This window comes from Anolis carolinensis, chromosome 2 (assembly GCF_035594765.1).
Source record: "Anolis carolinensis isolate JA03-04 chromosome 2, rAnoCar3.1.pri, whole genome shotgun sequence".
NCBI classification, from domain to species: Eukaryota; Metazoa; Chordata; class Lepidosauria; order Squamata; family Dactyloidae; genus Anolis; species Anolis carolinensis.
The window spans coordinates 212,351,755-212,608,513 of NC_085842.1; the positions used below are offsets into that span (position 1 = coordinate 212,351,755).

General features: G+C 42.4%; 7 protein-coding genes and 1 long non-coding RNA gene across 14 annotated transcripts; 3 read left to right on the plus strand and 5 right to left on the minus strand.

Annotated features, from left to right (window-relative positions):
- Positions 1–237: 237 nt before the first annotated feature.
- Positions 238–186,473, plus strand: syn1 (synapsin I). Of its 2 annotated transcripts, none has more exons than XM_062971687.1 (13): positions 238–874; positions 44,641–44,698; positions 53,310–53,401; positions 56,912–57,068; positions 59,175–59,264; positions 165,472–165,534; positions 167,418–167,560; positions 170,447–170,521; positions 170,727–170,829; positions 176,181–176,330; positions 180,964–181,027; positions 181,636–182,299; positions 184,077–186,473. In XM_062971687.1, the coding sequence occupies exons 1-13, from the start codon at positions 501–503 to the stop codon at positions 184,210–184,212; spliced, it is 2,169 nt and encodes a 722-aa protein (XP_062827757.1). In that variant the 5' UTR covers positions 238–500; the 3' UTR covers positions 184,213–186,473. The 2 variants fall into 2 exon arrangements, with proteins under 2 accessions (XP_062827757.1, XP_062827758.1); XM_062971688.1 differs by having other exon boundaries at positions 184,115–186,473.
- LOC100551718 (metalloproteinase inhibitor 1) lies at positions 64,004–70,335 on the minus strand. Its single transcript, XM_003216646.3, has 6 exons — positions 70,245–70,335; positions 69,385–69,540; positions 67,067–67,155; positions 66,345–66,459; positions 65,123–65,244; positions 64,004–64,310 (listed from the first exon to the last, which is right to left on the minus strand). Exons 2-6 carry the CDS (start codon positions 69,518–69,520, stop codon positions 64,107–64,109), a joined length of 666 nt encoding a protein of 221 aa, XP_003216694.2. The 5' UTR covers positions 69,521–69,540; positions 70,245–70,335; the 3' UTR covers positions 64,004–64,106.
- On the minus strand, positions 75,061–126,471 carry LOC103277700 (metalloproteinase inhibitor 1). Of its 3 annotated transcripts, none has more exons than XM_008103545.3 (6): positions 126,266–126,471; positions 93,513–93,668; positions 80,436–80,482; positions 79,799–79,913; positions 76,387–76,508; positions 75,061–75,334 (listed from the first exon to the last, which is right to left on the minus strand). In XM_008103545.3, the coding sequence occupies exons 2-6, from the start codon at positions 93,640–93,642 to the stop codon at positions 75,164–75,166; spliced, it is 585 nt and encodes a 194-aa protein (XP_008101752.1). In that variant the 5' UTR covers positions 93,643–93,668; positions 126,266–126,471; the 3' UTR covers positions 75,061–75,163. The 3 variants fall into 3 exon arrangements, with proteins under 3 accessions (XP_008101752.1, XP_008101751.1, XP_062827759.1); XM_008103544.3 differs by lacking the exon at positions 126,266–126,471 and adding an exon at positions 94,195–94,395; XM_062971689.1 differs by lacking the exons at positions 76,387–76,508; positions 126,266–126,471 and adding an exon at positions 94,195–94,402.
- On the minus strand, positions 127,496–134,883 carry LOC103277701 (metalloproteinase inhibitor 1). The gene is made up of 6 exons (XM_008103547.3): positions 134,747–134,883; positions 133,884–134,039; positions 132,701–132,789; positions 131,941–132,055; positions 129,490–129,611; positions 127,496–127,792 (listed from the first exon to the last, which is right to left on the minus strand). The coding sequence occupies exons 2-6, from the start codon at positions 134,029–134,031 to the stop codon at positions 127,601–127,603; spliced, it is 666 nt and encodes a 221-aa protein (XP_008101754.1). The 5' UTR covers positions 134,032–134,039; positions 134,747–134,883; the 3' UTR covers positions 127,496–127,600.
- Positions 186,474–192,013: 5,540 nt separating the features above from the next.
- araf (A-Raf proto-oncogene, serine/threonine kinase) lies at positions 192,014–227,784 on the minus strand. Its single transcript, XM_008103542.3, has 16 exons — positions 227,675–227,784; positions 214,871–215,103; positions 211,473–211,579; positions 203,710–203,812; positions 202,683–202,837; positions 202,502–202,597; positions 200,226–200,376; positions 199,153–199,180; positions 197,367–197,521; positions 196,904–197,106; positions 196,604–196,780; positions 195,840–195,886; positions 195,430–195,548; positions 195,120–195,251; positions 193,870–194,004; positions 192,014–192,568 (listed from the first exon to the last, which is right to left on the minus strand). Exons 2-16 carry the CDS (start codon positions 215,093–215,095, stop codon positions 192,428–192,430), a joined length of 1,974 nt encoding a protein of 657 aa, XP_008101749.1. The 5' UTR covers positions 215,096–215,103; positions 227,675–227,784; the 3' UTR covers positions 192,014–192,427.
- Positions 227,785–230,532: 2,748 nt separating this feature from the next.
- On the plus strand, positions 230,533–239,004 carry LOC103277699 (uncharacterized). 2 transcript variants are annotated; one of them, XM_062971690.1, is made up of 3 exons: positions 230,533–230,624; positions 236,361–236,405; positions 237,719–239,004. In XM_062971690.1, the coding sequence occupies exons 2-3, from the start codon at positions 236,403–236,405 to the stop codon at positions 238,694–238,696; spliced, it is 981 nt and encodes a 326-aa protein (XP_062827760.1). In that variant the 5' UTR covers positions 230,533–230,624; positions 236,361–236,402; the 3' UTR covers positions 238,697–239,004. The 2 variants fall into 2 exon arrangements, with proteins under 2 accessions (XP_062827760.1, XP_062827761.1); XM_062971691.1 differs by lacking the exon at positions 230,533–230,624 and adding an exon at positions 232,666–235,123.
- Positions 239,005–239,014: 10 nt separating this feature from the next.
- On the minus strand, positions 239,015–241,439 carry LOC134296529 (uncharacterized). The gene is made up of 2 exons (XR_010003305.1): positions 240,843–241,439; positions 239,015–239,202 (listed from the first exon to the last, which is right to left on the minus strand). It is a non-coding gene; the product is annotated as an uncharacterized LOC134296529 (long non-coding RNA).
- Positions 241,440–243,149: 1,710 nt separating this feature from the next.
- Positions 243,150–252,710, plus strand: LOC100551521 (uncharacterized). 3 transcript variants are annotated; one of them, XM_062971692.1, is made up of 3 exons: positions 243,150–243,271; positions 249,945–249,989; positions 251,414–252,710. In XM_062971692.1, the coding sequence occupies exons 2-3, from the start codon at positions 249,987–249,989 to the stop codon at positions 252,380–252,382; spliced, it is 972 nt and encodes a 323-aa protein (XP_062827762.1). In that variant the 5' UTR covers positions 243,150–243,271; positions 249,945–249,986; the 3' UTR covers positions 252,383–252,710. The 3 variants fall into 3 exon arrangements, with proteins under 3 accessions (XP_062827762.1, XP_062827764.1, XP_062827763.1); XM_062971694.1 differs by lacking the exon at positions 243,150–243,271 and adding an exon at positions 243,726–243,791; XM_062971693.1 differs by lacking the exon at positions 243,150–243,271 and adding an exon at positions 245,354–245,807.
- The last annotated feature ends 4,049 nt before the right edge of the window (positions 252,711–256,759 follow it).

The window sequence follows — 256,759 nt, forward strand, 5'->3', positions numbered from 1 at the left end:
CCCTGCTGCATCCCTGCTGCTGTTGGGTACCAGGCCGTACCATTCGACGCTGTCGAAGAGGGGGGCAGCTGTGGAGACGCTCCCCTATTCCTCGGTGCTCTTGGCCCCGCCCTGGATGCGCTGAGTGTGGGAAAGGGAGCTACCACTTTAGCCGCAGAGGGGGGCGAGGGAAAGGACGCGGGCGAGCCCAACCGGCGAGGAAGGGATTATCAGGGCAGGGCTGGCCGCCGACGAGCGCAGAAGGTGCCAGGACTCGGGAGGAGTCGGCTCGGGTTGGGTTTTCCTTCTCGGCAGAGCGTTCCCCCTCTGTTTCCTCAATAGCCCTTTCCGCTCCTCAAGGAAGGTGAAGGGAGGCAGAAGGATTCAGCCTTTTTTTCGGTTCTTTCCCCGCATTGCTCGACGAGGGGACATTCGTCTCAGGCAGACGTTCTCTGAGGTGACCCCCATCCCGACCAAGAAGACAGGGGCCTCTCCTCCTCCTCCTCCTCTTTCCCGCCAAAATGAACTACCTGCGCCGCCGGCTCTCCGACAGCAACTTCATGGCCAACCTGCCCAACGGGTACATGACCGACCTGCAGCGCCCGCAGCCCCCCCCACCGCCGCCGCCCAGCGCCACCTCCCCGCCGCCCGGCAGCCTCTCCCCCGCCGACAGGGGGCCCTCTGCCGCCGCCCCGGCCCCCACAGCCCCCAGCCCCGGCCCCACGTCCGGCGGCGGCAGTGGGGGAGGAGGGGGCTTCTTCTCTTCGCTCTCCAACGCTGTCAAGCAGACCACCGCCGCCGCTGCCGCCACCTTCAGCGAGCAGGTCGGCGTCGGGGGCAGCGCCTCCGGGAAGAGCAAGGTCCTGCTCGTGGTCGACGAGCCCGGGACAGACTGGTGAGCCCTGCGCGGGGGGAGGAGGGGGGGGGCGATGTCCCTCCATCTTTTACTCATCCCTCAAGACTCCCTTCCCTTCCTCCTGTCCAGCCATCCCCCTCCCCTTTCTGCTAATCCATTCGCCCTAAAAAGCCAATGGCATTTTGGCCTACATAAATAGGAGTATAGTGTCTAGATCAGGCATGGGCAAACCTTGGCCCTCCGGGTGTTTTGGTCTGCAACTCCCAGTATTCCTAACAGCCTCAGGCCCCTTCCTTTTCCCCCTCAGCCACTTAAGCGACTGATGGGGAAAAGGAAGGGACCTGAGGCTCTTAGGAATGGTGGAAGATGTAGTCCAAAACACCCGGAGGGCCAAAGTTTGCTCATGCCTGATCTAGATCCATGGAAGTCATGCGCCCCATCTATTCTGCCTTGGTCAGACCACACCTGGAATCACACTGTGTCCAATTCTAGGCACCGCAACTGAAGGGAGATGTTGATAGCCTGGAAAGTGTCCAGAGGAGGGCAACTAAAATCATTAAGGGTCTGGAGAACAAGCCCTACGAGGAGCGGCTTAAAGAGCTGGACATCTTTAGCCTGCAGAAGCTTAGATGAGACATGATGGGGGCCATGTATAAATATGTGAGGGGAAGTCATAGGGAGGAGGGAGCAAGCTTGTTTTCTGCTGCCCTGGAGACTAGGACGCAGAACAACGGTTTCAAACTACAGGAAAGGAGATAACACCTGAATGTTAGGAAGAACTTCCACACTGTGAGAGCTGTTCAGCAGTGGAACTCTCTGCTGTGGAGTGTGGTGGAGGCTCCTTCTTTGGAGGCTTTTAAGCAGAGGCTGGATGGCCATCTGTTGGGGGTGCTTTGAATGTGATTTTCCTGCTTCTTGACAGAATGGGGTTGGACTGGATGGCCCACGAGGTCTCTTCCAACTCTATGATTCTATAATCCATCCACGCTTCAACCCTTCTTCCCGTCTTTTTTTCCACTCTTCTCTCCCTCCATCTGTTTACCCATCCCTTTCTGCTAATCTATTCATCCTCTGCCCTCCTTCCCTTTTTTCCTACAACTCTTCCTTCTATGTATCCCTTTGGAGCCCCCAGTGGTGCTGTGGGTTAAATCCTTGTGCTGGCTGAACTTCTGACCGAAATGTCAGTAGTTTCAATCCTGGGAGAGCAGGTAAGCTCCTGTCTGTCAGCTCCAGCTCCCCATGCGGGGATAAGAAAGAAGCCTCCCACAGGATGATAATACATCAAACATCCAGGCATCCCCTGGGCAACGTCCTTGCAGATGGCCAATTTTCTCACACCAGAAGTGACTTGCAGTTTCTAAAGTCACTCTTGACATGAAAAACAATCCATCCCTTTCTGCTAATCCATTCTTTCTGCTAATGCCCTCCTTCCTGTCTTTCTACAACTCTCTCTCCCTTCAATCCATCCCTTTCTGCTAATCCGTTCATCTTCAACCCTTTCCCCCTTAGTTTTTTATCTGCCCTTTCCCCTTTCCACTAATTTAGTCACCATTCAAACTTTATTTCCTCCTTCCTTTCTATTCTTCCATCCCTCCATCGATTGTCACTTTCTGCTAATCCATTTATCCTCAGCCCGTCTTATTTTCTCCCTCCCTTCCTCCTTTCCTTTTTGCTATAAATAAACAGAATAATAATTCATTAATCTTCTACCCTTCATTTTCCTTCCTTCCTTCCATCCATCCATCCATCCCCTTTTGCTAATCCATTCACCCTTCAACCCTTCTTTCCGTCTTTCTTTCCACTCTTCTCTACCTCCACCTATTTATCCGTCCTTTTCTGCTAATCCATTCGTCCTCAGACCTCCTCCCCTTATTTTCTACAACTCTCAGTTCTGTCCATCCATCCCTTTCTGCTAATCCATTAATCCTCTACCCTTCTTCCCTTCTTTTTCCTTCCTTCCATGCATCTGCTAATCCATTCATTCTTCAGCCCCCTTCCCATCTTTCTTTCCACTCTCCTGTACATCCATTCATCCTTCAACTATTCCTCCCTCCCTCTATCCCTTCCATCCATTTGTCCATCTTTCCATCCATCCATTTCTGTTAATCCTGATTCTGTTAATCTTTCCCTGCCTCCCTCCCTTTCCATTCTACTTCTGTCTGTCTCTTCCTTCTATCCATGTGTCCATCCATCCATCCATCCATCCGTGCTAATCTAGTTTCCCCTCAACTTCTCTCTCTGCCTTCCTTCCTTCCTTCCTTCCTTTCTCCATCTATTCATCCATTGGGTTGCTATGAGTTTTCTTGGTTGTATGGCCATGTTCCAGAAGCATTCTTTCCTGACGTTTCACCTGCATATATGGCAGGCATCCTTAGAGGTTATGACGATGCCTGCCATAGATGCAGTCGAAACATCAGGAAAGAATGCTTCTGGAACATGGCCATACAGCCTGGAAAACTCACAGCAACCCAGTGATTCTGGCCATGAAGGCTTCAATAACGTATTTATCCATTTGTGCTAATTTAGTTTCCCCTCTCTGCCTTCTTTCTTTCCTTCCTCCATCCATCTATTTGTGCTAATCCACTCACCCTCTAAATCTCCTTCCCGTCTTTCCTCCTAACCTTCAACATTCCTCTCTCCCTTTCTTTTTTCCTTTCTCCCCATACATTAATTCACCCTTCCTGCCATCCATTTGTGCTAATAAATAATCCATTCATTCCTCAACCCTTTCTTCCATCCTCCCTCCGTTCCATCCATTTCTCCACCTATGGGTGGAGAAATGCTGACCCATTCATCCCACAATCCTCCCTCCCTTCTATGTCTTTCCCCTCCTCAAGTGAGTCAATAACATTGATAGTGATCTTCTTCTTTTCTCCCCCCTTCTCCTCCTCTCTGTCAATTTTATGGCATAGACACCAAGTTCTAGCCAGTTTTTTTCTTCCAAATTCAAACAGATGATAATAATGATTGATAACCAGGTTTCCTAAACTACTTGCATATTGTTTTACAGCTTTCTCCAAATATCTGTATCTGTGATAAAATGGTTTTTAGCTGCTAACACATCCATCCATCTATGCTCAATGTTATCCTTTTATTGTAATGAATAAGCCAGATAGCTGTCCTTTTCCTTCCCTCTTCCCACTCCTTTTCTCTCTTTCCTTTTTTTAAATATTGAAAGTTTAAAATGCATTAAAATTTACCAAGATGAGAAACAAAGAAAATAAGAATCTAGAATGAAATAAAAGTTTGTGAGTTCCGTGAAAAAAATAAAGAGAAGAAAAAGGAAAACAGAAAAACAAGTTTTTTTTCATGTCACGAGCAATTTGAGAAACTACAAATTGCTTCTGGTGTGTGAGAATTGGCTGTCTGTGAGGATGTTGCCCAGGGGACGCCCAGTGTTTGATGTTTTGCCTTCTTGTGGAAGGCTTCTCTCATGTCCCTGCATGGGGAGAAAAACAAGTTACTTCCAATCTCCCTTTCAGGGATTATATATGCATTCATGCCTCTCTCACCAAATTATCCACACAATCCTTTTCTTTCAATATCCTATTTTTTCCTAATAATCAAAACCAGTTGTGAAGTTTCTTGCTTTCTTAATTTTAACAAAAAGTCTAGAAGAGGTTTTCAGTGTTGGCCGTACAGCCTGGAAAATATACAACAACCCTGTGATCCCGGCCATGAAAGCCTTCAACAACACATTGAGGTTTTCAGTCTTTGAGCGATGTGTCTACTGACCTTTCCCACACCAAAATAGACAATGTGTCCATTTTGGCAAAATCTGTTAATTGCATTAGCCATCTCTCCATTGTAGGCCATGTTGACTTCTGTCCTGCTCTACCCCACCTCTCCTGCTCTCTTGTTATTAACCCTATGATTAATTGCATCCCTTCCTCCTGGTCTTTCTTCCCCGTGATTTCACCAGGATGAAGGACTTCACCATCTCTCCCCTCCACCTGTATCCAGCTATGTTCCTGTCCTTAAATTAATTTCTCTGTCTGAGCTAGTGCTCAGACTGACAGCTCATTGGCCTAATCTTTTTCTTTCTGTCTCATTTTGGGGGTTTTATTGCATGCTCTTTAGGTGTCTCTGCTAAGAATCTGTCTTCAGTTTGGCAAGACTGAGAAAGATGCAAAAAAAAAAAAAGGTTGTGTGTGGGTACAGTGTGTGTGAGAGACAGGTCCTAGATTGACAGTGATGTACATCAGGTGTTGTTCCTGTTCCATGAATTTGTATAGAAGATATTTATTTGTTTGCATGTTTTTTCTCTATCTTATCTATCTATCTATCTCTCCTATAATATCTGCAAATGAGAAGTGGTACAAAAATACCACTTCTCATTTGCAGATATTATAGGAGAGATAGATAGATAGATAAGATAGAGAGCGAGGGAAGGAGGGAAGGAGAGGGAGAGAGAGAAGTGTATTAGTGTAAACACTGGACTACGATTCTGGAGACCAGAGTGTGAATGCTCGGTGGGTCATGGAAACCTATACACAAACGAGGAGTACCGACTGTATCACTATATATATAGACTATATATCTGCAATTCATGCTGTCAATGAAAGCTTGAGCTTAGCTCAGGGACACTGATCTCAATACTGTACTGTTGTTGGTCCCCAGTTTGAGCAGAGCCACTGAATCAATGGGATTTGCCAGGTATTCATTCAGGAGTTGATTCTATACGTATCTTCTAGTTGGAATGATGCAATAGGATGGAGGCCATTGACTGCTAGTTCTTCACAAAGCTGCAAAATGCACTGCTGTAGGATGGGAAGATAAGTGGAGATATTATTAGGTGAAACAACAATATGTGTGGAAGCTGTTGAAGAGCTGATTTTAGGACTTTTGGAATGTTTCTCTTTCAAAAAAATTGTCTCCAAGGGCTTCCAGAGAGACTAGCTCTTGCACTGTAGCTCAAACTAGTGGTGCACCTAGGCTTTTATTGCTAACTTGGGTTGGCTGACCTTCCTCTGTTCTTCTCAGTTCAGCAATGAGTTGTGTGTACATGTATTCACCTTCAGGTCACCTGAATTACTCTGGGGTAGTTTTGCCATTTCCAGACTTTCGAGTTATTAAAGAGGACATTGAGGAATTGCATGGGATGTGTGCAGAATCATTGATGTCCTTCCTCCTCCTATCTTAATGAAAAATAAAGACAAGAGTCTGTATCTCTGTTACTTTTGCAAAGTCTTGGTATAGTTCAATTATTTAATTCAAATATGGGGACAAAGATCCCCATATTTGAATTAAATAATTGTTCAATGTTCATCAGAACAAAAAGCAGAATTGTATCTACTGCATGCTCTAATGTTAGTCCAAACATACCAGTAATCTATGATTCCCAAAATAAACATTGAATTCTCAGCCAGATCCACCCGACTGTATATTTGTTAGCAATCCTAAAATAATTTTTCTGCTCTAGTATACTTGCAGTGAAAATCTCCCCCACTGTCGCAATAGGTTTAGGCTATCTTTGTATTTGGCCCTGAACCCTAACTTCCCACTCTAATTCCTTTCTTTGCTGTGTCACTTTCCGTTCCTGTAGTTTTGAGACCAACTCAGGCCTGCAGATCCATTGATGGTTTGTCCTTCAAGTCCTCAAAATTCAATGAGCAGATATGGCTTCTCTGTAGGAGCACTGAGGCCCCTTCCACATAGCTGTATAAAATCCACATTGAATTATATGGCAGTGTGCACTCAGATAGTCAACTTCAAAGCAGATATTGTGGATTATCTGCCATGATATTCTGGGTTATATGGTTGTGTGGAAGGGCCCTGAGAGTTACTAGTTAGAAGACATAGTGTCACAGACAGAACGCCACCAAATAAGGTTCAACACAGTTTATTAAAGTTACAGAACCAAAAATGCCCGTAAGAAACAAAGGGCTAGGCAAACACTTGCCTTTGATGTGAAAAGATACAAAAAGACTTTGCTGGAACTAAAAAACGGTTCAAAAGATAAACCGGATTAAACAGGAGTTTAATCCGGGTTAAATCAAAAATGCTTACTTCAGCCTGGCACTTTAAACAAACAAAAGTTGATAAACAAAGATTCAATGAAACACAAATAACTGGCAGCAGATTCCTCTCTGCTACTCAAAAGCTACGATTGAGTAACTAAGTTGTTACTCCTCCGTGCAACGAGCGAACTCTGGGTCCAAACACATCAATCAGGGTAGCAGCGGTCAGCAGGGTCCCAATCCGGTCCAAGGTCGAAAGCCAGGTACAGACGTCTTTAGTTCACCAGTTCCACCGATAGCCACAGAAGGGATAGTCCGAGGTCGAAGTCAGTCAGTCAGTCCAGCGTCAATCCAGAGTAGGCAATTAATGTCCGTCAAAAAGACGACTGAGGTCCAAGCTATCAAGATTAAACACAGGTTGCACAACAAAAGCCCACACAGTTCCTCCTGCCGTCTATGCCCAGTGTCCTTGGTAACTTACGTATTCAGCAAACGAATCACACCCGTCTTCAGGAATTTCCCCAACAAGAGCCCAAGCGTTCGTCCAGATTACCTTGCCCAACGCAATTAGCCATTGATTCTAAACCCCATTTTATGCCAGTTCATAACTCCTCATCACTATCAGCTGCTATCCTAATTCCAGGTGCCTCATCATCATCATCCTCATCAGAGCTAAAACACCTTTGACTACGCCCCACAGCATCCCCAGCTGTGGATCCCGTTCCATCCCTCCAGCCCGTCCACGGGTCCGATCCTACAACCCGCCAGTCGCCTCCCATGCTATCATTGCCGGTGACACCCAAATCCTCCCTCACACGAGTCCATTCCATGTCATCCTCCTCTGAGCTAACCATCTCTTCCTCCATTCTCTCAGTAAAACCCTCAAAGGAGTCTTCGTCCGTAGGTTCTGCAAATAAGTCTCGGAGCCATTTCCTTTCGCGCTCCTCAAGAGAGTCTGACTCTCGAGGAGTCTTACGACCTCGTCTCCCAGTATCGGAGCCATAAGGCTCAACCATAACACTTAGTCCCTTGAAGTTTTAAGACTTGTCCTAATGCTAAAGTCCAAGACATGGACATTCTTGGGAATAGAGGTGTAACTAAATCAAATGGATCAAGCCAATTAGTTTTGTCTTTCCTGCAGAAGGTGTCTATTTTCTGTCTCCTCCATCCTTGTTACAGTAGCAAAAGGAAGTGAGAAATGATGACTTGTGAGCAGAGCCGGCCCTAGGTATTTTTCAAGTGTAAGCGAACAGAATTTTGCCCCCCCCCCCAAAAAAAACAATCACTGAAAAATAAAAGCGTTGGATAAGCGAAAATTTTGGATAATAAGGAGGGATTAAGGAAAAGCCTATTAAACATCAAATTACATTAAGATTTTACAAATTAAGCACCAAAACATCATGTTATACAACAAATCAACAGAAAAAGCAGTCTCGACTGTGCCCCCGTATGTTTGGCGCCCGAAGCGACCTCTTAATTCGCCTCATTGTTGGACTGGCTCTGCTTGTGAGGAATTTAGGAATATCTTGCTAACCACATTGGATGAAAAAAAATGGCTGAATGAAGGGCCTGCCCAATACATTTTGATACCTGAAGGAAGACAGGATGTCATCCTCCAGCATCCCACTCAGAAAAGCTAACTAGACTGACAGTTATGGAAATGATATATTATTTTCAACCACACTTCAGGGCAGTAGGCTAGTGTAGAGGTTCAGGACAGAGCAGAAGTAGCACCCAAACATCTGTCCTCTTGAGGCAGCTGCCTCACTCTGCCTGATGGCAAGGTCAGCCCTGACAGAAAAGTAACAGAAAATGAGAACCTTAGTTTATCCACCACATTTGGAGTCAGCCCTTGTGTGTGGTGTTTAATCCTATGCTTTATATGAAATGAACAACACACACACACACACACACACACACACACAGAGTTTAAATAAATAGGGATTATACAAAAATGCAGCACTCTTTCTGATCATTGCAACTGAATGCTTTAGTATATGTTCATGGCCCACTGTATAACTGGATTACAAAATGAGCTGGGCAAATTTGTGGAAGGCAGCTATTAACATAATGCCAGCACATTCAACTATGTGTGTGGTGTGTGTTTTATATGGAGAAATCAACCTGAGTGGGTTGATATATCAGAGAATCTAGACGTATTCCCACAGCATCAAAAACTCTGACTATTAAAACAGGTCTTTTTGATGTTACGATGAGCGAAACAATGCCTATGTGAATTAGGATATATAGTACAACACTCGTATTTCTGGATTTGTCATGGAAATACAAAATAGAAAGCCAGTGGAAATGAACTACTTTTTGTGGAAGTATATTGTAGGATCATGCTGGGGAAACTAGAAAATAGGCTGGACAGTTCAGGTCCAAGCTATTTGGCTGACTGCATCTCCTTGTATGAAACTTCCCAAGCCCTGATATCTTCAGGAGACCTCTGTCTCAAGCCTGCTTGGTGGGAACCAGAAAGAGGGCCTTTTTTCTCTGTGGCTGCCCCTCAACTCTGTAACTCCCTTCTTCTCAGGGAAGCCAGCATGACCCCCTATCTGCTATCCTTCCAGCTGCAGCTTTCTATTCAAACAGGCTTTTAAAGATAGAGGTGTTTAAGGTTTAATCAGGGGGTGCTGTGGTTTTTAACTTTGAATATGTTTTGATGGATTTTAACTATGATTTTTTAAAGTTCTGTTTATGTTTAAATCTGTTTTAATGTTTGCATATTTGTATGTTTTAAATTATATACCAATGCTTTTATGCCAAGCTGCTTTGAGTCCCCTTTGGGGAGACAAAGCAGGGTATCGACAACAACAACAACAACAACATGCCTAGACAGAACATATTTTTTTAGTCATGGGTAAATGTAACTGTTGGTACCAGTCCTGTGAATATGGAGGTTTAATTTTATGTCTGTTTTAATAGAATTGTTTTGTTTCTCTTTTATGATGTTGTTTATTATGTTTATTATGTTTAACTTTGTTGTATGGTATCTTTTGACAATTGAATGTTTTTATGTTTATGTTGGAAACTGCCCTGAGTCCTTTTGAGGAGATGGAGTGGTATATAAATAATGTTTTATTATAATGTTATTATTATTATATATCCTAATGAATGAAAAAGGAGCAGGTGTAAATGGATGGGCGTATGCTATGCTCTGTCCTTCCTCTGAAACTCTAAAAACAGAATATTGGGTAGGACAGATTATTAGTTTAACACACAAAGATATCCAAAAATCAAGTTTCTGGCATTCTTAGTCACCACCAGAACTGGGTTAAGATATGATGAAGCCATCAAATTACTTTGAAGGGACAACTCCTTTAAATGCATTACTGTATTCTAACAAGTAGGTAAATTAGAACCTTATTTCTTTAAAAATAATCATAGACTCATAAAATCTTAGAGTTCAAAGGTAAGACAAGGGGCATCTAGTCCGGTTCTCTGTCATGTAGGAAGCACCCTGAAAGATGCCCCCCAAGCTCAGTTTAAAGACCGCCAAAGATGGAGAGTCCACCACCTTCCTTGGCAATCTATCCCACTTTTAAAAAAGCTCTTACAATAAAAGAAAATGGCTATCATTTCATCTCTGAATCTTCATACTCAGTTAATGAAAAATAATTTTTCATCCTTGAGAATTCTCATCATCTGTGGTCTTAATCTGAGGCCTTCAACTCATACTGGAAATGCTCTTGCAGTCCTAACATAAGGTTAAGAATGCTGGGAATTGCAATCTGAAGGTATCTCAAAGTATATCCAATTCCTAATCTGCCACTGCCCGAAGTGTTTGCTTTCTTAGTTTGTTCTGAAAGCTGGCACCATCCAAACAGCTTCATATCTCTGTTGCCTCCTAGTACTGGTAGCTGCATCTTGCAATATCAGTTAAAGCTTCTCAAGCACTTAAAGCCCTTAAATTATACATTGAGCTAGATTCCCCAGGCAAGGCAAGAAGCTTTGCTTTTTTTAAAAAACCAACAATATCCAGATCTTTCCAACCTCTGTAGAGCCACTCTGGTTTATGACCTCAGCAGTCTTCCATGATCCCTGAGGTCACTGTCCAGACAAAGGCAACCTTATTAGAACAAACGTTGCTGCCTGTTCATAATTTTTATAGACTGATCATATTTCAAGCACTGCATTGTCAATAAACAGGCAGCCAATTATGGACTGAGCCACTGCCCATATTTTGTGCCTTGATGTGCTAAAAGGGCAAATTGGACCCTCAGCAGCATTTTTTTTTAAAAAAAGTTATTTCATTTTTTAATCCTTGGGGATGGTAAAGGAAGCTGTACTACGTAAAAGCAGCAAAAAGCCACTCCAAGTGTCTGAGTTATGTGGCAGGTTAAAGAAAAATATAAGTAAAGCTCTTTAATATTCTATGAATCTCTAAAACTGAAATGACTTTTTCTTGGGAGCTCTAGCAAAGCTCCAGTAACATTTGCCTGACAAATGACTCTCTTCATTTGTCTCATATAAGCAGAACTTGGGCAAGTTACTTTGTTTGGAACAAACGTCCACTAGCAATGTTAACGGTGGCATTCTAATCTGATGGCCTTTGACTAATAATGTTCTGGGATAGTAATGTTTTCAAATTTGGCATAGCTGCCCTTTGTTATGATTGTTAAGTAAGTTGTAGTTAGGTGACACATCAACACTCTTGGGCAGAGAAGATTAAATATCTTGTAAAAGTACAACTTTCATATTCCCATAGCATTGAGCCACAGAAGTTGAAGGTGGGAACAAACTGCATTGGTTGTATGGTGTAGATATACTTTAGGAGTCCTTCCATACTACTTTAATTCTACTTTGCCATGACACCATCTTATGGGATCCTGGGATCTGCAGTTTTGAGAAGGGCAGACAGAGTTCTCATTCCCTTTCAAACTACAGAAAGTTACTAACAAGATAGGTTTTGTAGGTTTGTTCTTAAGCTGAATTTGTTTGTAAGTAGGAACAGATATTTTTTAAGCATAACTCCAGAGAGAGAGAGCATAGGGTAGCAAAAGGAAGGATTAACACTTTTGTGGTGTTTGTTTTGCTGTCTGTGTTCCTGTTCAGAAGATTTCATCTCAGTTTCTGTCCCTTTGAGAATTGGATTTTGAAAAAAATTGGCTTGTGATGAAAACAAGGATTGGTGATAAACCTTCAGTGGAGACACCTTTGCCCCATGGTAACTCTTTCAGAAGTGAATTTGCCTTATGAGGGGTAGATTTCACTCACTTTGACCCTTTCTACACTGCCATATCAAATCTAGATTATCTGCTTTGAACTGGATTATATAGCAGTATAGATTCATATAATCTAGTTCAAAGCAGATAATGTGGATTATCTGCTTTGATGATCTGGATTATATGATAGTGTAGAAGGGGGCCTTCCTCTTGTCTCACCCTAGTTCTTATTTATGAGTTGTTTGTAAGTTGGATGTTTGTAACTTGGGGACTGCCTATATAGATCCCAGCATTCCTCAGAATGAAACCAGCTTTTATTTTATTTATTTATATATTATTCAAACTTATATGCCGCCACTCCCCTAGGGCTGACATCTCCCCTTTGCCAGCTGTCAGTCCTCCTACGTTTTTGTTTGGCAGCCTTCTTATTTATTTATGGAAGGCAGAAATTTGGCTTTGAAAGCAATAGCAGGAATGAGATGATGGAGATGAAAAAGCTTCATCTTTTGATATCCTGCCTGTGATGAATGAAGGATAGCCATCTCTGGAAATTTGACTTTGCTGGAATCAGTAAAGAACGAATTCATTTTTGTTGATGATGTAAACATGGAAGGTCTCGATTTGCTGGGTTTGGCTGGGCTGGATACCCCAGGCTGGCTAGCCAGTTGCATTAAGTATGGGTAGTATCTTCAATAAAATGTTCTTGTATAACATTATAACCTGTGGAATTCCCTCCTGCAGGAGGCTGGGTTCACTCCCTCTCTATTTTCCTTCTACCAGTGGACAAATATCTTTGCTATTTGGAAAGTTTTTCAGTTATTAAATGTTTTCTACAGGAGGGTTGGTCAGTGGGGCTGGATACGCTGTATTTTTATTTTCTTTTTTATTTTCAATGTTAGCTCTGAAATACTTATATGCTATTTTAAAGTAGCACTCTTTATCAAGATAGTATGTTTAAATGTTTTTAAAAATGAAGTTTGGGTTGTATTTTAAATCTCTATTTTGTTTAAATATATGTTGTGAGTGTGCCTTAGATCCCAATACTGGGAGTAAAGTTGGATATTAATGAAGTAACTACCTTCATCCTGTTTGGGGTTCCTGCCACCAACTACTGTATGTCAATTTACCGTAATGTGATAGCAAAAGCTTTGCCGTGTTGGTCTCTGGCAGCAAAAAAATAGGAATCCTATGGACCTTAATTAAACATTTAACAAACCAATTACCGCAAGAACATAAACTGTCAGCTCAACAACATCAGAGAGACCATAGGTTTTCAACTCTTGAAGATCCTACTAGAACTAGAGAGTCAGAGTACTATACAAAGTGCACAGTCCCTCCAGGGTTCAGTGGGAGTGATTTTGAACACAACATCTATATGGTCAGCCCTGCACATGTATAGGTTTAACTTGAACAGATTTGCATATTTATGAATTTGCTTAATATGTTCTCTTTAGGAATTTCCAGGTCCTTCAGCCCAACTCTTTGGTTGACTTGTGTAGGGAGCAAACCTTAGAATTGCACTGGAGCATATAAAGACTCCCAGAGGAGTGTTCTTTAAGTTAACAAAACAGCAGGATTTTTAATGTTTGAGTTTTCCACTTTCCTGTGCCCCAAACTCAATGAATGTAAAGTGATGAATATTTCTAGGAAAATAGTTTAGTTGTCTCCTTCAAGTTTGCTCTTTAGAGGTATGTCTTTCCTTTATTTCAGGAGCCCAAACAGTGTAAACAGTCATCACCCCCATTTTTATCTTCCCAATTTCTCTGTGAGGCAGGATAGGTTGAAATTTCATGATTTGCCCATAGCTGCTCAGTGAACTTCATTTCCATTAGAGATTGAACAGAAACTTTCCTGTCGTATTCTAATAGTCAGACCACTGCACTAAACTGGATCTTTCTGTACTAAATCAGGGGCCCAGTGTTTTCAGGACTACTGTGTTGCTATCTTATTCCACTGAGATCTGGCCTCCACATAGGTTTAATTATTTGGGTGTCTGTCTGTTTGTAATGAGCTTGTGTGGTGTAGTGGTTTGAAATTTGTGAGACCAGAGCTTGAATCTCTTCTCAACCATGGAAATCCACAGGGTGACTTTGTGCAAGTTGCACAATCTCAGCCTCAGAAGAAGGCAAGGGCAAACCCCCTCTGAATAAACATTACCAAGAGAACCCCATGATGGGTTTTCCTTAGGGATGCCATAAATTGAAAGCAACTTGGAAGGTACACAGCAATAGCAAATACTTGTGCAAATACTCGTCACAAGTATTTGCTATTGCTGCGTACCTTCCAAGTTGCTTTCAATTTATGGCACCCCTAAGGAAAACCCAGTAGTATTTTGAGTGTTGGACTAGGTCATCAAAATATTCCTGAATTCCTGCTCATCTATGGAAATCCACTGGGTGACCTTGGGTGAGTCACACACTCTCAGCATTAAAGAAATGCATTAGCAATCCTCTCTTTAATCAATCTTGCCAAGGAAAGCCTATTGTAGTTCATTTGAAGGTACATAATAATGGGTATTTGTAATATATTGAGGAGAGTAGGATATGTACAAATATCACCCCCTTTCCTCTTATAGTAGTACAGTTCTTCTCACTTGCCCTCTAGTTCCACCCCTGCTCCTTCTGTTCCCGATTGGCACAGGCCCCAAAGTTCTGTCACTCTAGCACATGCTGCATAAACATATGTCAGCTTCCACTCAGACCTTCTTAGCAGGGGATGCCAACTCTTTGGAAGTTGGAGGGTGATGATGCTGGAGATAGGAGAGCCCACTGAACTGTGGCAACCGTGAGTGGCCACTGAAAGAGAAGCATCTGTGTATGGGGGCCAGGATGCTGGATGCAGAAGAACAGAAACATACACATGAGCCATGTTTATACTGTGAATTAGCAAGATGTGATTTCACCAGGATGCGTATCTCAAATCCTGGAAAGTGCTGCCAAGGCTGAGATTGTCACAGCAGGCCAATTGGCCATCTGTTTTTCATTTGCAACTAACTAACTTATCTATCTATCATGATCACCATCATTATTATGCTGCCTTTCCTCAAATGAGCTTAGAAGAAAGAGTACTCTTTATATCTACAACAATTATCTGAGGTGGACAGACACTATGTTTCCCATAGTCCTAGTACAATGCTCTACTCTAACCAGTATATCATAGCTGGCCAGTCATTCCAGACTTCTTATCATCAGAAAATGATCCTAATCTACTGAATTCATGGATATAGTGGGAGTATCGAACCATTATTTCTTTCTAACACAGCTCCCAGTTCTCATACTGAACTAGGGGAATCTAGGAATTGTAATCTCAGTTCAGGGAGCTATAGTCCAAAAGGTTGTAGACTCCAGGAATTTTAGCCCAAAACCCTTTTCTAAACTTTGGGCATAACTGATGTGTTTAGCTCAAATAGCCTGCAATGTAACTGTCAGGTATGTCACAGAGGAATAATCCATGAAGAAATGTTAGCCATGGTTGCTAACACACACACACACACACACACACACACACACACACACAATAATCCAGAGAATCATGTAGCCCTCTGTATGTTGGTGACTTCCAATACCCTCAGATTGCTGCTAAGATTGCTGGGAGCAGTAATTCATCAACATCTCTAGGGCCAAATAATACCCATCCCAGGCTAAATGGAATCAGCCTGTGTTGACGGTGATAGTAAAACAGAGCAAAGAGCATGATTTTTACATCAAAAGAAGGCAGCTTTGATTATGAGACAGGGACCATTTTTCAAATCTCACTGACTGAATCATCCTGAGGCTGTCCTATCCATTTCAAGCAAAATTGGAAGTGAGTAGATGTTCACTTTCAGCTTCTTGTCATTGGGTTTGAACGCTTAAAAACAAGGTGGACCCCACTCCTGAATTGACCTAGAATTGGGCTAGAGGTACAGTTGGGTCATTTACTAATAAGCCGGAGAGAACAACTTTGTTGTTGCAGGGTTATTACAAAAGAATGTCATGATTTTAAATATGTATGGTAAACATTTTAGTAAATGCACACATATGAAACCTACAGCAATGCGAAAGGGAAGTCTTCAAGTTTTTCCCCCCACACTCAAAGGTATTTAATATGGCTACCGCCAGTCATGCAGCACACATCTAAATGGTAGTCCAGCTCTTTCCACACACGTTGCAACATGTCGCCGTCAATGGTGCTCGCAGCTTGGGTGGCCAGGTGACATCTTCTTGCACAAGTGTGTGAACCAGCATCTAATCGCCTTTCTATGTGCCGCTGCTTTCCGATAGAGCATTCTAAACGCCCGTTGCATGGTAATTACGGACTTCATGCTTTGAAACTGTAGGATACAGAACACTTTCTCCTGCTGGGTTGCAGCCATTTCGCATTGCTGGATGCATGAACACTGCCTGGTGGCTGCTTGTGCAATTACCCCATCATGGCAGCAAATATGAGTGTGGAAAAAAACGTGAAGACTTCCTCTTCACATTGATGTAGGTTTTATACATGTATGTTCACTAAAATGTTTACCATGAATTTTTGAAATTGGGGCATTCTTTTGTAATAACCCTGTATTATTGTTGTTTTTGTCATTAAGTTGACCTCCAAGAGCCCTGGTCATCAACTGCCCAACAGGTCCTGAAAACCCAGGCTTGTGGTTTTCTTGACTGAATCATTCCAGCTGTAGGATAGTCTCTCTCTTTTCCTAATCCCCCCCAAGCATTATCATATTTTCCAGTGAGTCACGTTATCTCTCAGTATGTCCAGAGTATAGCCACCTCAGTTTAGTCTTCTTGGCTTTCAGGGACAATTCAGGATTGTTTTGCTCCAGGACCCATTTATTTTTCTTCTGTGGCAGACCATGGCATTTATAGAATTCTATTCCAGCACCACATTTCAAATGAGTTAATTTTCTTGCTGTCAGCTTTATCCATTGCCAACTTTCACAACCATACATAAGATTTCAGTAAAAGGGAGCTTGGAGAGCTGCAAAAAACAGCCTTGGCAGCTGGTCTGTGGGCCACACAATGCCCACCTTGGATTGAAATTCTTCCTCTGAAGTTCACAGAACCATATGGCTGGGGAAAAGAACATGTTGGATTTGATGAAATATGCGTCTTGAGTCAGCATCAATTCTAATATCTTTAATGAATGTTTTAAAAATGGAGAGGCTTTGCTTCTCAGGTTTGCTGCAGCTGAATTGGGTGGATGATTCTGAACATTTTTAAAGTTATGCCTTAAGAAATAGCTTATTCCTATCAACAACTCCTGGAGCTCTTTCGTCTGACTTGTGAAGGGTGACTCAGAGTAACCCCACTGGCATCGCTGAGGGGTATAATCATCATAACACAGTTGTTAAGTACATCAGCTTACATTCAGCTCCCAGTTAAACTGAAACTAACTGGTGCAGTGGTGATGGGTGCTCTTGAAATGAGATGCCAAGACACTTTCCCTTTCAGATGACATTTTGCTTCAAGCAAGGGAGAGGACTAGGATACAGAATATACCTTCAGTTTATCCACCATCATAGCAGATTGAATCCTCTTTAACTGCCAAAGTTCCAGTCTTTGAGGTCCTGGGATTTTTAGTTTCAAAGCATACATAGAATTTTCTACTACAGATCTACAGTGTTGTATTTCAGAGAGACATTTTCATAATTCTAAGTGCATTTCCACATTACAAATCCCAGCAGTTAAAACTAGGATCCAACAGTGCTAACTATACAGTGTGGAAACTGTCCTAGCTTAGAAAGAAAACTACAACACTGCACTGCAATGTCTTGCACACTCAAATGGCTTGGAGGAGTAGCAAATTACCCACTTTTGCTACTTGTTTTGTTTACAGTGAGCCTCACATCTTAAACTGACCAGTTATTTCAGCACTAAAGGTTTTTATATCTTACAAGCACTTCTTCCCATTCCTAACTGTAACAAGATGACAAAAAAAGAAAATAGTACTAATTTGGTGTCCAACCTTTCCCCCCCAGGCCATCTACCTTCACAGTTGGGCCTGATTACTGCACTCAGTAATACTTGCCTTAGGAAAGCGAATCTGACTGGCACAGAGCTTACAGCTTCCAGAGCCCTGTGCCACAGGGAGCAAGACATGCCAGCCTTAGTCACAGGCGGCCCTGGATACCTGCTGGGCACAATGTGTCAGGATGTGGAGGCTGTTGTTTCACAGCAGGGTGAGGTGCAGGGTGTCAGTATCTCTGGGGCTCTGGCAGAACCATGGGCAGCCATAAGTATATGCCATGAGACCTTGCTCTCCTGCTGACTCCCATCGGGTGCCTGATCAGACAATCAAAAGGCTGCCTTGCACAAATTGCAGTCTTTTCTCACTTCTTTGGCTCTTTGTCCCAAGCCTCATGTTGTTCCAACCCTTTCTTGTTTTGGAGCGCTTTGCCCTGTTGTTTCTTATCTACTAATACTAATGGTGTAATTAATAATTAGTGTCATTCTTGCGGGGAAGAACAAATTTGTTAACCATTTTTCTCCCTGTTGTCTTCTGGTGTAATTTGCAGGACTATTTACAAATCAGATGGTGTTTGGTTTTTTAAAAAGGAACGTGTTTTTTGTGTATAGAAAACTGCTTTTTCTGCACAGAAAATGCATTTTCTGTGCAGAAAACATATTTTCTGTGCAGAAAACATATTTTCTGTGCAGAACTATTCTTATTCCTGCGGAAAACAGTGACTGGCAGGCATCCTGTCAGAAAGTTTCATCATTGCAAAATGAATTAGAACTCTATAAAGTAGAAATGCCTTGTTTCACAGCACTCATATTCATGGAAGGAAATGTGTTATAATGCCCTTGGGACGACTATAAAAGCAGAGCCAGTAACGTAGCAGTTGTACAATGATCCTGATACATAACGTATACAGCTTCCCAATAGGAATCCCAATTGCACAATGGGACACCTTGTGTTTTATAGCAATTCACTACCATGATTGCCAATTGTATTCGCATAAAGTTATGGTTTCTAGCCTTCAATGAATAATCTTGTCCAATGTTTTCTGCACAGGAAACTTGCTTTCTGTGCAGAATATGATGTTCTCTGTGCAAAAATGAACAAACAAAAAACCGAACAAACCCAACAACTTGTGCATTTTTCACCAAATCCCATGCTATAAAGAATTTACTATCTGTCACAGAATTTCTTCCATATTTTTAATATTTGTCCTAGGAGGAAACACATCTGGAGATACCTCTGGCCTAGCTTCTGTCTCCAAATAACTGGAGGCCAAATGTTTTCCCTTCCAGAAACTGTTTCCTGTCTTTCTGTGAGGTTTCTGGATAGAATTGTCCTTCACTTGAATTCTGCTAGTCCATCAGAATGTTTATTTGTTGGACATCTTTGCTAAAACTGTGAACTGATGAATGACTAGCTAAGCCATTTTTGGCCTTAGTGGGCATAATGACTGTCCACTCTATGTTGGCATGCATGTGTAAACTGTGATGTCAGGATGTTATAAATGTAAACACATTATTGTTATTATTATGATGTTTATACCCTGTTTTTTCTCTCACAAGGAGACTTAGTTGTCCATGTTTATTAGATTTCCCTCTTTCTTTTGTTGCTTGTCCCAAATATATCATTGCCCTCCAGGTGTCTAATTTGGGAAAAATTGGGGTATAAACAGAAGATCCCTTTCTCTCTCTCTCTTGCTCTATCTTCTCTTCATACATTTGATGAAGTAGACTTATGCCTATGAAAAGCTTATGCTACCAACTTCTTTTAGTTAATCTTAAAGGTGCCCCTTTGCACATCTATCTTTTTATATAGAGATATTGTGTCATCAGACATAACTGTAAAAATAGAGCTCCATTACATCTGACAGTGGCATCTGCCCCCCCCCCCCCCCCAAATCTAACCTTTCAGCCAGGCAGCACACCAAATGAAGAATTTTCAAGACATTGTAAATTGGGGTGCTGGGAAATGATGACTGCACCACTCATTCAGCCATTGGATCCTTTGAGGCATGCAGTTGTAGCAGAAACTCATGAGATCTCTATAGCTGCCTGCTCTTGTCATGCCCAGGGACCAGGGGAGCATTGAAGACGTCGTTTCTAATCTACAGCACTTCAGAAACCCATTGGCTGGGTTGATGCTTGGCTGAAAATATACATTTTTACAGTCATTGACATGAATAAACATGAATTCCCAAAACTCATGAGATTGCAAATCTAGTTGTAATTTCTGCACAAAATGCCAGCCTTGATCTACATCCCTTGCTCCCCCTAAATTGAACCTTAGTGGTTTATCATAAGAGTCAGACAGACTCATGTGGTGAGATAAGGGTATTCAGATACAGATACAGAATGTCATGCCTGCCCTTCTCTATGAGACCTCCTTGAATCCAGAATCCTGCATCATTTCATCTATTTCAGCTGGGTCAATAGGAATTAGAGTCCACACGCTGTGGAGGGTTCTGGGTTGGGGGAGACTGCTGTATTGCATTTAATCCCCTTCCCATGTTGTCTAGGACAATCATGCCCTTTGTGGCTCTCTCCAGATGCTTTGGACTACTGTTTCCTTAGTCAATGCATCCATCAGGACAAGTATGTAAGAGCCCGCTTAGGGTTCAGGTAATTTTGTCCTTTCAGGTGTGATAGCCTATAAATCCCATCAGCCATACCTTTATGGTCCATGGCAGGGGCCTTACTATAATTATATTATAACATATTATAAGTCCAAACATCAGGATGGCCAAAGCTTCCATCCCTTACTGGAAAGAATTTAACTTAAAAGTGGGACCCACTAAATCCAACATAGCCAATGTCAGGCAAGATGAAGTGAGTCTGGGGTGGTAACTGACCTGGGAATAAAACTGACAATGAAACTGACTTTTACATAGACATGTCAGGAATTGCTCATAAATTTTGTAGTGCAAGGATGGAGGGGGACCTACTCTATCATGCAACATCTCTCTTTCATACAACACATTTGAATACACTGCGACAATGCCATTAAGCACACAATCTGGCGTTTCACACACTGCACCTGCTGAGGTCTATTTTGAAATGTTGAGTAACATATTGTTTAGGACAATTATGTTTGTGGAGGACTATATCTGGAGTCAAAAAGAACAAACAACATCTTGGCTTTTAAGGCAAATTTCTAAGACTGGGGAGGCTTTTCCAGATGGAATTAAACAAATATAATCTAAAGTAGAGACTTTAGGAAAGTACCACATTGGTAGAGGTGAACAACACCACATTATATTTATTTATTTATTTATTTATTTATTTATTTATAGCATTTATATTCCGCCCTTCTCACCTTGAAGGGGACTTAGGGCGGATCACATTACACATATAGGCAAACATTCAATGTCTTTTAACATAGAACAAAGACAAGACAAACACAGGCTCCGAGCGGGCCTCGAACTCATGACCTCCTGGTCAGAGTGATTCATTGCAGCTGGTTGCAGCTGGCTTGCTCTCCAGCCTGCGCCACAGCCCGGGCCCAAACAGGAAACATTATAGAAACAGGATTATTGGAAGCATGCATTCTTTTGTGAACTCTTGAGGGTGGTGGTTTCATTGGTGCTATTTTCAGTATGTGCTAGCAAAGCTGCAAAAATATACTATTTGGGGGAATTCTGCAATTGCTCAGCAGGAAGGTTTTGTAAGCCAGATGTAACAACTCTGGTTGTGGGAACTGATGTATAGAAGAGCCATCCTTTAAGCATATCATACTTTTTGGGTAGTTTATTTAATTATTTACATTTTTACACTGCCAATGACTTTAGCCATGTGCTGTTCCAGGATGGGGAACACTAGGAGAAAAATCTAATAAAACAAACAAATGTTATACAAATAAGTGAAGTGCATAAAAGAAAAGGAAAGACTTAACATAATAAAGATGAAATGAAATAAAATCCCAGAGCATAGTCAACACAGAGGATACAAAAAATGTCAAGGTCTGAAAGTATCTCAGATTCTAACATCTCAGAAAAACTAAAAGTCTTCACCTGGTATCTCAAAGAACCAGGTGCCAGCTTAGTCTCTCAGGGGTTTGTTGTTGTGTGTCTTCAAGTCATTTCCAACCTTTTGCAGGCCTAAGGAGAGCATTTCACATGGGTTTCTTGGCAAGATTATTCAGAAGAGGTTGTCCATTACCTTCCATTGAGGCTGGGAGGGTGTTCCCTGCCTAAGGTCAAATAGTGGGTTTCATGCAGATTCGAACAATAGTCTCCAGGGTCATAGTCCAACCACTACTCCCCTCTGGATCTCCCTATCCAGAGTGCTCCCATTGAAACAGCCTTCTTTGTCTTGTGGCAATTCACCTTACATAACTTTACAGGAGAGTTTGGAGGGGACTGTAATGATGATGATGAATAGCAGGTTTGAGTAGATAAATAGGGAAGGAGACAGTCCTTCAGGTGGTTACACGCTACTCAGGGCAATTAAAGTTAAAATTTTGTATTGTGTTCAGAAAGGACTGGCAGTAGTGCAGAGAGTGAACTAGAGGCATAACAAAATTTTGTCACTTACTTAATGTAAATCAGAGGATGGACAAAATGTGGCTCTCCAGGTGCTGCTGGATTGCTATTTTGCTCAGCATCTCTCACTACTAGCTCTACAGACTTATCTGATATGCCTGGGATCCAAAGTGGTTTGTACTTCTGATTTATTTATCTAGTTGGAATGCTTCCAGATACATAAAGACGTATTTCGGATATTGGAAGACCTCAAGGACTATCCAGACTAACTCAATTCTGCCATGCAGGAATACACAATCAAAACATTCCCAACAGAAGGCCATTCAGCCTTAGTTCAAAACCTGCAGAGAAAGAGACTCCACCTACATACTTTTGTTACACAGAAGCACAGCAGCAGTATCCTGGGTTTTATTTACATTGCATGTTGGAAAAATGTGAGAAATGATTCCACCCCCACCCCTAGCCCCGCCCTTTAGTCCTAAAAGGCCTAAAAGGCCTTGTCTCGGGCTCTTGGAAGGAGGCCCTGCCCCCTTCCCTAGCTCTGCCCTCTGTGTCCCAACAAGCACCTCAGGAGAGGTATAGAGGCACAGCTCTGTCTTGGACTCTTAGGAAGAAGCCCACTCCTCTAGCTCCACCCCTCCCCTGGCCCCGCCCCATGTCCTAATAGGTACCATCACCGCCCCCCTGGATCGCTGCAGCACCCACCAGGGGGCGGTAGCGCCCACTTTGGGAATCACTGGTGTAGACCTTACTTTGAATGTACTTGTCGTACTCCACAAACTTTATGTGCCACAAACTTTGGTAAATGGGTGGATGGCAATGTTCCTCTTGCTATGACAAAGTTTTTGCTGTGTAATCAACTTTCTCCATATTTTTTCAATAGTAGCAATGAGGAACCGACATTTATACTCCGGGAACAAACCAACATAAAAAATCCCATATTTTTTGAGTTCAGGGACATACAGAGGTTCGAAGATCTGAATCTTCTGGCCAGAACCGGGATATTCCTGCACTTTTTTATTTCACATTTTTTGGCTATGTAGCAATTCTTCCCGTGGTTTCAGCCAACGACATCTAGCCACCCTTCATTTTGAACCGGGAGCTCCTGGGATAAAGGTACTGTGTGGATGGGCCCTTAGCAATGTATTTTCCTTTAAAACCAATATGTTGTCCACATTAATAAAATACATTACATACATATTTTGCATTTATGAAGATTTCACACTCCCAAATGCAGAATATCCTTTTACATCTTGACCAGTCTTTAGAAAAAGAAAAGCTTTCCAATCCTCAAATGGGAGATAGACTTTATAATATAGGACACTTGCCAGTTAGATAAGAGATCTGATAATAAAGGACAACTGGCAACCTTAGTTCTTATACAGCAGCTCAAGTTGTCCATTTGGAAGCATTTTTAGAGGATGTACCAGCCAGCTAAAATTGTATTTTTCTCTTAAGGCAATACTTGAGCTGGAAATGGCTGACTAAAGCTGTATAAAATTAAGCAAAACCCCACCTAGGGATGAAATTACATAAGGACATGATTCACTCAGAATACATGGGTTGTATATAGTTCAAGTATGCAGAGGAAGTACAAATGACACTGCTAATGTGTATTCAAAATAATTCTAGACATCAAATGCAAAATTCTGTTGCCATATAATTCAGGTAACTAAACCAGACAGTTAGAAACCCAACACTCCCTGGAGTACCCTCCTTACATTCACTCTATACATGTTCACAGTCCCCAATTTAATTATGATTATGATATGTTTTGTGGCCGAGCATCACACTGGAAAATTGTGAAATAAAACGCTGGGGAATTTTAGTGGAAATTACAACTTGCAAGCATAATTCTCAATGGACACTTATCTCTGTCTTTTGTTTAATGCCTAGAAGGCAAACCTTTTACATTGCTAGGACCAAGTTCTGATTCCAGAAAGTTTTTGAGGTTCAAATTGAAGTCCAGGGGGCCCTGATACCCAGTGTAAATGACCCCTGTAAATACCAAAATCTGTGGCTACTCAAGTCTTGTTGTATACAATGGTGTAGCAAAATATGAGGTCACGAATAGTCTGAAGTGACTGAATGAATAAACAACAAAAGCAAAATATTGCCCCTTATATAAAATGGCAAAATCAAGGTTTGATTTTGGATTGTTTTTAATATTTTGAGCAGGAAATAGTGGAATCCATGGATGCAAAATCTGTGGATACAAAAGACTTGTTAAAGCAAAAGAGTGAACAAAAACATAATGAAGATTGACAGATGCATTTTTTTCGTTTTTGACAATTTTCTACCGAAAGTACAAATCACAGCACAATTCTAAGTATGTCTACTCAGGAGTAGGCCCAGGACAATAGCTTTCCTGACTGCAAAGCACAGCTCAAATCCTTACAGAAGCTTTCACGCCTGAGCTCCATGCAGGGTACTTAAAATTTAAATACCTCTAAATACTCTGTTATCTCTAGTAAGGATCAGAGATAATAGGATGGGAACCTACTCCACAGAGTCTATTGGGGCAGAGATTTCCCATCCCTGTTTCAAGAGGAACATGCATGGAGCTTTTACAGTCTCCAGTTTGTCATGATGGTCTCTCATCTGCCACAGAAAGAAGTGGTTCAAATTTGTAGAAAGATGCAGTGAAATGATGCAGCAAAGGTGAAGGAACCTTCTTTCTCATTAAAATAGTAGCTTCTACCTGTAGACTTGATGTCAACCCCTTCTGTCACAATAGGACTGTACTATTTCAATGGCGGCAAGTTTGTGCCTTTGATACTCATCTCAAAATTACATTATTTATTTATTTACAGCATTTATATTCCGCCCTTCTCACCCCGAAGGGGACTCAGGGCGGATCACATTACACATATAGGCAAACATTCAGTGCCTTTCAACATAGAACAAAGACAAACAAACATAGGCTCCGAGCGGCCTCGAACTCATGACCTCCTGGTCAGAGTGATTCATTGCAGTTAATTGCAGCTGGCTTGCTTTCCCGCCTGCGCCACAGCCCGGCTTGCTCTCCCGCCTGCGCCACATGTGAGAGAAACGGCTTCTCCAAAAGGGGGGATCACAGCCTTTGCGCCACCTATCTTGTGTATTGCATTTGGATATGTTTCCTGCCTTTTGGTGAAAAAGAAATTTGACAACTGCAGTAAATATACGTATATGTACCCACACATAAAACAATCACAACTCTCATTTAGATCAGAGGATGGCTAGGCATGTGGCTTGTAGCCCTTTCGTGGCCCTTTGGAAGTTCCCTTGTAACCTGTGATCCCCTGGAACCTGCTTGAAGCCAGGAAAAAAAGTTTAAACTATAAGCTGCGAAAAACCTTTTTTTAAAGCTAAAAATGTATAGTTAGAAACCTGTTTGCCCTTAAAAACTATTTTGGGGAGCTAATCAAATAGTCAAAACAGCTGAACAGCAGAGGGAATACAACCAGAAAATGCTGCTTTGGGCCCCAGAAGAGACTTTTCTTAAAATGTCTGTGCTGTTCTAATGCCAACACAGCATACCTCTGAGTAAATCTGTTTTATGACATCACAATCCATTTTTATGATTGTTGTGCTGGATGCATCTCTGGTTTTCATCCTGCTTTCCAACAGCATGCGAGCGAGTGGATCTTATCCTGATGAAAATGTAGGCTTTGAAACTTAGCATAGGGAGATGTAGATATGTCCCCATAGCTATATCTCCCAATGTAAGATCCTGGCCCATGCGTCCACTTTAACAGACATGGGACCCTTTCCTGCTGCACAATTATAGCGCATAACACTATGAGGTAGTTTTCCCACTTCTTTCCTCTGTACAGCACCTGAGATTCCTTGGTGGTCTCCCATCCAAGTATTAACCAGAGTTGACCCTGCTTAGCTTTAAAACACGATGGGATCTGGTGTACCTGTGTATATTTCTTCCTACTGCCAATCATTGGTTGATCTGGTGATGTGAACAGAGCTGGATTAATGGGTCTTTGGTTTGATCCAGGAGGCTGTTCTGGAGTTCTAACACAAAGCTAACTAGTTCATTTTGTTGTCTCGTTTGTGATGGTATTAAGGGAGCCTCTCAGCATCCAACTTACCCATCCATGACTCCGACCCTGTCATAACAACCATCTTTGAGAAAGAGAGAATGTGAATGGGAGAAGAAAAAGTCCATAACCTTGAAACAGCAGATGAATCAACTAAAATGTAATCAGTTTATGCAGTACATGAGCTAAAGCAATTAATTGGTGTGGGTGGTTTATCTTATTGAATCTTTCCACTGGTGCAACTGCTTCTGTCGAAAGGCGAAGAAAGGAGACATTCTTGCTCTATCATTCAGCCCATTGAACCCTCTAAATCTGCTCTGGAAAGGGGAGGGAACCCCTGGAAAAGATTAAGGAGTTGGATAAGGAAAAGAAGAGAAAACCTTATAGAGTAAGCAGACTTTCACACAGGCAGTCACATTGGATTTCACCCTGCTTCTATCTCAGTGGTAATTTTAATTGGCTATGCCGAAGGCTAAAAGCCTCGATTTATTTTTCAGAGATTATTTTGGTTTCAAGAAGTTTCTTTAATTGAAATCTGTAAAAATCCTTCTAAAACAAGAATGAGTGTCATGTATCCCCCCACCTCCCCACATTACAGTCCACTCACCGGCCCAACATCCTTGCTTTCCGGGGGGGGGGGGGGGTGTCCCGATGACATCTCACCAGAAAAGGTCTGGCAGGGCGCCCAGACATCAACACCTCCCCCCCCCCCCACGAAAAGCCTTAAAACAAAAAATAACTTACCTGGCCAGTGGCCACCATTACCATGCTGCCAGCCTTCTCCTGCCATGTAGAAATGATGTTCCAGGAGAAGGGGGGGGGCAAGGAGTGATTTTTCTCCTCACCCTTTCTCCTGATGCATCATTTCTATGCACAAGGAGAGCTCCAGCAGCACAGTAATAGTGACTAGATAAGTTATTTTCTTTTTTAAAGGCTTTTAAAGGGGTTTTGGGGAGGGTGTTAGAGTCCTCTCAGGTATTCCAGGCTGAATCAGAGCTGTGTGCACTGTCCCCTCGAAAGTCCCAGAACTTCAGTGGGGGCAGTCCAGACATACTGGGTTAGACCCAGGTCTTTCCTGTATCAAATTACTTTGGGGCAAAGCAGGGTTTTGCCTTATGTATGTGTACATTGCCATGAGTCCCTTCGGGGAGAGTGGACGAGTTAGAAATATGTTTTTTAAAAAATATTATTATTATTATTGTTATTATTATTACAGTAGAGTCTCACTTATCCAACATAAATGGGCCGGCAGAACGTTGGATATGCGAATATGTTGGATAATAAGGAGAGATCAGGGAGAAGCCTATTAAACATCAAATTAGGCTATGATTTTACAAATTAAGCACCAAAACATCATGTTAAACAACAAATTTGACAGAAAAAGTAGTTCAATAGGCAGTAATGTTATGTTGTAATTACTGTATTTACAAATATAGCACCAAAATGTCATGATATATTGAAAACGTTGACTACAAAAATGCGTTGGATAATCCAGAACGTTGGATAAGCGAGTGTTGGATAAGTGAGACTCTACTGTATTATTATTATTATTACCCAAGTAAAAGCATGGGAGCTCGTGCTTTTTGCAAGCTGTCTGGATGCGCCCTGAGTTGCATTTTCCAGTATTTCTTAGCAGTAGCTATATGGGTGGGGGGGGGGGGGGGCATAGAGTTCCAATTTCTGTTTTGAAAAGAAACAGCAACATTAACAGCTTTGGTTTATTGAATTACCTTGCACTTTCCTGAGTCTCAAAAAGGCACTTAAAGTGAGAGTTTATTGCTGTGCAATCTATTTAAATGTAATTGAGCAATTAATTGATTAATCATTTGAAAATCACATGATGAGCTAATTTCAAGTTCTTCAGCAAGTTGCCTGGGGAAAAGAAAATTGGGCAAATTAAAACAAAGGTTCAAAATACATGTGACAGAGGACATAGACCCACGTCCCAATTTTTAACACCCCCTCCCACCCAGGCATTCCCAGAGTTCAATCAGAGTAACGGTTGTGGGAATGGAAGAATTATCCTCCCCTCACTGTTTCCCCGAGTTAATGCTTCCTACAAAGGTGCTATTAGCCCCTTTGGGGAGGAGGCACCCAGACACCATAGATACATGTGTTTCTTAGCAGGGTCGATAACAACTCTGGGTGTGTGGGACTTGAAACTGGATTCTACTCAGGGTGTAGTGACAGAAAACCAAGCAACCCAGTTGTATGTTGTTGTTTTGTTTCACAAGTGTTTATACTGTTAAGGATGGCCAGCAGGTTGGAAGAGAAGAACAGAATTGAAAAAGATTCAGATAAATTCAAAAATTGGGCAGAGATTAATAACATGTTATTCAATAGAGGCAAATGCTGAATTCAACAGTTAAGTCACAAAAGCCAAAGCCACACTGATAGGATGGCCCAGCACTATCACATGTGAAAAGGACTGTACAAAGTATTGTTGATCATCAATTGAACAAAACCAGGAGTATGATGCCGCAGCAAAGAAGTTGAATACTATTTTAGTCTTTATTAAAAGAAGTTTAGTTTCCAAGTAGAGGAAAGAAATAGTCCCAGTAGATTCTGCACTGGTCAGGCCTCATCTGCAGGAGTACTCTGCTCAGTTCTGAAGGCCCTTCCACACAGCCCTATATCCCAGAATATCAAGGCAGAAAATCCAACATTATCTGAGTGTGGACTTAGATAACCCAGTTCAAAGTTCAAGTGGGATATTCTGCCTTGATATTCTGGGCTATAGGGCTGTGTGGAAGAGCTCTGAGTGCCTCATTTTAAGAAGGATATAAACAAGTTGGAGAGGGTTCAAAGAAATGAAGCAAGGATGAAACAGTTTGGAGAACAAGACATAGGAGGAAAGGTTGAAAGACCTGGCTATGTTCAGCTTGGTGAAGTGAAGACTGAGGGGTAACTGTATTATTTCAATACCACAGGGGCTGTCACATAGACAAGGGGTTAGATTTGTTCTCTGCTGTCCTAGAGGTAAGAGGGTAGATTTTAATTGAATCTTAGAAGAAACTTCTTGACAGAAAGAGCAGTAATTGCCTAAAGAGTTGGAAGCAAATTCCTGTAATGCTGCACCAAGAAATGAGTTGGACTTCATGGCCCATGAAGCCCATTCATTCTATGGTTTTTGAAAAGTGGTTGTCAGAAAAAAGAGAAAGACAGATTTGGAATTAAGTTTTACAATTTTGAATGAAAACATTAAAAAGCTGACCCATCCAAATGAAAACTATATCTAGTCAGGCTACAAGTAGAGGGAGATACTGTTGCTTGTTTCTAGAATGCAGAAACACGTATCCTCTAATTCAGTGGTTTTCAGCCTGGGGTCCCCAGATGTTTTTGTCCTACAACTCCCAGAAATCCCAGCCAGTTTACCAGTTGTTAGGATTTCTGGGAGTTGAATGCCAAAAACATCTGGGGATCTCAGGTTTAAGAACCACTGATAACAGTTTTGTAGGAACAGGCCTTTCTTTTTAGTTGCTTTTAAAATATTCCAGTTTCTTTTTTCTTCTCCCACTTCCTCCCTTTATTCTCAGTTACTTCCATTGCTGCAAACTGAGTTCAGAGTTCAATAGTAGTTTCAACTCAGTTAACTCAGTAGAAGGAAGAGGACCTTCTCTCTCGTTCTAGATCTAGAGCCTGAATGTTGGTACAAGCAGTGAGAATGCATTCTACACATACCTGAAAGATGCTGTTTTGGTATTTCAGGGCTGAGCCAGGACATTCAGTCTGGATGAACCATGGATCTGATCTAGCCCCAATCTCTAGTGTCCCTTCTCATCAAGAACTGATTTTATGAACATTGTCTGGCATCTCTTTAATGGAGATAGCAAAATGCACCAATACATGATTTGCATAGATATACAGACCACTTGCCAAGTGATTCATTGCATTGTGAAAGGCATGTGACAATTGAGGAAGTGATGTACCATTGTCTCTCTAGTGCTTGATGCTTTGTGGTCCATGATGCTTCCACAATGTGTCAGAGGGGTAAACAATACAGTCTCTGAAGAGCAGGAGAATGGTTAGAAAGAAGAGTCCTTGAACATGGAGTGTGAGCAAGGTGAAAGTGTCGAGTTGTTGAAGAAGACTAGCCAGCTGTCTCTTCTGCCTTTAACAATTTGCAGAAATCACCTAGGATGCGTCTACACTGTATGCAGTTTGACACCACTTTAACTGCTATGGCTTAATGCTCCTGGGAGTTGTAATCTGATAAGGCAGACTTCTTTGGCAGGGAAGTCTAAAGACATTGTAAAATGACATCTCCCACAATTCCATAGCATTGTGCCATGGCAGTGAAAGTGGTGTCAAGTTGAACTGGTTCTACAATATAGGTGCACCCTTGGTGGAGTTGGGGGTAATTAAGACAGACTGAAACCCTGGCATATGGCAAGTTTAAAAGGTTTCATACTATTACTAAAATGCATTTGATTCTGTCTGGAAGGACAATTAAAATAGAAATGAAGTGGAATATTTGTATAGTTGAGACTCTATAACCAAAGTTTCTGTATCCATAGAGTCAACCAACGATGGCTTGAAAATATATTTTTTTTAAATCCAAAAGGCAAATTTTGATTTTGCCATTTTGTATAAGGGCCCCATTTTACCATGCCATTGTATTTAATGGGACTTGAGCATCCACAGGTTTTGGTATACACAGGGATTCTTGGAACAAAATCCCAGCAGATACCAAAGGCCCACTATACTGTTTAGAAAATAGGCAAGGATGTAGCTAAAAATACAATCTAATTAATGTACAATCTGCAGAAAACCCAAAATGTATTTAGGTTTGCACACACATCTGTCATAATGCAATGCTCTGCACTGTAGTTCGTGCATACATTTGGCATTGCAGTGGAGAATTAGGCAGCATTGGGATAAACATTATGACTGACTCATATCTGCACAAAACAACGACATAGCCACAGGGTTAGGTTTGAAAGCTGGCAGCTCTAGTTGAACTAATATATTGTCAAATATCATTATGTGACAGGATTCAAATCTTCACTTGCAAGGAAAGGGCATAAGGAAGGAGAGGTCACAATCTTATCACCCTGCTCTTCTCTGCTTGTCAAACAGAAGAAATACTGAAGACTGGAATATTTAGATTAGAAGTGGATGAAATGGGCCCCTGCAATTTCCACCAGCCCTAGCCAGTCTAGCACAAATAGAGAACTGGTGGGAACTGGAGTTCAGCAAATTCTAAAGAGCCACATCCTGATTTAAAAAGATGGTTGCTCACAGGCCCGGGAAGCTGGTACTTTGAGTTTTGGAAGACTTTCTCTTCAAAACTAATTCTTCCAGCAGAATTATATGGTAAAACTTTTTCTGAACTTTATATTTTAGACTGGAAACTTCCTGTTTGAGTACAACCCTGGAAGGTTAAATGTATGCTACCACACTGATTTTTTTGTACCCCTAGGTACAAGTTGAGTAGACAGAAAACAAATTACAGTGCCGTGATGGGAAATGTCTCTTTCCCCCAAAGTGGTTGGACTGTATGCATTGATTAGGTTGGATGGGAGTTGTGGTCCAACAATATCTGAAGAATCACATGTTGGTGAGATTATGACAGTAGCATTGTAATTCAGTTACAGAAAATGCATTGTGTTTGACCAGTGTTCTACCTCACATTTCTATCCAAGGTCCAGGTTCTGAAATCTAGGTGGTAGCACCATGATCGGTGCCAGGCCATGAATTATAGAGAAAAACGTTCTATGATTGGAAGAACCCTATAATATTGGAAAGTGAATTATTTTGACAATTTAGCACATCACACTTAAGTCTAGGACAGTGCTTCTCAAAACTGGGGTCCCTGGGTCAGTACTTGCCAGATAGGAAGGAAGGAAGGAAGGAAGGAAGGAAGGAAGGAAGGAAGGAAGGAAGGAAAGAAGGAAGGATTGTATCCAAGATACAGATCCCTGGCATATTGGGAAATCAAGTATCATTCACCAGTAGGCTCGAGGAAGCACTGCTCTAGGCAGCGGAGCCTGGGCAAAAATGAGTGATACCTGGTACAATTAAGGATGACAAAGGATAGGGCCAAAGGATGGTAGCTGGCAGATCTGTCTGCTCCTTCAGCTGTGTAAACTATTTAGGATGGGGAGGGAACAAAGTGTAAAAGACCCACAGAAAAAGACTGCTTTCTTGTGTCTGTTTGCTTCACTCTGAAGTAGTAATGGCCTGGAGCTGGAGTCTAACAATGTCTAGAGAGTCAAGCTGTGCCCAGCCCTGCTGTAGTCCCAGGACAGGCAGTGGATAAACTCACAAATGGTGATGGCTGGCTTTGGAGGCTTCACTTCTGTCAGTGCTTTGCTATGGATTGTTTTTGCTGAGATGAGGGCTTCTTCCTTGGCTGAATGAATTGCCAGCCAGGATGTGTGTTTGTGTGTATGTATGTTGTGGAATTAGATCAGCACAGAAATGTACCCTTTCCATTATGTGGGCGGCAGGGAGCACCATGTAAGGCTGGAGGAACTGAGGGGAATTCAGGTTTGCAGCAATGCAGAGACCAGGCTTGGTCTGTACAAAAGCGGTGTGGTAGCATACAGTGGATTTCAGTACCAAGACAGGACTGCAGGAATGGTGTGGTGCAATGCAGAGGACACTTGAACTTTTACTAAGCATTTTAAAAAAGCAACTGTTATCATGGTAACAGTAGGAACAGCAGGTAGGAAACAATAGCATTAAACAAGGGTGAGTGCTAGGGAGTTTACCTCACTGTCTTCTTCCTAATCCAGACTTGTTAAACAACAGCTTCAGTTTTGGTGCAGAATTGCAGTGGCAAGGAACACAGAGTAAGGAGTATTCATTTGCAGTTTACAGGGGGAGCGCTTTGCATTAAGAAATTATGTCTTACTGGAATTGGTCAGGCTGCCAAAGAGGTTTGGTTGCTGACCAATAGGAATATTACTGGCCCAGCCAAGATTGCCTTCTCCTGATCAGGAGCCAACACAGGAGAAAATAGAGAAAAAGTGGGCTGGAGAAAGGAGTAGTCTGTGCTTCTAAAATAGCTTTCTTTCTTATTTTTCCTTCCTTCCTTCCTTCCTTCCTTCTTTCTTTCCTTCCTTCCTTCCTTCCTTCCTTCCTTCCTTCCTTCCTTCCTTCCTTCCTTCCTTCCTTCCCAGTCTGGGACTTGAGATATCTTATCAAATTTAAACCGATGCATTAAAAATGATATCATATGAAAGTTAAAAGGGCAGTTAAATTGTACAGTTGGCCCTCCACACCCACAGATTCCTCATCTTCAGATTCAAGTAACCACAGCTAGAAAATATTCAGAAAAAAACCCCCAAAAAGCAATTTTTTCATGATTAAATTTTTATTTAGACAGAATAATACTAGAACATCTACAATAAATACAAACAATGTATGGCCCCTTCTACACAGCTGTATAAAATCCAGATTATTTACTTTGAACTGGATTATATGGCACTGTAGACTCAGATAATCCAATTCAAAGCAGATAATGTGGATATCTGCTTTGATATTCTGGATTATATGGCAGTGTAGAAGGGCCCTGTATTATCTAATCTAAGGGCTTTACATTTTCTGCTTGATGGTTATATCCTCTCAGTTTTCTACACACATTTAGTGAGAAGGAACCATTGGTACACCCAAAAACAAATCTTTGAGATGTTCCATGGATTTTAGTATGAATGAATGAGACTTTATTTCTGTCCTGCCCTATCTCCCCAGTGGGGACTCAGGGCGGCTTAAAACATATAGAGAGGCAAACATTTACACAAGCAACAAAGACAATCAGACAATTGAACACAGACCAACAAATTCACATTATAACTGATTCATAGTATACACAGAGGGCCCCAGATCAAACTTTAGCAGTTTCCAGGGCCTCACAGTAACTGAATTAAAAGCAGTTATAAACAAAATCATTAAGAAGAAAACAATAAACAGTACAGCACTTTATTGTACATTACTTTCTGCTAGGTCCCTTTCTGCCTGAGTGATAAGCCATCAAAGGCCAGTTAAAATAAAGGGCTGAAGGCCCTTTATTTTTAAAGTTTTTTTAAAAAAAAACTTTAAAAAACTGGGTGGGTGGGGGGAGGGGGTTGAGTAGTTACCGCACTGGCATGGGGACAACTCCCGGGAAAGCCTTCTTCCTTTGGGCACCCATGGGGACAGCAACGTGGGCAAAAATGGGTTACTTTAACCCATTTTCGCCTGCAATACATTGCTGTCTGGAGACACCCTAAGAAGATCTCAAAACAGGGACAGGCTTATCTGGAAGAATGTGGTCTACCTGATGACCAGATCCAAATTCTCCTTGTAGTAAACACAAAGATGTATATTAAACATCAAATGATTTCATGTTTATACTTGGGTTCCATCTCCAAGGTATCTTGCGATGTATATATATATATGCAAATACAGGTATTCCCAAAATAATCCCTATTGGTTGAAATCCCAATCACTTCAGTGAAATGTAGAAAAATGTAGAGGGATGATGTTGCTTGTTTAAAAGGTGAAGTACAGCCCACTCTCATCCCTAAAGTGACTGGGTTATACCCATTCAGTGTTGTGGAAAGAGGAAAGCATTCTATACATACTTTGGAGCCCCTCAACATGATGTGACTAATGATTTTGAAGAACAATAGAAGACATACATGGGAAGAAGAGGGCTCCTGGACAGTGTGCTGCAATGCAGTAGTCATTGTGCTTTAGCAAACACAGACTGCCAGAGGATTTTGCTCTTTGCTAATACTGTACATAAACACCAGGCTCCATCCACGCAGCTCAGAAGTAAGGCACACTCTGAAGGATTTAGTATTAGGATGGAAAAGATGTCAGCCTGTCGTGGCACAGAGATCACCCAGTTTTCTTTTGCAATTCACTTTGGTTGTGGACAGCCCAAACTGCAGGCCTGGGTTGCAATCATATAACATTATATCTTTCAATAGTCTGAGATGCAGCACTATTGGTGACATGCAAAAGATGCCACTTGACTGCTGCATACATTCCATAAGAAACAGCATCCCATAGGGAAGGAAATGAATTGTTTATCTCCTGCATGAGAAATCCATTTTAATTCTCTTTAGAAAACCAAGCCTGCAATGATGCTGGACAGGTGTCTTCTGTTGCGATGCAATCTTGCGGTTTTCATCCAGGTGAAAGCGAATATTAGGCAATACACTAAGATGTTATCTAGAATGGTGCAGAGAGCTGTTGTAGCCTTTCGCGTTCTGCTGATGCACTTCAGAGAGAGAGAGAGAGAGAGAGAGAGAGAGAGAGAGAGATAACGGACGTCTCAGAATAGCAGACTGCGGTAACTTTGTGGAGGAGCAGCAAGCTGCAGAACCCAAAAAAAAGGAATGGAATAGTTTAGAAAGGAAGCATTTTACAAATAAATATTTCCAAGGATGAGGCTGGAGCTTCCTAAAAGGTCCTTGGTAAAAAGGGGACAAGCCTCAAAAGTGACTGCAGGGAGAATAGCCGCAAAAGGAAGGTATGCTTAGTGAGCACCTGCAATCAACCTGAAAAAGAAGATAATGTTAGATATTGCAGCTCCCATGACAAAAAAGTGTTGCGGATGATGGGTCTCTATAGTCCACTCACTTTCATGTCTATGTGTGTTTTAGCGGCCACTAGGACTTCACTTTTAGTGCTTTTATATTGAAATCTGAGTTTGAAGATGCATAGGCAAGACAGGGTTATGATGCAGAAGGTTTGTGCATGTGTGTGTGTGTGCGTGCGCTAAGAAGGGGCCATGGTGCTGGTTGTCACAACACAGGGTGATGCAGAGATCCAGGGTTTGTTTTGCAAATGCCTGCAGGGAATTCCTTGCCATCAATTGCTGTCGGGGTTTATGTGCTTAGCTTAGGAGCTCTAAGGCTCTGCTATAGCTCATTGGGGACATAATCTTGCACCAAGTTTAAATGGTGTAGGGGGGGGGGGGGATACAGGATCTTGTATCTGCAGAGGAAGAAAGAGGGATGCTCCATGGCTCCCCTCCCGCTGCTTTGCCGCATGGCTAAAGCAACCCTCTCCCCCAGTTAATCCTAGTGAATCAGAAGATTGCGGGGGTGTCTCCATGATGCTCCAGATCTGCTATGGGGAGACTTTTTGGAAAAGGAAGAGAATAGATTTTCCAGACGAGAGCACTGCAGCAAGCTAAGGAGTGGTGGAATGTATAGTAATCCTACCCCCCATCCCTTATTGTTGAAACATGGGATTTAAACATAATCTTTCGAGGCTTTCTGGAATCCAATTCTTTGCAGAGTGGCCGGAAGGGGATGTTGCGGACAGGAGGAAATGGCACAGTCCATTTCTCTGCCCATTCAAAGAACTCACTCTTGGCCCGAGAAAAACAAACGTTTTGCAAAAGAAACAGGAGTTATTTTGTTTTATAGAGATTTGGGGAGGTTTAAATACTCTGGAGGCCGGGGGATGCAAAAGAGGATGGGACACTTGCACCTTAATAGTTTTATCTGTATGTGTGTGCATGCCTTTAAGTTGCCTCTTGACTGAATTTCATGGTTTTGTCAGTTCCTTCCTCTAAAATGCTACAGAGCTTAGTATTTGTTGGAAGTCTCCCACCCAAGTACTAACTAGTGCTGAGCATTTTTAACTTCCAAGACCAGACAGTTCTGATCTCTTTCATGTATAAAGGCAAATAGCTGCATAGATGAGGGAATTCTAATAGGTGCAGTTTTATTATGTAGAGCTACTCCTGCTGAAATTCCATATGCAGTAAATATATACTTTGGTCAGGAGAGGGCAGAATTGTCTTGTGGGAGAAAAAGTAAGATCACTGTATCTATGGGGGATATATTCCTGGCGGAACTACAGTTACCTGAACTGTGGATATAACCAAACAATCTTAAATCACAGGACATCTTGTCTCACCATATCATAACTAAATTTCCCCTGATCTCGAGTAAGTGAAACTGCAGTATTGGAGTTCTTATTGAACATGTTTCTAGAATCTACCAACCAGAGCTTAGTATAGTTGTGCCACCACATTTGCGATTTTGACTTTTGTGGGTTTGATAAAAAACATTCCCTCTAGCAATGTCAAGGTCCTGCTGTGTGACTGTTTGATCAAGGTTTTCCAGTCATATTGGAGCACTTAAGAGATTTGCAGAGAGAACACCATTTTATAAACCTCTACGTCAGTGGTTCTCAACCTGTGGGTCCCCAGGTGTTTTGGCCTACAACTCGCAGAAATCCCAGCCAGTTTACCAGCTGTTAGGACTTCTGGATGTTGAAGGCCAAAAACATCTGGGGACCCCAGGCTGAGAACCACTGCTGTAGGTTCTCCAATGTGATTCTGTCGTCAGTTTCCAACAGGATTTGATTGCAGAATAATGGTAGACGGCCTAGAAATTCCTAGAAAGGTTTTCTTTCAGGCAAAAAATATAGCAATTTCTTTTTTCATGGTGTTCCATTTTCTTGGCGATCTTACACCCATAAACTGGCAAGTGTAGAAGGCTGACTGTATTAAGATATACACAGAATTTGAGCCTGACCCTTAAGAATTATAAACGTTATAACAATTACCATTATTATTATCATTATCAGAGCACCAAAATAGCCCTGAGTACTAAAATTGAAGATTAAAATTGAAGTTGCTTCCCACACAAATTCACTCCTTGTACTCTTCTCCTCATCCCTTCATTGCAGTTATATGGGCAGTACATCAAGATGGGAGCTATCATTTTTTGCCAGTGTTATTAAAACAGTTGAGAATCAGAAAGCAATGCTGATTTGACACAGTAAATTGAGATCTGCTGTCTTCTCTGCTCTGCAGCATTGTTTTCTTTATTCACGTTTCATGTGTCATCACTGGGCACAAAATCTGGGGCTGTTTCCCACCATGCAGCCATAGAACTATGATTCCACTTTAATTGCCATGGCAGCATCATGTGGATTCTTGGGACTTTTAGTTTGATCTGAGGCACCAGAAGGACCCCTGAGCTGAGAATTTACAATATCTCTCTCTAAACCTTCAATCCCAGGATTTCTTGGGATGTTATCATAACAGCTATAGTGTAATCAGTGCCATAATTGTCTATTCTGAAGGAGCCCCATGTCATTGGAACAGTTAAGTAGTGTATCACCCAGAAAGATGTGTTGTGGTAATCTAAAAGATCCCTACATCCAAACCAGAGATGGGGAAACCTTTGGCACCCCAGATCTAAAATGCCAGCAATTGTTAGACATTGGTCGTGTTGGCTGAGGCTTCCAGGAATTAGATAGATGAAAGCTCTCTAACACTGTTATAAGTAATTGAGGGACAGTAGTCTTGAACTGAAAGTGAATATTTATCATTTCCCTTGTTGCAATGAGGACAGAGACGTTTCTTTGAGGTAAATGCACCATTAAAACAGATGCCAGTAAAAGGAACATGGTGTTTGTATGTGAATTGTGGTGGAAAAGCCAATAGAAACCTAATGGGGTGATGCATGAGTGCTCAACAGTCTTCCTTCTATAATCTCTTTGCCATAAGTGGCCTCCTCATGAATGACTTTGCCTAGAGAACAGGTAATTTATATGTTTGAGAGCAATGTGTACTTTGCTGCAGGTTGAAAGCCTCAAATATTGCCAGTGTGAGGCCCATCCAGACAGTCCCAAAACGCGGGACCTGTCTCGGTTTTTACCGGAGGCGTCCAGACAATGCCTCGGATAAAGGTGAATTAATTTGAAATAAACCAAGGTTTCCACAGCCACCCTGCACCTTTTGGGCTCCTGGAATGCAAAGGTGTGGGAAAGTGCCCACCCCCTCCACCCAGCCTCTGATTTCCCCCTAAAACTTACATTAAAAGGTCCCTGGCCACCATGAAGCTTCTTCTTGAATCCTTCTGGCACAAGAAAATGACGTGTAAGGAGATGGGGAATGGGGGGGGGGGATTGAGGGGGGATTTTCTTCCTCACCCCTCCCATCTCCTCAGGTGTCATTTTCTCACACCAGGAAGATGTGAATATAGGCTTCATGGCAGCCAGGGATTTTTTAAAATTAAGTTTTAGTGGGTAAATCGGGGACTTCAGGGTGGCTTCATGCCATCCTGATTTCGTTCGGGATGACATGTAGCCACCACCCCCAGGAAAGCCCGGGGTTTGGGTTGGTAGGTGGGGACTAGAACTATTTTTTACCTGTTTCAGCATGAGTTTTAGTCATGTGAGGAAGGGCCCTAAGAAAGATGGATACATGCATGTAGAGTAGTAGTGACTGAGGGCCCATCCAGATGGCCCAAAATGTACAAGGTCTCACACTTTTACTAAAGGCATTGAAATGACGCTTCCAGTAAAAGCGAATTAATTTGAGACAAAGCAGGAAAACCCTGTTTTATCCTGAATTAATTAGATATCTCATTAGATAAGGACTTCCCTGAAAGACTTGATTCTAATGGGCTATGGGCCCTATGGAAACAGACTACTGGGTAGTCCTGGAATTACCATGGGGCCAGTCCCCGCACCTGTCTCTCACCTTTTAGGCTCCTGGAGCCCAAAGATATGAGATGGAGCCCACCCCTTCCCAACCCTCCCAAAAACCTTAAAAGAAAAGAAAACCTTACCATGCTCGGATGCACCAGGAGGAGCGGGGGGGGGGGGGCTCAGGAGTGGATCCTCTCCCCTGGCATGTCATTGGTATGGTCCAGAAAGTTCCAGAGAGGCCTAATGGTGGTGTGGTAAGGTTTTCATTTCTTGAAGGCTTTTGTGGATGGTGGTTTGGGATTACCCCTTCCAGCATGGTAGTTACTGCACTGGAATGGGGACAGCCCTCCGTGAAAGCCTGGGTTGGGAGGGGTAGGTGTGCGGACTTAAACCCACTCTGAAGTGGGTTTATTAACCCACTTCGGAATGCTTTCAAATTAAGTCTGGAAGCGCCCTAAAGCTGGATCTACATTGTCATATGGTGCAGTTTCAGAGTGCAAATTAACTGCATTGAACTGGGTTATATGAGTCAACGCTGCCATATAAGCCAGTTCAATGTAGTTACAGTAATTTGATTCTGAAACTGCATTATATGGCAGTGTAGATCTATCCTGACTGCTTCTTCATTGGGAGAACACACACATTTATGTAGTTTTCTCTATTTCATCACACCTTTCTCTTGATAAAGAGACTCCAAGCAGGAGAGGCTGCAGCAATTTGCTTTTGCCTGAAGTTATGGGAAAAGGTAAGACCCCATCCTCATCTCTTCTCTTCCTGCTTCTGAGAGAGGCTATTTTTTTCATTCTGAACTCAGTCTGCAGCAATGGAAGATGAAGGGGGAAAGTGGGAAGAGGAGAGAGAAACTAGGACATTTTAAAAACAGCCAAAAACCTAAATGGCAGGGAATTAATCAGAACTGTCCCTGCAAAATTGAATGGATAGAGGGTATGATGAATTGAGGTTGGGGTATCATTGTGCTCAATAGCTGTTGGCCTCATAGCTCATTGCTGAAATATATTGGAAAGACACATCTCAAGCTTTTTTTCCAGCAATGCTTGCCAGTTTCATCTTGTTTCCCCTTAAACTACCTGGACCTAAGTTATCTTCTAGGCTATCTACCTTTGCAGCATGTGATGTATTTCTCTCCCTCTCTCTCCCTCTCTCTCTCTCTCTGCCGCAATTGCTGTTTTGTGACTGTCCCTTCTGGGCATTTGGTTGCAGAGAGAATGATAAATGGAGGGAACAGCTCATTATTTTTAGCTACTGTGTCTAGACTCCCTCAGAGCAGGAAACAAAATCCCAAACTGCCTGCAGCCCGCTTCAGTTTACCTGGCTTGCCTGTTTTGCAGTGAATCTAAATGTCAAGAGTGTGTCGCCAGAGGGCGCCATGATACGTCAAAGGAGGCATTTGCTGGGAAGGATGTTGTGTGAATGGAATACAAATGGGCTCGCTTGAGGCACTGCGCTTGCCAGGGTTAGAGTTTTTAAAAGAAGGAGTTATTTAGGCCAGATTCTCTGATTCCGGAGCTTGGTCCCTCACCATCTGCCATGGCTGTGGCTGATTATTTCCCGATTTCTACAGCTGTTGACATCCAGGAGAGTTAAAAGGAATAAATAATTATGGTGGAATTCACTAGCGTGACCTCAAAATATAGCAATAGCCCACGACTTAGGCTGAAAAAGGAATTAAACAAATTCAGAATTATGTACTTGATAATCCAATGCATCTTTTGTGTACAAAATAAGTGTACCCTGCAAATACCAGATGTAAGAAACAATCATGAAGGGGAATAAGGCCACCCCGCAACATTTTGCAACCTCAAGCGAAGAGGATTCACAAGCTATTACTAAGGGTCAACCTGGGCAGCCAGATCTAATTTTGACAAAATAAGACAAAACATACAGTATTAAAGTAGTCATCATAATCAACCGAGGTGAAACCATAACAATCTGAGTATAATGAAAGCATTAGCAAAATAATGATCATTTAGTATACTTCTGGTTGGTATTTCCGAAGTTGACTCAACCGTAAAGAGTCTAGATGCTTCTGGTTTGCCTGATCATTTGGGAGTGGAGCTTCCCATCTCCCCAAGATACATACTATCAAAAATCCAGCCACGCTATTTGACACACAAAGACAGACTCCTCTTCTGACCTCTGGTACTAAAAAGTAGAGTACAAAGCAAACAGTTAGCAATTTGCTGCTCTTTTATTAAATCCCAAATCTGCTGCCTGAGAGGGCTGTATCACCTTGTCTAATTTTTGGTCCAATCCTGATATATAGTTGCTTTTATGCTTTGCCTTTGGATTTCTAATGTAATTTTTCTCTCTACAGCTGGAAAAGGGAGTAATAGATGAAACAGAATTTATTTTTAGTCCAGTAAGAGCAGTCTGCTTCCCTGCTTTCTTTCCCTCTTTCTTCCTCTTTCTTCTCATTCTCTTTCATTTGATTTATATCCTGCCTTTCTTTCTGCACAGGATCCAAGGCTGCATACAGCTATTAAAAGAACTACTATACTGTACAACTAAAAACTTTTGATACAAAGGTTGGAATACCATTGAACGGGGCTTCTATTTTAAAAAGACAAGTTAAAGCAACTTTAAAATCACATACAAAACATAATACATCTGACAATGTTTGATGACATAATGTTTTCCCTATGTTATTTTTGTGTACTGTGAGGAGGAGGAGAACCAATGGTGTTGAAGCCATAATCCAAATTAAGAAAAAAACCTAGGGATGGATGGGGTGGAGGAAAAGATTTTGTCAAGAAATTCACACTGGGAATTAGCTGGTGAAACCTTATTGGCTTACTTTGTTTCTTGATCATAAAGTGAGCAGCATGTCTGTTTAGGGAATGACGGATATTTTTGTTATGTTGAAAGTTAGCAAGCATGTCAAAAGAGCTGACAATTAAAAAAACTGATAATAACATTCAGAGCAAAATTAAAAACTGACACATTATAACCTAACTATATATATCCAGCCCTCTAATTTTGCTATGGTTAGAGGTGCAGGATCCTTGCAAAAGTGGAAAAATTATGAATAACAAAACTATTTTATTTTGTGAGAGAACACCTCTCTAGGAATCTTGAAGTACTCCAGTATGAATCTATGGTTAATATCTAACAGAAGTTAACGATACAGTCGCATTGGAGGACCTAGAGATTTTTGGAGAGGCCATATTAATCAAATTTGCAAGGGCTGACTTGTTCAAAAGCATACCTAAGTTCAAAAAAATAAGTTCAGAAAAATAATAAAGCACACTCGTCAGAAGAAGAAATGTCTGGTTAAAAGCCTGCTTGAACAAAAAGTACTTAATTAATGAAAGGAGAGCAGGGAAGGACCCAGGCGGGTTCCCATGGAAAAGATTTCCAGAGAGTGGAATCAGACACTGAGAAGGCTTTCTTTCCTTTTCTCACCAAACAAACCTATGATAGTGGCAGGACTATTGTGACAGACTTCTGCACAAGCCCTGTTGTATATTCCTTGTGCATCCTTTTTGGGTGGCTTGTGTGATCAAATTTCTCAAGGTAATTTCCTGCATATCATATTAATACAGGAGTGTTCAACCTGATCTCATAATCTGTTTTGCAAGTGCCTATTCAGATCTCTCTCACTGATCTGGGAAGGAAGAAAAAGCAGTGGTGTAAAGGGGGTGGGGGAAGTAGTGGAAAGGACAAGCAGTGATGAAAAAAAGTAAAGGTTAAGAACCCTCAGAACCCCCCCCCCCTCCAATCTCTGAATTCAGCCTTATTCTTTGGTTACTTCTTGACATAAAAGGGAAAAATAATCTTCACCACATTTATGTTAATGGAAGGGGAACATGGATTTTCTGCTACAGGCATTAAATTGGCTTACTCATCATAAGTAAATTGGTGTTCAAGATAAGTTGTACAACCACATTTTATCCAACAATCAGGGAAAAAGACGGGGTAAGAGATGCATTTTCCAGGATATAATCATGTAATGTTTGCATGACTGAAATGCTACTACCTAGAGAGAAAAAATGCCTGGTTCCTTGAAAACAAATGAGTAACTCCTGCACAAACACCTGCATATTTATTACAGCAGGCATTTTTTATTTTCTAGTAGACCTTTCTGACTTTGGAAGAAAAAGAGGGCCCTTCCAGACAGGATCCATATTCCGGATTCTGTCATATTTTTACCTGAGGCATCCAAATGATGCCTCAGGTAAAAGCAAAGTAATTTGAGAATTAATTAGGCACCCCATTAGATTCAGGCCTTCCTGAAAGGCCCAGGTCTAATGGGATATGGGCCCTATGGGGACAGACTCCTGGGACTACTTCCTCAGTCCCAGGAGTCTGTCTGCACAGCCCATCTCAGTTCTTTGGGCCCCATGCGGGTAGCTCCTGCCCTTCCACCTCCTAGTGCATCATTGGTATGTTCCAGGAAGCCTGCAGGGAGGCCTAATAGTGACCCGGTAATTTTTACTTCATTTTTAAGGCTTTGTGGGGGGCGGAGTGGTGGGGGTGGTGGGTGGGTTGTATGGCATGGGGACATAGGGTGTGGGGAATTAAACCCACTCCGAAGCGGGTTTCACTTATGTCTGGAAGCGCCCTGATTTGGAGGCTGTTTTATACATGCTTCCTTGTGAACAATCTGGAGGACAGTCAGATACTGTTTAAAATGTCACTACATTTTAGAGCAACTAGGATTACCGAGGTTTGGATAAGACATTGCTTAGGATAGAAAATCAAAGAGACCAATGCACAGATTTTGTGTCACATGCTAGTGAACTGTAGCACAGAGTTCAGAATCATAACCCCAGAGATTACAATTCATTTTTTATTTTTCTCTTCCCAGGGCAAAATATTTCAAGGGCAAGAAGCTTCATGGGGAGATGGACATCAAAGTAGAACAGGTAAGTTTGTGTCCAAGTGGTAGGTACTAGGTAGGACACCACACTATGGACTTAATGCAGTTTGAACACTTGAACTGCATAGCTTAATGCTATAGGATCATAGGGGTTTGTAGTTTGATGAGGCACCAGTGCCCTTTGGAAGAGGGGACTGAAGACCTTGTAAAACTATAGCTCTCATGACTCCATATCTTTAGGCCATCACAGTTGACATAATTCTACAGTGCAGATGCAGCCATGGACATTATGAAGAACCCTATGAGTTTAAACCTGAACTTCTCTAGTGATTTAACTCTCTTAAAACTGTGCAGAGGATGTACAACGTATTTTGATCTGTATGTGGAGCTGAGCCATATGGAGGGGTCAGTTTTGAACAGCTGCTGCTTATGATGATGGTCCCAATGTCTACACCTCTGAAGAGAGTTTAAATATGTGTTGTTTTTCCATAGCAACAAAGCTATGGTAATGGTAATATTAAATGTTCTGGACCATGAGTAACCTACCAGCTGCTGGTCTTTGGTGAGTTTCCAGGAGAAAAGAAACAATTGTAATCAATGGTAATCAATGGGCACAAACATAGTAACTATGTGTCACAATAGAGAAAAATGGCTTCTCTCCCACATTAGCTAGCTTAGGAAGCACTGGGTCAGCAGATTTCATCTCTACTAAGACAGACATTTTGATAAAGTTAAGCTAATGGTCCTATGCTTTACATTCAAGACCAAGGGACTCCAAAACATATTGTATTACAATGGGAGTAGTTCGGGACAATCTGTTGTTGCTGGCGGGGGGGGGGGGGGGGATAATAAACGAATAATACGTATCCAACATTCCTCACCATTAAGATTTAAGATAAATTTAGCAGGGACTGGAAAACCTGAGGACATCACTGAAGGGTTCCTCTCAGGCCTCAGCTACACAGCCATATAATCCAGTTTCTGAATCCAGATTATCTGCATTGAACTGGATTATATGGCAGTGTAGACTCTTATAATCTAGTTCAAAGAAGTTAATCTGGATTCAGGAACTGGATTGTATGCAGCATGGATCCAGCCTCACACCCCATTGCCTTGTGACTGGCCAGCATTATTGAGTGATTAGCCAGGCTTCACATAAGTACCCAGCATGAATTTTGAGAGGCTACCTTTTCTTTTACCAGTGGGAACATCACTAGGAATCTCTAAATCCTCCAGCAGAACTCTGTGATTATGTTTATGATAGAATTATCATACATTCTATGGAGAACCTACAAATGCCTTGGGAAATGTTCTCTAGGAATCCCTAGACCTTCAAGGTTAACACTAGGACAGAAGTTGACCATAGAATCATCCTGGAGGACCTAGAGATTCTTACCGTAGGCCCCATCTACACTGTCGTATAGTGAAGTTTCAGACTGCAGTTTAACTGCATTGAACTGGATTACATGGCAGTGTAGACTCATATAATCCAGTTCAATGCAGTTAAACTGCATTCTGAAATTGCACTATATCGCAGTATAGATGGGGGCCTTAGAATGAACTTATTAATTGAATCCATTAATAATGAGATCTGCCAAAGTAAAATCCATAACTGTGGAGAGTTGCCTGTATTTTGGTTGTTTGATTAACAGAAAACTTTACTAAGGCCCCTTCTACACAGCTATATGAAATCCACATTGAACTGGATTATATGGCGGTATGGACTCAGGGCCCTTCCAGAATGCAGGCCCTGTCATACTTTTGTCTGAGGTGTCCAAACGATGCCTCAGGTAAAAGAAGATTACTGTATATACTTGAGTATAAGCCGACCCGAATATAAGACGAGGCACCTAATTTTACCACAGAAAATTGGGGTAACTTATTGACTCGAGGGTGGGAAATGTAGTAGCTACGGGTAAATTTCAAAATAAAAATAGATACCAATAAAATTTCATTAATCGAGGCATCAGTAGGTTAAATGTTTTGAATATTTACCGTATTTCAAAGAAAAACAATAAACTAGCTCTATAAGTGGAAAAGTAGGGGCAACAAAAACAATATAGTATCAATAATAATCTAATAATAATAATAATAATAATAATAATAATAATAATAATAATAAAAACTTCATTTGGATCCCATCCTATCTCCCCATGAGGAATCAGCCCGGCTTCCAACATAGTAACAGGCAAACATTCAAAGCCTAAATAAACAATGCAGAGCTAGATATAAATCTATAATTATGTATACAAATTTAACATATGCATTTACCCCTGGAACATTTGCAAATCCCCCCTCTGTCTCTATGTGTATGTGTGTGCATTTCCCCTACAATATTTGCAAGCCATATCTATCTATCTATCTATCTATCTATCTAACTATCTATCTATCTATCTATTCATATCTATCTAGACATGTCTATATATATATTTGTGTGTTCATTTCCCCCTGTAATATTTGCAAGCCCTATAAATAGGTAGGTAAGAATATATTAATTTCTATCCAGACATCTCTCTTTATATAGATATTTGCAGAGACTTGCAAACATATGAGGGTAAATTCATATATAAAAATAATGTATATGTATGGCTACAGATACACAGGTACATGGATCTATATGTATAAAGGATTTGCAAAAACCTGCAAACATATGAGGGGAAAATTCATATATAAAATTAATGTATATAGATAGATACATATATAAAGGTACATAGAGATTGCAAAAGCTTGCAAAGGGTTAATGCCTATCGGAGAGTTTAACAAATATTTCAGGGGAAAATGCTTTCATAAGATTAATGAAGATATATTTTTCTTCTTCCTGACTTGCAAAGGTGTCTTTCTCTTTTCAAAACATTCCCTTGATTAAGAGCGAGGGAGACTTTGGAAAAGTAAACACACTGATAAGGGAGGAGAAGAGATAAATAGATCACATATTGCAAGCAATAGCCTACAGGCTCCGTTGCCAGCCTTGACCTTGTCCCGATTATAAGCCGTGGGAGGCTTTTACAGCTCATAAATAAGGGCTGAAAAACTCGGCTTATCTTCAAGTATATATGGTAATTTGGGACAAAGCAGTTAAACTTTGGTTTGTCCCAAATTAAATAGATACCCCATTAGACTTGGGCCTTCCTGAAAGGCCTGGGTCTAATGGGGTATGGGCCTTGTAGGGACAAACATCTGGACTGCTTCTGCAGTCATAGGAGTCTGTCACCACAGCGCAGTATGATTTTTTAGGCTTCATGATCCAGGTGCCATGAGGCAAATTGCTCCCCCCCCCCCCCCCAACCTCCTGGCACATACCAGGAGGCCTACAGGAGAGACCTTAGGCACCCAGTAAGTTTCTTTTTATTTTAAGGTCTTTTGGGAGGGGGGGTGTTCAGTAGTCCCATGCCAGCGAGAAATTTACTGCTCTGGCATGGGGACGACAACTCGGAAAGCCCAGTTGTTTTGGGTAGTGCTTGGGGACTTAAACCCGCTTCAAAGTGTGTTTAAGCCCTGTCTGGAAGTGCCCTTAGATAACACAGTTCAAAGCATATACAGTATTGTTGATTATCTGCCTTGATATTCTGTGTTATATGACTGTGTGGAAGGGCCCTTACAGAGCAAATAAACCCAACAAAACAGGGACTATTGTTGGAAAGTTGGCTTTGACTGGTCAGCTTTTACATACAGACAGCCAACATTTGTGCTGGAGGAAACTCTGCTTCATAACTCTGCAAATGCAAATTCTGTCTACAATAGGATGAAGGGTTTTTTCTTGAGAGAGAAAGGAAACCCTGGACTCAGGCCGACCCCATGATAATGGCGTAAGTTGCTGACACTTGTTCCTTTTTCCTTCCCTTTCACTGAGGGCTTAGCCACGGGTAAACTCAAGATGTGGTTTTTGTGGTTAAGGAACAATGCAATTCCTTATGTAACTAGGGAGACGGATTCTGGCTAACTGGGGAAAATGGAGGCAGCAATTTCGGTAAAGCAGAAGGGAAACTAAAAGCAAAGGAAATGGTTTTGTTCAACTGCCTGCATGCTTGCCCCCCATCTGAGGGCGCATCCAGAAAGGCCCAAAAAGCGGGACCTGTCTGAGTTTTTACCAGGGGCATCCAAATGATGCCTCCAGTAAAAATGAATTAATTCAGAATAATCTAAATTATTACGAAAGGCCCGGATCTAATAGGGTATTGGATTTGTGGGGATTCATTTCCTAGTAGTCCTGGTATTACCCAGGGGTGCCATCGTGAACCTTTTGGACCCCTATTGTAATGGGATGGCATGTAGCCCACCCCTAAGAAAGCCCAAGTTTTTGTGTGAAATTGGCAATTCGCACCAAAGTGGGATTTAAAAACTCTCTTAGGTGTAGATTTTTGGGCTATCTGAAAGAGCCCTGAGAAGCTTTTCCACACCCATTTAGCTGTTATGTTTTTAAAATTATTGTTTTTCATAAAAATACATACAGTACATATACATTACAAAGCATTGAGAAAACAAATAGGTACAATAGTTGGTTAGGAATAGACATAGAAAAACTTGTGTAACAAAACCAAATGGTAATCATGTCCAGAATAATTATGAGGAATTTTGTGTTTTTCTTTATGACACATGATAAACAATTAATCTTCAGGCTTTGGAGGTTGATTGGATCTCGATATGATCGTGTCTTGCTGAGAATGTCTGCGTTTTGGGAGCCAGTTCACTTCCTGTAGTGAATAGCCCTCATTGTCACCCCACGTGAATTGAAAACATGGCTCAGAAGACATGCTGCCAAAGATGATCACTTGTGGCCGACAACTTCACTTTCGGGAAGAGCTTGGAAATTTTTTTTTGTGCACCTTGGCATTTGGACTAACATATGAAAAAACCTGTTCCAGGGAAGCTGCTTCACCACTATTGCTGATTTCTTTGCTTATGAAAGCATCAATGTCCTCCAACTTTTCATAGATGAAAGCTGGGGCATGTGTAGTGAAGCAATATTGTAGTGTGATCAAGATCAAAAAATGTATTAGTGAAGTGGAATACCCAGGCTAGGAGCTGCAACAGTTTGCTCTGGCCTGATCCTTCTGAGAAGAGCAAAATTTTGCCCCTTTCTTTCCTTGTTGCTATGTTCATGGTGCACTCTGAACTCAGTTTGTTGCAAGGGAAATAAGATAAAGGGGAGAGAGAAACTGCAGCTTTTAAAAAGCAGCTGAAACATGGTAGGCATTTTAAATATTCAAAAAGATTTCACATTGAGGAGGAGGCAAGCTTGTTTTCTGCTGCCCTGGACACTAGGACATGGAGCAATTAATTCAAACTACAGGAAAAAAGATTCTACCTAATACTAGGAAGACCTTCCTGACTTTGAGAGCTATTCAACAGTGGAACCCACGGCCTTGGCGTGTGGTGGAGCCTCCTTCTTTGGAGACTTTTAAACAGAGGCTGAATATTGGCTATACATTTTAAGTACTTTGATTTTCTTGCATGACTGGAGGTTGGACGAGATCGCATTAGCATTATAGAGCAACGGCTTTTGTCTCCCTGTCATCCAGCTTGCTCCTATAGAATTCTGGGAAATATAGTTTAGGGAAGCCAAGGATCTCTCTAGGTGAGAATTCCAAAGGCACCCAAAACTACATTTCCCAAAATTCAGTAGGAGCAAATTGGGCAATAAGGAGATGAAAGCGTCCATTCTATAACACTAATTCGATCTGATCCCCGATGGCTCATGTGGTCTCTTCCAACTCTACGGTTCTATGAAAAAATGGGATGACAGAGGATTTCTTGGCACAATCTTTTCTAAATTGGGATAGGTGAAAGGTATAAGCTTTGAAGAACTCTATGACCAGGAAAGAGAAATATCACTGGGAGAAGCTGTTTCAGGAATGCCACCACGTCTAGGTTTGGCTTCTGTTTATATTTTCCGCCTAGGAATGATTTGGTAATCTCCCTGTTTTGCTTGTCTCCCATGTTTGAACAAGACTATCTGGTTCTATCCAGGTAAATTGAGTGGGTGGGTTGAACAACCCACCTCCTTAAATATTTCCTTGAATCAGCAGGTAGCTTCATTATAAATAATATTTAATGACCTTAACAGATTAGAGCTGGGCCATAACTAACTAAATGAATTTCAACAAGGACAAATGTAAGATTCTACACTTAAGCAGATAAAATGAAATGCAAAGATATAGGATGGGTGATGCCTGGCTTGACAACAGTCCATGTGAAAAAGATCTTGGAGTCTTTGTGGACAACAAGTTGAAGATGAGCCAACAGTGTGATGCAGCAGCTAGAAAAGTCAATGAGATTTTGGGCTGAATCAAAAGGACAATGTCTAGATCAAGGTGCCTCTCTATTAAGCTTTGGTTAGACCTCACCTGGAATACTGTGTCTAATTCGGGGCACCACAATATTGAAAAGAGATATTGACAAGTTGGAAGGTGTCCAGAGGAGGGCAACTAAAATGATTATCAAGATCTGGAGACCATGTCCTAGGAGGAGCATTTTCAGGAACTGGGCATGTTTAGCCTGCAGAAGAGAAGGTTGAGAGGAGACCTGGTAGCCATGTATAAATATGAGAAAGAATGTCATAAGGAAGAGGGAGCAGGGAGCCCTTGAAACTAGGACTTGGAGCAATGGGTTCAAATACAGGAAAGGATATTCCACCTGAACATTACGAAGAACTTCCTGACTGCAAGAGCTGTTCAACAGTGGGACTCCCTGTCTCGGAGTGTGGTTGAAGCTCCTCCCTTGAAAGCTTTTAAGCAGAGGCTGGATGGCCATCTGTTGGGGGTGCTTTGATTGTGCTTTTCCTGTATGACAGGGAGTTGGACTAGATGGCCCACATAGTCTCTCCTATTATTCTATTTTTCTATGATTCCACTCTGCTGACCTACTCTGTCAATCTTCTTTACTCCAAAGTCTGAAACCTGACCACAGTTGGATTAAGCATTGTTGAGACTTCCCAAGATTTCTTAACCAGAGTTCACTGAAACACTAGTGTTTCACCAGCGGTTGCTAGGAATTGCACAAAAGAATTGTCAAAAACAATGACAATAACACCTCCAAATTTGTGGGGTTTTTGCAATTACTTATTTGATTATTCATGGTTTTGATTCCTCAAGGTTCTCTAGGGTGATTCTATGGTCAAATTGCACTTGACGTTTATCATAGGTTGCCCTGGAAGACATAAAGATTCCTTGCAAAAAGTTTTCTTTAGGAATCTGGGTCTTCTATCATGATTCTATGGTCATGTTGCACTTTATATTGACCGTGCAATTACCTTGGGGGACCAAGACGTTTCTAGAGAGATTTTAGGTAAAAAAAGGTAGGGGATTTTCCCATTTTCACTGCACTCCTAATCCTCACAAAATAGGAGGGCCTAAGGGTTCTTCCACAGCAAAAAAAAAAAAAGGCTGAGAAAGGCAACTATGGCTGGTTCAAAGGGGCTCTTAATCTTACTAGAAGCATTGTGTATCATTATGCCAGAATTCAGATTTCTGTTTCAGTCTGAATTTTAGGGACTCCTTATGAACTAAAGGCCTTTGTAAACTGTAGCTTCCTTAACTTGCATGTAAACTACAGGAAAGGAGATTCCACCGGAACATCAGGAAGAACTTCTTCACTGTGAGGGCTGTTTGGCAGTGGAACTCTCTCCCCCGGACTGTGGTGGAGGCTCCTTCTTTGGAGGTTTTCAATCAGAGGCTGGATGGCCATCTGTTGGGGGTGCTTTGAATGCGATTTCCTGCTTCTTGGCAGAGGGTTGGACTGGATGGCCCATGCGGTCTCTTCCAACTCTACTATTCTATGATTTTATGATTCTAAATCCAGCACTGGTTCTTCCAAGACAGACGTCACTCACTAGCTGTATATTTGTGGTGTGATGATAAGCTCCTCCTGCTTTTTCTATTTCTAGGCTGGAGACAAAACTAGATTTATCCAGCCTTGTGAAGTGTCATCATATATGATTGATATGGGCTACGTCTGGCTTACTGGATCATGAAATGAGCAAGCAAGGCTCAGAAACAATATTTTATTTATAAAAAAACACGTAGGAACAGGATCACGATTGTGTACCATGCTCTGTAGTTTTCAATTCTGCCGCAAATAAATAAATGCAGAGGACTGAGTGTAGTCGTAGGATCATTAGCAAGATCTGTTCAGATTTATGGCTTGTTAGAATGATTTGAGATATATGCAAACATAGGGTGGACATTACTATATATCAAATGTTGTCTGCAACATCTGTATGTAGCAGAAAAAATGATCTTTCAAGAAGGTTGACCTCTGCAGCTGATTTTCCTATTGAGTGACTTAGTCTCCCCCCCCCCTTTTCCAGGGGTGCATCTACACTGTGGAATTGATGTAGTTTGGCACCACTTTAATTCCCATGGGTCAATACTACAGAATACTGTGATTTGTAGTTTCGTGAGGCACCAGCATTTTTAGGAAGAGAAGGCTAAAGACTTTGCCAAACTACACCTTTCAGAGTGGATTTCACTGTCCTCGGTTATGGGAGCCACAAGTTGTGCTTTCAAACAAGAACATTTCTGCTTGACATGGCACATACTTCCTCAGGAACTTAATGTTCATGTTTAGTGTCAAGAGGACAAGCCAAATGGCAACCGGCAGCTGTGTGTGATGTCTGAATGCTCACCTCCTCATGTCTTTGTTTTGTTGTTGTCTTTCAGGCAGAATTTTCTGACCTCAACCTGGTAGCTCATGCCAATGGCAACTTTTCGGTGGACATGGAGGTTATACGCAATGGCGTCAAGGTAGTGAGGTGAGTAGCAACCTTATTTGCTGTGTTTTTTGTTTAAATCAAGAATCAATGGAATAATAAAACAACGATGAAACATTAACACGTTTGGTTGCAGTCACCATATTGAGTGAGCTGGATCTGTCTCACCCTGACAGAATCACGGCCAAACATTAATAGCTGTCCAGTGTAGAGAAGTGTCTATTCACATTAGTGACCTTGCTGGATACTTTTTGCATTTGCCTTGCGGTTTAAATCTGGGAAAATATATGAAGGCTGGGAATGGAATGAGGGAGTGAATTTTTCTCTGTTGTTGTCCTGCTTGTACATAGCTAATACAAGAGAGAGATGAGTCACACCTGTACACTTTGAATGTCTTTGTTTATGTCTGTACAACCCCTCTAGATTGAGTCTTTCTTCACCCTCAAACTAGAGGGATGCATACCAACTCAGGCTCCATCAGTAATAAGGGGTTTGATTGCCATAACATGGATAGTCTGGGTAGAATTTGATTGGCAGCACAATGATAATCTGGGTAGAATTGGTTCAGGAACCCAGGTTTATCACTGGTTGTCAGGAGATGCTGGACTCCTATCAATGAAAGCACTGAAATGCTTCTCCGCAGTGGACTATCTGCTGTATTTTATTGCAACCATGTGTTTGGTGTTCAACACGAATAAGAATCAGTAGCATTAATTACTATGATGTACGCTGGAACTCAATAGTCTTTTAAACTTGAACACGCCTATTTGTATTTTATAATGCGTTTTATGAATGTCTTATGTAAGTTAATTTTTTAACTGATTTATAGTGTATTGTACAGTTTTATATGTGTGTTTTATTGTAAGCCGCCCTGAGTCCCTTGTTGGGTGATATAAATATTGTAATAAATAAATAAACACTGAATGAATTCTTTGGCAGGCATGGAATTACACCGAGTTCTGAAACTAAAAACCAGGGGAAATAGACAAATTTAACAATCAAGGAAATTCCTGGGTAAACAAATGAACAAATGGTAGTCATTTAATGATATTTGTGGGTATGTTCTCCATATGTCAGTGGTGAGCTACAGAGCTTGCAAACTTAGTTCTGAGGCTTTGAATTTTTGGGATTAGTAGGTAAAACTACAACTCATGTGATTCCTTAGCATTGAATCATGACAGTTAAAGTGGTATCAAACTGCATTAGTTCTACGGTATTGATACTCCCTCACTTTCTCCCTCTGGGTCAGCACAATGGAGAGTAAAGGTTACCCCTTTTTTGCTTCTCTTTTGTTCATATCGAAGAGAATACCATTCTTTTGAGTGGAGACTTTTCTCCAGCATAAAGTTATTGTTTCAGTGTGTGCTTGCTTTCTGGTCTGTATGAAGAGCACAGCGCAAGAGTTGATAGGAGCAAAGGTTTATAGTCTGTCTCTTTCCCTCACCAAGTTCCTACTCAAAATCACACTCTGTCCCTTTCAGTTGACATTTTAAAAAGCCAGTCATTTACTTGTGTGTTGTGCAAGTGGTATCAGTTTCTAAGCCTGTGAGTAGGAGTTGTTGTCTTTAACCCAACTGTTTTGCTGTGTGTGGTGCTTGAGGTGGGCTATGCACCCAGATAAATAAATAGACATTTTTATTTTTTTTAAAAAATATACCATCCTTTATCAGATCAGGTAGACAAAGGCACTATGTGACATGAAACAAAAATCTTAAATCTAAAAAATAGGTGATTAAAATCATCAAAAGAATTGAATAGCGTTAATTTAAATCAGTCAAAACCATTAAATGACAGTATTTTTTGCCTAGTGCCTAGACTAGGATGAGTCTTTTTGTGCACTGGTAGTATATCAGTGTTGTCTGTTAAAAGTGATGTGTTGTCATTCTTCTGTTGTCACAGAAGAAAGTGGTAGAGGTTCAGAGGTTACATGTGTCCATTATTAGGCAATGACAACTTTCTACTGGGATGGAAGGCAGTAGGTAGCCTCATCCAGATAAAGGTCTGCAGGTCCAAGAATCCCTTTCATTGTTGTCTTTGGTGTTAGGGCTGTTACTCCAGTTTTTGGAGTGATCACCCTTGATAACGCATGAAGGCACTGAATTGTGGTGATGTTGGTGGAATACATTATTTTCTGCAGAACACTGGAAAATGGTATGGTCTTTGATAATATGCACATGTTTTTTTGTGTATGGGTGTTTCTAGGCAGGCCCAAAATCCACACCAAAATGGGTTTTAAAAACCCGCTTTGGCATGGATTCCCATCTCCACTCTTCCCAGAAAACCTGGGTTTTCCTGGGTGTGTGTGTGTGGCTATATGCCCCCCAAATTTACCCCTAAAAATAAAAGAAAACTTACTTGGCTACCATAACTTTTTTCCTCGTGCCCTCCTGGTATGAAATCACGCATCAGGAGACAAGAGCAAAACTGTTCCTTGACACCCCCCTGCCACCCCATCTCCTGGTGTGTCATTTCTATACACTAGGAGGGCTTATGGAGCAGCTGTACGTTTTTCTTAATTATAAGGCTCTTTTTGGAGGACTTTGTGGTGGCTATACTGGTAGTCACTGGGATGGCATCTAGACGCCCCCCCCCCCCCCAGGAAAGCCTGGGTTTGTGGAGGTATTGGGACTCAAATTTGCACCAAAGTGGGTTTTAAAAATGTGAATGCTGTCTGGAAATGCCCTCAAATTTTTGGCATGTTTGGAAGTGCCCAGAAATGTAGCCTGCGGCATGTGCTATTCCTTGGTAGTCTCCCATCCAAATACAAACTGACCTGCCTGACCCTGCTTAGCTTCCACAGTCATTATCATGTTACCAGTTACTGTAACGTTTATTTCAGATAAATACCTTTGAATATTCCTTGCCTAAGAAAACCTTATAAAACTTATGAGGTTGTCATAAGTCAACAGGCAACTTGAAGGCACATGTATACTCATATGCATAAATACACAGGGTAAACTGGATTTATTTCATTTTTTTCAATACCTGAAGATCTGTGAAATGCTTGTAAAGTCTGGTTTGACTTCCTAATGCAAATGATGCAACCTCAGGGGTATGTGAAATTCCCTCTGTCTGTTTTTTTTTTAAAAAAAGCTTACATAATATTCATATTGATTTAGCCTGCAGAAGATCTGTTGTTCTTTCTACAGGAACTAAAGGAGGGAGGTAAGAGAAAGGGAGCATATGCAGTAAAAGATATTCCAGTTCTGTCATTAGGATCTAATACATAATAGGAATGGTGATGAAATTATATTTATTTGTACAGTGCCTTTCTCCCAAGATCAGGACTCAAGAAGGCTTTCGATTTTTAAAAAACCAATACAGCTAAAAACATACAAAAGGCAAACATTACAATGGGATTAATCCATTGCCAAGATTAAAGTGATTTAAAAATACACTTTTAGAAAGACACACTCTAAAATATTACAGACTGCAGATGTATAAACCAAGACTCTGGCTGCTGGTTACGGGGGAGAGACTTTGTGGGTGAATGTGAAGGAGGCTGATTATTGTGACTCTCCTTGCCTTTCATTCTCACGCTGCTTCTCCTAGGAGCCTGAAGCCGGACTTTGTGCTGATCCGCCAGCATGCCTTCAGCATGGCGCGTGGGGGAGACCATCGTGGCATCGTGATTGGGCTGCAGTATGCGGGGGTGCCTAGCGTCAACTCCCTGCACTCAGTGTACAACTTTTGTGACAAGCCCTGGGTGGTGAGTGACAAGAATGGATAGTTGTAAGATGAACCAGACCTCTGTAACTGTACTTTTTGTGTCGGGGCAGGGAGTGGGGATATGTGTGATATTTGGCAGTGGGAGGAAAGTAAGAAAAATGGAAAACTAAAGGGATAATTGGCTTACTCAGATCCCATCCATCACCTCTATGATTTTTATTTTGACAATATTTCAACCGATTGAAATATTTTAAATGCAGCTCTCATCTTTACCAAGATGAACATGTTATTAAAAATGCTTATGGGTATTGGTCAAGATGCAATGATACCATGAAATATCACAAAAAGAGTTAAATATCATCATCATCATCATCATCATCATCATCATCATCATAAGCAAAGGCAGCAAACGCAAATTCCAGACACACCATATGAACTAATGCAACTGCATGAGCAAACAAAAGTTGTTTCTGATTTCTAAACAATTGGTTAACTGCTATCAGTCACTCCAAGGGCTGTAGCTGTGGCGAAGGGTGCAAAATGGGAGCATCAAACCCAGATAAGAATTCCTCCCCTCAATTAAATTTCCCTTCATCCCCAAATTTCTAAATTCACACTTATTTGAAACATCAGTTGGGCACTTAGGAACAAAGTTTAGGTATCCAAGGAAAATGGGTAGCAGGGTTACCAAAGAACTGTAAACACAATAAATATAAGAATACTAGGAATGTATGATTTTGAACACTCTTTTTCAGTGCTAGAAATCTGGGTGCTGAATTCCTATTTAGAGGGACAACTCCTGATTGAAGTGTCATCACAGGAGAAGAGTCTCTCCTTTCTCATATCATAATACAGTTGACTCTTCGTACTTGGGAGTTTACCTTTTGTAGATTTAATTATGTTCTTGCTAGGAATATCTTAGTCCTACAGAGTAACTCCATGGTCAATCTCTATGGTCAACTGGAAATAGACCATAAAGTCACCTTGGATGACCTAGAGATTCCTAGATCCTCCAGCATGATTCCATGGTGATCATCTGGCAGAGGTTGGCCATATGGTTGTGCTGTTGGACTTCCAGATTCCTAGAGACATGCACTCTCAGGTTTTCAAAAAAAGCAGGGTTTTGTTTTTTTGTTGTTTTTTGCAATTTTCCCACTTTTGTGAGGAACTGCTTCTAATGTCTGCAAAAGTGGATGGCTTGCTGTATGCCTGAAATAACTGAAAAAGAGCACTCTCCCAGCAGTCTTGTTATGTCCAGGCTGATACTGATAGAGGTGGTCCTGCAGGTACTTGGATCACAAACCATTTGAGGTTTGAAACATAGACATTAGAACTTGAACAACTCTACCTGGCTTTATGAGTTGTTATCTTGATAATCACGTTGTATAGTAGCTGAAGCTGCTGAGCTTTCTTCAAGGGCCAACCAATTATGGTAATCCATCTAGGAGGTTAGCAGGATGTGAGTGCTATGACCAAATTGCTCTGCTGGTGAACTGTCTGGATGTCTGGCAGAGCTGTCCATTCTGATGTCTAGTGACTCCAGACTTCATCTCACTCTTCCAATAAAAGCCTAGTCATTAAAACAACTGACTCAAAGGTCTTCAATTTGCTGCCCTGAATCCAGATTTGCAAAGCTTTTGTTGATTCAGATTGCACACAGAAGTGGAAGTGGATCTGTAAAACATATTTATCACACCTCCTTTCAAACCTCCCTGTGATCTCACCTAACAGCTTACTGTTAAAGAACATGTAGGTATACAGTCTGTTCAGTGCCATGGGGTGTCATTGGAAAGACTCCATGTTACCTTTTGATGCTTAAACTCCACCAAGGCTGGATTTACTCCGCCATAAAATTTAGTTTCAGAATGTGAATTAACTGTATTGGGTTATATAAGTCTACACTGCCATATAATCCAGTTCAATGCAGCTAATCTGCATCCTGAAACTGCATTATATGACAATGTGGATCCAGCCTTGATGGGGTTTTATGTATTCAGACACAACTCCTGGGAGTGTGGACAGTACGGTGAGCTAAAGAAATACAAGAGGAAGAAGGGGAAATATTTGAGGTAGAAAAGAAGCCACTTGAAATGAGTGCAAAAGCTTCTTTTTGTTCCTGATTTTATTGCCCTGTTTCTCCAAACAGTTTGCCCAGATGGTTCGTCTCCATCGCAAGCTTGGACCAGAGGAATTCCCGCTCATTGAGCAAACCTTCTATCCCAATCACAAGGAGATGGTATGTTGGGCTGGAGTATGGTGACATTGGGGGGATACATTCTTTACTTACCTGTTCTGCACTGTTTTAATCTTACTATACTCTTAAACACTGTCATAAGGTCTCGTTATTATTCCTAAAAGGCAGCAACAATTGTTAGTGCATGCCTATGACACACTCCAGATCAAATGATGATATTGGAAATATTTCACGCTATCTTTTGTTGCAACCCAGCAGCTTTCAAAATAGGTCACGCCTCCCTCTCTTAGATGGGATTTTCACAGGCAATCTTCCTGTCCAAGACTGTAGCATGACGGGGCTATTGCTTTGAGTGGCCACATATTTGAACAATTCAGACTTGGACTCAGTTTTTTCAGCCCATGGTTTGTGCCCCCCACACGTGGGAGTGGAAAGAAGGATGTGGGCTGTGGCTGAATTTGGGATCTGGAGAGCAGCTGGCAGGAGATTCTGCTCTGCTAACCAAGTGGGACTACAAAGCCTAGTGCTTGCTACTTAACACTCAGCTAGCCAGTCCATAGGCTTCAGTGCAGCCTTTTGGGCTATCCAAGATGGAAAAGTAAATCACACCTCTGAGTCAAAGTGCACAGTGCTCAGGTAGGATTCCAGATAAGGTTGTTTTTGCCCCAGCACCCTGCCCTATTTGTAGAACTTTATGATGGTCCCGACAGTGGTACTGCTAGGAAGCATCTCAGGTTATTTCTGGACCTGAAACAGGGATGTACACGTTTCCCTTAACCATGTAAAATATTAATTTTAAAAAGCAGCTACTTTAGGCAGCTATCTTTTAAGGCCTAATGTATGGGTCTTCTGAGCAGCATATAAGTTATAGAAGTCAGTGTCTTATGCCCCAGTGCCCACCAGCATCTTGGAAGGGCTCCCAATATCCATCAATCTCTTATCCATCCATCTTCTTTACTGACGATTTACTCTTTTCTGGACAGAGGGTTATCTCAGCCACTAGCTGCACTTGATGTATGCAATCATTGGCTAATGTGACCAATTTCTCATGCATCTTTAAATAAAGCCTTAGGCAAAGAATTTTTCCAGCCAGCTGTTTAAGGATGGGCTTCCCTGTATTGCTGACAAAGAATTATGAACTCATTTTTGTCATGGCAAAAACAATTAAAAAAATCCTAGGAATATTGCTTTAATTAATGGAGCTATCAAGATTTATGCACTCTGCATAGTGAAAATCTGGATTCATTTTTAAACTAACACAGGTTATGCATCCCTTATCTGAAATGCTTGGAATCAGAAAGTGTTTTTATTTTTTTATTTTTTTTGTTTTCGAAGTATCTATATTTGCATGCATGTATATAATATAATGGGGCCCCTGGTGGCACAGTGCGTTAGAGCACTGAGCTGCTGAACTTGTGGACCAAAAAGTGACAGGTTCAAATCCCGGGAGCAGAATGAGCACTCGCTGTTAGCCCCAGCTCCTGCCAACCTAGCAGTTCGAAAACATGCAAATGTGAGTAGATCAATAGATACCACTCCGGCGGGAAGGTAACGGCGCTCCATGCAGTCATGCCGGCCACATGACCTTGGAGGTGTCTACGGACAATGCCGGCTCTTCGGCTTAGAAATGGAGATGAGCACCAACCCCAGAGTCGGTCACGACTGGACTTAACGTCAGGGGAAAACCTTTACCTTATATAATATAATAATAATAACAAAACTTTATTTATATACTGCCCTATTTTCTAAAGGGACTCAGAGCGATTTCCAAACATACTAAAAACATACAACCAGTTTAAAACATAAATCAAATAAAACATTATATACATATCCAAGAATTCTTAAAACCAATAAACATAAGCACATGACCAGAGATGTTGCAGGTGGAAGTCAAGTCAAACACAAAATTCATTTATGCTTCCTATACACCTTGTATACATGGCTTGGAAGTAATTTATTACAATATATTTTAATAATACTGTTCATGAAGGTTATATATATCAAACCATCAGAAAGGTGCAATGTCCCTATCCCAGTCACCCATGTGGGTAATTTCAGGTTTTAGACTATTTTGTATTTTGGAATTCTAGTTAAACTGTAGTACTTAATATTTCAGAACTGAAGTTCCCTTTATTGCTGTTCTGGGTCTTATCTACACTGGGCTGGTTAGGTTGGTGTAAATCTGGTTCAGAGGAACATCGTGAAGACTGCCAGTGGTTTATTTGCATAAAACTGTTTGCATCAGTGTAAACAAGCCCTAGTAGTCTAGACTTGTTTCATTGGTTTTGGTATTCAGTGTATCAGTACCTGGTTCTTCCTCAGGTTTGTTATCCTCTTGCATTACAGGGCTCTAAAATAATCTATTATTGTCATTTTTAAAGACAAGATTTAGCTTAGCATTCCCTGGAATTTAGTTTGCTCCTTCCTTAGGTTCAGATTGAATACTCCAGAGCAGTGGTTCTCAAACTGGGTTCTGCGGAACCCCAGGGTTCTGTGAAGAGTTATCAGGGTTTCTGTGAGACAATTATGTGTAGCAGTAGTAAAAAAAAATGTCTGTAGATTTTTATTCTAGAAACATCAAAATTTGTATGGTACCTCCTATGACTAGAAATTAAAAACACACCACACACACTTGACTGATAGTGCTCAACAACTATTTATTAATTTATTTATTTCATTTATATACCGCTTTTCTCACCCCAGGGAGGACTCAAAGCGGTTCACATCAAATAAATGGCAAAAACTACTGGCAATTAGCAGAGAAGTAGCCTGTCAGCCATGATCACAACGCAGCTAATTAGTGTGCATGTGTCCCATCATCTGTTCCAATACCTTCTCGATCGTTCTTCAGTCAGTTGCGTCGGTCATGTCACAATGTGCGTATACATATAATTCAGTGTTAAGATATGTTGTTTATATTTTGTCATGGATAAATTTTTAAAAAGTGGCAGTTTGAAGAGGAAACTAGGGTTAAACTCAGAATTTACCCAATTTTAGTGAACAAATCAAAGAAATCCAAGCGTGCTTAATAAAGCAGTAAAAATATAAAATCGAGGCCCCCGAATTTTTGAGTTTTCACTCCTCTCTGTGAAGAAATAAGAAGCCAATTCAAGACTTTGTTACTTCACACTGAAGTAAGATTACTGTCCCGGGGCGAAGTTTTGGTTCGATTTTGGCCCGGATGAGCCCTCTGCAAGGCTATTCATTGAGGGAGAGGAGCCCCGCCCAGGGAGTGCATCATGGACAGGCCCCACCCCCGCTCCTGGCAAGATGGCGTCGCCCTCGTTGGGTGCATAGTTGTGCCTGGGCTTTGTCTGGAAGGGAGCGCAGGGCCCGGGGGCGGCACTGGAGCCGGAGCCGCTGCAGGAAGAGGAGGAGGAAGTCGTGCTGCAGGTGAGGCCCAGGTGGAGCCTGGTGGCTTTCATCACCATGGAGGTGAGCCCGGCCACATCAAAGCCCTCCCTGCAGATAGCTGTCCAGACTCTGCATAATAATAATAGGATCCCAGTTGGAAGGGTTCCCCAAAGGACATCCAGTCCAGCCCCCTTCTGCCAAAAAGGAAGGCACCATCAAAGCCCTCCTGACTGATAGCAGTTCATAATAATAATAATAATAATAATAATAATAATAATAATAATAATAATAATAATAATACCGTAGAGTCTCACTAATCCAAGCTAAACGGGCCGGCAGAAGCTTGGATAAGCGAATATCTTGGATTATAAGGACTGATCAAGGAAAAGCCTATTAAACATCAAATTAGGTTATGATTTTACAAATTAAGCACCAAAACATCATGTTATACAACAAATTTGACAGAAAAAGTAGTTCAATACGCAGTAATGTTATGTTGTAATTACTGTATTTACGAATTTAGCACCAAAATATCACGATATATTGGAAACATTGACTACAAAAATGGCTTGGATTATCCAGAGGCTTGGATAAGCGAGGCTTGGATTAGTGAGACTCTACTGTAATAATAATAATAAGATCCCAGATTTGGAAGGGCCCCCCAAAAGCCATCTAGTCCAACCTCCTTCGGCCTTCATGCAGGAAAAGTACCATCAAAGCCCTCACTGCAGATGGCCGTCCAGCCCCTGCTTAATAATAATGGTAATCCTAGAGTTGGGAGGAGCTCTTCTGCCAGGGAGGAAGGCACCATTAAAGCCCTCCCGACAGATGGCCACCCAAGAAGCCTATTATCTTTGTTATTTATCTCCATGGCTCTCTTCCACTCTCACTGCATTTGGGGGGGGGTGCCAAAATACTGTTCGCTTACACTTGAAAATTACCTAGGGCCAGCTCTGGCAAGGGACGAAAGCATCATTTCATGTTTTGCAGAAGGGACTGGGAATCAAGGATGACATTTGAAACACAACACTTTACTAGTTTGTTTGCAAGATGATAATGGGGGACTCAATAAAAATCTTGTTTCTGAGCATGACCTGGATTAAGCTTTGCTGACAGGTTCTGAATAATGGTTTACTTGCTTCTTGAGACAGGACAGTCAAGCATAAGGAGAAAGACAAAAACAAATGGTATGATGGGAGTCAATTTCAGAATGTAAAGTATGTTCTTTTGGACTATTGGAAACCTCACCCTGTGTCTCCTCCTCATTCTAAGGCATTAGCAGAAAACTCTCCAGTAGATAACATGGTCTGCTTCCAGATAAAAGGTCTAGCAACCCAGTCTTAACAGAATCCCAGATTTTCCAGCGTTGTTAAACAAATAGCTTCATATTTTGAGAGTGCATATTTTCGCAATGAAGGACAAGTGAGTGGGTTTGGAACCACCATTTATTTAATAAGAGTCAACACAGAGAGAAGAGTGGGGAGGGGTTAGAGGCATGGAGCACTAGCTCCATGAGAGTTCATGAAGATATCACTGTGTCAGCCGCCTCTTACGAAAGGATCCAGACCTTTGGGTACCCAGGGATTTCCAGGTACACATGCCATTTTTTTCAACTCGGGGTAGACAGGCCAAGTGTTTGTCTTGGAAATAACTCTGATTCTGGGATCTGAGTAAATCCGTCCACAGACACTGATTATCAGAGGTAATGGAGCATTCTGAATGGCAGCTCACAATCTGTTGAAGAAAGGAAGATGGAAGCATTGAAGAGAGCAGAAGAGAAAAGATGTCTTCTTTCCTGCAGTGCATCCTGTAACATGCCCTTCCCATAGCTACTGTGGTCTCAACTTCCTTAATGTGGAAATAAGCAACCAGTGACTACCTTCTAGCCATCCAGAATTTTTCTGTTTTGCACTGCTTGCCAATCCCAATGGTGTCAATCATTTTCTCTAAAACTGTACTTTTTTGCTTTTATATTAGGCTATCGTGTGCTTTTGTTATTTGCTTATCTACAACAATGCACAGAATATGCACCCAGTGATTCCACGTATGGCTGGCTATACCTCCTCTGCTTTTCTCTTCTTCAGTTCATTGCAGACTGTGACAACTGCAGCCTTGCAAACAAATCCACAAAAGCTCTTTACCTGCCATTTGGTTTTCCTATGAAATGAAATTTCATTTTTGGGAGCAGAATTAATATTTGAGAGTGCTCATTTCTGCCTCCCTCCTATACCTACATCTGTAGACTGACATTAATGTTTCTTGTCCATTTTCCTACCAACTGTCCTGAAAGGGAGTCTATAGCCACAAAGCACATTGCTAAATGCAAAACTAAGCTATTGTGATAAGGAACTGATATCCTTTATTGTCTTGTTTTCAACCACTATGACATGATGCTGGCTTTTGAACTTCACAGCATCATCAGTAAATGGATGATGCTTCTTGTTGGCCCTATGTCCATAAAAATCTGGCTAGTGTTTGATCTTGAAATATAAGAGATGTTGCAACCTTGAGACCCGTCACCCCCCTCTTGGTGGCCAGATACTTACTGAGCAGGAGCAGCCCTTGCTGTACTCTGAGGTAAAGCCTCGCTTCTGTGCAAGAGTTATCTCAGCCCATGGTCTGATGAAATCACAGATTGTGATCAGGACTTCGTCGCCTTTCAGTCTCCCTGTTGGAGGTGAAAAGGGGGGGGGGGGTGAGAGGGAAGCTGCTGTGGACTTGGAGGAGGAGAAAAAATAGGATTCTCTTCTTGATGAGCCTGGTAGATCACAGCTTCAGATTTCATTTTCATAATGTAGAAAATTTGGAGAGAGGCTGGAAAGGGTATCACTCATTTTCAGGAGCAGATGTTAGACTAAATATAATTTGCCCTTGCAAATAGAATTATACTTCTGTTCCTGAGCAATGCAAATCCCACCCCAAAAATAGATACATTGTTTTACCTAAATAGTAAAGCAAATTGAACTGTTTTGTCTGAGTTAATATTTGTATATTATTTCTGATAGTCATAATTGAGGATAGGAAGCCATACTAAACCCTCCTTACTAGACACATTAATCAATTTTCTCTTTGGCTTCATAGATAGGAGCATTTTCAAAGTGTTCTTCAGAATCACAGGGTCATATCTAGAGTACTGTGTCTAGGGTTCTGGTTTCTGCATTTCAAGGTGGATGTTGACAGACTGCAGGGACCTGGGAGAAGACTGAATGGCTGAAGGGAGCTATAGGTAGAAATAAGACAACCTCTATACCTGTGTGGGATAAATTCCTGGACTTTATATGTATATTTAAACTGTGGACAGTAGTGAATCCCAGTGAGATGGAAAACTCTTGAGGCAAGACACCATGGAAAACATAGAAAAGGGCTGGGGATTACTTTTGTTGTACATACTGTATTTTGTTGCATGTGAAACTGCATTTACTAGTCCTACAGATATTGGAATTGTGCTGTAATATGTTTTCATGTCTAATCATTTGTGGCCTGTTAATGAAAACTCAAAACTGTTTCCCAAGGTTGGAGAAAGGGGTCTTATTCCAATACGCTTCATCCTTGTACACATGGTTTGCTAGCACAGTGTCTTAAGCATACACAAAGGGTATTTCCCTCACCATCAAGTTCTGCTGATATTCCCCATTCCCTGTTTATGGCTCAGTGACATGCCCCATGACATGGCAAATGCATCTACACTTGCATGAGTTACGAGGGGTGTTTATCCATCTGAATTTGAAATGTCCCAGATCTCCCCATGTGATGGGTGGTATTCCCTACCTGTAATGAGATATTCTTCTTTGAGTGGTCCACCATGGAAGTATCCACATGCGCCATCAATGGGTGGAGTGTGGACATAGCGGACATCTTGCATCTCCTCAGGACCTTTGTAGAGCTGGAGGGAGGTAGGGTGAAGGGAGGTTTTTCAATTATCAAAGGGCACTTAAACAAATAAATATTATTGTCTTTCAGGACAACGGGCATGTCACCATGCTTCAAAAACTGCCATGAGATTTTCATTGTTGTGTGAAAAGTGAAAAGGATGGTTGAAAATGTCCTCTTTCTCTACCATCCAGATTGAAAAATATATGTTTTTGGAGAAATAAGTATCTGACTAAAAAAAACCTGATGAAAATTTATGAGAATTATAATCTGAATTTGTTGGGATAAGCAAAGGCTCTGTTCACTTTTTGGAGATGTTTTTGTTGTGTTATGTTAAGTCGTTTTTGACTTATGGTAAACCTGACATGCACATTTAATGCGGCTTTCTTTGCAGGAATTGTCTTCCTCAGAAAATATGACTTCTTCAATGGTCATCCAATGGTTTTTCATGGCTGATCAGGGATTTGAACCCTGGTTTCCAATCATAGTTCAAGCTGGTTGGCTTGGTAGATGTGCAGCCATTTTAAAAAAGAATACATAGATAGGGTTTTCTGCCATTTCATGTCTTCTATTATTAATGGGTGCTTTAGAAAACTATATCAACAGGAGAAAATGCTTACCTTGGTGGTTTTGATCTCATGGTACATCCACCTTCTTTCTGAGACGTTCCCCTCCATCTTGTTGATAGCCACAAATTTGGCCCTGAGCACTGTAGAAAGATGTTGGGAAAGGATTGTTAGCTTTATTTTTGTGTTTTTTTCCGGCTCTCCTGCCTCTTCTGTACATTGCTAACTGATCTGTGGTGTTCCTATGATATTGGATACAATTCTTGCCCTGTACACCCTCTTCTGAAGCTTAAAGTTATGTTACCAAGTCTGCTCCCACAAGATTTCTTTTAAATGACATTCTCCCTTTCTAGTTTGGGTTAAGAAGTGTCCTGTTCTATGAGATCAGACTTTGAAACCTGCAATAGCTTCAAAATGTGAGATAGGACTTTTTAGCTACTTACCACAGAGAGTCTCCTAGTGGTTCTCAACTTTTGTTTTGGCCTACAACTCCCAGAAATCCTAGCCATTTTGCTAGCTGTTAGGATTTCTGGAACTTGAAGGCCAAAACATCTGCGGACCCACAGGTTGAGAACCACTGCCTTTGGTGTTTGTATATAAGAGTTGCCATGATTTGTTAACACTAAGATCCTTCATTCTTCAAATATCAACTTTCATCTGTGCCCCACTGCAGTGAAAGCCTTAAAGCTAACTGAGGGTGCATCTACCCTGTAGAGAGAAAGTTGTTTGATACCACTTTATCTAACATGACCGATTGCTATGGAATCATGAGAGTTGTAGTTTAGTGAGGCACCAGGACTATTTTACAGAGAAGCCTAAGTTTTGTAACTGCAGTTCCTATGATTCCATACCATTCAATCATGGCAGTGAATATGGTGTCAAACTGCATTAGTTCTACAGTGTAGAAGCACCCTGAGTGTTCTGATAAGGGATTCTAAAGATTGAAGCTGGCGTTTCTTTTAGTGTGGGGTAAGATGTTTTCATATTCTCTGTGGCACAGACCTCAATGAAATAAGAACTTACATTTTTAATCATTTGACATTTTTGAACAAGTAATAACATAAAAAGGCCAAAAAAGTAAGTAGAAATCTGAAAGCGAACTAGAGTTGATGATTTTGGTTATTCAGAATCAAATGTACGAATCAACCGTGTGTTTTGCCTCCATTTCATTTAGTTACTTCTTCAACTTTCAGACTTCGGAAACTTTCAGAATGCAAAGTTATAGCTATATTGAGGGCTATGACAAAAGGAACATAGATAGATATCATATAGCTCCATCAGAGGGCCGTCCTGGACATGATTGAGAAAGCTTTTTTTCTGGCGTAAAACTGATTTTAAAACACTTTTAAGGGAATGTTTCAGTAATTGAAATACTTCCACAAATGACCAGAGTGAATAAAACCTCAGCATACCATAAGATATGAGCAAGTTTCCATTTGTACTGCCAACTGCCTCTTTTTTTGTCTGGTTGCCAAACCTGAATAAATTCAGCAAGAAAACCTTTTTCCAGCATGGTGATAAAGTTATAGAGGAAAAGAATGAACTGCTGTCTTTCTCTGTACTCAGGCAGATAACGAAGACACAAGAATCCTGTCAGGGAACACACTGAAAAGTTATATTTCAGTTGCAATGGGCATATTGAAATGATAGATATTTCTCTGGCTATAGGCATTGTTGCTTAAGAAATGATCTGTAGTAAAGCTTTTATAATGACTTCAAAAAATCCATCAAGTTCCAACGCCTGCTTAAGTTCGAATAGCTAATTCACATTTTGGTGATATAAAATGGATGAAAGGACCACATGCAACTCATAGACTTTATGTTGCTCACCCAGATCCTAGAACTAGAGAGTTGGAAAGCATCTAACTTCCTGTTGATGGAAAAAATGTTTCAGTAAAGCAACCTGAGATGTGGCCTCTGTTTGAAAACCTCAGATGAAGGAAAGTCTGCCAGCTTACTTGGAAGGTTCTTTTACTATCCAAGAGCTTGTACCTCCAAGAAATTATTCCAAATGTTTTGCCAAAGTCTCCTTTCTTGTAAATGATCCCTCTTGGTTTTAATTTCTCCTGCCTTTCATTTCCCCAAAACTCATAAAACACCTAGCTCTTTCCCCTCTTTATACCACAGATGCACACCTAAACAGCCCTTCTGTATCAGGCTTGCAAACTATGTACCACAAGGTAACCAAACAAATGGCTGTTTACAGACTGGGCAGGGAGCGTGAGAGCATGCACTGTATTTGAGAATGCAGAAATAGAATCCAGAGAACGGGAAGCATCAGGTTTCATAGCAAAAGACGAGTTTCCATGGAGGGAGACGTGAAAGACTGCAGAGAGAAAGTTTATTGATGGTACTGGGTTCTAGAGACTCACCAATATCAGCGGAGCAGAATGCCGTCTGGGGGTGCCGGGGGGCACAGGAGCAGGCCTCGGTGGTATCTTCGAGGAGAGCGAGGAGGAGGAAGCTGGCAGCCAGGAATCTGCTTACTTTAGCCAAGTTCATTTTCATTCTTTCGTTCTTTCTTTTTACTAAGAAGATGAGGAGGAATATGAGTCAATGGTGTGACTTGGAGAGTGGAGAAGGTAGAGTTATTTCAGAAGAGGGAGTTGGAAGAAAGAGATGTGGAAACATCCCACACAGAGCTGCCCACATAGGTACAGGATGAGGGGAGCAATTGATGACTGAGCAGCCAGGAGCAAAGGAGGTCTGCACTCCTAGGAAAACAAAGCTCCTCTTTTTCCTGGTTCTGTGATAGGCAATGGAGGGCAGGCCTGGGTTTGAAAAGAAGAGAACAGGATGAAGAGAGGAGTAGACTGCATTATGAGAGGGTGTGACTTTTGGAGTTAAGCTTCATGGTGACTTTCTATTCTTTTTGGATGCCCTCACTCCTATTCACTCTTCACCCACTGGGATAGTGGGTTGAAAATGAGAAGCTTTAGCAGGAGGCAAGAGAGCCAGTGGGTGACAAGTGAAGCAAAATGACCAAACTAAACCAGAATTTCCAGTGCGAGATGTGTCTATGGCAATGCAAAAGAGAGGAGGAATAAGAAGAGCAAGGCCAGGGAGGCACAACCAGGAGACAAGACATTCATGGAGCTCCTTGGGATATTTCCCTGGTAAAAAGAGTTAAAAAGAGTTAAAAAGGGAGGGGACTAGTTTAGGGGTTGCAGTGGGTTCCCCATAAGATAGGAGGGCAAGGCTCAGAGTACTGCAAAAGAAAGGTTCATCTCACCTTGAACTCTGCAAGTCTCTTTAAGCGTCTTCTGCCACTTCAGACTGCGTCTCCCAGCTCTTCTGTCTCGTACTTAAATATCACCCTGCTTCCCCCTTGTCTCCCCCCGCTTTTCCTGTCCCGACTGCCAAAGGGGCGGGACAGCCCCAGCCTGTGGTTTCAAGTCTAGAGTCAAGTCATGCCAGGATGGGGTGTGCGCTGACTAATTAATCCGACTTAAGAGATAGAGATGGAAGCTGGAGGGAAGGGAAAGGGCAATTGTGGGGTGGGACCAGCAGCAGTAAATTTCACCATTTAGGGGAAATGATTGATTCCTCAATGGAAAAAAAGTGATACAGTACCTCTGCTTGTTGTGTCTGAGTTTGAAGAGCGCTCCAGCTAGATTCAACAGGGCATGCCACAAGGTGGCATCATAGAGCTGGCCACATCTGGAGAACACTCCCATCCGGTTTTCTGCTCCATCTCTTCCCAGAAATAGATTATGGTTGGTTTGTTTTACCAGATCTCCATGATGTTAATTTTGTCCTTTATCCTTGATTATTGGTGCTCAGTTTCTTTACTTGAGATACGGAAATTGACCCCCCCCCCCGCACACACACACACACACACACACACACACACACACTGGATTGAAGATACAGTAGAGTCTCACTAATCCAAGCCTAGTTTATCCAAGCCTCTGGATAATCCAAGCCATTTTTGTAGTAAATGTTTTCAATCTATTGTGATATTTTGGTGCTAAATTCGTAAATACAGTAATTACAACATAACATTACTGCGTATTGAACTACTTTTTCTGTCAAATTTGTTGTATAACATGATGTTTTGGTGCTTAATTTGTAAAATCATAACCTAATTTGATGTTTAATAGGCTTTTTCTTAATCCCTCCTTATTATCCAAGATATTCGCTTATCCAAGCTTCTGCCGGCCCGTTTAACTTGGATAAGTGAGACTCTACTGTATAATTTTTCTACTGTCACAAAAAAATTATCCATCCTGCAGAATTATAGCACTCTCATGCCACTTTGATGTGTCATTTGTAGTTTGTCACGGCATCAGAGCTCTTATAGAGAAGGATAAATATGTCACAAAACTGAAAGTCCAAAAGATTTCCATATCGTTGAGTCAAATTGCTGTACCTGCAGTCTGGATACAGCACAGGAATCTTTATTCAGGTATATTGGGTATTCTGAAGTGAGGATAGTAATAATATGCCCTGTTTAGAGCAGTAGTAGGAGCAGCAGTGGTGTTTATCCCTAGGGACCCTGGAACTGTTTTTTAATGTCAGGAATGGCTTGGCATTGGTAAGCAAGTTATTAATTTTGTCTGTGATATTAGCAACAAGAGGACAAATTTCTTTTTCTATCTATTATTGTTGAAACTTCCTTCAATATGAAGGGTTGGACAAAATGGCTTATTACAGCTCTAGATTCATAGAGTTGGAAGAGATACAATTTTAAGTGTAACTCCATCCAAAAAATCATGTATATATTAGCTTTGGGTAGCATAGGGAAGGCTTAACTCCCCTGTGATTTTTGTTTTGCTGTCTGTGCCCCTTTTCAGAAGATTTCACCTCACTTTCTGTCCACGTGAGAATTGGATTTTGAAAAAATTGACTTGTTAGGGAAACAAGGATTGGTGATAAAGCTTCAGTTGATACAACTTTCCTCCATGAAAACCCATTTCAGGACTGAATTTTCCTTCCTAGGGGTAGATTTCTCTCACTTCCTGTAGTCTCAGCCCTGTTTGTAATTATGAATCATTTTAAAGTCAGATGTTTGTAACTCGGCGACTGTCTGTACTCCTTTTGATGCAGCCCAAAATCCCATTGGCTTTTTAGCTGCTGCATCACACTGTTGGCTCATCTTCAACTTGTTGTCCACTAATACTCCAATATCTTTTTTATATGGTCTGTTGCTGAGCCAGGCGTCATTCATCCTGTATTCGTGCATTTCATTTTTTCTGCCACAGTGAAGTATCTTAAATTTTTCCATGTTGAAATTCATTTTGTCAGTTTTGGCCCAGCTCTCTAATCTGTTCAGGTCATTTTGAATTCTGATCCTGTCCTCTGGAGTATTAGCTACTCCCCCCCCCCCCCACTTGCTATAATCTGCAAATTTAATAAGCATGCCCTCTAAATCTTCATCTAAGTCATTAATAAAGATGTTGAGAAGTACTGGGATCAGGAGTGAACCCTGCAGCACCTCACTATGTTCCAGAATGAAGAGAAATCTTGGTCAGCAGCCTTTGGGTTCAGTCACTTAACCAATTACCAATCTACCTAACAGTATTAGTCCACAGGGTTGCTGTGAGTTTTCTGGACTGTATGGCCATGTTCCAGAAGCATTTGCTCCTGATGTTTTGCCCACTTCTATGGCAGGCATCCTCAGAGGTTGTCATAGATGTGGGCAAAATGTCAGGAGAGAATGCTTCTGGAACATGGCCATACAGCCCAGAAAACTCACAGCAACGATTCATAACAGTAGCAAAATTATAGTTATGAAGTAGCAACCACAACATGAGGAACTGTCTTAATAGGTCACAGCATTAGGAAGGTTAGAAACACTGTGCTACATTCATAGCATTCCCTGACTCTACCAAAGTTGTAACCCTATTGAAAAAAGATAATATTAGTTTGGCATTACTTATTTTTGAGAAATCCGTGTTGATTTTTAGTAATCACAGATTCTTTTCTAAGTGATTACAGACTGCCTCCTTAATGATCTCCTCAATAATCTTTCCTGATATTGATGTCAGGAAATGGATGGTAATTGTTCCCCCCCCCCCTTCTTGATGATAGGGACAACATTTGTCCTCCTTGTCTGCTGGGACTTCTCCTGTTTTCCAAGAATTCCCAAAGATTATGGCCAGTGGTTCTGAAATTCTGCTAGTTTCTTCAGTACTCTTGGGTGTAGTTCATCTGGCCCTGAAGACTTGAATTCATTTTGAGTATTCTTGGACTGTAGGAGCTCCCGATGGCGCAGCGGGTTAAACTGTTGAGCTGCTGAACTCACTGACCAAAAGGTCGCCAGTTGGAATACAGGGAGCAGAGTGAGCTCCCTCTGTTAGCCCCAGCTTCTGCCAACCTACCTCTTTGAAAACATGCAAATGTGAGTAGATCAATAGGTACTGCTACAGCAGGAAGGTAACGGTGCTCCATGCAGTCATGCCAGCCACATGCCCTTGGAGGTATCTATGGACAACGTCGGCTCTTTGGTTTAGAAATGGAGATAAGCTCCAACCTCCAGAGTTGGACACGACTAGACTTAACGTCAGGGGAAAATCTTTACCTATTCTTGGACTGCTTCTTTGCCTAGTTTGGGTTGCATTTCCCCTATTACCTCCCCCGCTCCATATTGCTCAGGTAAAACACCATATTTCTTTTGGGAGAAGACTGAGACTAAGAAAGTGTTGAGCAGTTCTGCCTTTTCTCTATCCCTGTTACAAGGTATTTCACTACCTTCTCCATGCAGAGACCCTACTGTTTCATTGTTCTTCCTTTTTCTGCTAATATAACCAAATAATCTCCTTTCATTGTTTTTGTTCTCTCTTGCAATCTTAGCTCAGTTGAAAGTTCTTTGGACATCGATCCTGGTTTCTTTAGACTGATCTCACTTTTTCTTCTTGTTGGCACTGTTTGTAATTCTTCCTTCAGTATCTGGCTTTTAACAAACTACCACCCATCATTAACTCCCTTCTCTTTTAGCATTCCTATCCATGTGATCACACTAAATGTTTCTCTTAATTTCCTGGTTAGTTCTCCTAAAACTCAGAATTCATGCCTGACTTTACTTAGTTCCCCCTTTTCTTTGTCTAACAAACTCTAGGAGCTCATTGTCACTCCCACCTAAGGATCCTACCACTTGCACTCCATTTACCAGGTCCTCAGTTCGGATTAGATCCAGAATAGCTGATCCTCTTGCGGTTTCTTCCACCTTCTGGACAATAAAATTATCTGCAAAGTAAGTGAGGAATTTGTACTCTTCACAGTTTTCCCCCCAACAAATATTAGAATAGAATCTCCCATTACTACAGTATCTCTTATTTCTACATGTTTATTCATCTGTTCAAGGAAGGCTTCATTCAGATCTTAATTCTTACTTGGATGTCTGTAGTAGGCCTCCACAATGGCATCTTTTTTTTAGTTCCACTCCCTTAATTCTTATCCAGATGCTCTCAACCTGATTGCCAGGATGTAAGTCTTGCATCTCTTCACAGGTGTGAACATCCTTAACATATAATGCTATCTCACCCCCTTTCCTTCATACCTAACATTCTCTAAATGGCAGTTGAAAAGAACAAGTTTGCGTGGAAGTTTTATTTTAGGTTCTCTGTGTGTTTGTGTGTGAGAGATTACAGTTTGTCAACAGTAAGCAGAAAGGTACTTTGCGTGTGTTGAAGGGATGTTCTGCCATTTATTCTTGCTGTGCAAGTTTTGCAGTAGGCCTCTGCCACTTAGTAAAAGCCTTGTCTCTGCGCATGACCTTTGCAGTAAGGTTCAGAGCAATGGTTTACTTCTTTTTGAGACAGGACTGTCAGAACATAGGGAGAAAGACAATAACACAAAGGGTATGATGGGAATGGTTTAGAGTCCATTTCAAAATAAAAAAATATGGTCTTACGGGCATTTGGAAGCCTCCCTTTTTGCCTCCTCATTCGAAGACATTAGCAGAAAACTACACAAAGTATAATGGCTTCCTTTCTGACAAAAGGTTTACCATCCCAGTCTTAAAAGAATCCTAGATTTTCCAGCTTTGTTAGATAAATGGTGGCATCTTTTGACAATGCATATTTTCACAATGAAGGACAAGTTAGTGGGTTTAGAACCACCATTTATTTAATAAGAGTCAACACAGAGAGAAGAGTGGGGAGGGGTTAATGGCATGGAGCACTGCGTCGGCCAACTCTTACGAAAGGATCAAGACTCTTGGGTGTCCAGAGATTTCCAGGTACACGTGCCATTTTTTTCAACCTGGGGCAGGCAGGCCATGTGTTTATTTTGGAAATCACGCAGATTTGGTGGCATTCTTGAATCTGCCCTCACACACTGATTGGAGGTGATGGAGCATTCTGAATGGCATTCCACAATCTGTTGAAGAAGGGAAGATGGAAGCATTGAGAGCAGAAGAGAAAAGACATCTCCTTTCCTGCTGTGCATCCTGCAACATCCCCTTCCCATAGACACTGCGGTCTCAACTTTCTTAATATGGCGATAAGCAACCATTGGCCTAGTCACCTTCTACCCTCCAGAAGTTTCCTATTTTACACCACTTGTATGATGTAAAATAGGATTATATAAAATGATGTAAATCTTTTTCTCTGAGTCTGTTTAAGATAAGAGTGGAATAATCTTTATTACAATTATTGTATGGGACACAAATAGCAACACAGATCTCCCAAGGTCTTTAGCTTTCTCAGCCAAGGAGTGCAAGTGCCTCACCAAACTGCAACTCATGATTTAACAGCATTGATCCATGGCAATTAAAGTGACGTCAAACTACATTTATTCTCAAGTGTAGATACATCTTAAGTCAGAGTTTCACCAAGTAGCCATATCCTATATGTCAGGCAACAACAACAACAACAACAACAACAACAACAACTTCTTGATTTATATCCCACCCTATTTCCCTGTGGGGATTCAGGTAAGGTAAAGTAAAACGGAATTGAACATTTTAAAATATGGCTCTTTGAAAACTAATGCTCACATCTGTACATCTTTGCTTTTATATTAGAATGCCCCATAAGATATGTATTTTATGTTGTACCTGTGCTTTTAGTTATTTGCTCATCTTCAGCACAGAATATGTACTCCGTGATTTCCAAATATGGGGGCTAAACCAACTCTGCTTCTCTCTTTGGTTCATTGCAGATCCCGACAACTGCAGCCTTTGAACAAAACCACAAAGGCTCCTTACCTGCCATTTAGTTTTCCTAGGCCCCGTTGTTGGGAACGGAATTCTTATTGATCATATTCTAATGATAATATATGAGACTAGCTTTTAAGCCTCACATCATCTTCAGTGAATGGATGATGCTTCTTGTGGGTCGCACATCTTTAAAAATCTAGAAAGTGTCATATCTTTAAATCTAAGTGATGTTGCTGCAACCTTGAGACCCTCTTGGTGGCCAGATACTTACTGAGCAGGAGCAGCCCTTGCTGTATTCTGAGGTAAAGCCTCGCCTCTGTGCAAGGGTTAGCCTGGCCCATGGTATGATCAAATCACATATTGTGATTGTGACACGGTCACCTTCCAGACTCCCTGTTGAAGGTCAAAAAGAGAGTGAGAGGGAAGCTGCTGTGAGCTTGGAGGAGTAGCAAATGCAGAATTGTCTTGTTAACACGTTAAACCCAGAGCTGAGCCTGGTAGTTTGCAGCTGTTTATTTTGTTTTCATAACTTGGGTAGCTTGGAGAGAGGCTGGAAAGGGTATCAGTAATATCCATTTTTACTAGTAAAAGTTGGGCTGAAAATACAGTCTTCTCTTGCAGATGGAGCAGCTCTGGACTTCATGGTTGCCATGACGGCCATGGGTCTGTCCCAAGTGATTTCTGGATCCACCCATAATGCTGGACACACTTTGGACCTAGTTTTTATTACAAACAGGGTAAATATCGGAGTGGAAAACCAAAATATTCTTGCATTGTCATGGACCGATCATCACCTGATCAGTTTTAGACTAACCTCGACCATAAACCTCCGCAGTGGTGGAGGACCAATTAAGATGATCCGCCCCAGGAGACTTATGGATCCCGATGGATTCCTGATGTCTCTTGGGGATTTATCTGGCATGCAAGCAGACAATCCTGTTGAGGCCTTAGTTGACCTCTATAACACCGAGGTGACCAGAGCCGTAGACACAATCACCCTTGAGCGTCCCCTATCATCACGGAGAGTCATCACGGAGAGCTCCTTGGTATATCGAGAAGTTGGCGGAGATGTAGTGGGTGAGACGGAGACTAGACTGTTGCTGGCGGAGGACTCAGAGCGTGCCCAACCGAACACGGGCTAGAGCCTCACTTAAGGCCTATTCTGTGGCTTTGGGAGCAGCCAGAATAGCTTTCTCGACTCCTCGCATTGTGTCTGCAACTAATAGACCAGCAGAGCTGTTTCGGGTGGTTGGTGAGCTTCTCCGTCCACATGAGGGCGAGGGGAGACCACCAACCACCCAGCAGCCAGATGTGGTGAGTTCGCCCATCACTTTGCAGACAAAGTCGCTTGGATACATTCTGACTTAGACGCCAGACTTAGAGCAGTTCCAAGGAGGTAACTAAGGCATCTGCTTGTCTGATTTTAATGGATTCGTTTCAGATTGTTCGCCCAGATGATGTCAAGGGGATCCTTGGAGCTGTGAGGGCAACTACTTGTGATCTGGACTCTTGCCCTGAGTGGCTAATAAAACTGGCCAGCAGGGGATTGGTGTCGTGGCTGACCACGATTGTGAATGCTTCGTTGGATCAGGGGAGTTTCCATCTAACTTTAAACAGGGAGTAGTAAGACCTCTCCTGAAAAAGGCGTCCCTTGATCCGTCATTGCTGAACAATTACCGCCCGATTTCCAATTTCCCATTCTTGGGCAAGGTTCTAGAGCGCATGGTCATCTCACAGCTCCAGGGATTCCTGATTGAGACGGATTATCTGGATCCATCGCAGTCGGGGTTTAGGTTTGGTTACAGTACCGAGATGGCTTTGGTCACCTTGGTGGATGCCCTCCACAGGGAACTAGACATGGGGGAGTATGACCCTGTTTGTTCTCTTGGACATCTCAGCGGCTTTTGATACCATCGACCATGGTATCCTTCTGAGTCGGCTCTCTGGAATGGGTATTGGGGGTATTTCTTTGCAGTGGCTCAGCTCCTTCCTAGAGTGCCGTACTCAGTTGGTGAAGCTGGGATACTCCTGCTTGAACCTTTGGCCGTTGACCTGTGGGGTCCTGCAAGGATCTATTCTCTCTCCTATGCTATTTAACATCTACATGAAACCGCTGGGTGAGGTCATCCGGAGTTTTGGGGTTGAGTGCCATCTCTACACAAATGACACCCAGCTTTACTACTCTTTTCCACCAGACTCCAAGGAAGCCCCTCGTGTCCTGAACCAGTGCCTGTCCGCTGTGGTAGACTGGATGGGGGTGAACAAGCTGAGGCTTAATCCAGACAACACAGAGGTCTTCCTGGTCAGTCGCACAGCTGATTGGGTGTTGGGTAGCAACCTGTGCTGGACAGGGTCATACTCCCCCTGATGTCTCATGTCCGCAGCCTGGGGGTCCTCCTGGAACTGCACTGACACTTGAAGCTCAGTCTTTTGTTCCTTATGGTGGAAGGCAATTATTAGCTCTCCTAATTCGCTGCACGATTAAAATTACCTCTTCCACCAAGACTATGGACTGAAGGACCATGTTATCGCCCCTTTTAATGGCCATGCTTTTACTCTGTTGAAGCTGTGTTATTGATTTACTGTGAATGTTATGTATTTTATATTGTGTATTTTATACTGTTGTATTTATTGTATGTTGTTGGGCTTGGTCCCAAGTGAGCTGCCCCGAGTTCCTTCAGGGAGATGGGGTGGGATATAAAAATAAACTTATTATTATGGAATTATACATCTGTGCCTGAGCAATGCAAATTGTATGCCAAAAGCAGAGTTAAATTCCTTGACCTGAATAATAATGCTAATTGAACTGTTTTGCCTGAGTTAATGTTTTGTATATTTTTTGCTGGCTTTGGTAGTCATAATTGAGGATAGGAAACCATACTAAACCCTCCCTCCTGGACACTTTAATCAGTTTTCTCTTTGGTTTCTTAGATCTGAGCATTTTCAAAGTGTCCTTCAAAACCACAAGGTCATATCTAGAGTACTGTGTCTAGGGTTGTGGTTTCTGCATTTCAAGGTGGATGTTGACAGACTGCAGGGACTTGGGAGAAGAGTGAATGGCAGCCCTCTGTCTACCTTGCAGCAAGATCTGTACCAATGCATTATGCCTAAGCTACAATGTCCAAAGTCCTGCTACTTTGCTGTAAGAAGGAACAAAACAAGCTCTGTACCTGTGTAGAATATGTTCTTGGATATTATATGTATATTTGAAACTGTGGACAATAGTCAATCTCAACTAGACGAAGAATTGCTGCTGCAAGACACCATGGAAGACATAGAAAAGGTCTAAGGATTATGTGTATTGTACATATTTTGTTGCACGTGAAACTTCATTTATTAATCCCACAGATGTTAGAATTTACTGTACTATGTTTTCATGGCTAAACATTTGCGGCCTGTTAATGAAAACTCAAAGCTGTTTCCCAAGGTTGGAGAAAGGCTTCTTATTCCAATACGCTTCGTCCTTGTACACATGTTTTGCTAGCACAGTGTCTTAAGCATACACAAAGAATATTTTCCTGATCATCAAATTCTACTGATATCTCCCCCTCCCCATGTATGGCTCAGTGACATGCCCCATGACATGGCAAATGCATCTACGCTTGCATGAGTTATGAGAGGTGTTTATCCATCTGAATTTGAAATGTCCCAGATCTCCTCAGGTGGTGGGTGGTATTCCCTACCTGTAACGAGGTATTCTTCTCTGAAGGATCCTTCGTGAGAGTATCCACATGCGCCACCACGGGGTGGAGTGTCGAAATCACGAAGATTTTGCATCTCCTCAGGACCTTTGTAGACCTGGAAAGAGGTAGGGTGAAGGGAGGTAGGGTGAAGCATGATTTACAATATCCTTTTTCTCTGCCAGCCAGAGTGAAAAAAAATGTTTGGGCAGAAATAAGTATCTGATTAAAACAACCCTGATGGGAATAGATGAGAATTATAATCTGAACTTGTTAGGAAAACCAAAGGCTATGTTCACCTTTTGAAGGTGTATTTGTTGTGTTATGTTGAGTCGTTTTTGACTTACGGTAACCCTGAGATGCACATTTAATGGGGCTTTTTTGCAGGAATTGTCTTCCTCAGAAACCGAGAGAGTATGACTTCCTCAAAGGTCACCCAGTGGTTTTTTACGGCTGATCAGGGATTTGAACCCTGCTTTCCAATCATAGTTCAATCTCAAACGACTTCACCATGCTAGTTGTCTTGGTAGATATGTAGCCATTTTTAAAAAGAATACATAGATGGATTTTTCTGCCATTTCACGTATTTTGTTATCAATGGGTGCTTTAGAAAACTGTATTAACAGGAGAAAATGCTTACCCTGGTGGTTTTGATTCCGTAGCCTCTCAGAAATTTGACCCTGAGCACTGTAGAAAGACAGTGGGGAAAGGGGTTGTCAGTTTTATTTTTGTGGTTTTTCCGGCACTCCTGCATTTTCTGTACATTGTTAACTGATCCATGAGATTCCTATGATGATGGATACAATTCTTGCCCTGTACGCTCTGTTCTAAAGCTAAATGTTATTCACCATGTCTGCTCCCACAGGATTTCTTGTAAAATGACATTCTCCCTTTCTAGTTTGGGTTAAGAGGTGTCCTGGTCTGTGAGGCCAGATTTTGACACCTACTATGGCTAGAATGTGGTATAGGACTTTTTAGCTTATTTCCAGTCTAGATACCTTCCACAGGGAATCTCCCACTTTGTCATTTATATATTAATAGCTTGGGGACCCGGCGGTGCCCGGGTCATTCGAGAAAGGCAATGTTTGCTTGTGTTTCAAGTGTAGTCTCGATGCAATGTCAACTGGGGTCAGTGGGTGTGGATGAACTACAACTCCCATATGGAAGTGTATCATTCTTGGTCCATCCCACTCCAAACACCACCAGGATGTATAGTAGTAGGTCATGGGGACTGTATGTGTCACACCTGTTAGAGTGAGTAGGCCAAAGCCTCAGTGGTAGTTTTTGGCCTCAGTGAGGGGAAAAAGTACCACGAATGTAGGGAAAAAACTCAGGGGGTTGGGTGAGGTGGGGGGGGGGGGGGAAAGTAAAAGTTTTAATAAAGAGACACAAAACCATCCTTAAAAGGAAAGATTAAAAAGATAGTCATTATTAAAGTGCTAATTCATTGGAGGTGAACTATAAATCCCAGTACCCACTACTCCGAAACTTCCAGGCCAATTCCTCTCCAAACCCACCAGTAGTCAAATCTGGGCATATTGGGTCTGCATGGCAAGTTTGGCCCAGACCCATCCTTGTTTGGGTTCATAGTGCGTTCTGGATGTAGTTGAACTACAACTCCTTTAAATTCCCCAGTAGGAGTGACAGTGCTCTGACTTGATGCAGGGTGAACTACAACTTCCACCATGTGCAGTTAATCCCCAAAGTCCAGTAAGTTTAGTTGCAGCTCAATTCTTCTCTGTTTGTTATGCAGAGAGATTTGAAAGGGAAGGGCAGTGGGCGGGGCCATGCAAATACCACAGCAATGGAGAACCCTGGGATGCCTGCCTGTGGTGTAAGAAAAAGCAAAATCTGGAATTAAATGGTCCCCAAATGAAAGCATTCCTTGGGTGGTGGGCCGTAGTGTTTGGGAAGGGCATTGGCAGGGGCTGGGATACATGTTCACGGAGCTCGCTGTAACGGTAATGTCAGTGCAAAGAGGTGACTTGCTGGATTCTCAGGCCTGGGAAGTATAGCCTGTCTGTGGAGGCTGTGGAGGCTGTCTGTGTGAGCGGACACCCGTGCCACATACACACATACAGGTTTTCACTTTTATTATGGATTTAGATTTAGATTAGATAGATATAGATTTAGATTAGATTGTGATGACCCATGGGCCTTGTAGTCCTGCTCATGACATTGTGATGCCTGATGAAGAAGAAAACTTGGGTTTTTTACCTTCCCAGTCAGAACTGGATTCTTCCCAGACAGATTCTTCCCAGCCAGATCTGGGAACCTTGCACCTGCAAGAGGGTTATGTTCCAGAAGTATGTCAAACAAACACTGAGGCTACTTCTCCTGTGTTTTCTCGCCATGAGTTTTGTAAACAACAGAGAGGTTTGGAAGCGGCCTCGCGCAGGAGTGCTAGAATAATTGCTAAGAATTTAGCCAATTAAGCCTGCTTTCCATGAGAATCTTTAAGGAGTCAAACATCTGGTCTCAGAGATTAGCTTTCGTTTCTGGTTCCCAGAGAACTGCTCTCGGCGGGAAAGTTAGACTCTATATAGGTGTTTTACCCGCGGAGTAACTTTGCGGAGTCAATTCGTCAGCCTCCGGAGCGAGTTGTGTCTGGACAGCGCGCTCCGATCCAAGCCTCGTTCCTGTTCAAGCCTTGTTCTTGTTTCCAGCCTTCGCTCCTGTTTCCCAGCCTTTGTTTACCTACGGACCTTGCCTTGTTTCCCAGGACTAAACCTTGCCTTGTTTCACGGATTTTACCAAGTTATTCCACGGACCTTGTTCTTGTTCCTCGTTACCTTGTTCCACGATTCAAGCCTTGTTTCAAGTATCAAGTTATTTCCTAGCCTTGCTCAAGTTCATGGACTAAAGGACCTTGTCATCTCCCCTCACTTTGCCTGGCAAAGTGAGTGTTTCGGTTATTGGATTACAACTTTGGACCTTAATATTTCATATTGGACATTGTTTCTTTGGACTAATTTTGACCTTTCCTGAAAGGTCTGCTTCTGGACTAACTTTTACATTTGCTTTTATTAACTTTATATATTTCCTTAATAAAGATATTAGATAGAATCTGGCCTCTGCGTATGGTTATTGGTGCTCTGTAGCCTGGGTCGTGACAGTTTGACTCCGCCACCCATAAGCACCAATTAACCAAGGCCAGAATGTCTACCGGAACCGTGCCGGGTGGGCAGCCGCTTACCTACACCATCGACAAGGATGAGGTGGACCGAATCCGTGATAAGCTCAATGCACAGGATGGGGAAATAAAGGGTTTGAAGGAACGCGGAATCCGTCTTCCGGCCATGGCGTTGCCAACCAAGTTTACTGGAGAAGCTTCTAAGGTTCATGTTTTCCGTCGCCAATGCCAAGCTTATCTAGAGGCCCGTGCTGCCGAGTTTCCCCAAGAAGACATCAAGGTGGCGTGGGTTTACAGTCTCCTAGACGGGCCAGCGGCCAACTGGGCGACGGCACTGTTCGACCAAGCCTCTCCACACCTAAGATCAGCGCAACATTTCTTGGACCACCTTAAGGCGACCTGGGGAATCAAGGACAATTTGGAGGCAGCCGGTCACAAACTCCGCCGCCTCTTCCAAGGAGACAGACCCATGTCTCAGTACATAGCCGAGTTCCGAGTGCTGGCCCACAACACCGGCTGGAACGATGTTGCCCTCAGAGGACAATTTCGGGAGGGTCTCAACATTGAAATGCTGGAGGAAATCTCCAAGGTGGATCCTCCCCAAACGCTTGAAGCACTCATCGATCAATGTTTACGGGCTGAAGTCATGATTGCCAACAGGAAACAGTGGGTACGAGGCCAGAGCGGTAGAGCTGGGGCAAAACCCCCCGCTCCCGCCAGCGTTCAGCCGCGTCCAGTGTGGAGACCCCCACCACCATCCCCATACCCCAGAGGGAGCGAGGAGGTGCCGATGCAGTTGGGCAATGTGCGTCCCAGATTAGATGCCGCCGAGAAGGCCCGCCGCCAACGCCTAAATCTCTGTTGGTATTGCGGGAATGGGGGCCACTTCGCCAGAGAGTGCCCAGCCAAAGGGAAGCCCGCCGCCCGTCTTGCGGCGGCGTCCTCCACGGAGACGAAGGCGTCTGAGGCGGCTGGCACACAGCCGGCGGGGGAAGCCAACGACCGGGCGTAGAGAGGCTCGCCAACCCGGTCAAGAAACCCATTCAAGAGCCGCCAACCGGGGTCCTGTTCCTTCTAGTGGTCACCTTATGGTCAGCAAAAAAGGGACCCGTCATGATCCACGCCATGATAGACTCAGGAGCTACCAACAATTTCATTGATAGAGAGTATGCCGACTCTCTGGGATTACAATATCATGACTTCAAGAATGCCCGTGTGGTGCAAGCCATCGATGGCCGTCCTCTCAAGACGGGCCCCGTAAGCCAGTGGTCGGAACCCACCAGGATGTGGATAAGGGAACATATGGAAGAGATTTCCTTCTTTGTTACTGAGGTTCCCCATTTCCCTGTGATTTTGGGGATTCCATGGCTGACACTTCACGACCCAAGCATCTCCTGGTCCAACAGAGAACTGCAGTTTGCTTCAAAGTACTGCCAAAACCATTGCCTCGTAGCCAAGGTCTGCCATGCCACAGACACCGAGCCCATTATCACCTTGCCAAAGAAGTACTCCGAGTATTGGGATGTATTCAATGAAAAAGAAGCCGAAAAATTACCCCCACATAGGCCTTATGACTGTGCCATTGACTTGGTGGAGGGGGCCCCGATCCCGCGAGGGCATCTCTACTCCCTGACTGAACCAGAGCAAGAAGCTCTCAGGGAATTCATAGAGACAAACCTTCGCAAGGGATTCATCAGACCCTCTCAATCCCCAGCCGCCTCCCCAGTGATGTTTGTGAAGAAGAAGTCAGGGGAATTACGCTTGGTGGTGGACTACAGAGCATTGAACAATATCACTAAGCGGAACAGCTATCCCCTGCCCTTAATCTCGGATCTATTAGACCGACTTCGAGGAGCCAAGGTCTACACCAAGCTGGACCTACGGGGCGCTTATAATCTAGTTCGCATCAGAGAAGGGGACGAGTGGAAGACCGCCTTCCAGACTAAATTCGGATTATTCGAGTCCCGAGTTATGAATTATGGATTATGCGGAGCTCCCGCAACGTTCCAGCATTTTGTCAATGACATTTTTCAGGACTATCTAGATCGGTTCTTGATCATCTACCTGGACGATTTTTTGGTGTTTTCTAGATCACAATCAGAACATGAGAACCACGTTAAAATGGTGTTACAACGATTGCGGGATCATGGACTTTATGCCAAGCTGGAAAAATGCGCTTTTGATCTACAAGAGGTAGATTTCCTGGGGTACCGCATCTCGCCTCTAGGGCTCTCCATGGACCCGGCAAAAGTTTCAGCAGTATTGGAATGGCGGGCGCCAACCAACAAAAAAGAGGTGCAGCGATTCTTGGGGTTCGCGAACTATTACCGCAAGTTCATTCCAGATTTTGCCCGCTGGTCTGACCCAATCACCAGCTGCATCCGTGGGAAACAGCCCTTCCGCTGGACTGATCAAGCAGAGAAAGGGTTCCAGCAACTAAAGAAATTATTCACATCCCAGCCAATCCTTCAGCATCCAGATCCTGAAACCCTTTTTGTGGTGCAAGCGGACGCCTCTGATGTGGCAATTGGGGCTGTGCTCCTACAACCGGTGGGAGATCACCTTCATCCTTGTGCCTATTATTCTCGTCAACTTACCGCACCAGAGAGGAACTATACCATTTGGGAAAAAGAACTATTAGCCATAAAGGCAGCTTTTGAAACTTGGAGACATTGGCTAGAAGGGGCCAAATTTCCCATTGAAGTCCACACTGATCATCGGAATCTAGAACATCTAAGAACTGCCCGCAAGCTAAATCAGAGGCAGCAACGTTGGGCTTTATTCTTTGAACGTTTCAACTTCCAGATTCATTATGTGACCCCAGCCCAAACCAAGCAAGCAGACGCCCTGTCACGTAAACCGGAATACGCTGCAGGACGCAAGGAGACCTTTGAATCCCAACTACTACAACCCGAGAACTTTGCCACGCTCACAGTGGGGAACACCAAATCCACTCCCATTGATTCAACTCCCTCTACTCCAGGGCCCATCTGTGCTCAAGAAATCAGGGCTAGTCAGCAAGCAGATGCCTGGGCGCAGGACCAACTTCGTCAAGGTCTGCATTTTCCCTTTTCGCTTAAAGATGGACTGCTTTGCTATAGATAGATTTAGATTACATTTGTGGTTAAGTGGCATTCCAATTAAAAGCCCTTTCTGGGTTTCCCCCTCTGGCTTCCCAATGCAGATTCAACAAACTAAGATTTTTACGTATGTGTAAATTGGCCATCATATATCTGACATCAAATTGATAAGTTTTCATTTCACTTCTAAGGGGAATAGGTTCACTATTCAGGGGGTTTCCTCCACAAAGGCTCTGTACTTGGAATAAGTCAGGGTAATCCTGTGTTCCAGGAGTTGCTGTTATTGCATTACCACCCTGAATCATTCATGGACATTGGAAAAAAGTCCTACTATATTTTCCCATGAATCTGCTCATCTTTTATTTGAATGCATGTAATCCATTAAGGAAGAAAACACAATATAACTAGATGTTGTATTCCGGTTGCTAGCACTGAGGTCCGGCATTCTTCGTCAGTTTGCACCTGTGGCTCAAGCTTGATTTAAAAGATATGTTTTCAGTTCTCCCACATTGCAAGGAAAGGTTTAACACTATCTGAGGGTGCATCTACCTGAGTGAAAAGCAGTTTGATTCCACTTTATCTACCATGACTGATTGCTATGGAATCATGGGAGTTGTAGTTTGGTGAGACATTGGGACTATTTTGCAGTGAAGGTGGGAGATTGACTTACAATTTCAGGAGTTGTAGTTTACCTATATTCTATGACCACTGTTGGATCTGGACCAAACTTGGTATGCATTTTGTAGTTTACCAGCAATTAAAGAACACTGTGAACCCAACTGACTATGAATCTGGACCAAACCTGCCAGAAATACTCAACATGGCCAACTTTGAATACTGCTGGGGTTGGAGGGGGGGGGTTGGCCCACGAATTTGGGAATTGTAGTTTGGGGAAATTGACCTTGAATTTAAGGAGTTATAGTTCACTCCCATCCAAGTGTTGATAGATCCAACTGATTATGGATCTGGACCACACTTGGCATACAGACCATTTGAATACTAGTAGGTTTGGTGGGAATTGACCCTGAATATTGGAGTTGTAGTTCAACTACATCAAGAGAGTACTGTACACCCAACTGAGAATGCTTACCAAACCTGACATGCATATCCTGCATGTCCAACTTTAAATACTGGTGGGGTTTGGAGGGGATTGACCTTAGAGGTTGGGAGTTATAGTTCAGTCACATCCAGAGAGCACTGCTGACCCAACCAACAATGGTTCTGAACCAAAAATGGCACACATACCCAACTTGGCCATCTTTGAATACTGCTGGAGTTTGATGGGAATTTGAATTTTAGTAGTTCACTCACACCCAAAGAGAACTGTGAACCCAAACTATTGATGGATCTGGACCAAACTTATCATGCATACCCATCATAGCAAACGTTGAAAACTGGCAGGAACTGACCTTGAATTTTGGGTGTCATCATTCACTTCCATACAGAGAACACTGTGAAACCTACCGATGACAGATCTGGACCAAATTTGGCAAACAGACCCCCATGACCATCAGAAAATATTGCGGGGAGTTCAGGGGAACTGACCTTGAATTTGGAGAGTTATAGTTCACTCACATCTAGAGAGCACTGCGAACCCAGCCGATGATGGATCTTGTCTAAATGTGGCATTCATACCTATCAAGACCAACTTTTTATAGTAGCTAGGTTTGGAGGGAATTGACCTTGAATTTTGGGAGTTATAGTTCTCCTACATCTGGAGAGCACTGTGAACCCAACTGATGGCTCTAGACCACACTTGACATGCATACTCAACATGGCCACCTCTGCATACTGGCAGGGTTTGGAGGGAATTGACTTTACATTTTGGGGGTTATAGTTCTCTCTCATCCAGAGAGCACTGTGAATCCAACCGAGGATGGAGCTCTACCAAACATGGCATACATACCCAACACGGCAAATGTTGAACACTGACAGGACTTTGTGGGGAATTGACCACGAATTTTGGTAGTTCACGCACATACAGATAGCATTGTGAGCCCAGCCGACTATGAACCAGATGTGACACACATACCTGTCATGGCCTACTTTGAATACTGGCAAGATTTGAGAGAAATTGACCCTGAATTTTGGGAGTGCACCCACATCCAGACTACTATGAACTCAGCTGACAATGGATCTTTACAAATCTGGCGTGCATATCCTACATAGCCATCTTTAAATTATGGTGGGCCTTAGAAGAAATTGATTTTGAATTTCTGGAGATATAGTTCACTCATTTCCAGAGAGCACTGTAAACTCAACTGACAATGGATTTTGCGGGGAACTAGCCCAGACTGTTGGGAGCTGGAGTTCACCCACATCCTTATTCACTTTCTAAAGGAAACCCAGAACAGACAATGACTACTTCTTTATCATTATAAAATACCTAACTGGGGCATAGCTAGTAAAAAATTTAAAGCAGGGCAAAAACATAAGTATAAATCTAAAAATGAACTAGCACCAGCAAATTTGGCTAATCAGAATCAAATGTACAGATCAACCGTGTCTCTTTTGCTTAGATTTCATTAAGTTATCTTTCCAACTATCAGACTTTAGATTTTTTTAATGCAAAAAAGGCTATGAAAAAAAGAATATATATATCACTAGCTGTGCCCGGCCACGCGTTGCTGTGGCGAAGTATGGTGGTATGGAAAATAAAGTATTGAGGAATTGGTGGTAGTTAAGGTAAAGGGTAAAGGTTTTCCCCTCACAATAAGTCCAGTTGTGTCTGACTCAGGGGGTTGGTGCTCATCTCCATTTCTAAGCCGAAAAGCCGGCGTTGTCCGTAGACTCCTCCAAGGTCATGTGGGATGACTGCATGGAGTGCCGTTACCTTCCCGCCAAAGCAGTACCTATTCATCTACTCTCATTTGCATGTTTTTGAACTTTAGGGTTGGCAGAAGCTGGGGCTAACAGTGGGGGCTCTCTCCGCTCCCCCAATTCAAACCTGCGGCCTTTCGGTCCAGAAGTTCAGCAGCTCAGCGCTTTAACACGCTGCGGGGATATTATTTCCTAAAGGTTGTGAATATACAATATTTCTGATTGGGTTTTTTTGTCTGTTGGAGGCAAGTATGAATGCTGCAATTAGGAAAAATGATTAGGATGTAATGGCCTTCTAGCTTTAAAGCCTGGCTTTTCCTCCCTGAGTGAATTTTTTGTTGAGGTGTTAGCTGGCCCTGATTGTTTCCTGTCTGGAATTCCCTTGTTTTCAGAGTGGTGTTGTTTGCGATATTTTACGTGCTTCTACTGTCTGTGGCCCTGAGAAAACAGAGGATTTTCCAGACTTTGATGATGGGAATACTTTGTTGGGAGGTGTTAGCTGGCCCTGATTGTTTCTTGTGTGGAATTCCCTTGTTTATTTACTGTCCTGGTTTTAGAGATTATATTGTTCTGCATTATTCTATCCCAGTAATTATTTCATATTAAAGTAGAATCTCACTTATCCAACATTCGCTTATACAATGTTCTGGATTATCCAACTCAGTCTGCCTTTTCATAATCAATGTTTTTGTAGTCAGTGTTTTAAATTCATTGTGATATTTTAGTGGTAAATTTGTAAATACAGTACAGTAGAGTCTCACTTATCAAACATAAACGGGCCGGCAGAATGTTGGATAAGCAAATATGTTGGATAATAAGGAGGGATTAAGGATAACCCTATTAAACATCAAATTAAGTTATGATTTTACAAATGAAGCACCAAAACATCATGTTAGACAACAAATTTGGCAGAAAAAGTAGTTCAATACACAGTAATGCTATGTAGTAATTACTGTATTTATGAATTTAGCACCAAAATATCATGATATATTGAAAGCATTGACTACAAAAATGGATTGGATAATCCAGAACGTTGGATAAGCGAGTGTTGGATAAGTGAGACTCTACTGTAATTACTACATAGCATTACTGCGCATGGAACTACTTTTTCTGTCAAATTTGTTGTATAATATGATGTTTTGGTGCTAAATTTGTATAACGATTACCTAATTTGATGTTTAATCGGCTTTTCCTGAATCCCTTCTTATTATCCAGCATATTCACTTATCCTGCCGGCCTGTTTATGTTGGATAAGTGAGAGTCTACTGTATATTGATAATCTTATATTATCTGCTTAGAAGTGGATTATATGAGGCTCTTTCTTCACAGCTGTATAAAATGCACACTGAAGTGGATTATATGGCAGTGTGGAGTCAAGATAATCCAGCGCAAAGCAGATAATGTAAGATTATAAATGGGTTATATAGCAGTGTGGAAGGGCCTTGAGTCTACACTCCCATATAATCCAGTGCAAATTAGATAATCTGTGGAAGAAACCTAAGTGAGGCCTAAATCTGCCTGTCCCTGAACCCTGGCTGGGTCTTGGCTGAGCTGGTTGCTAGGAGACGAAGTGGGCAGAGATTAGCCCTCTAAACTGGCAGCAATTGGATAAAAAAAAATTATTGCTCTCCCTCTAATTAGGACTTTATTTTTCTTTTCTTTTTGTTGTATCAACCTAGAGGCGTGGATGATGGGTTGTGTTGTCAAATATCGAGGTTGGGGGGCCTGTACTTTTGTTGTTTTGTGAGTCGCCGTGATGCCATCACTCATTTATATATATAGATATAGCTCCATCAGTGGGCAGTACTAGACATGTTTGAGGGAGATTTTTTTCTGACTCAAAAGTGATTTTAAAGCACCTGTAAGGGAATGTTTCAGGAACATAGAGAACAAGATACTCAAAGATCCGGAAAGCTGGGTATGAAGACTGAGAGATGGCATAATAGCCATTTGTCAGAAGGGAGAAGATGGAGCAAGTTTGTTTTCTGCAGTTCCAGAGACTAAGGCCACTTTCAGACAGTGCCAAAATGCAGATTTTCAAAGAGGAATAAACAAACCTGTGACCTGACTACAGGTCCCCACACAGACCTGTGGGTCCTGGGCTGTCTTCTCCTGCTGTCCTCACAGCCCGTTTTTGTCTCGGAATAAAATGGAGGGTGGACCAGAAGGCTTTAAAAAAATTACTTTGTTATGTGCTGGTCCTCATATACGCACATGCGAATACCTTAATATAAAATATGAAGAGGTTCCCATGTGCGCAATATGAGGATCAGCACATAACAGAGGGATTTCTCAAAAAAACAAACAAAAAAAAACCCTTCCCTGGATTTCTCTTTCCCCAGTGTGTTTTCATGATCTGTTGACTTTAGATACTTTAAAATAAAGATTTTCAGAGAACCCCAATTTCCTTCCTGCTCCGTTTAAGGCCGCTGGAAATCAGCTGTGTCTCCATGACAGCCTGAACAGCTCATCATAGAAACCCCAATCATCATCGAAATCAAAAAGGACCCACAGTTAAAGCCCTGGCAAATGGTGTAAAAAGAATTTGCAAAGCCTACCTCCTCCAAGGTGAACTGAGCCACCTAAACTGGGCTCTACAGACCAATGGATACTCCACCACAGACATCAGAAGAGCTGCAAGACCAAGAACAAGCCACGAAAGCAAAGACAAAGATCTACCCAGGGGAATAGTGTTCTTATCATACATCAAGGGAACTACTGACTAAATAGGAAGCTGGTGAAGGAAGACAACATACAAACTAGTATTTACAAACCCACCAATAAAATCCAACAAAGGCTACATTCACCAAAGTACAAGAGGGATCCTCTCACCTCTGCAGGAGTCTACTGTATACCGTGCAGTTGTGGACAAGTCTACATAGGGACCACCAAACACAGCATTGCCCAAACACGAATCAAGGAACATGAAAGGCACTGCAGACTAATTCAAACAGAGAAGCCAACCATAGCAGAGCACTTGATGAACCAACCTGGACACAGCATATTATTTGAGAAAACAGAAATGGTGGACCTCTTTAACAACCACCATGTCAGACTTCACAGAAAAACCATTGAAATCCTCATGTGTGATGTCTCAGACACCTTTGGCCCTTGACCATAGGGTTCAAACTGAAGAGGATTTGAGTTTTCTTCCACCTCAACAAGTTCCCGTCCCTTTCCAGATGTATCCTGTTGACATTTCCGTGCCAGAGCCAATTAGGAACGCCCTTGAAACGGAGCCTGGTTCCCCGGAAAGTGTGGTGTTTGATAGAAGGGCTTTTCTCAAAACAGATTGCTCCCAAAGACAGATTCTAAGATGAAGTGTGAGATTAGCGGAGAAAGGCGATTGTGGCTGAATCGGTTCTCTTGGGAAATTTCAAGTAGGCAAGCATCTGGTGTGAGGTTGAAACAGCTCCGGTCTCTGGGAAGAATTGGGGAGTTAAGCACCTGCTTGGGGGGAGCTCTTGAACTTCAATAAAAGTTCTGTACGGAGTTTCCCTGTCGCGGTGTCAACGTGACTGTCTTACTGAAGAACATCGTCTCTTGTTCCTGAGCTTCCAGGCGGCCCACCGGCGCGCTTACTCATGAGAAGTCTGGGAGTTGCGTCCCACTCCTTGCCAAGTTTGGACTGCATTTCAGATCCATCAAGATACCTTGTCTTGCCTTGAATCCTTGCCCTGGACTTACTTCAAGAACTTTCCTGTTCTATTCCCTTGTTCTATTCCCAACTCAAACTCCCATAGAGTTTTAGTGTGTTTCGGTTATTTGGATTAAAGACTTTAAACTCTAATACTGGACATATAACTTAATTATATTGGACTATTTTTGATCTTCCCTAAAAGGACAATTGCTTGACTATATACTCTGCTTATTTTTGTTTTATTCTTTTATTGCTTTAATAAAGATATTAGATTGTTTATTGGCCTCCGTGTTGGGTTTCCAGTGTTCGCGCAGCCTAGGGGTGTTACAATGTGGACAATTTCAACAGAAAGGACGAAACCTTGGAAAAGAACAAAATCTGGTTACCAGTATGAAAAACTCTAAAATCAGGACAGTAAATAAGAGCAACACTAAAAAAAAGGCAATTCTCAACAATAAACTATCAGGGCCAGCTAACATCTCCCAACAAAGAATTCCCCCAGGCAGGAAGTAGCCAGGCTTTGAACCTGCAAGGCTATTCAGTGCTAATGGAGGTCGCCAATTGAAACATTCACACCTGCCGCAAGCAGACAAGAGTTTGCATTTTCCAGCCAGAACCAGGATAAAAGGGGACATCTTCATCCCATGTTTTGGCTGCATTGCTCCAATTCAGTGCGGATTTACCGGTAACAGTAATCTAACCACCCCCTTCCCTTTAACCCTTTCTCTCCTGTTTCTTTTGTGCTGCGTGGAAGGGTCCTAAGACAGTGGATTTAAATTACTAAAAGGAGATTCCGTTTTCCAATGGTGGGGGGACTTGCCATGTTTGAAGTTTCTGCAACCTACTGAAACACAACCAAAGAAGTGGCTGTTTATAGACTGGGCAGGGAGTGTGAGAGCGTGAACTGTAGTTGAATATACATAAAAAAGAATCCAGAGAACAGGGAGCATTAGGTTTCATAGCAGAAGGCCAGTTTCCATAGAGGGAGAGGTGAAAGATTGCAGAGAGAAACTTCATTGATGGTATTGGGTTCCAGAGACTCACCAATATCATAGGAGCAGAATGCCGTCTGGGGGTGCGGGAAGTAACATTTGCAGGCCTCGGTGGTATCTCCTAGCAGAGTGAGGAGGAGGAAGCTGGCAGCCAGGAATGTACTTACTTTAGCCAAGTTCATTCTCCGTCTTTCCTTCTGTCTTTTTGCTGAGGAAACGAGAAGGAATGTGACTCAGTGGCATGACTGGCAGAGTGGGGAAGGTTGTGTTATTTCAGGAGAGGAAGTTGGAAGAAAGGGATGTGGAAACGTCCCACACGGAGCTGCCGCAGGGGTGCAGGATTAGGGGAGTGATTGCTGGCTCTATTTTGAACAAGGTAGATCGTCACTCCCAGGGGAACAAAGCTCCTCTTTTTCCTGGTTCTGTGATAGGCAATGGAGGGCAGGACTGAGTTTGAAAAGAAGAAGAAAGCAGGATGAAGAGAGGGTGTGCCTGCTGGACTCAGAGCTACAGCAAAATTTTCAATGCAAAAGAGAGGAGTGAATAAGAAGAACAAGATCAGGGAGACACAACAGGAGACGAAATTTGTGGAGCTCCTTAGGATATTTCTCTGGTAAAAAGTCTAAACGGAGGGGATCAGTTTAGGGGTTGCAGTAGGTTCCCTATAGGATAGGAGGCAGGATTGGGACAGGGATCAGAGTGCTGCAAAAGACCAGTTAGAGCTCCCATCTCACCTTGATATCTGCGAGTCTCTTCAGGTGTATTCTGACACTTCAGACTTCATCTCCCAGCCCTTGTAGCTGGTACTTAAATTTTTACCCCACGTCCCCTTTTTCTCCACCTACTTTTCCTGCCCCAACTGCCAAAGGGGCAGGACAGCCCCAGCCTGTGGTTTCAAGTCCAGAGTCAAGTCATGCCAGGATGGAGTGTGTGCTGACTGATTAATCTGACTTAAGTGATAGAGATGGTGGCAGGATGCTGGAAGGAAGGGAAAGGGCAATTGTGGGGTGGGACCAGGAAGAGCAATGCAGCAGCAGGTTTTGCCATTTCCAGAAGGATCTGGGGGGGGGGGGGGAATGGATTCCCCAATGGAAGAAAAGTGATATTTGTGCTTGTTGGGAGACTGACTTTGAAGAGGTGTCCAGCTAAATTTAACATGGCATGCCACAAGGTGGCATCTTAGAGCTACCAAACCTGGAAAAAGCCCCCATCCAGATTTCTGTTTCATTCGTTCCCATAAATAAATTGTGGTTGATTTGTTTTCCCAGATCTCATGATGTTAATTGTACCTTTTGTCCCTGATTATTGGTGCTTGGTTTCACTCTAAAGCCTTCTCTGCTCTACCGATAATGTGTGCTTTAAAATAAAGTACAAGCTTTCCTTGCGATATGGAAATTGATAAATTGAATCAGAGGCATGTTGTCCATCCATTATTCCCCCTCCCCCAAAAGCTGGATTGAAGATACAAACTTTGCACTCTCACAAAAATAATTCTGCACAATTATATCACTCTGATGCCAGTTCAACTGGCTGTGTGAAAGATTACATTTATTTGGCAGTGAACGTACGATTACTTTGCACATGTTCTTTGCATGTTATATAGTTGGCCAGGAATAAAAGTCCTGTTCCTGCTCATGACTTGGATTAAGATATGGTGACAGTTTCTGAGCAGTTAATGCCTGTCATAGATGTGGGCAAAAGGTCAAGAGAGAATGCTTCTGGAACATGGCTGTACAGCCCAGAAAACTCACAACAACCCAGTGAATCTGGCATGAAAGCCTTCAACAATACTAGTCCACATTTTACTAGTTTGTTTGCCAGAAGAACAGGGGGACCTTGTCAAAGGCCTTATTGAAATAAAGATAAGCTATCAGCATTTCTCAACCTTGGGGTCGGGACCCCTGGGAGGAGGTCACAAGGGGGGTTTTAGAGGGGTCGCCAAAGACCATCAGAAAACATATATTTCTGATGGTCTTAGGAACCCCTTTGGGAGAGAAGGCTGACAATCTCTCTGCCTGTCCTTCTCTTCAAGGTCTATTTTTCCCCAAACTTCACCAGTGTTCAAATTTGGGCATATTGAATATCCGTGCCAAGTTTGTTCCAGATCCATCATTGTTTGAGTCCACAGTGCTTTCTGGATGTTGTTGAACTACAACTCCAAAACTCAAGGTCAATGCCCATGAAACCCTTCCAGTATTTTATGTTGCTCATGGGAGTTCTGTGTGTCAAGATTGGTTCAATTCCATCATTGGTGGAGTTCAGAATGTTCTTTGATTGTAGATGAACCAAAAATCCCAGCAACTATAACTCCCAAATGACAAAATCAACCCCCTCCCAACACCACCAGTATTCTAATTTGGGTGTATGGGGTATTTGTGCCAAATTTGGTCCAGTGAATGAAAATACATCCTGCATATCAGATATTTACATTACGATTCATAACAGTAGCAAAATTATAGTTATGAAGTAGAAAATAATTTTATAGTTGGGGGTCACCACAACATGAGGAACTGTCTTAATAGGTTGCTGCATTAGGAAGGTTTAGAACCACTGTGCTACATCCATGGCATTCCCTGCATCTACCAAAGTTGTAACCCTATTGAAAAAAGAGATAATATTTGTCTGGCATGACTTGTTTTTGAGAAATCTGTGTTGATTTTAAATAATTACAGCCTCCTTAATGATCTGCTCAAGAATCTTTTCAGATATTGATGTCAGGCTGATGATAAGGACAACATTTGTCCTTCAGTCTGCTGGGACTTCCCCTGTTTTCCTAGAATTCTCAAAGATCTTCAATACTCTTGGGTGTAGTTTATCTTGCCCTGGAGACTTGAATTCATTTTGAGTATTCTTGGACTGTAGGAGCCCCCTACTGTTAGCCTCAGCTTCTGCCAGCATAGCAGTTCGAAAACATGTAAATGTGAATAGATCAATAGTACCACTTCCGTGGGAAGGTAACAGTGCTCCATGCAGTCATGTTGGCCACATGATCTTGGAGGTATCTATGGACAACTCCTGCTCTTCAGCTTAGAAATGGAGGTGAGCACCAACCCTGAGAGTTGGACACGACTAGACTTAACATCAGGGGAAAACCTTTACCTTTACCTATTCTTGGACTGCTTCTTTGCCTTTTTTGGGTTGCATTTCCCCTATTATTTATTTATTTATTTCCAGCATTTATACCCCACCCTTCTCACCCAGGGGGACTCAGGGCGGCTTACAACAGTTGGCAACATTTAATGCCAAGAACATAATAATAAAACAAAAACAGTACATATCATCAATTAAAACGATAAAAATACATAATTAAAATCTATATATATAAAATGATAAAGTTGTTTGCGCAGTGACTATAACAACAAAACTAAACATCCCAGAAATACGAAATTTGGCAACACAATGCAAAAGGCTTGCCTCCAGGTTACAACAACACAACCACACCACAAAACCACAATCCAGACCCACAAAACTCACAACAACGCATCATGCGATAACAACACAACTAAACGCCCCAGAAATACAAAACTTGGCAACACAATGCAAAAGCCTTGCCTTTCAGTTATAACAACACAACCACACCACAAAACCACACAGGACCCACAAAACTCACAACAATGCATTGTGACTATAACAACACAACTAAACGCCCCAGAAATACGAAACTTGGCAACACAACGCAAAAGCCTTCCCTCCAGGTTGTAACAACACAACCACACCACAAAACCACAATCCAGACCTATAACACTCACAACAATGCATCGTGACTATAACAACACAACTAAACGCCCCAGAAATACGAAACTTGGCACACAACTAAACGCCCCAGAAATATAAAACTTAATAACACAACGCAAAAGCCTTGCCTCCCAGTTGTAACAACACAGCCACACCACAAAACCACAATCCAGACCCACAAAACTCACAACAACGCATCATGACTATAACAACACAACTAAACGTCGCAGAAATACGAAACTTGGCAACACAACGCATAAGCCTTGCCTCCCAGTTGTAACAATGCAACCACACCACAAACCACAATCTGGACCCACAAAACTCACAACAACGCATCATGACTATAACAACACAACTAAACGCCCCAGAAATACAAAACTTGGCAACACAAAGCAAAAGCCTTGCCTCCCGGTTGTAAAAACACAACCACACCACAAAACCACAATCCGGACCCACAAAACTCACAACAACTTATCATGACTTTAACAACACAACTAAACGCCCCAGAAATACAAAACTTGGCATACAACTAAATGCCCCAGAAATACAAAACTTGACAACACAACACAAAAGCCTTGCCTCTCAGTTGTAACAACACAACCACACCACAAAACCACAATCCGGACCCACAATACTTACAACAACGCATTGTGACTATAACAAATACAAAATTTGACAACACAACTCATCCACCTCCCCAATCCCTACATTCACACTTGGCCTCCAAAAAAACAATTACAATAATAACAATAACAACAACAATAAGAATCTACACCATCACAGGCAAGAAACAGCCAGGCACTGAGGCTGAGAGGCCAGTCAGTGCTACAGTGGGCCTCCAAAAAACAATACAGTAGCATCTAACTTATCCAACCTTCATGACCACTACAACAACAATAATAATAAACACCTACACAGGCAAAAAAAAAAGACTATTGTACCACAATAAAAATATAAACCGCACTCAGCAGAATCAGACATTACAATTAACAACAAACCAAAGACAACAGGGATCTCAAGCAATTATCAATCAACACAAAAATTGAAGAAGGTAACAGACTTCAAATACTACTACTAATGTGAGTATAAAGAAGGGTGGAGGTCACAGCATCAATACAACCTAATGTAGACTGACCAACACCACCAGACTCAGACACAGCAACGCGTGGCCGGGCACAGCTAGTACATTATAACCTTTAAAACATATGTAAATTAGATCCATTTGTATAAAAACCTCATGCTTCAGCCTTCAATCAGACCATGTCAACGTTATCGTATTACTCGTTAAAAGCTTGTGCACACAGCCATGTTTTCACAGCCTTTCTGAAACCCAGAAGAGTTGGGGCTTGTTGGATATTTGTGGGGAGGGTGTTCCACAGCCGGGGAGCCACCACCGAGAAGACCCTGTCCCTCATTCCCACCAGCCACACTTGTGAGGCAGGTGGGACCGAAAGCAGGGCCTCTCCAGATGATCTTAGGAATCTAGCTGGCTCATATGAGGAGATACGTTTGGATAAATAAATTGGGCCAAAACCGTTTAGGGCTTTATAGGTCAAAACCAGCACTTTGAATTGGGCTCGGTAGCATATCGGCAGCCAGTGGAGCTGGCTTAGCAGGAGGGTGGTACGCTCCCTGTATGCCGCCCCAGTTATTAATCTGGCTGCCGCCCGTTCTACTAGTTGGAGCTTCCGGGCTGTCTTCAAAGGCAACCCCATGTAGAGAGCGTTGCAGTAGTCCAAATAGGATGTAACCAGAGCGTGGACCACCGTGGCCAAGTCAGACCTCCCAAGGCACGGGTGCAGCTGGCGCACAAGTCTTAGTTGTGTGAAAGCTACCCTGGCCACCACCGAGACCTGGGGCTCCAGGCTCAGTGATGAGTCCAGGAGAACCCCCAGACTCCGAACCTGTCCAGTTCCCGGTGTAGATCATCGACTAAGGCGATCAAGGCTTTCTCGGTACCATGCCCCGGCCTGAAGCCAGACTGCATCGGATCTAGAAAATCTGTGTCAACCAAGAATGCCTGGAGTTGTGCGGCCACCACATGTTCCACGACCTTGCCCAAAAAGGGGAGATTGGAAATAGGCCAATAGCTGTCCAATTGAGTGGGGTCCAGTGATGGCTTCAACAGCGGTTTGATCACAGCCAATTTAAGGCTCACTGGAACAATGCCTTCCCACTTGGCCAATCCCCCTCTGGCTTCTCTCTCAAGCCAAGATGGGCAGGGGTCTAGGATGCATGTGGTAGCCCCCACCTCTCCAAGCATCTTGTCCACATCCTCAGGCTGAACCAATTGAAAAGAATCCATCAAAGTAGGACTAGCAGGTGCTCGTGCTACATCCTCGGAGACTGCCGTTAATATGGTGTCAAACTAGAGCGGATCAAAGCGACTTTGTCCGCAAAGAACCGAGCAAATGCTTCACAGCGGGCTGCCGAGTTGTCAGGGATCCTGTCTTGAGGGACGGGATATAATAAACCTCTGACAACTTGGAACAGCGCCGCTGGACGATTCTTTGCGGACGCAATATTAGCTGCATAGAAAGAATTCTTTGTGGCATCTATTGCCACGGCATATGCCCTGAGGTAGGAACATAACCATGTTCGGTTTGACTCGTTCAGCTTTGCACACCACACGCTCTCTAGTTCCCTCTTCTTTCGCTACATCGCTGCCAGCTCCTCAGTAAACCAAGGAGATGGTTTAGCTCGGGTACTCGAGAGGGAACATTCTGGAGCGATCGTGTCTATTGGCCTAGTCGCCTCCTTGTTCCAGAGGGCGACCACAGCATCAACAGGATCACCAGCCGCGGTGGCGGGAAATTCCCCAAGAGCCATCAGGAATCCATCTGGATCGATAAGTCTCCTGGGGCGGACGATTTTAATTGGTCCTCCACCCCTGCGGAGGGTAGGGGGCGCAGCCAGCCTAAACCTGATCAGGTGATGGTCGGTCCATGGCAACAGAGCGATGGTGAGCTCCTCCACACTGCTACCTTCCTCCCATCCCTGGCAGAAAACCAAGTCAAGCGTGTGTCCCGCTCTGTGGGTGGGACCAGATACTAGTTGGGACAGCCCCATGGTGGCCATGAAGTCCTGAGCTGCCCTAGAAAGAATGGTCCCGGCATGGACATTGAAGTCCCCCAGCATAATGAGCCGTTGGGACTCCAATGCCAGGCCCGAGACCACCCCCGCTAGCTCAGGCAGGGAGACTGTAGTGCAGCGGGGTGGTCGGTACACTAACAGAATCCCTAATCTGTCCCAGTCCCCCACCCTCAGATGAGCACATTCAAACAAGGTTGACTGCGGGACGGGACACCTGGTCAGGGGGATGGACCCCTTATAGACTACTGTGACCCCTCCTCCCCTCCCTCCAGTTCTTGGCTGGTGCTGCACGGTATAACCTGGCGGACAAAGCTGGGTGAGGTTGGCTCCCCCAACCTCGTCCAACCAGGTCTCCGTTATACACGCCAGGTCTGCCCGCTCATCCAGGATAATCCTGGATGATCGCTGCTTTTCCGTTGACAGACCTGCCGTTCAACAGCACCACCCTCAAACTGGAGGGACCGCCAACCTGGGCACCCAAATTTACTATATCAGGAGGCCGTTTTAAATCTACAAGCACTTTCCTTCTTTCCCTAGGCCGAATTGGTTTATTCCTCCCTTTCCCATATCTCCTCCTCCTCTGAATTACTTCAATGGGGGCTCCCTGGCCATTGGTTGACCCCCCCCCCCTTACATGGTCTGTCATTGCGGTAACACTAGCTATTAGCCTAAGCAGTGATCTAACTTTTACTGCTACCTGCTCTCTCCCCTTTAAAGATAGGGTTAGTTCTCTCCTTTCTCCTCTCCCCCACTTTGGGAGTTGCCCAAGTTCTATATATAGTGTGTTCTGGAACTCCCTCCCTTCTTGCCTTAAAGGTTTTAAAGTGACGCGTGCTAAAGGGGGAAACTAATTCATTCTTGGAGTAAAAGGGGATTTCATTGGAGTCAGAGGTAGTAATAGGCTTATAGTCAAAGTGCAGAAGAATATTAATTATACCGCAATGTCCATAAGTGCTCAAGTGCATCGGCATAGTCCATTAACAACCTTCTCTTCCCACCCTCCCACCAGCCCCAACCCTTAACTAAAGCCCTCAATTGATGGTACAGTCCTAATCACAATAAATGTTGATTGCAGCAGCAACAATAATAATAATGATTTAAAGTGCTTCAGTGCTCAGTTCTTAATCAGGTGATTAGTTCACAGGGCAAAGTTTTAGTCAACAGGGGATTTGATGATATATGAGGTAAGGTGTTTTATTTAGGTTCATAAAATGCAACTGTCTGGTTTCTCCAAATAAAGTGCTCAATGAAGGCAGGCTGTTCGCTGAGAGTCAAAAGAGTGCTTTCCAAGCAGCAACACTGTCCCATAAGTGCCTTGTAGGATGTTCAGTTGATAGTACTTAATAGGCAGCAGTTCTGTTGTCTAAAGTGCTGTTATATAAAGTGCTTGCAGCCCAACTCACCAACGCTGCTGCAACAGTGACAATATAATAGCAGCAGGCCAGGTCCAATAGTGGTAACAATAAGGATAGTAATGTCCACCCGTCCAGCCAGCGAGCGAAGGAGGCGTCTCTCTCACAGCCGCCAATCCCACTCAGCCAGCCCGGGTAGTCTTCTGCGGCCTAACCCCCGCAGCAGCAGCTGGCAGTGGCAATTGACACAGCGGATGGCGTCCTCCTCAGCACTTGTCGTAAAGCACACCCTCGCCACCTCGCAGCACACCCACGCTGCCAACACTGCCGGCAAACGCGCTGCTCTGAGGAGCCTCCGCTCTGCTGCAGCATTTTCCACCAGCCTCACAAACCTCCAATCGGCAGCCGCTCGGCTATCGGCACAACAGGGCAACAGGAACAGAACCACAGTTGACTCAGAGCAATGGTTTCCAGCCAGTCACCACATGAGGCATCAACAAAAGGAATTCTAATTGGCAGCCAGGTATATTGAATAGCATAGCGTAGTTCTTAGTTTGCTAATCCGGTCTAGTCTTAAGTATTTCATTAGAGTTCCTTAATAGCAGGCAAAGCTCTTCCTCCTCTCCTCTCCTTCCACACTGGGTTCCCTTTCTCCTTTTCTCTTACTTCTCTCGGAAAACCAGCTAAGAACCGACCTCCGCAGGCAACCTTCTTCACCCCAGGTTCTAGTCCTAGCTTTTTCTTCAGAGAGGTGATGATAACAGATGTAGTAAGGCAATAAAAGGCAGTAAAAGTTGTTTTTACAGGGGAGCCACACGTAAAACTCTCTTTCTCAACTCCCCCACTCCATATTGCTCAGGTAAAACACTATATTCCTTTTGGGAGAAGACTGAGACGAAGAAGGTGTTGAGCAATTCTGCGTTTTCTCTATCCCTTTTACGAGGTATTTCACTACCTTTTCCATGCAGAGGCCCTTCTGTTTCCTTGTTCTTCTTTTTTCTACCAATATAATCAAAGAACCTTCTTTTATTGCTTTTATTCTCTCTGGCAAGTTGGAGTTCATTTTGCGCTTTAGCCTTTAGGACCTTTTTTCTTACATGTGTTGATTATTTGTTTGAATATCCTCTTTGATGACTTTTCCCCTTTTCAATTTCTTGTACACGTGCCTTTCAAATTTTAACTCAGTTGAAAATTCTTTGGACATCCATTCTGGTTTCTTTAGACTCATCTAATTTTTTTCTTCTTGTTGTCACTTTTGCCAGTTGTTCCTTTGGTATCTCGCTTTTAACAAACTACCATCCACCATTAACTCCCTTCTCTTTTAGCATTCCTATCCATGTGATCACACTAAATATTTCCCTTAATTTCCTGGTTAGCTCTCCTAAAACTCAGAATTCATGCCTGACTTTGCTTAGTTCCCCCTTTTCTCTGTCTAACAAACTCAAGGAGTGCATCATCACTCCCACCTAAGGATCCTACCACTTCCACTCCATTTACCAGGTCCTCAGTTCGGATTAGATCCAGAATAGCTGATCCTCTTGCTGTTTCTTCCACCTTCTGGCCAATAAAATTATCTGTAAACTTTGTGAGGAATTTGTACTCTTGACAGAGTTTGTTTTCCAACAAATATTAGAATAGTCGAAATCTCCCATTACTAGAGTATAGTAGAGTCTCAGTCATCAAGCATTCGCTTATCCAACATTCTGGATTATCCAACGCAGTCTGCCTTTTAGTAGTCAATGTTTTCAATACATTGTGATTTTGGTGCTAAATTTGTAAATACAGTAATTACATAGCATTACTGCGTATTGAAGTACTTTTCCTGTCAAATTTGTTGTATAATATGATGTTTTGGTTCTTAATTTGTAAAATCATAACCTAATTTGATGTTTAATAGGCTTTTCCTTAATCTCTCCTTATTATCCAACATATTTGCTTATCCAACGTTCTACTGGCTCGTTTATGTTGGATAAGTGAGACTCTACTGTATCTCTTATTTCTACATGTTTATTCATCTGTTCAAGGAAGGCTTCGTTACGATCTTAATTCTTACTTGGAGGTCTGTAGTAGGCCTCCACAATGGCATCTTTTTTTTTTTAGTTCCACTCCCTTAATTCTTATCCAGATGCTCTCAACCTGATTGTCAGGATGTAAGTCTTGCATCTCGTCACAGGTGTGAACATTCTTAACATATAATGCTATCCCACTCCTTTCCTTCATACCTAACATTCTCTAAATGGCAGTTGACAAGAACTTAAGTTTGCATGGAAGGTTTGTTTTAGGTACTCTGTGTGTTTGTGTGTGAGAGATTAGTTTGTCAACAGTAAGCAGAAAGGTACTTTGCATGTGTTGAAGGGATGTTCTGCTGTTTATCCTTGCTGTGCAAGTTTTGCAGTAGGCCTCTGCCACTCAGTAAAAGCCTTGTTTCTGCGCATGACCTGGATTAAGCTTTGCAGGAAGGTTACGAGCAGTGGTTTACTTGCTTCTTGAGACAGGACAGTCAGAACACAGGGAGAAAGACAAGAACACAAAGGGTATGATGGGAATAGTTTGGAGTCCATTTCAAAATAAAAATATGATCTTATGATCATTTTTTGCCTCCTCATTCTAAGGCATTAGCAGAAAACTACATAAATTATCATGGCTTCCTTTCAGACAAAAAGGTCTACCATCCCAGTCTTAAAAGAACCCCAGATTTTCCAGCTCTGTTGGATAAATTGCGGCATCTTTTGACTGCATATTTTCATAATGAAGGACAAGTGAGTGGGTTTGGAACCACCATTTATTTAATAAGAGTCAACACAGAGAGAAGAGTGGGGGGGGGGTGTTAGTTGCATGGAGCACAAGCTTCATGAGAGTTCATGAAGATATCACTGCATCAGCCAACTCTTATGAAAGGATCAAGACTCTTGGGTGTCCAGAGATTTCCAGGTACACGTGCCATTTTTTTCAACCTGGGGCAGGCAGGCCATGTGTTTATATTGGAAATCATGCAAATTTGATGGCATTCTTGAATTTCCCCACTCACACTGATTGGAGGTGATGGAGCATTCTGAATGGCACTCCACAATCTGTTGAAGCAGGTAAGATGGAAGCATTGAGGAGAGCAGCAGAGAAAAGATGTCTTATTTCCTGCTGTGCATCCTGCAACATCCCCTTCCCATAACCACTGCGGTCTCAACTTTTTTGTGGAGATAAGCAACCATTGGCCTAGAGTCACCTTCTACCCTCCAGAAGTTTCCTATTTTACACCACTTATATGGTGTAAAATAGGTTTATGTAAAAAGATGTAAGTCTTTTTCCCTGACTCTGTTTAAGATAAGAGTGGAATAATCTTTTTTACAATTATCTTATGAGACACAAACAGCACAGCAATGTGAAGAGCAACACAAACAACAACACAGATCTCCCACGGTATTTAGCTTTCTCAGCCAAGGAGTGCAAGTACCTCACCAAATTGCAACTCTTATAATTCCACAGCATTGATCCATGGCAATTAAAGTTGTGTCAAACTGCATTAATTCTCAAATGTAGATCCATCTTATGTCAGAGTAGTAATATCCTATGTGTCAGGCAATAACAACAACCACACTTTTTTTATATCCCGCCCCATTTCCCCATGGGGACTCAGGCCGGCTCTGTGGGGACTCAGACAAGGCAAAGTAAAATGAAATGAACATATGGCTCTTTGAAAACTAATGCTCATGTCTGTACTTCTTTGCTTTTATATTAGACTGCCCCATAAGGTATGAATTTTTATCTTGCACCTGTGCTTTTAGTTATTTGCTCACCTTCAGCACAGAATATACATCCCGTGATTTCCATATATGGGGGGGGGGGTTAAACCAACTCTGCTTCTCTCTTCTGCTCATTGCAGACCCTGACAACTGCAGCCTTTGAACAAAACCACAAAGGCGCCTTATTACTGTATATGCATGTATGTGACTAAGTTTCTGTGGGATCACTACTTGTGAAAGTGTGTGTAAAGAGAAAAACACCTGGTCAATTACAACTCATGGTTGAGTAATTGGAACAGTCAGGGCTAACAGGCTTGAGCCACTCCCTGAATGGGATATATCTGGAAAATGTTTGCAATGTCTTTTGGGGACTTACTTGGGAACTTACTTGGGGACTTACTTGGGGACTTACTGAATACTTGCTGAGAGCCTACTATGAAGATGCATGAATTTAATGCAAGAGACTTTATGTGAGTTTTTGTTGCTGGAAGTTTTATTATGATTTTTGACTCTGCTACTTAAGAGTAAATTTTGATTTTCTCTTCCATTTTCGTGGCTTGTTTTTCTTTTGCTCATTGTGGATACAACAAAGGACTGGATAAGTCTGGACAGGACTGCACGCAGTTTGTTTTTCTACAAACCCGTAACATTTTGTTTTTCTACAAACCCGTACCTGCCATTTAGTTTTCCTAGACCCATTCCTGGGAACTGAATTCCTATTGATCATATTCTAATGATCTTATGTGAGATTAGCTTTTAAGCTTCACATTATCTTCAGTGAATGGACGGTGCTTCTGGTGGGTCCCACATCTTTAAAAATCTAGGAAGTGCCATATCTTTAAATCTAAGTGATGTTGCTGCAAACTTGAGACTTATCATCTCCTCTTGGTGGCCAGATACTTACTGAGCAGGAGCAGCCCTTGCTGTACTCTGAGGTAAAGCCTCGCCTCTGTGCAAGAGTTAAGCTGTCCCATGGTCTGATGAAACCACAGGCACTGATCGAGATTATGTTGTCGTACAGATACCCTGCTGGAGGTGAAAGAGAGAGTGAGGGGGAAGCTGCTGTGAGCTTGGAGGAGGAGAAAATGTTAGGATTGTCCTCTTGACAATGAGAACTCAGATCAGAGCCTGGTAGATCACAGCTTTACATTTTGTTTTCATAACTTGGGTAGTTTGGAGAGATGTTGGAAAGGGTATCAATAATATCACCCATATTCACAAGCAGAAGTTGGGCTGAATATAATCTTCTCTTGCAGATGGAATTATATGTCTATGCCTGAGCAATGCAAATCCTATGCCAAAAGCAGAGCTAAATTCATTTCCTGAATAGTAATGCGGATTGAGCCATTTTTGCCTGAGTTAGTGTTTTGTGTGTTATTTCTGTCTTTAGTAGTCATAATTGAGGATAGGAAGCCATACTAAACCCACCATAATGGACACTTTCATCAGTTTTCTTTTTGGCTTCTTAGATCTGAGCATTTTCAAAGTGTTCTTCAAAACCACAAGGTCCTATTTAGAGGACTGTGTCTAGGGTTCTGGTTTCTGCATTTCAAGGTGGATGTTGCCAGACTGCAGGGACCTGGGGAAAGAGTGAATGGCTGCAGGGAGCTATAGGTAGCCCTCTGTCTACCTTTCAGCAAGATCAGTACGAATGTACTATGCCTAAGCCACAATGTCCAAAGTCCTGCTACCCTGCTGTAAGAAGGAACAAGACCTCCTCTACATCAGTGTGATATATGTTCCCGGACTTTACATGTATATTTGAAAATGTGGACAATAGTCAGTCCTAGTGAATTGAAGGACTTCTGATGGAAAACACCATGGAAGACATATAGAAGGTCTAACGATTATCTGTGTTGTACATACTTTGTTGCATGTGCAACTGCATTTACTAGTCCCACAGATATTGGAATTGTACTGTAATATGTTTTCATGGGTAAACGTTTGCGGCCTGGTAATGAAAACTCAAAGCTGTTTCCCAAGGTTGGACAAAGGCTCCTTATTCCAATACGCTTTGTCCTTATACACATGGTTTTCTAGCACAGTATCTAAGCATACACAAAGGGTATTTCCCTGACCATCACGTTCTACTGCTATCTCTCCCCATCCCCATTTACGGCTCAGCGACATGCCCCATGACATGGCAAATACATCCACACTCGCATGAGTTATGAGGGGTGTTTACCCATCTGAATTTGAAATGTCTCAGATCTCTGTATGTGGTGGGTGGTATTCCCTACCAGTAATTATGTATTCTTCTTCGAAGGATCCACGGTAGTCGTATCCACATGAAACACGGGCGCGTTGAGTGTGGGCATAGAGGACATTTGGCAAATCCTTAGGACCTTTGAGGATCTGGAGAGAAGTGGGGTGAAGGGAGGTTATTTGATTATCAAAAGGCCACATTAGGGTTACAGACAGATATTCTTGTCTTTCAAGACAACGGGACTAAAAAAAAAAACCTGATGAGAATCATAATCTGAACTTGTTGGAAGAACCAAAGGCTCTGGTCACCTTTTGGAGGTGTATTTGTTGTGTTACGTTAAGTCGTTTTTGACTTACGGTAACCCTGAGATTCACATTTAATGGGGCTTTCTTTGCAGGAATTGTCTTCCTCAGAAACCAAAGAGTATGACTTTCTCAAAGGTTACCTAGTGGTTTTTCACGACTGATCAGGAATTTGAACATTAGTTTCCAATCATAGTTCAATGCTCAAACTACTTCACCATGCTGACTGGCTTAGTAGATGTGTAGCCATTTAAAAAAAGAATACATAGATGGATTTTTGTACCACTTCATGTATTCTGTCATCAAAGGGTGCTTTAGAAAACTGGGTTAACAGGAGAAAATGCTTACTTTCGAGGTTTCAATCTCATAGTACTCCCCTTCTCTATCTGAGTCAATCGTGAAGAAATCCACAAATTTGGCCTTGAGCACTGTAGAAAGACATTGGGAGGGGGTTGTCAGATTTATTTTTGTGTTTTTTCCAGCTCTCCTGCATTTTCTGTACATTGTTAACTGATCTATGGGATTCCTATGAAGTTGAATACAATTCTTGCCCTGTATGCTCTGTTCTGTAGCTAAAAGTTATGTCGCCATGTCTGCTACCACAGGATTTCTTGTAACATTACATTCTCCATTTCTAGTTTGGGTTAAGAGATGTCCTGGTCTGTGAGGCCAGATTTTGAAACCTACCATGGTTTCAGAATGTGAGATAGGACTTTTTAGCTTATTTCCAGACTAGATACCTTCCATAGAGAGTCTCCCGCTTTGGCGTTTATATATTTTTATATTTGTGGTTAATTGGCATTCCAATGAAAAGCCCATTCTGTGTTTCCCCCTCTGGTTTCCCAATGCAGATTCAATAAACTAATATTTTTGCGTATGTGTGAATTAGCAATCAGATATCTGGCATCAAATTGATAAGTTTTAATTTCACTTCTAAGGGGAATAATTTCACTATTCAGGGGGTTTTCTCCACAAAGGCTCTGTACCTGGGATAAGGCAGGGCCATGACATTTATTTAATTTATTTATTTACCATATTTATATCCCGCTTTTCTCTACCCCGAAGGGGACTCAAGGCGGCTTACATAGTGTCTTGGGCATAAAACACAGACATAAAATAGAATTATTAAAATTAAAACAGCAGAAAACATAATTAAAATACATTCCAATATGAGACACAGTATAAAGCCATTCCAAAGACAAGGTCTAAAGCTGTTCCAAAATCCATTGCACGATTTCAGGTAAAAACTTTTTGCACTGCACTCTTTATCAAAGGCCTGCTCCCAAAGCCAGATTTTTACTCTCTTCCTAAAGGTTAGTAGGGAGTGGGCTGATCTAGGGAGGGAGTTCCACAGCCAGGGGGCTACCATCGAGAAGACCCTGTTTCTCGTCCCCACCAGGAGGTGGGGACGAGAAACAGGAGGTGGGACCAAGAACAGGGCCTCCCCAGACGATCTTAAACTCCGAGGTGGTTCATAGGGGGAGATATGTTCGGACAGGTAGACTGGTCTGGAAATGTTTAGGGCTTTATAGGCTAAAGTCAGCACTTTGATTTGTGCTTGGTAATAGACTAGCATCCAGTGGAGCCCTAGGCCAAATTGTTGGTCTCCTTTCCCTGTATCTCCCTTTCCCCAAAATCACTTCTATGGGGATCCCACGGCTGTTGGAACTTCCCCCTCCTCCTGAGTATCCCCCCTACCCTCAGCCCATGGCTCAATGAAGGTTGTATGGCTTGGTTGCTGTTCCTTAAAAATGGCACTCCACCCCTTTCATCTCGCTCAGTTCCCTCTCCCACCCTTCATTCCTCAGATGTCTCCAGTCTTCCCCAGCCCTCTCCAAAACTATAAAGTACAAGTACAAAGGTTTAAAAAGTGGGCTAGGTAGAAGCATGGGCAACAGTTATGGAGACTTAGAGTCTTTAAAGTGCAGGAGGTAAAAAGAGTTTTAATGTGCAACCAGTTGTGCAAAGTCGCAATTGGAGGAAAAGATTGCCAGTTAAGTGCCAATAGTTAGTCAGGCCTTAGCAGTGCAGTTCCAGTAATAATGTTGGCCAACCAAATTCCAGTCCAAGCCCTCCCTCCCCACCCCTGGATTTTATAATAACAATTGATGGAATTAAATTAAATTAAATTAAAGTGCCTCTCAGGCGACAATAACTGAACTTATGCAGGCTCCTGCAGGGTTGTAATTGCGGCGTCCGGACCAATGGTGGAGGGGAGGGGAGACAAGGAGGCTCTATGTTGGCTCAGCTGCTCCTATCTCTGGCACCAATCAAGCTTGAGCTGATCATCTCCAGGGACCTCAACAAACTGCGAGGCAACACCAACTGCAGAAGGGGGATCAGCGGAACAAGGCCGCAGTGGTGGAAGTAGAACCAGCCACCCCCCAGGTTGGTGGGGCGGCAGAAGCGCCTGGAATGCTTGTGACATAAGGACAGGGATGGCAGGCTACTCCCCAGAGCAGCGGAGCAGCGGTGGTTATGGTAACACAACTGGGCTGCAACACTTGCCTCCGGATCAGCAGGAGCCTAAGCCCAAGGGATCGGAGGAATCAAGTCAGTGACACGGTGGATCCCCATAGTGGTGTTGACTGATTTAGTATCCCAGGCAGCCAGAAGGGCACTAGAAGAGCCGGCTTGCTGATAGTATGCCTTTCCGGTAATGGCGGCAGCCCTGCTCGGACCTGCAAACTCTGACTCCTTATATTCTCCCCTTTTCACAGCACTGTTCTACACTTTCCGTTCCTGAAGAATCCTTCAGACCGTCCAGATAATGGATAGTGCAAAAACCGTTGGAGAAGGGGCTATAGAGTGGAGGATTGCTTCAGATTTTAAGTTGACTCTCTCCGAACTTAGCAGAGCCCTTCTTGGTAGATATTGGATCTAAATTTTGGGATTTCCCTTTCATCCATAGAGCACTGTGAACCCAACCGAGGATGGAGCTCTACCAAACATGGCATACATACCCAACACTGCAAATCTTGAACACGGACAGGACTTTGTGGGGAATTGACCATGAATTTTGGTAGTTCATGCACATACAGATAGCATTGTGAGCCCAACCAACTATAGATTTGAACCAAATGTGACACACATACCTGTCATGGCCAACCTTGAATACTGGCAAGATTTGGGAGGAATAGTGCACCCACATCGAGACAGAACTGTGAACTCAGCTGATGATGGATCTTGACAAACTTGGCATACATATCCTACATAGCGATCTTTAAATTATGGCGGGGCTTAGAAGGAATTGATTTTGAATTTCTGGAGATATCGTTCCCCAGGATCCCGAGAACACTGTAAACTAACCAGGGCATTGCCAGGTACCCAAGCTAGTAAAAAATTTAAAGCAGAGCAAAAATATAACTATAAATCTGAAATTGAACTAGCGCCAGCAATTTGGCTAATCAGAATAAAATGTACAAAACAACTGTGTCTCTTTTACTTAGATTTCATTAAGTTATCTTTTCAACTATCGGACTTTAGATTTTTTTTTTTTAGATGCAAAAAAGGCTATGAGAAAAGGAATATAGATATATATCATATAGCTCCATCAGTGGGTAGTAGGGTTGTCCAAATATTCGTTATGTTTCTCATTTCGTAATTATTTTGGATTGTTCTGGTTTTTTGAAACGAGTATTGAAATGTTTTCCCTGGGCGCAACTGGCAATGTAATTCGAACCATCATTGGCCCATTCTCTAATTGTTTCTTAAAATTTTCGTTAATTTTTTTCCTTCCAAATTTTTTTTAAAATATTTTTTAAAAATTATTTTTTATTTATTTTTTTGTTTCTGCAACCTAACATGAATGGGAGCCTAGCGCAGCCTAACATGGCCGCTCTCTGCCAATCAGAGTCTTTCACGATGGCTGCCAAAGGTGGGGGCTAGCGTCCTCCGTGTCCACGTGGAGGATCTCTATGAAAATCCCCAACCGCAGCTGACCCAAGCCATTCTGGGTTGGGATACTGAGGAGAGAGGGTGTTTGGCACGTGCTGGGAAGCTGCTGCTTGCTTGTTTGGGGTAGAGAGGGCTAACTGGGTGTAGAGTGTTTCTGTTGGTTCGATATTGTGTTTTTTGGGGGGGAAATTGGCTGGGGGCTTGGGGCAGAGTCCTTGCTGTGGCTGGCTTTAGAGAACTTTTTTTTCCAAAGGACGTCTGCATTCCTGCAAGTGCATTGCTTCCCTCCCGCTCCGTTTGTAATCCCAAGCCCCTGGGCTGAGTGTTATTGCAGCAATCACAAAGACACACATTGTTTTCAAACCTAAAGGGTACATTGGAAGAAATAGTTTCCAAAGGACGTGGGGCACCCGCCAAGGCATTGCTTCCCTCACGCTCCATTTCTATTCCCAAGCCTTGGGCTGAGTTTTATCTCTGCAATCACAAAGTCAGACATTGATTTGATTCAATAGAGGGTCCACAGCAATTTATAGTTTCCAAAGGACGTTGCCAATCCTGTCAAGGCATTGCTTGGTGTGTGCTGCATTTCTAATCCAAAGTCTACACAAGTAGAAGAGGGACTTTTACAGTGATAAGAACCCAATTGAACAGGAAATAAGACTTTCAAACCAGGAACAGGTTTCTTCAAATGTTGAAAAATAGTGTATTATAAAAAGTTATAAAAATTCGCCAAAAATCATAGGAGACAGGGAACATTCTGCAATTTGTTAAGCAAAGAGTGTGGAATGTGTTCTCCCACTGTACCAAATTTGATGCGACTAGCTCAAGAAATGAGGGCGGAAGACCCCCAGAAAAGTCCCCCCTGGTTTCTTGTTTTTTGGCGATTGCGCATGCGCGTCCGCCATTTTAGAAACATTTTAGAAACATTACGAATTTTTGGAAATATCCGAAAATTTTGGGTGAAACATTTAGAAATAATTTCTACATCGAAGAGCCGGCACCCCCTACTTTAGAAACGAGAATTGAAATATTTTTTCCATCGATCGGACAAGCCTAGTGGGTAGTGCTAGACATGTTTGAGGGAGCCTTTTTTCTGACTCAAAAGTGATTTTAAAGCACCTGTAAGGGAATGTTTCAGAAACATAGAGAAGAAGAAACTCAAAGATCCAGATAGCTGGGTATGAAGACTGAGAGATGGCATAATAGCCATTTGTCAGAAGGGAGAAGATGGAGCAAGTTTGTTTTTTGCAGTTCCAGAGACTAAAGGCGCTTCCAGACAGTGCCAAAATGTGGGTTTTCAAAGAGGAATAAACAAACCTGACTACATGTCACGACCCAGGCTGCAGAGCACCAATAACCATACACAGAGGCCAGAATCTATCTAATATCTTTATTAAGGAAATATATAAAGTTAATAAAAGCAAGTGTAGGAAATAGTTCAGAAGTAGACCTTTCAGGAAAGGTCAAAATTAGTCCAAAGAAACAATGTCCAATATGGAATATTAAGGTCCAAAGTTGTAATCCAATAACCGAAACACTCACTTTGCCAAGCAAAGTGAGGGGAGCTGACAAGGTCCTTTAGTCCATGAAACTTAAGCAAGGCTAGGAAGTAACTTGATTCTTGGAACACAAGGCTTGATTCAAGGCAACAAGAAACGAGGAGCAAGAACAAGATCCGTGGTAATTACTTGGCAAGGTCCGGGAAGCAAGGCAAGGTCCGTGGAGCAAAACAAGGCTGGAAACAAAGGCTTGGAAGCGGGAACGAAGGCTTGGAAGCGGGAGTAGCGCTGTCCACACACACACTACTCCAGTAGCTGACGAATTGACTCCGCAAGATTCCTACGGGGCAAGGAACCTAAATAGGGTCTCGTTTTCCCACCAAAGAACACTTCTCTGGGGAACCAGAACCGAAAGTCAACCTCTGTGTCCAGATGCATGACTCCCTAGAATTTCTCATGGAAGCAGTCTTAATCAGCTGAATGCCTGGCTGCGATTCTCAAGCTTCTGCGATTAGCCTGTTGAACTCCTTTTTGTTGTTGATAATAACTACGGCGAGAAAATGGGGGAGATTCTGACTCAGGGCTTGTTTGGCAGATTTCTGGAAGACAAACCTCCTGCAGGTGCAAGGGCTCCAATTCTGGCTGGGAAAGTTCCAATTCTGGCTGAAACGGTGGAAAACCCAAGTTTTCCTCTTCATCTGTCTCAACAGCACTAGGAACGGGACTACATGGCCCATGAATCATCACACTATCCCCCTCCTCAAGCCCCCTCTCAAAATGGGACTCTCTCCCCGAGGCGCGAGGCCGCGGCTTGGCGGGATAGGTCTGATGGAAGCGGCGGGTTAAATCGGGGGCATGGACTGTGGAAGCGTCTTCCCAAGAGCGTTCCTCGGGACCAAAACCCACCCAGTCAATGAGATATTGAAGGCGGCGGCGGTGAAAGCGAGAATCCAAAATGTCCTGAACCTCGAATTCCTCCTCCCCATCCACCAAAATAGAAGTGGGGGCCGGCCGGTCTACATCAGGGCGCACACCATCCGCCGGAAGGAGCAGAGAGGGATGAAACACTGGATGAATGCGCATAGAGCGCGGGAGTTGAAGTTTGAAAGTCACGGGGTTAAGTTGCGCCACCACTGGATAGGGGCCAATGAAACGGGCATCTAACTTCCGGCAAGGGCGATGGGAGGGCAAAAAACGAGTGGACAGAAGAACCCGGTCTCCTACCTTGATTTCGGGGCCCGGCTGGCGATGATTGTCAGCGTGGCGTTTATAGTCCTCCTTGGCTTGGTCTAGTTGCTGGAGCAAAAGTTGTTGCACCGTTGTGAGTTCCTGCAGCCAGTCCTCTGCTGCGGGAACTTCTGAGGTTTCAATGACAGAAGGAAAGAAACGTGGATGGAAGCCGTAGTTTGCAAAGAACGGGGTTTCTTTAGTTGAAGCCTGGACACCATTGTTATAGGCAAACTCTGACAGCGGTAACAGGGAAGCCCAATTGTCCTGCTGGTAGTTCACATAACAGCGAAGGTATTGTTCCAAAGTGGCATTGGTGCGCTCAGTTTGCCCATCCGTTTGGGGATGGTGAGCCGAAGATAAACGAGAGTCTATGTCCAATAGTTTTTGTAGTGCTTTCCAGAAACGAGAGGTGAATTGGGACCCACGGTCTGTGACCAAACTCTTGGGCAACCCATGCAGTCTGAAAACATGTTGAAGGAATAAATCTGCAGTCTCTTTGGCCGTGGGGAGGCCATCGCAGGGAATGAAGTGGGCTAACTTGGTAAAAAGGTCCACCACCACTAGGATCGTGGTGAATCCACAGGAAGGTGGTAGATCAGTGATAAAATCCGCAGAGATTATTTCCCATGGGCGAGATGGGGTAGGAAGGGGATGCAGAAGCCCTGAGGGCTTTTCCCTTCTTGTCTTGGAGCGCTGGCATACTGGGCAGGTATTGACATATTTTTCCACATCCTTGCGGATCTTGGGCCACCAGAAATCTCTTAGGATCAAATGCATGGTTTTAAATAGTCCGAAATGCCCTGCTGGCTTGCAGTCATGACACAGACGAAGTGCTTTTTCCCTGCCCGGTCCTGGAGGGATGTAGACATGATTTCTATAGCAAAGTAACCCATCCTTAAGCGAAAAGGGGAAATGTAGTCCTTGGCGAAGTTGGTCCTGAGCCCAGGCATCTGCTTGCTGACTAGCCCTGATTTCCTGAGCACAAAGGGGCCCTGGAGTAGAGGGAGTTGATTCAATTGGAGTGGATTTGGTGTTTCCCACTGTGAGCGTGGCAAAGTTCTCGGGCTGCAGCAGTTGGGACTCAATGGTCTCCTTGCGCCCTGCAGCATATTCCGGTTTCCGTGACAGAGCATCTGCTTGCTTGGTCTGGGCTGGGGTTACATAATGGATTTGGAAGTTAAAACGTTCAAAGAATAAAGCCCAGCGTTGTTGCCTCTGATTTAGCTTGCGGGCAGTTCTTAGATGCTCTAGATTCCGATGATCAGTATGGACCTCAATGGGACATTTGGCCCCTTCTAACCAATGTCTCCAAGTTTCAAAGGCTGCCTTTATGGCCAAAAGTTCCTTTTCCCAAATAGTGTAATTTCTCTCTGGTGCGGTCAGTTGACGGGAGTAGAAGGCACAAGGGTGAAGATGATCTCCCACTGGTTGTAGGAGTACAGCCCCAATCGCCACATCGGAGGCGTCCGCCTGCACGGCAAAAGGGGTTTCAGGATCTGGGTGCTGAAGAATTGGCTGGGACGTGAACAATTTCTTTAGTTGCTGGAATCCTTTCTCTGCTTGCTCTGTCCAGCGGAAAGGCTGTTTCCCACGGATGCAGCTGGTGATTGGATCAGACCAGCGGGCAAAGTCTGGAATGAACTTGCGGTAGTAGTTCGCGAACCCCAAGAAACGTTGCACCTCTTTCTTGTTGGTTGGCGCCCGCCATTCCAATACTGCTGAAACCTTCGCCGGGTCCATGGTGAGCCCTAGTGGCGAGACACGGTATCCCAGGAAATCTACCTCTTGTAGATCAAAAGCGCATTTTTCCAGCTTGGCATAAAGTCCGTGGTCCCACAATCGTTGTAACACCATTCTGACGTGGTTCTCATGTTCTGATTGTGATCTAGAAAACACCAAAAAATCGTCCAAGTAGATAATCAAGAACCGGTCTAGATAATCCTGAAAGATGTCATTGACAAAATGCTGGAACGTTGCGGGAGCTCCACATAAACCGTAATTCATGACCCGGGACTCGAATAAACCGAATTTAGTCTGGAAGGCGGTCTTCCACTCGTCCCCTTCCCTGATGCGAACTAGATTGTAAGCTCCTCGAAGATCCAGTTTGGTATAAACCTTGGCCCCTCGAAGCCGGTCTAAGAGGTCCGAGATCAAAGGCAGGGGATATCGGTTTCGCTTAGTGATATTGTTCAATGCCCTATAGTCCACCACCAAGCGTAGGTCCCCTGACTTCTTTTTCACAAACATCACTGGGGAAGCGGCTGGGGATTGAGAGGGTCTGATGAACCCCTTGCGGAGGTTTGTCTCTAAGAACTCCCTGAGAGCTTCTTGCTGTGGTTCAGTCAGGGAGTAGAGGTCCCCTCGCGGGATCGGGGCCCCCTCCACCAAGTCAATGGCACAGTCATAAGGTCTATGCGGGGGTAGTCTCTCGGCTTCTTTTTCACTGAATACATCCCAAAAGTCTGAGTATTTCTTGGGCAAGGTAATGATGGGTTCAGCGTCTGTGGTATGGCAGACCTTGGCTACAAGACAATGGTTTTGGCAATATTTTGAAGCAAACTGCAGTTCTCTGTTGGACCAGGAGATGTTTGGGTCGTGGAGGGTCAGCCATGGAATTCCCAAAATCACAGGGAAATGGGGAACCTCGGTAACAAAGAAGGAAATCTCTTCCATGTGTTCCCTTATCCACATTCTGGTGGGTTCTGACAATTGGCTTACTGGACCCGTCTTGAGGGGGCGGCCATCTATGGCCTGCACCACACGGGCGTTCTTGAAATCGTGATATTGTAATCCCAGAGAGTCGGCATACTCTCTATCAATGAAATTGTTTGTGGCTCCTGAGTCTATCATGGCGTGGATCATGACGGGTCCTTTTTTCGCTGACCACAGGGTGACCACTAGGAGAAATAGGACCCCGGTTGGCGGCTCTTGGGTGGGGTTTTTGACCGGGTTGGCGAGCCTCTCTACGCCCGGTCGCTGGCTTCCCCCGCCGGCTTCGCGCCAGCCGCCTCAGACGTCTTCGTCTCCGTGGAGGACGCCGCCGCCAGACGGGCGGCGGGCTTCCCTTTGGCTGGACACTCTCTTGCAAAGTGGCCCCCGTTTCCGCAGTACCAACAGAGATTTAGGCGTTGGCGGCGGGCCTTCTTGGCAACATCTAACCTGGGACGTACATTGCCCAGCTGCATCGGCACCTCCTCGCTCCCTCTGGGATATGGGGCTGGTGGCGGGGGTCTCCACACTGGACGCGGCTGGATGCCGGTGGGAGCGGGAGGTTTCGCTCCAGCCCTACCGCTCTGGCCTCGGATCCATTGCTTTCTATTGGCAAGCATGACTTCAGCTCGTAAACATTGCTCAATGAGTCCTTCAAGAGAGTGTGGGGGATCCACCTTGGAGATTTCCTCCAGCATCTTGATGTTGAGACCCTCCTGAAACTGTCCTCTGAGGGCTATGTCGTTCCAGCCGGTGTTATGGGCCAGCACTCGGAACTCGGCTATGTACTGGGACAAGGGTCTGTCCCCTTGGGAGAGGCGCCGGAGTTTGTGGCCGGCCGCCTCCAAATTGTCCTCGATCCCCCAAGTCGCCTTAATGTGATCCAAGAAGTGTTGCGCTGATCTCAGATGTGGGGAGACTTGGTCGAACAGTGCCGTCGCCCAGTTGGCCGCTGGCCCGTCTAGGAGACTGTAAATCCACGCCACCTTGATGTCTTCTTGGGGAAACTCGGCATTACGGGCCTCTATATAAGCCTGGCATTGGCGACGGAAAACATGAACCTTAGAAGCTTCTCCAGAAAACTTGGTCGGCAACGCCAAGGCCGGGAGACGGACCCCGCGTTCCTTCAGGCCCCTTATTTCTCCCTCCTGCGCATTGAGCTTATCGCGGATTCGGTCCACTTCATCCTTGTCGATGGTGTAGCTGAGCGGCTGGCCACCCGGTCCGGCTCCGGTAGACATTCTGGCCTAGGTTAATTGGTGCTTAGGGTGGCGGAGTCAAACTGTCACGACCCAGGCTGCAGAGCACCAATAACCATACACAGAGGCCAGAATCTATCTAATATCTTTATTAAGGAAATATATAAAGTTAATAAAAGCAAGTGTAGGAAATAGTTCAGAAGTAGACCTTTCAGGAAAGGTCAAAATTAGTCCAAAGAAACAATGTCCAATATGGAATATTAAGGTCCAAAGTTGTAATCCAATAACCGAAACACTCACTTTGCCAAGCAAAGTGAGGGGAGCTGACAAGGTCCTTTAGTCCATGAAACTTAAGCAAGGCTAGGAAGTAACTTGATTCTTGGAACACAAGGCTTGATTCAAGGCAACAAGAAACGAGGAGCAAGAACAAGATCCGTGGTAATTACTTGGCAAGGTCCGGGAAGCAAGGCAAGGTCCGTGGAGCAAAACAAGGCTGGAAACAAAGGCTTGGAAGCGGGAACGAAGGCTTGGAAGCGGGAGTAGCGCTGTCCACACACACACTACTCCAGTAGCTGACGAATTGACTCCGCAAGATTCCTACGGGGCAAGGAACCTAAATAGGGTCTCGTTTTCCCACCAAAGAACACTTCTCTGGGGAACCAGAACCGAAAGTCAACCTCTGTGTCCAGATGCATGACTCCCTAGAATTTCTCATGGAAGCAGTCTTAATCAGCTGAATGCCTGGCTGCGATTCTCAAGCTTCTGCGATTAGCCTGTTGAACTCCTTTTTGTTGTTGATAATAACTACGGCGAGAAAATGGGGGAGATTCTGACTCAGGGCTTGTTTGGCAGATTTCTGGAAGACAAACCTCCTGCAGGTGCAAGGGCTCCAATTCTGGCTGGGAAAGTTCCAATTCTGGCTGAAACGGTGGAAAACCCAAGTTTTCCTCTTCATCTGTCTCAACAGCGCTAGGAACGGGACTACATGGCCCATGAGTCATCACACTACAGGTCCCCACACAGACCTGCGAGCTCTGGGCTATCTTCTCCTGCTGTCCTCACAGCCCCCTTTTTTTTGTCTCAAAATAAAATGGAGGGCGGACAAAGGACATCCACCAGAAAGATTTTTTTTTAAAAAAAACTTTGTTATGTGCTGGCCTTCATATGCTCACATGCGAATACTGTAATATAAAATAAGAGATTCCCATGTGCGCAATATGAGGATCAGCGCATAACAGAGGGATTTTGAAGAGAGAAAAAACTTCCCCCGGATTTCTCTTTCCCCAGTTGTGTTTTCATGCTCATTGAGTTTTCATTGAGTTTAGAAACTTTAAAATAAAGAATTTCAGAGAACTTCAATGGGTGTCCTTCCTGCTCTGTTTAAGGCCCCTGGAAATCAGCTGTGTCTCCATGACATCATAGAAACTCCAATCATCATCTAAATCAAAAAAGAAGCACAATTAAATCCCTGGCAGACCGTACAAAAAGAATTCGCAAAGCCCACCTCCTCCAAGATGAACTGAGCCACCTAAACTGGGCTCTACAGGCCAATGGACACTCCACCACAGACATCAGAAAAGCTGCAAGACCAAGAACAAGCCACGAAAGCAAAGACAAAGATCCACCCAGAGGAATAGTGTTCTTACCATACATCAAGGGAACCACTGACTGAATAGAAAGCTGATGCATAAACACAACATACAAACTAGTGATATAGATAAGCAACCTGCCTACTGCCCATGAGATTTGGGTGAGGCTGAGAGAAGTCCATGCTTCGGATTCGGCAGCTACAGTGGCTGTTCTTGCCAGGAGATTGTTTGCAAAGGAATGAAAGTCTGAAAGAACATTTGCAGACACTACAGACCTTATTTTTTCAGCTGTGGGAAAGACGTTTCCACCTCACTGAGGAGAACAAATGTTTTATTGTTCTAACCTCGATTGATTATTCTTTTGATGGCATTGTAAATTTGCTTAAAACTACCAGAAGCCGAGCCGAATCTGCAGAATATCAGTGCAAGACTGACAGCCGACTGGGCGAGGAGAAAGGATCGTGGCCTGGATCCCCAGGGGAGGTGATCACCAGGAGCAGCTGTGGCAATGACTGAAGAAGAGACGGAGAAAGTCTATGTGGTCAAGAGGTGCTTCAACTGTGGGTCTCCTAAACATCTCAAGAGGAACTGTCCTAAGCAGCAAGGAAAAAAGGTGAACCAGAAGAGGGGTTCATCACATGCGAAGATGGTATAGTCTGAAGGAAACTCAGAAGACAAAGAACCTTTCTGTATTGACTCTGGATGCTCTCAGCATATTGTAAATAATAGAGATCTAATTTCTAACCTTGCCAAACCTGAATGTGCTAAAGTTTCTCTTGCAGATGGCAAAAGATATCATGTTAGGGTCAAGGGGAGGTTGATGTTAAACATTTGGGCAGAATTAAAAATGTGTTTTTAATTCCAGAGATAGAATACAACTTTCTATCAGTGTGTAAATTGGATAAAGAGGGGTATGATGTAACATTCTCTGGGGCAATGTTAAAAATTTAAAAGGGAACAAACTTTGCAGGACTGGAAAATTACAGGGTGACTTGTATGTGCTAACCCCAAAGAGCAACCAATGTGAGGTTAACATGATTAGCAAAAATACTCCTCTTCATCAAGGATGCATACATGATTTGCACTGGGCATTAGGACATCTGAACTTTAAGCTGTTGTACAAAATCCAGGAGTTTGGTGACGGTGCAGAGCCACTACCTAGAAAAGTGAAAGTAAGTTTTTTTTGCAAATATCCTTAAATTTTGTTTCATGCTACTGGGTGCTGGTAACAGCAAATCTATTATATTGTCTCCTTATAATACAGTTTGTAATAATCTTCAGAAGACTATACAAGAAGCAACTAAACCTGAAGAAGGGACACCCATCCTGAAACAAGGACATAGAATACCCCGGGAACCCTTGTTGTTTTTTGCTGTTGCTTTCTTTGAATGTACATTCTGAAGACTCTTTCTTGCTTGGGACTTTGATAATTTGTTTAAAGGGTACAACCCTCATTTATAAAGATCATCAATTGAGATGCTTTTTCTACCAAGCTTCAAGACAACACTGAATACTGAGCTTTAACCTCAGTTTATGAACTCCTTTATTTTGGCAATATATAAACATGAATGCTATGTTTGCTATAATGCTATGAAATAGTTTATATAATGCTGTAAAATAGTTTATATATGTGCCTTGGTGATTATACGTTTGCTACTTCGTTTCTATTATATACTGTGTGTAACAGGACAACCTTTCTCTACGAGATATAAGGTAAGACTAGTGGCTAGGGGATTTACACAGGTCAAAAATGTAGACCATACGGAAGTGTACTCTCCAACTGTGAGCCCTAGTTCAGTGAGATTAATTTTGAAGATTGCTGCTTGTTTAAATTTGCAGACCTATCATTTGACATTAGCACCGCTAATTTTAATGCAGATTTGAAAGAGACTATTTATGTGGTGCCTCCACCAGGTACGAAAGATAAATGGTGTGATCTATCAGTTACAAAAAGCCATGTATGGATTGAAGCAGTTGGGGCTTGCCTGGCATGATTGTTTAAGTGAGGTATTAGTTGAGCAAATGAGTTTTGTTAGGAGCAGAGCAGACCCATGTGTATTTACAAGGAGTCTGAAGCAGGATTATCAGACACTTATCGTCTTTGTGGATGACTTGTGTTTTTCAGCGGAGTCGCTTTTGGAAATTAAACAGTTTGAGGATAAACTGGGAAAACATTTGAAGTTAAGGAACTTAGGACAGCACAGTATTTTTTTGGCTGTAAATATTGCAAGGAACAAGAAGAATTTTGAGCCAAAAAGAGAAGATAATACAAGTGCTGGAAAACATGAATATGCAGGATTGCAAGGGAGTTCAGTCACTGATGATTTTAGGTTTCACAGGTAAAGTGGAGAACTCTGATCTGTTTAAAGATAAAGCACTGTAGAGGAGCATTATCGGACAGTTGTTGTATATAAGCAATTACACCAGGGCAGACATATTGTTTGCAGTTAATTTCCTGAGCAAGTATGTAAGCAACCCATCCACTTCTGCATGGAATAGACTTAAAAGAGTTGTACGATATTTGAAGCAAATTCAGAATTTTTGTTTAGTTTTGAGTCCAGGTGACAGTTTATGTTTGCAGGTTTATACAGATACTGATTCTGCAAACAGCAGTGACAGAAAATCGACTACTGGAATTTTGATCAAATTTGCAAACACAGTTTTGGACTGGAAGTCAAAGAAACAGGGATTTGTTGCTCTTAGCTCAAGTGAGTCAGAGTTCAGTGCTCTGAGCATGGCATACACAGAAATCTGTGTAGTAAGGTAGTTACTAAAGGACTTTTAGATTCCAGTTAGGGACCCCACAACAATTTTCGAAGAAAACCACACATGCATACACATGGCTAACCAAGCCAGGGTAAAGCAAAGGAGCAAACATATAGACATAAAATATAATTATGTTAGGAATGCACTAATGAATGGTGAGATTGGTTTGATTTACTCCAATATTAACTTGCAGATGTGTAGACATCGATTTTCTAGATCTGGTGCAGTCTGGTTTCAGGCCGGGGCATGGTACCGAGACAGCCTTGGTCGCCTTAGTCGATGATCTACGCCGGGAACTGGACAGGGGGAGTGTGTCCCTGCTGGTTCTGCTGGACCTCTCTGCAGCCTTCGATACCATCGATCACGGTATCCTTCTGGGACGCCTTGCTGGGATGGAGCTTGGAGATACTGTCTTTCAGTGGCTCCGATCCTTCCTGGAGGGATGTTCCCAGATGGTGTCATTGGGGAACACCTGCTTGGTCCCACAACCATTGTCTTGTGGGGTCCCACAGGAGTCAGTACTGTCCCCCATGTTGTTTAACATATACATGAAGCTGCTGGAAGAGATCATCCGGAGTTTCGGGGTGCGGTGTCATCTGTACGCAGATGATGTCCAGCTCTGTCACTCCTTCCCACCTGTCACTAAGGAGGCTGTTCAGGTCCTGAACTGGTGCTTGGCCGCTGTGTCGGATTGGATGAGGGCGAACAGATTGAAATTGAATCCAGACAAGACATGTCCTCCTGGTCAGTCGTAAGGCCTAACAGGGTATAGGGTTACAGCCTGTGTTGGACGGAGTCGCACTCCCCCTGAAGACACAGCATCGCAGTCTGGGTGTTCTCCTGGACTCATCGCTGAGCTTGGAACCCCAGGTTTCAGCGGTGGCCAGGGGAGCATTTGCACAACTAGGACTTGTGCACCAGTTGCGCCCGTACCTTGGGAAGTCTGACTTGGCCACGGTGGTCCACGCTCTGGTTACATCCTGCTTGGACTACTACAGTGCTCTCTACATGGGGTTGCCTTTGAAGACGTCCCGGAAGCTTCAATTAGTACAATGGGCAGCAGCCAGATGAATAACTGGGGCGACTTACAGGGAGCGTACCACCCCCTGTTAAGCCAGCTCCACTGGCTGCCGATATGCTACCGAGCCCAATTCAAAGTGCTGGTTTTGACCTATAAAGCCCTAAACAGTTCTGGCCCAATCTACTTGTCCGAACGTATCTCCTCCTATGAGCCAGCAAGATCCCTAAGATCATCTGGAGAGGCCCTGCTCTCGGTCCCGCCTGCCTCACAAGCATGGCTGGTGGGAACGAGGGACAAGGCCTTATTGGTGGTGGCTCCCCGGCTGTGGAACACCTTCCCCAGAGATATTCGACAAGTCCCAACCCTTTTGGGCTTCAGAAGGGCCCTAAAAACATGGCTATGTGCCCAGGCTTTTAAGGAATAAATGACAAAGATGACACGGACTGACTTATGGATACAGCACGAGGTTTTTCTGGACGAACGGATCTGATCATATGTTTGTTCCTGGGCTGCTGCTGGAAAGAAGACATTTTTCATGGACATTTAAGGACTATTTGAATCTCTCTCAAGAGGACATTGAGTCAGTGCAACTGTTCACATGAATGTATATATGTTGTTCTGCATTTCAAATAGTAAAAGTTCCTGTTCTTTAATGAAAATCTGTGTGGCATATTATTTCTCTGGCAAGACAGTGTGTGAACTGGTCAAATGCGAACTACGCATGATTTTCATTTTGTCACAAGTGGTTCTCAACCTTCCTAACGCCACGACCCCTTAATACAGTTTCTCATGTTGTGGTGACCCCCAACCATAATTTTTTTTTTTTGCTACTTCATGAATGTAATTTTGCTACTGTTAAGAATCGTAACACAAATATATGATATCTAGGATGTATTTTCATTCACTGAACCAAATTTGGCATAAATACCCAATACACTCAAATTTGAAAACTGGTGAGGTTGAGAGGGGGTTGATTTTGTCATTTGGGTGTTGTTGTTGAGATTTATATATCACCTATAGTCAAACAGCATTCTGAACTCCACTAATGATGGAATTGAACCAAACTTGACACACAGAACTCCCGTGACCAATAGAAAATACTGGAAGTGTTTGGGCATTGTATTTGAGTTTTGGAGTTGTAGTTCATCATACATCCAGCCTTCTCTGCCAAAGGGATTCCTAAAACCATCATAAATATGTGTTTTCTGATTGACTTTGGTGACCCCTCTGACACCCCCAGATTGAGAAACGCTGCATAGGAATAGACAGTCATGCAAAAATGTGCATTTCCCAGCCAGAACTAGGATAAAAGAGGATGTCTTTATCCCATGTTTTGGCTGCGTTGCTGCAATTCAGTCCGGATTCACCAGTATCTAGCATCTAGCCAACCCCCCCCCCCCTCCCTTTAACCCGTTATCTTCTGTTTCTTTTGTGCTGTGTAGAAGAGTCCTAAAACAGTGGATTAAAATTACTAAAAAGAGATTCCGTTTTCCAACAATGGAATATACTGTCCTGGGGCAGGGGGACTTGCCATGTTGAGGTTTCTGCAACCTGCATAACACAAGACAACCAAAGAAGTGGCTGTTTATAGACTTGGCAGGGAGTGTGAGAGCATGCACTGTAGTTGAGAATAAAGAAAAAAGAATCCAGAGAATGGGGAGCATCAGATTTCATAGCAGAAGGCAAGTTTCCATGGAGGGAGAGGTGAAAGACTGCAGGGAGAATCTTCATTGATGGTATTGGGTTCCAGAGACTCACCAATTTTATAGGAGCAGAATGCCCTCTGGGGGTGCGAGAATTAACATTTGCAGGCCTCAGTGGTATCTCCTAGCAGAGTGAGGAGGAAGAAGCTGGCAGCCAGGATTTTACTTATTTTAGCCAATATCATCATCCTTCTTTCCTTCTGTCTTTTTGCTGAGGAAACGAGAAGGAATGTGACTCAGTGGTGTAACTGGGAGAGTGGGGAAGGTAGTGTTATTTTAGGAGAGGAAGTTGGAAGAAAGGGATGTGGAAACATCCCACACAGAGCTGCTGCAGGGGTGCAGGATTAGGGGAGTGATTGATGGCTCTATTTTGAAGAAGGTAGGTCTTCATTCCCAGGGGAGCAAACCTCCTCTGTATCCTGGTTCTGTGACAGGCAATGGAGGTTAGGACTGAGTTTGAAAAGAAGAAGGAAGCAGGATGAAGAGAGGAGTAGACGGCAATTTCAGATGATGTGCCTGCTGGAATCAGTTACAGCAAAATTTTCAATGCAAAAGAGAGGAGTGAATAAGAAGAACAAGATCAGGGAGACACAACAAGGAGACAAGAGATTCGTGGAGCTCTTTAGGATATTAACCTAGTAAAAAGAGTTGAAATCTAAACGGAGAGGATCAGTTTGGGGGTTGCAGTGGGTTCCTGACTGGATAGGAGGCAGGATTGGGACAGGGCTCAGAGTGCTGCAAAAGAACAGTTAGAGCTCCCATCTCACCTTGATATCTGTGAATCTCTTTAGGTATCCTCTGCCACTTCAGATTTCGTCTCCCAGCCCTTCTGGCTCGCAATTAAATATTGCCCCACTTCCCGTTTTTCTCTCCCTACTTTTCCTGTCCCGACTGCCAAAGGGGCGGACAGCCCCAGCCTGTGGTTTCAAGTCCAGAGTCAAGTCATGCCAGGATGGAGTGTGTGCTGACTGATTAATCTGACTTAAGTGATAGAGATGGTGGCAGGATGATGGAAGGAAGGGAAAGGGCAATTGTGGGGTGGGACCAGGAGGAGCAATGCAGCAGCAGGTTTTGCCATTTCCAGAAGGATCTAGGCGGGAAATGGATTCCCCAATCGAAGAAAAGTGATATTTATGCTTGTTGGGAGACTGACTTTGAAGAGGTGTCCAGCTAAATTTAACATGGCATGCCACAAGGTGGCATCTTAGAGCTACCAAACCTGAAAAAAGCCCCCATCCAGATTTCTGCTTCATTCGTTCCCATAAATAAATTGTGGTTGATTTGTTTTCCCAGATCTCATGATGTTAATTGTACCTTTTGTCCCTGACTATTGGTGCTTGGTTTCACTCTAAAGCCTTCTCTGCTCTACTGATAATGTGTGCTTTAAAATAAAGTACAAGCTTTCCTTGAGATATGGAAATTGATAAATTGAATCAGTGGCATGCTGTCCATCTGTTCCCCTGGCTGGATTGAAGATACAAACATTGCACTCTCACAAAAATAATTCTGCACAATTATATCACTCTGATGCCAGTTCAACTGGCTGTGTGAAAGATTACACTTATTTGGCAGTGAACGTAAAATTACTTTGCACATGTTCTTTGCATGTTATATCGTTGGCCAGGAATAAAAGTCCTGTTCCTGCTCATGACCTGGATTAAGATATGGTGGCAGTTTTTGAGCAGTGGTCTATTTGCTCCTTGAGGTGGGGAATTCAACACACAGGGAGAAGGGTAAAAATAGAAGTTACGATGTGAAAGATTTGGAGTCAATTTTCAAATGAAAAAATATGGTCATCTGGGCTATTTGAAGGGTCACCCTGCGCCTCCTCCTCACTCTAAGCCATTTGCAGAAACCTTTCCACAAGATATCATGGTTTTCTTCCAGAGAAAGGGTCTAGCAACCCAGTCTTAACAGAATCCCAGATTTTCTAGCGTCATTAGACAAATGGTAGCATCTTTAGAAAGTGCACATTTTCACAATAAAGGACAAGTGAGCAGGTTTAGAACAGGCATTTATTTAATAAGAGACAACACAGACAGAAGAGTGGGGAGGGGGGATCACAATATGGAACTCTGGCTCCATGAGAGTCTATGGAGATGTCACTGGATCAGTCGCCTCTTACGAAAGGACCTGGATCCTTTTGTGTCCAAGGACTGCCAGTGGCATGTGCCATTCTTTTCCATCTGGGGCAGGCAGGCCATATGTTCTTCTTGGAAATCATTCTGTTCCGGGGAACTATAAGTTTCCATCCAGTAGCACTGATTGCCAGATATGTTAGAGCGGCCCACAATCTGTTGAAGAAAGGAAGATGGAAGTATTGAGGAGAACAGAAGAGAAAATATGTCCACTTTCCTGCAGTGTATCCTGAATCATGCCCTTCCCATAGTTCCTGTGGTCTCAACTTTCTTAATGTGGAGATAAGCAACCAGTGGGCTAGAGTCACCTTCTAGCCCTTAGGAGGTTTCCTATTTTGCACCGCTTGCCAATCTCAATGTTATTAATTATTCCCTCTGAAATTGTCTTAAGATGAGAACAAAGGGATCTTTCTTATGACTGTCACATGTAACACAAACCATGATAGCCATGTATAAATATGTCAGGGGAAGTCATAGGGAGAAGGGAGCAAGCTTGTTTTCTGCTGCTCTGCAGACTAGGAAGTGGAACAATGGCTTCAAACTACAGGAAAGGAGATGCCACCTGAACATCAGGAAGAACTTCCTCACTGTGAGGGCTGTTCGGCAGTGGAACTCTTTCTCTCTGCCCTGGACAGTGGTGGAGGCTCCTTCTTTGGAGGCTTTTAAGCAGAGGCTGGATGGCCACATATCGGGGGTGCTTTGAATAAGATTTTCCTGCTTCTTGCAGGGGGTTGGACTGGATGGCCCATGAGGTCTCTTCCAACTCTACGATTTTATGATTCTATGATTCTAAACAGCACCACAATGTGAAGAGCAGCACAGACAACAACACAGATCTCCAAAGGTCTTCAGCCTTCTCAGCCAAAGAGTGCAAGTGCAATTCCCATCTTTCTATAGCATTGATCCATGGTAATTAAAGCGGATTATCTGGAAGTGGAGACTCATATAATCCAGTTTAAAGTAGATGATTTGGGATCAGATCCTGGGATATTGGGCAGTGTAAAAGGGGGCTCTGGCAGCTGTTACCTTGCAAACAAACCATTTGGTTTTTCTAGCATAATAAGAGGTTGGAGGTCTGCCTTTTCATTCTAATCCCAGAGGAAAGAGTTTTAGTTCTCTACTGAGTTGCATCATCTCAGAGAAGTAATGGACCTGAAAAACATACTTCCCAGAGTTTGCAGCTGATAGCCAAACATGCTTTCACTTTCTGTGACTGGCAGCCAAATTAAGGAACAGTGTAAGTATGAAATGGAGGAAAGAATTCTGCCCCCATTGAATACTTAGTATTGCAGAGAGAGAGAGAGAGAGAGAGAGAATCCATTTGCACCCAGTACTATCTCATATCTGCTGTGCTTACATTTCCTTGATAACTTTATTTGTCCCTTTTCTTTGTATGCCCAAAAACATTATTCCTAAATCACCAACTGAAGTTTTAAGTTACTGCAAGGCTGGAAATTTGAGGACTTTCATTCTTGGGACCAGAAATTTCATTCTTGGGACCAGAATTCGTATTTGAGAGGGCTCTTTTTTGCCTTCCTCCTATACCTACATTAGAAGATTGCCCATCTTCCTGTAGATTCTTCTGTAGCCACAAGGCACATAGTTAAATAATTTAAAACTGAGCTACTGTATTAGTGTCGGGATGAAAGAATTGAGAAGGAAGGGGTTGGTATCTTTTAGTGTCTTGTTTCCAGGACGCTAGCTTTTGAACTTCACAGCATCTTCAGTGAATGGATGATGTTTCTTGTGGGTCCCACATCCTTAGAAATCTGGCAAATGTCTAATATTTTAAATCTAAGTGATGTTGCTGCAACCTTGGGACTTGTCACCCCTCCTGGTGGCCAGATACTTACTGAGCAGGAGCAGCCCTTGCTGTACTCTGAGGTGAAGCCTCGCTTCTGTGCAAGAGTTATCTCAGCCCATGGTCTGATGAAATTACATATTGAGATTGTGACTCTGCCGCCTTTCACTCTTCCTGTTGAAGGTGAAAAAGAGAAGAAGCCCATATGAGTTTGAAGGAGTGGCAAATGCAGAATTGTCTTGTTAACACATTAAACCCAGAGCTGAGTCTGGTAAATCACAGCTGCATATTTTATTTTTATAACTTGGGTAGCTTGGAGAGATGCTAGAAAGGGTATTGTGGATTGGTGAAGGCTTTCACAGCCTGAATCACTGGGCTGTTGTGTGGTTTCTAGGCTGTATAGCCGTATTCTAGCAGTATTTTCTCCTGATGTTTCGCATCTTTGGCTGGCATGAAGGCGTAACGTCAGTAGAAAATGCTACTTTAACATGGCCATACAGCCCAGAAACCACATAACACCCGGGTATTACTAATATTGCCATTTTCATGATCAAACGATAGGCTGAATATAATCTTCCCTTGCAGATAGAATTATACGTCTGTGCCTGAGAAATGCAAGTCCTATGCCAAAAACAGCTATTCCTTACCCTGATTAATAATGCTAATAGAACCATTTTGCCTGATTTAATGTTTTGTATATTCTTTCCTGACTTTGGTAGTCATAATTGAGAATAGGAAATCGTACTAAACTGTCCCTCCTGAACATTTTAATCAGTTTTCTCTTTGGCTTATTAGATCTGAACAAAACCACGAGGTCATATCTGGAGCACTGTGTCTAGGGTTCTGGGTTCTGCTTTTCAAGGTGAATGTTGACAGACTGCAGGGACTTGGGAGAAGAATGAGTGAAACAGATCTGAAGAGAGGTTTAAAAGTACTGTCTGTTAAACCTCAGAGATAAGAATACTGGGAGCTATTGGAAACCCTCTGTCTACCTTTCAATAAGATGTGTATGGACTTATAGTATGCCTAAACCACAGTATCCAAAGACTTCTCCCTGTTGCCATGCTGTAAGAAGAAATAGGATATCCTTTGTGTCTATGAGAGATATGTACCTGGACTTTGCATATATACCTGAAATTGTAGACCATTGTGAACCCCAGTGAAGTGAAGGACTTCTGCTCAAATTACCAAGGAAGTCATAGTAAAGGTCTAGGGCAAAGGTTCTCAAAGTGTGCTCCGGGGAGTCCTTAGGGCTCACAAATTATACTGAGAGGCTCCGCAGTTCCCTCCTCCCCCTCCCCCTCTAAGCTTATTCTCATCTTTCCTGCTCCTCCCCTCCCCCGTCTCTCTTGCCACCAAAAACATTTTTCCTCATTTTCCACACCATCTTGCTTCCAAAACCCTATTCCCCACCCCTACCGCTCAGGGGGTGCTTTAATTGTGCTTTTTCTGCATGGCAGATGGGAGTTGAATGGGATGGCTACTAGGATTTTTGCTATTATTATTATTAAAACAACAACAACAACAAAGGCTGTAGGGCCATCTGATGCTTTGAATGTGCTTTTTCCTGCATGGCAGAAAGGATGTTGGACTGGATGGTCCCTGGAGTCTTCCATTGTTCAAAAAGTTTGCCCATTCCTGCTATATATACATTGTACATATTATTATATATATAAAATCATTTCTTGGAGCTCCACGAGAAACTTTTGCTTCAAAAGGGCTCTGCGGCTGAAAAAATGTGAGAACCCTTGGTCTTGGGATTGTGTTGTACATACAGTAGAGTCTCACTTATCCAACATAAACGGGCCGGCAGAATGTTGGATAAGCGAATATGTTGGATAATAAGGAGGGATTAAGGAAAAGCCTATTAAACATCAAATTAGGTTATGATTTTACAAATGAAGCACCAAAACATCATGTTAGACAACAAATTTGGCAGAATAAGTAGTTCAATACGCAGTAATGCTATGTAGTTAATTACTGTATTTATGAATTCAGCACCAAAATATCACGATGTATTAAAAACATTGACTACAAAAATGTGTTGGATAATCCAGAATGTTGGGTAAGCGAGTCTTGGATAAGTGAGACTCTACTGTATTTCATTGTATGTGAAACTGCAGGTACTACTCCCACAGATACTGGGATTGTATTGAAATATGTTTTCATGGCTGACCATTTGCAGCCTGTTAATGAAAACTCAAAACTGTTTCCCAAGGTTGGAGAAAGGCTTTTTATTCCAACAAGATAGATCCAGACCGATATTGAAGGGAAAGTATTTTTCCTTGTATATACAATTTGCTAGCACAGTGTCTAAGAACGCACAAAGTCGATTTCCCTCACTATCGAGTTCTGCTGATATTCCTCACTCCCTGTTTATGGTGCAGTGACATGCCCCATGACATGGCAAATGCATCTACACTTGCATGAGTTACAAGGGGTGTTTATCCATCTGAATTTGAAATGTCCCAGATCTCCCCATGTGGTGGGTGGTATTCCCTACCTGTAATGAGGTATTCTTCTTTGAGTGGTCCACCATGGAAGTATCCACATGCGCCATCAATAGGTGGAGTGTGGACATAGCGGACATCTTGCATCTCCTCGGGACCTTTGTAGAGCTGGAGAGAAGTGGGGTGAAGGGAGGTTTTTCAATTATCAAAGGGCACTTAAACAAATAAATATTCTTGTCTTTCAGGACAACGGGCATGTCACCATGCTTCAAGAACTGCCATGATATTTTCATTGTTGTGTGAAAAGTGAAAAGGATGGTTGAAAATGTCCTCTTTCTCTGCCAGCCAGAGTGAAACATTTATTTTTTGTGCAGAAATACAGATTTTCCTCAAAAAATTGATGAGAATTATAATCTGAACTTGTTGTGGGAACCAAAGGCTCTATCCACCCTTGGGAGATGTATTTGTTGTGTTACGTCAAGTTGCTTTTGACTTATGACAACCCTGAAGTGAATTTGTAATGGGGCTTTCTTTGTAAGATTTGTCCCGAAGGGACTTGCCTTTGCCTTCCTCAAAAAATGAGAGAGTGTGACTTCCTCAAAGGTCACCCAGTGGGTTTCCACAGCTGAGTAGGAATTTGAACCCTGGTTTCCTGTCATAGTCCAATGCTTAAATCACTCTACCATGCTGGCTGGCTAGGTAGATGTAAAGTCATTAAAAAAAAGAATAGATAAATGGATTCTTTTGCCTTTTCATTTCTTCTAATATCAATGGGTGCTTTAGGAAACTGCCTTATCAGGATAAAATGCTTACCTTGATGGTTTTGATCTCATGGTACATCCACCTTCTTTCTGAGAGATTCCCCTCCATCTTATTGACAGCCACAAATTTGGCCCTGAGCACTGTAGAAAGAAGTTGAGATGGGGTTGTCAGCTTTATTTTTGTGGTTTTCCCGTTCTTCTGACTTTGCTGTGCATTGTTAATGCTACAGAAGGGCCATTGATGATCTGTGGGCTTCCTCTGATTGATACAATTCCTGCCCTGTATTCTCTGTTACGAAGCTTAAAATTCTTTCTTTCTAGTTTGGGTTAAGAAGTATTCTGTTTTGTGAGGCCAGATTTTGAAACCTGCCATTGCTTCAGAATGTGAGCTAGACTTAACTTGTTTCCAGTCCAGATACCTAGATATTTCCATTTTAAACAGAGATTAGATGGACATCCTTTAGGGATACTGTAGTTGTATATACCCATGTAGCATCGGATTGGACTGGAAGGTCCTTGTGGTCCCTTCCATAAGATTCTATGATTTATTTACTTTTATAGTGGCACCAAAATCTCCTATCAAGTGCAACAGATCTCTGGTGAAGGAGGATGCCAGTTTGATCACTTCATACACCATGGACTACTGGGCAGAGTGTTTTTTCTCCCCAGTTTTAAAATGTCAGGAAAAGAAAAAGCCTCAAAATGGATAAAGGGACTGCATGCATCCGTAGGCTGTGTGTTGCTCACCTTGAAAACCAGAGAGTTTGAAGGTATCTTTGAATGGGTCTGTAGAGTACCCTGTTAAGATAGCCTCTGTTTGAAAACCTCTTGTGAAAAAGAGTCTGTCATCTTGCAAGGCAGTTTCTTTTCACCCTCTAACAGCTAATACCTCCAAGAAATTCTTCTAAATGTTTAGCCAAAATCACCTTTCTTGTACATGGTCCCTCTTGGTTCTCATCTATCCCTCTTTTCAGACCTTGCTCTTTCCCCTCTTTATAACATAGGTGCACACCTATAAAGTCCTGCAACATATGTACTACAAAGCAACAAAACAAGTAGCTGTTTACAGACTGGGCAGGGAGCGTGAGAGCATGTACTCTATTTAAGAATGTAGAAAAAGAATCCAGATAATAGGAAGCATCAGGTTTCATAGCAGAAGGCAAGTTTCAATGGAGGGAGAGGTGAGAGACTGCAGAGAGAAAGTTTATTGATGGTACTTGGTTCCAGAGACTCACCGATATCAGAGGAGCAGAATGCCGTCTGGGGGTGCCGGCGGGCACAGGAGCAGGCCTCGGTGGTATCTCCTAGCAGAGTGAGGAGGAGGAAGCTGGCAGACAGGAATCCGCTTACTTTAGCCAAGTTCATTTTCCTTCTTTCGGTCATTCTTTTGGCTAAGAAGATGAGGAGGAATGTGAGTCAGTGGTGTGATTTGGGGAGTGGGGAAGGTAGAGTTATTTCAGAAGAGGGAGTTGGAAGAAAGAGATGTGGAGACATCCCACACTGAGCTGCAGCGGTACAGGATCAGCGGAGCAATTGACAGCTCTATTTTGAGCAGCAGGGAGCAAAGGAGGTCTGCACTCCCAGAGGAACAAAACTCCTCTGTATCCTGGTTCTGTGACAGGCAATGGAGGGCAGGCCTGAGTTTGAAAAGAAGAAAAGAACATGACGAAGAGAAGAATCCATTACTAAATCATAGATTCATAGAATCATAGAGTTGGAAGATACCTTGTGGGGCATCCAGTCCAACCCCCTGCCAAGAAGCAGGAAAATCAGACCCCCGACAGATGGCCATCCAGCCTCTGTTGAAAAGCCTCAAATAGACAGCTCTCATGACCCAACCAAACCAGAATGTCCAAGGTGAGTGGTGCCTGTGGCAGTGCAGAAGAGAGGAGCGAATAAGAAGAGTAAGACCAGGCAGGAATGAAAAAAAAGACCAGGGATTCCTGGAGTTCCTTAGGATATTTCCCTGGTAAAAGGAGTTGCAGTCTAAAGGGAGGGGATCAGTTAAAGGGTTGCGATAGGTTCCCCACAGGATAGGAGGCAGAATTGGAGCAAGGCTCAAAGTGCTGCAAAAGAATATTTAGAGCTTCCGTCTCACCTTGATATCTGCGAGTCTCTTTAGGTGTCCTCTGCCACTTCAGACTTCGTCTCCCAGCCCTTCTGGCTTGCACTTAAATATTGCCCCACTTCCCCTTTGTCTCCCCCTGCTTTTCCTGTCCCGACTGCCAAAGGGGCGGGGCAGCCCTAGCCTGTGGTTTCAAATCCAGAGTCAAGTCATGCCAGGATGGAGTGTGCGCTGACTGATTAATCCGACTTAAGTGATAGAGATGGTGGCAGGAAGCTAGAGGGAAGGGCAATTGTGGGGTGGGACCAGCAGCAGCAACACAGCAACAGGTTTCACCATTTCCAAAAGGATTTAGGGAAAATTTTGGATTACTCAACGAAAGAAAAGTGATCCTTGTGTTTGATGAGGACACTGACTTTGAAGAGGTATCCAGATAAATTTAACATGGCTACCCACAAGGCAGCATCATAGAGCTGGCTACATCTGGAGAACACCCTGATCCAGATTTTTGCTTCATCCCTCACTAAGGAATAGATTATGATTTATTCGTTTTTCCAGATCTTGTGATGTTATTTTTATACACTATCTGATTGTTATTGCTTAACTTTACTCTAAAGTACATGCTCGTCCAGTTATGTGCATTTTAAAATAATGCCAACTTTATTTGTGATGTGGAAATTGACATACCAAAACAGTAGCATGGTTTTCCTCATTACACCCACAATTGGGTGAAAGGTACAGACTTTCTACCCTCACAGAGATGATCCACAGTGCAGAATTATAACTGTTTGATACCACAGCAACAATGGTATATGTGCGTGTGTTTACGTCCAGGAATCTTGGAACATTTTTAATTTATGGAGGGCTTAGCATTGGTAAATAGGTTACTCATTTTGCTTATAGGTACTATAGGTCAGAGGGCAAAATACTTTTTGTATCTATTATTGTTGAAACCTCCTTAAATATGAAGGATTTGGTATAATGGTTTATCATAGCTCTAGAGCTATAGATCCTTCAGTGGCTTTCATACTGAAGTCCCCACCAGACACAACCAATGTAGCTGGTGGGAAAGGTGTGTGGAAGTTTTGATTCAGCACATCTGAAAGATCAAAGATCCCTTCTCTCTAGTTTAGTCTGTGTTTTTTATTCCAGGAAGAAATATTTCTATTGCTTTGTATGTATTTGTCTTCAATTCTCCTGCTAATTTACAATGACCCCATGACTTTTGCGGGGTTTTCTCAGGCAAGGGCTACTTAGAGGTGGTTTTGCCAGTTCCTTCCTCTAAAATATAGCCTTTAGTTTTTCTTGATGGTCTCCCATTCAAGTACTAACCATATCTGACCTAGTTTAGCTTCCAGGATCAGACAGAATCTGGTGCCTTTAAGGTAGAGCTGTTAAGCTTGTTTTCACTGAGGGCAACATCAGCCTTCAAAGTACTGGCTGTAATTGTAAGACTTTAGAAATGTAACTACATTGCCCTGGCATTGAAAGTCACATAAAATGATGTGCCAGTCCAGATTCAGCACATGGGCCTTGGATTTGACACATTTTAAGGAATTTAGGCATGGCTTTAAACAGTTTAAAATGTTTGTTAGCCACCTTACTGGGCATCTTTGGGACTGAGTGAGGTTGTGATAAGCAAAAACCAAAAAGCTTTCTTACACAGTTCACTGTGCCCTTGGTCTGACCCAAGTGATGGGGCAATGCCATGAGTCCCTCTATGGCATGTTGTTGCCACTTCTTTTCTCATTTTTTGAGCACTGCAAGTTCATCATTCATGCTGAGCCCATCAAATTATTACACAGCATCTCTTGCATTGCATGCATCAGTGACACACCAGGCGGGACTCAGAGTCTTTTCTTCATGACTGATTAAGATGTACAACTCAGCGCAATCAAGAAATTGTTTTGTTCATGGAGAAGATGCCATGCTGTTGCATAAGAACCAAAACCTTACTAGCAGTTACATGAGAATGGGAAATTCCGCTCAGGTCAACCCCATCTCTGAAGCTGTGAGTAAACATCCCAACTTCTTTCCAAGGTTGGACTGCAACATATCCTAGAAATCGCAGACTTATAATAAGCATCCCTTATCTGGAAATCAGAATGCCTCCAAACTCTGAAGTTGTACATAGGGGTGGCAGAGATAGTGATACCTTTGCTTCCAGACGGTTAGGCACATAAACTGTTTTCATGCACAGAATAATTTAAAATATTGTGCCTAAAATTTCCAGAGTGCCATGTAGTTTACGATGCATATATTTTTTAAAAAAATCAGTTTTGTGTTCTGAGTCCCATTTCCTCATTATGTGTGTGCTTCTGACGTCTCATGCTAAAGTTGGTACTACTAGTTCTTCTGCTAGGTGCTTTCTCTCTTGACAAGCAAATTATTTTGGTACATGAAACAGAAAAGCCTAATGGCACCTGCCGCTACCCAGCATATAGTAACCTTATGGGAAGAAGGTGCATGTCAACACACATACACCCAAACTTTATTGGTATTTCTGCTATTCTGTACAAGTGCAGAACTGTGATGACTCATGGGCCATGTAGTCCCGTTCCTAGTACTATTGTGGCAGATGAATAGGAAAACTTGGGTTTCCCACCATTTCAGCCAGAATTGGAGCCCTTGCACCTGCAAGATGTTTGCCCACAAGAAGTCAGCCAAACAAGCCTTGAGCAGAAATCTCCCCCGTTTTCTCGCCGGGATAATTATAATCGAGATAGAGGCGCTAGGGAGGCGAATCGCAGAAGCGCAAGGATTGCTGCCAGACAATTAGCTGATTAAGCCTGTTTCCCTTGGGAACTCTTAAGGAGTCATGCATCTGGACACAGTATGGGTTTCACTTCTTGTTCCCCAGGGAAAGTGTTCCTTGGCGGGAAAACAAGATCCTATTAGGTGTTTAACCGCAAGGGAATCCTTGCGGAGTCAATTCGTCAGCTTCGGGGGTGAGATCGTGTGTGGACTACGCTACTCCTGTTCCTTGTTTCCAGGACCTTGCTCTTGTTCCGACCCTGCCTTGTTCCCCGGACCTTGCCACGGACCTCGCCATGGACCCTGTTCTCGTCTCTTGCTTCTTGTCGCCACGAATCAAGCCTTGTTTGCCAAGAATCTAGTTTGCTCTCCAGCCTTGTTGACAAGCTCTATTGGACTAAAGGACCCTGTCAATTCCCCACACTTTGCTCAGCAAGGTGTGTGTTTCGGTTATTGGATTATAACTTTGGACTCTAATATCTCATATTGGACATTAATTTCCTGGACTATATTTGACCTTTCCTGAAAGGTCTACTTCCGAACTTTATTCTCCATCTGTTTTTATTGACTTTTTATATTCCTTTAATAAAGATATTAGATAGATTCTGGTCTCTGCGCATGGTTATTGGTGCTCTGCAGCCTGGGTCTTGACAAGAACACCTTTCTCAAAAAGGCAGTCTTAGGGCCTTTCCACACAGCCACATAACCCAGAATATCTAGGCAAATAATCCACAATATCTGCTTTGAATTGTGTTATCTGAGTCCACACTGCTATATATTCCAATTCAATGTGGATTTTATACAGCTGTGTGGAAGGAGCCTTGCTTATCTGTACAGGTTCCCCATGAAGTTTGAAACAAGCCATTGGGGCACCTTCTTCTACAAGCTAGGTGGTTACCATCAATGATCTGGATTTTGTCAGGGGATGATGGGTAGCAGAGTGTAATCCAAAAAATTCACCATCCCGATCTTCACCTCCTTCTCCAGACTGTCTCCCCGTGTGGAAAAACAGCACTGGACAAACACACTCCAGCAGACGAGGGTTCGATTGGAAATCCAACGGCAATCAATCTTTATTTATATGACTATATACAAACAGAGCAAATCAGTCCTTCCTCCATGAGTGCTCTTGCCGAAGCGACTCATGCACACACACAGACACAGACACTGCTCTTCACTACTGCTCAGGAAACTCCTCTGCATTCCACAGGAACAAGAAAGAAAGTCCCAGTCAAAACAAACTTGACGCCATTGGTCCTGTGATACGTCAATCATAGCAGACTCTCATTAACTCCATAACTGCTGAAATGCCTTGCCGAAAAACTAACACATAAGGCATTTCTAATAACCCAGATTGATTTTAACATTTCACAATACACAATACCCTGACAGATTTTGTCCAGGTTCCTCTCTAGATGTGAATTGGTGCTGTGTTGCAAAGCTATAAAGGCATAGCTTTGGTGTAATTGTTGAGTGCCTTCAAGTTATTTCTGACCTGTAGTGATCCTCAGGTAATGTTTGGAAAGATTTGTCCAGAAGAGACTGCAGCTGAAAGAGTGTGACTTGACCAAAGTCAAATTGAGAAGCATTGCCAAAGCTTACTTTGCCAGATTAAAAAAAGTTCCCTACTGCTTTTTATTCCTCGGTCCTTAGGGTTTGGATCTTTGGTAGATAAAAACAAAATGTGTGAGCCTCTTCTGATACTGAAAATCCAGTTCTGAAATTAGTCAGAACGTTATACCTTGGTGTCCTGTTGCTGATCGCTTTCACACTACTCAGATGTTGCACTTTGACTTCCAGTTTCACTGCCATGGTTACATCCTGCAAAATCCTTGGGTTTGCAATTTGGTGAAGTACTAGAGCTTCTAGTAGAGGATTCTAAAAACCTCACAGATAGATAGTATTGTTCCCATAATCTAGATAATTTATTGTACTGTATGTTGAAGTTGCCTTTCCCTGAAGGACCTTCTGCACTCTGGCTTTGAACAACCTTAGGTTAGAAGATGTGGAAATTGCTGTCCGTACTGTTTTCTGTCTTGCAGTGGCACATAATGTTCCCCATGATTTCAGTGGCTCAGGGAAAAGAAGCAATAAATTGCAGTCAAGGTTCTGTTAGAAAAATGGAAATCTGTCTTTGGCTAGGATTCCATCAACTCGGATGGTTATTTTATTTTACTGTATTTTTGGCTGCAATGTTGTAGTCACAAATTATCCAGTATCCCTGAGGGAGCCCACAAGCAATAGCAGCTTGGGTTGGGAAAGAACACCTGTGTTTTATTTATACTCTATATGGTAAGTAGGCTATGAAGAGAACAGAAAGGTCAGAATGAAAACTGGGATGAGGTAATGGCTGCATGAAAAGGGAAAGCTGAGATTTTCCATTCATCACTGGCAGGAAATTAGGCGCCGAATTCTTGTGTTTATTTTTCGCATTTAAAGAATGAGTAAAAGTTACTGGGAAAGTGATACAGGGAGGGAGAACTGGAGAGGAGCCAGCATGCCGTATTCCCACTGGTTTTCATCTGCCCGCATCCCTGACTCCAAGGGCTTCCTTTTGTCACCATGATTTGCAGAGTTCTGAACTGAAGAGTACAGAATGAGAATCAAAACATGAAATTCCCAAAGGGGAAGTATGGGTCCTTGTGGTGAGGAGACAGGGTTGTGGTGGCTGCAGGGAGAAACACAACGGTTAGTGATACATGCAAGAATATTTCAACAATTCTCAAAGTATCTACCGTATATACTCGAGTATAAACTGACCCAAATATAAGCCAAGGCACCTAATTTTACCACAAAAAACTGGGAAAACTTTTTGACTCGAGTATGAGACACGAGTGGGAAATGCAGCAGCTACTGGTAAATTTCAAATATAAAAATAAAATAGATACCAATAAAAATACATTAATTGAGGCATCAGTACATCTTGAATATTTAATATTTTGAATATTAAAACTGTAATTTAAGATAAGACTGTCCAACTCCGATTACCTATATACTTGAGTATAAGCTGACCTGAATGCAAATATAAGCCGACCAGGACCCTCACTCGAGTATAAGCCGAGGGGGGCTTTTTCAGCCCTAAAAAAAGGGCTGAGAACCCAAGTATATATGGCATCTAGTTTTAGTTGTTAATAATAACAGCAAAGCTATTCAATACTTTCAAATACACAGTAGGCCTCCCTATCTTTGGGAATAGCTCCTCTAATTTTTCTCTCCAACATCTGAAAAATTTATCCTTCAATATTTGCTTTATACAGTGCTAACTTACTAACAGTTTAACTTTTTTATTCTCTTTCCTGCTTTCCCTTTCCCCTTCTTGTGTTGTAAAAATTGGAAATGTTCAATAAAAACATTATACTAAAGATACATTCTTTCTAGACATTTTCCTAAGAGGTGACAAACTTCAGCTCCCAGAATTCTTGGTCATTGGACAAGCTGATTAGGACCTTCTGGGAGTTGAAGGCCCAAACATCTGGGAGTTGGAGGCCCAAACACCTGTACTTCAGTGAAGAATTGCACTGAAGAACCTAAAATCATTCTTTTAAGGTATTTTCTAAGTCATCCAGAAGGATCTCTGGTATGCTTCTGCTGGAAGGTGACTGTTGAATCATACTGAGAAGTAGGTTAGAGTGGGGTTCTCTCTAGACATTTTGTAGGTTTTCCAGTGCAATTTGTGGTATTGCTATTGTCTGAGGTTCTATGTTTCTATGTTGTCAAGGAACATATCGCCAGCAGATATGGAGACTGTATGGTTAAGTAATGGTCATAACAACTCTGTAATGCAAGCCCATATTACTGTCTTAATTTTGCACATAAGAAAAGATGAAGCTAAGGGGAAACTGATTTCTCTCGTGCTGCTACTGAATTTACGGTTAAGGTGAGATTAAAAGCAGAATAGAGTTACAGGATTCAGTTGTATAGTAGGGCAAATAGTTACCAATATATGCATAAAATATATGCATGAAATGTCTGTGAGGATATCCAGTCTTCTGCATCTTATTGTAATCATAGTTGGGCTAATTCCTGATTGGATTTTAATTATTTGTCGGTAAAAAATAAGGCCTGTTAGTTCACTAGGCCAGTTGAACATAAGTGACCCTACTGATAACTAATACCCCAGTCAGTAGAGTTACTCCTACTGCTTTTGGAAGGACAATCTGTATATGTGTATGTGTGCATGTGTGTGTGCACGTGTGAGGGGTATTATAGCCAAAACCTACTGCTATAGGATTACACAGCCCTGGATTTCTCTTGTATTTCAATATTCTGGAAATATGGTAGGAGTATTTGGGGAGGATGATTATCTTTTCCTTATTACACTGCTTTTAGGTAACCCAAGCACTATGAAAACTGGTCATTACAGCTGACTGTCTGTGATGATATCTTACGTTCTTTTACAATTCCAAACTACTATATGTACATTTTCACAATAACTCCTAAGCATTACTGAATTCCCATTTTACCAAAGAACTTGTGGACTTATATGACTGAAACAGTAGCTGTTCTTGGCTTCCATAACAAGTACAGCAGAGTCTCACTTATCCAACACTCGCTTATCCAACGTTCTGGATTATCCAACACATTTTTGTAGTCATTGTTTTCAATATATCATGATATTTTGGTGCTAAATTCGTAAATACAGTAATTACAACATAACATTACTGCGTATTGAACTACTTTTCCTGTCAAATTTGTTGTATAACATGATGTTTTGGTGCTTAATTTGTAAAATCATAACCTAATTTAATGTTTAATAGGCTTTTCCTTAATCTCTCCTTTTTATCCAACATATTCACTTATCCAACGTTCTGCCGGCCCGTTTACGTTGAATAAGCGAGACTGTACTGTACCGGCAAATCTGCTCTGGGTTTTGGTATGTAGATTGGGAGAAGCTGTCCAATGTGCTGGAACCTTTATTTCAGATACCTTATTCAAAAATCTGGATAAATCCCAGGATGGATTCTTGAAAAGGAAGTCACCCGTTACTTCCGTGGTATCATGCCAACACAATCTCATGAATTTTATTGCTGAAGGCAGGTGGCATAGAGGTTTGAACCTCTGCTTCCAAGTCTAACGTTCTAACTTCAGTGCACCACTGACTCAATATAGACTTACTGGTCTGGTCTGTTTTGTTGCACAAGTTGTGGCAATTTGTTACTGGTCTGTCTTGTTATGCAACTTGTGGCAATCCCAGTAGAGCCAATAACTTGAGAACTGCTTGACTCCATACGTGTTGAAATAGGATGGCCAGAATTGCATATGACATTCAAATAAATATGGCCCTTCTGTAGATTTATGTAAATACAATTTTCAAATTTTCATTGTTGTGAATGTATATTTCTACAAGTGTAACCACTTTGAACTTTCCAATATGGAGGCTCTTGCTGACCTATTGTGAGTAGAGGCCTTATATACCCACAGCAATGCCTGTTGTCCAAATGGTGATTATGTTAGTTGTACTGAGCTGCTATACTGATGCAGTGGCTCTGTTCCATCTGTTCCCTCTAGGACAGTGGCTTAGAGGACTATGCTGCCTTGTGAGGCTTTGGCACTGAAATACCTGAATAGCCTTACTGCTCAACAATTTCCTTTTCAAGTTGTGAAGTTTGAAAAGAACCTTAGAATCATAGAATAATAGAGTTGGAAGAGACCACATCTAGTCCAACCCCTTGCCATGTAGGAAAAAAAAATAAAGATGACCACTCAGACCACTGTTTAAAAGCTTCCAAGGAAGGAGCTTCCACCAGACTCTGAGGCAGAGAGTTCTACTACTGAACAACGCTTACAGTCAGGAAGTCCTTCCTAATGTTCAGGTGGAATCTCCTTCCCTGTAATTTGAAACCATTGCTCCAAGTCCTAGTTTCCAAGGCAGCAGAAAATAAGCCTGCTCCCTCTTCCTTATGACATCCTTTCACATATTTATACATGGCAATCATGTCTCCTCTCAACATTCTCTCCTGCAGGCTAAACGTATCCAGCTCTTTAAGACACTCCTCGTAGGGAATGATCTCACCTTTGTATGCCACAATGCAATGCTGATGCAGTGGTATAGTGTTTGAAATCTTTGATCAGAGTTGGTCTCTGGAATGAACAACATATCATAGAATGTCACTAGGCATCATCTTCTCAATTCTGGATCTGGCAATGCTGGAAAGAACCAGTTATCAGCCCAGTTATAACAGCCTACCTTTTTAAATCATAGGTTCTGGAACAACTGATGACTTATTTGATTCCCACTCACTTTGCTTCTGTTTATTGCAGTTTTCAATCTGTCATACAAATGGTTTCAGAAGCATTGTTTTGGGAGATTCCGATTAGAAATAATGGTTTATAGTATTATGAAATGGCAAGAGGAAATTCTCTTGGATTAGGTTTTGTGGTTGCCATTTTAAAAAGCCACTAAAACCCTTCTTCCTGTGAATGATGCATCCTTGGCTGCTAAAATCTACTCTCCCATCACCCCCATTATTTCCATAGTAATCCTTTTCTCTAGTAATTGACATCATTTTCTGGTTTCCCAGAGAAACTAGGCAATGTTACTGCTGAACTGTGGTGCTGCAATACTTTCCACTTTTATTTTTGCAGATTAAAAATTATATGGCATTTCACCTTTGATATTCTAGCTAAGAACAGACAGCTACAGCGCCAACTTGTCCCGTCTAGATTGGCAAAGTCACACTGATTCACCTTGTGGTTAAGGTGCCTGCGGAGAAGAAGCCACAGTTCCCTTATCACTGGTCCCTCTTGTCATTCATGAAGAAAGCTGCCTTACCTAGGTTACTAAAAAGTACCTTATTTTGTGAAAAAGTGCAGGTGGATATCCAGGGAATCAAAAAACAGAGCAAAAAAAATTCATGTTTTTTAAAATAAAAACTAAAACTCTCAGAATTTCTCAGCAGTCAGTACGCTGTTTCCTAGCTCTGTAAATGACAACTTTCCCCTTAGAAACTGAATGAATATTCAAATGTATTTGAAAAATGGTAGGAAAACATGTATTCAAGTATTGTGAAATCCTGACAAAAAAGAGTCTGAACTGATAGGAATCTTCATGGTTTGAGCTTTAATCTGTGAAAAATTGTACAATGTTTTGAGCGGAAAACTGCACAGAATTTTTCTGCACAGAAAATTCTGTTTTCTGTGTAAAATGTAATTAGGGGTTTGTGAAGCATAAATTCCAGATATCCCCACCACCTCTCCAGACTCTATTTTTCCCCCTTTTTCTTTGGGAAGTCTTATTCTTCCCCAATTGAATTTTGTCCCTGCTGCTGGAAGAAATTGTCATGGTGATTTTCTTAATCTTTCTGGATCGGAATTGAAAATTTGATACTGTTTTCTTTATGTTGCATGGCCTATGTCATCATATTTTTCTGTATAAGTAGACATGTTTTATCTGAAAAGCAGCCCAGCATTACCTTTACCTTTCAGGTTGGCAAAATGGTTATTTTTGTAGCTTTTTTTCATGTCAGGAACAACCTGAGTTGCTTCTGGTGTGAGAGAATTGGCTGTCTGCAAGGACGCCCGGATGTTTTGATGTTTTTACCATCCTTGTGGGAGGCTTCTCTCATGTCTCCGCATGGAGCTGGAGCTGATAGAGGGAGCTCATCCACACTCTCCCTGAGTGGGATTCGTACCTGGCAGCCTTCAGGTCAGCAACCCAACCTTCAAGTCATAAGGCTTTAACCCTCTCTGCCACGGGGTGCTCCTATTTTTGTAACTAATATGATGTGAGTTTTTACAATCAACCATCCGTATCAACAAGTTCTGAATCCTTGGTTTTAATCAGCCATAGCTTTATTTTTTTAATTCCCCAAAGCAATGTTTCCACCTGCAAAGCACAATCCTGCTATAGCCTTCCACCATTTCACAGATCCCCTGGATCTTGATTTGTTGGCAATTTTATATAAGGCATATCATTTTACTAAACCACTGTGTATAACAGGACTTGAACAATCCCGGATTTTGGTATCCACAGGGAGTTCTGATATCAAACCATAGCACATACAAAGGGTCCACTGTACTCTCTATCCAATGGTATGTAGGAAAGTTTGATTTTTCTTAGAAGATATTGTAATTGGCACCATAAAATTTTCTACTGTTCAGGATATGACTATCACACCTGTCCAAAAATGGAACCATTGTATTTGGCTCCACTTCTTCTCTTCTGTGCTATGCACATCTTTGGGGTAAATCAATTCTGAGCTATCTGTCCCCCTTTTCATTATGTCTATTAATGATATGAAGGCATCATATACAGCAAGGCATGATAACCTATGGTCCACTAAATCTTAAATAACATTTCCAACATCCCTCACCATTAGGCATTTTGCTTTGGGCTGGTATGAATTGACATTAAATAACATTTTTCTCTACTTTGTTTTTTTCCCCTTATATTATAAAAGCTCATTGAAATCTTACTACATATACTGCTTTGTTGTTCTTGAAGTATACTCATGCATTTCATAAAGCAGTTTTTATTTAGAGCATGTTTGGAATGATTGAATTTTATTGTAAAAAATGATTATGTGAGCCCTTTGAATCACCTATACTACCTTAAATAAAGATGATTGACCAAGAAGGCACATCTTATCCCTTGACTTTCCCCTTTCCAAGTTTGGTTTTTGATTGCCTAAGGAAGTAAGGCTCTGTGATCTGATGTTAATGAAGTTTGAGAATATTGGAAAAACAGCCCATTGGCATTCTATTAACTTAAACCCCTCAATGTTTGTTTTTTCTTGAATGGTGGCTCTCAACCTTTGTATGTTTTGGAATACAGCTCCTAGAAGCCCAGCCAGGAAGGTTCAATGGTAATGGATTCCAGAAGTTGAAGTCCAGAACATCTATGGCCATTTCCCTGTTTTTAAGACTTTCTTGTGGATAAAGTTTGAGAAACATTGTATTAAATACTCTTTGACAGATGAAACAGTAGACCACATATGGCCAAGCATCAGCAGAGGTTGGTCAAGTTGGCAAAAGTTAATAATAAGGAAAGACAGACAAGGAAGGAGAGCTGCAGCACCTTGTTTTGCCTGAGCTCACGGGAAAGGGCAAGGCTCCATCCCTCCTCTTCTCTCCCTACGAGTTAATTGAGTGTAAGCTACTTTTGCACTTTGCAGCAATTGAAGTAGGTTTGAGGACAAACAGGGAATATGGAAGAAGAAAGAAATGAATATTTTAAAAGTAACTACAAAGGTGGAATGATGGAATTAATCATCTCTGTTAAATCAGGACACTTAGAAGATATGTATTAAAAATACCTTCTGCTTGGGGTTTTTATTTGTTTACCAAACCAATGTCAATAAAATAGTGAAGAGTAGAGACATCACACTGGCAATGAAGGTCCACATAGTTAAAGCAATGATATTCCCCATAGTAATCTATGGGTACGAGAGCTGAACCATAAGGAAGGCTGAGTGAAGGAAGATAGACCCTTTGGAACGGTGGTGTTGGAGGAAAAGAAGATCCAACCAGTCCATACTCCAGGAAATAATGCCCGGCTGCTCGCTGGAGGGAAGGGTATTAGAGGCAAAGATGAAGTGCTTTGGCCACACAATGAGAAGACAAGAAAGCTTGGAGAAGATAGTCATGCTGGGGAAAATGGAAGGAAAAAGGAAGAGGGGCTGACCAAGGGCAAGATGGATGAATGGTATCCTGGAAGTGACTGGCTTGACCGTGAAGGAGTTGGGGGTGGCATCAGCTGGTCCATGAGATCACAAAGAGTCGTAAGCAACTGAACGAATAAACAACAACATCTATCTTTCTCCTGTTACCAAGTGCATAAAAGTGAAGCGAAGTTTAGGTCTTTCACCTGTGTTTCCTACAAATTGAGGGAAAGAGAGACAGATTCAATTTTAAAACTCTAAGGCGCTAAATCAGTGGTTCCCAATCTTTTTTTGACTAGGGACCACTTGACCAGGGACCACTCTCCAACATTAGTACCAGAAGGATTATGAATACATTCTGGTCAATTTTGGTTACTCAGGGTGCTGATTCAGAAAATTGCATTGGATAGACCACATCTGCTCTAGTTTCGGATACAGAACATATGCCATCCAGTAGTCGCCATCTGATTTCCCTCAGAAAACCATATATAATATTCTAGAGCCAATGTGGTCTATCCAATGCAATTTTCTGAATCTGCACCCCAAATAACCCCAGGAACAGGGCTAAAAACAAAGAAAGCAAGATTTTTTTTCCTCCACATGTCTCACAAACCTAATTTTAGGTCTCGCAGACCACCAACAGCTAGCATTTGTTCACATTCTCTCATCCAAGTACTATCCAGGACTGATCCTACTCGACTTCCGATATTAGATAGGATCTGATGCCTTTACTGGCTTGCATTCAGATTATTTAGGCATGGCTTTACACAGTTTTAACTTTTTGAAAGCCATTTTAATGGATTTTTGGGGGCTGACTAAAGCCCCATCTACACTACCATCTTAGCCAGATTTTCAAAGCAGAAAATCCACATTATCTTCTTTGAACTGGATTATATGAGTCTACATTGCCATATAAAATTTTTCAAAGCAAATAGTCTGGATTTTATATGGTAGTGTAGAAACGGCCTTAGTGAGGCTGTGCTAAAAGGAAAACAAAATGGGTGCTTACATAAATTGACCATATTTTGGGACATTTTTGAAACCAGAAGAGGCATGGTTTCCTTACATATTATGTTAGGAGGGAGAGATTAGGAGCATGGATGGAAATGCCCCCACTGCAGTTGCCTACCTCTGTACCTTCTTGTACAAAAGTATAAGAAACAACTACTGCTAATGGTGGTTTACTATACTTTTATGCCTTTCGTACTGGGAGTAGTAGTGCTGCCTGCTGACACTGTTATTTAGTTGTTGCACAATCTTTCACTCCGCATTGTATGAGCCATTGTAGTGTCACATTCTTACGTGGGTATTTGAAGCTGTCACACCCTGGAGCTGGCTGCAGGTTTTGCTCTGGGCAAAGTAGTGGCGCTCAGCTGTTTCCTTGCCCACTTCATTTCTGATTTAGCTCTGTATTTTCGAGCAGGAAACTATTCTTCTCCCACTCACATTGGATTCTTGTAAACACTGTACATAGTTTTTTTAAAAATATATTCCAGTTCATTTCTTCTTATGGATTTCCTGAACATTTTTTTGTTATACAGCTCTCTAAGAAACCATAAAACCAGATGACTGTCGTTCTGTCTGATTGGAATGCTGGGTTACAAAACTAATAAATATGACTCAGAGAAAACATGCAGTTGTGTAACAAACGTAATACATACCATTTTGGAATGGTGTAGTGCTGACGTTAAAGGAAGCAAGCCAGCATTAAATGTCATTTGACCTATGCAAATGTGCCGTTTAGGGAATTGAGTTGTTCTGAAGAAGTTCCTATATTGTTGCATGTAATAAAAAAGGATTATTGATTAGATAGCTGTAGGTTTCTCAAGCAAGGCAGACATGCCACATATCGCAAAGTAAGGCAACCAACTCATTCTAGAATGACAAATTTAACCTGAAGAAGGGGTGAAGAAAAGGGAACAAATGTGGTATAATGTTTTGAGTTCACCACTAACTACCATGGATCAGTGCTATGGAATCTTGGGAGTTGTACTTGGTGAAGCTCAAGCTTTCTTTGGCAAAAAAAGGCTTAGGATCTTGTAAAACTACACTTTCCAGGATTCCATAGCATTGAGTTAGTTAAAGCTGTGTGTAACTGCATTAATTGTGTAGTGTAGATGCTCCCTTGGACAATGGAAGACCAAGCTTAGAAACCTTGCTCAGCCTCAGAAACTCACTGGGTAGCCATGGGCAAGAATTATTCAGAGGTCACCCTCAGCCTTAGAAGAAGGCAATGACAAACACCTCTGAATAAATCTTGCCAAGAAAATCCTAGGAGATGGATTCCATGCACAAAATATCTTTATTAAGGAAATAAAGGAAACAACTAAAAATAAGCAGAGTATATAGTCCAGCTATAGACCTTCCAGAAAAGGTCAAATATAGTCCAGTAATGTGAAAGTAGATGTCCAGTATTAGAGTTCAAAGTTTTAAATCCAATAACCGAAACACACTCAAACCTTTAGGCTATTTGAGTGGGGATTAAAGCAAGGTCTGTCAAAGAGTTCCAGGGCTCAATTCCGAGGCTAGGATGCAAGGCAAGGCAAAGTTAGTCGTGGTAAAGCTGATTCGCTGTCCAGGCTTGACAGGGAGACATGATGCAATGCCGGTCTACTCGAGAGTAGTGCGCTGCAGAACTAGAGTCGATGTGAATTCCTCAACTGACACGTTGAACACCGCAAAGGTCAGTTGGCGCCCAGAACTTTTATGGGACTTCGCTCTCCTCTCCAGCCAGGTGTCTGAACACTCTTTCCCAAGGGAAAGTGGACTAAGTCAACAACTTGCCAGATGCAATCCTCCTGGGAAACTCTCAAGGGAACCGGCTTAATTAACGCTTGCTCTCTCCGCTAATCTAGTGCTTCTCCTCAAATTCTGCTTCTCCGAGCGAGATGTTTCCCAAAACAATCTGTAGTCAAAAATAGCGTTCTCTGGAGAACCGGGCTGTGAGTCAAGGCCCTTTTTAATTAACTGTGGGCTAAAACTGTCAACAGGGGACATCTGGAAGGGAGAAGAATTGTGCGGAAATGGCACAAACCCCATCTCTTCTTCGGTCTGATCCATAATGGCAACGGGGTCATGACTCGGGAGTCTCTGAGACATTACACTGGCAAATATAAAAATACATATGCATTGTTTCTCATGGGTATATTTGTAAGCAACAAGGTTTGAGGATTCTGTTAGTAAAATAGTCGCAGAGCAAATGTGGTCTAGTATTGAACTATAACTCTGGAAGACCAAGATCTGAATCCCAGGTCAGCCCTGGTAAACCACTGTGTAACCTTGGGCAATTTATACTGTTACTTTTTCAGGAAGGCAATGGCAAACCTTCTCTGATGGAAAACTTCCAAGAAAATCCTAGGATAAGGATTGCCATACATTGCAGTGGAAGTCAGGTAACACGAACAACGTCCTCACCTTCTAGAGTGCTTAACTCTATAAAATCAAGGTTCAAACCCCTGTCTGATGGAAGGTTGCCCAGGCTCATCATCTGTAATACCTATAAGGGAGATAGGTACCACAAAGTCCTTCCCACTGGAAATAGCTGCGCTAGTTGGAAATTTTGTTTGAATTCTTTTTGAAACAATTTGCCAAATTTCTCAGATCAAGGTGGAAAAAACCTGAGGTTAAAAAAATTAAATCAATATAAAAATAAATGGTTGATTACATTGTGTGGGGTTGGGAGCCAGGACCCCAGTGTTCTATTCTTGTCCATTTGCGTGAATTGGACCTGGTTGGGTTTGCAACCAGGAATCCTAGGTTCTAATCTGGGCTCTGGGGTGGGCAGTGAGGTTAGCAAGAAGAAAGCTGATGTTGCTGTGTCAGATGAACCCACTGCACTGGGGCTGCCTTGGAGACCGAGTGAAAACACTTTGAGTGTGTTTTGTTATATGGGGGCGATTTTCACTTTCCCTGAAGGGTCTATTGTTCCCGAAACTGCTGCCCAACATGGAAAGTCCAGGCAGCCGGGGATTTGGTTGAATGAGAAACCCAGGCTGGGCAGGGAGCCAGGCCTCAGCTGGAAACAGATGCCCTTCTTTTCTCTTGAAGCGAAAAGGTGGGGAGCTAGCCTCTGCTTTTTTTGTATATGTGGGGAGAAAGAGTTTGAGAAGAAAAGGGGGGTTAGAATAGGGGATTATATCAGAGAGGGCAAAAAGATGATGTTGGAGTCCTAAACTTTATAACTGTGTCATAATGGGGTCAGGATGGGGAGGGAATTGCTTACCTTGTGCAGATGCCAAATATGGAATAACGGCAGAAAGATAATGGGATAATCGGAAGGGCTTTTTGTTTACATGGTTGTGTGGTCTCCTCTCTGATCTGGCTGATTGTGTCTGGGCGATGGGATCTTGTGACGCAGCAACCAAAGCTTTGTCATTTTTTATTTCCCACTCCCTGTTCCCTAGAATCCTGGCTGCCCTGGCTGTGAACTTGTATCTGCTGGAAAGCAACTCGCTTTTCCCCTCCATCATTTTCCAGCCCGACTGACACTGTCTGGCACAGTGTTGACTGAAAATCTCTTTTGAGGGAGAAGGAAAATTAGGAGTTATGTACAGCATCAGTACCCATCAGAACCTCTTTCTTAATCACTGGCCAACATTGCCTCCCAAATCTCTCCAAACATCTTTTGGAGGTTCTGCCCGTTTCTTTCCTATCACTACCGCCACATGCTTTTTCTCTGTAGCTTTCTGTGGCTATTTAGCAAGGCTTGGCAACTGCAGTGAGCCAATTTTCTGCCTATGTGCCCTTTAAAGTCCCCTGGCCTGTCAGAAATGTCAAAAATGATCTCCAAGTGCAAAAGCAATTTGCACTCAATTGACCCAAGGAAAAGGAGAAAAGAGAGCAGAATCTTGCCCTTTCCAAAAGGCTCTGACAAGAAAAAACTGCTGTTGTCTCTCTTAGCTTGTCTGTTCTTCATATTTGTTTGTTCTTCATAATGTTTGCCATATTAGCAGTATTCTGATGTTCTGTGGCCACATGTGCCCCAATTTCATCTGTGAAATGGAGAACATGACTATATATATGGTCAAGTGACAGCGGTCTAGTTCATAGTTTGGATGCATTCATTGAGTACATAGAAGGATCTTTCACTTCCCTATCTCTGAGAAATCACAACTTATCCAGCCATCTGTAAAAACAACCTGTACTTGGGAGTGAATTCTGCAATCCCATAGGTGGACTAGTACCTTGCCAAGAGGGAGAGCAGTACTTTTGGGGGGAAGGCCCCAGAAGAAACAAGTTTCAGCTCTGCTGTATCATGCAATGAGGAAGTGGTGCTATTGATATTTATAAAACAGTTGTTGTATTTTTACATTTCAAAGGCTTAAGTTAGTGCTAAGTTCTGGGCAGTGAAATGTCAACTGAAATGAAAAGCAAAATCAGCTGGAGATTTCTCCTTACATGAAGTATGTGATGAATTTCAAAGAAAGGCTGGAGAGGTTGGGTACAATAAAGCCATGTTGTTTTGTGCCTTCAGGTTGCTTCCAACTTATAGCAATCCTATCACAGGGTTTTCTTGTTCTGAGGGGGGTTGCCTTTATCTTCTGAGCCTGAGAGAAGGTGGCTTGCCCAAAGTCACCTAGGGGTTTCATAGCTGGGTGGAATTTGCATCCTGCTCTCCAGAAGCCGATCTCGATACTCATACCACTACCATGCTGGTCCACTAATCTGCCTCACAGAATTGATTTTGAGGCTAAAATAAGGAACACTGCTGATAGCTAATTGGAGGGATAATAAAATGTAGTAGAAAGAGAAAGTTGAATGGGTGAAAGGTAGGTACTGTATACATTCGTGTATAAATTGACCTCAAGTAGGATCTGAGAGAAGATTTGGAGGCCAGGATTATTGATTTTGATACGATCCATGGATAAGTCAAGGATCATGCTGTGGAGAGGGGAAAGCACCACCATCTCCTCAGGGGGCCAGTTATCCCTGGCCTATATCATCCATCCCCACCCTGGCATTCAAAAAGGCCAGGTGTCATGTCTCAGGGGAGAAAATAGTGTGTGTATCTATATGTCTTTTAGGTTCTCCTGGAGTAGGCTAAGCCCTAGCCTTTCACCACTCTGGTTCCTTTTGACAAGAGTTAAGTTACAGTTCTTACACTGATTTGTGGATAAGTTAATCCAGGTTTTTTTGGATCAACCTTTTAACTAAAATTTCTAGTCTTATAAATGAGTATATAAAGTAAAAAATATGTAGACAGACAGTGGAATGGCTCACAGAACTTTTGCCAGAGATATCAAAAAAGGAGGAGGTGTTTTTGCAGTTACATAATATAAACAAAGTTCTTAAGAATTGTAAAGCAGGAGTGAAAAGGTCAGGACAGCTAGCTGTTTGTTTTCTGGTACTTACATTCTAGCTGAAGCAGAACTTGCAGAAAATAAATAGAAGCATAGAGTTGGAAGAGACCACATGAACCATCAAGTTCAACCCCCTGCCATGAAGGAAAAGCCTAATCAAAGAACCCCCGGCAGATGGTTATCCAGCCTCTGTTTAAAAGCCTTCAAAGAAATCTTCACCACAGTACAACCTTCTCTTTTCTTTGTCAGGGTGTATTGACGGATCCAAACATACAAGTGGTCTACACTTCCATGCACCTGGCTTTCCTTGGACATATGTATATGTTACACAATTCATATATGTATACTAAGAGAAAACCAATATTTCAGGTCTTTATTTTTCAGAATATTTTTCTGTACAACTGACCCATCCCCTGGCAAACAGCCTAGCAAAAGACCAGCAAGACCAGGGCTTGCTATGGTTGGCTAATTTTGTTGGGTTGGACACAACAAACAAATGATGCATTTTACTTGAGGCCACATGGTGTCTTGTTTGCTAACTCTTCAGTGGAGGCAGAACAGAAGCTTTGTGCACAGATTTTTTTTTTAAAAGATATTCACAGGAAAAGCATGTAAGGAATGCTAGAGAAGCCAGGGTTAGCAGAACCACATAATCAGAAATCACATGTTGAGAGTGACAGAGAACAGAGAGGTTGGTTTCTTTCCCTCAGCATCTTCGTTCTTCTGAATGGGAATTAGTGGAAGGAGATGGAGAGATCCCCATGTGGGAGAAGAAGCCCACAGCCTTTCTGCAAAATGATTCTCCAGCATGAGCTACTGCCGGAACGCACGGCTGTTGCAATCACGTCATCTTCTTTCTGGTTTTCTCATCTATTATGATTCCAGTCAATTGAGCTGCCTCCAGCAATGACCACATGAAAGTGATTAAATGTAATCTGACTATGTGCCTTAGTCTTGGAGAACTTCCGCTCAGGATTGGGTGGGAATCAGTGTGGGAGTTTTAAAATACTTTACTCAGAAAATTCAACTCAGTTGCATGGATTTTCTGAAATTCAAGTCCAGATTAAATTTTACATAAAAATGCAGGTTTTGTCCCAGAAGTGTATGTGGTTTTGAATTTGCAAAATAGCAGCTACTAAGGAAAGATCAGACTCATAGTGGAATTTTTTTAACCCTTGACATTAAAAATGGACTCACTCGTCTATGACAGCACTGCCTTACTGCTGTGGTTGGATTATGTGCTCCTGTGAGGCAAGAGGCTATTGCAATGGGATCAGTATTGCTAGCAAAATCTCCCATGTAAGCAAGACTCTTACTGAAGAGCAGGACTACATGTGTCGAACAGCTCATTAACAGCTGCAGTAATGGGAAGAGACACTGGTGGAAGATCTCTCAGAGGCAGTGACACCTCCTTGGCTCGGTCATTAATCAGAATCCAGGTTAACAAAGCAGAAAGTCCACATTATTTTATTGGAACTGGATTATCTTAGTCTACACCAGTGGTTCCCAACCTGTGGGTCCCCAACCTGTGGGTCCCCAGCAGAGCCATAGCTGGGGGGGGGAGGTTAAGGGTTCAACCCCCCCAATGTTAAAAAAAAAACCAGGGTTACGCATGAATTGGTTAAAATGCATGAGTAAACTGGTATTATTACCTGACACATTGGGGGGGGGTTAAACCCTTAGCCCCCCCCCCCTTTCTATGGCCTTGATCCTCAGGTGTTTTGGCCTACAACTCCCAGAAATACCAGGCAGTTTACCAGCTGTTAGGCTTTCTGGGTGTTGAAGGCCAAAACATCTAGGGACCCACAGGTTGAGAACCACTGGTCTACACTATCATATAATCCAGGTAAAAACAGATAATGTGGATTTTATATAGCTGTCTAGAAGGGGCCTAGGTCTTGGAAGGGCAGCTATGAAGGAACTAGACCAAATCCCAAAATGTAAAAAATATATCATTGAACACTAAAGTTAGGATTGTCCATGCCATTGTATTTACTATTTCTATATATGGTTGTGAAATAGAATGAAGAAAACTGAGAAGAAGAAAGTCAACTTATTTGAGACATGGGACTGGAGAAAAGCTCTACAGATATTGTGGACTGCTGAAAAAAGGGGGGCTCTAGAACAAATAAAGGTCAAACACTCCCCTAGAAACCAGGATGACTATGCAGAGATTGTTGTATTTGGATATTTCATGATTCACTAGAAAAGACAATAATATATGGTAAGGTACTAGACAGCAGGAAAAGAGGAAGACCATGTTACAGATGGGTAGTCTCGATCAAGGAAGTCACAGTTCTGAGTTTGCAAGTCCTGAGTAGGGCTGTAGGGGACAGGGTAACGTAGAAGTCTTATTCATAGGGTTGCATAAGTCAAAGTTGACTTGACAACAGATAACAACAAGAAGCAGAGATGGGAGTCCTACAATCTGGGGTCACATGTGACCTTCAAAGGCCATTTCTACTGCATGCTGTGGGCCCTATCACCAAATCCCCCCCCCCCCCCCCGCCCTGAGCTGTATAGCCAAGTTGTTATATTCCTCATGATAGTAAAAGCTGGGATTTGGGATGCAACATTTCCTGTTGTATCTGGTTGGTTGTTCCAGGCTCATTCTCTTAACAACCAGAGTGAAGACAGGCTGAAAGTAGATGGCAGGCTGTGGGGTACAGCTAGCGGGGAACACAAGCACCTGTGCAATGGGTTTACCTGTTTAATCAAAATGTTAAGACCAGCACTGCTCTATTGCTTTTGGTTGGGTTTACATGCATTTGGTCTCCAGTAAGGGCACATTGACCTGGCTCATCTGCCAGAGTAGTAGCAGGCCATGCTGTGAGTTGGCTATTGTTACTATGTCACAACGACCAGTCTGTGGAAACCTCTGCTTGTCTACTTTTATCCATTTCATGTGTAATTACACTATAAGTTTTGAATTGGCCTGGAATGAGCTTGACATGGCTTCTCCCAGAGGGCTTTGGGAATTACAGCCTTGTGGGCTCCTCACAAATACCGCATTCAGAGAAATAGAGTTCACCCAGTTCCATGTCTGGATGTCAAGATGATTTAAGTAGGACAGAAATGCTGGCCATTTCTAGTGAAGCTGTGCCCCTGGGTTTCCAAGAGATGGGTAGCTACCAACACAATGTGTATTGAAGCAACAACAACAATAATAAAGACAGCTGCATCACACCAATGGTGTGATTCTAAGTAAGATATAATTCACTGGGCTCCTTTTGTTTGTTTTTCTTGTTCCTTGGAAAATAAGCCTGCAATTAAGCTGCCACTTGCTTAGCTATATTTAAAGGTACTGTCAACACTTTTAGGTACTATGGGATGGCATGGCAGTGAACCGTGCCTAGAGTGGTTGTGGGGAATGCTAATCCCTGTGCCACCCAGGCTAGAGGCACTAGCAAGCTAGAAAAGCTACCTATCAAGGCATCACTGCTTTCTAGTACAGGGAATACAGTTACTGCACCACAGCTTTTCCAATCAGATTTTAATAAATCCCCATTCTTTCCTGTCTCTATATGTGATCTGTGAATTTGTGGTTATTTTTCAAAAATAAATACAATGATCAACCATTTACAATACTCAGATTCAGTAGTATGCACTACAGAGAAAACCATCTCATACCTGCCATGGAGTTGACAAACCTAGTTCAACGCTAACATATTTTAATACTCAGGATGTCAAACCTGGATCCTTTAAAACAGGATTAATCTTGCAAAGCTTTGGACATAGGTGAACAAAGCTGTCAGGTTTGATTTCTCACACATTCAGTTTTTTAAAAATAACATCACAGTGCTTTCTAGCCTAAATATGAAGAAATGTGTGTCTTATAAAACACAAATTGAAATTAAATTCTTACCCATTGCTCCATTGCTATTAGTCCAGTGTATAGCTCTATTCAGTCTGCACATAACCCAGTGTATAGCCCTATCCAGCTCTTCCAAAATAATACATAAGAAGGTTATCTGATCCTGCTCCCTCCCTCCTTGCTCTTCCAATCAGAAGATCATCCATTTGAAACAGAAAGTGCTCTGTATTCCTTCATAGAAGTAATCCATGTGCCTCTGGCCCTGTAAAGTGGATGTTTGAAACACAGCCAGAGCCTCTCTACATACAAGAGACTCTCTGCTTCAAAATATTGCCCTCCATAGGAAGAGGGTGATAACAGAACAGGCAAATAGAACACATGGTTATTTGTATTGGGTTCAAAATGCCTAAAACTGGTTGATTTTACCAGTATACAGCTAGCCTTTCATACCCCTGTGTTCTTCATCCATTGATTCAACCAAGTATGGCCTGCCTGAAACTCTTTGTGGGGTGGGGTCCTCAAAGCAAACCTTGATTTTGCCATGTGCTGTGTATTAGACTCATGCAAAGGGATACCTTCCTGTAGCTTCCTGCCATTTCACAGATCCTTGGGGTTTTTCTGGCCCTTGTTTGAGTTGTTTGCTATTTATATACCATAGTAGCGTATGTAACAAGACCTGAACGTCCATGGATTTTGATATCTATGGAGGTCCCGGAACCAAACCCCAAAGGATACCAAGGCCCACTGTATAAAATCCTTACCCTCTTACTGCAGAGATGGAAAAATAATCAGTTCATAGCCCCCATTTTTATTTCTCTTGAATTCCTTGGAATACACTCAGAAGTGAAAGCCTACCCACCCATTTTCATTTTGTCCTGTTGAATCTGAGCATGAAATGGCATAAAGCATGTCCAAAGTTTTGCAAGCATAGTAGTTTGCAAGTTATGGGGATGGCGTAAAAATTTCCCTCCATAACTTGCCCACTTATTTCCTATTGCCTTGGTGCTCTAGCTTCCCAAGATTGCTCACCACCAGCCTCCTTGTCCTATGCCCATCCCCAGTCTTTGGACTCATGGATGACAAGGATCATGTTTGCTTTGATTCTAATATTATGTTAACATGTGGGTTTCAAAATTGCATCCCTCAGAGGAATGTCTGGTCTTGATGGAAAATTCCTTGTTTTTCCGTGTAGCTGTGGCTAATTCTTCTTCTTCAGATCTGACAACTTATCTCCAGTTGGAATGTGTCCTGCTTTAACCTTAAAAATCAACATCTTTCTCTCACGTCTGTTTCATTTTTCTAATACTGTACTTCAATCTTCAAAACACTCTTCAAAAGATAACACTCTTCAACAGAATGTCAAAAAGATGTCCCTGATTCTTCTTCATGGTCTTTGTGAATCACATAATTTATTTTTTCCAGCTATTGTGGAGTTGAAGTGTTTTGATGGGAACCCTAATACAACTACATCATAGGTGTTAGCATTGCCAGGTCTCCTTTTTTGTAATTGAGGACCAGAAAGCTTGTTCCTTATCAGATTGTCAGATGTCCCACTTTATAAGCGATATCCCCCATTTGAAGGTTAGAAAGTTTTTCCTTTTATGCAGGGTGCATCTAACCTGTAGAATGAATGGAGTTTGACACTGTTCGTAACTGCAGTGGCTGAATTTATGGAAACATGGGAATTGTAGTTTGGTGAGGCTCTTTGAAAGCAAATAATGTGTATAACTCCAACTCCCCCAAATCCATAGCCATGGCAGTTGAAATGTCAAATTGCATTACTTCTACAGTAGAGATGCACCCCCAGTCTGAAAGAGATGCCAAAAATGCTGTATTTGTGGGTGTGGGCCCTTCTTTCAGACAGAAATGTATGCATCATATAATTAACTACAGTGGACAATAGGCTGATTTAACAGAGAAACACATTCTTAACTGCATTCAATACAGGTTGATCATACCTTATCCGAAATACTTCGAAATCAATCACATGGATAGCTGAGATATGACACCTTTACTTTCTCATGGCTTAATGTACACAAACTTTGTTTCATACATAAAATTATTTTTAAAAATATTGCATAACTTTAGCATAACTTTAGGTGCAGATGAAGCATAAATTAGGTTTGTTTTTAGATTTGGATCTCATCTCCAATATCTCTCATTATGTATATTTATGCAAATACAGGTATTTGAACAGTCAAAACAATCCAATATACTTCTGGTTGGAAGCATTTCAGATAAGAGAAACTCAACCTATACTTTGATTTATTGTTTAGGCAGAACACAAAGTTGCTAGCAGTTTTTTTTCTTGTTGTCAATGCTGCATGTTACAAATTTTAACTGCCCCTTATTGCTGCTTGAAACCCAACAACAGTTCTAGGTACATGTCAACAAAAACTGTCCTCGGTACCTTTTCATGTGTCAAATGAACAGCAGCAGAATTGAATTGATCTGAAATGTGCCTATAAAATGTATCTTCTTCGAATTTGGAGACAAATGGTCTCTGCAAGTATGTGTGTGTTGAACCATGTTCAGTTTATATTCAGCATATTCCTTCCTGTGGTTTTTGAAAATACAGTATCTACACTGAAGTAGAACTTAGCACTTAATAGTATTTGATAGCTGATTTCCGTCTGCAAAAGTCAAAACTGCAAATGTCTAAAACCAACTATATTAATATGAATGAGAAATAAATGCATTCTTTATTACAAATGTGTTATATTCAATAAATAATAATTATGACCCTTCTGTTATTAACATAACATAGCCATATCTAATATAAGAAATTACATTTATTGCACAATAAACATTTCAAACATTTTTCTACAATTGCTCCCTGCCCTGCTCTACCCCCCCCCCCCTCCCGCCGAAAGCTTCTCTGCAATTATCTCTGACATTCATTGGAAGGATACAATTAATATTTGCATATTACAAACAAAAGAATTAATGAGTTTGCTAAAGGGCAGCCTGGTTGTTTAATTCTCAGCTACACCCACTTCACAATATTTGATGATGCTCTACCCACAGGTTGAGCTTACTTGGATTTTAGGATTGGGCAGAACAATGTAACTATGTCGTTTTGTTTTAACTAACCCTTTTAAACAAATGAGCAAGTTCAGGACAACTCCTCATCTTTTCCTTTAGGCTTGATGATTACACCTGCTTATAGTATCTGTGTTGAAAGTATTTGGGAATGGATAGGTGTGGTTCAGTTTCGCTTCAGAATCAACCTCCCAGGTTTGCAGTCAGCAAAAAGTACACATTGACACAACATGGACCATACAGCAGTTGAAACTAGCGTGAGGTTGAGGGAATTTGCTTTATGAGTGACATTTTATGTGTATGTGTAGTATGACCCCTTCTATCCATGGGAGATACATTTCTGGACTTCATGTGGATGTGCTAAATGGTAGGCAATAATAAATGCTTCTGAAATGAAGGAAAAGAATACCTTAAAGTGGCTGGTAGCTTTCCAACTGTTCTAGAAGCCGTTCCATTTGATGGGTGGATGAGACTACACCCATGAGTGATAGGTGAATGGGGAAATTATTTGCGTATGGAGGGGTTGGATACCTTCGTATGCAAGCCTTCTAAATATAGGAGCCAAATATTTCACTAGCATAATGCCCCAGGATATTTTTGCCCTCGGTCATCAATGCCTGCCTTAGGCATTTTCTGAATCTTACAACAAGCATAAAAAGCACAAGCCACCCATGGTAGGCATGCTCTCAGTTATGTAGTGAGAGTGATTGCCAAGGTACCAGTATATATGTGACAAGTTCATATTTGAAGGAAATACCAGTGCTCACCGTATGCATTGCATGAGATGAGCCACATGACATAAAGCCAGAAAGAGGGAAAGCGGTTTCCACACGGGTGATGAATCTTTACTTTAGGAATCTGGTAATAGGTGAAGCCTTTAAGGCACTGGATAATTTCCAGGAGCCAGGTTACCTAGACCTGAGACTTGTCCCTGGAAGTATATAGCTATGAATCAGAGCAGGAAAAGCTCAGCTCATCATTGCCGCTGTGGATTTCTTTGCTCAGCTTAGACTAACTTCTCTCTCTCAGCCTTCCCTATGTGGGGATAACAGTACCAACCTGTTATCTTGCAGGTTGATACAAGAATCCTATTATTGTCCACCAATATATGCAAATATGGCATTCTCTTAGGTGAGGGATATAACATTTCTGTACATTTGTAAGTTACGTATTTCCCCTACCCCTTAATTGGTGAAGTTGTGGAGGAAACCTTCAAAGAAATCTTGCCTAAAGGTTCAATCCCTTTCTCACACACATAGGAATAAGTCTTTATTGGATAGAATACATCAGGCTTTTGAATAAACATGGATAGGATTTTGACATAAGTCTGCAAGATTTCCAGTTTTCATTAGCATGGAACCAACAGCAGGGAGGGATGCTCATGGAAAAATAAAATGCTCCCCTTAAGTGCAATCTATTCAGTTTTCAATGAAAAGAAAAGCAATTTAAGGGCATGTGTCCTACTTACTTTTCAGACTTCATACTAGCTAAATGTGGTCCAAAACATAAGGGGGGCATCTCACATGGCGTTCGTAGAGTATATTTTGAAGGTTAATGATTCTGTCATAATTATAAATCTTTAGTTGGGAGATTGGTTGCCATTTTGGTCTATCTGTTGTCTATCTCTGTCCTAACAACAGATGTAATTTCAACATTGAAAATATTTTATGGGACAGCTGCTCTGCCATCTTGTTTGTGTTCAGAATACTCCAAATTAACAATGCTTTTGTTGCCCTTTTCACATACAAGCTGTTTTCAGCATTTATTCAGGGAGTATTCTAGGTTGCTCCAAGTTTGTAATGAGGTTTTTCGTGATGTTCTGTTTTAAAATGCTCTGTGTATATCAGAGGTGTGGTTCTGCTTCCTTTAGTAATGATTTTTAAAAAACGAACATGCCAATTTTCAAAGCAACTTCGCAGTTTTCCGTGGGTCACTATAAGTGTTAGGGAAAAATTTGCACAAATGAGCAAGTATAAATCAAGAGGCAACTGCTTTGTATTTCTCACTTCCTGAGAATTTTTTTGAGGGTAGCCTTTTCCCCGGACCATTTCCTTGTACTGAAGACTTGTGGGAGGTTTCATAATATCTGTTTATTTACAAATGTACAGGCTGTGTGTTTGTGTTCAGGCTATGGGAAGCCAGTTGGCATCTGAAGAAATAATAGTAATAGGGAAACCACCACTTCCGCCAAAGCAAATAGCCCAACCTTTGTGTCTCCTCAAGTTTTGCTTCCTGTCAACCACTTGCAAAATTTAAGCTCTTTTTCTAGCCACATTGGAAACATAAAATAGTTCTCTTTTGCTTCTTCTGAGGCAGATGGAATAACTAACAGCCTCTTGAAAGCTTTTCAAGCAAATTTCCCAAGCAGTGTGATAACTTAGCATGCAAGCTTCACATATAACCTGGCTACAACATCCACCCTGGGACTGAATCTTATTGATAGCACCAACAGGAGTATACCTGCTGGATCAAGGGAAATATGTTCCTTGACTAACTGCTCCATAATTGGTGCAATGGCTCTACTCTCATTTGGGACTCCCATTAAGAGTTTAGACTATGGACAAAGGAGAAAGATAATACTTAAAGTGTCCAATTTAAATCCTTTCAATCTATGTAAATATCAGTAACTCTTGTTGCTGGAGTTTGCAGGCTGGTGGGAAAACTAAGCAATCTACAGTGGGTTCCATATGCATGGGAAAGTGTTGTATTTGTAAATATTGTGTGGGGAAGTTTGATCAATGTCTACATGCTTTAGAGAGATGGCATTCTTAGTGGCTTCTCCTAGGTTTTGGAAGTAGAATTTCCACTCCTCCCTGCTGTCGTTCTGTTGGCAGGCAAACATGCTTTAAGAACTGAAGGCTCTTAAGTAAAGGGATTATAAGAGAAGTGCATTGTTTCAAACTGCACTTTGTCTTTTGTCTCTTATTTCTACGTGTATATTTTGTTTTAATATTGTTAATAAACTATAAAAAATAAACTATTCACTTTTAACATTGACATAGTATGTTTGACTATGTAGTAATTTTATTAATTTGTAAGTTACATTGAGTCCCAACCTTGGGGAAAAGGTGGGATATAAATTATGATGATGACGACGATACTATTGGTGATAGTGGTGATGAGATGATGATGATGATGATGATGATGATAAGTTAATTACTGGACTCATGGTGACCTGTGAATGAAAGACTTCGACGAGTTATCCTGTCAACAAGAGCCTTGCTGAGATCTTGTAAATTCATGGTCATGACTTCCTTGATTGAATCTATCGGCTTTCCTCCTTTTTTTACTCTCTTCAGTCTTTCTAGGCATTACAGTATTTTCTGATGCGTCCTTTTTAATATGTAAAAACAATGTAATGAATAATAAGTAATAATCTAATTTTTAAAGAAAATACTAGTTAAATCAGGAGTTGTTTATGCAACATCTGACATTTTGAGTGCTGATGGGACAACTATTCTTTTGCCAAGTCTTGGAAAATGTGTGGCTGAACCATCTCCTACTAGAGCCAGTTTTGCATATACAAGCCCTGATGAGAGAGGGAAGCTCTCACAATTACCTTCAGTAATTCAAATGTTCACAGCACATTAGATAGCATATACAAATAAGATGTTAAAAGTACTTGATGGATGTTTATGGCTGGTTACAAAGAACAACTACTGCAGATACTCCCTCATTCTTTCATACATTCTTAAGGATTTCAAAGGCAGGTTTTCAGTTCATTAAGAACACAAAAATAATGATCACAGACAGATGACATAACTTTAACATAGACGACAAGATGGTGAAATAGTGAAGATTTTCCATATCTTCTCCAAGTCATCAATCAAAATGGGGACCACAGTAAAAAAAATCTGAAATCTGGGGCTTGGCAGAACAGCTATGCAAGAACTAAGCACCTTGAAGTACAAAATGTGTCCATTCCATTGTATTTCCTATTTCTATATATAGTTCTATGTACGGGGGGGGGGGGGGGGAGGGGGGGGGGATCTGAGACTTAAAGACAATTTTTTGTTTATTTATATGTTTGATCTGTTTTTTACTTTAATCCACAATATATTATTTAATTTTTTTTGTATTTCGCTTTTTAAACTATGACCAAAGTGTGGGATTGTTAGCTGCCTTAAGTCCCTATGGATAGAATGGTGGGATATAAGTCAAGTAAATAGTAATAATAATTCCAAAAGCTGGACAGTGAAAGAAGCTGGTAGGAAAAAAATACACTAATTTGCGAAGTGGTGCTGAAAAGTTCTATAGATACCATGGGCTGTTCCTAGAAAAAATCAGGCAAGAACTTTGTTTAGAAACCAATATGAGTAAACTGAGACTGTCGTACTTTGCCCATAATATGAGAAGTGATGATTCACTATAAAGATTATCATACTTGATGAAGTATGGGGCATTAGAAAAGAATGAGGACCACATCTTAAGTGAATAGACTCCATTATGGAAGCCATGGATGCCCTGAGTCTGCAAGACCTAAGCAGGGCTGTTGAGGACAAGGCAGCTTAGAGATCTCTCTTTCATAAGGAGTCTCCAGTCAGTTTAAGTCAACTTGAAAGTACAAGAGTAAATAACAGCAAGAGGATAGTAGGGATTTTTCTCTTGGTTATCACCTTCCTGCCTGACTCTTGAAATGGTGTCTAAAATATAAGGGCTGTATTGCCTCTCTGTCTCCTCTTGACATGTTAACATTAATTGTATGATTAGAAACCACGGTCCCATATACACTAGCCATTTAATGCAGTTTGAAGCTAACGTTAAACTGTGGTGGCTAGACAACAAACTCCCAATAGAATTAATCCATGCTGGTTGTCAAGCATCAAGAAACTAGTTGATGCACACTAATGTGCAAACCCAATGCTATGTTTATTCAGTTGGTTCTGTTGTCTTATGTATAACAGATATGTTCATTCTTAGTACATCACACTTTGTCATTGTCTTCCAACCCTTTATTTGAGATAATGAACATTTAGCTTGTTCTCAGCAGTGACGGTAACGCCTCGTTTTGTGTCAACTTAATATTTTTGTACAAAAACATGGAACAGAGGCTGGATCTACCCTGCCATATAATCTCGTTTCAAAATGCAGATTATACTCAATCCAGTAAAAGCAGATAATCTGCATTCTGAAACTGAATTATATGGAAGTGTAGATCCAGTCAGGTTTGGGCACTGAATAGTTCCTGGAACATAGTGGTCAGAATAAGAGTGATCCTTCATGATTCCATTTTTCTCTTTCTGTTTTCAGCTTACAACCTCTAAGTACCCCGTAGTGGTGAAGATGGGGCATGCACATTCAGGAATGGGCAAGGTGAGTGGTGCCATTCTTTCTAAGACGTTGAAGATAATACCTCCTTTCACTGCAACACAGAGCATAGTTAAGCACTCGCCCTGCCCCCATGTGGGTCAATCCTAAAGTATAGTTACGTGTCTTTTTGTAAAAGGCAGTCTTGAAGACAGCCCAAGTTGATACCTGTGCGTGAAATAAGTGTACCCTCCTCTCTTATATATAGGGTGTTTCAATAAAGATTGACCCAGTTTGAAATTGCTATATCTCTGCATCCACGAATTGCCCATGAATGAAACTCTGACCAGTCAAATGGAAGGACAGAGAGTTTCAAATGATTACTGCTAGATACCTTCTGCAATGTACAAACAACCATTGCCACAGTCAGTCACAAGTTGGTGACTGAAAAACATGATATTCTTCATTTGCAGAGATACTTTTTATATTTGTATCTGGCTCAAAATGGTTAGTCAAACATGATAACATGATAACTCATTAAACCGTTTGAAATGTTTGTATAATTGCAACATGTTGCCATAGCGAAATAACATTGCCATTGCTTTGAAATCAGGTCCATCATTTTGAAATACGCTGTATTGTAGTAAGTCTTGAATTCAGAGTGGTTATTGTCTCGTAGGCATGTTTGTCCTATCTGAATGCAAAGGGTGTAACCCAGACGAAAGAGATGCTAAACCTATTTTGTACCTCTTCTCAAAGTATAGGTATCACTTTAATCTCTCTATCCCTCTGAGACATTTTGATTGCTGAGCATATATCCCCAAAATTCTAGGACTTCCGTTGGTTGATCTCTATCTGTTGTCTGTCCTGTCTGTATAACAGCATTGAACATTTGCCGTATATGTGTTCTGTGATCCGCTCTGAGTCACCTTCACGGACTCAGGGTGGAATATAAATACTGTAAATAAATAATAGTTTGACTCTTTGGCTAAAATGCAAGTTATTAGGGAGGGTTGCACTGGGAGGGAGCAATCAGCCTTCCTTTCATATCACTTTCACACCACATCAAGCTTCTCTTTCATACATAGATGGAGCTGTGTCACTTTACAAACTCATTGACCCACCATAACAGGTGTAATTCACAGGAAACTTTGGCAAAATATCTTTAAGTACAAGACAGAATGAGCAGCTTCCTTCCCCATAGTGTCTACATAGACAACCTTTCTTGCACCATGTTGCTACCTCTTTTTGAGGTGATTAAAACAATAGAAAACCCTTCAAAATGTGTTAAATTTCCAATAGTAATGGGATGAGCATGTACAGTCATCAATTACATTTGTGGTTTTGATCTTTGTGTATTTGATTATTTACAGATTTAATTGAAAATGTTCTCTCTAGGAATCTCCTTCAGTGTGATTATGGTCAATTTCCTCAGCCATGCTAGAGGAAGCTAGCGAATTCTAGAGATAACATCTCTCTGGGAATCTCTTGATCCTCCAATATGGGTCTATGCTCAGCTTCCAGTGGAAACTGACCATGGAGTCATGATGAAAGACCTCAAAATTCCTAGAGAAATGTTTTATCTGGTTACTTGCAGTGTTTCACTTTCACAGTAGTCCTGTGCCCCTAACCCGTGTGAATGTCAAGGGTTAGCTGAATATCCCATTTTTGAAACCACATCTAGTTATTATTCCCTCCTCCAAAAGAATTCTTACTGTCGCCTAAAAGTCGTCTGCGTTTCCACATTTTGATTTTCAACAACTCCTTCGGTGGAGAGAAACTGGGGGGGGGGGGGAGTGTCCCTGAGCTGGAGTTGTTAGGTTTGAGCAAGGTTCAAAGAGTCAGAATTCCCATTAGTTGTTGAGGATTTGGCAGGGTGGAGTAGGCAGTGGGGTTTTGATTGCCACACACACTGTGTGAAAGAAAGCTTTGGTCTGTTTGCTTTTCAGGTCAGGGTGGAGAACCAGTATGATTTCCAGGACATCGCCAGCGTGGTGGCTCTCACCAAAACCTATGCCACTTCAGAGCCCTTTATCGATGCCAAATATGATGTCCGTATCCAGAAGATTGGCACCAACTACAAGGCCTACATGTGAGCATGGGGCAGCTCTCCACGGAGCACTTCAATTCTGTAATCTGAAAAGGGTTCAAGTCAGTAGAGGCAACTTGTTTACTGCTGGCTTGGTCCCTTCGACACCACAGAATTACAGTGCTATGATTTCACTTTAATTGCAAGGGTTCCATCCTATGGAATCCTGGGGTTTGTAGTTTGGGGGGGGGGGCTTTAGAATCTTCCTTTGGTGCTTCTGATCAAACTACAGAACCTAGGATTTCACAGGATGCATGATTCTCTGATCTTTGCTGCAAAGGATCTTCTCCAATATCATTAAACCAACCATCTTAATCCCGCCATCTCTGAGTTTTCTTTCTACTTGCAGCAAATAGCCCTTCCGGAATTCCGTTCCATGCTGCTCTCCTGATTTGGAGTAACATTTTTCAAATCTGACCCTTACATAGATCTACAGGAACAACCTCGTTTCATCTGAGTATGATTTCAATCATTTCTGAAATGTTTATTTACCTATATTTGAACTTTTAAAAAATGTGTTACCAAAATCTAGATTGAGAGCCTTTGTGTAAAACCGTTCATTATGACAATCATTCTAACCAGTTAGAATGAAATGAGGACATTTTTGACACCTTATAAACAGGAGTGGTCAAGACATGGTGCAAGGCTCTGTAATGTAATGTAATGTAAACTTTTATTACGGTCAATGACCAGCTGATATCAAGGGCACCCAGTCCCGTACATCCATATGAAATCCGAGAGGTTATATACTTCAAAATTAATAAAATTCCTATAAAACTGAATCATTGACAAAATTTAAAATCTAGGCTAAAAACTTCAATATTAATATAAACCGTTATAAAATTGAATCATTGACAAAATTTAAAGTCTAGGCTGAAGATTATATACCAGTACCATTAAGACCCAATGCAACCCACGGGATCATCCGGGGGGAGTCTAAAGGGAGGGAGTGGGGATGGCACCGGGCGGGGATACCCATAACTGTAAATAACAACCTATAACTATAAATATTGGTCTATATCTGCTTTCCCAGCTCTATTCTATGGATGATACTTAGTTCTTTTGGCTCTCAATCATCATCTGCCGGATTGTGCAAGGCTCTGTTCTTCTTTGTGTGCTCAGTGAAACTGGCAGCACTGCCACTGCTCCCAGTCTGAGTGTGCCTCCAAAATTCAATGCCTCAGTAATGGAAAGCTGCCTTTATTACTTGCATGCTGTAATGAGCTGGGCCTCTCTGCCACCAGGAAGATGGTTTTGTGTTCCTCTCTAGCACCATGGCCAAATATCAATAACTGTCCAATGGCATAAAGGGGTCAATTGATATGACTGAATTTATTACTTACATTTTGCATTAGCATGGGAGTTTGAGGTTGGCAAAAGACACAAAGCCTGAAAATGAATTGGAGGAATGGAAAAATAAACTCTTTTTGAAGAGTGGTTGGTCCTATGCAGGGAAAAAGGTATCGTGGGGAGATAATGTAAGTGGAGCTTGAGCTTTGCAACTTTTATAGTTCTCTGGCTCCCTTTGAGATGTAATCATCTCATTTAGTCATCCCTTTGAGACAAGTTTAAAATTCATGGTTAAAATCTAGACAGTAATTTGAATATTAGCTTGGCATTGGCAGAATTATGGATATGTTTTCCATCTTCTATGAAGGCAGATGGATAGTTTAAGGGGAAGCCATGAAAAAGAATGTTAATTAAGGAGAAACTTTCTGGATAGGGTACCCAGAAATTTATTCTATGTCCACATGGACAAAAAAAAATACTCATCTTGAACCCACTGTGAGCAGTTGAGGCGGCATGCAACCAGTTCCACAGCAGAATCACTGGTTCCAGTGTAACCTGTAATTCCAGAACTACAGATAATCTGAAACCTTCCAGGAAACTCCAAAGTGCCTCGTGGTGTTTTTGATGTATGGATAGCCTGATTGAGCTTGACCTGGAGTAATCCAGTGCGAACATGTCAAAAAGACCCAGTGGTGTTTTGCTGGCCCTAGGCATCTACTAGCAAAGCCTTGCTGGTGATGTTGCTTCTGATGATCATATGGCTGGAAGTCCTATGGTGAATCCACCAGAGTAAACATTGCCAGCCAGGCTCTGCCAGGGAGCTGTTTCTGGCTGGCAAAACAGAAGTGGCAGGAGCAGCCCCAGGAGGATAAAGCCCTGATGCCAGGCACTGTTCGTCTGGCTGTCCATGTGGACTGCAAAACTTCTGTGGGGCACTTCCATGTCAGTATGCGTGGGCTCCCCATTATATTTCCAAGTCAGCTCCACAGCATACTACTCTGTATTATTTCACCTGATGTAGAAGCAGCCTAGGGAAGGTTGAGTGGCAGAGCACATACTTTGCGGTTTGCAGAAGTCCCCACATTTAGTCTTTGGCATCTCTAGGCTGGAATGAGAAGAGTTGACTGTACTAGGCTAGATGGCTTAGTGGTCTGGCTCAGTATCAAGCAGCTTTATGTGTCCCAGAATTGTGCTTGAATGGTTGCACGGGGGACAAAATCGTGACATGTTGTCACATGAGTAAAAAAAAAAAGCTCTTGCTGAAATTCTTTTTTGTACACAACACAGTCTGGTTCTCTTTTCTGTCCATTTCCTTTTAATATGCTTCATTTTCTGAAAAGCTTGGATCACACCCCGCACTTTCCCTGGGGTGTGATCCAAGATTTTCAGAACATGAATTTTTTGTCAAGCGAAAAATGATTTTTTTTGCTTGACAAGCCCTCTTTAGCCAAGGCCTCTTTTCTCAAACTTGGAAGAGACCTCTCAGTGTTTCCTCTCCCATCTATGGATCTCCCAGACCCTTTCTGCAAGGAATAACTTGCTCTATAGCATTTGTCTGGAAGCCTTACAACACTTAACAGTGGCCCTTTCCCTTGGCAGGAGGACCTCTGTTTCTGGAAACTGGAAGACTAATACTGGCTCTGCCATGTTGGAGCAAATAGCCATGTCTGACAGGTGAGTAGCAAAGGCTGGGGAGGGGGAACTGGTGTGGAAAGGGTATTACAAGTAGATGGTTGACAAAGGGAAGCAGCCCCGTCTCTGCGACTCCTCCTGGCAAAAAATATCCGTCCAAAGGTCACAGAGGATTGAAAGGGCTCCTTGTCGGTGTGTCAACCATCTTTTTCTTCTTGTTGTTCCCATCTCCTTCTCTGGCTGGCAGGTACAAGCTCTGGGTAGACACTTGTTCAGAAATCTTTGGTGGCCTCGACATCTGTGCAGTGGAAGCTCTTCATGGCAAGGATGGGCGTGACCACATCATTGAGGTGAGATGCTGATCCCATGAGTGCATGCAGGTTCATGTGCACAGATCTCTACTTTCTCCAAATATCAAGGTATGCAAAGCTGCAGTCCTAGATCAAGCAGGTGGAGTATGATCCTCCACCCACAGAGTTCTAGTTCCATTTCCTACATTTCCCATGTTCCAAGTATCCATGGAGGAATGAGTTTCCGACTGGACTATGGTTATGTGAAATTGCGAGCGTAACCAAATCTCATTAAATCACTTCACTTGTGGTCCCATTAGAGGACTCAGAGATTCCCAGAGAGGTCCTCCAATGCAACTCTAGGAAAGATTTACTAGAGGGCGTAGAAAATATCTAGAAAGACCAATTTCCCCCAGGTGCAGATAAGTAAAACTGCAGATATGTTTTAGTGTATCTCTTTTGGGCTGGGGCACAAGAGGCTTTTCTTTAGTCCAGAGTTTCTCAGCTAGAGTTCCATGAGAGGTCCCTAGGTGTAAGAATTCTGTAAGAAATCATAATGGAAAAAATAAATATTTTGAGCTTTACATTTAATAATTTTATGCAGGGGTACCCTGGGAGCTGAACATTTTTCTAAGGTAAAAAGGTTGACAAAAGCTGTTCTAGCCCTTTGTACCCCATCTATCCCCCTCCCCTTGTCTATCTACTCTCAGAAGAACCCATTGCTGCTGCCACTGCTATCCAATGAGGCAAGTCAGACAATGAGGAACTAGTTTGTCTCAGGTCACAGAAAGGAACAGGGAGTGTTCTTACAAGTAGATTATATCTATTCCCCTCAAAGCTATGGTTTGAACTGTTGTACCCCTTCCTCTCCTTCCCACTAGTAAGAAGCAGTAGCCATAACAACAGGCCCTCCTGATGCTTGATATCTGTGGAAGAGGAAGGCTTAGGATGTTGTTCAAAGGGCTACAGAATAGCACCAAGGATTCTGTCCAAAAAGAATCACATGTGAGCATGTAAGCTGCACTTCAGTATGTGCATATCAACGCTTGGATTCTGGCCTAAATCAGAAAAGTCCTTCAGAAAGAGGGAAGCTCAAAAGAAATGTTTGACTTCTTTATAAATGCTTTTGCTAATGAGGACCATTGCTTGATTAAAGAATGTTTATGAAATATCTCTTTCTTAATCAACTTTAATTAAACAGCATAAATAAATGTCAAAACTTTAGTATAGTAGCTTTTTCTGATAGATCTGACTTCAAATTCCTGGTTGGTCATGAAGCTCACCAAGTATCAATCTCTTGTCATTTTAGCTCAGCCTGCTTCACAGGTTCTAAAATACCATAAAGGTACCAGATTCCACCTGATCTTGGACATGAAGCAGGGTTTCCTAGTTAGTTAGCATTTGGATGGGAGACCAGCAAGGAAGATCAGAAGGAAATGACTAACAGCTTTTTCATTTCCTAAGAAAACCCTATGAAATACATGGAGCTGCCAAACGTTGATAGGCAACTTGAAAGCAGAAGCCCACAGTCTATCTCACAGGGGGCCCATCTGCACAAGCACCTAAATCCGGGGATGATCTGCAGCAATTCTTCAGATCAGCTCCAGATTCTGCAGAAGTGTTTTCACACCATCTGATCGGTCTGAACCCGGTTCGGCCACACTAGATGGTCATTATTACCTTTTTCATTATTTTTCATAATGGTAGCAGCTCCAAGAGTTTCTGGCCATTACCAGGTGCCTTTGTTGACATCAGAAAAGGCATCCAGCGATAGTCAGGAACTCTCTAGAGCTTGATGGCTCCTCCATCAAACAATAGAAAAGTTCAGTACCATCACCTTATCCCTATGCCATGGAGCATAGGGGAAATGGAATGGCAGTAGCCATGGAACTCCAGTGGGTTCCTGACTATCACTTTGAATTACACCCAGACTAGTTGTTTAGGAAAGCTCTGGGGCAGTCCCTGACTAGTTAACCTGTTATACCCCACGTAAGAGGCCAGGAGCACCTGAATGCCATGTGAACACCTAGAAGTGGCTTCTGACCCAGTTTGTGCTATGTGGCCCATGTAGGCCTGCCCAGGATTACCATGAGGATGCAACTGGTTACTTAGAAAGGATGGGTGGGATTCTTAGGGATTCTTAGGTGCCAGTGATTTTTTTATGCAGAGTGGAAGCAAAACAGTCCTGCATAGATAAAAATGTCCTTTAATTTGTCCCAGCAAATTTTTAAAAGTCTTTTTTTAAATTAGTGATTTTCCAGGAAAGTGACACACGAATGAAATTGAAAATATAAAGAATACATATAAAAACTATAACAAACATAGACCTCGTGCTCTCCACAGTGAATTAAACCATAAAAAACAAAAAGAAACAAACCAAGGACATAAAAGAGAAAAAATAAATAAAAATAAAAATAAGGAAAAACAAGACAATGGATGGAAACACAAGACTACATATATGGACAATGTGTGAATATATATATATGTGTGTGTGTGTGTGTGTGTGTGTGTGTATGTCACACCATACACATTAACCCCCCCCCAGTGTACATATATATAGACTTCCATCTAAATCCTGCTGACCTTACTGATTTATATCTTAAATAGTAATTTGTCTTGTACATTACATCTAGCCTCCACCTTTATATGTGTTTTCTAGATTTATATTTTAAACCAGAATTTTAACATTCACACTCTTTAGTCCTTGATAGGGTCCCAGTTTGTTTGTTTTTTTGGCTTGCCATGATTATTTGCTAGTAAATATGTTAGCCTACCCATATTAATAATCTCTAGAATTTTGGTGTACCACCTGTTGATTTCCAGGGTGTCTTTGTTTTTCCATAACTTAGCATATACCATTCTTGCGGCTGTAGTCAAGTAATTAAATAGAGTTTCTTTATTTTTTATCTACCTTGATATCTAGTAGTCCTAATAAGTAATATTTTGGGTCCATTTTTATATTGATTTGTAGCACCTTTTCAATTTTTTTAATGTATCTTGGCCCAATAAAGCTTTGTTTTTTTACATGACCACCAGCAGTGGAAGAAAGTACCATCTTTGTCCCCACATTTCCAACATTTATTGGATACTTTTTATAGTATTTGGATAGTTTTTGGGGAGTCAGATAGATTCTATAGAATATTTTGAACCAGTTTTCTTTTATATCTGCAGCATAGGTTAATTTCAATCTATAATTCCACGCTTTTTCCCATTCATCAATTTTATAGGTCTTCCTATGTTACTTGCCCACTTTACCATACAGTCTTTAATAGTTTCCATCTCCGTTGCCCATTCCAATATCTTTTTATAGATATTGGTTGGTAACTTTCCTATCCATTTTCAATATTTTATCCCAAAATGTTTCTTTTTCTTCAAATCCAAGTTTATTGTCCTTATTATATATTTCTTTAATTTGCAAATATTGAAACCATCCCACTTTTTAAAATCTTTGATTAATCTCTTCTAAGCTTTTTAATTTATAATTGCTCATATTTTTTTCCAACAATTCTCTATATTTTGGCCAAATGTCACCTCCAATTTCTCTCCTGTGAAATGCTTCCTTTGGGGATATCCATAAAGGAGTTTTTGAAAAAAGATTTCTTTTATATTTCTCCCAGATTTTTATTAGCGAAGATCTGATAATGTGAATACTAAAGTTTTTCTCAATTGATTTTTACCATACCAGATGTATGCGTGCCACCCCGCTCTTAGATTTGCTCCCTCTATTGCTAAAATTTTTGAAGGGTTGTCCAATCTTTTAGCCACGATAAGCCGCAAGCGTCATGGTACATTTCTAAATCAGGTAGTCCCAGATCACTTAAAATCCAGCCTCAGAATAGGTTGATGGATTCCCAACTCCAAATCCCCCTGCAGACCAGGGGATAGGACGAGGCTTGATGATGCTGTGTCCCTGGCCACAGCATCATATGGGCTGTCCTCAAGCCGCATTTCATTGGGGAAGCCAATTTACTCCTCTACCCATGCAGGAAAGGTTTAGTTGGTTAATCTGTGGCTGGAGTGGGCAGATGTGGCCCACGTGTGGCTGTACAAGGCTCTTTTTGTGGCCGTAAACATTTCCAGACTTCTCAAAACATTCCTTTTCTTCACAAAACATCCAGGAGCATTACTTCATCTTTTAAAGATATTGCAAGCCTCCCTGCACTGACAAATTTCAAAAAAGAAAATATTCAAAACCAGGAAGGGACTTCATGTTTGTTTGTTTTCTCTTTTCTGATGAAGGGGTGGTGGTTTTGGCAATTTTTGCAGCCTGCGGGGAATCCTAGGAGTCAGAAAATTTTCCCCTATAATCACTGTGGTTTCTCACTCATTTACGAATTAAATATGGTTCACGCAGCAGCTTTATAAGAGAAAGAGAAAGAAAATACAATAGTGTTTTCTTACATTGAGGTGGCCCTAAGCGAAATCTGAGGGAGGTTGAGAATGCTGCCCAGTCTGTTCCAGAAAGACTAAAGCCTGGAAATATGTTCAAGCTTCCCAATGTTTCACCAAAATTTTATACTACACATGTCCTTTTTGAGTAGGACATCATTTCTCTGTCCATGCACATGAAGATACGACCTGCACCCACTGAAGTTAACATGAGAAGGGAACCTTGCTTCTGTTACAAGATGAAGTTGTCTTTGTGTACCCAACTACATTTTAAGTCACCATTGCTTGCCCCATGTTGTTTTGTTAGTATTACTGCTTAGCATTTATACACAAAGCACTCACATTTCCTCAGTAATCCCTTCAGCAAATATCCTGTAATGCAGATCATCTGCTGTTATTTTCATGCTACAGATTTGGGGGGTGGGGGAGCTGGGGAAGGAGGATGTCACCGCTGTCTTGTTATGTAATGGCAACAGAGAGACATGAAGCAGGGACTTCCCAGTTTTCTCCCCAGCATCTAAGTCAGTCTTTCTCATCCTTTTTAAATCAGGGAAACCCTCGAAATAATTATTAATTCTTTGGAAGCCTGCATAAAAATCCTGGGTAGAATTCTATTGGTTAATAAGTAAATTTATTGAATCTGTGTTTGAATGGTGAGTCAATCCAAAGGTAAATCCCATTGAGTCAGTGATTTTATGCTAGTCAGGATCAATATATGCACAGCTCCATAAAAATGTTTTTCCCCCCAATAACATTGACCTGTTGCATCCCTGCCGAACGTTCATGAATCTCTAGCCAAGAAATCCTGGTTTCTGCCACTATTCCTCAGTTTGCCAATTTCCATTTCCTATTTCTTATGCATCTTCATGCTCAATTGTCTATTTACTGTCTACATTTTATGGATTCATTTTTTACCACCATTATATGTGGATTTATTTCAGCTTCCAAAATTACGCTTTCAGTTGATTTTGGGGAAAGAGGTTCACTTCTTTCACATTTTGCTCTTTCCTTTTCCTCCCCAGGTAGTGGGATCATCCATGCCTCTCATTGGAGATCATCAGGATGAAGACAAGCATCTGATTGTGGACCTGGTCCTGACCCGCATGGCCCAGGCTATTCCTCGCACACCAGTGCCCTCACCTGTGCGCTCTGCCTCAGGACAGCACACCCAGGTATCACTCCCTTCTTCCTCTCTGAAGCCCCTTACAGTCAGACTTTTCAGCTCATAAACTTGACTGTGATCGGTCTTTTTCCATTAGATCTAACATGAGATTCTGCCACCAAGTATGGCCTCTTGACTGGGGGTTGTAGTTCAAAATTAACACACCCACATTCATTGCTTACTTGAAACTGAAGAAGCCCATAAGTAGAGGGAGGGTAGAGAGTGGGTGGTATGGGGCTGATAATGAACAATTATGGAAGTGGTTACATTAGGGTCTGGATAGAAACATGGAACAACACAATATTGTATGTGTTAAGATGAGCATCTCTCCTTCAGTTCTGAATAATTCACAGCTTCCTAGATGACGTTAGATTGCAACTCTGTTCAGTCCTATGGCAAAGAATGCTGGGAACTGTAGTTCAGCAAGATCTAAAGGGGGCATAGTCTTTGCCTCTGTTCTGGATAAAGGAACTTATCAGATGAAGGTCCTCAAGCTGGGGGAAAGTGGGAGCACCTAAGGGACAGCGGGGCAAATCCAGTGGGCAGCGGGGGAAACCGTCGCCCTGCGCTCTGCATCGCCATCCCATGGGGGAAAGCATTCCTGCCTGGCTTTCTCCCGTGCTTTCTGTGGCTTACCAAATGTGAACATGGGAAACCTCCCATGTTCTCAGGGCTCCGTCCTACGATGCTTGAAGAATGCAGCCAGGACGGAGCCCTGCCAGAAGTAACCCTGTGTCATGTGATGAGCTCTGACGGGCTCCGTACTGGCTCTGTTCTGCAAGCGTCATAGGACGGGGCTGAAGACTAATGTGATGAGGTCCAAAATATGTTCAGCCAAGATGTTAGCATAAGAGCCTCTAGAATGCTCTTTCTCAATTGGAGTTAAGAGTGTAGCTAGTATGGCCTAGAGTGACTATTTCTCATACGCTACTGTGTAGACTTGTGTATGTGTCCTCTGAGTAGATGGGAGGAGGAAACAAAACAGTGTACCTTTGCCACATTGAGATGGGCAGGAAGTAATGCTTGCAAATCCTTGATTAGCAAGGTGTTCTGACAGATTGAGACGCCCTACTGAAAAATGGTTCAAGTGCGTGCTGCAAATTGTATTTGTCAGGGTATTTTGTGCGAAGTTCATTTGCACAAAAAACATTATTTTTATTTGTGTGCAAAACTGCCATTATTGCTGTGTACTGACGTAGGACAACAGTAAGGTGAACCTACCTATCATATGGTTTTATTGGCAGGATTTGATTAGAGAGCCTTTGATTTTACTTCTTCTGAGGATGGGAGTGTGTCACTCACCCAAGGCTTCTATGGCCAAGGGGGGATTCAGACCCTGGTCTCCCAGTGTCCTAGCCCAGCACTCAAACCACTACACCACACTGGCCCCATAAGCAGCACAAGCATATTGTATGAGAACCCTCCCCCCTCAAACCCACACATAAAAAATCACTGGAAATACATAAAAACACTTTAAAATCTTCATTGGAGAAAAGTTTTGCATTTTTTTTTTGGGTGGGTGCAAGATATATATCTCCAAGAAGAACATGTGGCACAGAATTCTCTATCCCATTCTGTGTTATCTAACTTTATGCATACTGTAAGACCCCCCCCCCCTCCCCGGTAACAACAGAATCCATGTGTAGAGTTTTATAGGTTTCATTTACCCATAGAATCATAGAGTTGGGCCATCCAGTCCAACCCCCTGCCAAGAAGCAGGAAAATCACATTCAGAGCAACCCCAACAGATCCAGCCTCTGCTTAAAAGCCTCCAAAGAAGGAGCCTCCACCACACTCTGGGGCAGAAGTTCTACTGCTGAGCAGCTCTCACAGTGAGGAAGTTCTTCCTGATGTTCAGGTGAAATCCCCTTTCCTGTAGTTTGAAGCCATTGTTCCACATCCTAGTCTCCAGGGCAGCAGAAAACAAGCTTGCCCCCTCCTCCCTATGACTTCCTCTCACATATTTATACATGGCTCTCATCATGTTTCCTCTCAGCCTTATCTTCTGCAGGCTAAACATGCCCAGCTCTTTAAGCTGCTCCTCATAGGGCTTGTTCTCCAGACCTTTGATCATTTTAGTCACCCTCCTCTGGACACTTTCCAGCTTGTCAACATTCCCTTCAATTGCGCTGCACAGAATTGGACCCATGCCCATGGGAAAATTGTCTCTAGGGATTTGCTAGATTCTCCAGGCAATTCTATAGTGTGCTTCCCTAAGAAGTTACCAGAGAGTCACAATAGAGGATCTAGCAATCTCAAGGCCCTCTATGCTATGCTGGGATTGGAAATCAAGTAATTTAATGGCTTTCTATATCTGTGGTTTCAGCTAGCCATGGTCCAGTTGGGAACATATCCCTATGGATATGAGACTCTTACTGTACTTGACTATGTAACAAAGAAGCTAAGGATTGGAATTGTTAAGATTCGTATGAGAGCACTAACAAAAATATCCTGATGTTTATTAGTCTCATTGTGCATAAGTCCTAATGTACATGGTAACAATGGTCGTAATGCACAACAATCTCGTTTGCTGACTCTGCTATGTAGTAACGTCCTTGCTGAATACAAACATTGATAAACTACTCACTTCTGTTTCCTGCAGACGTCATTCCACTTACGAAGAAGCAAGTCCACAATGAAATTCCAGCCATGTTTTAAGCTGGTCCAGCTCAGCTTTGCTCAGCTTCCTCTATCTGTTTCTTTTTTTCTTGCAACAACATCCTTCCCCTACTCCGTATTCCCAGCATTTGGTATCACGGGATAATACTAGTTGTGGTGGGTACAGGGAGGCTCTGTTTAGTTATCATGGTTTGTAGGTGCTGATAGATGTCTCCTCACTGAATTCTTCTAATCTTGCCTTTGAAGAACATAAAAAATCTGCTGGATCAGACTGTAAGCACATCTTGTGTCATATAGTAATTACTCATTAACTGCCAGCTTACTACCTATACAGCCTCCATCTTTTCTGACCGCTTGCTCTGTTAGCAAGGGCCTATGGGAGCTGCAGTCCCCAGTATTTAGACACCCACAAGTTCCATCATCCAGCAAATAATCATCATGACTAAGCAGGCACAGATACTGAGAGCCAAATCTTCTGGAAATTCTAATCCCTGGTTAAAGCACGCATGGGCAAACTTCAGCTTTCCAGGTGTTTTGGACTTCAACTTCCACAATTCCTAACAGCCTACCAGCTTTTAGGAATTATGGGAATTGAAGTCCAAAACATCTAGAAAGCCGAAGTTTGCCAAAGCCTGTGTTAAAGCCAACTAGTTGACGGCCATCGTAACTCCATCTTATGTTCATGAATTCCACAGTTTAGCCTGATGTTTAGTAGAGAAATACTTCCTTTTGTCTCCTCTGATTCATGCATAGTTTAAATCCATCTAAGCCAAAGTAATATCCACATTCTGCAATTGAAAATGTCTGGTGTTAGTGACATGTTCTGTGATTAGGTTTTGGAGGGGTTTTTTTTGTTAAGTACTGTACTTGAATTTTCTTGGCCAGAAACAGCTGCCACGTAATTTTTTTTCCTTTTGTCACACTTGAGTGTAATGGGAGGTGGAGAAAAATCATTTGTCCATTCACTCCTGACTTTTATGTTGACCCAGTTGATGGACTTTTGACCAGACTCAGCAGAAGGCAGCTCCATGTGCTGAGCCAAAACATAGGAGTGGAATGCTCACTGGTTCCTCATATCCATCCCAGTTGCCATTGGGTTCAAGCAAGAGCTTCTGTTCACAATCCACCTATTGCCCATTACTTTGGGCTGCATTGGAAATAGTAGGCAGCCTTTGGTACTGGGTCTGCAGGAAACCATAGCCATACAGGGGATGGATTTGGGGGAGCAAGGCACCTCAATTGTAGATATATTAGTGAAGGTAACTGAGGACTTCTCTACACTGACTAGTTATTTTGGGACTAGGGTGCCTTGGAGGTGTCCACACATCCCATGCCCAGTACATAATGGTGAGGTAAAATCTACATAGCCCAGTTGAGTTGAAACCAATGCATCCTGGCTGGACTGTCACTTTACTTTTCCTGTCACCACACCAGACAGAGCTCTGAAGGATCTGGCACCTCATGCTGACATCAGTAGACCTATCCACATTATTTCCCTCCTCTCTGGTTGAACTGGCACCTGCTGATGTCAGCAAGAAGCACCAACAATGGCCAGAAATTCTCCCGGAGCTCTAATTATATGGAATGCCACAAGCTTGATCCATCCCCTTTCTTTGTGCTGATGACTACAGGGATAAAGAGATTGGTGGTGCTGACCCATGTAGACAGCAGTCTGTTTATTTTCAAAACTGATTTATTGTCTACACTCTGCCTGAAGTGTGGAGCTGCCCTGGAGTTTTGCTGCAACTCTGAAGCATTTCTTTAAACTGGTTAAACTTGGTTTACCCCATGTTAAGGACTGGAAGTCTCTGGATGTCATGAAAAGAACCAGAATCGACTCCTGGGTTACTTGGGGTTTTCTGGCCAGTGTAAACAAATTCTGAGTAAAGCTTAAGCCAGACATTGAAGCACATATTGGGCCCAGAGTGGCTAAACTTTAGGGGTTGATGCCTCTGAGATGGAGGGAGGTGGGAATGTTCTTTTCCAACTCTTTTCTGGTTTGTTTTGCTTCCTTTTGTCCTCAGGCTCAGTCAGCTCAACCTGCACAGCGACAAGGCCCTCCTGCCCAACAGAGACCCCCACCCCAGGGTAAATATGACTCCATGTTGCAGGGAGGTCTTATCGGAGAGAAGTGGGGCCTGGGACTAGAGGGCAAATAGGGTTGCCAAATTGGATCCAAGATAGGCTCCTGAAAATTTAAACCTGGACAGATGTTGAAACAAAATAAGGTGTTATAGAGCTCCCTCAAGTAGAACAAAGGTATTGTCTTTCCTCACTTTCCAACTCCTCCCAACATCAGCAGAGAGTGGGGAGAATGTGTGGAGGAACTGGTAACAGAGCTTTTAGCTCATCTGTGTCCCCTTCACCTGCTCTTCTCAAAGGAAGCAGTAATCATTTTGGGCAGAAACAGCAGCCACAAGGAATGAGAGATACTTTTGTACCACTAGTCAAAGCTTTAGAGTACTTGAAATGTGCTTGAGATTTCCAAAGTTTAAAGATTACAGGAGCTGGAATCCATATCCAATTGAACAAGTCTTACCAGCAAGGCTACTTCTTGGCAAGGAGGCTGCTTGGAGCAGGGGAAGAAGCTCAGAAGAAAGATGCTGTATGGGTTGGCATTGGAGTGTTTGGGTTGGGAGAAAATACGATTTTATCACCATGAAAATGACTCTTCCCTTCTTCTTTTGATCTGCCAGGAGGGCCTCAGCAGCCACCTGCAGGAGCGCAGCGGCCTCCATCTCAGCAGCGGCCCCCTCCCCAAGGCCAACAGCTCTCTGGCCTCTCCCCACAAACTGGAGGCCCGCCTGGAGGTCAGCGACTTCCAAGCCCCACCACCCAGCAGCCCCCACCACAGGCACAGCAGCGTCCCATAGGGCAGCGCCAGCCTGGCCCAGGAGCCCAGCAGCCTCGCCAGCAGGGGCCACCATCTGCTCCGCAATCCCCACAGCCCCAGAGAGGTCCAAGCCCTAGTGGTGGGGGGCAGCAGCAGTGGCAGCAAGGATCTCCTCCCCAGCAGCGGCCTGCAGGAGCAGGTCCCCCCAAAGCTGGGCAACCACCACAACAGCCACCGCAACCACCATCACAGCAGCAACAGCGCCCTCCAGCTGCAGGAGGTCAACCCAGGCAACATCCACGGCAGGGCAGTCAGGGAGGGCCACCTCAACAGCGCCCACCAGGGGCAGGAGCACAGCAGCAGCGCCCATCCCCACCTACGACCCAGCAGCCAAGGCCCAGCACTCAGGGGCAAGGCCCGGGAGGCCCAGGGCAACAAGGCAGCCGCCCTCCACCAAGCCAAGGAAAACCACAAGTGGCCCAGAAACCCACCAGTCAGGACCTGCCTCCACCGCAGCCCCAGCTGAAGTAAGCGTTGGACTCTAGGGCTCTCTGTGAAGGGATTTAGCTGTCTCTAGTAACTTAGTGTGGGTGGGTGGGTGGTGGCAAAGTGACAAGTTTTGGGTTCGCTTCCCATTTCAGGAGGGCTTTGTTTAGGATGACATAATGCTGGTGGCCCACTTTGTTGGCATAAAGCCTGTGCATGACTTGTACTCCATTCCGGTATCAGAGGAAGCAGTGCAAAGTAAATGCATTTTATGGAAGGCTACCTGGTTTTAAATTATGTTTTTATCACATTTTCAATTAATCTGGAATTATCAGGCCAAAACATTCAGGTAAAGGTGGGTGGAGGGAAGGAGTTGCACAGTTAGTGGAATATTGGGTAGGACAATATGATAGTGGGATAAAACACAGTAACCCACTGGAAGCTATTCAGAGTTATCCTTTGATGGCTTTTAACCTTTATCACTCATGGCCCACAATTTCCCACCTTAGTAGTTACCACTATGAAGGTAGAAAGTTCAGGTTTTGAAAAAGAATAAAACATAACCAGCTCTAAAACAAAGGTGAGTTATAGATTCTGCATGATATACAAAAAAGGGAAAGGAAGGCAACTCACAGATTTGGTCATTCTCAAAGTGTAGATCTGACATATCAGATTTGCTTTTGCCTAAATTTTTATTTCAATCACTTGTGATTTTTTTAGTAAACATTGTTAGCATTAGAACTAAAAATCTGCAAATGATTTTTCAAGGACTGCAGCACAGAGGTTGAAGCAAAATACGAGTTTAAAGAGGTAGCACGAACTAGGTTGCTCTCACTCTGAATCGACTTTGTGAATACAAATATGTTTGGCTCTGTGTCATCTTGATACCATCATATTAGTTTCTTAGTTCTGATTGGCTGGGATCATACAAGATTAGGGATTTCCCCCTAACCAAGTGCTGCTGAGAAGTAGAGCAAATAGGCAAGAAACACTTAAGAAAACATTTGGAGTTTTATGAAATATTTCTTGTAGAGGAGGAAGGCAAACATCTCCCTTGTCATACTGAAAATATTCAACAGAGAGTATATGTCACCTGGGTGCCTAAAATGGCATATTTTGTGATTCCTAATGCCACCTCAACTGCTAAAGCAGGGATGGACAATTTTGGGAGCCCATGTTAACCTTTCATTGAAATAGTCTGTCAGATTTACTTTGCTGTGTGTCCCTGGGTCTCTCACGCTCCTTAGCCCACACTTTTACCATTCCACCCTAAATCCAAGTGAGATTCCCAATTGGAAGCACCAGAATGAACCTGAATGGGAAAGTTTGCTTCCTAAGATGAATGTGCTTGAGAACTTTCTTCCCTCTAATACTAATAATCCAGGGCATACAATAATTAAATTAGAAGTGTCAAATTCTAATAGTTAGGACAATATCCCCAATAATTTATTTCCCCCAATCCTTTTTCAGTCCTCTGACTGCTGCAGGGCAGATTCTCTGCTTTTTGCAATTTCGTGATGAACATACTTTTTGAAGGTCTAAATTAGTGGGTGAGGGTTTGGGAACTTCGCTTTCCACTTGCTTTGCCTCCTTTACTGCCCTGTGCTTGTTCCCCTGTTACTTTCCTGGGAAGAAGGCAGATGCTTCCCAATTCCATCCCCTCCCCTCCACATACCTTTTTCTCTTCCTCCCAGCTTTACTTAAGAAGCAAGCTAGTTACCTTGCCTCACCTGATATTAATAGTGTGTTTCTCATCTCTCCTCTTCACCTCCCCTTCCCCTCTTTCCTGCCCTCCATCCCTCCCCTGATGTTCCTTAGCAAATCCCAGTCTCTGACCAATACCTTCCCCCTTGCAGAGGCGCCGGTGCCACGGGGCAGCCTTAGTCAGGATGAAGTGCGTGCTGAGAGCATCCGCAGCCTCCGACAGAGCTTCGCCAGCCTCTTCTCCGACTGAGAGACCTCCCACCTCCACGCTGCAATCCTTGACATCCTCCATGCTTCCCTATTCCACACTAGGGCTCCCTCTATGTCTACTGAGACTCTCCATGCTCCCCATACCTTATCTCCCCCCCCCCCAATCTCAGTAGTTCTTTTGCCCACCCCAAACTTCCCAACTGAACCAAAAGGGTGGACCCTCCATGATGTATTGAGGTCCATCTCAGAAATTTCTCCGCATCTCACTGCACCCTCCCTATCCAACAGCAATCCCAGGTAAGGGAGGGACCCCTTGAGATCTATGGCTGAAAGAAAGCTGCACCTGCAGAAAATCTTCAGGTCTAAAGATGGGCCAAACTGTGTCCAGAAATAGGATGCTCATGCTTTGAAATGGGAAGGTTTGTTGTTCAGGTTCCTGAAATATTCACCCAGTCCATGTCAGGCCTACCACGGTGTGCTGGGATATATTCTTACAGAAAGTATCTCCACTCGTTTCCCCTTAAGTGCCCATTAATAACTCCCTTCTTTTCTCAACTCAAGACCCATGGCTCTCAGCTCCCAGCTCCCTCCTCCTGCTCTCTGCTTTATAAAATGAATTATCCTTACCATTTGGTACCTACTTTCTCAAAACACTGCCCTCCTTCCAGATACATTAAGCCCACATCTATACTAGCAGAGATTTCCCCTCTTCCCATGCTCACCGGAGTCCTCTATCTTGAATCTGAGGCTGCAGGTTTCTCAAGTCCACATTTCTTCTACACGAATATGCAAAACTCTGTGCCCGGCTCTCTTCTCCCAGCCCTGGTGCATGGGACCCCTGGGGCAAGGGGACAGGGAGAGGAGAGGGGTCTCCGGGGATCTCTGTATATAGCACGAGGGAGGGGACCCCCTCCTGAGGCCATGTCTGTGTTTGTGGCCACAAAGGTGTCTGTGTCGCTGTTTGTGAATAAGCCAATCGATTGCCACTCCCCTTCCTCCTCTGCCTTCAACCGTTTCCCCCTTGGTAGTTGTCCCTTCTCAAGCAACCATTTACTTGGCTACAGGTTCTGCCTTTCCCACTGACAATTGGCAACTTCCTTCCTTTTCCACTTGGCAACCGGCTACTTGGCAAAGCCTTAATCCTGACACACACCCTTCCTGTACTACCTTTTATGGCTTAATTGCATCATCCTTGAAACTTTCAAGCACATCCCCTCCCAAAACATTCACCGATGGCCAAGAGGTCCACTCCCCAATGCCCCAGCCCTCCAACCTCATACTGCCCTTTGAATGGAGGACAAGCAGGACACAACTGAGATTGACTCCATTCTGGGCCTGTGGGGGAGGACAAGATGGCTTCCATGGACCCTATTCTCCCTTTTCCCTCGTGGTCTGACCACTCAACCTAGCCATCATCCTGCTTGGAAGTTCAGTCCTTGCAGAGAACAGCCATACTACTGCCACTGTAGCCAAGGGATACTTCCGCCATTTTGGTTGGTGGGTGAAAAAGAAAACACCACCAACCACCCATGGACGTTCTGGGGAGGGGGGGCTCACTTTTGGATTCCAGGGCTGGGTCCCCTCTCCCATTCCCCCTTGTATATAACACAAGAGAGAACCCCCCCCCCCCACTCTATTTTTGTGATTCCCTTGATCCCTAAAGCTGTGTCGCCTACCCTCACACCCCCGCCCCTTTGAAGAAAACCAAAACCACAGGGGCAGGGGGGGTGAAATGCCACTTAAACACGTGATGGTCTGGTAGCTGCAAAGTCGCGTGTCGTAGCTGTGTCGTGACATGACGCTTTGAGCTGTGTTTGCAACTTATTGTCAGGTTGGGGAGGGGGATACCGCAGGGGGCTCAAACCCTGTATTATACAACTCCTTTCCCTTCCCCAACCTTTTCTCCCCAGAGATATACTCCTCCCCGCACCAAGGGACCTGGGGAGGGCAATTTAAAGTGCTGACTTGGTATCTTTGTTATTTATTCTTGTCTGGAAAATGCTTCCCGCTCCCACACTCTTCTGGTGGGATTAGAGGCCTTTCCTTTTGCTGTGATTCTGTCTCTGTGTGGATCAAAGTTTCAATGGATCAGTGGTGTAAAAGACAAAAAATTACATATATTATATATATCTATATATATATTTAGAAAAGGTGCAAATCTCAAAACCTACTGAAAGAATACACGTTATGTGGCTGGAACAAAATAAATAGAGACAGTTATATATATAAATATATATATATGCAGAGAAAGATATATATATATGTACTAAGATATTAAACTGGAGAAGTGATGAGAAGAAATGAGTTTGTATGTTACTGGATGGAATGGGATGAAAGGGGTTGAGGGTGGCATTCTGAAATCGGCGCTAATTCCCGATGTGCAGACGGAATCAAACAAGCTTGGTTTCTGATGTGGTAACACTTCCCTCTAGTGACACAAACAAGAATGTCCCATGCAACTTTTTATTTGCCCAGACAATTGAAAATCAAGTATTGTCGAAGGCTTTCATGGCCAGGTTCATACCTCCATACCTCACAACCTCTGAGAATGCCTGCCATAGATGTGGGCAAAACGTCAGGAGAGAATTCTTCTGGAACATGGCCACACAGCCCGAAAGACATACAACAACCAAGTATTATTTTTTTAAAACTAAGCTGATTTTAGGGGGGAGGGTTTAAAAATGTGAGTATTGTGTCTCAAGAGGAAGCCATTGCTGGCTATGAATGAAATACAAATTTAATATAAGTGAACATGGTATAATCTTACCATCTTCTGAAATTGAATCATGCGCTGCTGTCAAATGCATTGAATTAAAGGTTGTATCTAGCCATAGTGAACAACCAGAAAGTGCAGAAGCAGGGGACGTTATAATTTGGACACAAGCTCAGGTTGTTGTAGGGTGTCCATGTGGATTCTATGGGTGATGACAGTGTTTCAGTAATTTTTCATCCTTGATGAAATAGCCTCTGGTTCCAAAAGGATATCCTAATGAAATATGTTAGGTAAAATATTTTTTGTCAAAGTGGAAGAAACTGAAACAAATACAATGTGCAAGGTGGATGATCCGGCCTTTCTTTGCTTTATAGTAAGACACACATACATACCGGGTATCGGGGGGGGGGGGGGTGGGTGGGGGGAATACATTCTTGGCTGAAACTGCAGATACAACTAAATAACACATTGAATTAACTGACTTCTAGTCCCAGCATACTGTACAGTTGCATTAAAGGACCTAGGGAAACCCACAAAGTGCCGCTTCGGCAAACAGGAAGTGGCTGCTGAAAAGACTGCATTTTGCCTAAAGTGAAGTTTTTGTAGCCATTCATTTCGCCATAGACTTCTCTGCCATATTGGCATCTTTAAGAATAACATCCATATGATATATCATAGAATTGCCTAGATGGTGTAACAAATTCTAGAGCAGTGGTTCTCAACCTGTGGGTCCCCAGGTGTTTTGGCCTACAACTCCTAGATATCCCAGCCAGTTTACCAGCTGTTAGGATTTCTGGGAGTTGAAAGCCAAAAACATTTGGGGATCCCGGGTTGAGAACCAATGTTCTAGAGAGACAGTTTCTCTCATGTGGATATGGGTTCCATGGTTAAACGGGATTTTGTATTTTTAAATTTAATAGCACACATTTTTTCCATTGGGAGAAATGGAAGGGAAAGAAATCACAATGATGCCTTTCCTCATTATGAGGGCCTTCTGTGGTCCTTGCTATGGTCTTTGCAGTCTTTCCGAAGGTATCTCCTCTTTTTGTATTTTTTTTTTTTTGCCGTAACAGAGACGATAAGAAATTTAAAACGAGAGGGAAATGTATATTCCCTGAAATTAACTGTAACTGGGCTGCCTCAGAGATTTCTGCCTTTGGCAATTAGACTTGCAAATTACACGATGTAACACAATTTTTGTTCCTGGGTTATAAATGTCATTTCCTAATTGGTTCTATCATAAAAACATGGGGAAAGTTCATTAAACTGCAAAAACTTTGTTTTTCTGGGACATCCTGCAGCACATTTTACTAGTTTTTCAATGAATATTTTCGCAGTCTAAATCAATTCAACAAAGTTTCTGACAGCCTCAAAAATGGAAGTTGCTGAAGTATAACAACTATTTTCAAAGTAAGTACTGCACAATTAAACAGGAACAACACTTTCAAACCAGGAACAGGTTAAAAAATTGTTACATAGTGTTATGTGTCTTCTTTCCGGGAATCAATTACCAAATGAACTGGACGAGTTCAAGATGTTGGAATAAGTAAAAGGACATGCTATGACAAACAAATGTCTCTGACAACTTGAGGCTGTGTCTTTTCTCAAGTACCTCTGAGAAAGCTTCAGGAGAAATGATTAAAGAGGTAGGTAAGTTAAGCTTTTGTGTGAGTTTAACAAAAGGACAGGAAAAGTAGAATCGTAGAGCTATAACAGTAGTATGAATGGGCCTCAGCATATGTCACCAATAGGATTCAGGCCTCATTATACACTTTATAGATTCAAAAAAACCTTCCCCAAAATCTTCAGCAAAAACTTTGGAATTGTGGAATAGAAGATATCGTCTTACAGACTGGTAATAAACAGTGTGGCAATTGCTTGCAGGGGCAGGAGTACCATTACTTTTTTATTAGCAGGGACTGTGACCTCAAACATGCAGCTCTGAAACCTATTATTAATCCCACCCAGAATAGATATCAATAGACTTTACTCCACATCTTGACAGACAAAGATCAGATTCAATATGTCTACAGCATTTGGAATTAGGCAGTAAGATCATTTGCTTCCAACCCCCACTTTCCCTTTTAGCTGTGGGTGTCTGCAGGGCACACAGCGGTTGTGAGCAAAAGAGGGATTTTTCCAGCCACAATGTATTGTTATGAGCTAATGCAGTAATAATGCAAAGTTTCTACAATGGCTTGGTCTGGAGTGAACAGTTCAAAACCTTTTACAAAATATTTGCTCCCGAGTCAAGAAAGTTGCTACAGCTGGGGGTAGTATTTCTCCCTGCCATTGCTTAAGATAACTTCCTGCATTAAAAAAAAAATCTCCTTGCTGTTCATGGTTAATTCCTGCACTTCGTGATTTGCCAGGACATCCCTGTTGACATGTAGTTAAAAAACATGAAGCAAAAAGGAGGTAGAAAGAGTTTTTATAACAAAAAGCCATAACCAGTTGGAGAGCCAGATCCATAGGGAAAATTGAGGAAAAAAAATCTATTGGCACAGCTCTTCTTAAGATAGCTGATGGGACTGGAGGACTGGCAGGATGTTTTTCTCAAAATACTGGGTACGGGTCCTGTATATGGTTCTGAAAGCTGGACAGTGAAGAAAGTGGACAGAAAGAAAATTACCTTAATTGAAATGTGGTGCTAGAGGAAAGTTTTGCTAGAGGAAACAAATTAGCCTGAGAGTAAATCAAGCCTGAAGTCTCCTTAGAAGCCAGGATGACAAAGCTGAGCCTGTCATACTTTGGCCATGTCACAAGAAGACAATACTAGGAAAGAAAATGCTTGGTAAGGCAGAAGGTAATAGGAAAAGAGGAAGACCACATTGTAGATGAAGTAAGTCCCAGTTCTGAATCCTCAAGACTTGATCAAGGCTGTTGATGACCAGGGATCCTGAAGTCTCTTCTTTCTAAGTTGAAGTTGACTTGATGGCATTCAACAACAGCAGCAATCGCAAGAGCAATCGCAGCAGCAATCGTACACTACTTGTGCACATCACCTACAACTATTTCTTTCCTAAAAAATTGCAATGGACCAGCAGTTTGTGAGAAAAGTCCATAGACTCCCACTTTTAAGTAGCAAAGTGCTAAGGGTCTCTAATAATTATGATTTGATGAGCAGAAAGGGCATCCCAATGGATGATCCAAATTGGATAGAATGGTTAAAAAGGCCGAAGAGGTGGGAAAATTCCAAGCCAATCTCTTCAAACTAGAAGAGCAGCAAATTTGATTTGAAGTAACTAATTATAAAGTGCTGCAAGTTGGATCCAAAAACCTGAAACTGACACATTAAACTGATAGGGTCTGAGTTGGCACTTACCGGGAAAGGGACCTTCCTGATGTCATAGCCAATTGGTTGGTAAAAAATGTTGAACTAGTGAGCAGCTGCTATGAAAATAGGTTCCATGACTGAAGGATTAAGAAAATTGTAAGAAAAAGAGAGAAAGGGGAAAAAAACAGGAAAAGAAGTAACTGAGTTAGGTTGCTGTGAATTTTCCAGGCTGTATGGCCATGTTTCAGAAGCATCATCTCCTGACGTTTTGCCCACATCTATGGCAGGCATCCTCAGAAGTTGTGAGGTATATGAGCTCTTAAGAAGAGCTGTGCCACATACCTCACAACCTCTGTAGATGACTGCCAAAAATGTGGGCAAAATGTCAGGAGAGAATGCTTCTGGAACATGGCCATACAGCCTGGAAAACTCACAGCAACCTAACTCAGTTACTACTTTTCCTGTTTTCCCCCCCTTTCTCTCTTTTTCTTATAATTTTCTTAATCCTCCTGTCATGGAACCTATTTTCACAGCAGCTGCTCACTAGTTCTACATTTTTTACCAACCAATTGGCTATGACATCAGCAGCCCAGTGATTCCGGCCATGAAAGCCTTCGACAACAAACTGAGTTAGGCTTTAATAAAAATCTATGGTGTGCCACACTCAAAATCTAGTGTTCTGGTTGCCACATCACACAAATGATACTGCAGAGCTGGAAGAGGTGCAGAAAAGAGCAGCCAAAATAACCGGAAGCCTGGAATCAACCACCCTTCAGGGAAAAGTTAAACATTTGGGGCTATTTACTTTAAAAGAGAAAACAAACAAAAGAAAATGTGGTTGCAGTATAGAAAAGGAATTGTCATTTTGAAGAACGTGGATAAACAAGTTTGTCTCAAAAGTATTAGAACATTTTAGAACATAAAATGAAGCTAAACAGTGGGGCAAACAGAAAGTGCTTGTCCTCGGTCATGGCGTGAAATTAAAGAATTCATTTCCACATGCTGTGAATATACTTTTTAAAAAGAGGGATTAAGACAAGTTCATAGTGAGCACAGTTTTTTTTGCTAGCCACTGCCTCCAATACATGGGAATGTGTCTCTCTGTACAGAATGCAGGGGCATAAAAGCGAGAGGGTGCTGTTATGCTCATGTCCGGCTGGTGCCTTCCAGATTCCAGGACAACTGGCCTTTGGTTTGATTCAGTTGGATCCCTGTGTTCACCACCAAAGAGAGGAATCTTTGTGAGCATTCCTTCTAAGGAACAGTATCAGGTAACCTCATGGTTACTTTGTGACATCTCAGGGCTTTGAGCAAAAGTGGACAACATGTGGCACTCCAGATACTCTTGGACTGTAACTCTCAACAGGCTTAATCTGCCTAAAAGTGAGAAATGCTGGAGGATGCAGTTCAACAATGTCAGGAGGGCCACACATCTACCTCTGGCTGGATTGAAAACTCTAAACTTTTAGAGGTTGGTGGACACCAGCTTCTATCAGTAAAGATGGAATTGTAGTCCAGCATCATCCAAAAGGATGGAGCTGAGGACAACTGTTTCAAAAGAACCCAAGTATATTGCAGTTCAAAATTCCACATATGAAAAAGTATTTTTAATGGCTTCTGCCAGCTTAGCAATTCGAAAACATGCAAATGTGAGTAGACCACTTCCCACCAGTTTTCTACTTCACCTCTATAGCAACGGTGGGTTTCTTGTTTTTCCCATGTTGTTGGATGGCAACTCCCATCACCCTCACCATCCACCCTTCCAGCTGGGAGTTGCAGCCCAAACACATCCCCAAGATCACATGTTCCCCATTATTCTTAACAGGCAGATGATGGATATCAAGGATCAGATGAGTTGTTTTGCCTTTTTATTCTTTTTTTTTAACACCTCGTTCTCTTTCTTTCCTTTGTACTGAACTTTCCTGCTTTTGCCCACCCAAAATCCTGAAGCAAGATGAGAGCTTTTTAAAAAGAAAATTCATCTGGGGAAGAGGGAGCTAAAGTCACCTTGGAGTAGGGACTTGACCTACAAGTCTTCTTGGCGTGGGCAACCTCTTCTGGTTCAGTGGGCTTGAGAGAGGGAGTCACATGGAAGTCTCCCTGCAGAGCCACAGAGTGGGGTGGTCAGCAAGATGGTTGGGCTCCATGGCTGCTCTCTTGAGGAGGATTCCTCTACTGCTCCTTGCAGGAAGGAAGGAGAGAAGGGGATGCTGGCCTGTCTTTCCCCTAAAGAAGGCCTGTGGTAGCAGTTCCAATAGCATCACGTTAGCTGCGGAACCGCTGGGCTGACGGCAGACCAAAGAAGCTCATTTCTTCATCACAGGCCACACGGTGGAGTGCGGGCTCCGAGGCACTGCGCTCAATTCGGGGCAAGGAGTGCTGCAGAGACTCAATTGAAGCTAAAATCTTGAAGAAGCCCCCCAAAAAAGGAATAATCAGAAGCTGCCTTCCACAGGTTAAAACACACACACACACAATTTCAACTAAGCCAGATGAGTTGGACTGCAGTCCATGCCAGCCCCAACCATCATGGCCAATACCAAGATTCCAGGTGTAATACGACTGCCACATCCCCAGAGAAGTTGTTTAGTGGTTACAGCTTCCAAAACCTCTCATCTAACATGGCTACTGGCCTTCCTGGTTGGAGTATTTTGGTAGTTGTCATCCAAAAGGAAGACTTTTCCACTCTTTGCTAAATACTGAGCCACACAAAACTTATGCATATCTTCCACTTCTCTCTGTTTCCCAAGGATTCCTGTCTCTTAAAGTTTTGTTGGATCCTCCAGTAAGAGAAAAGGAGAAGGATGGGGATGGGCAGGAAGGTTATGAGAAATCTTTATAAAACCATGTGTGATATATAAGCATTTTTATCGCCTTGCCAAAATGTTGGAACATCTAACAACATCTGCAGATTGGGAAATACATCTCCTAACACACAATGAAGTTCACAGAGGTCCCTCAAAATACCATGATTGAGAATGCCCTGTCTCATGTTCTCATCAAGCTAGCCTCTTGGGCAATGCAACAGGGCCTCCACTGGGGATCAAATTCTGGGCAGACTCCTAGAGGAGATGGCCTTCAACCAGTATATATAGCATTCTAAACTGGTGTAGTGGTTTGAATTTTTTTTTTCATGTCAGGAGCAACTTGAGTCGCTTCTGGAGTGAGAGAATTGGCCTTCTGCAAGGATGTTGCCCAGGGGACGCCTGGATGTTTTTTGATGTTTTTACCAGCCTTGTGGGAGGCTTCTCTCATGTCCCTGCATGGAGCTGGAGCTGATAGAGGGAGCTCATCCACGCTCTCCCTGGGTGGGATTCAAACCTGGCAGCTTTCAGGTCAGCAACCCAACCTTCAAGCCACTTAGTCCACTACGCCATCTGGGGGCTCCTAGTGGTTTGAATGTTGGACTAGGATACAATGAGACCAGGGTTCAAATACCCACTTGGCCATGGATATCGACTGGAAGACACTGGGAAAGTCATAGAGGAAGGCAAATGTTCTCTGATCAAATCTTGCCAGGAAAAACTTGTGGTTAGGTTCAGCTCAGTCTTGCCATATATTAAAAAAGATTTGAAGGCGCATAACAACACATACATACATTTATCACATTCTTTCCCTAATAACAAATTCAAATTCATTGTGAGAACATACATGTAATGATAGATAAATGCAATTTATCTATCCTTTTCACTTCTGCCAGGACTCACCTGAGGGAAGAGGGGCCTCTCTTCACGCTTGAATTTCAGACAGTCGCACATCAGCCTGCGCATGGCTTTGGGACAATTGCTGGGCACTTTGCTAACATCAGGGGACAGGTACCCTCGACCCACCATGAATATAATCTGGAAGGATGTGGGGAAAGATGCACCATTATCAGAACAAATGAGACGGGGAGCTTTTTAAAGGATTCTGGCTGCCACAGCACCCCCTCCCTTTTCCCTCTTCTACACATCCTTGTGGGAAAGAGACTTTCTAGTGGAAAGTCAAGCGACAGCCGCCTGATAGGATGGGCAGGGCAGCAGTGAAAATATCTCTTTTAACACCATCTGCTGGCTGTACAGCAAATCAGTCCAGATTGAGTACCCCTTTGCCAGAAATCCAAACTACTTCAGGAACTAAAGTTTTTTGCTGCCTTTGGGGAAAGCAAACTAATCACAGTGCCCTCTGAGGTTTTCCTCAAGGAATCCTAACATAAGAAAGAGAAGAGGGGAAGTGAGGGCAGGACTCCGTTTACATAAGGCCCCTGTAAAAAAGCAGGCATCCAAGGAACTTTCTGATTCAGGTTCTACTTGGAGTGACCGCATTGACTGCCACTTGCATCCAGCCCAGAAAATGAAAAAGATTCTTGGGGGATAGCAAGGGAAGGATTTCACAATTACTTTGCTAAATAGGAGTAAAATGTGCCGACATCCCTTGAGAAAAAAGTAGTGATCACTCGACGTGATGAGTCCCTTTTCACACCATGTATATGCCCCCGGTGGAGCAGTGGATTAAACTGCCAAGCTGCTGAACTTGCTGACTGAAATGTCAGCAGTTCGAATCCAGGGAGCGGGGTGAGCTCCCACTGTTAGCTCCAGTTTCTGCCAACCTAGCAGTTTGAAAACATGCAAATGTGAGCAGATCAATAGGTATTGCTCTGGCAGGAAGGTAACAACGCTCCATGCAGTCATGCCAGCTACATGACCTTGGAGGTGTTTACGGACAACTTAGAAATGGAGATGAGTACCAAGCCCCACAGTCAGACACGACTAGACTTAATAGCAGAGGAAAACCTTTGCCTTTATGCAAATATAGATATTCCAAAATCTCTCACAATCCCAAATCGGATCTATTAATTAATTTTAACAGTCAAGCAGAGTCCAGAAAGGGATGGTTACAGCCCAAATTGTAACTGCCAGCTCAACGGAAGCCTGAAGTTTCCAGTCCCATCCCAGCTTTCCTACCTTCATTTTCTTACCTGGTCCCGGTTATTGATATGGCTGTAGGGAAGGCTCCCAGAGAGCAGCTCATATAGGACAACTCCATAGGAGTAGACATCTGACTGGAAGCTGTAGGGGTTAGGGTCCTGCATCCGGATCACTTCAGGTGACTGATGAAGCCCAGAGAGAAGGAATTCAGGCTTGGATAGGGAGGAGGAGGACATGCCTTTCTTCCCCATTCCTCTGGAAGGCACTGCTTGTTTCTGCTGGCCTGGCTTCCATATTTACCAGCCTCCAACTAACCGAGGCCTGGGGCCTTCCCTGGGAGCCACCTCATCTCACACTCACCATCCAGAGTATGGAGCCACCGGGCTGTTCCACCTGCTGCGCTCCACTCCAACGTGTCTTCACCGTGGCCAGGCCAAAGTCACCGATCTTCACTGTCAGTCCTTCGTGGAGGAAAATGTCTGAGACAGTAGGTGAAGGAGCGTCACTCTGTTGTGCCATAAAATAAGTGCTATATCCCAAAACAAATACTTATTACTATTATTATTATTATTATTATAAAATACATTATTATTACTTATTACTATTCGATTGTACATGTCTTCTTTTGGTCAAGGAGTGCAACCCTCTCTTTTCCACTACAATATTCTGGTTCAACTCATCCTTTTGCAACACTGAACAAAGGTCATGTAGCTCAATCTCCCAGAAGAAGGCCTATGAAACCCCCATCAGAAACTAGAAAGGAAGGATACTGTTAGATTTGAGGTCCCGGTGGATTATGTGCTTAGCATGAAGGTAGCTGTGGGAAACAGAAAAACATAATCAGCACTGTCATCTTCAGTTATTGTAATTGCACATGCAAATATGCTGCAGACTGAGAACCATTGCAGTAAGGCAAGGCTGGGCACAAAGTGTGCCATACTCCTGAATTTTGGTACAATGTTTGGGAAAATTTTGCCCCTAGACTATGCAGGAAATGCCCCAAACATATGAAAACGCATTCACCTCACCCACACAAACACCCAAGAACTCTACACTACCTCCTGCTCTCCTCTGAAACTTACGAGTAGGGGCAGCTGTTGCAGTTGCAGTTGTCCACTCCTAGAGTAATAGCTTCTCCTTTTAACCAACTTTGCTCATTTACTTATTAGTGACACTTACACTCTGTCTTAAGGCAGAAGACAAAGCTCTCCTCCGTTTCCCTGGTTCTTTATCCTCACAACCTACACTTTGTGAGGTATGTCAGAGATGAGACTAATATCACTTCATGGCTCAAGCAAAGATCTTTTCCTAGATATCTCCAGTCCAGCTCTCAAACCATTAGCACCCTACTATTTCTCTGACGCCTTCCCCTAATAAATGGTACCTGGCTCACAATTCATCAAATAGCCACTCCTGCTATGGCATAATCTATTTTCTCTCTTGTGCCACAAACTCACACTTGCTTTCCTGGCTTCAAGACACAGACCCCATTAGCCAATCCCTTCCACAGAGGACTCCCCATTGGCACACTCACTCCATGCCCTGGGCTGTTTGCCGAGCTACATCAATCCGCTGCACCATCTCCAGGGGTGTCTCCTGCACGTGGAGGTGCTGGTAGAGGCTGCTGCCGTCACACCACTGGGTGATGATGGCAAAACTGGGGTGAGTCATGAACCCCATGAAGAGCAAAATGTTAACATGTCGCGTCTTCCTAAAAGAGGGAGTGGGAGAAGAGGAGGATGAAGGAGTCTGGCCAGGATCAAAGGCTCCCATCACCTCCCTCGGATATCTCGACAAAATGCCCACCTGGCCCTCATAAACACCAGAGCTTTACCTGAGAACTTGCATCTCATTCTTGAAGGCCTGCACCTGCTCACTGGTGGGGTTGGTGACCTTCAGGATCTTTATTGCCACATCCCCATACCACCGACCCTTGAAGACAGTACCAAAGGACCCGGTCCCAATCCGCTTCTGCATGGTCACCTCTTTAGGGGACACCTCCCAATAATAGCTTGAGTCTCGGTAGCCCAAGGATTTCTGAAGGATACAGAGAATTGCCAAGGATGAGCAAGAGCCATGGAGAAAGGGCAGTATTAGGGAAATGTCTGGGGTCTTGGTATCAACCATTCTCACATGAAGCACTGCTCCTACAATTTTACTCACAGAGCTCCCTAATACCTCCCATAGCCTGGCCACTTGGTGTCCTAAATCTTCCTCATCCATGATGCCTCCCATTTTGAAGAGGGCTGTTATTTTTGGCTTTGGCTGGACAAACTACTTCTCCAATCTAAACTCACAGGTTTCTTCTTGTCTTCTGAAGGAGCCTTGCGCTCCCTTGGAGATTCGCCGGGAGATTTGGGGTGTGGGGAGCGTCGGCCTGGAGAAACAGCAGCCATACTGGATACTGGAGTGGCTGGTGGGGTGCGAGGAGGCAGTTCAGGACCACCTAGGGCTGTAGCAAAAAAGAAGAAGATGCTCTCACCGGACTATTGCCTTACAAGACTACAGCTTACAAATAAATTTCCTTGTTTAAGTAGTAGAGTGTTTTTTAAAATTGTGTACAATCCAATGTCTTGATGCCATGTATTATTTCCAATTTCATGGAACAAACTGGAGTGAGATAGATGACAAGGTTGGAGATTTTCCTTTAACTTGTAACATGGGCCTAGGAGGGCTTATAAAAAGGACTGGACAAGTCTTTGAGACTGCAGGTATCTCCAACATGTCTGGCCTGCAACTCCCATCATCCTGAAGCACACGCTCACTGGAGCTGTAGACCAGTGGCATCTAAAGGGGGATGTCAGTTAGGGGAGATGGACTAGTCTTCTTTAAGTGGAAACTGCTAGCTGGGAAGTACTAAGCAATAGAGACAAGTCACGGTAGCAACTGAACTCATTCTTTTCCAGTAAACTTTCTAGAAAAGCCCCCGGGCAAGACAGATTGCCTGATCTAACTTCAGAAGGAAATCTGTGGCCGTCCAGATGTTGCAGATTTGATCATTCTTTGCTAACCTCAGCAATGGAAATAGGCTATGAACTAGTGGGGCTCACTAGCTTTAGGATTAGGAGTGGGTAAGCAGCATAACCATAATAAAGAATAAAAATGACACCGACAGAAGCCTGCACAGGCTATCAATCCATCTTTATCCCAAACTGTGGCCTTCCATGTATTTCAAGCTCTAACAACCAGTATAGTTACCAGTACGGAAAGGGGGAGCTAGTATCCCAAAACATCTGGACGTCTACAGGCTGTTGCTAATTTCTCGATCTAGCCTGATATTTGTTTTCTCCACTAGGCTGAGGGAAGGGGAACCTGTGGCTTTTCAATTGTTTTTGGAGTCCAGCTCCCATTACCTCCAACCACTATGACTAACAGTCAAGGGCAAAGGGAGTAGGTGCCCAATGCAACTAGAGGGTCAAAGAATCCTGACTTGTGGCTGCAACAATTCAGCACTTCAGGAAGTCTTTGCCCTCAATGACTATTTAGTCTTTTAACCACGAAGAGCTGGGGCTTTCTCTCCCTAACAACCCTATGTCTTGGACACCGAGCTATGGTCCCTCCAAGTAGTGTTGGCAGATCCCTGTCCGAGAAGGTTGAATTCCTCCACCGACATGATGTTCTTTAGGACAGGGCCCCCCAAACTTTTTAAGTGGAGGGCCAATTGATAATTCCTCAGATTGTTGGGGGACTGGACCTTAATTGGGTGTGGGTGCGCCATATGCGCCTGCATGCGTCTGGCATGCATGGGTGTGTGCAGTGTGCATCAGGTGTGCCACACACTCACTGCCGTAGACATACACACTTGCCACCACTGCCACCAGACACAGCGCTGCTGCTCACACTCGCTACTGTTGCCATTGTGTGCAAGTGTGTGCCATGCATGCATGCACATGTGGTGGTAGTGTCAGAGCTGTGGAAAAGACCTTGGAAGGCCGGATTTGGCCCGTGGGCATTAGTTTGGTGACTCCAGCTTTATGACATCTATCCCTTACCAACACACCTCAGCCAGTTGTTCTCTCCACCTCCCCCTATTGCCAACATGTACTTCATCCAGCCTCCATCTTGACCAGATATTCAACTCACCCTCTGCGTTGTGGCTCCTGCTTATGAACTGGAAGAGAAAGACAAAGTGACACATGAATAACTACAAAATGGCAGGGCATAGGGAGAGGTGACGCTGGCCTGCTCTTGAGTAGCACTCTCTCTGTGGAACACCAGGCCTAGTTCTTACTAAGGAAATAATGCCCATTGTTCTGGGATGCATCATTTCAAGAGGCTCCCCTCACTGAATGCTCAACCATCCAGTGCTTCTCTGCTCAGGGCTGGCTCTACCAAGAGGAAAAGGAAGACTGATAGATTCCTCTTTTCTATAGAGATAACCTCATCGTTTCTGTACAGCTTAAGATCCTTACACAATGAAGTACAGGGTGGCAGCCACCCAGAGGACAGACTGATTAACATGAATGACTGACAGCTTTGGACTCTTACACACTATGGTACAGTTGGCCTTCCAACTGTTCTGCATTCACGGATTCAACCAATCACAACTCCAAAAAAAAATTCAGGGGAAAAAATTCCCAAAAGCAAGCTTTGACTTTACCATTTGCCAAGCACAACATTGACATGTAATCATATCCTGCTGCAGCCCCCATCATTCCACAGATCCTCAGGAACTTTCTGACACTCGTTTGAGTTTTTTGTCATTTTATATAAGAGATGCCATTTTATTATGCCCTTGGATATAATGGGATTTGAGCATCCCTGGATTTGGTATCTGTGGGGTAAACTGAAGGCCCATTGTATCCCAATTTAACTGCCATAGTAACATCCAATGGAAGTTTGGGGATTGGAAGTTGAGGGATGCCTCACCTAGAGATGCCTCTGACCAAATCCCAGAATTCTATAGGATGGAACCATGGCAGTTAAAGTGGGATCACAGCACTAGAAAAGGATAATGCAAAACACCTGGACTGAGTTTGGGAACTAGGCGCACATTATCCCCTTCTGACCATGCCCTGGATTTTGCCAAAACTGTACTAGAAGATGGTGCCAAGTGCAAGGTATCTTCTAGTGGGAAAAACTTCTACCATATTTTGGAGTGGGAAGGAGTAAGGAACCTCTGATCAGAGCTTAGGTGGACAGGCCTCCTCACTCACCTCAAGGATGCTGTTGTCCACAGGGCTGGTGGTACTGACCATGTGGACATTAGGAGTGGATGTCGAGCGGTGTCGCTGCAGGAGCTGCCCATCGCTACACAGGCTGGGGAAGCTGAAGGCATCTTTGCTGAGGGGAGACGGCTTGTGTGAGCTGGAAGGAAGGAACAAGACGAGATGCCTTTATTTACATCCATGCTGACTGGACTATATCAGTGGTTCCCAACCTTTGGGCCTCCGGGTGTTTTGGACTTCAGCTCCCACACTTCCTAACAGCAGGTAAGCTGGCTGGGATTTCTGGGAGTTGAAGTCCAAAACACCTGGAGGCCCAAAGGTTGGGAACCACTGGACTATATCAATCCCTCAGCAGTTCCACCTGCTTCAGGTGTGTCTGGCCGACAATGCAATGTCTTCCACGTTTGCTGGAGTTAAGGGCACAGGATCCTTGGGAAAACCTCAAATTAAAAAACACTTTTTAAAACTTAGGGAACACCTCTCTTGAAATCTATAGTTTCTCTAGTGTAACTGGAACGGATTTAGAGGATGGAAGGCAATCTGTAAAAGTTAAACCTGCAAAAAGGTATGCAGCTACAATTGCTGTGCACTCACAAAGTGGAGCTCTGCGCTTCTGTTTTGTAAAAGCATAAGAACTACACACTTACCCCTTTTCAAAAGAGAGAAAAGGCAATACAACCTTTCGTTGAATATATCAAAAATGCCTTTTGATAAAAAAAAGTTGATATCGTATATTATAATTCTCCTCCTCCCAAATTACGGTATGTAATGTCCTTCCAAAACAGGAGGACTAGAAATGTACTCTTTCAAAAATAAAAATAAATCCAAGCTTCACTTGAACTCAATCAAACAGGTGAGAGGTACAACTTTGCAATATGGTATTTGCATTTTCCTACCTTATTACAAATTTGGCAGAGTTGCATTAATGTCCTGATAGAAACATGTCAAACTTTAAAGAAATTCTTATCAATCTTCCTGAAATGGGCTGTGAATCCTCCGGAAGAACAAAGACATTCTGCTGCCAAGATGAAACCCCTCCCTATTTCATGCGTAGAAACCAACCAAACTGGCAGTTGAAATGTATTTCATGACTGGCAAGCTGTTGGAAATGTCAAGTCTTCTCTAGTAATGTTTATCTATGATCCTGTTGCTTACTGTTTCCTGTACGTATGATCTGGTATGCAGCTTCCTTTACTCTATAGTTCCTGAGTAGTTATAAATGGGACTGCAGACCACATGATCACTACAGACGGACTACAGACAGTCGGATTACAGCAGACTACCTCAGACCTCAGATCACACGCTTGCTGTTTTGCTGTATTTATTTATTTATTATTTATTTACAGCATTTATATTCTGCCCTTCTCACCCCGAAGGGGACTCACGGCGGATCACATTACACGTATAGGCAAACATTCAATGCCTTTTAACATAGAACAAAGACAAGACAAACATAGGCTCTGAGCGGGCCTCGAACTCATGACCTCCTGGTCAGAGTGATTCATTGCAGCCGGTTGCAGCTGGCTTGCTCTCCAGCCTGCGCCACAGCCTCGGGCCTAAAGGATGTTCTGACTGGATGGCACAGAGAATTATTTCAAACATATCTGAAACTAGACTGATAAGTTTTGTACCTGTGTATATTCGACACAGGAAGGTTGTGAGTAAACCAAATACATTATTTTTATCAAAGTCTACTTCATTTTTGTCTCTTGAGTGCATGACATAAAACAAGTCGTTTTAAGGGAGAGTATATATATATTTGGGCACTGAAAAACACTTCTGAAGCACTACTTTTTATTCACTGGCAAAATCTGTTTTTTTAACAGATCAGAGATAACAGGTTATTCAGTCTAACAATTGGAGCCACTGCCTAGCATCATTATATTTCATTGTATACCAGTCTTTGGCTCTTTTCTGAAAGGTCATGCTTTTCTAAAAAGTTATGATTTCCAAAAGGTGTTTTCCAAAAGGTTATGAATGCCATTTTCCAAAATAAGCAGATTATATCCTCCACTGCAGGTTAGTTTAAGGAACTTAAGACTCTGTGGAGCATGCAACTCACTCCTTCAACTGAGTTCAAGAGTGCTGCTCCCCAATAACCACCACCTCAATCTATCTACCATTAAGGCCAGGACCTGTCCTCTTTATAATTGGTGAATCCAACCTGACACCCCTAATGTCCTCTTTGGATCCATACTGCTGCTTGGTGGTAATTTCTAGCTCCCCAGACTCCAATGCTGCTCAACTGTGATCACATCTCTTACCTGATGGATTGCGGAGTCATAGGTTCTTGGATCAGGGCAGCTGAAGCATTATCTGACCAAAGTGGAGGATACTGCCATGGGTCATGGCTGTAAACACTACAGGAAAGAGAAATGACACTTAACACAAAGGAAACAGGGACTGATGGAAGAGTGGATAACATGGCACCAGGGGGAAACTCACGGCTTGTGGGTTGTTGCCAAGTCCACACAGACTGTCGGCACTCTGCTGCTGCAATGTTCGTGGAATTTGTAGCCACACGTCTGGCAGCGGAAGCCATGGAACAGGAACTTAAGGCAGAAATCACAAAAAACCATGCGGAAGTAGGTCTTCCGGACCTGCCCCAAAGAAAATGAGATTTCAGGTCAGGTGGGGAGAAGAGCCACCTAAGGCATTAGCACCAGGCTGGGATCTTTCTGACAGACATTCAGTAATTAGCATTGGAAGCTGGGCCAAAACAATCCAAGTCCCCTTCCACATTATATGGTCAAAGTGTTCTAAGGCATTAGCGCCAAGCTGGGATCTTTTTGATCAATAGATACCGCCCAGCGGGACATGACCTTGGAGGTGTCTACGGACAACGCCGGCTCTTCAGCTTAGAAATGGAGATGAGCACCAACCCCCAGTCGGACATGGAAAGACTTAATGTCAGGGGAAAACCTTTACTTTGTATAGGACTACAATTACAAACATCCTCATTCACAATAGCTGTTCACAACAGTTCAGTTCCCTCAGCTCCCCTTAGGCTCTGAGTTCAACATGAAAACGCCCTCTGTTAACTGGACTTGCCTCTTTTTAGATAGTAGGGCACAAACTGCTGCTCCTGACATTTCTGGAGTGCAACCTACATGAGTCCAGATGGGCAGGACCGATAAATAAGAATGATACAACAGGGGAGCATTGAGAGAGGGGCATTTCCAAGAGAACGAGAGCTTCAAAAATGTCCTTGCTAGCTGCACACTGTCCATGGGCCACTCTGGAGCAAGAGCAAAAAGACAAATGTTCTTATACAGCGAAGGCTGGGAACCTCCTGGCAATGGGCTCCAACCCCTATTCTCTCCCCCTACCAGCATGGTCAATAGCCAAGGCTGATTAGAGAAGTAATCCAATTGGGTTTTGGAGAACCACAGACTCCTCTCTGCCATTTCTTGGCTCTTTCTTGGAGGAAAGGAGACTATAAATAACAAATATAGGATTTCAAGGGACTCACAAAATTGTGCATCGTAAGCGGTACATTTTCCAGGACTTCCACGGAGAGCTCAGCCCCCTCCAGGTTCACCAAGTCTGTCTCCCAATCTGTGATGGTCTTTCGTCTGCAAATAGGATCAACATGAAGAAGACTGTATCAGCTGACAGACCCAAAGCTCAGGACTTCCTGGGAACCCTCCCCTCCTGCCTCTAATGTTAGCAATACCACCACAAAGCAGTGAACACAGGAAGGAGCTTTCTTTTCATTTTAAATTTGAACCCCAAGATCTTTCAAACAGACCCAGACATCAGATCATGACTTGCATGATTTACAGCATATCCCCCAATTCAGCTTACATTTCTGGGAGTAAGGGGTGGAAATGACACTTACCCCCCAAAAAATGTGTGTGTGTGTGTGTGTATCCATCCTTGACAGGGTTAAAGATTCCAGTAGTAGGGAGGGTGTTATGAAATTATAAGATAACCTTTAAGGGAGGTTTGCAGCATTGTGCTTTGACAATATGAGCGGCGCGTGGCTGCGCAGAGGGAACAATTTGAAAACCTAACATTAAAATGTGATTTTAGATGGAATTTGTAACTTTTGAGTAAACTGTTATTATCATATTTATTCTTCAAGCTAAATGTATTTACTAAGTCTTCAAATAATCACCACAGCCGCAAAATCTGTTGTTAAAGGGTGTGTACATTGTGTTTGTAGAGCCCAGCACCTACCTTTGCACTTCAAGAGCCATATACTGGCATGATGTGCTAAAGTATGTACGGATGTGCATTTAAGTTATGATACCAAACCTAGCCACACAATTTGGAGAAATGGTGGTGAAGAAGCATTTTTGTTGATACTATTAGAATACAAGATGTCAGAAATGCTCCTGATTTACTGCAAATTACCCAATGCTCCATCAATTCGTCTTGTATTATATCACTATGTAACATGATTTTTGTTCCTGGGTTATAAATGTAATTTCCTAATTGGATCTATCATTAAAAACAAGGGACATTTTGCTGTTTAAAGAACCGGCCTTATAAAATAGGAAATGTAATGTGGACATGGATTTTAACCATTGTTTGTATTGATATTGATTTAACTTATTATTATTGTTTCTCATGTGATTTGTATGATTGCTGAATGTGTTGTATTGTCTATCTGAATTTTGTTTAACTTGTATTTTAATGTCATTGAATATTTGCATTTTATGTTTACGGTGGCGAAGTGCGTTAAAGCGCTGAGCTGCTGAACTTGTGGACCGAAAGGTCCCAGGTTCAAACCCCGGGAGCGGCGTGAGCAGCCGCTGTTAGCTCCAGCTCCTGCCAACCTAGCAGTTCGAAAACATGCCAATGTGAGTAGATCAATAGGTACCACTCCGGCGGGAAGGTAACGGCGCTCCATGCAGTCATACTGGCCACATGACCTTGGAGGTGTCTATGGACAATGCCGGCTCTTCGGCTTAGAAATGGAGATGAGCACCAACCCCCAGAGTCAGACATGACTGGACTTAACGTCAGGGGAAACCTTTACCTTTACTTTACCTTATGTTGTGAACCACCCTGAGTCCACTTGAGTCCCCAGTACTTACTTACTTACATTTTGCTCTCTGAATATGTCATAGAGTCTCAATCAATTTCTCATAGAGTCTCAACCATAGTTTGTGGCAGCCAGAAAAATGCAGTTTAGGGAGTATAACAACTATTTTCAAAGTAAGTACTGCACAATTAAACAGAAAATAACACTTTCAAACCAGGAACAGAACATTTTTCAAATTTTGTTACATAGTGTATTCTGTCCAATTATGGGGTAGCGGGCACAGGTGCATAAATGACTGAAAGAACAGCTTTAGGAAATAGCCAAAGAAAGGGAACTGGGATGATTCACATGAAAAATTTAAAAACAAATCCATTTCAAAGTCATTCGGATCCACACAGGTTTAGACCAGGGCCTCAAAATGACACTTGAACTTTGTTTAATTTACTACTCTTTCCTATACTGGTTCCCATCATCATCACTAAATTTTTTAAAAAATGATCATCCAATTCTTCAAGGATGGGGAACTAGCAAGAAAAATGGGCTGTGCCACTACTGTTAAGTAAACTATGAACAGTCTTTGTGAGAAAGACCTCGATAAAGCCAAGGATTTGGAAGGGGTCCTTCATTGGACTACAACTCCCACAGTCTCTTAGGGGAATGGCTTTCATAGAATCCTAGAGTTGGAAGAGACCTCGTGGGCCATCCAGTCCAACCCCCTGCCAAGAAGAAGGAAAATCACATTAAAAGCACCCCCGACAGATGGCCATCCAGCCTCTGCTTAAAAGTCTCCAAAGAAGGAGCCTCCACCACACTCCAGGGTAGACAGTTCCACTACTGAACAGCTCTCACAGTGAGGAATTTCTTACGAATGTTCAGGTGGAATCTCCTTTCCTGTAGTTTGAAGCCATTGTTCTGCGTCCTAGTCTGCAGAGCAGCAGAAAACAAACTTGCTCCCTCCTCCCTATGACTTCCCCTCGCATATTTATACATGCCCTCATCATGTCTTCTCTCAGCCCTCTCTTCTTCAGGCTAAACATGCCCAGCACTTTAAGCCGCTCCTCATAGGGCTTGTTCACCAGACCCTTGATCATTTTAGTCACTCTCCTCTGGACCATGGTGTGGAATAGTGATATTGGGGATCTATATTTTTCATGCCAATATACCAAGGACTGTTCCCATGCTAGTGCCTGTTGGCCACAATTGCTTCCTTTTTACTTGGGAACCTTTCCAGAGATAAGGCATTGATAGATTCAGGGACCACAATCCCTTTGAGAAGCACAGCTTCAGCCAATATGCCCACTAGCCATGATTATTAGGGGATTCTAGGAGTTGTATTCATCATGAAACGGTAGAATCATAGAATCATAGAATCATAGAATAGTAGAGTTGGAAGAAACCACATGGGCCATCTAGTCCAACCCCCTGCTAAGAAGCAGGAAATCGCATTCAAAGCACCCCCGACAGATGGCCATCCAGCCTCTGCTTAAAAGCCTCCAAGGAAGGAGCCTCCACCACGGCCCCGGGGAGAGAGTTCCACTGTCGAACAGCTCTCACAGTGAGGAAGTTCTTCCTGATGTTCAGGTGGAATCTCCTTTCCTGTAGTTTGAAGCCATTGTTCCGTGTCCTAGTCTGCAGGGCAGCAGAAAACAAGCTTGCTCCCTCTTCCCTATGACTTCCCTTCACATATTTGTACATGGCTATCATGTCTCCTCTCAGCCTTCTCTTCTGCAGGCTAAACATGCCAAGCTCTTTAAGCCGCTCCTCATAGGGCTTGTTCTCCAGACCCTTAATCATTTTAGTCGCCCTCCTCTGGACGCTTTCCAGCTTGTCAACATCTCCCTTCAACTGTGGTGCCCAAAATTGGACACAGTATTCCAGGTGTGGTCTGACCAAGGCAGAATAGAGGGGGAGCATAACTTCCCTGGATCTAGACGCTATTCCCCTATTGATGCAGGCCAGAATCCCATTGGCTTTTTTAGCAGCCGCATCACATTGTTGGCTCATGTTTAACTTGTTGTCCACGAGGACTCCAAGGTCTTTTTCGCACACACTGCTGTCAAGCCAGGCGTCCCCCATTCTGTATCTTTGATTTCCATTTTTTCTGCCGAAGTGAAGTATCTTGCATTTGTCCCTGTTGAACTTCATTTTGTTAGTTTCGGCCCATCTCTCTAGTCTGTCAAGATCGTTTTGAATTCTGCTCCTGTCTTCTGGAGTGTTAGCTATCCCTCCCAGTTTTGTGTCGTCTGCAAACTTGATGATCGTGCCTTCTAACCCTTCGTCTAAGTCGTTAATAAAGATGTTGAACAGAACCGGGCCCAGGACGGAGCCCTGCGGCACTCCACTTGTCACTTCTTTCTATGATGAAGACGACGCATTGGTGAGCACCCTTTGGGTTCGTTCGCTTAGCCAATTACAGATCCACCTAACCGTAGTTTTGTCTAGCCCACATTTTACTAGTTTGTTTGCCAGAAGGTCATGGGGGACTTTGTCGAAGGCCTTACTGAAATCCAGGTACGCTACATCCACAGCATTCCCTGTATCGACCCAACTCGTAACTCTATCGTTTAAGCAAAAGGTTGCAATCATTGCAAAGTAAGTTTTCAAAATCCCAAGACAGTGATGCAATCTGAATCAGGGTTGTTTGAATCATAGAATCATAGAATCATAGAATAGTAGAGTTGGAAGAGACCTCAAGGGCCATCTAGTCCAACCCCCCGCTAAGAAGCAGGAAATCGCATTCAAAGCACCCCCGACAGATGGCCATCCAGCCTCTGCTTAAAAGCCTCCAAAGAAGGAGCCTCCACCACGGCCCGGGGGAGAGAGTTCCACTGCCGAACAGCCCTCACAGTGAGGAAGTTCTTCCTGATGTTCAGGTGGAATCTCCTTTCCTGTAGTTTGAAGCCATTGTTCCGTGTCCTAGTCTGCAGGGCAGCAGAAAATAAGCTTGCTCCCTCCTCCCTATGACTTCCCCTCACATATTTGTACATGGCTATCATGTCTCCTCTCAGCCTTCTCTTCTGCAGGCTAAACATGCCCAGCTCTTTAAGCCTCTCCTCATAGGGCTTGTTCTCCAGACCCTTAATCATTTTAGTTGCCCTCCTCTGGACGCTTTCCAGCTTGTCAGCATCTCCCTTCATCTGCGGTGCCCAAAACTGGACACAGTATTCCAGGTGTGGTCTGACCAAGGCAGAATAGAGGGGGAGCATGACTTCCCTGGATCTAGACGTTATTCCCCTATTGATGCAGGCCAAAATCCCATTGGCTTTTTTAGCTGCCGCATCACATTGTAGGCTCATGTTTAACTTGTTGTCCACGAGGACTCCAAGATCTTTTTCGCACACACTGCTGTCAAGCCAGGCGTCCCCCATTCTGTATCTTTGATTTCCATTTTTTCTGCCGAAGTGAAGTATCTTGCATTTGTCCCTGTTGAACTTCATTTTGTTAGTTTCGGCCCATCTCTCTAGTCTGTCAAGATCGTTTTGAATTCTGCTCCTGTCTTCTGGAGTGTTAGCTATCCCTCCCAGTTTGGTGTCATCTGCAAACTTGATGATCGTGCCTTCTAACCCTTCGTCTAAGTCGTTAATAAAGATGTTGAACAGAACCGGGCCCAGGACGGAGCCCTGCGGCACTCCACTTGTCACTTCTTTCCATGATGAAGACGACGCATTGGTGAGCACCCTTTGGGTTCGTTCGCTTAGCCAATTACAGATCCACCTAACCGTAGTTTTGTCTAGCCCACATTTTACTAGTTTGTTTGCCAGAAGGTCGTGGGGGACTTTGTCGAAGGCCTTACTGAAATCTAGATATGCTACATCCACGGCATTCCCTGTATCGACCCAACTCGTAACTCTATCGAAAAAAGAGATCAGATTAGTCTGGCATGACTTGTTTTTGGTAAATCCGTGTTGACTATTAGCAATGACCGCATTTGTTTCTAAGTGTTTGCAGACCACTTCCTTAATGATCTTTTCCAGAATCTTGCCTGGTATTGATGTGAGGCTGACCGGACGGTAATTGTTTGGGTGACGGTAATTGTTTGGGTTTGTCTTGTCTTTAAGTGTGGATGGAAAGATGAGAGGTAGCAGATAACAGGAACTGAGGTGAGATGAACAAAGGAGGAAGTGGTCAGGCAAGGGAGACCTGTGTGCCTGGAGGGTCTTAGCTTTCTTCTAGATGCAAGATCTTCACCACTCCGGTTACCACTTCCCTCTGTGGTTGCTATCACACTAGCCTAGTTATATGTGAAGACCTAACCTCTATGAGCTCCACCATTTTCTTAAATGGTAATCTATCAAAACATTTGTGGAATGTAGCCTGCTTTAACACATCAGACCATGTACAGTCCACCAAAGTATATTCCAAAGCAAAACAGCATACAATTCACATTTGTATCTTTTGCAGATTTGAGTAGAACGTTCTCTCTAAGAATCATGGGGTGATTCTACAGTCAGCATTCTGCACCCCAACTTCCACAAAAGTGGAAAGCCTATATTTACATTGCTACAAGACTGTTATGTTTTGTTTCAACAAATTAACATGGCAATGTTTAAAATGTGTAGCAGAATACATTTATTTTAAAATAAACGAAGTATTACATAAGTCCAAATTTGTTGCTGTTTCTTTTTTTAAAATTAAATTTTTTCCAAAATGTACACTTGTTCACATTTAGGATGACAAGGGTTTTTTTTAAAAAGAACTGTGCAGGAAACCAAAATGAACAGATTTTGTTCAACTAGTCCCAGGGCTTTAAGTGCAATTCTGAACACCTAGCCCTATATTCCTGGATTAATGTATCATTTTAGTGCTGAATGAAAGTTGCCAACAATTTTTCTGATAGGCTTCTCATCTTAAATAGCTCAATGGCAAAGGGGTAGAACATGTGGTGGGAATAGTTATGCATAGTTGAGGGGGATGAGTTCTGCTATGGTACGAATCTACTACAAGTGACAAATATGTCCATATTCAAAATGGAAAGAACTCAACTTTTTTTTTTTTTTAAAATCAAAATGCAAGAGAAAACAAAATGGAAAGTTTGCTTCATCCACAGTACAGAATTCTATGTACAAAAGATGATCCCCAGCTCTTTTTCCATACTCAGGTTTCAACACCTCTAAAGGGTATTGGGTGCCCTTCATACAGTTTGGGAATAAGCCAGGAAGACAAGTGGAAAAGCATCATTGCACGTGGCTGGACCACCACCAGAGCAATAACAAAAGTAGTGGCTGAAATATAATTAGCTGAACTGGACTAATTCTAGTCTGATGCTTATGAGCAGCTTGCAAAAACTTACCATGCTGTTGCTACACAGCACCTGTTATTAATAATAAGGTTCAGAAACATAGTGTTTTAAATTACAAGTTCCAGAAGCCTTCAGCCAGTACAACCACTGGCCAAGGGACTTAAAAGGTCATGCTGACTGGGCAATTCTGGGAACTTTTGTGCAAGAAAAGACAATCTTTTGGACTTTTGATTCATTGGTATACTGCTTTCATGCTTAACTACCTGGCTTGAACAGACATTGATTAGATACACATAATAATGAACCAACAGAAAATCTGATCTATGGCTGCTTCTACACAGTCATTTAATCCAGATCAGGATGTGGATTTAAGATATCCAGTTTGCTTTGGAATGCTTAAATAAGTGCTCCATGATCCAGTTGGACGTTGGAACAGTGACCACAAAGATGCATGGAGTAGTTATCAAGACAATTCAAATAATCCCCCCTCCCCTCATCTGGTGGGATGCACTGGTAAAAAACAGTTTTTCAGCATTTGACTGCAGCAAAACAAGGCAAAATATGGCAATCAAGCATTCCCATGGGGATGCTATGGCTTCCTTTCCAAGGGAAGTGTTTGTTTACTTTCTTTATCTGGCTTCTTACTCTGGCTGCTGCAGCATTAGCCCTGTCTAAATAATCACTCCAAATTTGGCATTTGGCTTCTTCCTGTGCATTGTATATACACCGGTGTGCTTCAGCAGAATTCATGGTTTGATCTGGAATTTCCAGTGAGGCTTTTCTCATCATGCTGTTTCCAGCTAGATTTGCATTATAGCTCATATAGGGGGTATATGTTTTTGTAAATACCTTGACCTCGAGCTGGCTTCAAGCTGGATTTAAGTGCCAATGTAGAAGGGCCCTATGATGCAACATTTTGGGAAGTTGTAGAAACCCCTCCACAGCCAGCTCTCCTGAGAGTCCTTTGCTCCACTTCTCACCCTGCTCCCCCTACAATACTCACCCATCACCAGCTTTCTTGTAGACAACACAGCAGTCCTGGTTGAGGCCACGCACCTTCAGAGCCTTGTCCAAGGAGCTGTAGACAGTCGTACCTGGCCGGACATTCACCTGAGAGGAAGAAGGGAAGAGGACTTATGTGGGCAAGGAGGCAATCAAACTGACCTTTCAGTATTTGTTCTTGGACCAATATTTGCTCTTGTATCTGCTATCTGGCTGTAATATTTGTCCTATTCACTCAACCACACCTTCTGTATTATCCTGTCTTATCTTCTACATTATCCTATCCATGCTGAAGAAGAGTCACTAATGGACAGTGGATGAAAGAGCAGATCCGAGTGCAAATTTCATTCATTGTATCAGCATTGGGGATCTTTGGGCTAACCTAACCTAACAATTATAAGAACCATTGCTTAGAATGAGAGAAGTTTTTTGACTAGACATTCCCATTCAGCCTGGCCACTGGACCTTCCTGGACAGGAAGAGCTACAATAGACTTCCGGTCTGGATGAGAACTTTGCATCAGCAACAAGCATTTTCTGTCTCATGGCTCAACACTTAAAAGTTAGGGTCATTGGAGTAAAAACTGGAGATACCTCCTGTACCTTTAATGGTTGTGTAGAAAAGTTGCCAAGTGTTGCTTGTTTACATGACAAGCAACAACAGCTGAATTTTCCTCTTCTACATAACAATTAAAGCTCTCACAGACTCCTCTAGTTTTTGATCTGGCAACCCTACCAACAACTTCCTTGAAATACAGTAAATGGCAACAGGTCACTTTGGGTCTTGAGTCAATACAATGCCTGGTCTTGGATCTACTGAAATATCTCCAATATTGCTTGTGCTGACAAAAACATAAAAACAGAACAGCAGCTACGTTGGATCAGGCCACATACTGGTTAATGGCCCACAATATTTCTTCCACCAGGACACAAGTATAATTACACCATTTAAGTCAAGCTCCCCAAAAACACACAAAGACACATGGCCTCTAATGCAGGAGGTGACATATCCTCATCCCAACTAGCAGTTACTGATGGCCCCAATCTCCATTGATTTACCTAATCCAAGCTGGCAGCCATATCTCTGTCTTGTGCCTTAAAGTTCCAAAGCTTAATTGTGTGCAGTGCAAGTATTTGATATAAAGTCATCTTTTATATCAACCTTGGACATTTACTTTGGTTGTTTTATGTGATGTGACAGCTGCCAAAAATAATGTTTAGTAGATTTGACAGCTGATACGCAACAGTACAGAACATTCAACAACCCTTGTTCAAGTTGTGATGGTATTTGATAGTTGGCAGCTTAAGGCATTTCCATTCTAGATGTCCGATTTTCTAAAAAGTCAATCAAGGGGATGGATCACATGCTACAGATATCACTTGATCAAATGTCTAGGCTGAATTTCAAAGTCAAAACTACCAGTTTTGAAATGTCAGCGTTTAGATTACGTGGGTCTGGTTTGAATGTAACGATAGTGTTTCGCCTCTAACTCAATGAACTTATAAATATATTGTGGCCAGTTTGTCTCTCATCACTGAATGATTGTACTTAGATAAACACTGTATTCACACTACACAGTTACAGCACTTTGATATCACTCTAAATAGGCTCATAGCGCTAAGCTATATAATAATATTCTTCTTTATCATCATCACATACATTTATATCCTGATTTATTGTGATAATGGGAATCAAGATAGCTAACAATGGGATCTTGGGGTCTGTAGTTTGGTTAGGAAACTCCAGTCTGTATTCCAGGAGAGATCACTACAATTTTCTCTAGTAGAAAGCCTCTCACCAACCTAGAAAACTCAGGATAGCATACAATGGAGCCAAAATCAGTTCAAGGTGGTATCAGACTGCTCTCACTACATACATACACTCTCAACTTCCTATCTTCAGTATAATCTTTTCAAGGTGCCCTTATCCTTTTCTGACCCATATTATATATATTTGTAGGCACTTTTCTATACCACTTTTCCAGATTAAAACCAAACAATTCAAAGCAAAATTTAGAAATCAGACAATAAAGAAAACACTGAATAAAAAATATAGCAGAAGCAGATTTTTGAGAAATCACAATGAATCAAATGTCGTACATTTATTATCAAGAAGGAATAGCAGTAGTTTCCTTCTTCATTCTCCAACTTGCAAACAAAAGCTACTATTTTATTTTTATCACCTACATACCATTCTTCTCTTTATTCTCTTTTCCCTTTCTGTCTTTCTCCCATTTTCTCTTCTGTCCCCATTTTCCTCTAAAACGTATCAAGAGGAACAAATCTTCTGTGTGACAGAACCATCGTCTTTACGTTAAAGTCCAATCTGGGATGAGAAGCTATCAATGGGAGATCAATGATTTTTAGTAAGGGTGGAGAATCTATAGTCCTCCAAATAAGGTGGGACTGCATGTCCTAGCACAACCAATGGTGAGGAACATTGGGAATTGCTGTTGATCAATACCTGGAAAGCCACCCATTCCTGCCTAAAAGAAGGCATGCCGACTAGAATCATGTAAGAGACCACAAGGACCATCAAGTTCGACCTCATTCTGCCATGCAGAAATACACAATCAAAGCACTCCTGACATTCAGTCTATTCAAAAAATCTCCAGAGAAGGAGATGCTAACACTCTCCAAGGTAGCTTATTCTGTTGTCAAACAGCTCTTACTATCAGGAAGCTGTTCCTAATGTTCAAAGGGAATCTCCTTTCCACCATTTTCAGTGTTGGTCTCCAGAGGAGCAGAAAACAAGCTAGCCCCCTCTTCATTGTAGCCTTCTTTCCAAATATTTAAACATGGTGGTCATGCCCCTTCTTTTCTTTTTTTTCGTGTCAGGAACAACTTGAGTTGCTTCTGGTGTGAGAGAATTGGCCGTCTGCAAGGATGTTGCCCAGGGGACGCCCAGATGTTTTGATGTTTTTACAGCCGTGTGGGAGGCTTTTCTCATGTCCCCGCATGGAGCTGGAGCTGATAGAGGGAGCTCATCCGCACTCTCCCCGGGTGGGATTCGAACCTGGCAGCTTTCAGGTCAACAACCCAACCTTCAAATCACGAGGCTTTAGTCCACTATGCCATCAGGGGCTCCTTCTTAACCTTCTCTTATGCAAACTGAAGATACCCAGCTCCCTAAGCTACTCTTCCTATGACTTGGCTTCCAAACATTTTACCATTTTGGTAAATGGAATGCTAGGCCCCTTCTTTTTCATAATGTGCGGCAGAAACGACATGGCCACAGATATTGTCAGAACTGAAGTTCCCAGCATTTCTCACCACCAGCTATACTGGCTGCTGGGAGTTGTTGTCCACCACTACCTGGAGACCTGCACGACTCTCAGCCTGGATTTAGCATACAGGTATAAGGCAAATGGTCCTTTGCCCATAGGGATGGCTCACTCACCACCGTCCTCTGCTGATTGGGGAGGTCCACCTTGATAGTCCCCCCTCGTGTGTCGGCCAAGGGCCTCCCGCCCAGCTTTTTCCTGCGAGTGGCAATCATTGCTGTCAGGCTCTCCACAAACGGCAGAAAACTCTTGCTCCAGTCCTCCACTGAAGGGCCAGAGCTGGGAGAGGACGAAGCGAAGCCATTCGTGATGGAACCAGGAGGGTTCTGGTTGCAACTCATCCAAGGGCCTGCAGGGAAAGATGGAGAGGGAACAAGAATGGAGGCTTCAGGGTCACAATGAAGCAACTCATTAGGCACCAATGAACAGTAATGGCCTCACAGCTATCACACAAACTGCTGTGCCTACTTCACATACCTCTAATCTTTCATACTAGCAAGAAAACAGAATCACAATAAAATCTGCTCCGTAGCATTTAAAAAAAAATTAAATTCAACGCCTTGGGGCTCTTTGGTGTTTTTCACATTGTAGCACAACTGTAGCATGTTTATACCACTTTCATACCACGGCTGTATCCTCAGGAATGCTGGGATGTGTAGCTGAAGGAGGAGCATTTATAATTTCCAGAAAGCTTCTCAAGTGCCTCTAACCAAACTCGAAACACGAAAAAAATAAAAGGAAACTTCCAGTTCGTCATGATTTGCAGGCAAAGCCTGACGTAATGTCAGAGAAAAACCACCTTCCTAGAACGAGTGGCGATTTCTAAAATCTTCTGGAGTACTTTATTTCAAAACAACATATGTCTGTTCAAAAACATCTGTCTCAGCACTTCTGAAGCATCCCGTTATTCTTAATCACTGGTTAAACAGGTGTAATTGACGATGTCTAACATTTCTGGAGAATGTAGTACATAGGAGGGTTGGGAAAACCTGAATTTATACCGAGGAGCCCCAGGTGGTGCACTGGGTTAAACCCTTGTGGCAGCAGGACTGATGACTTGAAGGTTGGGTTCCTGACCTGAAAGTTGCCAGTTCAAATCCAACCTGGGGAGAGCACGGATGAGCTCCCTCTGTCAGCTCCAGCTCCATGAGGTGACATGAGAGATGGTAAAAACATCAAAACATCCGGGCGTCCCCTGGGCAATGGCCTTGCAGATGGCCAATTTTCTCATACCAGAAGCGACTTGCAGTTTCTCAAATCGCTCCTGAGATACACAAAAAATACAGAGGAAGACAGCAATTTGACTAGGCATTTTCTTATTAAATTCTCAGCAAATGAGAAACTCATGGAGGGCGGTTAGAGGGGATAACTGAACTCTTGCTATATTTACTCTGCTTCTCTTTGCTAGGGTTCCCTGGGGCTATACAGGTGCTGGACCAGTGGCCTGATGCCACAATTTACTAGATGATGGCAGTAAACTGGAATTCAATCCCAGTCAAGATGGAGGGTTGGTGAACTGGGGGCTCCTAAGTCATGACTTACCCTGGATGGGACTATAAATACACCCCAAGGGAAAGACTGGAAACACTCATTGATCCATCTCTGTCATTGCAAGCCCAGAGTCTACAGTCCACTTCTGATGGTTTCATCAGTTCTATAAAGAGGATAACCTGGCCAGAGTTATTTTTAAATAGACTACTTTTTAATTGTGTCAGAAGCAACTTGAGAACATACTGCAAGTTGCTTCTGGTGTAAGAGAATTGGCCGCCTATAGAGACGCTGCTCAGAGGACGCCCAGATGTGTCAGATGGGAGGCTTCTCTCATGTCCTCAATAGCTAGAACTGACAGACGAGAGCTCACCCCATCTCATGAATTCGAAACAGCAACTGTCAGGTCAGCAACCCAGTTCAGCCGGAACAAGTTAGGGAAATAAAGCCTTCCCTAACTTAATACCTTGAAGATGTTTTGGATTAAAGTCCCCAGAATTCAATACTAGAACTTTTTTTTCTGTGTCAGGAATGACTTGAGAAACTGCAAGTCATTTCTGGTGTGAGAAAATTGGCTGTCTGTAAGGACATTGCCCAGGGGATGCCCGAATGTTTTACCATCCTGTGGAAGGCTTCTCTCATGTTCCCACTAGCGCTGACAGAGGGAGCTCATCTGCATTCTCCCCAGATTGGATTCAAACTGGCAACCTTCAGGTCAGCAACCCAAACTTCAAGTCAGCAGTCCTGCCGGGACAAGAGTTTACCACTAAACTAACAACAAAGATCGCCAATTTATGAACAGCATGGAAAAGGGAAGGAGCATCTTCCTTAGCTTTTTTTATCTTGAAATAAAAGGATGTCATATTGGCCAGACGACAAATCTGCACAATATTATAGTGCTTTAGTACATCCCTTCCCCTAAAAAAGCAAGAAAATGTACGCAGGCTTTGCAGATTTTTAGGAATTGACATCTGGAAACACAAAAAGCAGCCAAGAAATGAGGAAAGCCTTACAATCATCATCAACATTCTACCACAAAAAATCTGGATCTTATATATATATATAAGTTAATTGTGACTACCACAACAGACCATTACAATACAACAAACATTTGAGCTTCAAATCATTCTTAACATAATCTTGTTTCTAAGACAGTGGTTCTCAACCTGTGGGTCCCCAGGTGTTTTGGCCTACAACTCCCAGAACTCTCAGCTAGTTAGCCAGCTGTTGGGATTTCTGGGAGTTGAAGGACAAACCTGGGGACCCACAGGTTGAGAACCACTGTTCTAAGGCAAACCAGTCAGACCCACTTCCAGGTTTATGGATCACTCTCTGCCTCTTTCACCAAATCAAAACCTCCCCACTATCCTAAAAATAATGCTTTCCTTCATGAATGGCCTTTCCAAGCCTGATACATGCCCAATGTTTTGAACTGCACCTCCTACTGGAATGCACCAATAAAGACTTGAAATTTATCAAAAGGTATACATCTCCAAGTTGGGGACCAATGTCATCATAAATACATTAGGACACCTATCTATTGCAGCCTCTTTGATATACGCCTAAGTAGGATGGAATAATAAGGGTCTGGCGTCACTATTGAGACACGAAACAGCATGCAACAAATTGATAGTACTTTAATTATGTATAGTAATGATGTAGGGTTCTCACTCCCTTGGAGGCTTGGAGCAGGCAGGAAGCCAGAGAATTTATGAGCTTCTCACTGCCAAGTATGAGCCCAGCACTTCAATACCGTTGGCAAAGAGAGGAGAAAATGGGGCAACAAGTCACACAACTGGCTAGTCATAGCCACCAGAGTACCTCTCTTCATAGCAGCTTCTACATAAAATAACTTCAAATTGCAACAGCTATATCATTTAGTAATAAATGTATTTATGTGCACATTTCAATGGAACCCACCAAGAAAGGCAGAAGCTGAAACATTTATAAAGACCTCTCTCTCTTCAATAATGCTGTCAAATCAAATGTTATAGTATCCTTTTGGGATCCAGCTTTGATCTGAAAATTGTGCTAGTCTACATATGTGGAGCTTACAGTACCAAATCCATCTAAATAAATTTTACCAGAATCGGCTTTTGCTATAAAAAGCAGTTTTTCAAACCCTGTACCACAGTGGTTTGGTGCATTTTGATAGTTGTAATCACTATGTAATGTTCTACCCCTAACTAGAAATGTGTTGCTGGGCTTAGCACAGGAGGCTAACCGCTGTGCTGCAGAAAGATCCTGCGGATCAAAAGGTCAGCAGGTCGAGCCTGGGTCGGGGTTGAGCACCCGCCATTAGCCCCAGCTCATCTGCCCACCTAGCAGGTTGAAAGCAGAAATGCAAGTAGGTAAATAGATAATGCTTTTAGCAGAGAGGTAATAAAGGCGCCCTTAAGGGCATCGATCGGAGGAAAAGCTCCTGGGCATGGAAGATGGAGCAACAGCACCCCGCAGTGGCTGGAGTTGAGCACAGCCTCCAAGATGCCGGAAATAAGATGGGGAAAACTGCTTTTACCTCTGTTGTGTTATCTGTCCTTGTTAATTATACAATTGTATAATCGGCATTGAATGTTTGCCATATATGTGTTCTGTGAGTGGTGAGAAGGGCTGGGTATAAATACTGTATATAAATATAAATCATTTTTTATTATTTGGTACCTTTTGGAAACAAATTCCACATATATAGGATTTAAATACAGTAGAGTCTCATTTATCCAACATTCGCTTATCCAACGTTCTGGATTATCCAATGCAGTCTGCCGTTTAGTCGTCAATGTTTTTGTAGTCAATGTTTTCAATACATTGTGATGTTTTGGTACTAAATTCATAAATACAGCAATTACTATGTAGCATTACTGTGTACTGAATGACCTTTTCTGTCAAATTTGTTGTTAAACATGAGGTTTTGGTGCTTAATTTCTAAAATCATAACCTAATTTGATGTTTAATAAGCTTTTCCTTAAACCCTCTCCTTATTACCCAACATATTCACTTATCCAACGTTCTGCTGGCCCGTTTATGTTGAATAAATGAGATTCTACTGTACCTATAAGGCATTTAGGACAATAGATCCCATCTGATCTTGATAGCTAAGCAACCCTGGTTAGTTGTCCTGTTTTGTCTTTCAAGAACAGCCTTAAAACACTGTGGTAAGTAAATGAAAACTGCTTTACTTCAGCAAACAAATTACAGCACACTCCGTGGAATAACACAAAAGGAAGCAAAGAAGTCTTAGGGTAAACACATTTCTTAGTCTCTGTTAAATTCCCAAATCAAATAACAGTCTTACTTCAGACAAAGAAACAGCAATAAATCCTTAGGAGCAGTTTCACAGATGCAGACTTGAAGCAGGCACAAGGGGAGTGAAGAGTCCGTTTGTTACCAGCAAGAGCTGGCTGCCCCTGCTTTTGCTTTATAGCCCTGAGTCCCCTCCCAGCTGCTAGGGCAGTTCCTAATTACTCAGCTGCATTTTTGGCAGCTATTCTAGCTGAACGACATCTCTGCTCTGTTTCCTTTCGCCTCTCCTGAAATGTGGGTACTTGCAAAATTTCCTCCTCAGATTCCAACTCACCCTCAGATTCATGAACACTTTCCTGCTCCCCTTCCTCTTCTGAAGAAGAAGAATCCCTAACATTGGTATTTGGATAGAACCTCCAAAGAATACCAGGTGCAGCAGGTTATATTTCAGAGGAAGGGACTGGCAAAACCACCGCTTAGTATTCCTAGCTTAAGGAAACTCTATGAAATTTATAAAGTCGCCATACCTTAACAGGCATCTTGAAGATGTGTGTGTGTGTGTGTGTGTGTGGGTATTTATTTTCTCACCAGGGCCAAAGATTGCTGTGTTCTTGAGTTGTCTCCAACTTAAGGAGAGCCTATCAGAGGGTCTTCTTAGCAAGGTTTAATTAAAGGAGGTTTGACATTGCTTCTTCTGAACCCTCTTCCACTTTCTTGGTGTATAATTTCAAGTCGTTTCCAACTTGTGGAGACCCTAGGCTAGTGGTTCTCAACCTGGGGTCCCCAGATGTTTTTAGCCTTCTAGAAATCCTAACAGCTGGTAAACTGGCTGGGATTTCTGGGAGCTGTAGGCCAAAACCATCTGGGGACCACAGGTTGAGAACCACTGCCCTAGGCAAACCTATCACAGGGTTTTCTTGGTAGAATTTATTTGGAGTAGTTTTTTCTTGCCTCCTCCTGAGGCTAAGGCAGTAGAATATGACCAAGGTCACTCAGTAGGTTTCCACGGCCATGTGGCAACTCAAGTCCTGATTTCCCTAGTCCAACATTCAAACAACTATATCATTAAGTGTCTTGGGACTACTGATAGGGTTGGTAAAATAGAATCAAGAGATCCAATGTCACCATCACCTTCTGCTGACTTGATGGTGGCCTGCAAACCAACTTTGTAGTTGCTCCATTACACTCCACTGTAGTCCTAGGACTTTCCCAGCTCTGTGTGCTGGGCTGTGTTTTGCATCTAAAGCACTAGCTTTAGAATGTTATCAAGGAAAAGAAAATGTGGCTGGGGAGGGGATGTTGTCGAATTGTTCTCTAATAGACCCCAGAGGCTAGAGTGGGAGGCACGTTCTCTAGAAGCTGTTTTATTGAAGGGAACAAATTAGCACTGCCATCACTCAGGCGCCTATTAATCACAGGTATCGATAACATCCTACTGCTACCCTGTCAGCACTAAAATAGAAACGCTGAGACAGGCTTGCTACTGGAAATGGTAATTGTGAAAAATGCTATGAATTGGGGAGTGCAGTAGCTATGATTAAGCTTGGATGGACTCTCTTGGTGCTGAAAAGCCAGAGATGGGAGCATCCAGCATTACAATGCAACCCCTCACTGTTTTTACTTAAGACTGAAAGTCACACCCTGTCTTTCTATATCAAGAACCAAGGCAGATGACAATCAAGATTAGGAGACAAAATCAGTCTGTCTGACCGCAGAAAAATAAAGTTGCCCAGAGGCTATTGGTAGAGATCATCTTCTCCTCATTCTAGCTATTCTGAAGGAGACAGGTATTGCCAAATACAACTGCACAGAAGAACAGGATAACCAACACTCTACTAAGCTTGTTTCTATTTAGCAAAACCTCAATCAGCCACAAATAGTCAAGCACAATGTGGTACATTGCCTGTGTCTGCAGACCCACAGCCATCTTCTGATGAAACAGACTAATTGACCGTTTGTACTGAATCACAACTAGAAATGGAACCAATAAACAGTGCAGAGTGTGAATGCATGAAGTTGAAGACGCTACAATAATAGTTCAGTTAAACAAAGCTAAACTGTCAATATGTCAAATACAGCTCTCTTGAAAAGCAGTGTTCTTTCCAATATAGTTTTTTTTTGTTTTTAATTATCAGCTACTCTTTTAACTTTTAAAAATATTATAGTAAAACAATTTCTCACTTAAAGCTTTGACTGTGTTCGAATATAACATTTAAGCTAAATGTTATATTCACTGAGCAAAATTCTCAGTGAATATAAAATCACGGACAATTCTCCATCCAGCAATCCGGTATCTTGGAATTACTTTCAATTGTTTTAGCCTATGACAGTGGTTCTCAATCTGTGGTCCCCAGATGTTTTTGGCCTCCAACGCCCAGAAATCCTAACAGCTGGTAATCTGACTGGGATTTCTGGGAGTTGTAGGCCCAAAATGTTTGGGGACCCCAGGTTGAGAACCACTAGCCCATGATGTGGACAAGGTGCCTGAAACAGTCTGTCCCATGACTGCTGGCCATAGTGACAAATAAAATAACACTATGTAACATGATTTTTGTTCCTGGGTGATTGATGTCATTTCCTAATTGGTTCTAACATAGAAATATGAAAACTGTTAATTAAACTGCCAAAACTTTGTTTTTGCGGAACATCCTGCAGCACATTTTGCGATAGTGTTTAAATGAGTATCTCATACAGACTCAACCAATTCAACAAAGTTTGTGGCAGCCACAAAAACAAAGTTTCTGCAGTATAACAACTACTTTCAAAGTAAGTACCACACAATTAAACAGGAAATAAAACTTTCAACCAGGAACAGAAAAAAATTAAATTCTGTTACATAGTGTAAGGCAGAGGGTCCAGGAGGTAGCAAATGTCCCATTCTCTTGCTAGGAGCTGCATTTTCCTCTCTTCTGATAAGGATCTCCCCACAACCAGAGGTCTATGAGAATTACTGCCCCATTGCTAACAAACTCCTTTCAGAGTCACACATCTAGTGGCGGGCATCCTGAGATAGGTTTGGTAGGAAAGAAATGGTCTAGATCCATTTTTCAGGCTAGGATGTGGCACCAGGGTAGACTTAGGATGACTCTACACTGTAAAATTAATTAATTTTGACACCACTTGAACTGCCATGGCTCAATGCTATGGAACCATGGGAGTTGTAATTTTACAACGTATTTCGCCTTCTCTGTCAAATAGGGGCTGATGCCTCACCGAATTACAACTCCCACGATTTCATAGCATTGAGCAATGCCAGCTCAAGCGGTGTGAACCTGCATTAATTCTACAGTGTAGACACATTCTTAGTTGCCATGACTGATAACACACTTTAGGAGAAAGACAGGGGAAGTGTTACCCTGTTGAACCTCTTACATCTCTCAAGGGTTTTAGATACTATTGATGACAAACAAGCTCTGAAAGAAGGGACTGTGTTATGATGGTTCTGGGTAGGGTTTTTTTTTTTTTGCGGGGGGGGGGGGATGCTTGTTTTGGTCCCACAGTTACCAAGCTGTGGGTCATCACAGGGATCTCTTCTAGCTATTCTGTTCTAATCTCTGCTGTTCTGTACCCATACGAAGCCGCTGGATGAGGTCATTGGGAGTTTTGGGTGCCATCGGTATACTGATGATGCTCAGCATTTCTTTTCCCTTGTTGTCAGCCCTAGCTGGGACTATGCAGGTGCTGGACCAGTGCCTGAATGATGTAATGAAATGGATGAGGGCCAATAAGCTGAAGCTAAATCCCAGTAAGTTGGAAGATCTATGGACTGACAGTTCTTAATTCTGGATATTCGGTAAACAACTTTTCCTGAATGGGTTTGCCACCCTCACCCCCAAATCCACCTCTATCACCAGAAGCTCAGGTGGTCTCAGGAGCTGAAGCCAGGATGAGAAGCTGAAACCAGGGTTACGCAGATGACAGAACATAACACCTTCCAGGTTCACCCCCATGTCCTCTCTCTTCAGCGTATCAGGCCAGGTTCCTGCTCCAGCTGTTTATCATATGTCACTAGCTAGATTGCCTAGATTGCCTTTCCAGTGATATCCTTTCCTGATCAGAAATAGTCTAGATCCTGGATTTCATTGGTAACTTCCCAATTGGACTACTGCAACACCAGATGTAGGGCTGTACTTGAAGATCCCATGGATAATGTAGCAGACTCTTGACTGGGACATCACACAGAAACCATAGAATGCATCTCTTAATAAAATACATACAGATTTATTTCTTTCTTACCCACCTTTCCCTGTGGATCGAGGGGAGGAGCAACAACAAATAACACAACGCATAGAATCAGTTTTTTAAAACCAATATAAATCCAATACATACAGGCTGAGTATCCCTTATGCTTGGGACCAGAAGTGGTTTGGATTTTGGATTTTTTTTTATTTTTAGATTTGGAATATGCATATTTGCATATTTTTACATAACAAGGTATCTTGGGGATGGGACTGAAGCGTAAACACAACATTCATATATACCTTGTGTATATTGTCTGAAGGTACCGTAATTTTATCCAATATTTGAAATAATTTTATAGCTGAAACAACTGTACCATCATGAAGCAAAGGAGTTAGTCTCTCAGTCACCAATGTGGACAATTTTTGGGCGTTTAGGAATTCCGATGAGGGATGCTTAACCTGCATGAAAATCCATCAATAAATCATTTAAAAATCATATTTCCAAATTAATCTGCCAGACAAGACTGCTGACATTAACTCAGACAGCATCTTAAGGTGATGGATCTCTTTTGGACAGGTCATTTTGCATTATGGGGGTGGCCAAAGAACATCTCCTTTGGGTGATACTCAGTCTAGATTTGATTGACCAAAATAGATGTCTCCCAGAGGGCATGAATGTATGGGGTGAATTATAGGGGAGAAGGCAATCCTGTTGGTAACCCAGACCCAAACCATGTGGGGTTTTAAAGGAGTTGCACAGCCTGCCAATACATTTACATTTTGAATTCAAAGCGCTGGTGATGCTTTAGGGTACATCTATATTGGAGAATTAAAGCAGTACGATGCCACTTTAACCGCCATGGCTCAATGCTATGGAATCATCGGAATTGTAATTTTACAAAGTCTTTAGCCTTCTCTGCCAGAGCTCTGGAGCTTCCCCCAAACTTCAAAACTCAGGATTCCATAGCATTGAGCCATGGCAGTTAAAGTGGTGTCAAAATGAATTACTTCTACAGTGTAGATGCACTCTTAGACAACCTCGGACTTGATGGATAGAGGATATATTCTCCCTTCATGTGGCTTGCCTGATGTCTGCAGGTGATGATCCACCAGTGGGGAAATGCATTGTGAAAGAATGGGAAAGAGGCTAATAGGTATCAATGCTGGTTTCCTTCTGGAGCCAAATAAAAATATTGCTCTTTACTAATACACTGGGGTCCAACTGCATTCACCCAAATCAACATATGGTTATGAATTTTCTTAAAATATTTTAAAGAAATATCCACTTTTTAAAAAACATTTCTTAAAATATTTTAATTTGGTTGTAAATCTCTTGCCTTGACTTTTTAGCTTTTAACTATCTTTAAAGCTTTTTTATTGGGTCAGAAGCGACTTGAGAACATACTGCAAGTTGCTTCTGATGTGAGAGAATTTGGCCATCTACAGAGACATTGCCCAGGGGACGCCCAGATGTGTTAGCTGGGAAACTTCTCTCATGTCCCCGCAAGCTAGAGCTGAAAGACGGGAGCTCACCCTGTCTTGCAGATACGAACCAGCCACCTTCAGGTCAGCAGTTCAGCCGGCACAAGTTAACCCATTGCACCACTGTGGCTCCATTTTTAAAGCTTTTATTTAGTTTTAAATGAATGAACTTAAAATATTTCTGCCCTGATTTATATCAAAAGATCACAAGAAGGCTTACAAGCAACCAGATCAGCTGAATCAACCCTGGAGAACAATGGAGTGACAGATGTTGCAGCCAATTCACCCTCACATCTGTTGCATATACACCTCTGTTGAGATTTTGTAATGGGCTGAACCCTTGTGCCGGCAGAACTGTTGACCAAAAGGTCGGCAGTTCGAATCTGAGGTGTGGGGTGAGCTCCCATCTGTCAGCACCAGCTTCTCATTCGGGGACATAAGAGAAGCTTCCCACAGGATGATAAAACATCTGGACGTCCTCTGGGCAACATCCTTGCAGACGGCCAATTATCTCACACCAGAAGCGACTCAAGTCGCTCCTGAAATGAAAGAAATGGTAGTTATAGTTTAGCTAGGCTCCTCTGCCAAAGAGAGCTGGTGCCTCATCAAACTACAATTCCTGTGATTCCATAGCACTGAGCCAAGGCAGTTCAAGTGATGTCAAACTGCATTCATTTTACAGTGTAGATGAAGCCAATAAGGCCTTGGTGCCTAAATGAAGTGAGTGCTGGCCCCAATCAGGTCTACAAAGGGAGAGCATTCCACATTTGGGGTGCCACGGCTCAGAAGACCCTATTCCATATCCAAGCATAGCATATTAATTTCATTTGTAAGACACAGAGAAGCTATTTGGGGCTTTACAAGTCATCATGACCACCTTGAATCCAGGTTGAAAAACGTATTTTGGCAGCCAGTGCCATTTGTTTAAGATTGGCATGATATGCTGTCTATATGGCCTTCCAGTCTGCAGTCAGGTTCCTACATTTGGTACTTGCTGCAGTTTCTGAGTATTCAAGGGCAGCCCCAAGCAGAACCCATTGCAGTAAGTAAAGGTAAAGGTTTTCCCCTGACATTAAGTCTAGTTGTGTCCGACTCGGGGGGTTGGTGCTCATCTCCATTTCTAAGCCAAAAACCGGTGTTGTCCATAGACACCTCCAAGGTCATGTGGCCCGCATGACTGCATGGAATGCCATTACCTTCCTGTCAGAGCTGTACCTATTGATCTACTCACATTTGCATGCTTTTGAACTGCTAGGTTGGCAGGAGCTGGGGCTAACGGTGGGAGCTCACCCTGCTCCCCGGAATCGAACCGCCAACCTTTCAGTCAGCAAGTTCAGCAGCTCAGCGGTTTAATCCGCTGCACCACCGGGGGTCCTCCATTGCAGTAGTCTGCTCAAATAGTATTCATTTTTATTGGTACCGATGCAGGCGAAACGTCAGGAGAGAATGCTTCTGGAACATGGCCATACAGCTCGGAAAACTCACAGAGACCCACAGATTGATCTAAAGGCACAAGGATACTCCTTCAGGGTGCATCTCGACTGTAGAATCAATGCAGTTTGACCCCGCTTTAAATGCCATGGCCCCATGCTATAGAATCCTGGGATTTGTAGTTTGTGGAGGTACCAAAACTCTTTGACAGAGAGAAGGTTCAAAACCTTGCAAAATTACAACACCCAGGATGCCATAGCCTTGAGCCACCGCAATTCCAATGGTGTCAAACTGTATTAATTCTACATGAGACAAAAGTAGCCTTCCCATCATCCTTCACTATAGGACAAGTTGGCTGGGGCTGATGGGAGCTGCAATCTGAATGCCAGCCACAGATCTCCCTGTGCATCTACATTACAGATTTAACGCAGTTTGGCCTCACTTGGAACTACCAGGACTGGGTGATACGGACTCCTGGGAGTTGTAGTTTGTTGAAGTACCACACTCTTTGGCAGAGAAGTGTCCAAGACTGTTATAAAACTACAACTCCCATGGTTTTATACATATATATATGTGTGTGTGTATATATATATATATATATATATAGCATTCAGCAGTGAAACCGGTGTCACTTTGCATTCATTACACGGTGTAGATGCAACCTAGAAATTCTGGGAGCTGAAGTCCATTACAGTCCAATACAGGAACAAAGGTTGGAGATGATGGGAGATGCAGTGCAAAAATACATTTGCCTGGGGACTGGGATCTCAATTCGGGAGCATAGGTGAGAAGGGGGAGAAGGCGGAGGAGTCCACGCCTCTCCCGTCCTGCAACTTAAACCAGAGCTGCGGGCAAAATCCGGGCCAGTCCGACCGCATTCCCAATCCGGAGTGACGTCTGGAAGCGGCTCTAAACTCGCGCCCCCCGCCCCCCCCCTTAAAAAGAAGGTGTGGGTTCCCAAGCCAGATAAGCGCATTGAAGTGGCAGGAAGATACCAAGAGAGCTGGAAAATAGGGGGGGGCACTCCGGGAAGGAGAGGAGGGGCCGAACGAGCCCATCGGAATGCGAGGAAAAGCCAAGGAAAGGGAGACTTCCTACCTCTGGCCCAGAGACAGCCACCATCTTGTGCGAGCGTTCGAAAGGGGGCGTGGCGCTGAGCGCCGACGTCACCATAAGGGGCGGGGCTCTTTGGGGGGTAACTAAGGGAGTTAACCCTTTCATTCCCATGCACAGCGATATAATTTGAGAACACAGAAATGCTGGACCACTCTCACAACCACCATGGCAGACTACGCAGAGAAGCCACTGAAATCCACAAGCATGTGGGCAATTTCAACAGAAAGGAGGAAACCATGCAAATGAACAAAATCTGGCTACCAGTATTAAAAAAAAACTCAAAAATCAGGACAGTAAATAAAGAACAACACTCAGAAACAGGGGAATTCCAGGCATGAAACAATCAGCAAACACCTCCCAACAAAGGATCCCCCAGGCAGAAAGCAGCCAGGCTTTGAAGCTGAAAGGCCATTCAATGCTAATCAAGGTGGCCAATTGCAACATTAACACTTACCTCCAACAGACAAAAGTTCTTTCGCCCACCCTGGACCTTCCATATAAACCCCACTTGACTAGTTTCCGACAGACCTCACAACCTCTGAGGATGCCTGCCATAGATGTGGGTGAAACATCAGGAGAGAATATTTCTGGAACATGGCCATACAGCCCAGAAAACTCACAGCAACACATTCTGCTCCAATTTACAAGGAAACAGTCTATGGAATAAACTGCGGGTTCCCACCCCTTTTAGTTCAATGTTGGGGCCACGAAAAGGTTTCTGATCACCACACATTTACACACATCTGTTAGCAACAACATGGAGTGTATGCAGTGGACTCTGCAGAAAAATGCTTCAGATGTACCCCACAAAAAGGAAAATCATCCTGTTTATAATCCAGTTCAATGTGGATTTTATGCAGCTGTGTAGAAGGGGCCTATAATGCATTTACAGTAGAGTCTCACTTATCCAAGCTAAACGGGCCGGCAGAAGCTTGGATAAGCGAATATCTTGGATAATAAGGAGGGATTAAGGAAAAGCCTATTAAACATCAAATTAGGTTATGATTTTACAAATTAAGCACCAAAGCATCATGTTATACAACAAATTTGACAGAAAAGGTAGTTCAATACGCAGTAATGTTATGTTGTAATTACTGTATTTACAAATTTAGCACCAAAATATCACGATATGTTGAAAACATTGACTACAAAAATGGCTTGGATTATCCAGAGGGTTGGATAAGCGAGGCTTGGATTAGTGAGACTCTACTGTAGCATAGAACTTAAACAGATAGGATGATTCCACTTCAATTGCATTTGAAAGTAATACAATGGTCTTATGGTTACTGCAATCCCTGGTGTCCACTTTTGGGGGGATTGGAATGTATATATTGAGTGCTTCCAGTCCGCAGACCATTATTTTCTTTTCCATATTTGTTGACGGATTTTAGTCTGGACTAGAGTAGATTTTTCTCTGTAGGTTGAAGCCACTCATAGTATGCTGGCATTATTGGTTGGAGTGTAGTGACTATATTTCAGAGAAAGGAACTGGCAAAATCTTTTTGGATTACACTAGCCAACACACATTTTGGTGTCTCAAATGTTAGCCCAGGGCCCTTCCACACAGCCATATAACCCAGAATATCAGGGCAGAAAATCCCACAATATCGGCTTTGAACTGGGTTATCTGAATCCACACTGCCATATATTCTAGTTCATAGCCAATAATGTGGGCTTGACAGACCTCACAACTGCTGAAGATGCCTGCCATAGGTGTGGGTGAAACGTCAGGAGAGAATGCTTCTGGAACATGGCCATACAGCCTGGAAAACTCACAACAATCCAATGTGGGTTTGTAGCTATGTGGAAGGGGCCCCAGTTATATTTGACCTGGTTCCAAAAATGGCACCAGTTTTCCCCATCACCTCTAGTTTTTGAGATTCAGAACATATGTCATATACCAGTAGCCTTCTGCTTGCCATAGAAAATCATGATAACATATCTAAGAAACTAAAGCTGTTGTGGTCTATCCACTGCAATTTTCTAAATCAGCTCCAAATAAGCCCAGGAACAAACCTAAAAGCCATCATCCCCCTACCCAAGCAGATATAATTCACCAATGTGATGTTGGCATGCATGCCTCACCTGCTCCATTAATATACTGTATCATACAATATATTGAGATATATTTCTCAATCCTTCACACAAGCCAAACCCATTGCTAGAAAATGAGCATGATCCAGCAAAGTCATGGCCCTGCTATCCTAGTGTTCTTTTCCAATTTGGCTCAGCCAATAATTTCTTTAAAACACACACACACACACACACACACAAAAGAAGTTCGTAAAAATGATGGCCAGCTTATATAATATGTCTATATGTATTTAGAGCTATAATGTCAGGTCTCACTATTTCAGTCTCCAGCTAGGTAGGAAGATCCAGCAATTACTTACACAGCCCTAAAACTGCATCAGTCCAAAGGATCTCAATCATTTTCTATCAGTACAAGCAAGTACAGTAGAGTCTCACTTATCCAACACTCGCTTATCCAACGTTCTGGATTATCCAATGCATTTTTGTAGTCAATGTTTTCAATACATTGTGATATTTTGGTGCTAAATTTGCAAATACAGTAATTACTACATAGCATTACTATGTATTGAACTACTTTTTCTGTCAAATTTGTTGTATAACATAATGTTTTTGTGCTTAATTTGTAAAAACATAACCTAATTTGATGATTAATAGCCTTTTCCTTAATCTCTCCTTATTATCCAACATATTTGCTTATCCAACATTCTGCCAGCCCGTTTACGTTGGATAAGTGAGACTCTACTGTAATTTTCAGTCACAGTCAGCTGTAACTCTTTGATCTTAATTGACCCCAATAATGGTGGGAGGCATAAAATGCCTCATAGGCAAGTGTGGCTGTTTTTTCTTCTTCTTCTTCCCCTCTGGAAGTAAGTGTTAATCTACAGGACCCACCTTTGTGGTAAGTTGTTTGATGGCATTTTTAATATGTAATAATTTATAGACTTTGAAACCACAAATTGCTTTTCTTTCTTTCTTTCTTTCTTTACTGCAGCTCTATGTCACTTCCTTTCTCAATTATGTAGGTGTGTGTGTGCATGTATATATGGGTTTTTTATTTTTTAAAAAAAGACATTATAGGGCCAGCCTAATTAAAGGAACTTTGCAGCAGCATTTGAAGAAAGCTTGTTCCTGTATATCATGGCTTTGTAATGTCTGAGGCATGAATTCATACATGTTGTTGTATGTCTGCCGACTTAGGGCAACTCCATACATTTTACAGAATTTTGTTAAGCAAGTAGTACTTAGAAGAGTTTGTGCCACTTTTTCCTTTGCAATGTAGATCTTCATTTCCCATCCAAGTACCAACCAGGGCTGATCCTTCTTCGCTTCCAAGACCAGACAGGATCAGGTGCTTTTAGAGGTTTTATGAAGGAACCAACTGCTTACGCTATTTATTTATTATTTATTTAATACATTTATATCCCGCCCTTCTTACCCTGAAGGGGACTCAGAGAGGCTTACAAATTAAATTTACATACAATATTATATTATTAGCATAGTGTAGCGGAAACCAGACTTCCCCTCTTCTCGGCTTGTGTGTCTGTGCGGACGCAGTGGAAGTAGGAGACAGACAACTGGAGGTTTTTTCCAAAGAAAGCAGTTTACTAAAAGTTTCCTGCAGCTGCAGAGGTTCATCCCACGCACAACTAGATGCTGAAAAGGGAGAACCCCGCAGACAGGGTCGAGTGTCTATTTATACAATTCAGTGGGTTCAGTTTACGACCGCCCACATATCAAACCATTGGTGCATATTTGTGGTGCAGTATTACATTTCATTACTTTTGTTTCTCTCAAAACACATGATTTCGGGGAAATCATGTGATAACCCATCGGCTGTGTTCCTGGCCTGCTCGTACCTCCTTATATGGCCATTTCCTCCTACCCCTTCATTCCTGCCTTATTCCCCCATTTTTTTTTTATTTTTTTTTGCGAAGCGTGTATACAAAAGCTGAAGCAAACCAAATGAGCAGACTTATGGGTCCCTCCAATCCCTTCTCGCTTGCAGCCAAGCTATCTTTTTAGTGGAAAATGAGCGCAGAATAGCATTTGTACATAGTTTCATCACCAGAGGTAAACAACACATGAGGATTAAAAATATTAATCAGGTTTTAGAAAGGACATAGTCCACAGTAGAATTCTGATCTAGCCCAGTCATTTGGCTTCTTCCGATGATGGATTTGTTGCTATGGCCAGAGGTGGCCATTCACATACATGTCCAACTTTCAGGTCTTTTCAGTCTTTGGCATAAAGTCAAACTGGGGGTGTGTTTCCTCTTCCTTGATCAAAGGAATAATGTTCAGTTAATTTGAAGAAAGTCTCTTTGTCCAATCAAGTCTCTAGTCTCTAAGAATTGTCTCTGTGTAAAGAAAAGTCTGTAAAGAAAATCTCCATCTCTCACAGGGCTTTAGCTGTTATACCCAGTATGTGTGGCGTGGGGTAGACTTAAACTCCTACGGGTTTTTGATTCCAAAACAGGCCTTCCAGTAATAATGCCTTATGGATCTCCATTTTGGAAAACAGGCCTCTCAGTAACAATGCCTTATGGATCTCCAATTTAGGAACAGGAGTCCAAAAAGCTGAAAAAGAAAGCAGGAAGACAGTGAGAGAGAATGGGGGAGGGGGAACGGATTACCCATCTGTCGATCATCCTGTTCGGCATCACTTTTGTCTCAGCCAATCTTGTTGAAATCCCTTGTCTCTCCACGGGTGAGGCAGGTAGGCCACTATTCAGCTCCCAAACGACCCCTCCATGGCCTCTTGAGAAATGATTCCTCCATGGGCCTTCTTTCGCGATCTGCAGTAATCCTTTTTACTCTGGTCCTGCTGCAATGGTTAACTTATTTTATTCTTTGTCACATTGCCTCCGTGCTATATCCTCCTTTTGGCTTAAAAAGCAAGGTTGTTAGATGGCATATGAAAAAAGTCCCTCATTTGTCTCTCAAATCCGTCAAAAATCCGAATTATTTGCAATGTCCCATTACAAAAGGTCCTATCCAGGAGAGTTGGGTCAAAATAGAAAATTGTATGTTGTTGAGTTGGTCAGCCCTTACAGCCTCCAGCCTGATGCCACACTCCATCACAGCCTTAGCACTCAGCAACACCTATAGGCCCTCCCAGGCCTCTCAATAAACATGTCTCATAGACTTCTGGGTTTATCCCATATAGGAGTTCAGGACCTGTAGCAAAAAACAATGAGAGGGAAAAGAAGGGGAGGGAAATACTCATCCTTCCAGGCTGTATGGCTCTTGAAGCACTCTCTCTAGTCGTTTCGCTCACATCCAAGGCAGGCCTCCTCAGAGGTTGTGCCTTTGACAACACACTCATCTGTCTTGAAATCCAACAAAATCTTTCTTCTCCGCATCTTTTTCTTTTCCTTTCCGCAAACGATTTAACAATCGTGTATCCACTTGCTGCAATGCAATCTTCCACTCCAGTCCTGCTGCAGTGTTAAACTTACTCAATTCCCCTTTTACACCGACTCGTTGAACAGCTCAAAATTTGTTAGTAACACACGTTGAAAAGCCTCCTGCCGCTTCTCAAATCTGGCAAAATCCAGGCTGGGGGCGATGGAAAAAAATGCCCCTATTTGCATGATCTAATGTCCCGTTTACAAAAGTCCTAGTCCTTCCTTTCCGTAACCTTTAGAAAGAGTTGGGCCAAAATCACAAAGTCCAGAATCCAAATCTCACAAAATTATTATGAAGCAACATGAGACGTAGCCAATTATATCATGTCTTTGGTTCTCAAAAGGATAACTTTTTATCACTTGGGCACTAGCTCCCTTTTTGAATAAAATGTCAATCAAAAATTTAAAAATCAATGTCAGTTCTTAATCCTTCTGTGTCAGGAATATGGGGTCAATTTTTTTTTTCAAAAACAAATATATATATATATTTTTTTCTTGCACTGCCAACTTGTGACAGTTTTCCATACAAAGTCTCTACAACCAATAACTCCTCTCCTTGTATTCCAAAGTGCTGCAAAAAAAAAAAAGAACCTCCAACATTTCCCTATAACCTGTAAGGGGTTTAAAGTCTGTAGCACCATGTTCTCTAAAAACACTGAAGCATTGTTCTTTCAAAACAAGGATTTTTTTTTTTTTTCAAGCCTAAGACCATTTTTTTTTTCCAAAAAAAAATATCTACAGCTTCCGAATTGCTTCTGAACAAATCTACTAACATTGTTTATAACTCTTTATGCATTTTGAATTCAACACATACATCTCATTCACACAAGGTCCACAGGAATTCTGATTAGTGGTTAGTTGTTTAGATAAAGTCACACACTCTATCTCAGCTCATGAAACATTCTCACCCAGTTGTCCCAAAATAAGTCCAAAAGCAAGGATTTAAGATCCAGGTGAAAGACAGAACCCCAATATATATATATATATACACACATTTACATCATCATTTTCTTTCTTTCTTTTTTTCATATTAAATTCACATTACATTTTTACAGCGGCTTTCATTGACCTTGGCTGTCCACTGGAATTCCATTATCTTTCTCTGGGCATTTCGCCTGAGTTTTAACAAGAATAACAGGGAGTTTTTACCTTGAACTGTTGCCAAGATTTTCCCACTATCTTTTTGGCATGAGGCCCAGGTGCAAAGGAAAACTTTTTAAGAAAACAGCCTTTGTTCCTCAGAAATAACAAGGAAAAAAAAAAAACTTTCTGAGCCTCAACACCACTTTAACTCCCTCCCTTTTTCTCGCCTCTCTGCAGCTTGTCAGCAAAAGCAAACTAACACAGACAGACCCTCTTCGGATCAGATTTTTTCAACCGTAATAAAACATTTCTAGATATTTGTGCTCAACATTTTTTGTGTAAATCTATAGACTCATTTTTCATTTTCACTTCAATATTACCACGAAACATGCAGAACTTGAAACTCATTATTCCCCACACATAACAAAGAAATCAAACAGTTTTTTTTTTTTTCCTTTCCCCGGGAGTTGCGACTCCTCATGAGTCCTGCACGACTTGGTCTTGGGGCACCCTCACAAGTCTTGTTCTCTGGGGAATTCCTTCTACGGCTCTACTTGCAACTGAGCCGAAATTGTCTAACATACACTGTAATGGGGTGGTGGATTTGAACCCACTGCCTCCCATCCTGCCTAATAGAGGGGACTGCCTTGGACTGGGCACCTGGACACTCAACGGTGTGTGTCAGGAATAACAAGACAGAACCCCTTTATACCTCCCTGGGAACCTTTGTGTCCCTCCCGGCGCTGTTCCCTTAGTGTCTCATTTTAACCACTATACTTGCCAGATTGCTGTAGACGTCGGACCAACCTTCGCCCCTGGACTTTTCCCTGGATCCTTTTCCCTGCCTGGTTTCTTTGGAACCTCGCTGTCGTTGCGGCTCCCACCGTCGGCCGGCGTTGGCATCAGAGGCAAGTACCGCAGCCGGTCTTACAATATTCAGGGGCCCCTTCTCGTCTCACGGTAGTTGCCTCCGGCCCCCACCGCCGAGTTGGGACCGTCCCGCCAACGGGATCCGTCTCCGATCTCCTGGCCCGTCTTATTGTGGAATCACGTCGGGGTCACCAGAAAATGTAGCGGAAACCAGACTTCCCCTCTTCTCGGCTTGTGTGTCTGTGCGGACGCAGTGGAAGTAGGAGACAGACAACTGGAGGTTTTTTCCAAAGAAAGCAGTTTACTAAAAGTTTCCTGCAGCTGCAGAGGTTCATCCCACGCACAACTAGATGCTGAAAAGGGAGAACCCCGCAGACAGGGTCGAGTGTCTATTTATACAATTCAGTGGGTTCAGTTTACGACCGCCCACATATCAAACCATTGGTGCATATTTGTGGTGCAGTATTACATTTCATTACTTTTGTTTCTCTCAAAACACATGATTTCGGGGAAATCATGTGATAACCCATCGGCTGTGTTCCTGGCCTGCTCGTACCTCCTTATATGGCCATTTCCTCCTACCCCTTCATTCCTGCCTTAATAGCACAATACTGGCAATAAATTACTATATTGTACTATATCAATATATTGTAATATTATTAGTAATATTACATGTAATATATAATATATAATTAATATTATATTGTATTATTAGTATTATATTGTATTACAAAATATAATTAATATTATATGCATATACAATATATTATAATATTATATATTATTGTAAATTATATTCTATATATGGAACCTCTTTGGTACATCAGTCATATGCTGAGCCATAAATCCATGGCCCTTAAGCAAGTTGTCTTCAGTGAGCTACTCCAAGAGACAGGTACATAGAAACATGAATTCTTTGCAGTGCCTCTGCTTCTTTTCCAGCTGCACTGTGCAAAGTATAGGATGGGGTCAGGAAATGCTCAGTGGGGGCCCTTCCACACAGCCATATAACCCAGAATATCAAGGCAGAAAATTCCACAATATCTGCTTTGAACTGGATTATCTGAATCCACACTGCCATATATTCCAGTTAGATAGAAGAAAGCAGATAATGTGGGATTTTATTTAGCGGTGTGGAAGAGGCCTGACTCCCAGGGCTCCAGCATACTCAAACTCTGTCAATTTGTCTTCTACTCACTCTGTTCTTACCCTCCCACAAAATCTTGGGTAATGTAGTGCATGGATAAACCTGACCCATTTTTTCCTCTTTTCTAGTGTTTCACTGTCCACCTGTGAGACCTACAGAAACATTTTAAAATGGTAAGCTCAAACATTTTTGATTCTAAGGAGGGGGGCAGAAGGATTTTGTTAAATAATATCTTGTTTGTAATCATATACCTCTATGTCTCTTTGCTTAGTATGGGAAGCAACTTAGGAAGAGACTGGGAATACGTGTTTCAGAAGAGACAAGGAAAAGTCCTGAGCGGTTAAATCAAACATCTCCATTTTGAAATGTTTCCTTATCAATGTATTTGACGCCTCTGTAGAGTAAGGGAAATAACAAGGTTTTCTGGATGATGTTACTGGAGATACCCAGGACGTAGCATTCTCACTTGCCCTTGCTTCCCTTCTTTTAATCTAGAACTGGTGGGTGAGATCACAAAGATAACATGTTGTTGGTTCTAGATGCCAAAAACCTCTGGACACAGCTGGGTCAGTAGGTTTATAATGGGGTAGGGGAAAGATGTTGGGTGGTGCATGGATGGAACTGGTGACTGTCCACAGCACAATTGCAACTATGCTATCGTAAATGGAAAATACAGCAAACACAGTTGAAATTACGTTCATATAGCAGAAATGGCAAAAGGCGGAGACTGCGGGCTAATGTGGCTGCACAATGTTTACTGTGGTCTCCAGGTCATCCTAGAGTCCTTTTTTAAAAATAACACAGCTCAACAAAAAGTTTTTTTCCCTTGGTGTCTTGGCTTTTAGACAATGTTTTCAAATATGTTTATTTCTTACGGTAAATGTTTATATAGGTTATTGTTTTACATATGTATATTGTTTTGTATTGTCTTTTATATAATGTTGTGAGTCGCTTTGGGTCCCATTTAGGGAGAAAAGCGGGATACAAATGACGACGACGACGACGACGATGATGATGATGATGATGATGATTATTATTATTATTATTATTATTATTATTATACCTGTTGCTGGGGTATTTGTGGTGCTGATTCATAAAATTGCTTTAGATTGACTGCATCAACTTTAGTTTCATACATATTATCATAAGTTTCTGTGGACAAACATATGGTGAATGCTATGTAGCATATGTTCTGTATCTCAAAATCTAGATCTGATAGAAGAAAACTAATGCCATTTTGGAATCAGCCGGTCAAAGATACCCAGACACATGGTTATCATTTGATGCACCAAAATGTGCTTTGGCCAGTGTAACTTAAAAGAAAAATAATTTCTCTACAAATGTGTAGAGTGTTATTTCCGCACCTCAGCAGAGATTACAGACCAAGGGGAAATGGGCACAATTTGTTGTTTAGGGAGACTTTTGTATCACCAGCCCATGAGTCCAAACCACCATTAAAATCTGCTCATATGTCCTTCCATTTCAGGCCCTCTTTCCAAGCATTACCAAAGGCCTGGGCCAGCTTGAAGCCTACATTGAGGCAGAGGAAGGAGTGGCTTTTCAGATGGACAATGACCAGTTCTGGGCCTCGGTCACTGACCAGTACGAATCATTCATTGCGGGGATATTTCCAAAGAAGATGTCCTGCAAGTTCAAGATCCATTTACTGTCTTCAGGAAAGGTTATGCTGGAGGATTGGGGGGGCATGTACCTTGCTGTGAAGGAGGTAGAGGAAGAGCCCAATACCTTTACTGTCAGACCTGTTATCTACGCAGAAGATGAATCCCTCCGGTTTTCTGCCTTTCATAGTGGCAATAAGGTAGCCTTTCAGGCCTATAATGGCCTCTTCTTGACCAGAGTGTTCAGACAGTTCCATGTCTTGGAAGCAGTCAAGCTGTTTACAGATGAGAGCTGCTTGTTCCGGCCCCTGATCGGAGACCTTTCACCCCCTACCTTGAAAATGCTGAACATAATCCCAAAAGACCTCTCAAAATTGAAATTCCACCCCCAGCTTGTGGGGAAAAATACCTACACCAACTGGGCAAATGTACCGGTGAAGCACACTTTCACCATGACCTGGGAAGACCACTGCACTGACAAAATTATCTGGGACCGTCTGTGGGGGCTTGGCTTGCCCTGTTTGTGCTCTTTCACTGTCGAGAGAGCAAAGCCCACTGTGGTGTACACCAGGGACAACGACTACCTCCTTTCTGTGGGGAGGGAGATTTCTGAGAAGGTAACAAAAGAGGTGGAGGTACCGCCCAGAACCAAAGCCGTAGCTCACCTTTTTGTCCAGGTGAATTTTAATGCACCTTTGCCTTTCACAGCCGTCATCCAGAAGACAAAACCTGGTGCACGCGATGAAACTTTCAATGAGAATGGGGCCTGGATGGGACTTATTTATGGGGACCTTTGGGTGGAATGTTCACTTGAAAAAATGTTTGGCTTCTGCCCAGTCATGTGAGGCAATGGAGAGTGATGGTAGTGGAGTGGCTTCCCAGTTGGGGACCAAGTTGATAGTGGTCCAGTCCTGAACTAATGTGACTGCTATGCTAGGGCTATGTGTTGGACTGGCCCATTTTAGGATTCAGCTGCTGACTGGTTTTTTTCCAGGTCAAAGCAGGCAAGGGCTATTCTTGGGAATGTCTCTGAGACTACAATACTTCCATTTTAACCTTTCAGGTGACTGAAAAAATTGATGGTTGCCTTTTTATGTCAAGAGGGAGAGTAGCACAACTGACAGCATGCAAATAAAACTTATTTTAAAAGAAACTCACATAGATTCTGTTTGTTTTTTGTATTGGTGGGAAGCAGAGGGGTGGAGCGTTCCGACTGTTCTAAATTGCAGGAACTGTGCCAATTTATCTTTTATCCAATCTTTTCAGTTGTCTTTGAAATGTCCCAGTTTCTATCTCATTCCACTTTTCCCCTTTGTCTTCAGCTTCTTTCAGTTGTTACTAACTTCAGTTGCTGTAAAAAAAAAAGAAAAGGTTGCACTTAACTGGGTAAGGAGAGGGCAGAGAGAAAATAGAGGTTCATACAAAAGCAAACTGCTGCAGCCTCTCCTAGTTTGTATTTTCATCCTCACTAATAATATATGCCACCTTATCTACACTCCAGTTTTGCCTAGCGACGTGTGTCCGGTTTCTATCCATGAAATGTTGGAAGGTATTGCGTAGCCTTCTATCTTGGGGTCCTTCTACACAGCCATATAACCCAGACTATCAAGGCAGAAAATCACACAATATCTACTTTTAACTGGGTTATCTGAGTCCACACTGTTATATATTCCAGTTCAAAGCAGAAAATGTGGGATTTTATTCAGCTGTGTGGAAGGGGCCTTGGTTACAGAAGAGACGACTTGAGTGGCATGAGATTGGATATCCAACCCACCAAGGTTCAAGGGAACACTTGCCATATTACCATGCTATGCTTAATGTTAAAACATGCAGGCCCACAGTTTGGCTTACCCCTTATTTCCATCCTTCTTGGCTTAGACATAAGCTATGGAAGGAGTGGGTTTCCTGGAGAGATGCTTCTTCCTGAAGAACCATTATGTGTCCCTCTGTTTCACAGGATTCGCTTTTGGGATGGCAAGCTAACAGATGCTCCCCTTCATGGCATGAATCATAGAATCGTAGAGTTGGAAGAGACCTCATGGGCCATCCAGTCCAACCCCCTGCCAAGAAGCAGGAAATCACATTCAAAGCACCCCCGACATATGGCTATCCAGCCTCTGCTTAAAAGCCTCCAAAGAAGGAGCCTCCACCACGGCCCGGGGGAGAGAGTTCCACTGCCGAACAGCCCTCACAGTGAGGAAGTTCTTCCTGATGTTCAGGTGGCATCTCCTTTCCTGTAGTTTGAAGCCATTGTTCTGCGTCCTAGTCTGCAGGGCAGCAGAAAACAAGCTTGCTCCCTCCTCCCTATGACTTCCCCTCACATATTTGTACATGGCTATCATGTTTCCTCTTAGCCTTCTCTTCTGCAGACTAGGAATAGAAGTGGTGCCCACTGACCATGGCATGGGCATAGAAAAAAGTATGCACCCACATTCTGAAAGATGTATTACCTTCCTATTGACTTGGGTTATTTGCTTAACTGAAAAAAGGGCCGGTATTGCTTGGAACTTCCTGGGTGCCTGGATTTGGGGACTGCCAGAAGAAGGAATGGTGACATGGATGGAGCAAGGAGGACAGGTACTTGTATCATGCCACAGGCAACTTTTTAAATTACCATTCCCACTGGATCTGACTCAGAAAAAAGTCTACAGTTCTGGAGAGTTGTGCATAGCAGCCTTCCAGAACAGCATGAGCACTGCCTTTTTGGAGGGTGGGAAGAAGCACTGAATATGCCTTCTTCTACCTATCTTCTATAAGGTTGCCGTTTCAGCATCCTCCCAAGCCCTGAAGCTTCTAAATCCAATGTTTGATGCATGAATTACCAAACATAGTTGCTCACAGATTGTCATTTGCACACACAATTTTTCTATCCAAAAATTAAGAGACTCAAGCATGGTGGCGATAAAAAGGTGATGTGGGAGGAAACGAGAGAAAACTATATTTAAAAAGCCATGGAAAACATGGGACATCAGAAGATTAATTGGGACTTACTGTTTTTGTTCAGTTGCTTCTGACTCTTCGTGACCTTGTGGACCAACCCATGCCCGAGCTCCCTATCAGCCATTAAAACCCCAGCTCCTTCAAGGTCAAGCCAGTCACTTCAAGGATACCATCTATCGAACCTGCCCTTGAGGGAAGAGAGATGCTAAGAGTGCATCATCTGTAGATTCTCCAGGAACAGAAACAGATCTGTAGGTGAATAGTGCTGGAGGAGGTTCATAGGGCCCCTCCACACAACCATGTAGCCCAGAATATCAAGGCAAGAAATCTCACAATATCTGCTTTGGACTGGGTTATCTGAGTGCACACAGCCATATATTCCAGTTCAAAGCAGAAAATGTGGGAATTTATTCAGCTATGTGTAAGAGGCCATGGTCAAGGGCACAGAAAAAAAAACCATGCTCTAGACCAGCACTTCTTAAACTTTTTTCCACTCGTGACCCTTTTCTGCCCCATTTTTAATGTAATCCCTAGTATATAGGTATATAAAATAGGTGTTAAATCAAACATTTACTGATAATAAACCAGCATTTGTGATGCTTGCTAAACAGACTGGTTTCCCCTTTTTGTGAAATAAAGCTGAAACATTTTCTGCAGACTCCCACACTGCACAGTTGTTGCTAACAGAATCATGTGGTGTCAGAAACAACCACTAGGTGGTGTTGAGAAACCTTTTACTATTGCCAGCATTTTTGCAACCCCAACATTGGTAGTCGGAATCCACAGTTTAAGAGGCATTGCTTTGATTAACACAATGTCATCACATCACAATCATACATAATAATGTAAGAAAAAGGCACATCAAATATGGAATCACTCGCTCTCAGGTACGGTCTGGAAAGGAGGAATTGAATATGTGCTGGTAGGAGGGGTCAAGGGGAAGATTTCCTGGACTGCCTGATAAATAATTTGGTGGTGTTCCATTATCTGGGTGGATACTACAAGGGGGCACTAGATGGAGAAGGAAAGTCCATTTTAGGGGGGGGGGGGCGTGAAGGAGTTCAACCATTTCACCCTGTTTTCACCCATGTCACCACTGTTGAAACAACCATAGTTTATGATATGGGAAGAAGGGAGGGAATAACCAGTGAAAATGGTAAAAATTGTTTTCCTCCTTCAACTCACCCCCCCCCCCCCCCCACACACACACACTAAAATGGACTATCCTTCTCTGACTAGACCCACTTTTGGAGTCCACCCGGATAATGGAACAGTATCAATAATTCTAGTAAATAAGGAATTTTAATAATTTCTGTCAAGTTGAGTTTAATTTATGGTGACCCTATGAATGAGAGACCGCCAAGTTAGTCATAAACAGCCATGCTCTGCTCTTGTAGACTCAGGACTGTGGCTTCCTCAGTTGAGTCTATCCATCTGGAATTTCCTACCACCACCTTACCAGGCATCCTTGTCTTTTCTAAAGAGCCATGTCTCCTCATTATATGGCCAAAGCATGACAATCATCTTAGCTTCTGGGGGAAGTTCAGACTTGACTTCCTCTAGGAACCATTTATTTGTCTTTGGATGAATCCATAATATTATAGAATCTTTTCTCCAGCACCACATTTCAAATTAATTGAAGCTCATCTTCTTAGTTTTCTTCATTGTCCTACTCTCACAGGCAGACATAGTAAAGGTTTTCCCCTGACATTAAGTCTAGTTGTGTCCGACTCTGGGGATTGGTGCTCATCTCCATTTCTAAGCCAAAGAGCCGACACTACCTATAGATACCTCCAAGGTCATGTGGCTGGCATGACTGCATGGGAGTGTCATTACCTTCCCGCCGGAGCAGTACCTATTGATCTACTCACATTTGCATGTTTTTGAACTGCTAGGTTGGCAGAAGCTGGGGATAGCAGTGGGAGCTCACCCCGCTCCTCAGATTCGAACCAACCTTTCAGTCAGCAAGTTCAACAGCTCGGCGGTTTAATCCGCTGTGCCACCGGTGGCTCATAGAAACGGGAAATATGATGGCATGGACCATCCTTTTAGTATTCAATGATCTATCTTTACACTTGAAGTTCTTGCTAAGTTCCTTCATAGCTACCCTTCCAAGTCCTAGAGTTCTACTTCTTGACTATAATCTCTATACTGCTTAATGATTGAGAATGATCTGCAAAACTTAATAAAACATAATAAAAATAAGCAAAATGTTTGATCATTAAACAGATTCAAGCCACACTTTTACACTCTTGTCAGTTCAAAAACAGGCCTGAAGAATTGAAGGCCTTCCTCTTACTGAGCTGCCTTCAGTTGGAATCAGCTGTGTCCCTTTTACCTCTTATTGATGCATGAGTTCCATGTGGGAGCATAAAATGTCTTTAAGATAGAGGTTTGGCCATTTGTCTTCTTTTCTCTCTCTTAAAAGCAACAGTGACTGCTTAGACAGTGGGCTGGTCCTTGTGTTGAATTATTTGGTGGTGAGTATTTGATTTTAAGTGATGGACTGTTAGAGTCCTTTTCCAGTTTAATTCAAAAAGGTTTTTTTCTTCTTCCTTGGGGTAAGTTTTCCTGAAAAGTAATTGTAACTTTAGTGCTCACTGAAGGAACTGGTGTGTCTTCATCTTTTAGGAGCAATCTACTTCAAGAAGGCCGTTGTTGTTGGTGTGTATCTTCAAGCTGTATCTGACTTATGGTCCACTACCACACAGTTTTCATGGGAAGATTTATTCAAAGGGGAAGTCATCCAAGGTTGTCCAGAGGTTTTTCATGGCTGAATGGGGATTTGAACACTGATCTCCAGAGTTGCAGTCCAATGGCCAAACCACTTCTGCAATATGCTACACCAGCGGTTCTCAACCTGTGGGTCCCCAGGTGTTTTAGCCTACAACTCCCAGAAATCCCAGCCAGTTTACCAGCTGTTAGGATTTCTGAGACTTGAAGGCCAAAACATCTGGGGACCCACAGGTTGAGAACCACTGTGCAACACTACTTACGAAGGTGAGCTAGTATAGCGTAATCTTAAATATATCATCAGATGTCTTTTATGTTCAGACAGATTCCAGTTTTGCTATTAATCCCTGCCTTGTGTTAATGATCCAGGAGTCAATTTTGTTATGTTTGTAATCTTCATGTCACCATTCTAGTCCAAGTAGATTGGCAGATACGGCGGGGGGGGGGGGGGGGTATCTTGTCATGTTGAAAGCTATATACACAAAGGGTTGTTGTATATTTTCCAGGCTGTATGGCCATGTTCCAGAAGTATTCTCTCCTGACATTTTGCTCACATCTATGGCAGGCATCCTCAGAGGTTGTGAGGTATATACACAAAGCCTGTTCATTCAGAGAAATAAGTTCAAGAATGCTTTCTTGGCCTTTAGTCATTGTATCTACAATTATAGCTAATATGGCATTACACTGAGGTTCTCTGCCTCTGAATCCAGTGATAGATTTACCAATAAACCATCTGCTAGTTCCAGCCATTTTCAAGAGTAAAAAAGAATGAGCATAAAAAGGGAAAAGTGATCTATCCACCTCTTTAAGAATAGTCTATATTTTAGTGTGAGGTTTCATGAATATCAGTGCACATTTTGGAGGTGGTGAACTTTCCTCAGCATATCTGAGGAGGCAGATGGATATTCACGAGAGTTCATGCTAAAATATAATGTATTACTAGATTTCTTTCCTCTCTCCCCTTTCCTCTTCTATGATAAAGTAAACAGGACCATAGCCAGAAAAAAAAAAATCGGGGGTGGGAGGGGGTTGAAATGTTTTTTGAAATGCTGAGCCCATATTTAATGTACTTCAGGAAAATATGACGTGTCTAAATCCTGGAAAGACAATATTGATCTGGGTTTGAGTCTAAAGCTGGTCGTTGTTGAGAAGTTGGATATTTGGAAGGAGGTGGGAGCAACATGTTTTTATGATAGAACCATTTAGGTCAGTGGTTCTCAACCTGGGGTCCCCAGATGTTTTTGGCCTACAACTCGTAGAAATCCCAGCCAGTTTAACAGCTGTTAGGCTTTCTGGGAGTTGAAGGCCAAAAACATCTGGGGACCCCAGGTTGAGAACCACTGATTTAGGTAAGGGCATTTATAACCCAGGAGCAATCACAAGGGCCTTTGCAAATCAGGTCATATGGCATTAAATCAGGACATATGGGACTTACAGTCAATGGAACCATCCCTGAAAATTCCCTTTGAAAATGCCCAATACAAACACTTGTGGCTAAGAGGCCACAGCTGGCCAAGGTAGATGGGGAGAGAGAGAACTTTGTATCAACTCCTGTTCTGGTGAAAAGCCACAGCCAAGCAAAGATGACTGATTATTTCCCCTTTGAAAACAACGTCTCCCTAAACATAATGTTATTTTCTTTGATGACTCAGGAAAAAATTGGGCAAGATTCTCCCAGCCTCCTGGGTGGGATTTATCTTCATTATAATAGAGCCTCCATGTTAAGGGGAATGCCAATACTTTGGGGCAAAAGGGATGTCTACTATGCTGGAACTGTATAAGTCCCAGTTCCTTTTATTGGCTGACCCAACCACAGCTTGAGAGCTGTCATTTTTTTCTGTTAGTTTTTGAGGGTGGAGTTTAAGAAAACCCTTCCTGGTTTGCATCAGTAAGTTTGCCCGGCCCTTTGCCTGGGGAAAGGGAGCCATTTTAGATTGGAGTTATTACCACCAAGGAATCTTGGAAGCAAGATGTGTCTGCAGTCGGTCTCAGCGAGACCCAGGCTTGGACAAGCCATTTCAAGCCAATACTAACTACTATTCTGGGAACTCATGCGGCTATACTGACCTACTGCTGGTTAGTATAGTAGCAGCCTGTGGAGTTTTCAGTGCTAGGCCTCAATAGGCGAGGCCTGCTCTCTCAGCTTCCGGCCTGACCACCTTTGGCACTGGGTGTCCCAGAGCCCCCTCTGCCAGAGAAAGTGAGCAAGGGAAGCTTTCATCGGGCCTTCATCTCCAGAATCCTCCACGAGCAGCAGCTTCAAGAACAACCTTCAAACTTTAAGTATGGACTTTGTTGTGGGGAAATCAAGATAGTGCCTGGGTGGAGATAGGCCCAAGACCAATGAATAAATCGTTGTTGTTTCTCTAAGACAGGAGTCCCCAAACTATGGCCTGTGGGCCGGATGCGGCCCTCCAAGGTCATTTACCTGCCCTCCTCCCGCCCTCAGTTTTAGACTTACTTTCCGCCAAAGTCTGAAATGACTTGAAGACACATAACAACAACAAACTTGGTTGTGGGGCCAGGCTTTCGAATAACAATTAGCAGCATTAATTACTATTATGTACGCTGGAACTCAATTGACAGACCCAGTCTTTTAAACTTGAACACGCCTATCTGTAGTTTATAATGCGTTTTATGAATGTCTTATGTAAGTTAATTTTTTAACTGATTTATAGTGTAGTGTACAGTTTTTATATGTGCGTTTTATTGTAAGCCACCCTGAGTCCCCTATTGGGTGAGAAAGGCGGGATATAAATATTGTAATAAATAAATAAATCCTAATTAACTTGACTATCTCATTGTTTTTATTTTTAAATATTGTATAGTTATTTCATTGTTGTTGTTGTTGTTTTTGCACTACAAATAAGACATGTGCAGTGTGCATAGGAATTTGTTTGTATTTTTTTAAATGATAATTTGGCCCCTCAACAGTCTGAAGCAATAGTGTGGACCTTGATTCTGTGTGGTTCCTTGCTCAAACAGGAAGGCAAACCAGCATCCCCAAGATGATAAAATGTTAAGACACATTAGCGTTAAATAATAATAATAAAACTTTATAGTGTAGTGTACAGTTTTTATATGTGCGTTTTATTGTAAGCCACCCTGAGTCCCCTATTGGGTGAGAAAGGCGGGATATAAATATTGTAATAAATAAATAAATCCTAATTAACTTGACTATCTCATTGTTTTTATTTTTAAATATTGTATAGTTATTTCATTGTTGTTGTTGTTGTTTTTGCACTACAAATAAGACATGTGCAGTGTGCATAGGAATTTGTTTGTATTTTTTTAAATGATAATTTGGCCCCTCAACAGTCTGAAGCAATAGTGTGGACCTTGATTCTGTGTGGTTCCTTGCTCAAACAGGAAGGCAAACCAGCATCCCCAAGATGATAAAATGTTAAGACACATTAGCGTTAAATAATAATAATAAAACTTGATTTGTATACAGCTCTATCTTCCCAAAGGGATTCAGGGCGGTTTCCAACGTAGGTAAAGCATTCAGTTACCAACATAGAAACATATAACATAACCATAATAAAACATATTACTATTAAAACAAACATTTAAAGCAGCTTGGGTGCGACAGCACACCAACAATTTGGTAGTCATCTTCATGGTCAATTTCTGAATGCCAAGCGGCTCTTTTTGGATATGGGATGGTGGATTACAATCCCCTCAGTTTGTTTAGTAGGGCAATGCCCTCTGAGCAGATGCAGAATGCCCTCTATACCAGGGCGGCAATTGCCTGGCTTTCCAGAAGTACTTGAATTGGCATTCCCAGCATTGGTTCTGCTGACAAGAAGTTACAACCCAACAGATTCCTAACAGATGAACTAGGGTTCTTCCCACTCATGGTGAAGTGGGCTGTCAGGTGAAGAAGGTGGTGGAGGTTGAGCATACCTTATCCAGAAGTCCAAAACTGGCTAAGATTGTAACATCTGTGCTTTCTCATAGTTCGGTGTACCCACATTTTGTTTCATGTAGAAAAGTACCGAATATACTTGAAGATAAGCCGAGTTTTTCAGCCCTTATTTATGAGCTGAAAAAGCCTCCCCCGGCTTATAATCGGGTCAAGGTCAAGGCCGGCAAGGAGCCTGCAGGCTATTGCTTGCAATATGTGATCTATTTCTCTCTTCTCCTCCCTTATCAGTGTGTTTACTTTTCCAAAGCCTCCCTCACTCTTAATCAAGGGAATGTTTTGAAAAGAGAAAGTCAGAAAGTTTGCAAGTCAGGAAGAAGAAAAATATATATTCATTAATCTTATGAAAGCATTTTCCCCTGAAATATTTGTTAAACTCTCCTATAGGCATTAACCCCTTGCAAGCTTTTGCAATCTCTTTGTACCTTTAGATATGTATCTATCTATATACATTAATTTTATATATGAATTTTCCCCTCATATGTTTGCAAGTCTCTGCAAATATCTATATAAAGAGAAATGTCTGGATAGATATGAATATATTCTTACTTACCTATATATAGGGCTTGCAAATATTACAGGGGGGAAATGAACACACAAATATATATAGACATGTCTAGATAGATATGAATATATATATATATATGGCTTGCAAATATTGTAGGGGAAATGCACACACACACACACATAGAGGGGGGATTTGCAAATGTTTCAGGGGTAAATGCATATGTGAAATTAGTATATATAATTATAGATTTATATCTAGCTCTGCATTGTTTATGTTGGCTTTGAATGTTTGCCTGTTACTATGTTGGAAGCTGGCCTGATTCCTCATGGGGAGATAGGGTGGGATCCAAATGAAGTCTTTATTATTATTATACAAAGTAGCTGCACACAATAACATCCTGCGGAAACTGACTGGCAGCGCATGGGGAGCAGACCCACAAGTAATAAGAACATCAGCCCTGGCCTTGTCTTTCTCAACTGCAGAGTATGCCTGTCCTGTTTGGCACAAGTCTGCCCATGCAAAGCAGGTGGACATAGCACTGAATGAAACATGCAGAATCATCACGGGATGCCTTAAACCTACACCTGTTGATAAACTCTACAAGTTAGCTGGCATTGCCCCTCCTGACGTGCGACGGGAAGTTGCTGCTAACGGTGAGAGAAAAAAGGTTGAACATTGTGAAAGCCACCCACTGCATGACTATCAGCCTCCTCCCAGTAGACTCAAATCAAGGAAGGGCTTCATGAGAACCACCACTCCTCTTGATGTTCCTCCAGCAACAGCAAGGGTGTCCCTCTGGGCAGCTAAACCTGGCAATCCCAACTGTATGCCCCCCCATGAGGGTCTTCCTCCAGGGGCAAACCAGGAATGGGCAACTTGGAAGTCCCTGAACAGACTCAGAAGTGGAGTGGGCAGATCAAAAGACAACTTGGCAAGGTGGCACTACCTGGAGGAATCCTCCACCTTGTGTGACTGTGGAGCTGAACAAACAACTCAGCATATGTATGCTTGCCCACAATGCCCTGCCTCATGTACGGAGGAGGAGTTGTTTAAAGCTACAGATAATGCGGTTGCTGTTGCCCGCTTTTGGTCCAAAACTATTTAGTTGCTTGTGATTTCTTTTTTTTTATTTCCATTATTTGAAATGTATTTGTTGTACAATGCTTTTGACACGAAATAAATAAATAAATTATTATTATTATTATTATTATTATTATTATTATTATTAGATTATTATTGATACCATATTGTTTTTGTTGCCTCTACTTTTCCACTTATAGAGCTAGTTCATTGTTTTTCTTTGAAATACGGTAAATATTCAAAAACATTTAACCTACTGATGCCTCGATTCATGAAATTTTATTGGTATCTATTTTTATTTTGAAATTTACCCGTAGCTGCTACATTTCCCACCCTCAGCTTATACTCGAGTCAATAAGTTATCCCAGTTTTTTGTGGTAAAATTAGGTGCCTTGGCTTATATTTGGGTCGGCTTATACTCGAGTATATACGGTATTTAAAAATATTGTGTGTGAAATTACCTCCAGACTAATTGTATAAGGTGTATTTGGCCACAAGCATTTTAGACAAGAAATACTTAATCTGCATTTCTAAGTGGTCTTGACTCATAAACATACTTAATCCTGTGTAGGACTGCTTCTGTATTCTCAAATGTGCCACTGATGCCGTATTCCCAAAATTTCCGTCTTCTTCCATTGTGGGGACACAGGAGGGTTGGTGCACCTCAAACAGGTGGAGCATATGGACATGTATTTCTTCTCATGCTCTTTCTTCAGGTGTTCCATGTTAAGGTTGAAACTGGGGCATTGGGTCCTCTGCTGCGATCTCTTGGGATCCCAACAAAGGCAACTATGCACTTTGCCAGTCTCCATTGATTGGCCCTACAATTCCCTTTTCCTGTTCTGTTTTTCCCACCTGCTTCTCAATAATGTTATGTATGCACTTGACACATTTCTTCCTCTTACAGCTTGCAAGTGGCCAGCTGCAAGGCTAACAGAACCTTTTTAAAATGGTAAGCTCAAAGTGATCTGGCTTGCGGGATGGGGTGGAGGAGCAAGATTTATGGAACTGTGGGTTCAAAGTGCATTTCATCTGGGTATTCCAATGCTCCTTTTTTCATTTAGAAAAGAACCTCTGGGATTGGTAGTGATGATGATGAATGAAAATCGTTGTGATAATAGCAGATGTTCTTAACCTTTCCCGTGTCTGCCACTTCTTCAAATCCTCTCAATTGTGCTGTTGTATCTCAAAGTACATCTTAAGGGAAATGGCAGGTGTTTGGTGGGAGGAACATAGTGCTCTTCCACCACTTAACTGGAAAGTGTAGAACAACCAAGATGTGGGCTGTCAGGCAGAAGTCACAGGGATAGATAATGTGTAATTCTAAACAGATTTTTCTTCTTATTTCTAGCCAATTCCCTCCTATTGCAAGGACATTGTAATCACTACAGTTTTTGAAAACTATGTGTAATTCAGGACTTATTTTGCACAAAATTCACACAGTCGATTTCATAGAAATGGGCCTTTTCTCAGTAGAAAATAATAATCTGCTCTGAAATTTTTTTTCTGTTCAAAAAGGCTATTTCCTGGGCAGACAAATGCAATTTTCTGTGCAAAATAATTGTGTGACTTTTCTGCAGAATATGTTCTGAGCTACGAATATTCTTGATAGTGCAGGATTCTGCTTGTCAATGATACAATGACTATCTGTGGAATGTGGAAGAGAAAACATTGGACTGTGGCCTAGATCGGTATTCATTTGATAACTAGCCAGAAAATCAGTGCTGTCCCTGCCATTTAACAGGGTGAGGCAGCCATGACTTGAATCGAGTGCTGAAAGGTAGAGAGTAGTGAGATCCTCTTGGAGAGAGCTGCATAAGAAGCCTGCCTTGCATGACCCATAAGCCGCATGGTTGCCTTTAGGTTAGTGGTTCTCAACCTGTGGGTCCCCAGGTGTTTTGGCCTACAACTCCCAGAAATCCCAAGCAGTTTACCAGCTGTTAGGATTTCTGGAAGTTGAAGGCCAAAACATCTGAGGACGCACAGGTTGAGAACCACTAACCTAAAGGCAACCACGCGGCCTATGGGTCATGCACTGCTTTAGGTGCAATGGCAAACAGTGTTCTGCTATCAGTGCTTTTTAAAGAGGATACTGTAGTATGAAAAACTATTGGATTTAAATCCTTGAACTGTGTTGGATGGGTTGAAATTGGTGTAGTTGCATTGAGCAGATTGGTTGTAGACTGGGGTGTGTAAAACATTGGCCACATATCCTTCACTATTATTTCCCCCCATCCATTCCAAGGTTCTTCATTTCTTCCTCTATCTATAATAACTTGGTGGTAGCGGCAGAGAAATCATTTGTTTTCTCTTTAAAAAATGGAAATGTGAAAATAATTGTTGACTGAAATACATTTGACTTTGTTACTATTTCAGCTCACTATCTTGGAAGTCTCCAAAGGTCTGGGTCAGCTTGAAGCTTACATTCGTGTAGAGGAAGGAGTGGCTTTCCAGATGGACAACTATTTGTTCTGGGATTCTCTGCCTCACGCTGCCATTGAGGGAACATCTGAAAAGAAGGAGTCAAGCAAATTTCAAGTCATCCGTGCATCACTTGGAAAAGTTATGTTGAGAAACTGGAAGGGCATCTGCTTGGCCCCAGTGGAAGTAGGAACAGATCTCAAAACCTTCCCTGTCCTACCTGTCCAGTATTCAGAAGATCCTTCTCTGCAATTTGATGTGTTCCACCAAGGCAATAAAATAGCTTTTCAGGCCTCTAATGGCCTCTTCTTGGCAAGAATATATAGAAAATCCCATGTGCTAGAAGCAGCCACATTTCCTCCTGATGATACATGCCTTTTCCGGCCTCTGATAGGAGATCTTCTTCTCCCTACTATTGAAATACTGTCTGTGAACTTCAAAGACTTCTCACAAATGAAATGTCGCCGCCATCTCTTGCACAGACAGACCTATGTCAACCAGAGTAAGGCACCCATTCAACACACTTTCACCATGGACTGGGATACTCACTGTACTGACAGAGTAATCTGGAACCATCTATGGGGCCTTGGTTTGCCCTCTTCATGTTCTTTTACTGTTGAGGATGTGACACCCACTGTGAAGTACACAGAGGACAATGAGTATGTTGTCTCTGTGAGCAGGCACATTTCTGAGAAAGTAACTAAAGAAGTGATAGTGCCTCCCAGGTCCAAAGCCACAGCTAACCTTTGGGTAAAAAAGGACAATGATGCTGCTTTGCCGTTCACAGCCTTCATTGGAAAAGTGAAACCTGGTGGGGATGTGATATCCTTCAATGAAGGTGGGGTCTGGACTGGTCTTGTCTATCGTGATCTCCACATAGAGGTCACTCAGGAGAGACTTCACAAATTGTGCACAATTATGTGAAACTACAGAATACTGGTGGCCTTTCAAAGGACGTTGTGTACCAGTATTTCAATGACTCACTCCTGGTGGAATGGCACTGTTAATACTCTCCCTTATCTTGATCTGCCCACCCTCTTTCAGGACTGGGTTGCTCTGAGGACTGAGTCCTTTTAAGTTAAGAAGGACAAATATGTAATACTTCCAACAAAACGTCCTTTCCACCTTTCAGGTGCCTGAAGCCCAATACACGATGGCTATTTTTTTATGGCTACCTTTTTATAGTAAGATGGCAAGCACTCGTCACCTTGAAGCACAGTCAAGAGAACATAAATAAAATGGTGAAGTCTTTTTTCTGCCTTTCCTTTTTCTTGAAAAAAATCTTGTCTTTGTTTGAATCTACAGATCATGGGGAATAGCAGGGGTGCCATGCTACTTAGAAGAGATGAGAAAGTTCCATGTTCTTAGGACCACTTCAGGATTAAATATTAGGGCTGTGCAAAATTTTATTTTTCGTTTGTAATTCATTATATTTGAATTACAAAAAGCAATATTAAGAAACATAAGGGCCCCCTCATGCAAAAAAACTAAGATTCAAAACACTGACACATGATTTTCAGATGAGTTTTGTAATTCTCATTAATGGCTCCAGGTCTCTGTCATGGGTGCCGCTTCTCCCCCAAAAGGGCTGGGTTTGGTTCCCCCAAAGGGCCCGAGGAGGATGGCGAGGCCAGAGTGGAGAAATCAGTCCTGCTGGCACAAGGCTTTAACCCACTGCACCACCAGGGGCTCCTGGTGATCTTCATGATCTTGATCTAAATGATCTTGGGCAAGTCACACACTCTCAGCCTCAGAAGTTAAAGCAAGCCTCCACTGAACATATCTTGTCAATAATTCCCCAAGATAGGGCTGCCATGTCAGAAGTGATTTGAAGGCACACAACAACAGCAAAAGCAAAGCTTGTTAAAATTCGAAGATGTTTTCAGCTACTGGTTATACATCTACATCTACCTTTTGCTCCTTCTCTCAGTCTCAATCAATATCTGTTTGAAGAGTGAGACTCTGTGCTTCCTTTGAAGCTGCTTCGAACTCTTTGAAATGATATCTTTTGCTCCCTCCAATTGCCATTGACTAATGCAAAGGTATCCTCTTCCACTTGAAGAGGATGTGAGCAAAGAGGATCTTTAATTAATATTGCGCCCCAAATAAGATCTTTTTTTGCAGAATGGGCACTATATGTAATAGGTAAAAGCACATCTTATTATATTAACCATGATGGTAGTTTACCATTATTTTTACAAACAGCAAATGAACACTTGCATCATAAAAGTCATCCATCTATGAAGAGTATTATCGTATGTTATCCATGGTCAGAATGGTTTTAGCTTAAGGGATGGGAATTTGGTGAGGGGCCTTGTACAATGAAAGAAGCAATGGGATTTGGCATTAAATATAAAGTTTACAGGTTTTTTTTAAAGTAATTCTCAATTTCTTAGAGGAGAAGCTATTTTTGTCAAGATAAGCCTTTCATAGCTTTTGCGAATAGTATAGGCGACATCCCAAGTACATTAAGTTTCAGCATTAATATCAGAAAGATTTGGCATCTCTGATTCCTTCCTTTTTGTAAAAAGAATAATTCAATGGAAAAGCAGAAATTAATTTTTTCACTACAAATGAAAAATGTAACCTATCTTTGAGATTTTTTCCAAATACAATCTGTTTTGTCATCTGCAGATATATTTGCGGTTATCCTTTCATATTATGTTTATCCTTACAGATTGGGTGTTTCATGTGCTGATACTGCTAATAAACTAACGAAGCTAATGATAACAATGTACTAATGTCTGTATGTGTATTAAACCCAGTGTTGCCACTTCAGCACATTTACTAAATTCCACCAAGTCCTACAATTAAAATCTGGTAAGCCACTGTGTTCATCACATTAGGATAGGTTCAAGTGTAGGGTAGAACATTCTTTCCATATTTTAAGTGTGAGAGCCAGGATTCTTTTCAAACATTTCGGGAGGTGGTGGGGAAGTGGATTTTTGGGGAATGAGCCAAATAAATGGCCACTTCTGTAATGTGATGGCATTTGTTGCTCTCAGGATTAAAATGAGACGTTTCCCCAATTAGTGGGAGGAGCCAAGATACCCTTATTAGGGAAAGTTCTCACTCACTTTAAATGCCATTATTATTATTTATTATACCATGTCTCCATGCTGTGCAGTTTTGGGAGTCAGTTTCCCAAAGTCCATACCCTTCTCTGGGTGCATTTACACTATGGAATGAATGCTCTTGGACCCCACTTTAAATACCATAGCTCCATACTATGCGTTCCTAGAAGTTATAGTTTCCCAAGGTCCATACCCTTCTCTGTGCATCTGCATTGGAAAATAAATGAAGTAAGGATCCATTTTGAATGCTGCTGTTGTTGTTGTTGTTGTTGTTGTTGTTGTTATGCCATATCTCCATGGTGTGCAGTCCTGGGACTCATAGCTTTCCAAGGTCAATAGCCTTCTCTTGGTGCATTTACAATATGGAATGAACGCCCTTGCACCCCACTTTGAATGCCATGGCTCCATGCGATGGAGTCCTCCTGGGAGTTATAGTTTCCCAAGGTCCATACCCTTCTCTGGGTGCATCTGCATGGTGTAATGAATACAGTTGGACCTTACTTTAAAAACTATAGTGCCATACTATGCAGTCCTGGGAGTTATAGTTTCCCAAGGTCCACACTCTTCTCTGTGGGGCAGTCGACGGGGGGGAGGGGGTGCATCCCTGCTTTCCCTCCCTCCCTCCTTCTTTCCCCGGTGGGGCAGTGGAGAGAGAGGCTAGACTGAAAGCTCAGGGAATTGAAGGCTAGTAATATGTGACATTTCAAAGACAGGAGGATTTTTTTTTCAACAAAGAACACAGTGTGATGGCAAATGAACTGAAAGAATGCTGGGTACAACTGAGTCACACTGTTTAGATTTAACAGTGTGACGAAGGAAGGGAAATCATCCGTTTCATTTCCACATGAAGTATGACTGAGCTCTACTCTGCCAAACACTTCCCCGCTTCGGTGTGATAAAGTCCTTTAAAGCACACAACACATTTGCAAATGTGCATAGGATGGTTCTCTAGATGAAAAAGTAGTAAGCAAGTCTCTGCATACCCCTAGTGTCACTCCTAGTGCTCCTGTTTTGATTTTTCAGAATTTGATACCCTTTTTCACATGGTGAAACGATGTTTTCTTTCTGCATTTTATCTGTTTTGATACAAATGTTGTGCTTATAAGAAGTGTAGCTATTTTTCCTAGAGATCCTATCAAATGTATCAAAACAATGGATGTAACCAGCCGTTATTTAGAAATATTACATCCTCTAGTGGTAAATGTTGTCACCCTGGAACAAAGAAGTCAGCCACATCATTTTTATTCTTATATGTTGTCCAAGGATGTCCATTTCAGATCATGTGATAAATAGTTTGCTACCCTGTTTCCCCAAAAATAAGACCTCCTCTGAAAATAAGACGTAATAGAGATTTTGCTTCATTGCAAAATATAAGGCCTCCCCTGAAAGTAAGACCTAGCAAAGTTTTTGTTTGGAAGCATGCCCACTGAACAGAACACCAGAGCATACAGAATCTGTAATGTACATATCATAGATTGTTGTACATGGAAATAATGGTAGTAACAAGAAATTCTTGATAGGATTCACAGTTTGTCTGGTTATGCTGGTTTGTGATGACAACTACTGTACAATATATAATAAATGTTCAATTTTTTGTTCAACAATAAATGTGACTACTTCTTCATGGAAAAATAAGTCATCCCCTGAAAATAAGACCTAGCACATATTTGGGAGCAAAAAATAATAATATAATAATAATTTATTTGTTTGACCAGTCATATGACCATTTCGAAGTGCAACATAAATAAAAACAAGGCAAAAAGGATGGGAGGACACAGCTGACCTTCTGTTTGCCATCAAGATCTTATTTTCCTGATTCTTCTTTCAGGAAATGTGCTCTTTTCTTGATAGCTTTCAGGATAAAAAGGCTTACTCTGATTATGGTGGATCTTTCTTGTCCTTGCAAGAGGACTGTTAGAAGATCATTTCTGTTGGGAGACCTAAAATTAGATAGTAATGGATGTAAATATCTGTGTCGAAGTTCAGCATATGCTGAGCAGTCAATCAAAAAATGTTCGATATCTTCTACTATTTGTTCTCCCCAGACACAAAATCTCTCATTTCTTGGGATGTTACAGTAGTGACCAGTTTGCATCATAATACAGAGTTGTTCAAACCTGGCCCTGGTATATATTCTTCTTAAGGGTAACGAAACTGCAATAGTCAAATAGTGTTCTAAATGAATATTCAGTTTGTGGGCAAAAAATAATATAAGACACTGTCTTAT

Bases quoted from the DNA above. Each gene is read 5' to 3' on its own strand.
- syn1 (XM_062971687.1), top strand. From the start codon at position 501: ATGAACTACCTGCGCCGCCGGCTCTCCGACAGCAACTTCATGGCCAAC. The intron at 44,699-53,309 runs GTAAGTTTGTGT...GTTGTCTTTCAG, and splicing joins TGGACATCAAAGTAGAACAG to GCAGAATTTTCTGACCTCAA. The intron at 176,331-180,963 runs GTATCACTCCCT...TTTTGTCCTCAG, and splicing joins CCTCAGGACAGCACACCCAG to GCTCAGTCAGCTCAACCTGC.
- LOC100551718 (XM_003216646.3), bottom strand. From the start codon at position 69,520: ATGAAAATGAACTTGGCTAAAGTAAGCAGATTCCTGGCTGCCAGCTTC. The intron at 67,156-69,384 runs GTGAGTCTCTAG...ATCTTTCTACAG, and splicing joins ATTCTGCTCCGCTGATATTG to TGCTCAGGGCCAAATTTGTG. The intron at 65,245-66,344 runs GTAGGGAATACC...CACCTCCAACAG, and splicing joins AGAAGAATATCTCATTACAG to GGAGACTGAAAGGCGACGAA.
- LOC103277700 (XM_008103545.3), bottom strand. From the start codon at position 93,642: ATGAACTTGGCTAAAGTAAGTACATTCCTGGCTGCCAGCTTCCTCCTC. The intron at 76,509-79,798 runs GTAGGGAATACC...GACCTTCAACAG, and splicing joins AGAAGAATACCTCGTTACAG to GGAGTCTGGAAGGTGACCGT. The intron at 75,335-76,386 runs GTAAGTATCTGG...CTTCTTCAACAG, and splicing joins GCAAGGGCTGCTCCTGCTCA to ATTGTGGAATGCCATTCAGA.
- LOC103277701 (XM_008103547.3), bottom strand. From the start codon at position 134,031: ATGACCGAAAGAAGGAAAATGAACTTGGCTAAAGTAAGCGGATTCCTG. The intron at 132,790-133,883 runs GTGAGTCTCTGG...TTCTTTCTACAG, and splicing joins ATTCTGCTCCTCTGATATCG to TGCTCAGGGCCAAATTTGTG. The intron at 127,793-129,489 runs GTAAGTATCTGG...TTTCTTCAACAG, and splicing joins GCAAGGGCTGCTCCTGCTCA to ATTGTGGGCCGCTCTAACAT.
- araf (XM_008103542.3), bottom strand. From the start codon at position 215,095: ATGAGTTGCAACCAGAACCCTCCTGGTTCCATCACGAATGGCTTCGCT. The intron at 199,181-200,225 runs GTGAGTGAGGAG...TTTCTCTTCCAG, and splicing joins TGGACAACAGCATCCTTGAG to TTCATAAGCAGGAGCCACAA. The intron at 195,549-195,839 runs GTATCCTTCCTT...CTACTGTCTCAG, and splicing joins CCGGGACCTCAAATCTAACA to ACATTTTCCTCCACGAAGGA.